The sequence below is a fragment of the Schistocerca gregaria genome, chromosome 5 (genome assembly GCF_023897955.1).
Source record: "Schistocerca gregaria isolate iqSchGreg1 chromosome 5, iqSchGreg1.2, whole genome shotgun sequence".
NCBI lineage: Eukaryota > Metazoa > Arthropoda > Insecta > Orthoptera > Acrididae > Schistocerca > Schistocerca gregaria.
In genome coordinates this window covers 61392433-61678753 of record NC_064924.1, presented here as the reverse complement: position 1 = coordinate 61678753, position 286321 = coordinate 61392433, and the positions used below count along the sequence as shown (strand labels likewise).

The 286321-nt window shown below is 39.7% G+C and overlaps 1 protein-coding gene across 1 annotated transcript; it reads right to left on the bottom strand.

Annotated features, from left to right (window-relative positions):
* Positions 1-74314: 74314 nt before the first annotated feature.
* LOC126272662 (CCR4-NOT transcription complex subunit 10-B) lies at positions 74315-218358 on the bottom strand. The gene is made up of 13 exons (XM_049975675.1): positions 217617-218358; positions 214469-214619; positions 167773-167951; positions 166622-166756; positions 165809-165915; positions 165354-165505; positions 157466-157668; positions 145095-145484; positions 135096-135223; positions 118669-118847; positions 98466-98575; positions 98311-98389; positions 74315-76076 (listed from the first exon to the last, which is right to left on the bottom strand). The coding sequence occupies exons 1-13, from the start codon at positions 217887-217889 to the stop codon at positions 76021-76023; spliced, it is 2142 nt and encodes a 713-aa protein (XP_049831632.1). The 5' UTR covers positions 217890-218358; the 3' UTR covers positions 74315-76020.
* Positions 218359-286321: the final 67963 nt, after the last annotated feature.

Here is a 286321-nt window from a genome sequence, read left to right as displayed (position 1 = left end):
GTCGAAAAAGTGTTGGTTTGAGATGAGCTATGTTGATCCTGTGCTGAAATTAGGTTGGTGAACAACAATGGATGCAAAGGTTAGGTAGTTGTGTTGTCTCCAAAACACGTTAAAGGGTGGGGAAATTCAGGAAAATTTCGAATAAACTGCATGTAAATGTATTCAAAGGACTGATTATGTACTGGCAGATTATGAAAATGAGGCTAACAATTGAGGCTAACCAGTCCTTTGAATACACTTACATGCAGTTTATTCGAACTTTTCCTGAATTTCCACACCCTTTAACGTGTTTTGGAGACAACACAACTACCTAACCATTGCACCCATTGTTGTTCACCAACCTTTTTTTTTCACTTTAACCTCATGTTACCCTTTCCACCTTCTAATACCATGTCAACCTCACAACATCCCTACAATGACCCCATTAAATTTTATTTACATTCCCTCCGCAAACATGCCTTCACCCTCACCAGATTACGCTCCCATATTTTATTTACTCAGGCTTCTCTGACATTTGGCATTACCCCCAAAGGCCTCACACTTAAAGTTCCCATCTCTGGCTGCAATCCTTCTTTCCATCAGTCCTTATACCAGTTCCAAACTGCACAATCCATAGCCCTCACCCACCTAATCCTTCACCTATACGTCGACTCGGCCAATGAACACACCTGTCAATTCCTATCCCAAATCAAAGTCCTCAATCTTTCCTCTCCCACATCCACACCGGCTGTTCATAGCATTCTCCTACAGGCCAACCGCAAATTAGAACAGCATGCCACCGTCCACCTGAAAAAACTATCCAATCTCCTGGTTTCCCACCTCCAGAAAGGCAACTCACTCACCCTCCACAACCTTTCCAACAAACCTCAACCTCCTCTCATTGCACACAGACCCAGTCTCTCCCATCTACTCAATCTCCCCCTTCCAGCTCCACTCCCACCAACACATCAAAATTCTAGTCAACACAATCTGGAACCACAACACCCCAATTCAGTAGTTAAACTTTCCTCCAAACCTCTCTCGCAATCCGAAACCTCTGCCCTATCCAAAGGCCTCACCTTCAGCCCCACTCCCAGATTCAACCAAACTGCCCTTGTCAAAGATTTACTGTCCAACACTCGTAGTCTCTGCTGGAAATATCACTTTGGCACGAAGAAAAATAATCCTGATCCCTCCCAATGATCCAACTCCCCAAGACACTATCCAAACTGAACCATGCCTGGAACACTTCCGTCCTCCATCACAGGGGGACCCACCTCCTCTTCCTCAAAATCACCCTCTCCAAACCTTCCAGGAATTTCTCACTTCCAGCCTTGCCTCTCAATCTTTCTTAAAAAACCTTAATCCTACTCCCAACATCACCACAGCCGAAGCCCAGGCTATCCGTGATCTGAAAGCTGACCGGTCCATCATCATTCTTCCAGCAGACAAGGGTTCCACGACCGTGGTACTTGATCGTCGGGAGTATGTGGCTGAGGGACTGCGTCAGCTTTCAGACAACTCTACATACAAAGTTTGCCAAGGTAATCCCATTCCTGATGTCGAGGCGGAGTTTCAAGGAATCCTCAGAACCTTAGGCCCCTACAAAACCTTTCACCTGACTCCATCAAACTCCTGACCCCACCGACACCTCGCAATCCTACCTTCTACCTACTTCCTAAAATTCACAAACCCAAACATTCCGGCTGCCCCATTGTAGCTGGTTACCAAGCCCCCACAGAACGTATCTCTGCCTATGTAGATCAACACCTTCAACCCATTACATGCAGTCTCCCATCCTTCATCAAAGACACCAACCACTTTCTCGAATGCCTGGAATCCTTACCCAGTCTGTTACCCCCGCAAACCATCCTTGTAACCATTGATGTCACTTCCCTATACACAAATAGCCCACACATCCAGGGCCTCGCTGCAATGGAGCACTTCCTTTCACGCCGATCACGTGCCACCCTACCTAAAACCTCTTTCCTCATCACCTTAGCCACCTTCATCCTGACCCACAACTTCTTCACTTTTGAAGGCCAGACATACCAACAATTAAAGGGAACAGTCATGGGTACCAGGATGGCCCCCTCGTATGCCAACCTATTTATGGGTAGCTTAGAGGAAGCCTTCTTGGTTACCCAAGCCTGCCAACCCAAAGTTTGGTACAGATTTATTGATGACATCTTCATGATCTGGACTCACAGTGAAGAACAACTCCAGAATCTCCTTTCCAACCTCAACTCCTTTGGTTCCATCAGATTCACCTGGTCTTACGCCAAATCCCATGCCACTTTCCTTGACGTTGACCTCCATCTGTCCAATGGCCAGCTTCACACATCCGTCCACATCAAACCCACCAACAAGCAACAGTACCTCCATTATGACAGCTGCCACCCATTCCATATCAAACGGTCCCTTCCCTACAGCCTAGGCCTTCGTGGCAAACAAATCTGCTCCAGTCCTGAATCCCTGAACCATTACACCAACAACCTGAAAACAGCTTTCGCATCCCGCAACTACCCTCCCAACCTGGTACAGAAGCAGATAACCAGAGCCACTTCCTCATCCCCTCAAACCCAGAACCTCTCACAGAAGAACCCCAAAAGTGCCCCACTTGTGACAGAATACTTCCCGGGACTGGATCAGACCTTGAATGTGGCTCTCCAGCAGGGATACGACTTCCTAAAATCCTGCCCCGAAATGAGATCCATCCTTCATGAAATCCTCCCCACTCCACCAAGAGTGTCTTTCCGCCGTCCACCTAACCTTCGTAACCTCTTGGTTCATCCCTATGAAGTCCCCAAACCACCTTCCCTACCCTCTGGCTCCTACCCTTGCAACCGCCCCCGGTGTAAAACCTGTCCTATGCACCCTCCCACCACCACCTACTCCAGTCCTGTAACCCGGAAGGTGTACACGATCAAAGGGAGAGCCACGTGTGAAAGCACCTACGTGATTTACCAACTGACCTGCCTGCACTGTGACGCTTTCTATGTGGGAATGACCAGCAACAAACTGTCCATTCGCATGAATGGACACAGGCAGACAGTGTTTGTTGGTAATGAGGATCACCCTGTGGCTAAACATGCCTTGATGCACGGCCAGCACATCTTGGCACAGTGTTACACCGTCCGAGTTATCTGGATACTTCCCACCAACACCAACCTATCCGAACTCCGGAGATGGGAACTCGCCCTTCAGTATATCCTCTCTTCTCGATATCCGCCAGGCCTCAACCTCCGCTAATTTCAAGTTGCCGCCGCTCATACCTCACCTGTCTTTCAACAACTTCTTTGCCTCTGTACTTCCGCCTCGACTGACATCTCTGCCCTTACTCTTTGCCTTTAAATATGTCTGCTTGTGTCTGTGTATGTGAGGATGGATGTGTGTGTGTGTGTGTGTGTGTGTGTGTGTGTGTGTGTGTGTGTGTGTGTGTGTGTGTGTGTGTGTGTGTGTTTGTGCGTGTGTGCGCGAGTGTACACCTGTCTTTTTTTCCCCTAAGGGAAGTCTTTCCGCTCCCGGGATTGGAATGACTCCTTACCCTCTCCCTTAAAACCCACATCCTTTCGTCTTTCCCTCTCCTTCCTGAAGAAGCAACCATCAGTTCCGAAAGCTAGTAATTCTGTGTGTGCGTTTGTGTGTTTTGTTCATTGTGCCTGTCTGCCGGCGCTTTCCCGCTTGGTAAATATATATATATATATTGTGTCTCATTTCCTAATCTAATTCCCTCAGCATCACCCAACTTAATTTGACTACATTCCATTATCCTCATTTTGCTTTTGTTGATGTTCATCTTAATCCCTCCTTTCAAGACACTGTCCATTCCATTCAACTGCTCTTCCAAGTCCTTTGCTGTCTCTGACAGAATTACAATGTCATCGGCGAACCTCAACGTTTTTATTTCTTCTCCATGGATTTTAATACCTACTCTGAATTTTGGTTTGTTTCCTTCACTGCTTGCTCAGTATACAGACTGAACAACATCAGAGATAGGCTACAACCCTGTCTCACTCCCTTCCCAACCACTGCTTCCCTTTCATACCCCTCGACTTGTATGACTGCCATCTGCTTTCTGTACAAATTGTAAATAGCCTTTCGCTCTCTGTATTTTACTCTTGCCACCTTCAAAATTTGAAAGAGAGTATTCCAATCAACATTGTCAAAAGCTTTCTCTAAGTCTACAAATGCTAGAAACAAAGGTTTGCCTTTCCTTAATCTTTCTTCTAAGATACGTCGTAGGGTCAGTATTGCCTCACGTGTTCCAGTATTTCTCTGGAATCCAAACTGATCTTCCCTGAGGTCAGCTTCTACCAGTTTTTCCATTCGTCTGTAAAGAATTTGCGTTAGTATTTTGCAGCTGTGACTTATTAAACTGATAGTTCAGTAATTTTCACATCTGTCAACACCTGCTTTCTTTGGGATTGGGATTATTATGTTCTTCTTGAAGTCTGAGGGTATTTCCCTGTCTCATACATCTTGCTCACCAGATGGTAGAATTTTGCCAGGACTGGCTGTCCCAAGGTTGTCAGTAGTTCTAACGGAATGTTGTCTACTCCGTGGGCCTTGTTTCAACTCAGGTCTTTCAGTGCTCTGTCAAACTCTTCACGCAATATCATATCTCCCATTTCATCTTCATCTACATCCTCTTCCATTTCCATAATATTGTGCTCAAGTACATCACCCTTGTATAAGCCCTCTATAAACTCCTTCCACCTTTCTGCTTTCCCTTCTTTGCTTAGAACTGGGTTTCCATCAAAGCTTTTAATATTCATGCAAATGGTTCTCCTTTCTCCAAAGGTCTCTTTAATTTTCCTGTACGCAGTATCTATCTTACTCCTAGTGAGATAAGCCTCTACATCGTTATATTTGTCCTCTAGCCATTCCTGCTCAGCCATTTTGCACTCCCTGTCGATCTCATTTTTGAGACGTTTGTATTCCTTTTTGCCTGCTTCATTTACTGCATCTTTATATTTTCTCCTTCCATCAATTAAATTCAATATTTCTTCTGTTATCCAAGGGTTTCTACTAGCCCTCGTATTTTCCTATTTGATCCTTTGCTGCCTTCACTATCTCATCCCTCAAAGCTACCCATTCTTCTTGTACTATATTTCTTTCGCCCATTCCCGTCAATTGTTCCCTTATGCTCTCCCTGAAACTCTGTACAATCTCTGGTTCTTTCAATTTATCCAGGTCCCATCTCCTTAAATTCCCACCTTTTTGCAGTTTCTTAAGTTTTAATCTACAGTTCATAACCAATAGATTGTGGTCAGAGTACAATCTGACCCTGGAAATGTCTTACAATGTAAAACCTGGTTCCTAAATGTCTGCCTTACATTATATAATCTATCTGATACCTTCTAGTATCTCCAGGATTCCTCCGTGTAAACAACCTTTTTTCGTGATTCTAGAAACCAAGCGTTAGCTATGATTAAGTTATGCTCTGCGCAAAATTGTACCAGGTGGCTTCCTCTTTCATTTCTTAGCCCCAATCCATATTCACCTGCTATGTTTTCTTCTCTCCCTTTTCCTACTGACGAATTCCAGTCACCCATGACTATTAAATTTTTGTCTCCCTTCACTACCTGTATAATTTCTTTTATTTCATCATACATTTCATCAATTTCTTCTTCATGTGCAGAGCTAGTTGGCATATAAACTTGTACTACTGTAGTAGGCGTGGGCTTCGTGTCTATCTTGGCCACAATAATGCGTTCACTATGCTGTTTGTAGTAGCGTACCCATACACCTATTTTTTATTTATTATTAAACCTACTCCTGCATTATCCCTATTTGATTTTGTACTTATAACCCTGTATTCACCTGACCCTAAGTCTTGTTCCCCCTGCCACCGAACTTCACTAATTCCCACTATATCTAACTTTAACCTGTCCATTTCCCTTTTTAAATTTTCTAACCTACCTGCCCGATTAAGGCATTCCACGCTCCGGTCTGTAGAACGCCAGTTTTCTTTCTCCTGATAACAACGTCCTCTGAAGTAGTCCCCACCCGGAGATCCGAATGGGGGACTATTTTACCTCCGGAATATTTTACCCAAGAGGACGCCATCATCATTTAACCATACAGTAAAGATGCATGCTCTTGGGAAAAATTACGACTGTAGTTTCCCCTTGCTTTCAGCCATTCGCAGTACCAGAACAGCAAGGCCATTTTGGTTAGTGTTACAAGGCCAGATCAGTCAATCATCCAGACTGTTTCCCCTGCAACGAGTGAAACGGCTGCTGCCGCTCTTCAGGAACCACACGTTCGTCTGGCCTCTGAACAGATACCCCTCCATTGTGGTTGCAGCTACGGTACGGCTATCTGTATCATTGAGGCACGTAAGCCTTTTCACCAACGGCAAGGTCCATGGTTCATGGGGGGGGGGGGGGGGGCCTAGACTAGGTTTCATTATACATTCACAAACCAAGAGATATCTAGACTAGGTATCATTATACATTCACGTTCATAGGTCTTGTCCTCTATACTAAACATTGACAGTATTTGTTATTTTACCAATTTGCTTTGCTTACCTGCAGCTCCTCTTATCTTTACACCTACAACTGGTATTTCCACAAAATTATTACTACACTTAACTTCATCTCTAAATTGTTCGGATATGCCACAGATTGGGCTACCTGCATCAATCAAACTAATCAATCTTAATGTTAACGTATGGACACCCTGTGGTGTCACTGCCAGACACCACGCTTGCTAGGTGGTAGCCTTTAAATTGGCCGCAGCCCGTTAGTATATGTTGGACTCGCGTAGTGCCACTATCAGCAATTGCAGACCGAGTGTCGCCACACGGCAGGTCTAGAGAGATTCCCAAGCACTCGCCCCAGTTGTACAGCTAACTTTGCTAGCGATGGTTCACTGTCTACATACGCTCTCATTTGCAGAGATGACAGTTTAGCACAGCCTTCAGCTACGTCATTTGTTACGACCTTGCGAGGCACCATATTCAGTTACTATTCTGAACAGATAATATTGTGAATCATGTACTGGCAAGAGCGACGTTTGTCATTTATGGATTAAAATTAAGTATCAAACTAATTACATCTGCTTTCTGAATTCTAATTCCTTGTCATGTTCCAGACCTCGTGACAGTAGAGTCCTTCCCTCCTCACGGCAGCCCGCGTGAGCTAAAACGCGTGCATTTCAGCCCCCGCTAGTAACACTGTGTTGGCTCTTCTTCCAACACAACACACCCGAAATCTGATTTATCATCTACAGTGCTTTTTTTCTAAAAGAAGTTTGAGAGTACTCCGACATTGGATAATGCAGTGAAAATTACTTATAACTGAAGCATAGGATACCACCCATCTGCTTTTAGCCATAATGTCTTCAACATGTCAAACTACAAAATAATGGTAATGGGCTCTTCAGTTGAAATGCTGCTCAAATGAAGCAGGCAATACTGAGAAACACCCAAATACACAAGAGAATGTGGTATCGAACACTTCAGTTTACATCAGCTCAAATGAAGCAGGTGACTCCCATCAACCCCTAGTTGTCTGCTCATCTATCACCTTCAACTTAACTTACAAATTGCAACCAAAGACAGGACACACTGCAAAACTTCACACAACTGACAAGAACAGAACAGCAAAAGCAAACAAATAAATAATAACAAAACAAAGATGGCAATGAATCGCGAAAGATGGTAGCGGGACTGTAGAGACATGTATTGGTAGCTCGGCGCTTGAGCGTATGCATATCCATTTAGTACTACCATCGCCCACTATTAGCGGGCGAGGGCACTACATGTTTGTCTAACTGGCTACCAGTGACTCAGTTGTCGAGAATGGTTGCCACAGCTTCAAAATGCATGAAATAGTCAATGGCATCACTTTTCCCACCAGAAACTGCACTGGTACCGTTCGTATTGCAATTACCAGCATGAAAAAAGGAAATAAAAAATTTACATCCATGAAATAAATCTTTGGCTCTCTTCCAAATTCTCAACATCATAAAAAATTACTTTGTCGACGAAAAAATTTAGGGGTATGCATCCCCCAAAAAAACAGCACTGATCATCTCTCTTATTCGACACTTCATGTAAAAGATCACTTTCAATTTCATCAGATGCTACATACACACTGTTTTTGCAGGGTTTTATCAACTTTACTTCTATCACAGCATTACTTTGGTTACTTGTGTTGTCAGGTAAAGATTGAACACTGAATGGGTTCCATAGCACAAATAACATCACTTATTACAGAGGGAACACAAAATGTATTACTGTCAAAATTACATTTCCTACTTAGATCTTCTTTCACTTCATTCCAACGATTTGGATAGAAATTTTGACTAACCACAGCTAACATATCCCAGAATGCACATTTATCTATGGCATCATCAATCTGGTCCCAAATAAATTTCAAATAGTTTTCATCTTTATTCTATAGGCTTATAGATAACTCACCTTTACTGTTTGGATCATTACTCTGCATGACATTAATGAAACACTGCTTTACTGGACTGGTCTCCCATGACTCTCACATTATCACATAAATCACTTGCCTTATTTGTATTTGCAAATAACTCTAAAACTTCATTATTCTTAAAGTCAACAAATACCTGATACTCATCACCACCATCTTTCATCATCATTATCATACTCTTCCAGAATTACTTCATCAACAACATCATTAACAACACAAGTCTCATCACCATCAAAGTCACACACCTCACTTAAATTGATTTGCAATAAGCTATCAGTCTCAGACTTACCAGCTCTCATTCGCATCTACATCAAAAGTGCCATCTAATTCAGATCCAATACACTCATCACCAATTTTACATACATCAATAGCACTGTTTTCTGACCAAGAGATGACATCATTAGCATACACTACATCAAAATTCTCATTCTTCTCACCAACTGGATTGTGATTGGTACCTACATCACTATAATTAAACATAGTATGCCAAAACCTTTAGTCAAAACATAAGTGAGAAATCTGATTTTCCTTCTGTTCAGCGTCAGATACCTGTGCCACATTATTAACATTTTTGTTACTGTCTAATTGCAAGTGTAAATTGGGGGTCCTGTACTTGTGTTTTCTCACCCTGAAAATGTAGATCTTCATTGAGGCAAACTGCCATTTCCTGAATAGTTACCTCTATGAGTGTTTTTTCATTAAATTGCCCATAGTTATCCTCATTATTCCTATTCTGCTGATGTTCAAAATTTCTGTCTCTATTAAATTTTTGACCATGATACAAGTAACCATTTGTTGTGAATTGACGATCTTTCAAAGTGCCGCCGCACAGTTACGCGCATCCTCTACATGCAGCGCTGTCTGCCAGCCATCCAGCAGCCGCACCACCTAAGCGGCCAGCTATCACTAGACTTGGACTCAGTGCCGATTTGACTGTTACAGTGTACACATGTCTTACTTTGTTTACTTGATCTGTGACTTACATGTATTGTGTTATCCTTGAAATATATTTGTTCAACTTGATGTTATAACAATTGGCGACGAGGTAGTGAATTTTTCTTTTTCATTGTTGACCCACAGGTTTCCATGGCTACTTTAGAGCAACTATTGCAGGGTCTCATTGAACAGCAAACGCTTCTCACATCTGCGATTTGTGATTTCATCGCAGCATCCAATGCGGGGTGTCTCTCATCATTGTCCCTACCTCCTTTTCCTCCTTACGACGAGACGGTGGAAGACTGGTCTGATCATGAAAAACGTCTTCGACAGCACTTCTTGGCATTTCATGTCGTGGATGACCAAACATGTAAGTCTCTGTTCCTTTCATGAATTTCACCTCAAATGTGTTGGTTGTTGCGCATTTAGCTCCTTTGAAAGATCCTGAGTCTTTGTCCTTTGCTGAAATGTGCTTATTTCTGTCCATATATTTTCAAAAGCATACGCATATGGTAGCCTCTCGTGTTGCTTTTTATCGTTGTCAAAAACACCCAGATCAATCCTATTGTGCTTGGGCTGCTGAACTTTATGGACTCAGTCAAAAGTGTCAATTTGCTATTGATGTTCACAAAGAACCCTACACCAATTCCATGGTACGGTGCCCGACAAAGAAGTTAGGCAACGTGACCTTCAGTTGGCAAATCTAACTCTAGATGAAGTCCTATCCATCGCTCAGTCTTTTGAAATTTCTTGTGCCACTGGAGCGCAATTAGAGGCATGGGGTGACATCAGGGAAGTACAACCTCTGTGCGCTGTTGACGAAGTGTGCGGCGTGTCCACGCCGGCCAATGTGGCCGCAGTATGCTCCCAAGCACAGCCTCAGCCTAACCGTAAACAAACCTCTAAGAAACTGCAGCAAAACCCCCGGCAACTTCCTTCAAGTCGGCGGTGTTTTACAAAACATTCACGGGAGGATTGTCCCCAACGTTGGGCCGTGTGTTACAAATGCAAAAAGAAGGGTCATGTGTCATCCATTTGCAAATCCGACTGCATACCTGACGTTCATGAATGTGACGCTGCTTCTGCTTCTGTGTTGTCTGTCAATGGTACTTCTTCCCTTTCAGGGAAGTTATTCCTCACTGTCCAAATCCTTGGTTGGGACGTTTGCATGCAGGTGGATACTGGTTCTGCTGCCACTATCATTAATCCTCAGATGTATCTTCGGTTGGGTTCTCCAATCCTATCACCTGTCACTAGGCAATTATGGATGTACAATAAACAGAAGATTTCTCTCTTGGGACAATTTAATGATGAGGTATCTTACAAATCTGTCGTTCGCACTGTTCCCATATTTGTGGTTGACTACAGTAAAGCGGAGAATCTTTTTGGTTTCGATGCCTTTCGCGTTTTTGGGTTCTCCATGGATGACTGTCAATATCGTCTCTGATGCTATTCCTTATGCTCAATTGGATTCCTTGTCGATGACATTTTCGTCCCTTTTTTCTCCTGGGTTAGGCCGTGCAAACGACTTTGAAGCTCATATCACACTCAAACCTATTGCTCGGCCTAAGTTTTTTTGGGCTCGGCCCATTCCTGTAGCTCTTCATGATCGGGTCAAATGGGAGCTGGATCATCTCACTGCTTCAGTGGTCTTGCTTCCTGTCACTTTCAGTGAGTGGTCCTCTCCTGTTGTTGTCGTTGCTAAGCCCAATGGTGATATTCGTCTCTGTGGCGATTTCAAAGCCACTGTAAATGCTCAGTGCCTCATCGGTACTTACCCTATGACCCAACCTGAAGAATTGTTCACTAAACTTGCTGGAGGCCAGTATTTTTCTAAATTTGACCTGTCAGAAGCTCATCGCCAACTTCCTCTCGACGCTGCTTCCCGGCAGTTCCTGGTCCTTAACACACCTTTCGCCCTCTATCAATATCAACATTTGCCATTCGGAGTTGCCAGCACCCCTGCTCTCTTTCAGCGATTCTTGGAACAATTATTGCTCCCTGTCCCTGGGTGTATAAATTACATGGACGACATTGTTGTCACTGGCTCCACCACTGAAGAACATCTTCAGAATCTCCACACACTTTTTCATGTCTTACAGACTGCCGGTCACAAGTGTAATCTTCAGAAATCAAAATTTTTTCAGGCGTCTATCATGTACTTGGGGTTTTAACTCTGGTATTCGTCCGCTTCAGCAAACTGTCACTGCGATCGATGCCCTTCCTCACCTTACATCTGTTAAGGAACTGCAGACCTTCTTGGGGAAAATAGCATACTATCGCAAGTTTTCACCGTCTGCGGCTTCGGTGGCTCAGCCGTTGCATCGCCTGTTGCATAAAAACGTGCCTTTTCACTGGTCCGCGTCATGCGATGTGGCTTTCCAGAAATTGAAGACAGGCCCCATGCCTGGCTACTTATCACCCTGGCAAATATCTTGTTCTTGCCACGGACGCCTCTCAATACGGTGTTGGTGCAGTCCTTGCACACCGTTTTTCTGACGGTTCTGAACAACCCATTGCTTATGCCTTCAAAACGCTCATGGATGCCCAACGAAAATATTCTCAAATTGAAAAAGAAGCTTTGGCTATTATTTACACTCTTCATAAGTTTGGTTTTTTTCTCTATGGATCCAAATTTCATCTTGTTGCGGACCACAAACCACTTGTTTCCTTGTTTCATCCAACAACGTCACTTCCCAACAAGGCTGCACACCACCTCCAGTGTTGGGCTCTTGACTTGTCTCATTTCAATTATGAGATTCATTTCCGCCTGATGGCTCAGCATGCAAATGCTGATGCACTGTCTCGCCTTCCCATGGGTCCTGATCTGGCATTCGATAGGGACAAACTTCTGTGTTTCCACCTGGATGTTGCCGAGAAGCAGGTTGTGAACGGGTTCCCCATCAGCGGGGACCAGCTGGCGGCTGCTACTGGTTCTGATCCTACCCTCTTCCAGGTTTTACGCTGTATTCAGAAGGGTTGGCCAGATCATCGGTCCGCTAAGACTTCTGATCCATTGCGGAACTAGTACGCTTTGCGTTACCGCCTCACAGCTAGGGATGGTGTTATCCTCCTTTCCATCGACAATGCTTCGCCGCGAGTTGTAGTACCTGCGTCTTTGTGTGCTTCAGTCTTGTGCCTCCTTCACCAAGGGCACTGGGGTGTCTCTTGCACAAAATCTCTGGTGGGCTGTCATGTGTACTGGCCCGGCATTGACTCTGAAATTGCACACATGGTCGCTGCCTGCGGCCCTTGTGCATCACAGGCCGCCACCCCAAAGTCATTTTTGTCACCGTGGCCTTCGCCTGTGAAGCCCTGGGAGTGTATTCATGCTGACTTCGTGGGACCTTTTTTGGTACTTATTGGCTTCTCGTTATTGACGCCTACTCTAACTTTCCTTTTACTGTCCGTTGCATGTCGCCTATCACCGCGACAACCACCAATGATCAAGCTCGCATTTTCTCTTTAGAAGGCCTTCCCTTTACTCTTTTTACTGATAATGGTCCACAATTTGCCTCTTCTGATTTTGCGGATTTTGGTGCCCGTCACGGCGTCATGCATGTCAGGCCCCTCCGTTCCATCCACAATCAAACAGTGAGGCTGAACGACTGGTCCGCACATTTAAGGCTCAGATGAGGAAACTCCTGACTTCTTCTGCTGCTGCTGATGCGCTTCTCCAATTTCTGACTCCTTACTGTTTCACCCCCATGGGCGACCACATCCCGGCTGAGCTCTTACATGGCCAACAGCCCCGCACGCTACTTCATCTTCTCCAGCCTTCCACCTCATGGCCATGGGTGCCTTTGCTTGGCCGGTTCACCGCCGGCGACCTTGTATGGGTACGGGGATATGGCAGGCCTCCAAAATGGAGTCCTGGCCTCATCTTACGACACCGTGGCCAACACCTGTATGAAATCCAGATGGACACGGGTGTTGCAGTGCATTATTCGGACCAGCTTCGGCCTTGTGTGCTGGCAACGCCTGTTCCGAATGCCGCTACACCACCTTTGGCTACACCTGATGCTCAGGATCTTGGAATCTCTCATTACTCACAACACAGTCCTCTTACCGTCATCTCCATGCCAGCACAAGAACTGACGCCACCAGGAGTCGTGCTTATGCAGGAACAAGATGACCATCATCTGTCGAAGCAACTCTACTCGCCTCCTTCTCCTACGGACGCCAACACGTCACCCATGTCTCCAGTTATAATAACCGGACTTGCCGCAACAGGCAGATTGGGGCACGGGGCCCCAGCAGATTGGACCCCCACGTCTCCTGTCATCTCGACTTGTTATCGTCAGGGACACTTCCGTCCGTACAGGAAGCCTCCTCCTTGAGACTTTATGGCCAGTCAAACAACACCTATGGGTATGAGGTACTTGCAGAAGTAAAGCTGTGAGGACGGGGCATGAGTCATGCTTGGGTGGCTCAGTCAGTAGAGCACTTGCCCGCGAAAGGCAAAGGTCCCAATTTCGGATTTAATAATGAATGGTCTCGATCCAGCACACAGTTTTAATCTGCCAGGAAGTTTCAACACCTATGGATGTTAGCAATCTACAGGCCACTTCCATCAAGACCAGTGCAAAAAATTCAAAGGGGGGAAAAGTCTGCCAGCCATGCAGCATACACACCACCTAAGCAGCCAGCCAGCCAGCAGCCGCTAGGCTTGGACTCAGTGCTGATTTGACTGTTACAGTGTACACATGTCTTACTTTGTTTACTTGATCTGTGACTTACATCTATTGTGTTGTCCTAGAAATATATTTGTTCAATTTGATGTTATAACACCATTATGTCTGTTTGTTGTAGTTATTACATTAATTACATTAATAATACCATTGTGGTTCCTAAATCTCTGTCTTACATTATATAATCTATCTGATACCTTCTAGTATCTCCAGGATTATTCCATGTAAACATCCTTTTTTCATGATTCTTGAACAAAGTGTTAGCTATGATTAAGTTATGCTCTGCGCAAAATTCTACCAGATGGCTTCCTCTTTCATTTCTTACCCCCAATCCATATTCACCTGCTATGTCTCCTTCTTTCCCTTTTCCTACTGACAAATTCCAGTCACCCACGACTATTAAATTTTCGTCACCCTTCACTATCTGAATAATTTCTTTTATCTCATCATACATTTCATCAATTTCTTCATCATCTGCAGAGCTAGTTGGCATATAAACTTGTACTACTGTAGTAGGCGTGGGCTTCGTGTCTATCTTGGCCACAATAATGCATTCACTATGCTGTTTGTAGTAGCTTACCCACACTCCTATTTTTTTATTAAACCTACTCCTGCATTACCCCTATTTGATTCTGTATTTATAAACCTGTCATAGAAACAGAAATTACTTCATCTGTTATCATGTACTGGAACCCACCAAGTTAAAACATTTCAGTCTGACGAATCTACCCCTAGACACGATGAACTACAGCCAACAATGAGAAAATGAAGATAAGTAACAAAATTATTTGTACATCTTATTCCTCTGAAAGCATTTGAAACAAAGAAATTAATCTTTTTGAAGAGACTAAAAAACTACTGGTGATGTTTGGGAGGGTAAGATTACAATCATGGTCATCTACATCTACATGACTACTCTGCAATTCACATTTAAGTGCTTGGCAGAGGGTTCATCGAACCACAATCATACCATCTCTCTACTATTCCACTCCCGAACAGCGAGCGGGAAAAACGAACACCTAAACCTTTCTGTTCGAGCTCTGATTTCTCTTATTTTATTTTGATGATCATTCCTACCTATGTAGGTTGGGCTCAACAAAATATTTTCGCATTCGGAAGAGAAAGTTGGTGACTGAAATTTCGTAAAAAGGTCTCGCCGCGACGAAAAACGTCTATGCTGTAATGACTTCCATCCCAACTCGTGTATCATATCTGCCACACTCTCTCCCCTATAACGCGATAATACAAAACGAGCTGCCCTTCTTTGCACCCTCTCGATGTCCTCCGTCAATCCCACCTGGTAAGGATCCCACACCGCGCAGCAATATTCTAACAGAGGACGAACGAGTGTAGTGTAAGCTTCTTTAGTGGACTTGTTGCATCTTCTAAGTGTCCTGCCAATGAAACGCAACCTTTGGCTCGCCTTCCCGACAATATTATCTATGTGGTCCTTCCAACTGAAGTTGTTTGTAATTTTAACACCCAGGTACTTAGTTGAATTGACAGCCTTGAGAATTGTACTATTTATCGAGTAATCGAATTCCAACGGATTTCTTTTGGAACTCATGTGGATCATCTCACACTTTTCGTTATTTAGCGTCAACTGCCACCTGACACACCATACAGCAATCTTTTCTAAATCGCTTTGCAGCTGATACTGGTCTTCGGATGACCTTACTAGACGGTAAATTACAGCATCATCTGCGAACAACCTAAGAGAACTGCTCAGATTGTCACCCAGGTCATTTATATAGATCAGGAACAGTAGAGGTCCCAGGACGCTTCCCTGGGGAACACCTGATATCACTTCAGTTTTACTCGATGATTTGCCGTCTATTACTACGAACTGCGACCTTCCTGACAGGAAATCACGAATCCAGTCGCACAACTGAGACGATACCCCATAGCTCCGCAGCTTGATTAGAAGTCGCTTGTGAGGAACGGTGTCAAAAGCTTTCCGGAAATCTAGAAATACGGAATCAACTTGAGATCCCCTGTCGATAGCGGCCATTACTTCGTGCGAATAAAGAGCTAGCTGCGTTGCACAAGAGCGATGTTTTCTGAAGCCATGCTGATTACGTGTCAATAGATCGTTCCCTTCGAGGTGATTCATAATGTTTGAATACAGTATATGCTCCAAAACCCTACTGCAAACCGACGTCAATGATATAGGTCTGTAGTTAAATGGATTACTCCTACTACCCTTCTTGAACACTGGTGCGACCTGCGCAATTTTCCAATCTGTAGGTACAGATCTATCGGTGAGCGAGCGGTTGTATATGAGTGCTAAGTAGGGAGCTATAGTATCAGCGTAATCTGAAAGGAACCTAATCGGTATACAATCTGGACCTGAAGACTTGCCCGTATCAAGCGATTTGAGTTGCTTCGCAACCCCTAAGGTATCTACTTCTAAGAAACTCATGCTAGCAGATGTTCGTGTTTCAAACTCTGGAATATTCCATTCGTCTTCCCTGGTGAAGGAATTTCGGAAAACTGCGTTCAATAACTCCGCTTTAGCGGCACAGTCGTCGATAACAGTACCATCGGCACTGCGCAGCGAAGGTATTGACTGCGTCTTGCCGCTTGTGTACTGTACATACGACCAGAATTTCTTTGGATTTTCTACCAAATTTCGAGACAATGTTTCGTTGTGGAACCTATTAAAGGCATCTCGCATCGAAGTACGTGCCAAATTTCGCGCGTCTGTTAATTTTAGCCCATCTTCAGGATTTCGCGTTCTTCTGAACTTCGCATGCTTTTTCCGTTGCCTCTGCAACAGCGTTTGGACCTTTTTTGTGTACCACGGGGGATCCGTTCCATCTCTTACCAATTTATGAGGTACGAATATCTCAATTGCTGTTGCTACTATATCTTTGAATTTGAGCCACATCTCGTCTACATTCGCATAGTCAGTTCGGAAGGAATGGAAATTGTCATTTAGGAAGGCTTCTAGTGGTACTTTATCCGCTTTTTTAAATAAAATTATTTTGCGTTTGTTTCTGATGGATTTGGAAGAAATGGTATTGAGCCTAGCTACAATGACCTTGTGATCACTAATCCCTGTATCAGTCATGATGCTCTCTATCAGCTCTGGATTGTTTGTGGCCAAGAGGTCAAGTGTGTTTTCGCAACCATTTACAATTCGCGTGGGTTCGTGGACTAACTGTTCTAAATAATTTTCGGAGAATGCATTTAGGACAATCTCGGAAGACGTTTTGTGCCTACCACCGGTTTTGAACAAGTATTTTTGCCAACATACCGAGGGTAGGTTGAAGTCCCCACCAACTATAACCGTATGAGTGGGGTATTTATTTGTTACGAGACTCAAACTTTCTCTGAACTGTTCCGCAACTGTATAATCGGAGTCTGGGGGTCGGTAGAAGGAGCCAATTATTAACTTAATTCGGCTGTTAAGTATAACCTCCACCCACACCAATTCGCACAGAGTATCTACTTCGACTTCACTACAAGATAAACCACTACTGACAGACACCAACACTCCACCACCAATTCTGCCTAATCTATCTTTCCTGAACACCGTCTGAGACTTCGTAAAAATTTCTGCAGAACTTATTTCAGGCTTTAGCCAGCTTTCTGTACCTATAACGATATCAGCTTCTGTGCTTTCTATTAGCGCTTGAAGCTCAGGGACTTTTCCAGCGCAACTACAACAGTTTACAACTATAATTCCGACTGTTCCTTGATCCAAGCACGTCCTGTAATTGCCAAGCACCCTTTGACATTGCAGCCCATCCCGCACTTTCCCGAGGCCTTCTAACCTAAAAAACCGCCCAGTCCACGCCACACAGCCTCCGCTACCCGTGTAGCCGCCAGCTGAGTGTAGTGAACTCCTGACCTATTCAGCGGAACCCGAAACCCCACCACCCTATGGCGCAAGTCAAGGAATCTGCAGCCAATACGGTCGCAAAACCGTCTGAGCCTCTGATTCAGACCCTCCACCCGGCTCTGCACCAAAGGTCCGCAGTCGGTTCTGTCAACGATGCTGCAGATGGTGAGCTCTGCCTTCATCTCGTAAGCAAGACCGGCAGCCTTCACCAAATCAGATAGCCGCTGGAATCCAGAGAGAATTTCCTCAGATCCAAAGCGACACACGTCATTAGTGCCGACATGTGCCACCACCTGCAGCTGGCTGCACCCTGTGCTCTTCATGGCATCCGGAAGGACCCTTTCCACATCAGGAATGACTCCTCCCGGAATGCACACGGAGTGCACACTGGATTTCTTCCCCTCCTTAGCCGCCATATCCCTAAGGGGCCCCATTACGCGCCTAACATTGGAGCTCCCAACTACCAGTAAGCCCAACCTCTGCGATTGCCCGGACCTTGAAGGCTGAGAATGGTCCTCTGAAACAGGGCAGGCAGCTGCATCTGGCTCAGCCAGAGACAGTGCCTGAAACCGGTTTGTCAGACGCACCGGGGAGGCTTTCTGGTCAGCTTCCGGGGACGCCTTTCGCTGCCTGCCACGCCTTGTCATCATCCAGGATCAGTTGTCTGATAATGAAGTCTTGTCTGTTGCAGAAGAAGAAAGGACAGTGATTTGTGTCATTTGATGTTTATATATACATGAAGTCCTGATCGCAAGAAGAAAGAAAACTGAGAGCTGCCCAACAACGCAGTATCAATAGTGACAAGATACTATCTACAATGATGGACCAAAATAATTGAAAGATTACAACTGTGATGAGGGACATCAAAAACAAAAGATAAGTACAAACTATTAGTGAAATTGTTTTTGGTGTACTCATGTGATTGCTAGGAAAATGAATAGAGACAACGTAGTAGTGATGTGGAAGTGAAAGCTGTAGGACCGAGCCAGGACATGTTTGAACCAACTGAAAGAGTAGCCAACAAAGAATCAGTGAAAACCAATATTTTGCAGTTAATTTTCGCAAAACCAGAGGAAATGAAGACAGATAATAATAGCAAATTTAGTGCAGTTAATGGTCAGTTAACTGAAATAAGGACAGACAATGATACCAAAATTTAATTCACTACAAGGACAATTAAATGACCTAAAAACTGAAAACAATAGTTAAAAACAAAGATTCCAAGACTTACCAAGCGGGAAAGCGCTGGCAGACAGGCACAATGAACAAAACACACAAACACACACACAGAATTACTAGCTTTCATCACGTCTAGGGGTAGATTCGTCAGACTGAAATGTTTTAACTTGGTGGGTTCCAGTACATGATAACAGATGAAGTAATTTCTGTTCCTATGACAGGTTTATAAATACAGAATCAAATAGGGGTAATGCAGGAGTAGGTTTAATAATGAATAAAAAAATAGGAGTGTGGGTAAGCTACTACAAACAGCATAGTGAACGCATTATTGTGGCCAAGATAGACACGAAGCCCATGCCTACTACAGTAGTACAAGTTTATATGCCAACTAGCTCTGCAGATGATGAAGAAATTGATGAAATGTATGATGAGATAAAAGAAATTATTCAGATAGTGAAGGGTGACGAAAATTTAATAGTCATGGGTGACTGGAATTTGTCAGTAGGAAAAGGGAAAGAAGGAGACATAGCAGGTGAATATGGATTGGGGGTAAGGAAAAAAGAGAAAGCCACCTGGTAGAATTTTTCACAGAGCATAACTTAATCATAGCTAACACTTTGTTCAAGAATCATGAAAAAAGGATGTTTACATGGAAGAATCCTGGAGATACTAGAAGGTATCAGATAGATTATATAATGGTAAGACAGAGATTTAGGAACCAGGTTTTAAATTGTAAGACATTTCCAGGGGCAGATGTGGACTCTGACCACAATCTATTGGTTATGAACTGTAGATTAAAACTGAAGAAACTGCAAAAAGGTGGGAATTTAAGGAGATGGGACCTGGATAAACTGACTAAACTAGAGGTTTTACAGAGTTTCAGGGAGAGCATAAGGGAACAATTGACAGGAATGGGAGAAAGAAATTCAGTAGAAGAAGACTGGGTAGCTCTGAGGGATGAAGTAGTGAGGGCAGCAGAGGATCAAGTAGGCTAGTAGAAATCCTTGGGTAACAGAAGAAATATTGAATTTAATTTATAAAAGGAGAAAATATAAAAATGCAGTAAATGAAGCAGGCGAGAAGGAATACAAACGTCTCAAAAATGATATTGACAGGAAGTGCAAAATGGCTGAGCAGGGATGGCTAGAGGACAAATGTAAGGATGTAGAGCAGGGGTCTTCAAACTACGGCCCACGGGCCAAATCCGGCCTGCAAGGGTTGGCAAACCGACCCGCATCAGCTGGCCGGACATCCTCGGTATCCGGCCCGCCAAATATTTGAGGTGGTACGTATATACTGCCAACAATTGAGTTTCCAGGCCTATCGCGACCAATACACCGCGGCATTGTCAGAGCTCTATCTTTACAAAGCGGAAGGTCATGGTTAAACTCATGGCTATCCACAATAAACAGACAGACCATTCTCCATGCGGGGAAAAAAAAAAAAAAAAAAAAAAAAAAAAAAAAAAAAAAAAAAAAAGTATGGTTGACAGACTAGTTTGGCGAAAACATTTTAAGTAAAAAAATTCTTTGCATTTTATTATACTCATGAGTCTGATGCAAGTCTTTCAAATGGATGCCACTTCGGCGTTAGTAATCAATCATTATGGAAGATGCTTCTTAAGCGAGGTTTCACTTTCTTTTGATTAAGTTGTAAAACACACATAGCAAGTAAACCGTATAAAATATTTTTATTTAAAGGCAATTTAAAGAAAATACAATACCTGGTGTACATAATGATATTGGATATTTTAGTTGTAACTGATGTATAAAAATAACTGCAATTAATTTATATCTTGAAAACTCACAGTGTTAGAGTATTCATGTAAAGAATTTAACATCTTAGTGATAATTAGTGACTTTTATGTAGCTGTAACTTTCCTTTCATAATTACCTCCAGTTCGGATCAAGTTCATTGGTAGAGATAATCATCAACGACTTCCAATGCTCATCACTTAATTTTGATCTGTAAATACTTTTTGCATGTTTCTTTTTGGAAAAAGTTTTTCGCACAAATAAGTAGTGCCAAAAGCAGAAAAAAAGCCACAGGCAAATTTATGTGTGGATGGAAGACACTTATAAAATTCCGGTAATGTTGACTTTGAATGTTTTTCTTTAAAAAAGTCGCTACATTGCAAATGAATAATTTCAAACTGAAGTTCTGCAGGTAACACTTCTATATCGACGTCAAAGGGATTTTGAAATATCTTGATATCGTTTGAATTTGCATCAATACCTGAAAAACGTGATTCCTAATTAAGTTTTTAAGCGCCCAAAGCTTCAACTGCGAAAGTTACAGGAAATGAAATCTCAGCTTGCTGATTGAATGTTTGGCATGTATGAAAATGCGTGAAGCATACTTTGTTCAACTGAGACCGAAACAGAGCAATCTTTTGTTAAAAGGACTTAACATGCATGTATAAATCAGGCAGAAGGTGGTTTTCATCTTGCAATTTTAAATTAAGGTCATTCATATGTTTAGCTAAGTATGTATAAAATGCTAGCTTCCCACTTACCATTCCATAACTCAGCCAGAGAGAGATTCCTTTCATTCAAAAAAATTTCAATTACTGTTCAGAGGTAAAAAAAAAACGGGTCAGAACTTTCCCGCAGCTAAGCCAGCACACTGCAGTATAATATGGCAAGTCGCTTTCCTCGATATCTTCAAGAAACTAATGGAACTGGCGATGATTGAGTGCATGGGATCTGATATAATTAACAACTGGAATAACTGTCTTTAAAACTTCTGACATATATAAATGTTTTCCACACAAAGACTGTTGGTGAATAATACAATGTATTACTAATGGTTTTAAATGAGAATTACTTCTGCAGCTGCACATAGACGCTTTCCACTGAAATGTCAACAACCTCGCAATGTTAAAAAAGCTGTTCATGTACTTCTTTCAATGCCACAAAGGATTGCTCAAAATTCGCATTTTCTTTAATGCTAGTGACTCTCGAGAAATGAAGATTGTTCCTTACCAGAAGTTGTCCCTTTTACAATGTGATTTATTTTTAAATGCATCCACTTTTGCCATGATATTAGAAATAAGTTGTTTCTCACCTTTCAATGACTGTAGCCAACTTTCTTTAAAATGCAATGTCTGCAATCCTTTTCTTTTTCCTTCAGAAATTCAGCAACAGCAGGTCTTAAATTGAAAATTAATTCCAGGCATGTCCTTTGACTTAATCTACATACTTTACAGTAGTATATAATGCCTCCATATGCTTCGCCCAGTTTCATCAAAAGCTTTGGAACTGACAATTTAATAATGCATGTGACTTCAGAAAATATATTGTTGCACCACCAGTTCCATCACATTTTCCAATCTTGCATATTTAACACAAAGTACTTTTGACATACTGAACAACAATTACCCTACAAATCATCTGTCAGTAGTTATAATTTCTAGCTCTTTCATCATCAACCAAATCTTGAAATTATTTCTTCATGATGCTGTAATTCTATTTCATATCAAATTTGTGATAACTGTCCATTATGTGACTACATAGTAGACATTGAGAGTCCTCATCCTTCACTTCTGTCATTCCCATTCATTTTTAAAGGATTGCAATGACGTATTGCTACATAATCTCCTTTTTGACATTTTTACATTATATTACATATTTACATTATATCATGAACAAATATCAAAGGATGAACAGTGCTTACACCATGATTCTGCTGAACTGAAGAAAGTCATGCCAACCAAAACAAGGTCCACCAAAAGCTGGAAAAAGTGCCTTATTGCATTGCTAAATAAAATTATGTACAAAACTAAGGATTGAGCAAATCCAAGACATGCTGAGTAGTGTTGAGACAGATTGAGCCTTGGTACACACATGAGCAACACATTGTGCATGCTTGAAGTTTTGCATGCTGTGGCCAACACTGGTTTAAACTGATGCATAAAAAGGTCTATCCAAGTGAATTACTTTTCTAAAGTACTTCTTGAAAAATTCTTTCATGCCACCATTTTCCCCTCTGTAATTTGGCACACTCAATAATTCACTTTTAATTTCTGCTTGTTCTGACATGACAGCACTGAACAAGCATTTATATTTTCCCATGATAATGATTCCGCATCCAAAATATTTTTCACTGATTTCAGTGACAAAGATACCACGACAGTGTTGTATGAACACACATAAAAGTTCTACACATCTGTTTGAAGAAAAGAAAAAAATACTTACCATCAGGCAGCAAACAATCAAAACCGCTGCAATATGTCCACAGATTTTGAGATCGAAAATTTTAACTTAAGTCGCAAAATTTCAGGAGTATTGGTAGGCTCCAAACACCAGTTGTAATATATCCGTGCTAATAAGTTGGATAAAATTTGTGCATTTACATTGCATGTGGCACAAAATAATTACAAAGCATGACACAATTACAGTAACTGTGGCAGGAGAATTAGAAGTTGTTATTGAATTACTTATCTCATATGTCCAGTTGTTGGGATAATAGCCTATTGAATACGCTCACTGCAATAAAGTAGTCCCAAGTTGCATAATATGGCATGGCTTGTTTTCTGAGTAAAAACATGCACTCATTAAATATGTTCACAAACTCCATTTAATAACTTTTACATTCTGGTCTGAATTTTTACAAAAAAGAGGAAACTTTGACACAATCAACTCTGACACCATACATGTATACTGATTAACTGTTGACTGGTTTGACATGAACTAGTTATGAGCTCATGAAGTGGAATGCTGGTTGCAGCCACTGATATAAAGTCCTAACAATTAGACCCAGTTCACTTATTTTTGACAGTACAGTTCTAACTCAGTGATAACACAAATTGATTAGAGTTATTGAAATATACCATGGTATTTGTAATAAAATGTAAACTAACAATTTCTACTCAGAATTATGAAACTTCTTTCAAATTTAAATTTACATCATATTTGTTTTTTAACAATAAGGAATGATCAAATTTTGATCCAACATGCAACTGCTTATTTAATTATGTTACTAACATTTGTGTCTGAATTTTATATTTTAAGGAATCAGCTTATGTTTTTACTTACATTAAGAATTATGAAAATACTGGAAGTATGACAGTGTTTATGTACCAGACATATCTTTTACATAATTAAGTAATAATGATATCACTTATGATTTCAATTACCGAATTTACTCGTATCTAAGTCGCACTTTTTTCCGGTTTTTGTAATCCAAAAAACCACCTGCGACTTAGAATCGAGTGTAAAGCAAGTGGAAGTTCTGAAAAATGTTGGTAGGTGCCGCCACAACTAACTTGTGCCGTCGAATATACGTAGCGCTATACATGCATGCTTTGTAGGCACAAAGATAAATACTGGCGCCAAAACGTCTGTGTCAGTGAATAATTTTTTTTTTAAAAAAAAGGTGGAAGACGAGTTTTTTTCTCCGCCCCGAGTTTCGACCACTGCTTTGTCATACATTATCCAACGAAGTAAATACAAATTCTGTGTTGTTCATCTTCGAATGTAGCAGAATTTCAATGTACTACGAAAATCCGACTGGCAAGACTGGGATGTTTGTCAATATGGCTAACTCTACGTTCTGAATTTTTTCCTACCTGTGAGAAGAGATGGTTGCTAATAGGAACCTGATGAAATGTGAATCACATACAGTATTCTCTTCACCTTAAGAATAATACGAATATAAAATTTTTGCCATGTATTCTTTCGTGTTTGCTGCTATCTCATTTAAATCCTGTCCGCCTAATAAACTACGAAAGTAGAGTGAGACAACGGCAAACACTGAAGAATCTACGAATCGTGTCATGTTTATATTCGTATTAATCTTATGCCTAATAGTGAGACAGTCAGAAATGAAGCATGACAACTGACTAGATTTTTAAATCTAATATGACTCAAATTTCTGTGCAGAATTTGGTGTACTAAAGAAGCGGCCGCAAAGATTTTCAAACAGAGAAAAAATCTCGCCTAACACTCTTTCAGAACATGTTCTATCATACGCAGACTATTATTTGGTTCTTGCTGATCATTATCAAAGAAAGCAGCAGTGTAAGTAACAACAAATAGCAGTCTCTCGCCATTGTTTCGCTAATGAGACGATTACTCTTTTTTTTTTTTTTTTTAATTGTAAGCGGCGGTAGCACACACAAAAGCAAGCCATGCCGCGAGCGGCGACAAGCCGTAAACACGCACTATCAGAATGAGACAAACAATGCATGACACAGTACAGTAATGCACATTCAGCTTAGAGTGACGTAAACACCTATAACAAAGAAAACGGCACTTATCAGATTTAAGTAAAATCAGCAATCGATTCAAACCAGACGAAGCACGTGAAAAAGGAAGGGGACCCATATAAATACGGACGGAGCGCCTGACGCATAGCAATGACTACCTGGTAAAGCTTAACTGCTATGCTTACAGCTAGAAACAAACTATTGTAGCTGTATCGTCATTCATTCGACCTAAATTGTGTCTCATATTACAATGGACCAACTTTGTTTCGATTTGGAGGTGCTGCCTAAAACTCTTCTCTCTCCTTGAATTTCGAGTCTCAAATCTCAGGTGCGGCGTAGATTCGGGATATTTTTTTTCCTTTATTTCGAGCCTCATTTTTTAGGTGCGGCTTAGATTCGAGTAAATACTGTAATATAATAAATGGTAATTAACATAAGTTAAAAATAAAAGCTGTAATATTATACAGTGTGAACATTAATAAAAGTGACAAACTGTAGGGACAGATTCCTGACTGAAAGTGAAGGAAAAAAGGTCCTACAAACATGTGACTGGAAAAGCAATGTTGCGACAGTAGATGCAGCTGATGAATGAAAGTTTCTCTGAACATGTGCCATGTCTTCCTTGCATGCTGCAGGTTGTGTGATTGATGTAGTGTACCGTAAGCAGCAGAATCGTCCAGTATCCATGTCAGGAACAAGTTGAAATGGTAGTTGTCTGTGGCCATACAAATGGAAATGTTAGAGAGGCACCACAGTTATACCAAAACAAATACCCTCACAGACACCAACCACATCACACTACATTCATCTACTTGAAAGGAGCCATGATCACACAAACACTCAAAAAGGGTTGTAATGTTGTCATATGGTTGGTGTCAGTGACAGTACTTGTTTTGGTATAGCTGTGCTGCCTTTCAACTATTTCCATCTGCTTGGTAGTACACAAACACTATCTCAGCTTGTTCCTGACATCAATTCCAGATCATTTTGCTGTTTACAGTATGCTGCATCAATCACACAGCCTGCAACACATAAGGAACACATGACATTTGGTCATAGGAACTTCCATTCATCAGACACATGTTCATAGGACATTTTTCCTACATTTCCAGTCAATATCAAGATCGTATACTTGAATTGACACTGGCTTACAAAGGATAGTATGAAAATCTTACATAACCTCAATCATTTTTATGTTGCCACCAGGTTCTGTAGGAGTAATTTAACATGGGGGGATTATGCATACTTGTGGGAAGATCAATGGAATCTAGAACAAGATTCACTTAATGAAAAATGTGTATTTGAAAGATGTTGTGTAGAGTTAGTGCAAAATATTGTAATTTTATCTGTGTATAGAATTACAGGAGCAGAAATAACAAAACATTTTTTTTATTGAAATTCCAGTCCCTATTGCAAAAACTTCAAAAAGATACCAAGAAAAGAGTAGTAATTACTGCTGATTTCAACACAGATTTAGCCAGTGAAGCCAATAACTCAACAAAACTGATTCATATGATTCAAATATTGGGTTTCAGTGCTAATTTCACTGATTTTACTCAAGTAAACAAAGTTTCAGCAAAATGTAGATAATATTTTAACCAATTATGCTTGTAATGATGCAAATGAGTTTTGTTTAAGTTAAGGACTTTCTGATCATTGTGCTCTAGTTATGGAGCTACCAAAAATGATAGAATCCTGTTAAAAGAGGATACTTACACCAAACGCCAGTTCAGAAAAGAAAATACAAACTTATTTCATCATAGATTAAGTAAGGTTTAGTGGCCTATAGATCACAGTATTTCACGTTCTGAAAATTTCGCTACTATCTTTGAAAACTTCCTACACGTGCTAACTGTATATAATAAAAAAAGTAGGAAATAAAGTAAAATTTATTATTGAAGGAATAAAAATCTTTAGTGCAAGAAAAAGACAGCTACACAGTGAACTAAAACATAACAAAAGTCTTGATTTTGTTATCACTGTCAAAAATTCCAAAAATATTTTTAAAAGTTGTGAAGACAGCAAAATAACTGACAAATAATAGATTTATTTTGGATAGTATAATGATACAGCCTTCCCCAAAACTCTAATGAAATGGCTGATACCACCTTTTTTTTAAATATGCATCCGGATAATTATTGGACAATTTAGTGCTTCCTATGGCCTTGTATGTGTGTCTTGATATATACCATTCTGTCCAGTTAGCTAAAACACTTGATATTCACTGTGAAAGCAAATAGAAGGTCCTGGAAAAATGTATATTATCATTATTGTCAAGGGATTGTTGTCATTAACAAAATTATGTACAGGTTCCAAATCAAAAACCTAGTTGAGAAGTTGAAGTAACTGATATTTAGTAATAAATGTAAAAAGACTGTGGAAATGTTGGCATAAGTGGCTGACACTGCTGATTACCATAATTAGAATTGAATAACCAGTAAACACAGAAAACATCTTTATCTAAACAGCTTAAAAGTTATTACCAAGTGATTTATTTTCATTTGTTTTCTATTTTATGTCCCCCTCTGTAATTAATGTCCTTTGTAATTACATTTCTAATTAACACTTCAATTGTTTACATCACACAATTTTCTGATTTTCAGAATTTGAGGCCTTATTTGTAACTTTCTAATATGCAGTTGGATAAAGCAAAAGATTTGTGATGTCATTGAATGTTAGTAACCAAATACAAACTGTAATTAATGGAGTATTTGTAATTTATTGTTAAAATTCTATATAAAGCAAAGCAGGGATGCTGCCAGTCAGTCAGTTTTGAACTTAGTTTTGGAAGTCAAAGAGATCAGGGAAGTATGTCACTCAGTATTTAGTTAATGTGACGAATATGCACCTCAGTTGTCAATAAATTTTGTGAAGTTGGAAACCGTTATTTTCATTCATCAAATAAACTCCAGGCCCAATTAAGTTAATTTAAGGACTGTTCAAGAATATAGTATTGTTACAATGGCCCAGATCGTGAAAGAGCTTCCTGCGAACATCCGAGAAGCTCATCATTTCACCAGAGAAGGCAAGATTGGAGTTATGGAAGAAGTCGACGCCTCACCTGCAGTTGCCAGAAGCTGAAGAACTGCCACCTGGACACAACGAGAGCTGGCTGGTGTGGAAATCTTTAAACAGATTGCGATCAGGAGCTGGATGATCCAGAGACAACCTGAAGAGATGGGGCTTCATAACAGAAGATACGTCCTGCGATTGTGGACAAGAACAAACCACATGCTCCAGTGCCTTTTGTGCCCTACATCCTGCATGAAGATTGATCTCCTGCAAGCGACTCTAAGTGCCTTGGAGGTTGCAAAGTACTGGGCATTCCAAGACTTACCAAGCGGGAAAGCGCTGGTAGACAGGCACAATAAAATAACACACAAACACACACACAAAATTTCGAGCTTTCACAACCGGCGGTTGCTTCGTCAGGAAAGAGGGAAGGAAAAGGACAGATGAAAGGATATGGGTTTTAAGGGAGAGGGTAAGGAGTCATTCCAGTCCCAGGAGCGGAAAGACTTACCTTAGGGGGAAAAAAACGATAGGTATATACTCGCGCGACACACACACACACACACACACACACACACACACACACACACACACACACACACAGACACAAGCAGACATATGTCTCTATCAATGTACCAACACTTTCGTTTTACAAATGTCTGCTTGTGTCTGTGTATGTGCGGATGGATATGTGTGTGTGTGCGAGTGTACACCTGTCCTGTTTTCCCCCTAAGGTAAGTCTTTCGGCTCCCGGGATTGGAATGACTCCTTACCCTCTCCCTTAAAACCCACATCCTTTCGTCTTTCCCTCTCCTTCCCTCTTTCCTGAAGAAGCAACCGTCAGTTGCGAAAGCTAGAAATTTTGTGTGTGTGTTTGTGTGTTTTATTTATTGTGGCTGTCTACCGGCGCTTTCCCACTTGGTAAGTCTCGGAATCTTTGTTTTTAATATATTTTTCCCATGTGGAAGTTTCTTTCTAAAGATGATGTGACTTACCAAACAGAAGCCCTGACAGGTTGGTAGACACACAAACAAACACAAACATACACACAAAATTCAAGCTTTCGCAACCAACAGTTGCTTCTTCAGGAAAGAGGGAAGGAGAGGGAAAGACGAAAGGATGTGGATTTGAAGGGAGAGGGTAAGGAGTCATTCCAATCCCGGGAGCAGAAAGACTTACCTTAAGGGGAAGAAAGGACAGGTATACACTCGCACACACACACATATCCATCCGCACATACACAGACACAAGCAGACATTTGTAAAACGAAAGTGTTGGTACATTGATAGAGACAATAACAAACACAATGACACACACATATTTCAATCTTTCGCAACCCACGGTTGCTTCATCAGGAAAGAGGGAAGGAAGGGAAAGATGAAAGGATGTGGGTTTTAAGGTAGAAGGTAAGGAGTCATTCCAATCCCGGGAGCGGAAAGACTTACCTTGGGGGGAATGGTAAGTCTTTCTGCTCCTAGGATTGGAATGACTCCTTACCCTCTCCCTTAAAACCCACATCCTTTCATCTTTCCCTCTTTCCTGATGAAGCAACCGCTGGTTGCGAAAGCTTGAATTTTGTATGTGTGTTTGTGTTTGTATCAACATGCCAACACTTTCGTTTGGTAAGTCACATCATCTTTGTTTTTATATATATATATATATATATATATATATATATATATATATATATATATATACAGGGTGAGTCATCTAACATTACCACTGGATATATTTCGTAAACCACATCAAATACTGATGAATCGATTCCACAGACCGAACATGAGGAGAGGGGCTAGTGTAATTTTTTAATACAAACCATAAAAAAATGCATGGAAGTATGCTTTTTAACAATAACCTACGTTGTTTTTTTTTTAAAATGGAACCCCGTTAGTTTTGTTAGCACATCTGAACATATAAACAAATACGTAATCAGTGCCGTTTGTTGCATTGTAAAATGTTAATTACATCCGGAGATATTGTAATCTAAAGTTGACGCTTGAGTACCACTCCTCCGCTGTTTGATCGTGTGTATCGGAGAGCACCAAATTACTTAGGGATCTTTCACTGATGCACATGTACATTACCATGAGGGATGAGGTACACATATACATGTGGTTTCCGTTTTCAATTAGAAGTGGAAGAGAGTGTGTCCCGACATGTCAAGCCAATAAATGTTCAATGTGGTGGCCATCATTTGCTGCACACAATTGCAGTCTCTGGTGTAATGAAAGTCGTACACACCGCAGTACATCTGGTGTAATGTCGCCGCAGGCTGCCACAATACGTTGTTTCATATCCTCTGGTGTTGTAGGCACATCGCGGTACACATTCTCCTTTAACGTACCCCACAGAAATAAGTCCAGAGGTGTAAGATCAGGAGAATGGGCTGGCCAATTTATGCGTCCTCAACGTCCTATGAAATGCCCGTCGAACATCCTGTCAAGGGTTAGCCCAGTGTTAATTGCGGAATGTGCAGGTGCACCATCATGCTGGTACCACATACGTCGATGCGTTTCCAGTGGCTTGTAATGAGGTTCACTCATGTTTTCACTATGTTAACTCACTCTTTGTTGTGCCTTTTCAACTAAATTTCTGGAAACTATTTCCTGATTACAATTGTAATCAACAGTATGTTGTTCAGGTCAATTAAAACATGTAATCAGAGGTTCTCCTACAAAAGGTTTGCCTATTAGTTCTAAAGGTGTTAATACAGTTGATAAATGTGGTAGTCCATTTAAAATAAGCTCAAATTCTTTAATTTTAGTCGCCCGTAAAGTATGCTTTTCATGGCAGTAGCTGCGACATAATTTCCCAATTTCTTTCGTAACTCTTTCAGACAGGTTCGAGGACGGGTTATAGTTGGATATTAATATTAGACGACTATCTTCCCAAGCTAGAAAATCTTTAAATTCATTGCTGACAAATTGTGGTCCATTATCTGTCAGAAATCGTTGTGGTTTTCCTACCTCCAGGAAGTAGCAGAGGAGTGGAAACAGTAGACGCAAAAATTGAAATCCAAATACACTTTAAAAAAATCTTTATTGGTTTAATATCTTATGGTAACCATGTATACTGTGCTTAAGTATGTTCAAAGTGGTACAATAATATTTTAATGTATTGTCTTTCCTTTTAAAAGAATTAATCATGAAATTATCTCACTGTACCCAGAAATTTTTAATGGTGAGTGCAATGAGACAGAGCCTCAAATTCTAATGAACATCATAAGAAGCAAAGTTGATCTCAAATGAGACAGCAGATTGTTGTCTTCTTGTCTTGCTAGTGTTGTAGTAGGGTTATGCAATAACATTTTTATGCATTTTGTGCCAATGAACGAAATATCTGGAACTACAGCCATCACAAATTAGTTCTCTAGTTTCAAACTTTTCCTAAGAAGTGTAACTTCACATTTGGATGACTCTCCTACAGTTGAAAGCATTTTCCTACGTAATTTCTTTTTTGCCTCAAACTCTACTAAAACAAAGTCACCCACTTTGGGTGAGTGATGTATGTTTTCAAAGTTAACCATATCTGGTTCTGGAATCAGTTGTGTCTGATCAAAGGTCTCATCATCTGAAGGATCTTGCCAAATTAATTAACTTCCATCAGCACCAGTTTCATCAACTAGGAATAAAGCTCGCTTTACTTTAGGTCTCTTAATGTCTTTTCATTTCCTTTTAATTTGTAGTCCATTCCTTTCTGGTTTGTCGGTTGCAATCATTGTTCTTCCTTTAGGCCGTTGGTGACCGCAACTTTTTCTTGGTTTTGCCTTTGGGAAACCTCATATGTCTTCTGGAGGGAGATAAGACATTGGTGCAGATTTTCCATGTGATTGTGAAGAACTGGATGCTATACACTCTGCTTCACTTTCATCATATGATGGGTGTCCCACATCAGTTTCAGGTTTAAGATCTTTTTCGGGTGATATGTGTGTTTCCAGACTTTCGTTTAGAGGTTTGTAAGTAAAAGAGGATGGAAGAAAATCATCCTCATTGAACACATGGCAATCTAAAGGAAATATTCCTGTCTTCTTAAATCCGGCAATGATATTGACAGGAGTCATTCCTCGGGGATATGTTATTTCCTCACAGTGAGCAACATTGTAAATTGAAGATGTTTCACCTGGATGAGACATCATACATGTATCTACAGTAGCATCATAAAATGTATGGAAAGGTTTCATGACACTGACATCAAGAGGCTGCAGTTTATTGGTGCAATGAGGTGGAATTGTCAGAATCGTTATCCCACTCTCTTTGCACAGACCTATTGCCTCTATTGAGAGGTAGCTCTCATGATTATTCATCAGTAACAAAGATGGATTTGCTTTTGAGCTGGCAGAGAACTTGATGAAGTTTTGAATGACCTTCACAAAACATTCTGAGTTCATCCATCCCCATTTAACAGCAAGACCTAATGTGCCACCAGGTGCTCCTAATATCATATGATCTTTTAAAATTCACATGTGGAAATATCATGACAGGGGATAGGCTGTTACTGAGAGCATTTATAATACAAGTGATAACCAGTGTTCCACATTCAGCACTGGTTACCTTGTTAACTTGTTTCATACCCCCTACGGCCAAAATCTTCTGTGACTTCTGCACCGTTGTTGTTCCAGTTTCATCAGGATTGAAAGTACGTGATCCATCAGCAAAATTTGGATGACGTTTGATTACATCTTCCAGTTTATCAAAGAAATTTGACTCATTAAATTTATTAAAACCTGTAGCTCTAGATAGGTTGCATCCTTCTGGGGTGTGAAGAGACAGTTGAGGGAATCTCTGTTGGAAACCTTTCATCCTGTTGATAGATGCTTTCTCACTTTCAGTCCAGGTTTTGGGTTAAAAAGTTATTTTTAATACCTAATTCATAAGCTAAGATATGGCAGTCATTCATAGTAAGTCCATAAAACATTTTAGAACACACAATTAGATATTCACACAATCTAAGCTCAAATTCTGGTGGAAAAATGCGGTTCACTGAATAGTTGGGACACATGTTTGAAGTGTTATCCTCACAATATTTCTTAACATCTCAACTAACTGTTTGAAAGGATAAGCCTTTCACCTTAGATGGAATCCTGATGCTTACTTTATTTTTGATCACCAGCATGACAGCTTTTGTCATTGAAGATTCTGAAAACCTTTCTATTTCCTTATCAATCTTCTTTCTCATGGGCATTTTATAACCTAAAAGAAAAGTTTACACACTAAAATCTACAGAAATCACTGTTTAATACAGCAAGCACACATTGTGAGACACTATGAACAAGTACTGGGAACAGTGAGACATGTCTCACTGTACCCTCATTATTCGTGTCTCACTGTTCCCAGTTGCAAACTTTTTTCAAACTGGCTCCAAACACATTCAGCTTAAAGCAAAATTTCAATGAAGGGAATTTATGTCTTGGAAAAACCATAGTTTTGAGTCACTAATAAAATGATTTGAAAATACCAATGGTCTACTCAGAAACCAGCTATTTAATTTTGTAAAAAGTTACTTTTCTTACCTCTGAGCACAAATATACCAACAATGAAATCATAACAAGAATGTCAAATACGAAACATGGAAATCCACAGTCTAAATAAGAATGGTTACCACATTCACAGTATGTACCAACAACTGAAACCAAAATTCCAGAGATAAAACTAATGGCTCACTGTCCCCACTGTCTCAATGTTCCCAATCTTCCGCTAATGTTGCCAACAGTGTATAACCATTTGTGTATTTGCTCTTCTGATAGGATATAACGTAACATACTTTGACAGCACTCTATGATGACCAAAATGTATGTCACTCCTCCCTTTCCTCTAGGAATCGGTTCAAAAAAATCTACTGCTGTAAGATCATGTAAAGAATTAGGAATAATTGGATACATTTTGTACTTAACCTGAGTCTTACTCTCTTTCACCTTCTGACATATTTCACATGTCCTAATTAAAGATGCTACTTTATGTCCTAGCTCCTTAAAATAATATAACTTATTCATTTAAGCTATACACTTTTTTATCCTGGAGTGTCCATATCCTGTATGAACATACCATACAATTTTGTGTTCCATTAACTTTGGAATGCATATGTGACACCATTGCAATGTTATACTGTCTATCCAAAAAAAATTATGCCCTAAAATTTTCCCCTTTTCCATTTTCCTGCTGTATTGGGAGGTAAGGAATTCCTGATACACATAGCAAACATTTATGTAAAATAGGGGTCATGATGGATGTTTTCTGTTATTCTTCGAGCCATTTCTTGTACCCTGGAGTGCGGATATTCTACTCTCATGAGGTTAATTGCAAAAATTATGCCAGGTTCTTCTGTACGTTTAAACTCTTCCATGCCCATAGGTAGCCTAGACAAAGCATCTGGTACTATATTCTCAGAAACTTTTACATACTGTATCCTAATGTCATATTCTTGCAGGAACAAAATCCATTGCATTAATCTACTATGTAACAATCAGCTACTCATTAGAAAAGATATAGCTTGATTATCTGTGTAGATAGGGCTTTCTGACCCCCATACTAGTGTTTGAAATTTCTGGATACTCCGTACAATTGCTAACAGTTCCTTTTCAGTAGCCTTGTAGTTTAATTCATGTTTATTCCGACTACAGCTAGCAAAGGCTGTTGTTTGATGTTCTCCATGATCTATATTCCACTCTCCTTGGAAGAGTTCTGCAGCGATACCATAATCAGATGCATCGGTTGAAATTTTAAATGGCTTGCCCATAATTGAATGATGTAGTATGGGTGATTCTACTAGCTCTCTCTTGATGTTTTCAAATGCATCAGTTGCCTCTTGATCCCAAACTCATGGTATTTCTTTTCTTAACAAATGTAAAATTCTTGGGTCATTCAGTTCTTGACTTCATATATATCATCTATAGTATCTGGCCATTCCTATAAATCCATTCAATTGTCTTATGTTGCTAGGGGATGGACATTCTTTAATAGCTTTTAGGCATTCAGGATCCAATCTAATCCCCTGCACTCCTACAATATGCCCCAAAAACTTAAGCTCTTGCCACGCAAAGTCCAATTTAGACAATTTCACTGTAATACCTATTTCTTTAAATTTTTTCAGGGTCTTACTCAAGGTTAGACAATGTTCTTCCCAGGTAACTGAGATTATGAGGAAATCATCTACACATATCATTAAAACCTTTAACAAATCTCTCCCTAATGCCTTGTCTGGTGCATGTATAAATACTGATACTGAGATATTAAGTCCAAACAGTAACACATTGAAATGATACAATTTACCATCAAACAAAAATGTGGTATACTTCTTTGATTCAGGATGTAGCCTAATTTGCCAATATCCCACATTCAGGTCCATCATGCTAAAAACTTTGTTTTCTCAAATCTGGATAACAATTCATCAATGTTAATGGGTCTGTCTCATTCTGTCTCTATATGCTTATTCAATGTATGCACATCTAGCACTAATTGCACACCTCCTGTAACCTTTTTTACCACTACTAAAGGGCTATTCATGGTGCTAGAACTACATTCTATTATACTGTTGTCAATCATTTTGTCAGTTTCCTCCTTAACTGCTTCTTTCAAACTTACCAGTATTGGATATGGCTTACAGAAAAATGGAGTGCCATATTTGATTTTAAACTTACATATGTGCTGTTATTACTGTGGACAGGAACAGAATGGGGCCTAAGACAGAACCTTCGGATACTCTTTGTGAAATGGCTTTCTGTTTTGAAGTATAAGTTCCTCTCTCTGATGATATAACCACACTTTGTCTTCAGTTGGTTAGGTAGGACTTAAACCATTCTAACACACTGCCCCTAATTCCATACTTTTTCAGTTTACAGAGTAGCAAGGACTGGTTCACACTATCAAAAGCCCCTGAAAGGTCACAAAAAATTCCTGTGGCATGAAGTGAGTTGTCTGATGAGGAGGTAATTTTACCTACAAAATGGTTTATAGCAGATACTGTGGTTTTGCCTTTTTGATACCCATACTGATTTTTTGAGATTATTTTAAATTTTATATGAAATTTTTGATTTTGCATGGTGACTATTTTTTCAAATACTTTTGATAGTGGTGGAAGAAGAAAGTTTGGAAAACAGTTTCCCATACCTTCTGTTGTGCCTTTTTTGAATAGTAGATTAACTACTGCATTCTTAAGTGTGTGTGAAAAATAACCTTCTTGAAAGAACTGGTTAATGATTGTAAATAGTGCTTATGCAATTATTTTAGAGACTGTTTTCAACACTTTTGTTAGTATCCCCTCCCATCCTGCTGATGTTTAAGTGTTTAGTGATAGTATCACATTTCCTATAGCTTTTTCAGTAGTTTTGGTGAATGGACTGACAAGTTCACCTTCAAATTACTCACTATTGAAGAAATTTACCTTATCTGGGTAATTTTCTACATTGATGTTTGATTTGTTTATGTCTGCAAAGAATTTACTCAATAACTCAGAAATTTGAGCAGGATTTACAATAGTATTGTCCTCCATCTTGGTTTCAGAAATATCATGGCCTTTAGCTGTGGCATCTGTTTCTGCTTTGATCACTGATCATTTGCAGTGATTAATGAATTTCCGCGTAAATTCTAGAACCACTCGTCCTTCTACCGCCTACAATATTTTAAATATAAGTGGGAGAGTGGAAATGTACCTACTGTGCCACCTGCTTCTGTGTGCAGGTTGGAAGTTTGTTATGAAAAGACTGTAGGCATGGTGGTCGAACGACGCTGACAAGTGTTTGCCGCTAGTGCCACAGAAACTGTGATGAAAGAACAAGGAGTAATTATGTAGTATTCTTTGCTGTTTTAATGACTGTGTACTTCATGTATTGGACTCACTAGAGGCAAGACAGGTTCATAAATGATGTGGTTGTTAAACCAATTTTATCGCACCAAATCGGTTGACTTGTAAACATTCAAACATTAATGTGAGAAATGGTGAATATGTTATTGGTGGAAGTTGAAATATACTAAGACTGAACTAAAAGTATTCTTCAAGTACTAAATTATTTCAAAAGTAGAGAGAGTGTCTTATAAATTCCTGTAACCAGCATTATCCTTCGGAGAAGAAGGTGTTGGAGATCAATGGAGCCGGAAATACAGAGAAGAAGATTGGCTGTGCAGATCAAGTGAGAGAGGTGTGAATTTTGCAGTCCAACTTCACATTGGTTTGGTTCGTCTAAAGTGTTAGAATGTGGTGACCAGTGAAAAGAGCATGAAAAAACAGGAATTTTGAGAGGAAATCAAAGCAGAAGGTATGATGTGTTGCCATAGCAACCAGGTATAACAAGACAAGATGACTGTTTTGCGTAATTGGGTTATGTCCAAAAATCAAATGAAAAAATTTGTGAATGCAACAAAGTGAAAGACGTACAAAAGTAATAATGTTAAAAGAATGGAAAGAAGACCTTGACGTATTAGACTAAGAAGAGATACAATGAGAATAATTCAGCTAAGATGATCTGGTGTGGGAAGTGTACAGCTCTCACATTCATCTCGGGGACACAGACATGGAGACAACATACGACACCACCAGCACCAGTTGCTGCTAATCAGTCCTGATTCTCCATCAGCTCGCCGATGCCAATGCATAAACCAGCAACCAATGCCACCAGCACCAGTTACTGTTCACTAGTGCTGATTCCACTCGTGCTCACTGATGCAGCGTAAAACTCTGCACCAGGTGAGAAAAAAGAATAATTGTTCGAGTATAAACTTGAAGAAACCATTCACTAGCCTGTATTAGTGTAGTTATTATGCTCAGTTTGTTTTTAATGATTACTACATCTATAGTTAGTAAAACCATGGAAAAAATTCAGCCAGCTGAAGAGACTTCTGAACCAGCAGTGGCTATGAGAATTAGTAGAGAGGGACCTGAATGGTCTGAGTTAGAGAATCTCATCAAAGCTCAGAGTTTGCAATTAAATTCTAGATTAGATGCACAAAGTAAAGAATTAGGCTTAAGGAATGGCCAAAATGCTTCTTTAAAAAAGGAACTAAGTGAAAAATTAGGCTTAATGAATGCCCAAAATGTTCTTTAAGAAAACAACTAAGTCTTAAATTAGACTCAGTAAATACTCAATTAAATGATAATATAGATGACCAGGGTGCTTCTTTGAGAAATGAAATAAGTGCAACTTTAAAGACTTTAGTAATTTATGTGAAGGTATGGGAAATTTGAAGACTGAATTTGACTTTTTAACTACTAAAGTAGAAAATCTTAAAATAGTTTTGAAAGGTGAATTAACTAGTTCTTTAAGCAGTCACATAAATCAATTGTTCACTGATTTTAATCAGAGACAGAATGATCAGCTCCAGAATTTGAAAAAAAGTTAATATTTGATACTGAAGATAAATGTAATAGTGTAGAGACTGAACTGAGAGAAACATTAGGATCATTTCAAAACATATGTAACATTACATTTGATGCTGTAAAGCAGAGGTTGCATACCTAAAAATAAAATGTTTGAAAGCAGAATAAGTTAATACCAATAGTCCAATCACAAATTGCAGGCATTAACGCTCGAGTAGATAATGTGGAAAGAAACTTTAAAGAGAAACTAGCAACCTCAGACATAATAAATATAAGCAGTCTGGAGGAACAGGTAGAAGAGGTGATAGACCGAAAAGTTGCCGCAAGAGTAATCTCTGAGAATGTATCTCCTGTTTTATCTTCTAAGCTTAGTAATACCAAGAGAGGTATAGATGAACTATGGAAAGAATTCAAACTTATTCAGGACAAAATAGATAATAGGGTGACTTCTCCTAATGTGGTATTGACTAGTGGGGTAATGACAGATTTACAATGGGGAGCCAATTCTGGATTACCCATGCAATTCCCTAAGTTTAAGACAGACAGGGAAGTACATTCTACCCATTTTTTTTTTTTTAAGTTTCAACTAAGCCTTGCCCAAGAACTGGGAGGATTTGAAAAAGATTGAGGTCGCGGGGGGCATCTATTAGCGGAAGCTTCAAAGTGGGGTACAGTAAACATTGAGAACTTTTCCTCTTGGGGAGATTTTCAAAAGAAGTTTAAAGAGAAGTATTGGTTAGCAAGTGCCCAGGAAAAATTAATATCGGACTTGTGGGATCCGAAGTATTACAGTAATACGTGGGGTACAATGAGAGAGTATTTCAACTGGCATTTAACATGGGCGAAGTACTTAGATAAGCCAATGGAGTAAGAGGGGTTAGTTCAAATTTTAATAAGATGATTACCCATTTATGCAAGGAAAGATATACTGAGTACTATGGTTGAGTACTACCAAGTAATCAAGGGGTCAAAACTGAACTACGGCAAGTGTCGACTACCCATGAAAGCACCAAACACCTAAATTACATTAAAATTTTTATGCACATTTGTTACTTATATAAACATTGCTTTACACTCACTATACATAAAATACACTATGTGATCAAAAGTATCCAGACACCTCAACAACATACGTTTTTCATATTAGGTGCATTGTGCTGCCACCTACTACCAGGTACTCCACATCAGCAACCTCTGTAATCATTAGATCTTGTAAGAGAGCAGAATGTGGCACTCTGCAGAACTCATGGACTTCGAACATAGGCAGGCGCTTGGGTGTCACTTGTGTCATACATCTGTAAATGAGATTTCCATGCTCCCAAACATCTCTCGATCCACAGTTTCTGACGTGATAGTGAAGTGGAAACAGGAAGGGACATATAAAGCATAAAAGCGTACAGGCCGACCTCATCTGTTGACTGACAGAGACCGCCGACAGTTGAAGAGGATCGTAATGTGTAATAGGCAGACATCTATCCTGACCATCACTCAGGAATTCCGAACTGCATCAGGATTTACTGCAAGTACTATCACAGTTAGGTGGGAGGTGAAAAAACTTGGATTTGATGGTAGAGCAGCTTCTCATTAGCTACATATCATGCCGGTAAGTGCCAAACGTCACATCACATGGTAAAAGGAGTATAAACATTGGACAACTGAACAGTGGGAAAACATTGAGTGGAGTGATGAATCATGGTACACAATGTGGTGATCCAACGGCAGGGTGTGAGTATGCCTGGTGAACATCATCTGCCAGTGTGTGTAGTGCCAACAGTAAAATTCTGAGGCAGTGGTGTTATGGTGTGATCGTGTTTTTCAAGGAGGGGCCATGCATCCCTTGTTGTTTTAGTAGTAGTAGTAGTAGTAGTTTTATTCATCCGTAGATCTCTTTTTACAAGGATATAGGACATGTCAAAGTATTTACAAGCTTAGATCAATTTACAATAAGCTAATTCGTATACACATATATTTACAGACTTCTAGTTAGAGACAATCATTAGATTTTACTCCTGGTATACAATAATTTATTTACAAATAACTCATTAAATAATGTAATGCCACACTATTCACTCATATTTCACTATCAGTCACTGCACACACTATACACACATTGTTTCATAGCACTTCACTCACTACATACACACACACACACACACACACACACACACACACACACACACACACACACACACAGGTGATCCTTGGGCCATTTTCTGTACTGCAAGTTCCCATTTGCTATCCTGAAAAACTGAGTCAGCATCCCTTCATAATGAGTGAGATGTTGAGCTCAGAAAGAGGAAGAGGTGTTAGTATTGTGCTATGCATAGCTTGAGGGGAGAGTGTCTCTAGAAAGGAAAAAAGAAGAAAAATAATAAAGTGAAGGTGTTATGTGGAATATTGGATGTTTTATAATCATCATTATTATTATTATTTGTTTATATAACATTTTTTTTATCAAACCCCTATTCTGCTTTATCTAAGTAATCCTTCAATGTATAAAATGTATTGCATAACAGGTACTTTTTAGCTGCCTTCTTAAATAAGTGTATTTTTGAAATTTCTTTAATCTCTTTTGGTAATTTATTGTACAGTTTTATTCCTTGGTAGAAAATGCTGTTTTGATTTTTATGTTTATTTTTTCTTGGTAAATGTAAGTTGAGTCTATCTCTTGTTGCATGGTCATGGACAGAGCTGTTTGTGCAGTAATTGCCAATGTTAGTTTTGATGTGTACAACTGACTGGTAAATGTGTTCACATGGAGCAGTTAAAATTCCCAGTGTTTTGAACAGATCTTTACAATGAGCTCGACTACTATTTCTGGTTATTATTCTTATGGCTCTTTTCTGGAGTGTGAAAATTGTGTTCATATTTTGTGGATTTGTTCCCCAAAAAAGAATGCCATAGCTAAGAATTGAGTGTACATATGAATAATATGTAACTAAAAGACACTGCATGTTACACACAGATGATAGAATTCTAAGGGCATAACATGCTGATGACATTCTGTTTGCAAGTACCTTTGTGTGTTCGCACCACTTCAGCTGAGAGTCAATATTCATTCCTAGAAATTTTGCATTTGTTACACAGCACATGCTTACATTGATGTTTTAAGCACTTTCTTGCTTCCCATTGGTGAAGAGCAATTCAGGAATGGTGATTGCATCTTTCAACATGATCAAGCACCTGATCATAATACACAGCCTTTGGTGGAGTGGTTACACAACAACATCACTGTAATGGACTGGCCTGCATAGAGTCCTGATCTGAATTCTACAGAACACCTTTGGGGTGTTTTGGAATGCCGACTTTGTGCTAGTCCTCATTGACCGACATCGATACCTCTCCTCAGTGCAGCTCTCGATGAATAATGGGCTGCCATTCAACAAGAAACCTTCCAGCACCTGATTGAACATATGCCTGTGAGAGTGGAAGCTGTCATTAAGGCTACGGGTGGGCCAACACCATATTAAATTCCAGCAATACCGATGGAGGGTGCCATAAACTTGTAAGTCATTTTCAGCAAGGTGTCTGGTTACTTTTGATCACATAGTGTATTGTATTGATGACACAACTCTGTTAACCTTAGCACATGAAATGGTCATCCTTTATACAATGAACATAACAAGTAAAAATTCAGATGTACTTTAAAACACTGAATAAGTATTTGATATGATTGGTATCATCAGATTTGAGTTGTGCTTAAAAACAACAAACTATTTTGTTCTTGGTATCACAGTTAAGTCTGTTAATGAGACATACTGAGCACATAAATGCCTTTCCATGGAATTTCCCCAATCCTGTAGTGTGTAGATCCTTCCTGGAGAATTCTAGATAGGCAAGGCCATGCATACTTATAAAACTGGCAGGTAGCATCTATTGCAGTGACTATTGTTTACTTCTTTGATTATTTTTGAATTGATGAATATGGTCCAACAATAAGTCACTGTAAATTGAAATGAAATGTATGTCAATATGTGCCATAAATGAAAACAGAATCTATTATTACATGAATGTTATAAGAAGTACGTATAACCAAATGAGAGTAAAATGTGTACTCATATAATTGGAATCGAATAATGTAACAAAAATGAAATCTGACAAAATGTACTAAAACCAAATGACAAGTAATGACCCTATATATAAAAAGGGTAGAGAATATGTTACAGACTATAATGCATATGAGCAATAATAATGGCATGTCAGCAAAAGAATAAGATAAGTGTATTTTGTAATTGTATTTGTATTTTGTTATGTCATGTGTACAGTATGTGGAACGGACACTACAGAAACTTTATGTAATGCTCAAAAACAAAGTGCAAAAACATATTAAACCTGGTTGTAAAGTACAATTAGTATTAGGCTGTAATATAACAAAGTATTCAGTCTCCTCTATGTGCAAATGAAGAGCACTGAACTGAACTTCACTGTAGATCACTGCTCGTTGGAAGTTCTTCATTGCAGAAACCTGAAATGTGGCTCATACTACACCTCTTATGACCATCATATATTGTGTAATTGGTTGTTTTGAATAGAATAGTTTAACTCAGCAAAATTCCAACTGTTCATACTTAAAACATTTCTTGTCTTAAATCTCATATTGCAATTTTAACTTGTTCTTTGATAATATATCACTAAAATCATACTAGTACAAAAATTTTCAAGTGCTATGGTACTATTCTCTGTAGTTGAAATTGAAATTTCCATATAGTACTGAATAACTAAATATATTATTATCATATAGTACAATTAAATTCTTGGAGTATAGTTCCTCAATAGTTAGCATAATTCACCCCACATGCATAGAATGGAATGTCTGACCAGTGTCCAATCTTTCCATTTTTCATTTGTCAAGACACTTCCGATACTTCATTTCTGTCTTTACAAAACATATAATGATTATTTTTTATGAATATTTACGCAATTTCAATCATTGCCTCCTCCTTCGTAGTATGAGTTAACATAAAGTGGTATCATACCCCACAACAGCTGTAAGTGAGCCATTCCTCACGATAATTAACAAACATTAGTAAGTGAGCCATTCCTCATGATAATTAAAAAAAACATTATGCATGGTAATACTGAGTATAGTAAGATGAGTCATTCCTCATGATAATATATTAGCAGAGCATATTTGTATATAAGTAAGTGTTCACAACTTCTAGTGCTGGTACATAGCAAAGTAAATACATAAGTAAATGTTTACCATTTGGGTTACAACATACAACAAAATCAGACATAAGTAAATAATATAGTATAACAGAGCATAGTTACATCTAATAATGCAGAAATGCTAGCTTGTTTCCCAGATCCTCCTATAAAATAGGTTTTAGTCGCTTAATAAAGCTGACACAGTAAATTAGAAGGGAGACATATGCATGTGGACAGAGGGAAGGATAGCTTGGTATTCTAATGAGAAGTAAGAAGTGAAATAGAAGATTTGGAGTGTTGGAATTGAAGAAGAAAAGATGACAGACACCCCACCCATGATCCCCACTTTTCCAGTACTTCACTGTGGTGCCGGAGGGAGAAGAGTGTTCAGCATTCCCTCTAGAACGGACTTGTCACAGCTTCACCTTCCCAGTCCCCAAAAATTAACCCCAACGCTCCCTACTGACTGATCAACGAAGGATGAACAATTAGCATTCTGCAGGACAGAGTAAATGACATATATAATGCTGTATTGGTTAACCCAAGTAACATATGCTAGATTCTACCAGCTGATTTACAATCAAACCCTCTAGTATCTGGGCTTGATCAAACATAATCAATTACATAAACATGAGATTCTGAAAACTATGATATAACTAAGTCATAAACATGAAAATACTAAAGTGAGGTACAGAATTACTGTGTTCCTCTGATATCTGTTGCAGCTCAAACATAAATTATTACATAAACGTGAAAATATGGAAATAAGGTAGCCAAATGCATCGAATTACGGCATATCTCATATCAAAAAAATAAACAAAGTCAACTTCCCCATAGGGCAGATCATCCAAGTGTTACAATGTTCACATTATGTGAAGTACTTTCTTATGCATCAATATATTTGCTAAACACCACAGAGTCAAGTCTAATAATGACAAAAGAAATTTTTGTTACACTTTCAAAATTAAGCAGGAGGCAGGTCTGAGATATAAAATTCAAGTTACTGGAATCTCAGCCAAGTGATATATACGGTTCCTTTCCAAATGACAAGGCATATATAAGTCTTACATTAAGTTCAAAAACATATTTCATGTGTTAATAATGTTACAAAATTTTATATAAAGCCACTGATATGGAGACCAGTTGTTACTGCTTCAAAGATTTCACAAAGGATCACGCCCCTGAACATGAGCTTCACGAATTTGTGCAGTTAAAGCCACTGTAAGTGCATGACCTGAACACTCTGGCCTTGTACCAGACGCATGAACATGAACTGTGACAATAATGGACATTGGGCTGCACACGTGTACTTCGAAAGCTAAACACTGTGCAGATGCTGACTGACAATAACAGGACTATGCAGTTACAGCATGCAGTTTTTTAGGAGGTGTGCTGTGTGTGTGTGTGTGTGTGTGTGTGTGTGTGTGTGTGTGTGTGTGTGTTTGTTTTTTTGTTTGTTTTTAAAGAAACTGACATGCCCATATAAATTGATAACCTTTCAGGATAACTGTAATGGGGGTAAAAAAAAGAATTTGCCCATACTGATTAGGATTATCAAAACTCAAAAAAGGACATAAGCTCAGCCACTGTGCACCCCCATATGATGTCAGTGCACAGTGGGGGCCAATTGTATTGAATCATATTATTTTTGTTTCTTTTCTTATATATAAGCTATACATAAACTGAATGAGCTATAAAGCAAAGACACCAACAAAATTAAATTAACAAGTTGTTTTGGCAAGGATAATGTTCTGATACATTGTTAAATATTTGTATGAGACAAAGTAACAAATACATTCTTCAATTTATTAATTCATGTATCTTTTGTTTTGGGATGTGATAGCATATGGACCTAAGCTTGAATCCATCATCCCAGCATTGAAAAAATGTGTATTTAATCATTCATTAAAAGTATTATAAAAAGTTATTGTAAAAGGAATATTTATTCACACAGTTATAAGTTTCACTCCTATCTTTTCATCATTTCACTTGCTGCCAAGATCCTGCATCAAGAGGTTTGGCTCAGACGAGAATAATTAACGCCGTATGTGGAGGAGCAATCCTGCATCGACATTGTCACACTCAAGACTAAACATAATGGAATTAATGTGAAGGTAATGACTCAGACTTGATAGGCACCTATTGAACTTGGTTTACTCATACTAAAAATATTGTGCTTTGTGTGTTTAAGAACTTATAGACAGATCAGCAGTTTTAATGGTTGCAGTGTATTTGATACCACACACTACTGGAAGCAGCAGTACATAATGCAAATTATGTTTATTGACCTTGAATATAATGATATTCAAAGTCTGTTGATTTTGGCATCAGTTAAAGTTCACACAAGATTGTGCACCAATTCATAAATTACCTTCAAAATTTGCTCGACTATTCTTTCCAAACAATTTTCCCAATTATTCAAGCAATTATTAATCCATTTCCACATTGACTATTCAGCAGTCACCAAATGCTCCAGCTCCCTGTCAATGCTGGGCCAGTACTGCAAGACAAGTCTTCAGTACAAGAAACACCTCCGTGACCCTTATGCAACAACTGTGAGACCTCCCATCACAAACTCCTGGAAATGACCACCGTGGGAGCTGTGTCATTCATGGAGAGGAGGAGGATCCTGCCTAAGGCCAAGAGATGATGCAACAAGATAAAATAGTTATGAAGCATATCGGAAGTGTTGCCAAGGCAACCTAACCTGCTGGATGAGATGGATGACCTGCTTGAGGTGGGGTCAGACACTGTGGCCCTGGCGGTCCGAGTATTAGTGATCGGAAAGCCATCAACTATGGGGTGGGGGGGGGGGGGGTGACACATGAGCTCCTCTCCATCAAACTTGGAGCCCAGACTGATGGGCAGTCTGGATAAAGCATCAACATTGGCATGGCAACTAGTGGGGTGAAAATGGATGTCATAGTGGTATTTGGAGAGGAACAATGCCCATGCTGTGGACTGCCTTATCAGGAACTTGGGCAGACACAAGGAATAACAAAACTAATGGCTTGTGATCTGTAGTGAGTTGGAGTTTGGTTCCATACATGAATTTGTGAAATTTGGTGACATTGTACACAATGGTCAGAGCTTCCTTTTCGTCCTTCGAGTAAAGACCTGTGCTGGACTGTGAGTTTTGGATGTGAATACCAGTGGCTGCTCTGAGCCATCTGCATTCCAATGTGCGAGGATGGTCCCATGCCATTCTGTGAGGTGTCCATAGCCAAAAGTAGTTGTTTGTTAGGATCAAAAGTAACTAGACATTGTACTGACCTGAGGTATTCCTTCAGTGTGGAAAAGGTCTGGTTGCATGCCAGAGACCATACAAAGAAAGTATCTTTGTAGAGAGGAAGGTACAGAGTGCACACAATGGTGGTTGCCTCAGGAATGAACTGGAAATAACAGGCAATTTTACACAAGAAAGCCTGCAGTTCAGAAAGTGACATGGTATGTAGCAGATCCGTAATGGCCTTGATGTGACTTACCAGGGGTTGAAACCCTGCTGTGGTATGATGTGAGCCACATATGCAAGAGAGGGTTGGAAAAATTTAGACTTCTGTATGCTGCAAAGCAGACTCATGGCTTGAAGTTTTTCAAAAAGGACCCAGAGATTGTGCAGTTGGTTGCTTGTAGTACACCCGGTAGCAACAATGTCATCCAGGTAGCTGAAACATTACGAAATAGTGGACATGATCTGTTCAAGATAGTGTTGAAAACTTATGGGGGCACTTGCCACATCAAACATTAATCATAGCTAAGATATATTAAAAACCATGATATGCTTCGACTCCTCATGCAAGGCTACCTGGTGATATGCTTCAGAAAGATCAAGTTTGGAGATGAATTGAGCCCCACTAAGTGTGTGAACAGCCCTTCCAGCTGCACCAACGAGTGTGTGTCTACTGTGGATGGTGAATTAATGGTGATCTTAAAATCACCACAAAATTGCAGTTTACTAGAGGGTTTCATCATGACAGCAAGGGGGGATGGTCCATTCACTAGAGGAAATGAGAGCCAGAACACTGAGAGATGCAAGGTGAGCCAGTCCAACTCCACTTTGATATGGGAGTGGAGGGCTATTGGAACCTGCTATGCATGAAAATATCCAGGACAAGCCAACTGCTTCAACGTTATGTGGGCTTTAAAGTCTGTGGCACACCATAAGCCTTCTGCAAAAATATCTTGAAATTTGGATCATAAAGATTCCAATGATTGATAGGGGATGTTGACAGATACAAACTGTATGGAGACCATGACTGAAAAGTCAAAGGCCTGAAAGGTATCAAACCCAAAATAGTTTGCTCAAATGTCATCATGAACAACAATAGAGGTAACAGGCAGAGTACTGATCTGTAGGTAACATCAGATGTGAACTGACCAAGCAGGGATCTACTGTTTACCATATCGCCATAGGCACCTGTTTACTAGTGACAGCAGAGGTGAGCCAAAGTCTGAATATGTTTGTGCATTAAGCAGGAAAACTGCCATTCTGGCGTCCACCTGCAGGCACAGCTGTCACGAGAAAACCAAAACTTTGATAAAAATCTTGTTGGATACCTGACTGGGAACAAGTCCTGACAATGGCACTTCCTGGATATCCATATCCATGCCAATCTGATACTGCCTTTGGTTGACAGACTACCACAAAGTGACCTTTTTCTGACATTTTCAGTCGATGGTTCAATGCTGGGGACACGATTTATCATGTTGGGAGTAACAATATGCACGTAACAGCGGCAGGGAATGGTGGCTTGAGTGCTGTTTACATGCTGCACAGAAGCCACCAGACTGGCTACCTTGCACCACTGCTATACCACCCTCCCTGGATGCAGTGGACACAGCAGGGGCACCCTGCACCACTGTGATTTCACTCCATGCTTCTAGCTGCCTGCCCAGTGGCATGTGAGACCTCGTATGTCTGGGCAGTGGACAATACCCTGTCAAGGGAAGGGTTTTCTAATTGGAGGGCCCACTGACAGACTTCAGTATCTGGAGCAGAGTGGATTATAACATCACGAACCATGTTGACCGCATATAACTCCTTTGACTTGTATGTGACAAAATAGCACTTACAAGTAAGGCCACGGACAGTTTTGGCCCAGGTGTGATAAGACTGGTGGAGCTATTTCTTGTATTGATAAAACTTAACCCTAGTGGCCACAGTATGCATTCAGCAGCAATAATAGGACAACAATGAGCAAAAATCGACAAAAGGCAACAAAGAAGGTTCCTGTAATGGGCCCAACTGCCCCAACACCTGAGAGAAATTCATGACAAAAAAAATGCAAGGCATATCTCTTTTTATGTATTTATCTCTTGTTCCAGAGATCTATGTTGTGACACTATCACAGGATATGGAACATATCAATTTTACAAGCTTTTGGCCAGAATTTATGGTAATACATAAAACAAAACAAAAACAGTTAACAGTAACTTAGGTCCCACTACAAGAAATACATTTTAGAGATAGAACAGTAAACAGTAACTTAGGTCCCACTACAAAAAAATACATGTTAGAGATAGATAAAGATTACAAAATAATAAGTGTTACAGAGAAATAAATATTGCAAAATATATGTTTACAATAAAAATCTTACAGTCACTGAAATGGACTCCTTTCTGCACCATACTTAGATTTGGCTGTTCATAGTGGATATCATGTTTCCTTCTAGTATCGTGACTGTGATATGCACTATTCAGTTTAAAGATGGATTTTTCTTTCCTTATGAAGCACATCAATGAGAATGTATATTGCGCAGTGGATGTAAGTATTTAAAGTTTCTTAAAAAGATTCCTGCATGTGGCTCTAGGATGGACTCCACACATGATCACTATGGCTCTTTTTTTGTACACACAGTACTTTTTTTAGCTGATTTTTAGCTGATTTCCCCAAAATATAATTCCAAATGTCATAATTGCATGAAAGTAACCATAATACACTGACTTCATGGTTTCCATATTTCTATAAGAACAAACAGTGCGCAATGCGTATGTTGCTGAACTTAGTCTTTTGCATAGATCTAAAATGTGGTTTGATCAATTCAGTTTGCTATCAATATGCAAGCCTAGGTATCTTGAGGAATCTGCTCTGGTTGTTGTCTGATCACCTATCTTTACTACTATTTCCTCATCTTTGGATGTTTTGTGGAACTGAATGTAGTTTATTTTACAGTAATTTAAAATAAGACCATTAATGTTGGACCAGTTCACCATTTCATTTAAAACCTTATTTTCTGTTATCTCAAGTTTATCTACTGAATTATCAATAAGTAGTGTAGTGTCATCCGCAAAAGTGGTGAATCTACAATATTCCGCAGAGAGAGGGAGATCATTTATAAATATAATAAAAAGTTGGGGGCCCAGAACTGAGCCCTGTGGCACTCCACATGTGATGGTACCAAATTCTGAAGATCCTGGGACACTATCTACTACAACTTTCTGTTTCCTGTTTGACAGATATGACTCAAGCCATTTCCGTGTTGCACCACTTATACCAAGATGTGCAGCTTTTTGTAAAAGAATTTGGTGATTTACACAGTCAAATGCTTTTGTTAGGTCACAAAATATGCCAATCACTTTCAGTTTTTTATTGACAGATTCCAAGAGTTTGCCAGTAAATGCAAATATTGCATCTTCTGTTGACAAACCTTTGTGAAATCCAAACTGACTTTTGCTAAAGCTATTGTGTTCACTGAGATGCTTAACTATCCTGGCATGCATTAGTTTCTCTAAAACCTTTGAAAAGGTTGTCAGTAGTGATATTGGCCTATAGTTAGCAGTATCCATCTTATCCCCCTTCTTATACAGTGGTTTTACAACTGCATACGTAAGCCTCTCAGGAACTATTCCTTGCTTAGGTGACACATCAAAAATGTGGCAAAAGACTTTTCTTACATGGCTGGAGCAGTATTTTAATAATTTGTTAGAAATGTTGTCAATTCCAGCAGAGTTTTTACTTTCCATCATACAGACACATGGAAATGTTGCCACAGGTGGTGTTCATATGCATCCCAATCTGCTGTTGCCATGTCAGATGGCAGGAATGGAGGGGGAAACATAGCTGGAGACAAAAGTGGAGAGAGCAACATAGACCCAGCCTGTTGCATGACTGTAAGCAGCTCTGCCTGCTGTGGCACCAATGTTTGAAGCAGGGTTTCCATGTCACACAAGAAAAATTCATAACCCAATGGAAAAAGCAACTGCACAATGAAAGATGTGAAAAATGATCCATCTTGTCGCCAGTGTGGTCTAACCACAAGAACACACAGATAATAATGATCACAGTGCTTTATTACTTCAAGAATAATAGAACTAAAAAAAAGAATGTTTAAAGGAAAATCTGAAACACTATCTACTCAGCAGTAGTGGCTTAACACTCACTATTATCAGAATAAAGAATTAAAGATCATGAGTACAGCAGTGTGGTGTACAGTGTCATGTGACTTTAGCATTACATGGAGTATATTACTAAAATGATCAACTTATGACCAGATACAAATCGTTACATAATAAAATTAATGTTAGATATAGCTAAAAAAATTATTTGTGATGGATGAAGATCTTAATGTCAAAAGTTATCCTCATATTAAAAATAAATAAAATAAGTCTGATCTCTTTAAGTTGTGATGACTTGCCAATTTTGGAAGAACAATTTCCTTTGTTTGATTTGTTTTTGTAATTTATTATCATTCTTTCTTTTCATTCATTTTCCATTCTATAGATTATTTTAGTACTTCTCCTCATAATAATTGTTCTCCATAACATGTACTGAACATAAAACAGACAATGTGAGATATGTAAGAGTACAGTCACAATTTCATCATTGTAATTCCTCCTTTTATTGAGTGAGTGATAAAATGCTATTTGTTTCATGTGGTTAGCAAGAAGAGGTAGCGGAACTATCTAAGTGATGGTAGCAGTGGTAAAATCTGCACAATCAATGATTGTTGGTCTGTTACTAACCAAGTGATGTAGGACCATGAAAGAAATATAAGCATTTCAATGCTAGTATTTGAAATTCTTAGCAATGCTTCGTTTCAAATGGGCCATACTTCATGAAATGAATTTTGAATACATGCAGGTTCATTTATTGATCATGCAATATGCATTTAAGGTTGCAGCAGTGGTAGCTGATCAATAACATCACTGTATTAATAACACCCAACTTCATTATGCACTCACCATTATAAGGTTGTAAAAACATTTAAAACAATATTAGGACAGGAAATATTATAAGTTTTAAACATAAGTAATACAACTTTGAATTTTATGAAATTAATTTAAATAACATCACCTTCTGCTTTCTATGGGGATAGAAAAAGACACCAAGAAGTAAGTGAGTGAAACAAGATGAACTCAGGTAGATCTGTTAATTGGTTTCAAACAAAAACATAATGAAAATATGACAAAGAGATTATAATTTCTACATCATCTCAGACCTTAAGAGACTCTGGATCTTTTTCATAATGTTCTATTACATTATGATAGTCACAGCACCATAACAAACAATCTGATAGCACTGTTAACACAATTTCATTAACTGTTTATGTATATTGAGAACATGCACAGTCCTATAAGGCTTCTTTGGGGTACACCTGATAGTACTTTCATTTCTCATTTCTGTTGAATGTATAAAATCCAGGATAATATACTGGTTTCTATTAGTAAAAACTTGTTACATCAGTCACATAACTCTATACAATCATACACTGATTATGAATTGGCATTGTAGTAATGTCAAATGCCTTCCTGAAATCAAGAAAAATTAATCTACCTATTGACCTGCACATGTACAGGTATCGTGTATCAAAAAACTGAACTGTATTTCACACAAGTGGTTTTTCCTGAACCTACACTGACTTTTTGAAAAAAATTTATTTTTGTCAATAAATGTCGCAATATTCAAGCTCACAATAAATTCTCAGAAGCTGCAATAGAAAAACTTTTTTTCTATATCTCTGATTTGAATGTTCATACTGCAAACAAATGTTGTTTTTGTTGTGTTCTGAAGTACGAAGACATTTTTAAATGCAAACTACAACATTTTGGCTTTGTCTCCATGTCTTCAGTTCAACATCAAATTGATATGCAAGGAATGGAATGGAAGATTTGAACTCATTCACTGACTTTACATCTGAACTGTTGGGATTTCCTGACAGATCTTTTGCACAGATCCAACTACAGAAACTGGTTGCCTGCTTGAGTTACCCACTCACAGATTTATAACAGCACAAAAATCAGCTGCCCCTTAGAATTCTAAAGCCACGCAATTGCATAATGTAGCAGCACTGTAGGGCGTGGAAGTGTTTGGGGGAAGTGTTGTCTTCCATTCAAGCTGTTACTGTGCTTTATCTGTTTATGATCTATTGATGAACACTGTGAAATCTAGATACAATGTCATGAGTTTGAGTCTTTTTTTTTTTTTTTTTTTTTTTTTTTTTTTTTTTTTTTACTGCATTTTGGCTGTCTACTAAAGGTAGTAGCCTGATGGAACATCAAAGATAATTTGCTTCTCTTTCTGACCCAACAGTAATAGCAAAACTTTCCATTAAAGATCTCATAGCTGTGTGAAGATATGAACATTTTATGCTTGAGAGTTTCCTCCATCAACAACCAGCCGCTTACCACTGGCTCATAACTGCTTGATGCCAATAACTGTCAATTAGGTGAAGACGATACAGTGCACCTTGCACATGTTTCTGCACTTGCACTACTTCTCACTATAGTTTGATTTTCCATGCAAAATAACTTTGGTAAAATGAGTGAACTCCATGCAGTTACACAACATGTGTAGCTGCTGTAAGTGTATTTATCAATATTTGTTTTTCTAATTTGAAGTTCTCGTATTTTTCTTGCAGTTACAGATTGGATTGTTGTTGTTGTTGTGGTCTTCAATCCAGAGACTGGTTTTATGCAGCTCTCCACGCTACTCTGTCCTGTGCAAGCTTCTTCATCTCCCAGTACCTGCTGCAACATACATCCTTCTGAATCTGCGTAGTGTATTCATCTCTCGATCACCCGCTACGATTTTTACCCTCCACGCTGCCCTGCAATACTAAATTTGTGATCCCTTGATGCCTCAAAACATGTCCTACCAACTGATCCCTTCTTCTAGTCACGTTGTGCCACAAACTTCTCTTCTCCCCAATCCTATTCAATACCTCCTCATTAGTTATGTGATCTATCCATCTTATCTTCAGCATTTTTCTGTAGCACCACATTTCGAAAGCTTCTATTCTCTTCTTGTCCAAACTAGTTATCGTCCATGTTTCACTTCCATACATGGCTACACTCCATACAAATACTTTCAGAAACGACTTCCTGATACATAAATCTATACTCGATATTAAAAAATTTCTCTTCTTCAGAAACGCTTTCCTTGCCATTGCCAGTCTACATTTTATATCCTCTCTACTTCCACCATCATCAGTTATTTTACTTCCTAAATAGCAATACTCCTTTACTACTTTAAGTGTCCCATTTCCTAATCTAATTCCCTCAGCATCACCCGATTTAATTTGACTACATTCCTTTATCCTTGTTTTGCTTTTGTTTATGTTCATCTTATATCCTACTTTCAAGACACTGTCCATTCCGTTCAACTGCTCTTCCAGATCCTTTGCCGTCTCTGACAGAATTACAATGTCATCGGCGAACCTCAAAGTTTTTACTTGTTCTCCATGAATTTTAATACCTACTCTGAATTTTTCTTTTGTTTCCTTTACTGCTTGCTCAATATACAGATTGAATAACATCGGGGAGAGGCTACAACCCTGTCTCACTCCTTTCCCAAACGCTGCTTCCCTTTCATGCCCCTCGACTTTTATAACTGCCATCTGGTTTCTGTACAAATTGTAAATAGCCTTTCGCTCCCTGTATTTTACCCCTGCCACCTTCAGAATTTGAAAGAGAGTATTCCAGTAAACATTGTCAAAAGCTTTCTCCAAGTCTACAAATGCTAGAAACGTAGGTTTGCCTTTTCTTAATCTTTCATCTAAGATAAGTCATAAGGTCAGTATTGCCTCACGTATTCCAACATTTCTACGGAATCCAAACTGATCTTCCCCGAGGTCTGTATCTACCAGTTTTTCCATTCATCTGTAAAGAATTCGCATTAGTATTTTGCAGCTGTGACTTATTAAACTGATAGTTCGGTAATTTTCACATCTGTCAGCACCTGCTTTCTTTGGGATTGGAATTATTATATTCTTCTTGAAGTCTGAGGGTATTTCACCTGTCTCATACATCTTGCTCACCAGCTGGTAGAGTTTTGTCATGACTGGCTCTCCCAAGGCCGTCAGTAGTTCTAATGGAATGTTGTCTACTCCCGGCGCCTTGTTTTGACTCAGGTCTTTCAGTGCTCTGTCAAACTCTTCACGCAGTATCTTATTTCCCATTTCGTCTTCATCTACATCCTCTTCCCTTTCCATAATATTGTCCTCAAGTACATTGCCCTTGTATAAAACCTCTATATACTCCTTCCACCTTTCTGCTTTCCCTTCTTTGCTTAGAACTGGGTTGCCATCTGAGCTCTTGATATTCATACAAGTGGTTCTCTTCTCTTCAAGGGTCTCTTTAATTTTCCTGTAGGCAGTACCTATTTTACCCCTAGTGAGATAAGCTTCTACATCCTTACAGATTGGATTATGCATACTTAAATCTCATGAACACTGTTAAAGCATTACAAAATAAGAACCACATGTGTAAAAGGTCTAACATTTGTGACATATTGTTTACTTTGGGTTTCACAGAGGGGTGAAGGCAATGGAAGCAGCTTGAAACATTTGTGTCATGTATTAGATGAGTGCTATTGGAAAAATCGCATCAGAAAAGGATTTTCTTGTTTCAAGGAAGATTGGTCCAGCATTAAAGATTTTCCACATTCAGTAAATCTCGATAATTGACATATGTGATGAACTGTGACCATTTAAACTTCATTTGACCTTTGCATTCAATATGCAAGGTTTAGAAGTCAAGTGTACAAGTACTTGATGTACTAATTCAGAGTGACAAAAATCAATGGAGTGCTCATTGAGCATTCCTATCCAATATTGTTGCTTGTGATGAGTTGTGATGCCTTTACTTCTTAGGAAGAAATTAATGGCGGAGCCTTAATGAAAGACATCTCGAACAATGGGCAGTGTGAACAGATAGTATTTTGCACCTGGTAGCACTATGAACTCCCCAGAGGTGTGAGGGGAGTGTCCACCACAGCTGGCATTTCTTGCCAACAATTGAGACACCATTTGATCACTATATATATATATATATATATATATATATATATATATATATATATATATATATATATATATATATATATATATATATATATATATATATAAAATAGAAAGAAACTTCCACATGGGAAAAATATATTAAAAACAAAGATTCCAAGACTTACCAAGCGGGAAAGCGCCGGCAGACAGGCACATGAACAAAACACACAAACACACACACAGAATTACGAGCTTTCGCAACTGGCAGTTGCTTCGTCAGGAAAGAGGGAAGGAGAGGGAAATATGAAAGGATGTGGGTTTTAAGGGAGAGGGTAAGGAGTCATTCCAATCCCGGGAGCGGAAAGACTTCCCTTAGGGGAAAAAAAGGACAGGTGTACACTCGCACACACACACATATCCATCCGCACATACACAGACACAAGCAGACATATTTAAAGGTCTTTAAATATGTCTGCTTGTGTCTGTGTATGTGCGGATGGATATATTTAAAGGCCTTTAAATATGTCTGCTTGTGTCTGTGTATGTGCGGATGGATATGTGTGTGTGTGCGAGTGTACACCTGTCCTTTTTTTCCCCTAAGGGAAGTCTTTCCGCTCCCGGGATTGGAATGACTCCTTACCCTCTCCCTTAAAACCCACATCCTTTCATTTTTCCCTCTCCTTCCCTCTTTCCTGACGAAGCAACTGCCAGTTGTGAAAGCTCGTAATTCTGTGTGTGTGTTTGTGTGTTTTGTTCATGTGCCTGTCTGCCGGCGCTTTCCCGCTTGGTAAGTCTTGGAATCTTTGTTTTTAATATATTTTTCCCATGTGGAAGTTTCTTTCTATTTTATATATATATATATAAAGGTAGAGAATATATTGTTGGTGATAAATGTCTCACTTACGTTTACTGTAGCAATCTATGAACCAATGAAAAAATGCTATTAAAATGTGCACTGGACTAATACAAATGAATTACAATTTACCACAATATGACAAAAGTAATTTTAATAAAACATGAAGTATCTGTAACACAAGAGTGTCTGCATTGGCACAAATTAGTAAGATTTACACACTTTGGACTTTGAAACAGTTTGTGTCTGCATGCTACTTGTATCTCTACTACTACCACTGCTACTACAACTAGTACTACTCTAGTAGTCAGTGCAACAATTTCATACATAAAATTGTTTTGTCACAAAAATCAAAAATTATTTCAGAATAAAGGAAAAAGGACACTCTCAATCACATAGAAATGTAAGTTTTTAACTCTTGCTCTATGGGGAACTGGAAGCAGCAATAAGGCACATCATGAAGTTTTCTTATTCCTTTTATGATTTGGCTGCCTGTAGCTCTGTCACAGAATAAGATATGAACTCTAGCACCACTACTATTTTGTGGCATCACTGAGTAAATGTCACTGCCGCAGCTAATCCAAGAGGCCACAGGAGCAGGTCATATCAGAACCAGTCAGACACAGTTACAATGGCTACCTGCTGATGTGGCAAGTACTGGTTCCAAGATGTCAAGCTAATTGCTACATGCTGCAACTGAGCAGAGGCACCAGGCACAAAACAGCACTAAAGCAGCAGAAAGTCAGAGACACTGAGTACTGGTATCCTATTTGGTTTTTTGTGGCTTACATAACAGAAATCAATGCTGTAGCAAAACAAGGATAGGCCGAATTCATAAAAATACTCATCATTTTTAGTCAAAGGCACCTCAGTCTGTCAGCCACCAGCCCTGAGGCGGGAGCTGTGTCAGTGTATGAGTCTACATGGAGCAACGAGTCACCACTCGGGACTTTGCAACTGCTAGCCAGAGCCCTGCTATGGACACTCCCACTGGTAAGTTACCTGGGGCCTACTTCAGCTGCTATCAGCCTCCTGCCCTGGGCCATGCAGCCAATTGGCTGCTATTGCCTGTGCACACAAACTCCTTGTTGGCTGCCTCTGCTCATGTGAGTGGACACTGATGCTGTTGTAAGCTGTCTTGTCTATGCTGGGACCACAGCGTGATTCGGTGTACCTCAACACACCTTGTCCAGTGCAAGTGTGGAGCCTTTAGTCTGCAGTGTGGGTTAGCTGCTTGCTGCCAAGTGCTCCAATAAACATCCTTGCCATTGCTGTTGGCATCATAACTCTGCCAATTGTGCAATGCTGCTAACAGTCGCACCTCTTTACAAGCTGCCTACAACTTACATCCTGGACACATTGATTTCTCCTAGCATCAGCACAACTGATGTAGTTTATTAATCAATAAATGAATTTACTAACACTGATGTTTTCATGTTGATGCATCAGACCACTATCAAGCATCCAAGCACCACTCCACTACCATCCTACAAGGGTGATGTACTGCTAGCTTTCCTACACAAACAACTCAATCCCACTATCAACTCTAGTGACCATCCACTCCCAACCACTACAAGTGGCGAGAGAAGTGGGTGTTGTGGAATCAACCACCACCAATACAGATATATGCAGCTCAATTCAAGGTCACTTCTCCAGCTGAAGTTAAAGCCATCAAAAATTGCAGTGAGGTTAATGGATTAATTGTTTTCTTCTCTTAGACCATGTGCAAGGGAGATGCATATGAAACATAACTGTCACAGGAACTTGAAGGTGGAGTTTGTGAAACCAAATGAACTGGCTGACTTGTTGCAATTCCAAGGAACTGCTAGAGAACAGTATTTGCAGCTAGTGAGGTGTATGCAGTGCAGCATGTTAGTCCACAGTACACAATGTGCCCATGTGCCGTATGAGTCCCAGGTAAGTGTGGCACATGCTGTTGCTATGGTCATTTTACTGAGCAAAATATGGAGCAAAGTCACTCATAATTATGCATAGAGTTCAGAAGAACTATATCAGTTGCCTATATTGTTGTTGTTATCTATGTCAGTTGTATTATTTTAGTTGTGTCATGTTATTGTGCTTTACTGTTATTATGCATGATTTGATAGACAGGGGTTCCACAGTGTCAGAGTCTGAGATATAGAGTGTTTATGAATGGGAGGCATTTAAAACCTTGGTAAACCAAGTAACACAGATAGCTCAGAAATTTCTAGGCAGTTAACTGCTATGAGAGAAGATAGGGCCTCATCTATTTTGACCACTTCTTCATTAAGTTCAACTGCCACTTGCTTGGTGACCCTCTTTTTGTGTAAGCCAATGGAGGATGTGCTGTCAACAATAGAAGACTTAGAGTCAGCTGTAATATTGCTGTTCTGGATGGACAAGCAGTTACTTCAAATGAGTAAGTTGTGCTTGACAGGGGAAGCAAAAGCATTTGTTAGGTATCATGAAGAGCTGATAAGCACACTTACATTTGAGCAGCTAAGGGAAGATCTCTTGCAGCTCTATAAGAAACAGAATAGCACAAGGTTCTTTAGGGAGGAACTGAGTGAGGTTTCACAGAGGCAGAATAAGATAGTGGAAAGTTTAGTTGATAGAATGAGGAAAATTAATGCAAATACATATGAGCTAATGGAGAATCATGAATAAAACAAAATTATTTTCCAAGAAGTGGAGCATAGAGCATCTTACTCCTTCCTGAGTGGAATGTCATTCGATATGTCAACGTGGCTGTGAGCAGGAAACCCAAAAGATTTGTCTGCTGCCATTATGATATGAATGTAGCTCAAGGAGACAGATATTGCAACAAGAGTGCAAGATAAAAGAATTATTTTCTATATACATGTAAAAAGTTATAGATATGGACTTCCAGGATATATACAGAGGCTGTATTGCCAGTCGCAACATGGGAAGTGTGGCCTGGTTGGGCACCAACAACAGAATTGTAGAAACAGAAGGCACAATGAGCAGGGGCAGATTCATCAACCTATAACCTTCTCTTTTCCCTCCGAAATTTGTACCAGAACAGCACCAATCCTATACCCACTGGCATATGTGTGCAGTTCTGTAGGTGCTCTATCATCATATGACATTGCCATAGTGTACAAAAGTGGAAGAAAACACCACGATGCTGACTGTCTCTCAAGAAACCCTGTGCAAGACCACCAAGACTTTGATGTAGATAGTGACTATCTCGCTGCACTCCAGGATCTCCTTTACAAGACAACCAAGACTTTGATGTAGATAGTGACTGTCCCGCTGCATTCCAGGATCACCTTTGCTGAGTAGAAGATGGACACCAAGATACCTCAAATTATGATTGCCTTAAATCAGTCACAGGATGTGAAAAGACAATTTAAGGTAGTTAATGGATTACTTTGCAAGAAAAACTGATCCATTTGGAAAGAGGTGGCTACCAGTGATTCCTAAACACATACAATTAAATGTCCTACAGAAATTCCATGACACACCTGAGGCTGGACATTTAGGATTTATAAGACACATTCTGGCCAGGTTTATTTAGGAGTGTCTGTCACTATGTGTTGCACTCTCGACAGTGCCAGAGGAGAAAGGCAGTTCCTCAGAAACCACCTGGCTGACTCATACCAAATCCACCAAGCGAAATGTCTTTCAAGCATGTTGGGATTGACCTCCTCGGATGATTTCCAAAGTCTACTAGTGGCAATAGATGGATTATTGTTTGCACTGATTATCTAACACGCTATGCCATTGCAAATGCCGTGAAAACAGCCAAAGCATTTGAGGTAGCCAAATTCATTGCGGAAGACATTGTATTAAAACACAATGCCCCAAAGTCGTTAATTACGGATTGAGGGAAAGTTTTCAATCAAATATTGTGACAGAGATAAACCATCAGTGCATCATTACTCATCACATGATGACTGCGTCCTACCTGCAAACTATTGGGCTTACTGAACGCCATGATAAGACCTTGGTCGACATGCTATCAATTTTTGTCAGTGTTCAGCAGAGCAACTGGAATGAGGTGTTACCTTTCGTGAGGTTTGTGTTCAACACCGCCAAACAAGACACCACAGGATTTATGCCATTTTTCCTGGTGCATGGGCGTGAGGCGACTACGACGATGGACACTGTGTATCCATTACATCCTGATGACGTGAACAGTGACTACATTGGCCAGGTGTTAACCAGAGCTGAGGAAGCTCGGCAGTTAGCTCAACTGCGCACACTTCAGGCTCAAGAAAATGATTGCCGAAGGTATGATGTGAACCACCGCCCTGTTGTCTACCAGCCTGGTGACCACGTCTGGATCTTGACACCTGTTTGGAAGGTTGGTCTCTCTGAAAAGCTCCTCAGGCACTACCTTGGACTTTATAAGGTTATAAGACAGTTCTCTGGTGTTACTTATGAAGCTGAAGATTTCGACCCCGACACAAGACAACAAAAGATCAGAGATATGTTTCACATCCTTCGAATGAAGCCCTATAAGGATCCTGCAACCCAGGATAAAATCAAAGCTCCAGCAACAGGTAACAAGAGGAAAGGTGACAAAGAGCGTAGCAGCAAAGGAAGCTCTTAGAAGACCACCGCCAGGGTGAACATCAGTCATCAGGAGTTGGAGTATGCAGGACCGATAACTTGTTCCCGGACTAGGAGGACATAACACCAAGACGCTGTTCTCTTAAGCAGGGAACAATGTCGCAGAAAAAGCTGAGTAGCACAGTCACCATGGTGTAGTGGTTATGATACTAGACTGCTGCATGGAGGGTCATGAGTTCAAAACTCACCTGAACTGTACAATTTTAATTTCTACATGTGGTTCAATTGCATTCTAGCAGTATCCACAAATGTCAAGAATCATTGTACTATATATATATATATGTGTTCTGGCCAGAGGCAGTTCACTCCGCAAATGCTGAATAAACCTTCGTTAAGTGTAATTAGATGAATAACGAACACTAACTTCACATAAGTTTTCTGATTAGTCATCAGGCTACAACTGATCTTCAGTGAAATTTGAGGGAACATAGTTTCACCTAGGGAAAACAGTTGCCAGTGATAAACATCCACAAGGGTTGTGCATCATGAAGTACATTCCAAATGAGCTGCAAGTGAAATCACTAAGACTCAATCCACATAATGATGTGCCGCAAGGCACTGGGAAATTGCTGTCAGCGACTGTGAAAATGGAATTACCTTTTAACAAGTTGTAGCAGAAGATATATTAGAGAAAAATGATGTGTTGGGTCCATCGCATTGTTTTGTGTGTAGGAGTGTTGTATGCATATAGGAAGCAGACAGTGAGAGAGTGGTAGTGTAACTAATTTTGGTGCCAATGAAGTGAGTTTGGCCCAATGAAGTGAGTTTGGCCAAACGATTAAGCTGGCAGTGCAGCTGCATTACAAGTGAAAGAAGAGGATTTGGAGGATACAGAGAGGATAGCTATGGAGAAAATATTTGTCAGAACACAGCACAGGTGTCTTGTAGCAGTAGTATGCCTGACAAACTGACAACCCTGCAGATGAGGCATTGCATACATGCATACCTCCAATGCATTGCCTCCCAGGACTTCAGCTGCTATTGAGTGTCATATTACAAACAGTAGATGGTGGAGGAAGTGCAACCACAGGTCTTCCTCACTGCGGATTTACTTCCCTCCACCAAACCACATACACAGAAATAGATCCAGAAGTATACCTTCGCACACTGGCTATTTACAGCGGTGCAGCTTCACTCATTGGCAGTTCTCCAATGATGCTCTGGAGCAACTTATGTTCTGGCTAATATTAGCCTTTCAATTAGAGCCTGGTTGGAGCCCCCACTGCAGTATTCAGGCCTTTCCTAGATTGCCTCTGAGAAGTATCTTTGGCCAGTTGCTGCTGAGTACACTCTCCTTCCTACCAGTGGAAAACTTCATTGGATTAGTCTTTACATACCTTCATCTGTATTAAATTTGTTGTTTTCCACGTGAATGCCTGTTAGAAGTCTGTGGGAGTATGGTATTAAGTTTTTTAGAAGGTTTTTTTGTTTAGCTGATATTCTGTTGTGTTATAATAATGCTCTCTCTTGTTGATTTGGAACTTCTTGTTTTTCAATCATGAAATGAGATACTTAAGTACGATTCTGACTGGGGATAAAGCACCAGGTTGCCAAAAACTGCAAAGGATGGCCAGTCAATTACAACTGATTAAGAAGAGAAATGTCATTTCAGCTCCAAGGAGGCAAAGAAAATTACTTTATGATGGAGAAAGAGATGTTAGGTTTCACATATGGTGTTACTTACTTCTGTGGGTACAGATCATGAATGTCAAGTAATTGAGCCTTTCTTTTCCCAGGTTGCGACAACACCAAAGAAGGCTGTGAGAAGGATCATAGTCATGGCAGTACTGCATCTCTTTGGAACGGAAGAAGTAAGGGCATTGCAGAATGATCAGTTGGAGGGTAGGATGTCGTTCCCTAAGCATGAGGGAAGCTACTTAAGATCGTATTTGGGAACGTGGATGCCGACAGTATCTCAGATCTAAATAATACTCTTGGGTGAATGAAAGAAGTAGTGGCCAGTAACATAGCTGTAGTACAGTGGCATACTACACAAATAGTAAACCTGGAACAGGGCATGTTGAATAACAAGTGCACACTTTGCAGGAGACAATACATCTTGCGGTGTATGGGCAGGTAAGCCCTATGCTACTGCATTGGGAGCAATTTCTGCTGGGCTTGTGAAAGGTGTGGAAAGAACTACCACTGGGATTAAGACTTGTTACCACATCCAATGGGCAAATTCTGTTGCTATATTACCACCCCATGACAGTAGGAATAAGTAGTGACTGAGTGTGAGTCTATGCATGAGGTCATGCTAAAGAATTATTCCTCTTAAAGCTTTTTGAACAAAATGAACATTATTAAAATTTACATCTTTATTCTTTGTGTCAACCTATTTGAAGCTCTCTGCTGCTAGAGAGCTCCAAATCATAGCACATAACACAGTGCTATGTAACATAACTATGTCAGCATGCGAGAAACAGCATGCTGTAATGAAGTTTTGAATTCAAAGAGTTCACCCACATCTGGAGCACCCCCTCCTTTAGCATGACAATGCCAAAACACACATAAAAGCTATGACATCTGCAACAGTCTGAGGGCTTGAGGTCACTGTCATCAATCAGCCTCTGTGCAGTCCCAACTTAGCCAATTTTCATCTCTTTCCAGTATTTAAAGAACACCTGCAAGGTGTCAGCATGTCAAGCACTTTAATGTGACAGTGTCAACAAACTGGTCTCTTGTTGGGAAAAATGTGTTCATCACAAGGGGTACTATGTTGAAAAATAAACAAATAGACAGGGACAGTAAATATGTAGAATGTTAACAGCATTTATTTCATTTTAAAATATTTAAGAGCTTTTGCATTAAAAATTTGGAAGCATTACTTTTCAGCGTGCCCTCTTACTAGTTAAATTCCTGTTGGCAAGTGGCCAACTTGGAACAAATGTTACACCATCAACCCGTATCGAGCAAGATGCAAAGCCCTGGGGAAGTATGTGCAGATGAGATCAAGGGAGGTGGTGATAATTTCGCGGATGGGGGAAGATATGTGTTAATGTCAGCAGATGAACTCCATTGCTGTCAAAGAGAATGGATCACAATATTCGAAACTTAAGTAACCCAGAGCAACACAGATGTATGAGAGATTCAATTATTTTTACAGAAGGCAGGGGTAAAGGTGTCCCCACAGGACATCCTGAAGCCACAGCCCTATATTCAAAAGTGCACTGTGTGTATGACTCCAAGGTCAGTATTGTAAACTATTATGAACAAGAGAGGCCAAGGAACATGGTATGGTTAGAGCTACATACTAATGGAATGTTGATTAACATGGAGTTGCCTTGTCCACACTGTGACAACAGCATAATTCGGCACATCTCAGGATGGCTCGTCCGGTGCATCTGGGCAACCTTGAGTTTTCAGTGTGGGGAAACTACTAGCCACTTACTCCTGTGATCAGCTTACTTGTGGGATCACTACCATCACCATTTTACTGGCCGTGTGATGTGCTTTTGGTTGCACTTCTTCATGGACCACCTGCAACTTACATTGTGAGGATGATGACCTCTTCAAGCATCATCAAAGTTGCTGTAGTTATTGAGCAATAAATGAATGTACTAACATTCATGTTTTCATATTTACACACTGGATGACTACCAGGCATCCACACACTGCTCCATAGCTATCCCACCCTGCCTAGTGTACTACCAGCTTCTTGACACTAACAACTCAGTTCCACAACCCACCGTAGTGACTATCTGGTCCTGCCCATTACAGAACTGACGGTCAGAGAGGCTTTCACTTTATAGCGTGACTCCGTTAGATCAGAGCTACCGAAAAGCTGCACCATTCATATCCCCTTATTACCCCAGGACTGATTAGGACAGCTCATTTGCAATGTAAGAGACAAGATTAGTTGTAATTTCCACATGGGAAAACCTTTTTGGACTCAAAACCATAAGTGGATAACCTGTTGACACACTCAGATTATTCACTGGAAATGACAAGAAAATATCAGGTGAATTTGGCAGGACAATTCTGTGTCACCCAGGAACTGATCATACAGTTGCAAACATATTCTGCACTGTTGCCAAGTTTCAGTTATACAACCAGCAGGAGAAAATGTTTCCAAGCTGAGGTGTTCCTGGAACAAGCTCTTAGAAGTGAGCACAGCTTGCATCTCAACAATGTGGCCACGAAAGGATGGGATACCAAAAGTATATGCCAAGGGGTTTGGTTTCCTTTTCTGTAATTATGTTTAGGGACTAGAGTATAGTTACTAAAAATATTCAGATGCACTGGCTGCGAAACAATCATAAATCAATAACTGTCACAATTATTTTTGTTTTTCTGTCTGAAGCACATTGAGAATTGGAAAGATAATTCACCAGATACAATTCACGTTTTTGGAGCACTTCCAGTGGTTGTAAATAAACATTATGAGCAGGAATGCCTCTTTTGACCACTGTGGATATAGAATATGCTTTTCTCAAGAACACTGTCATTAACATTGCCCCAAAACAAAGGAACACAAATTAAAAAGCAACACAGTGTTGACTACAAAATGTGAATATCCGAAGGCAGTCTTTGTAAGCTATGAATAACATAAAGTTCCTGATCAAGGATGTCTACTGTGACAAGGAACCATATGCAATGACTGTAACAGCTGGCTCAAAAGCTGTGAAGCAACTGAAGCCAAAAATGTGTGCGGTGTAAGTTTGATTCAGCTTCTGCTAACATGAAAGGCAAAGTAGTTGTCATCAGAATGTGGAACAAGGAACACAACAGGCTGACAATAATGTCTAGAATAAGTCATCCTTAGGCAAAACTGCCGCTCAGTCTATAAATACTGCAAACATGACTATATAGTATCATATACTTGTAATGATTACAATATAATTGCTGCTGACGCTTTGTCAATAAAAGTGAAAAATGCATAAGTCAAAGAGCTTTTCAACTTGCAGTATGCTGAAGACAGAGAACCTGAAATAACTATACGTTTACCAATCTGAGTACGATGGTGATTTTCTATGCAGTCCCTAACTGTCAGTGTAGAGTGTTATTTTTTATTTTAATTTTAATTCTTGTTGATTTCATACAATTGATGCCTCTAAGCAATCATAGTATTCATATAAGAGTTATCAACATGTAATGCGATGATACAGATGGACAGATTGTCTAGAATTTGCAGACTCCATCCATGAAATGCTCATTCATGATGCCAAACCACCACCACTTTATTTTAACAGTGTCTATTGATTTCGAATGCCGCACTATGGTTAAATGGACACAGTTCATCACATATTTCAATATCAAGACTTCCTGAATGTGGAAAACAATCAATGCTAGAACAATCTTCCTTGAAACAAGAAAATTCTTTTATGACATGATCTGCCCAATAGCACAAATGTTTCAAGCTGCTTTCACCCCTCTATTAAACCCAAAGTGAGCAGTATGTCACAGATTTTAGAACTTTTCCACTTCTGACCCTATTTAATAATGCTTAAACAACATTCATAAGATTCCAGTATGCAAAATCCAATTCATAATTGCAAGACAAATACTAGAACTTCAGATAGAAAATGACAATTTATAGCTACACTAATAGTAGCTACACATTTTATGTAACTGCATTGTGGCCAGTGGCAGGCAGTCTATTGCTGGTGGCTACTGTAGGGCAAAGAAACTATTGAACATAAACTGTTCTGATCTTGATACAGCTACAAGCTCATCCATGGAAAATTCTGCAGTTGCTGATAGCTTATAAAGTGAAGCAAATTATCTTTGACATTGTATCAGATTGCTACCTTTAGCAGGCAGACAGCTGAAATGTAGGCTTGAACTCAAGACTTTGCATCTAGACTGTGCAACATTTACCACTAGACCAGAGGCAGACACAGCACTGTAATAGTTCGAGCAGAGAACAAGAATTCCTCCAGACACTTTTGCATCCTCCAGCTTCACCAGTTTGTGCAGATGGCTGGACTTAGAATTGTGAGTGGTGACCAATTTTTGTGCTGTCAAGTGTATGCAACTAAACTACAGAGAATTGGTACAACAGCAAAATATAACCAGGCTTCCTGCATGGGTTGTTGGGTTTTACACATTATTTACAATTCCTGATGTGTACCGCCACTGCAGTATGTTGCAAATGCAGAGAAATTATGTTCATGTGAGTGCTCCTGTTATACTGTGCACAGCAAACCAAAAGAAATCAAACTGACCATGTTTGTGTTAAAAGTGCATGACTGCTGTTATCATTTGCCTTTAACTAATCACCTGTACAACAACTTCCCAGTGATTATAACAACTATTAATGGCTGGACTGTACCTTAATAAAATCTTCTCAGGCTACCAGCCATGTCAGGTGGTTAAAATCCTACAAGCTTTAGACTGAGCTTTCCTCGGCCACTGTCAAGTGGTAAATGACTCTGTGTCACCGAGGCATCAATGTTATATTGTCACACTGCTGGCTGTAATGTCACTGGTGCTCTCCTCCTCACCAAATATGGTAATGTTTTCATACTGCGTATGTTACGTACGCCTGCTTCAAACTCGGCTGGTTGCAGACTGTGTTGAGCTGCAGACTGCTGTCCTCATTGATGGTGTTTTATTTCTATAGTTTCTTTTATAACACTATCCCAAAATCTCTTGGTCCTCATAATGATGTAATAGAATTCAGTTTTAATTTTTTGAAGAGTGTTCTTGCAACAGCTGATTTTTCATAATAGCGTAGATGTAAACACCACTTGTATTCTGACCAGCATTGCTGAATAGTGCGTACTGTTTGGCCGACGTAGTAGGAGTCACATTGACATGGTTCCTTCTACATTCCAGGCATTCTAAGTCCTAGATAATTCTTCAGAGATCTCATGAGCTATTGTATTCTTTTTGCTGGGGGCCTGAACGCTGATGAAATGCTAATCTTTCCCCACACTGTGCCATAAAAAGGCGAAAAAGCAAGTTTCTTGAGAACACGTACAGTGAAACACAGTGAAATTGGTGCATCTAATTCATACCATCAATGGTAACCAAATTCATCATCGACTCAATACTAAAAATATACTGAATATTCAGAAACGGCATAGATCTGTTAGCAAGGTGCTGGTGGGGGCTATGTAATTCGTAAAAGAATTTCATAGAGTGCAATTGGATTTAGTGGCATTACCTACTAGTATTCTATGCCAGCAATAGATGTTTGGGGGAAGCCCCACTGTTAGTGCTCTAAAGGAGCAACTGCCCTATCAATGTCACTCTTTGGTGAGTACAGAAAAAGGAAGAACAGGCTCTACATAGTTCAAATGATAGGATCAAGCCAAAACCTGAAATACATTAGCAACAATACTGTAAAATAATCCAATAATTTACCACAAAAGAGAAATCTGAACTAGGCATGAAAAACAACACGATTTAAAAACAACAGCAAATGTGCGACAGAGGACTGACTTTGTGACAAGATTGCCAACGAAGGATTTGATGTTGGCTGCATCAGGTTCACAGATGAAGCACATCTGAATGGAATCCTGAGTAAACAAAACTGGAGATTTTGGGGTTCTGGAAATCTCTATTGGTGAGGAGTAATGTCACTGCATTCTCCCTGTTTGGGCTGCAGTATACAGCAGAGGCATTATTGAAATTTTTTCATGTAAACAATTTGTCACCACACAGCTAGAGTTGGAGTATTAACCAGACCCTGAGTGGTTCATGCAAGATGCGGCCAGACTACATCACACTGAACATGTGCGTCACTTTTCTGATGAATACTTAGTGTATAGAGTCATTGCGGTGTATTATTATAAATTTACTGGTGCAAGGATGGATTGGCCTCCATATTCACCCAATCTGACTCTTTGTGACTACTTTTTGTGTGGCACATTGAAAGACACTGTCTACCAGAACCATCTCACCACACCAAACGAACTTAAATCAGTGATCTGTGTAGCATCAGAATCCTTTTTCGTTGAGACACTACAGGATGTGATGGCGATTTTAATTTTTCGTTTGTCCCATCTCCTACTATGCCCTCTGAATCTGTATGATCTCGACAGCAAACAACACCATATTTTAGCAGCATTTCAAACTATTTTGAAACTTCTGCACAAAATTCTTACAGTTTTCACCATACGCATACCTTTTGTTGCACTCATCTATTGATCTTAGTTTTTGAGATATTTAATTTTGAAATCAGGGACTCCTTCATTGGACACCTTGTACTGACAATAAAAATCTTTAAAATAGAAAACAATACTTTCGGCTTTTGCGTCTATACTTTCCTTCTTTAAGGATGATAAGGGACTGGGTGGGGAAGGATGAAAAGAGAGCCTGATGGCTTTGGATTTTGAATATAAATGTGTAGGCTCTGTTTCAGTGTTTTCTGCATGCTTAAACGCTTCAAACCAGTGTCTGCTCTTTGGGCGGACTTCTTTAGATTTTGCTGAGTAGTTCCAAATACTATGGCAATGTTTGCAGAAGTAACTGCAGTTTGCCTGGGACCAACATTCCCCACCAGATTGTCAGCTGTGCTGCCTCAGTGTTGGAATTTGACAAAGAGCTTGTGAATGGTTTTCATACCTGGTCCTTTTGGAACATTAATTTGTGTTTGAAGACTGTGTGTTGTTGCCATAGGACTGTATTCTATCCTGTGGTATTCCAGCACAAGAAAAACATATTGTTCAATGGAATACACAATTTCAACCTCTTCCTTTGGTAGGCTAACCATTTCACATTTCAACGGTGGAACTGCTCACTCTGAGCTGCAGCGCACTATTTATAGGCATGACATATTGAGATAACACTACCATCTCTTAACAGGTTTTTGAACCATTTCAAAACTTCAGTATGAAGTTCTTACAGCTTTCACAATAAACATTCCACTTGTTGCACTCATTTATCAATCTTACTTTTTGAGGTATTTAATTTTGAAAACAGGGATTCCTTCACTAGACACCCAATAGAAGGATTAAACTTACTCGAAATAATCACCTGTCTTTCTGACTCTTTGTATTTTCAGTACTATTAAGCAGTATGACAAATAAAATTCCCTGGTGGAATACAGAAAATCACTAATCATTGAGAGAAAGACCTGATCAGCCAGCAGAGCCATCAACAAGGTATCAAACATAAGAGCACATGTGGTGGTGGTGTTTAGTGTTTAACGTCCTGTCGACAACGAGGTCATTAGAGACGGAGTGAAAGCTCGGGTTAGGGAAGGATTGGGAAGGAAAGCGGCCATGCCCTTTCAAAGGAACCATCCCGGCATTTGCCTGAAACGATTTAGGGAAATCACGGAAAACCTAAATCAGGATGGCTGGAGACGGGATTGAACCGTCGTCCTTCCAAGTGCGAGTCCAGTGTGCTAACCACTGCGCCACCTCGCTCGGTATAACACAAACTATGTTCTTTTGGTGCCAACCGATTTGTTAAAAAGCGTATTAAAAAGACTCATGTTTTTTTTTTAGTTGTTCTGAAAATTTCCATAAAGAATGATAAATCATTTTATTCAACAATGACCTCAGAGCTTTCACCAAGCAGAGATATAATCTCATTACCTAGAAGGGCTGTATGTTGGAAAACCAAAAAGAACTAGTCATGCTCCAATCTCCCTTCACTCTCCAAGGTCATTTTTACACTCTTCTTCTTTCAGTCTGGATTTGAGCTGAGGACTTCATCAGGAATGGATGAGTGCTAATTTTATGGGACACCATGATTATTACTAAGAGTGCTTTTGAAATAAAGAGACTTCTGCTCGACAGAAAATCTACAACATGTTTTGGTGGCGAAAATGCAGAGGATCTGGAATTATTCAACCTTACACTTTCCCAAATTTTCTCGTTTAAGTATGCATCTGTCACTCCTTGCAGCTTAAGAAAGGTCATTTTCAGTAAAGAATGTCCTAGCAGACAAAGGCCTAAGCCTAAATGGGGAGAATTTGGATTATTATTTATTTATCATACGGCTTTTAATACTGGGAGTCTCTGAAGAGATGCTCAGCTTGCTTTCAATGCAGCTCTTTTCTTAAAGGAAAAGAATTGTATCTTTAGAATTGGAATCTTTCAGGAAAGAAAGGTATTCAGAAGGAACTGATTGTGGCTTACAGTAAGGGACTAACCCCAGCATTTGCCTAAATTGAAAATGAGAAACCACAGAAAACCACTTTCAAGGTGTGGTGTGCGTACTGTAAGACCTTCGGTACACACACCATCAGAATATTTGACTTGTCGCTCTAACGAAGTAGGTGAGTGTCAGCAATATGTCTCATGGTCTTATCGTGGCATGTTTATCTCCTGCCATTAGGTCAGACGATAGAAATGCCACTTGCACGCTTACAGTAGCAGATTGACAGTGACCAACTTTAAACAGAACTTGATTAATTTTCACACACATTTATTAAAATAACAAAAAACATAGATATTACGTAACTTGATTCTGGATGCTGTTTACAATTGACAATTTGAAGTTCCTTTGGTTTTGGTACGTTAATCTTATTCTCACATATCTCTGATACTTGACAAAGTGTTTATACATCTCTCTTCATGGCTATGTACAGGAATACGATAATCTTGTTAGGCACAGACTGAAACTTGACTATAGACTAATGCAGACTGACTAATCGGAGGGTTGTACACTCGTCATAATACCTTGCGCGTTCATGTATCAATGCGCGAGTGTGATCCTCGAGGAGAAGAGGTTCTACATTAGCAGCAATCTCATTGGCTGCGTTACATATTAATACGATAGGTGGAAGCAGAATTTGGTCCATCTTTATGGCAGTGCCATCTTGTAGCGCGGAGACGGACGAGCGCTGTGCCTTTGCTGTTGAGCTTAGCAGGGCGCACTCTAGTGGGGAAAGTTGTGTACGCGCTGACTATGCGGAACTATGTACACAACACAAGGTTTTCATGGATTCAAACAAGCTTGCCTCCCAAATCCAGGGGCTGCTAGCTTAGCAGCTCAACATGCAGAGTTACGCCAAGTCAGTGGGGAATTTTGAAAAACTGGTTGTTGTACACTGTTTCAAAATAAAATAAAATTCATCATAACAAAAGATTGAACTCTGAAGTTACATGTTGTTCCTTTAATTGTGCATGGAGTTTGTGGCTTCAGTTGTTACAGTATTACAAGAGCGTAAATAGATTAAGGGGAGGGTGGGATGCATGGCACAGCTGACTCTGATAAATTTAAGCAGCTTACTGAAAAAATCTGTTAGAAATGAAACAACTTCAGAATCAGCTGTCATCACTCACCCCTTCTACTCTCTACTAACTCCTCCCAATCATTTTGTATTGGAATAGGTTTTCATAATTGAGTACCACTCAGATGACCAGACTGGGCAATATTTTCCATTTGGGCTACTGATGATAGAATACTGAGTCAACTTTTTTTAAAGAAATGCAACTCCATTTGGGTGATATTTTTATTGATCACTGTTGTTTTGGGTGACACAGACAAATCCAAGTGTATTAATATGTACTGACTTTGATTTAATGTTATTTTTAATGATATTCACTGCTGCACTGCCTTGTAAAATACTGAAATATTGCACACCCAAAGTTCTACAGCCTCTAAATGATTACTCCAGTGCTCTCATTAAACTGCTGTAGGTAATTGGGATATTATAGTACTGTGTACATATTTTTAACTGAGCATAATGTTAACGGAAAAATCAAAATCAGTTTTCCTCCTCTTTCTTGTTGCAAACTTATCTATAATTAGGAACTATAACAACACGCAAACAACACAAAAACAATTAAAGGTAGTGTTGTATGTGAGTCGACAGCCACTATGTTCCAAGGTGCCAGATGTTACATCCTCTTGCTAATGATATATGGGTGGAAGGTGGCCAAAGGGGTCTGTTGCAATAGGGATGTGGACAGGAAAGCAAAAGATTAGTTGACACAAATGCACTCTAAATAAATATATTTTACTCAGCATGTGCATGAAGAAATGCTACACTGTTGACGACTTGTGGCAACTGTGGCCAGCTATAAGCAGAGGCCTGACATAGGCATGTGTCTATGTACACTGAATGTTTGCCTGTACAGCTATCAACAATTCAGTGTAAGGTATCTAGAAGTAATCTTGAATTTAGAAGACTGGTGCCCAGTTGCCTGCAGCTTATAACATCACCATGGTGGCCTTCATTCGCCAAGATGTTCAAAGTGCCGCTCGCAGTGTCTGTAGCAATCTTCGAGGTGCTGCATCCGGCAATATCAATAGGCTATGATACTACAGGTATCACTTACACTAAATTCAAATGAAAGTAGCAACTGAACTGATTAACAAAAACTGAGCTCAAGCAATGCCAACAATTGGTCTTGGCTAAAATAGAGATAGGTAATAGCTGATAGTACTATGGATGTACAGATAGTTTGAATCTAGCGTTGGCCTTGCTGACTATTGATAGTGTGTACCTCTTTTCCTGTCATATGACTGACAATCAAAACATCTTTCAATTTCACTATTTGGCAACTGTGCTGTGTGTAATTGGGGGGGGGGGGTCTGGACCCCTGGTCATCCCCCCAACCTTCGGCTACGTCCTTGTACCTGTAACCCACCCAACGAGCGGTCCACAATCTTGAAGCTGACAACAAACCAGTAGCTGGTGGGTAGCATTACTGGTGGCATCATTCTTTAATATGAGATTCACAATATAGTGTTTTGTAGATGCCACGACTTGAAAATTTAATTCTTTGTGATCCCATGCTGTTTGTTACCTGATGTCCAAGGGTTTTATGTGTGTTCTTAATTAATCATTACAGGTACTGGTTAGTCCTTGGACTTTTTCTTCTGATACTTGACACAATTTTTGGTTCTGATCATGCTTCACATATGTTAAAAATGCCAAGCTGCAAAGTTACTGGAATTCCATATTAAACTTTAGGTCTTCTTATACCTGATGACCAAGAAATTTTGCAGGCTGGAGGAAGGTAAGGGAATAAGCAATGCAGTTTTAAATTGAAACAAATTTTCGATTTGAGTACTGCTTTATTCTTTTGTCAGAAGTTCATATTCAGTTAAATTTTGGCCACGAATGTTTTGAAATCAGTTGAAATTTCTTACCATTTAACAGATTTAAACCTTGCTAATATTGTGACACAACTAAATCATAGTAGTGAATGACCAGTGCAATGTAAATAGCTGTATGAGCAAAGACAATCTCTCACTCGCAACAAAGTCAAAGAAGTTGTACACTGCGGTTCAACTTTTATTTCCGTTTAGACATGTTGCACAAAACATAGGCTGTTATATATTCACCTGAAGTGGCAGTCCAACATTTTTCTTACAGCTTCAGATTACTGCACTGGTAATAAATATATGTACAAACAGGAAACTATTCTTATAGTATTAACATTCTGTTCCTTTATATATGTAGATATAGTTTTACACATACCTTTGGTACTTTTGTCATACAAAAAGAGACAGTTACCAGAAGAGACATCAATACTTTCAGAGATAACAATGAAAATAGTAATAATAATAATAATAATAAGGTAAAAAAAACAGTTTTACTGGACACATTTTAACAAATAATGAATGAATACTTTTGTCCGTTTTTAGTAACAACGCTTTTACTTCCTCCATAAAATTTTAACATTGTCAACAAATAAATCTGTTTAAAAAGTTCATGTACTGTTAAAGAAATCTTTCTCCTATATATCTCTACACACTGTATGAAATTAATTACAAGAAACATGACAAAAAATTTTCAATTTCATTAGTCAACATTTTTGCCAATTAACAATGTTTCTAATGATTTTTTGATCTTATTTGTTCTTCATATACCATATGTAAGCTTATCCTTAATGACAATCTCCATATAACACCTTTGTACTGTTAAAATGAAAGTATACAGGCACTGCTAGAAATACTGCTGAAATATTTGTGGACCTAGAAACAACATTTCCAGCACTCAAATATTTCATGTTAGACACTAAAATCAATCTTTCTGGCATACAAAAATGTTAAAAAGAAATGTGATATTTTTACAAAAAAACACATATGCCACAGCACTATTTTGTGGATTTTTATACGAAACATTGGTATTCACTGTATGGAAGACGATAGGTCTACTTCAAACAGCATGCACGTCTTTTGAGTACTAGGAAGACAAATAAAGACTATCCTGAGCCATGAACATTAGGAAATCACTTACGAAGCCAGTTATCACAATCAATGCTCCAACCTCTCTCTCTCTCTCTCTCTCTCTCTCTCTCTCTCTCTCTCTCTCTCTCTCTCTCTCTGTGTGTGTGTGTGTGTGTGTGTGTGTGTGTGTGTGAGAGAGAGAGAGAGAGAGAGAGAGAGAGAGCACCCACACACACGTGCACATATATATGTGTATGTACACATACATACACACACAAAGAAAAGATTCTGTGGGTTGGTAGGAGGAAGCAGAAAATAGTGACTTACTGAATATAAGTACAGAAACATTTTTACATTCCATTTCATCACTTGTTCTATATCACTGTAAACAAGCATTTTTGTATAAAATTGCAACAGAAGTGTAACTTTCTTCATATCAATATTACTTACTTTACACAGCTTAAGTGGCATTCATGTGAATAACTATCACAGCAAGTACACTTCTTTTTAACATGAGTACGATTATGAGGAAAAAGTTGGACTGGACCATGCATTGTCCACAAGAACAGCAGTTACCCTGTACTGCGCTCATCTATATTGTGGTGAATGTTGTTTCAGGATAGACCTTGCAACATCAGCATGACCTGAAATCACAAACATGCTGGTGAAAAAGATCGAAGGTAAGGTAATCTCTTTACAGTGCGAATAACAGTTGAAAATATATTCCACTTGAAATATGAGGGCAAACTGATAATTGTAGCTTAATCTAATTTACATAAGAAATAGCACAAAATTTTATTGCAACAGTTTGCTTACTGTCTGCTTCTTACTTCTACATGGCAGTGATAACTTTGAGCTCTGACAAGTGCTGCCACAGTTAACTCATTGTTGCAGCATTCAACAATAGCATTTTACCCTGTTAAATGCACTTGATATTTAAACAACTTCTTTTCAGTTCTTTTTAAATTGTTTCATTTCTTTCCACTCTTTCCATATATCTGCATCTCATTCTGTGTTTCTTTAATCTATTCCAACCTCTACCTCTACAGTCTTTTACATTTACTTTACTCATATGTACCCAGCCTCATTACTTGCCAGCCCTTTAAATTGGGTGTGGCATACATTATTTGCCTTCAATTTATCAACACACTCTGTAGTATACCTGAACACACACATTTGTTTTCTCCTACACCAATCCCAAAGCCACAACAATATGAATGTGGCACCACTGCGAAACAATTGACTTTGGTTGATTGCTCTAAGCTAAGGAATAACACAGTATGTTCATTTGTAATAAACTTTTATTTTGTCATATTCCAGAAAGTATTAAACACTTCTTCGCATTTGCTTGAGTTGATAATCCTCAAAATGCAAAACAAACTTGGCAGTTTTCGTGGTTTAGTGGCAGGTACTCTTGTGTGTTTTGATATAGTGGTAGTGGTAGTAGAGGTAGCACAACTAACATTAAGGAATCTTGAACTGAAATGATTCCAGTGTAGGAGGAGATGATTTTAATTGTTAACTTGTTTTGTTGTTAAAAACCATTTGTTCTCTTGTCCTTTAATATTTTACATTCCACTCTGAAGTACAGTGCAGAAAACATCAAACTTATGTGAAATAGAAGGATCTTCAATTTAAAACTCTTTGTAATAATAATTTGTACTCTAAATCTAGAAGCAAAATACCTGTAAAAATTAAAAATAGCCAACAACATAAAAATAGCAGACAAATTATCTTCCAATTTTATGTGCATTACCCTTTTTTGTTTCCTCTCATAAATTTAATTCTTAACACATTTAATTGCACAGATATTTGACAAGCATTTGTACTGGTGCAGGCACCACTCAAAGACTTGGTCAGTAACTATTGTGAAATTCACCTGAAATGATTTAGGATGAGGGACTACAAATAACAGGACTATTAGCTCTCTGACCTAGACAATATGAATATGCTAAAATTCAGTTACTAGAAGTTAATGGCAGCCTGTTCTCTCTCTCTCTCTCTCTCTCTCTCTCTCTCTCTCTCTCTCTCTCTCTCTCTCACACACACACACACACACACACACACACACACACACACGAAATACACTTGCAAGAGCAATCTCAGTGGGGTTGTCAAATACGACTCAATCATCCACACTGCATTGATATATATTTCTTGAAAACATTTTTTCCTATAATACAATGAAAAATGTGGAAGTATATTGATGATTTTTAGTATAATTGTGCTTAATCTCTATATAACATCAGTAAGTTGCAAATACTTATGTCACCTTCCAGTCCACACAAAAACTGAAACACTATATGCCAATACACTTCTCATATTAAATATTCTGAGCCTGCACAATTCCAGAGATTAGGCAGAAGAAGACACATGCAAATTGTGTGTTTACCCAAAACTGCATGACAGTATTTTCATTTTGACTTCACACTGCACAGATCAATTTCCGTAACCACCCCTGATGCATTTGTAAGAAGTGTATTCCTGACTATGATATCGCTTGGAACTGAATAGTGTCCTGGTTAAGAGATGAAATTACAAGTTCAACCCTAATGTTTTGTCAGCCTGGAATTTCATCCCCACATCAGATTTTTTGACACATCTCGAAACATAGTATTAGTGGCAAATGTAACAATTTTTTTATCTCACAAGTTTATCTTATTAGTAGGTCTACAACTTTGCTCTTGCCATTCCTTCTAAAAGTTCAAGGCTTTATTGTGCTAAACATACAAAGATATTAAAATTCAAAGTATTGGCCATTGCTGGCTACTTCTTTCTCCCATTCATTCAGGCCACATATGAATACAGCAGCATAAGAACTGGGTGTCTTTTGAGAAGCTCTATGAATTGATACAATATTGCACTTGTTCACTGGTCAGCCATGCCATGTGTCACTGATTGAAAAAGGTGGTAGTCAGAGAGGGCATGTCTGGAGAATATGGAAGGTGAGGTTGGAATTCCCATTTCAATGTTTCCAAGTATGTTTTGACAGGTTTTGCAACATGAGGTCAAGTACTGTCATGTTGCAAAATCACCTCTTCCAGTCTGTCACTGTAGTAAGACCATTTGTCTTTCAGTGCCCAGCTCAAACACATCAATCACTTTCAATAACAATCTCCTGTGATTGTTTCAGTTGGTTTCAGTGCTTCAAAAACATTTTTTCTTGTGCCATCAAGTAGTCTTTGACATCAAAGTCACCAGTTTTGAAGTGTTGAGCACATTCTCCACACTTTCTGTCACTAACAGGTTTCTCAACACAGGTCTTCCTCACAATTTTATGAGGCTCAGCCACAGATATCTTCATATTCAAGCAGAAATTAAAACTTCCTACAGATGATGAGAGGAATTAGCCACTTTTCAGCTCACCAGATTAAAAGATAATCAGCACACTTCATATAAAGTTACTTTTTCAGTGCCTGTAATATATCACACCAGCTAAAATACAGCCCTACTGTGAATGCTGTTGTCAAACACAGAAAGAGTTGGTTGACATTCGTAAGCAGCTGGGAATCGCCCTGACTATGGTCAAACAATTGGCAGCTGCTGCAAGTCATTGTGTTGGAAGAGCTAGGTGTCCTGAACAGGGTGGACAGAGAATAGGGAGGACTCAGGGTGTTGTAATGTTCCCCCTAACCAAGTCTGAGGTGCTGTCTTTCACTGAAATTGAGCCAGTGGGACTCACTTCAGGTGTTTTGGGGAAACCTGCCTTGTCTGGTATCAAGAGGAGGCAAACATGAAAGGGTAGGGGTCTAATGGTTGTCAGCAGTTCAAATGTACAGCACATGATGGTACACCTTAGGGATATGACAACAAGGGACAGGAAAAGATATCAGGTGCACTCAAGTGTGTATGCCCGGAAGGCTACTCGAGCAGCCACTGCGGGAACAGGGTGCAACCACTTGCACATTATGGAGCACATTGGAACAAATAATGCCCATCATCTGGGCTCCTGCTTCATATTTGGGACATTCTAGTGACTGGCAGAGAAGGTGGAGAAGAACAGCCTTGTGCATGGAGTTTCACAGAAGCTCTAACTTTCATTACTGTCCCCAGAACTGCTTGTGGCTCCCTGGTTCTGAGCTGAGTGGGAGGACTGAACCAGAGACTCTGAGGGTTCTGTGCCAAGCTAGGCTGTGACTTCCTGGGCTTGTGCCATAGGGTTGAGAACTGTAGGTTCCCCCTAAATGGGTCAGGCTGCTACTCAGATACCTGACTGTGTGTGGGGTGCACACAAGGGCTTTTTAGATTAAGTGACTCTACATCCACTCCAGATAACAACAGCTGTAGGAGACGCAGAAATATCAGTATAAGATTGAAAGAAATGCCTCTCATAGGTGAGATTATTAAAAGCCTAATGGTTCACTGCGAAAGCATTCACAAAAAATGCTGGAGTTTGAAGTACTCTTGAAAAGCTGTGAAGCAAACATAATACTACATACAAAAAGCTGGTTGAAATCTAAAATTGAAATCAAGAGCCTCAAATCCACCAAAACAGAAACTGAAGCTGCATGTGAGATGTTTTGGGCAAGACTCACTATCAAGGTTGGGCATGAAATGATGGCTGGATCCTTTCATCATCCACCATACTCATCACCTGCTGTTCCGAAGACTTTAGAGAAAACCTTGCCACTTGTAAGTAAATTCCCAACTACACTACAGTGGAGCCTCACTTAACAAGCACCTCCCATAATGCGAAAATTGCATGAGAAAAACAAATTTGAAAAAATTTTTTTTTTTTTAATTTATGACTCACCTATGAGCAATGTTTCACATAATGAGTGACGATGATTTAGTATGATGTCACCAGCAATTTGCATGTGATGGGGGAAACATTCAACAATATGAAAACCTTTCATTGTCAGCAGCAGCATATGAACAATGTCTTTACTACATACTGCAGTTTGTGTTTAGTGCTCTTTCTGCAGCCATCTTAGTGCATCTATATTTGTTTGTATTTAAAATTTAATAACCTTTGCAGAAATGTCCCTGAAGACAATGCTGCAAAAAGACAACCACAAATAAAAGAAAATGACCTTACAAATGAATGTAAAGATCATTGAAAAATTCAAATGTGGTATGATTGTTGCATTATCCTCAACTATTTGCATTATCCTCAAGAATAAGGACAAAATTAGTGAGATAGATGCTTCAAATGGAGTGATGAGTACTTAAACAATGGTTTTGTATTATGGACAGCATCGAAAAGTTGCTCCTTATGTAGATAAATGGAAAGCAATTGCAAAGGGACACTGTTAATGAGAACATCATGTGTGAGAAAGCGAGAGTGATTTTCACTGACCATGTTAAGAAGACACCAGGATCATCAGCGGCCAAAGAAGTATTTAAGGAAAGCCATAGGTGGTTTGAGAAGCTTAAGAGAAGAACTGGCATCCACAGCATTGTGAGGAATGGTGAAGAAGCCAGCTCTGACACAAAGGCAGCAGAGAACTTCATGAGAAACTTCAAGATGCTCATAGATTATGAGGGGTACCTGCCATAACAGGTTTTTAATTGTGACAAGATAGAATGCATTGCCTAGTCACAAGCCAATGAAAGACCATCTCACACCGCTATTCTGTGCCAATGCAAGCGGCAATTTGAAAATGAAACTGCTGCTTGTTTATCATTCAGAAATTCCAAAAGCCTTCAAGAAGTGTAAAGTTCTGAAAAGCAGGTTAAATGTGATGTGGAGGACTAACAACAAGGCTTGGGTTACACGTGATCTTTTTTGTGATTGGGTCAATGAAGTGTTTGGTCCTTCAGTGAAAAAATATTTGCTTGAGATGAATCTGCCACTCCATGTCTTGCTTGTTATGGACAATGCACCTGCCCATTCTCCAGGCCTACAAGACCACCTTCTTGGCGAATTTCAATTCATCAAGATCCAATTTCTGCCTCCCAACACCACTCCATTACTCCAGCCTATGGACCAGGAGATTATTTCTCAGTTTAAGAAGCTCTATACTCCAGCACTCTTCAAGCATTGCTTTGAGTTAATTGAAGCTACCAATGTCACGCAGAGAGTTTTGGAAATATCACGTCCACATCACTGAATGCATCAAGATGATTCAAAAAGCATGAGAAGGGGTTACCAAGAGAACTCTCACTTCTGCTTGGAAGCAGCTTTGGCCGGAGTGTGTTGCCAAATGTGACTCTGAGGCATTTGAGTCAGCACCTATACAGCCTACAGTCAATGAGATTGTGTCTTTGGCCAAGAGCATGTGATTAGAAGTGGATGACAATGATATCGATGAGCTTGTGGAAGATCATAGCCAAGAAATGACCACCAAAGAGCTTAAGGACTTGCAGTGTGTTTCACAGCAGGAAGTTGTTGAGGGGAGTTCTTCAGAAGGGGAGGAGGATTTGGTAACAGCAAAGCAGCAATCTTCTGGCACAATAAGAGAAATGCTGAAAGCATGGGAATCGGTTGCATCGTACATTGAAAATCATCACCCCCAATAAAGCAGTGGCAACGCGTGCCATGAATTTATTTGACAATAATGCTGTGTCGCATTTTCACCAACTGTTGAAGCATTGGCATAAACAAATGACTACATATAGTTTCCAAGTAAAAAAAAAGTTAAGTAATGTGAATAATAAAGTACCATGTTATTGTATTTTACATTAATTTATATGGAATAAATTATTTTGCTTAATGATTGTTTTGCACTATGAGTAAGATTCTGGAATGAATTATGCTCACTATGTGAGGTTCCACTCTATAATCACCGATAGGGGCTTTAATCATCTAACAATCAATTGGGAGGATTATAGTTTTCTTAGTGGTGCATGCGATAGGATATCCTGTGAAACATTACTGACTGCTGTTTCTGTAAACTATCTGTAATACAGTGTTAAGAATTCCCATAATGAAGGAAATATACTGGTCCTAATAGCAGCAAACAGACCTGACCTCTTTGAGGATTTCCACATCAAAACTAATTGTGGCAACAATGATTACCAAAGTACAAATGACAATCAAAACAAGCAGTAAACTGGATAAAAATTCAATAGTGTCCTATATCAATTAGGAAGTTGAAACTTTCACAACAAGGCAGGAGCTGTAAAAGAGTTACGGCTCAAGCTTAAAGGAACAATTCACCATGCAATTAATAGATACGTACCCAACAGAACAGTTCATAATGGATGGGCACCCCTCATGGTACACGGTCACTGTAATAGAGACTTCTGAAGAAACAGAGATTACTGCATAATAGGTGTAAAACAAAGTGTAGGACTATAGATAGAGAGATGCTCAATGAAACATATTTATCTGTCAACAGAGCACTACAATGACTACTGTAGCAGAATATTGTCAAATGATCTTTCACAAAACCCATAGAAATTCTGGGTGTATTTAAAGGCTGAAGTTAGTGCATGACACAGGAACTGAAATTGAGGGTAGCAAAGCAAAAACTGAAATGTTTAACTCTATTTTCAAATGTTCCTTTAAAAATGGAAAACCTAGGAGAACTATCCCAGTTTAATTCACGTACCACTGAAAAAGTGACTGAAATAAGTTTTAGTGTCAGTGGTATAGAGAAACAACTGAAACTGTTAAAATCAAACAAAACTCTAGGGCCCGATGAAATCTGTATCAGAATTTACATGGAATTTGTGATTGAGTTAGCCCTCTTGAAACTGTAATCTGTCATAGATCCCTCAAACAGAAAAATGTGCACAATAGTTGGAATACAGCACAGGTCACACCCATTTACAAGAAGGATAATAGAAGTTATCCACAAAACCACCATCCAATACCCTTGACATTGATTTGTTGTAGAATCTTAGAACATATTCTGAGCTCAAACGTAAAGAGCTTATCTTGAACAGAACGACCTCCTCCACGCAACCAGAAAGGGGGAAGTGTGTTGGTGCCCTTGTCATTCATGTTGTATATTAATGATCTTACAGAAAATTTTAATAGTAACTTCAGAATTTTTGCAGATGATGTGGTTATCTGTAATGAAGCAGTGTCTGAAAGACACTCCATAAATAGTCCATCAGATCTTGATAAGACTTCAAAGGGGTGTAAAGATTGGCAATTTGCTTTACATGTTCAAAAATATAAAGCTGTGCACTTCACAAAACAAAACAAAAACATAGTATCTTATGATTAAAATATTGATGAGCCACTGTTTGAATTGACCAACTCATATTAATCCTGGATGTAGCATTTTCTAGGGATGTAAAAAGGAACGATCACATAGGTTCACTCATGAGTAAAGTGGATGGTAGACTAGAATACTGGGAAAGTGCAGTTAGTCTACAAAGGAGATTCAAGTATTAGAGATCCATACCAAATGGGACTAAGAGTGGAGATTGAATGTATAAAGGGAAGGGCAGCATGAATTTTCATAGGTTTGTTTGAACCATGAGGGAGTGTCAGAGAGATGTTGAAAGAACTGAAGTGACAGGCTCTTGAAGATAGACATAAACTATACTGATAAAGTCTACAACCAAAGTTTCAGGAACCTTCTTTAAATGTCGACTCTAGGAATATACTACAACCCCCAAAATATCATTCACATAAGGGTCATGAGGAGAAGATCAGAATAATCACAGCACACAGAGGCATTAAAACAATTATTCTTCACGCACTCTGTACATGAATGGGACAGGAAGAAACCGTAATAACTGGTACCCTCTGCCAGGCACTTCATGGTGGTTTGCGGAGTATAGATGTACATGTAGATGTAGGTTGATACATTCAATCAAGAATAATTTAATCATGCAATCACAAACTGACTAATATTTTGATGACACTATATTTACAAACGTCTAGGCTTATTATATAACATTTACAATATACCACCTGCCTTACCACTACCCACTACTGCCACGTGTTGCAAAACAATGGAAGCAAAGCTGCATATCTAATAACTGTGATAAATATACATTGCCTGAAAAAAAGTGAAGCTTCCAGAAGCAGAGGAGGAAATGAAATGAAACTTCATGGGTTGAGAGTGTGTGATGTTATTTCAGTGATCACAAAATCAAGTAAAATTTACAAAGAACTTGGCAGTATGAGCCCACTTATCAGCATGATTCTGGTCTTCTCTGGCCTAAATGCATGCAGTGCTTGGGTTTGTAATGGTGTCACAAATCTGTTGTATCCACTCCTGAGGCAAGGTGGCCCACAAGTGTTGCAATTCGTCCTCGATATCCCGGATATTGAAACTGGGATAGAACTGACATCTGAGCTGGTACCACATGTTCTATACAGGACAGATCTGGGAATCAATTGTGTTGAAAGCTGGCACCACAAAACAGTTGCCTGAGAGGTAACATATAGGGACACGGGATGTCCACAATGTGCCGTGTGACATGAGAGCTTCCTCAATCACCACCAGCTGCGATATGAAGCCATACCTGATGGTTGCCCGCACCATGATACAAGAAGTAATACTTCTGCACCTCTTCAAAACATTTGAAAATGGGACTTTCCCCTAAGCTGCTGCCATACATGAAATGATAGCCATCCAGGTCAGTGCAGAACGATGAGTCACTGCTGTACAGAATGTGATGCCATTAACCACCAATCCCCACAGCCCCATTTCAGATGCAGCCATTTGGGCTGTGGTGTTAATGGCAGCTTACCCACAGGACCGTAATTCCCTAGTCAGGTAATGGAGCAAGATCACACAGTATGTTGTAGGGGGTCCTTTACTTGTTCTCTGATGGCAGATGCATATGTAAAGTGGTTACTATGTGATTGGTGTGTAAAATGGTGATCATATGCTGTCAACTAGCAATATGGTGATCAGATGTGGTCGGCCAGAACCTGACCAATGAGTATGGCTACCCTCAGTCCAAAATTATGCCACTGTCAAATCCAAATGTCCCACAAATCTGGATATGTGTGATTCAATCAGCCAGGCAAATGGAGACCAACAATGAGGCCTCTTTCAAACTCTATCAGTTGCTGATGATACCATTTCACATGAGTATGCGGCATCTCCATGTCCTTCAAAGTGATCGCTCAACATATGACACTGTGCATACATCAATACCCTACCAGGCCTGGTAAAAATCAGTAAACATGAACAACAATAACACATTCTAGTGACTGTTCTACATGTCACAGATAACTGAAACTCTAATCATGTACATATCCATCAAAGATGTAGACATGTACGAGGTGTGAATGGAAAGTTTTAAGAATGGGCTTGTAATTATACTATGGTAGTACTTACATGCCACTGTGATGCATCTCCTTCAAAATAGTCCCCTTCTGACTGAACCCACTGACTGTAACGGTGTTTCCACTTTTGGAAACATCCCGGAAATTTTATTCCTGAAGTGTGTAAAGGACGCTCTCTGTATTTGCTGGATGTCTTCAATCAAGTAAAATCGCTTCCCTTTCAGTGAAAATTTCAGTTTAGGAAACAGGTAGAAGTTCGCAGGGGCCAAATCAGGAGAATATGGCAGTTGTAGAAACCAGGAATTTTGAATTTGGTCAAAAATTCAATGATGGAGAAGGCACGGTGATCCAGAGCATTGTCATGGTGTATCACACAACCCCTGTCTTTCCACAATGCAGGCCTTTTCGTCCGCACCTTTTTGTGCAAACTCTCAAGGACACATTCAAAGTATTCCTGGTTAATTGTCTGTCCTCCAGGGGTAAATTCATGATGCACAATACCGAGAGAAATGAAAAATATCACCAACACAGTCTTCACCTTCGACCAACTTTGCTGTGCTTTTTCAGTCTTGGTGAACTTGAAGCCTTCCACTGCGAAGACTACACTTTGTTTTCAGGATCATATCCATATACCCATGAATTGTCACCTGTAATTACCCTATTTAACAAATCTGGGTTATTTTTAGTATGATTAATCAGTTCTTGGCTCATTTCAAGTAGGTATTGTCTCTAGTCACTTGACACCAGTCTTGGAATGAATTATGCAGACACTCAATGCATGTTCAGATCTTTGGTTAAAATTGACTGGACGGTATAGAAACTTAAATTAAGTTCATCAGCAATCTCCCTAATTGTAACTCTACAATCAGAGTCCACTAAGTCATGAACTTTCTCAACATTTTCATTTGTTTTGGAGGTGGAAGGACGGCAGGACCGCGGTTCATCTTCAAATGATTCGGGGCTTTTCTTAAATTGAAGGTGGTTCAAAGACTGTATGTACTCACAAAACACTATATGAAGTGCATATTTCAGCACAGATGTACTCCATAAAAGTTATGGTACAGAAACTGGATATTTTTGTGACACACATGGAGGACACTTGTGCAATTCTTTAGAGGAACTGGAAATTTTTATCAGAAGAAAGCATAGTCTGGACTTGGTATTAAATGAGCAAGTTGAGATCCACAACTTCTTCAAAATATCCTGAAAATGATTAATGTGACATGGTTTGTTTGCACTTAATAGACCTCACTTTCACTGAAATGTCACAGTTAAGAAAAGTTACATAAAATAGCACTTCATCCACCCCCAGTAGCTGAGTGCTCAGCATGCCAGAATGTCAATCCTAAAGGCTTGTGTTCAGTTCCCGGCTGGGTCAGAGATTTTCTCCGCTCAGGGACTGGGTGTTGTGTTGTCCTAATCATCAACCCTTATCCCCATCAATGTGCAAGTTGCTGAAGTGGTGTCAAATCGAAAGACTTGCACCTGGCAAATGGTCTACCCGACGGGAAGCCCTAATCACATGACATTATATATAAAAAAACAGAGTTGATGTGACTTACCAAACAAAAGTGCTGCCAGGTTGATAGATACACAAACACAAACATACACACAAAATTCAAGCTTTTGCAACCAACGGTTGCTTCTTCAGGAAAGAGGGAAGGAGAGGGAAAGATGAAAGGATGTGGGTTTTAAGGGAGAGGGTAAGGAGTCATTCCAATCCCGGGAGCGGAAAGACTTACCTTAGGGGAAAAAAAGGACAGGTATACAATCGAGCGCGCGCGCGCGCGCGCACACACACACACACACACACACACACACACACACACACACACACACACACACACACATCCATCCGCACATACACAGACACAAGCAGACATTTTTCAATGTCAATCACACAGTATCCAGATCTGTGGGGCATTTGGATTTGACAGTGGCATGATTTTGGACTGAGTGGGAACATGAGGGTAGCCATACTCATTGGTCAGGTTCTGGCCGACCACATCTGATCACCATATTGCTAGTTGACAGCATATGATCACCATTTTATGCACCAAGCACATAGCAACCGCTTCACATCTGCACCTGCCATCAGAGAACAAGTAAAGGACTCCCAACAACATACTGTGTGACCTTGCTCCATTGCCTGACTAGGGAATTACGGTCCTGTGGGTAAGCTGCCATTAACACCACAGCTCAAATTGCTGCATTTTAAATCGGTCTGTGACTGAGAAGCATGGATTCGTGATTAATGGCATCACATTTTTTGTCAGGGCAGGCTCTCCCAAGGCTATCAGTAGTTCTAATGGAATGTTGTCTACTCCCGGGGCCTTGTTTCGACTCAGGTCTTTCAGTGCTCTGTCAAACTCTTCATGCAGTATCATGTCTCCTATTTCATCTTCTTCTACCTTCTATTCCATTTCCATAATATTGTCCTCAAAAACATCGTCCTTGTATAGACCCTCTATACACTCCTTCCACCTTTCTGCTTTCCCTTCTTTGCTTAGAACTGGGGTTCCATCTGAGCTCTTGATATTCATGCAAGTGATTATTTTTTCTCCAAAAGTCTCTTTAATTTTCCTGTAGGCAGTATCTATCTTACCCCTAGTGATACATGCTTCTATATCCTTACATTTGTCCTCTAGCCAACCCTGCTTAGCCACTTTGCACTTTCTGTCGATCTCATTTTTGAGACGTTTGTATTCTTTTTTGCCTGGTTCATTCACTGCATTTTTATATTTTCTCCTTTCATCAATTAAATTCAATATCTCTTCTGTTACCCAAGTATTTCTATTAGTCCTTGTCTTTTTACCTACTTGATCCTCTGCTGCTTTCACTATTTCATCTCTCAAAGCTACCCATGCTTCTTCTACTGTATTTCTTTCCCCCATTCTTGTCAATCGTTCCCCAATGCTCTCCCTGAAACTCTACAACCTCTGGTTCTTTCAATTTATCCAGGTCCCATCTCCTTAAATTCCCACCTTTTTGCAGTTTCTTCAGTTTTATGTTTATAAGTATAAAGTTGATTAAGGTGAGCAGGAAGACATCACAAGTCTGGAATAAGGTGGCTGAGGTAATATCCAGCAACAGACAGGCCATTTGACCACATGCAGACTATTTACAGCAATACACCACCACTCTCATGTCAGCCCACTCTGCCAGCCTAGTTGAAAAGCCATTTCCCAGGCCATTACCTCCAATCCTGGTACTGCACATCTCTATAATAATAATAATAATAATAATAAAACCACTTAGATGTACACCTCTAGTAACTCAGTACTGTCCTTGTCTTGAGTGTATTACTCAGCTATTTCAACAAGGCTATGACTTCCTAAAATTAGGCCCATTCTGTTGGACATTCGGACATTTTGCCCACCACACCTAAATAATTTTTCATCACCCCCCCCCCCCCCCCCCCCCAATTCTCTGCAATATCCAAGCCAGACCCTAGGCTCCTTTTGCCCTCCCCAACAGCTCCAGTCCCTGTGACCGTCACTACTGTAAGACTTGTTTGATGCACCATTCTGCCATCATCTACACCAACCCTGTAACTGGCAAAGCACATACTATCAAAGAGATGGCCACCTATGAAATGACACACATTGTGAACCAATTGTTATGTAAACACTGTTCGGCTTTCTATATTGGTATGACTACCATCAACTTATTGAACGTCTCATTTAGGATGAATGGGCAAATACTCGCAACACACAATGTCTGTTATGCACCAAGCTTTACAACATGATAGTTGCAACCTTGATGCCATTAAAACATGTTTTAGCTCTCGCCAACTGCTTGGCCTAATTTATGTTAATTTCTATGGTCTCAGCATTTCTCTTCAGTATCTATTCCAATTCTTTATGCCCCTTTCATCTTTCTATGCCTTTTATTTTCTGACCTGTTTCTTTCACCACCCTCCCCCTCCCCGCCCCCCCCCCCCCCCAACCTGTCTGCCATTATAATGCACTTACCTTTTCTGGTGTAACATTGGATTTTTTGAAATACCACGGTCCACTTTTATCATTTTAGGTCAATGAAAGATGTTCATGAGAACTGAAAAAGAACTTTAGGCAATTGTTACATGTAGAATGTCCCATTGTGGGTGCATTTGTTTTATGTATGAGCAGATGAAGCATACATCACATCAGCTTTGGACATTGGCAAGGTGCGATGGTGAATAAACCTCTCCAACTGTTGTGGTGGAGCACTTGTTCTTTGGGAATTGTGGCTTGGCGGTGCCTTGGAGGTCAAGGAGCAGAGGGGCACATGCAGGAATGTAAAAGAACAAAAAACAGGTGAGGAGCTGTTATAAGAACTGTTATTGATTTGACTGCTAATGTCACAAATGTTTATGTTATTTAGTCAATTCAACAGACTGGAGCTCTCTTCCAGCATCTGTACATTGCAACGAGGTGAAGAAGCCCAACAGTGTGGATCCAAGGCACTGCATAGCAGAACCAGGAAAGCAATTAACTTGAAGAATGATGACCAGAAAATATTTATGAATTAAAGTTGACATACGACTACAAGGATGACAAATCATATATGGAGTGTAATCACAGTCCAAAAACCTGCCAAGTAACACTTCATTTTAGCTCCCTATTGGAGGATGTGAATTAGTGATTTAAAAAGGACAGCATTTGTGGTTTTTCCAACAATTCTGAAGAAAATAATAAAAGAAGATAGATGTTGCCCAGCGCAACCCATGTCAATAACTGAGAAGGTATACGCAGGTACATGCAGTAGTGTTGTCTGAATTGATTTGATTAATCAAGAAGAAATGAGATTATTTTTTGATAAAACTGAAGAAATATTCAATGTGTAACAATTATTCAGAAAGAGATTTAAGCATTGAAGGCAGTGTGTTTGAAGGACATTTGACAATTATGGGAGGTACTAAAATATACATTGATTTTAAACTTGATTGTAGTAAACATATGAATATGGATGCATGTATGAAAGGAATGTTAAATTATGAATCCATGTTATGTAAGTTAGGTTGTCATCTTTTACTGTGTGTTGAAACAGCAGATACAATTTATGTCTTTACTTCCATCTGATGGATTAATCAGTACATGTATTATTAGCAAATACCATGCACAATAAGGATGATATTTGCTAATAATATGTGTACTGATTAATCCATCAGGCGGAAGAAAAACATAATTTTGTATCTGTTCTCTCATCGTGGAAGAAGGTTGTAGTAATTAATATAGAGGACATCATTGATCATTAGTGATGCGATGTATCTCACATGATTTGGCACAAGTCAATGTGAATTTTATATATTTACTAAGAGTGTACAATTATTTTTAGTTGTGTATGTCTCTTTAGTACCTTACTGGTTAATTTTACTACTTACCTGAGGGTCTACAGCTTTGTTACTTATTTGTTTAATGACTGGTTCAATCTTAAGGAGGGTTTTTTAAACTAAGTGATGAATAAAGTAAGCAGTGCTTTCCGTTTTTAAAAGCCAACTGTTAGATTAAGCAAATTAAAGACAATTTCTGGAGCTGTGAGCATAATGCATGAGCACTGTGTAATCTTTAGAGTGTATTGATTACAATGTAATATCACAATTTAAATTAGGAAACAAGCATATTTTTCAATTCTATAGGGATTCTTCAAGGCACTGGGCATACTTCACCCAAGAACAGTATACTCAGTAGATCTGAACACTGGTCAAGAGAAGGGGTTACACAACATTAATATGTTAAATAAATTTAAGCCCTCACGAGAATCTGCCACCTTTGCAGATTAGGTGGACTGATGACTACCTAGTTCAGAATTAGCTGCTTCAAAATTCATATTTCATTGTCCCTGGAGCAGTTTCTTCTACTCTTACTATCTTGTGACCTTTAAATTGAATACAGGGTGAGCACAAAGTCTTGCCCTGATTATAAAAATTTATAACATAATAACCGTTTGACATAATAAGTTACATTTGATGCCATTATATAGATAACGTTACTAGTTTTTTTGAAAGACCACCCACGTTAGCAAATCTCAATCTGTGCTCCCTTGGTAGGTCAGAGAATGTCGAGGTGGTATTCCAGTTCCTGCCAGGTGTTTTGTAACATGTGTTCTGTCACAGTACCCCCAGCAGCTTGCATCCTAGCCTTCAGTTCATTGACGTCAGTAACTGGTGTGATGAAGACGCTGTGCTTGATATAGCCCCAGAAAAAAGCCCTGGGCTTTGATAGTGCATGATTTCCTGGGTCAAACATTTCCGGATTGGTGGATTGGAAGGAATAGTCCAAACACACAGGCCACCCCGCTCTCCAGGCATTTCTGAGGCTATATTAAGGACAGAGTCTTTGTCACACCAGTTGCTAATGTCGACAAACTAAAGACTACGATACAAGCTGCTGTGGGTACTGTGACAGAATACATGTTACGAAACAGCTAGCTTGAACTGGAATACCGCCTCAACATTCTCTGAGTTACCAAGGGAGCACACGTTGAAGTTTACTAACATAAATGGTCTCGAAAAAAAGAAAAAAAACTAGTAACACTAACCTGTGTAATGGCATCAAATGTAAATTATTGTGTCAAATGGTTATGCTGTAATAAATTGTTATAATCAGGGCAAGACTTTGTGTTCCCCCTGTATATTTTCCACTATAATACCATACATTTAGTCCAAGAATGACATAGAAATGATCACTGTCCTATTACAAAGAGACACACAATAGTACCCTCATAGATATAATAAATGTATATGATAATATAAAAAACATAGTTGTGATATATGACAATGCAGAATTGACATATAGGTGCCACATAATCTATAAGAGGGTAAGTAGAATTTCTTTTTTCCTATACTATGACGTATTATGGCTGGGTTTGTATGACTTTTGCATGGGAGATTACATACCACAGGCCAGTAGCAGCTTGTGTAGGTAGTGACAATAAACTGACTTGCTTATAATGATGACTGTTCCATGAGTAATGGATGTGTTGTTACTCCATACTATCATGATTACAATAGGGGTATTTTAGAATCAGTTTTTGGGTCCTGTATGGGCAAAGCTGAGACAAGTCAGTTCTGTAGGATATGCCAACCACATTTCATCCTCCAGCATCTCAGTGAAAAAGCCACTAGGAAGAGATCTTGGGGTGAGAGTTGCTATGGGATTTTGTCTACTACACATACACATACGTTTATACTCTGCAAATTACTGTGAAGTGCATTACAAAGGGTGCATCCCATTCTGTTATTTGGGTTTCTGCCAGATCCACTCACATACTGAGTGTGGGAAGAATTATTGTTTGAATACCTTTTGAGTGTGCTTCAATTGATCAAATCTTCTCCTCTTGCTTCCTATGTGAACAATAAGGATGAGGTTGTAGTGTATCCCTACAGTTGTCATTTAAAGCACATCTTGAAATTTTGTTAGTAGATGTTCTTGAGATAGTTTATGTCTGTCTTCAAGAATCTGCCAGTTCAGTTTCTTCAGCACTCTCAGACAGGTCAAACGTACCTGAGGCCATTCATGCTGTACTTCTCTGTACACATTCAATATCATCTGTTAGTAGTATTTGGTATGGGTCCCACACACTTGAGCAGCATTCTTGAATGGGTCGTACGAGTGATTTGTAAGCAATCTTCTCTGCAGACCAATTGCACTTCTCCAGTATTCTACCAATAAAGTGAAGTCTATCACCTGCTGTACCCACAACTGAAACTATGCAATCATTCCATTTGCATCCCTACAAAGTGTTACACACAGATATTTATATGAGTTGGCCTATTCCAACTGTGACACAATGATATTACAGTCATAGGATACTATATTTATATTTTTTCATTTTGTGAAGTGCATAATTTCACATTTCTGAGTATTTAAAGCAAGATGTCAATTTTTGCACCACCTTGAAATCTGATGAAGACTACTTTCGGACAGTAATTCATTACAGATAACTGCATCATCTGCAAAAACCCACAGGTCACACTTAATAATGTCCACAAAGTCATTAATATACAACACGAACAGCAAGGGTCCCAACACACTTTCCTGAGGCACATCCTAAGTTACTTCTACATCTGACAATGACTCTCCATCCAAAATAACATGCTGTGTTGGTCTACTCAGGCACAAATTTCACTTGATACCCTATATGATTGAACTTTCGATAATAAGTACTGATGTGACTCTGAATCAAATGCTTTTTGGAAATTAACGAATAATGTATCTATCTACTGCCATGATCCAAATCTTTCAGTATGTCATTTGAGAAAAGTGCGAGTTGGGTATTGCATGATCAAAATTTTGGTTACCCATGCTGGTTGGTATAGAGCAGGCCATTCTGTTCAAGACATCACTGAAATCCTTCTTTTCTATAGGCAACATTGTGGTAATTACAACTTACTAATGTAGGATAGCACAGTGCATTAACACATATGCGATGACAAAACGCACATACATCATAAAAACAGGGGAAAGCACAGGAATGGAAACCATTCCCTAAGTGAAGGTTGGTGTGATAGACTAAAATATGAACAAAAGTAAAGTAGCAGTCCAGAGAGAAATCTGTCTGAAAGCCATATATCAACATGTAATAATATCTGGAGGAAGGACACTAATGAACTGGCTAACAGATGAGGAGCAGAATTAATATAGGAGACTCAATTTATGTGTGAAGAGAAAGGGCTAGTATATAAATGATTTGAATAAATGCAATAAAAAGGCTATAGTTATTAATAGAAATTGATAAAATATTAAGTAGAGGTGTCTTATCACATAATCACCGATGAGAAGAGTAAATATAGTGCAAGAACAAACTTCGAGTTATTCTGAACACAATTTGAGAGGCTACCCTTTAATATATAGCAAGTACTTGCCTGAAAGGACGAAAAAGTAAGCTTGATACATTGGGTCCCAGATAGTCACATAAAATGTTTAGTGGAAGGTGGAGAACACATGCAGAAGTGGTAATGATGAAGTAGGAAGAATAACATGTAAGAATGACTATTATTAGGTGATGTATTATGGGAAAGTTATGGTTTTGGAAGAAGTGCAGGTAAAAAGACTGCAGAAAAAGCAGTCAGGAAACACGTTTGGAATAAGTGGTCAGAGTCAATATGCTACAGAGAAACTTCATCATTGAAATGAGTGGAAGAAGAAGAAGAAGAAAAGGGGTGGGTGGGACCATGGAAGGAATGATCAAAATCTTGGTTAAGTGAATCCACAGAAGGAATGACCTGAACTGTAAGATGAATCTGGAGGAGGGTAAAGGAAAGGCAGACCCATGGAAGAGATGACCTACATCAATGTCAGGTGCATCCATACAAGGAATGACCTTTACTCTTTCTTTTATGTAGAAGCATGAGGAGTGGGACACTCACATCGAAGAGATAGAAAGGTTTTTACACAGTATCTGCCCATAGGATAAGGTGTAAGAACAGATATTACAGGGATAGGAAGCAGTGTAGTAACAGTCACTTTGTCAATGTGTTCTACAAAACAGTGAAATTGAAACAGACATACCTGGTCACTGATGATTCTTTATATTCATATTTTCACACATGCTGACTTATCACAAATCTGAGTTTTGAAATTATATAAAGGGTTGTTGTTTGAAAAGTCAGCATGTAATTCCTTATAATAAACATGAAATTATACTTATGATTAATTATGTAAAATCATAAAAAGGACCGTTACATATGGTCTTTGTACATCCATAATTGAAATGGAGGACAGTGGGGAGTCAGCTGGTATAAATTTATATTAAAAATGAAGAAATTCCTCCAGCTGTATTTAAGGTGTAAATTTTATTTTGGCATCTAGTTTCAATGTTGTAACAACATCATCTTCAGGCCCATACACTTGTTGACGTCAACTGCGTGCGGCTGGTACTAGAAGTCAGTGGTGAGATATGGAAGTGCTCTGTGTGGAAGGGGGTTAGTAACTCAACTAACCACCTACCACACAGAGCACGTCCATATCTCATCACTGACTTCTAGTATCAGCCGCACGCAGTTGATGTCAACAAGTATATAGGCCTGAAGAAGATGATGTTACAATGTTGAAACTAGTTGCCAAAATAAAATCGACACCTTAAATACAGCTGGAGGAATTTCTTCATTTTTAATATAAATTTACATGTGAGTACATATGATATAGTCTGGATAAGCAATCCCCATTATTTGTCATATTCTTTTTTACAAAAAGTGAAACAATGTACATGGAAAATATCATGCAATGAGAGTAACAAATGGCAAACAAAAAAATCTTATATTCTGGATGAAGTGTGCTGCTTATTGCTCAAACCTTTGTCTAAGCAATTTGAATTAGCTGATGGAGATTGATTCTGAAATAATAAAAATTGTATTTTGTCTTAAGGGACTTTAAGTGCTGAAAATAATATGGACAATTGAATAAGAGAGAAACCTAGTCATTTAAAGACTAAGTTTTTATTAATGTTTTGTTATTATGCAATTAGCTGAGTTATATGACCTCTTTCGTATAAGTGGCGGTACCAGTAGTGTAACATGGGATTCTTTGGAATAACGTGTTCCACTTTTATCCTCTTAGACTCATGAAAGATGTTCATAAGAACTGAAAATTTGATTTAGGTAGTTCTTAAGTGTACAACAGCCCCTTGTGCATGCTCTTGTTTTATGTACATGCAGTCCTGTCAGCTCTGGACATCAGCAAGGCATGACAGGAAATAAACCTATCCACCTGCTTTGGCAGAGCACTTATTCTTTGTGCATTACGACTTGGTGCTGTCTAGGAGGCCAAGGAGCTAAGGGGTACGCACAAGAATGTAAAGGAAGAAGAAACAACTGAAGAATCATCATAAGAACCGTCACTGATTTGACTGGAAATGTCAAAGAAATACACTTATATATTGAAATCTGCCATGAGCTATGAAGTAAGATAAATCTGTTCATACATTACTGCAGCTGAAGCTGTACAAGAAAACATCACACATAAAATACAGAAGAGTTGATACAAAACTGTTTACATCATTTAGTAGTATGGACAGATTAGAACTCTCTTCCAGCACCCACACATTACAGAAAGGTGAAAAAGACCAATGGCATGGCTCTATGGAGCTGCATAGCAGGCTCATAAAAGTAATTAACTTTGACAACAGTGACCAGAAATCATTTAAAAAGTAAAATTGATGTACACACATCAGAGTGATAAACTGTAGATGGAATGTAACCATAATCCAAAAACCAACCAATTAACACTTCACTTTTCATTGACTCTTGCATGATGTTATTTTCAAAAATCTCCATCTTGCTTATTACCTTATTTTCAACCTTTAAGCTCTCAAGCTATCGAAGCAGGCAGCAACAATCAGTATTTCCTTCTCATACCATCTGGAAAGTCATCCCTGGCCCAGGATCCAGGCAGGCTTTCCAAAACCCTTCCCATTTCCTAAAACTCAGTAATCTTTTTCTTTCATCCCTATTCCTTCACTTTACATCCACTGACTTGGGAATTTCCATGTCCTTTACATGTATTTAGTCCTGTCACTGCTCAGCGAGCAGATTTTTTTATCTATGCAAAATTTAGATATTTGTGTTCCGCAATAGCAAAGGGAAACCTTATTGATACAGTGCTCCCACGCTCAGGTTAATGAGTCACAGTGTTGCTGTTTCTATTACTGAAACTGCAAATTTCCTCAGTCATCTCCTTGCTGCAATACTCCATGAAATCACAAAATTATTGTGTTCTTTGGTCCTAATCTTTGCCTCCACCCTCTCCTCTGCTACTCTCACCACTCAACTAAATTTCCTCTTTTATTTTAGATTATGACTTATTTTTGCTATTTTTCCTATCTTATTTTCGATTATTGTACATTATTCTGGGCAGGACATATTTTATCTCACTGTACATTTTTTGTATTTTTGTTTAGAAGCAGAGAGGATGGCTGGGCAGTTCTTACCATCAAGAGGCAAAATTTCAGTACTGTAGAGAAATACATTTAAAACTGTGTGTGTGTGTGTGTGTGTGTGTGTGTGTGTGTGGGCGCGCGCGCGGAATGTCACTTCTTGAAAGTCAGCACAGGCCAGCCACTATGTCTCTTCCTGACTTTACAATTTTTGCAAATGAATTTTCCTTTTTATATACTATGTCTTTTTATTATGATTGACTTTCTCCCTTCAAGGTCTTCATTGACGTCTAGAATTTAGAATACTGTATATTAATTTAACTTATCTTTCTCCTTAGGTTCTTCAAAAGGAAACCCATGGTTTCAAAAATTATTTTTCTCTGAGACTTTCAAAATACCTACCCATTTTATTTCATTTTTGTAAGTAAATCGTTTTTCACTATTTCATTTTTATTTCTCTAAGTATCTGAACTTTATATAGGTATTTTTTAAAACAATGATCACTGTCTCTTCTGCGAAATTCTCCCTCACCTCTCTGTGTTATGACTTCTCCAACTGCCCTTTCTTTAGCACTAAAACATTACAAGTGCAAATATTGTCTATAATTTATTTTCTTGTTTTCTTTCAACCAAAAATTCTTGTGTAATCTATGAAATGTGGCCTGCCATTCCTTGTTGTTTCTTTATTATTTCCACATACATTCTACATCTTTCCCTTCACGTGCTTTTTTTCTAAAGAGTAAGGAAAGTTTACTAATGGAAACTTTCTGACTACTTTGAACTGGCAACTGCAGTACTGATGTTTACAATGTTTCTGATAACTTTAATGTAATTTGGGATACATGTTTAGCTTTTTAAACCTTTTGAAAACTCACTTACCTAATTGCAATTCTATGTAGAGTGCAAGCATTATAGCATGTATAGGAACATCACAGGATGGGCTCTTTGACATCCAGACCTAGAAAGATATTCATAATAACTGGAAAGTTATGTAATGCAAAGTAATTTGAAACTGTTCACTTATACAAATGTACCTGTTTTAGTGTTTCACCAGCTTTGTCCAGTTCTCCACGAATCGCAAAAGCAACTGCTAAATTATACTGTAGCACCACCCTAGCTGTTGGGACTGATGTTGGAAACCATTCTGCAAATAAACATTATGACTACACTATATGAAAAATTAAGAACACAAAGATCATCAGGTGATTATAGTTAAAATGCAATACACAACAGGATTCACACAAATAAAATCCAAGTAGAAGTAGAGAGAGAGAGGGGGGGGGAGGGAGAGGGGGGGGGGAATGGGCAACATCATTACCAATGTCAACATCACTCACACACATTGAACTATTCTCGGGTATTAAACTGGATGGCAGTCCTGATGACTTATGGCTTGGTGCTTTCTTTATAACCCCTCCCACTTTCTGTCGGTCACATGTCACTGGCAAGGTGGTGGGGGCATAATGAATATCCTGTGCTAAACCAACAAGCAAAGAACCTCAAACAACCATAAACAGTAGTGCAGAGAAAACAGCAGATTATCTCTTCCTGTAAAGTGACTCAATTTTGAACTGATGCTTATGACAGCACCAATGGCAGATTTTATCAGCGAGGCGAAATGGGTTGCTTTCACTCCTTCATGGGAGCAGTGGAAAAAATATGGTGTGAATCAGACCGTTCACTGGGCTGCTCCACTGAAGCCAAATATCTCCAAGGAGGAGAGGAAAGCATTTAAATGGCTCTGAGAAGATCCAGAGACAGTTATCCTTCTGGCACCGACAGTGGTGGCCGAGTGGTTCTAGGCGCTTCAGTCTGGAACCGCGTGACCGCTATGGTCGCACGTTTGAGTCCTGCCTCGGGCATGGATGTGTATGATGTTGTTAGGGTTAGTTAGGTTTAAGTAGTTCCAAGTTCTAGGGGACTGATGACCTCAGCTGTTAAGTCCCACAGTGCTCAGAGCCATTTGAGCCATTTTTTATCCTTCCAGCAGACAAAGAAAATTCGAGTCCTTTTATTGCAAGGGTGGGTAACCGGCAGCCCATGGGCCATATCTGGTTATTTGATTGGTTTCAGTCTAGCACGTGTAAGAAATTCATGTGATAGCAAGTGTAGGACTTTCGTTGCACTCCACCCAGTATGCATTTTTGGGTATTTCATTTCAGCCAATGCTCAGTACACCTCAGGTTTGTAACTCATGATGCAGACCACTGGGAGTTTGCATTTCTCCCTTCAACTCCTATACAATACAGTTGATGTATGATAAGTTCAACCAATTTCAAGTTTTAAACATTTTAAAATGAATAAAGAAAGGATGGCTTAATGTATTGACTGTTAGAGGACCAGCACATGTCTATGTGATGAGTTATCAAAAGTATATTTGGACAAATATTTACTTGTACATGGTAACGGCTCAAGATGGTAAAAAATGTTATTGTATTCCACATCCATCATTTTAACTTAGCCACAGGTAGTGGCATGAGCTGTTACATAAACTACTCCACAGTACTTGGCTACAACACTTTTACACTGAGCTAGGGACACCACCATATTGCTGAGTGAGAGACGCCAACTTTCTGCCACAAACCCACCAATGGGAGGACTGGGTAGCTTCATGTGAAGAGGGTCAATGAAGTAGCTCTGCATGTGTCCGCCAGTCCTTTCTATTGAGGTCAAAATGCTCTTTCTGTACCATGTGCGGTTCACTCCATAGCCATAGCCAGTTTTCATCAACCAGGGTGTATATGCAGATAAGGAAAAAAATCCCGGATTTTTTCCAGATTTCCTGGTTAAAAAAACACTTTTTTCCACATGAAAAGAAACTTCATCCGAAGTGAAAAATACACTTTTTCCAAGATAAGTGACAGTATACTTTCCCTTGGAGCTGTAAAAATACCAATCCTTTGATTTTATACACCAGCGTGGAACTTCAGAGAACGAAAAAACTCGGCAAAAAAGGCTTTGGATAGATCTGTGATGTGAAGCAACATTTATGCCGCATATTTTTATATTATGATACACTGAATATTTTTGTATTTTTATTATGAAACTATACATTCCAAACAGCACATTAGTTTCTGAAGCATTGAAACCAAGATTGAAATGAGCCTTTGTAAGCCCATCATAGTTCATGTCAAGTGATCTCACCAGCCAATGACAGCAGATATTCAGAGCACAGGACACGTGACGTAGCCAGCAAATAGCAACATCATTGTTAAGTTGTGTGGACACACATATAGGAAAAGTTAATGGTTTAAATTAATGTACATAGTGGAGCAACAAGAAAAGTTTAATTTTCACATATAATACTGGTCTTTTTTTACATGTGTTACACTTTAAATGTGTTACACTTTAAATGTGCCAGTAAAACCTTAAATAATGACATTAATGTCTGGTCTTCTGGGCTCGAAATTCTTCTAAGTGGCTAATCCTCAATGTGTTAAGTTTTAAATGAGAGACAAATGTTCTCCGATTTAAGAAATTCACTACACATTTGCACACGTAACATAATTCATCTCATGTAACAGGAAATTAAGTTTGAAACTACAGCTTTTCAAAGCACCATTCGCAATATTTTCATGTGACCTGTTAAAAATAGCTTTGTTTCAGCAGTTGCTGGAGAGCATCAGAAAACAGGCGTTACTGGGGGTGGGCAGCTACGATGAAGTAAGAAGCCCATATGTTTGTACATGAACAGTATCAGAAGATCTTACGTGACGTCATAAAAGAAATAAGATATTCCAAGAGCATCAGAATTTTGCAAACCATACTAAAATGCATAATTCGGCTAAAAAGGCACATTCATATGTTCCAGATTCACAATGAAGTAGGCTCCAACCTGATATTAAGGATTTCAGTGCAGTTTTCAGGACGCAAATTTTCTTGTAGTAATAGTACTATATTGCCTCATGTTTGGTTCTTAATTATGACACAATGCCATATGCGCCAAAAGATGAAAATATGCACTTGAAATTTAGCGAACAGTTGAAACTAGCCAACAGTGTGGAATGAAATGTTTTTAATAAATTGTCTTCCTCTAAGTAAAATATCAATAAAAGCCACATTTATTTAGCAAACCGACAAAAATACCTCAATTGTTCTGCAAAGGCGACTGACTGCCAATGTGGAAATACAATGAAATCAGAAAACTGCAACTAATAACATATGTAATTATGTGAATTTAGTTTAATTCACTTGACAGCTCTCAACAACAGAAATCCATATTGTTTCAATTGATGTGAGAAGGATGAGAAGGAAAGGAGGAAACAGCAAGATTACTAAATGTAAACACAGCTTATGTGGAGTCTACCCCCTCCCCGCCTCTCCCCACAACAATCCAGACTGCTAAATGCATCTGCAAATCTGGCAGCTTGGGCACACCAGAAAATTTTTTCCAGGTAGCATCTGGCTGCTTGTTGCTACTGCTGATACAGCCAACAACCAGACTTCAAGTAGCCGGAACTGGGAGAAGGTACTGCCCATACGCAACTCAACTGTGCACGTGAGCCCGTGGGCAATTGCTCAAACAAACGTAATGTTAACAGTTGTGATGTCACACTCATTGGCAGCTGTTTATTGTTATGAAGTATTCCATAGTCTTCATCCTAAAACCTTTGCCACATTTTACTGCTTATCAATTATTACCATTTAAAACCACAAAAATTTAAATGAAGACTAAAACAATGAAAAATTCCCAGAATTCTAAAAAATTCCCAGGTTTTTCCCTGTTTTCTCCTGGATGAAAATGTTCCCGGGTTTTTCCCAGTTGTCCGGGAGTGTGATGAACACTGTATCCCTTGGTGGTAGTTCATGGAAATAAAGTCCATTCCCTCCATGAACCCTGGCATTTCTCATTTTACTTGTAGGAAAAACACTCTGGATGCCCACCTGATACCATCCTTACACATATAAACTGGTATCCGAGAATGGGATCTTTCTCACCGTTTGATCTGAATTGATATTTTCTTGCCAATCCTATGTTCTGGCAAGCACAGCAAAGCCTAGCGGTTTGCTGCCGTGGGCCCTCTATCATTCGCACCTTTTGCGGCAGACGCATATTATACGGCCACGCGCTGCTACATTGCGTCCCACACCAGGGCGACCCACAGGCAGCAGGCAGTACAAGAGTCGCAGTGGGCAGCGCTGCATCGTGCACCACCACTGTGTGCTGTGATAGATCAGCTGCCTCTCTTACCACAGCACCCAATGCTGCCCCTTTCTCTGCCTCCATCTTCACGCCCCCCCCGCCCCCACCCCCCACGATGCAGACGTCGCCACCGCCTTTGTGCATCAATCACCTCCGTGCGATGTAAGTGTCACTACAATGCATTCCGCTAGTTAACAGCTCCCTCGAACTTCTACTGTGGGATCTTTCCGTCGCCTAGAACACAGCAAGACCTTTTCTTTTGTTTACATCTGTTCAGTCTCAGTCCCAGTTTTGTAAATGTGCCCAATTTACGTCCTCGTCAACCGGCAGAGAAGACAGAATCGGCTCACGATGTTGCAACTGCATCCCCAAATAAGCCTGTTTGTATTACTTTACTGCAACAGCAGATAAGCACCCTGTCACTTGAAAATGTAGAGCTACAGGAACGGCTTAAAGTGATAACTTGGGAATGTGAACTCAGGAATGTGAAACCGGAGCTGCCAAAAATGCGGCAACTGTGAGCAATTTGAGAGCCCCTAAAGCTGAAACAGAAACATTAGTACCAGATATAGCCAGTACACATCCAGTTGTAATTTTTGTACCTTCTTTGCTGGAAAGCCAGGCGAAAATGTAACAACATATTTGCAAAACGTCAGGGACACGGGGTGTACATGCGCATGGCCAGACCAATTTTTGTTAAATGTCACCAAGCTGCAGCTGTTGGGCAATGTACGAACTTATGTTGAATCAGTAGACATGTTGCAGGAAGCACTCACTTTTGAATTCTTGGCAAAGGGCTTAGCAGAGCACTTCTACAACAAGTGTGGGGTTAGCTATTACTGTGATCAGTTGTCCACACTTACACAGAAAAGCGGGAAGGACTTTGAAGCATTTGCGGACAGAATTAGGGCAGTATCTTGATGCACATACACCCTCGGAAGGGATAATACATGTAATGAAGTGTTAATTGAAGAAGCTGAAGTGAGAGCAATTGATGTACTCATACACAGAATCAATCTACATATAGGGAGCGAGGTGAAGGTAGCCTCCCCCACCTCCTTGCATGAAGCAGTCAGACTTGCTCTATTATGCAAGGAAGTGGGAGTGCGCAAGTGAAGAATGACATGTGATTATTAATGACATGAACTGCCAGGGATGTGGAATGCCCAACCGCACACCCAATTGCTGCTGGGTTTTCTGTTGTAAGAAATGCCATACTGTCGGACATGGACAGGATCATTGTCTGCAAAGTAAGTGGCCAAGTTCCTCCAAGAGGAAAGTGCCGGCAGGGAAAAAAAAGTATCAATCAATAAAACAAGGCTACCTCTCCATGGAGAAATAAGCATGAGACAGATTCTGCCATCCACTCTCAACCTCAATGAAATATATGAACTCTATAAAAAGGGTAGAGCACATTCAGGTGGCAAATTTAGTTATAGAAGAGAAACTCAAGGTGAAGACTGTAAAAATTCTTGTGGGTACTACAGCTCAAATTAGTGTCCTTTTTGTTTCTAATAGTCACGAGTGAGCTAAAACCGTCATTCTACAATTTAAGTGGACTTGGAGACGAGATGATCAATCCTCCAGGCATTTGTACAACAGACCTGCACACTGAGTGGAAAAAGTATGTCTTTGATATGGAAGCTGTGAAGAAAAGCGGACGGGATTTTGATATCATCCTGGGGAACGATTTCCTAACGTGCTATCAGGCTGTGATAGTAGCACACTGTTCGGTTTAGTGATACACATCATTGTCTGGACAGTGAGCGTGCATCTCATTCACAAGGAACCTGTGAAGGGAGGCCTACCTCACAAGCTCCAACTTAACCACATAAATTGGCATGAAAACTATCACACCTATAACAATTAGCAGTGAAACGGGAGAAGTTCTCTGGATTGAAGTCAAAGATCGCGTACCACCAAGATCAGACTTTTCTGGTTGACCCATTCATGCAGAACGACTTCCTCAACGAACTGCAAATTCAAGTTAAGAGAGGTCTAAGTAGACCTGAAGTAAAAGGGAACAGGTTTCAAATACGTGTGTGTGTTGATAGTTTTAGTCAATGAGATATAGAAATCCCATGTGGCACAATACTAACCAGTGGAGAAGAAGTTATGGAAACAGAAGTTTCAAAGAACCAGATACAGTGTCATGAGAAAAGATGTAAGCAGTTCCTGTGAGGAAGGTTTGCGCACTAGCATCTTCGATAAGAAATTATCTGAAAGAGAAGTTGGAACATTTTTCTGAATTAGAGCAAAATCTTTTGTATCCGGTTTTAGAGGAATATGTGTGGTTATTCGACTGACCTCATACAGCACAAAACTCCCATGGGAGACACTAGACCAATAGCACACAAGCTGTATCATTTACCCTGTCAAATAAACTCTCTTGTTGAGGATACAATTCAACAGCAATTGGTTGTAGGGAGAATTCAACCCTCTGCAAGTTAAACTAAGTACAATCTTAGACTGTTCAGAGCTCACCTGAAACCATCCTGCACAATCTATGATATCAATCATAGCATGCAAGCTAATGCTAATAGACTTCCGCAGATAAAGGAATATATTTCTAGTTTCTCACGCAAGCTGACTCTGTTGTGTGACTGACGAAGCAGAACCATTATGGATGTAATTTTATGTAAACATAAGTCTACCAGCCCCCATTAGAAATTTCAGTTAACACTTTCTGGCAGATTTGGCCATCCTATCTGTCACTGTAGCAGGAGTAATGAATGGAAATCCATATTTTAGCAAGGGCCCACTATGATATGCATTTTCATGGAACTCCTCGCTACATGAAACAGAGAGACAATGCAATGTGCCAGTATACTGAAATACTGCCCGAGTAAATGTATCCCTAATAGAGATTTCAAACTAAGCAGAAATTGCACATTAAGATACAAATATCACAAAGTTCTACTCAGGACATATATAAGTAATATCAATTATTGATTGTGGTGTTCAGTAACACTGCACGCAAATGAGGGCGAGAACTGCCATTTATTTTGTGTCTGAGAGCCTAGTATGAGGAGTAAGTGACTATGCATAACCAGCTTATCAATCTGCATTATTTCCAGCCATATCCTTATTTCACAAAACATAATTGAAAAATTAGATGCTTTGCATATGAAACGATAATAAAACTATTGAGCATTATAATTTGTATAACTGTGTACTCGAGTTTTATGCAAATTTGTTAAAACAACTTTATGGGAAAGTAATCTTTAGATGACAGGAGTAACAATAAACTATTTGATATGAAAATGTTTGATACCTGGTTTCTTCAAATGCCAATTAAGCCTCTTACAAGCTCATTCTACATTCGAATATATCAATTATTGTTAGTTTATACCCTGTTTATTGTCAGTCACTTGAGCCTCCACTGATGCGATTTCTGCCTCCGAGTTGGGTGGGGTTTGGGTTGATTTGGTGGAGGAGACCAAACAGCGAGGTCATCGGTCTCATCGGATTATGGACGGCAGTTGGCCGTGCCCTTTCAAAGGAACCATCCCAGCATTTGCCTGAAGCCATTTAGGGAAATCATGGAAAACCTAAATCAGGATGGCCGGACGTGGGATTGAACCGTTGTTCTCCTGAATGTGAGTCCAGTGTGCTAAGCATTGTGCCATCTCGCTTGGTCTGCTGGCGAGTCTTGCAGTCACTGGTACTCGACATTCTCTCATTGGGCTGGCCAGCCCTCTAACCATTTTGACTTCGGGTCTGTATTATGACACCCAGGCGACTATGAACTTCGGTTCAACTGCACCCTAGCTGGTCACCACCACTGTGCCCACCACCGCCTTGTCTCTATGCATGCGGTCAACTACTGGCTGCTGCACCAACTCTGACAGCTTCACACAGTGTGTAGACAAAGACATTAACAGAGACTTCCACTTATGAATGACTCAAGTGGCGCCAATGGATAATGATATTCTAAAGTAAAAAAAAGAACTTTGTATCCCCTGCCCATACTGCATATTTCATAATCAATTTTTTAAAATGAGAAATCAACTCTCCAGTAGATTTAAGACCAACTTTTTAAATAAAAAACCACTAAATGTCCTTTGCCTTCCATGTACATCAAAAGAAAAACTTTTTGTGTTTTGAATTGGTCTTTAAGAGTAGTTATAGTCAACCATTGTAATAATCACAGACCCATAAACGGCTTTCATGGGAAGGGGAAGGAAATGTAAATGGTAGTGGCTAAAAATAGTAAAAAAAAAAATATTGTATTCCACTTATATCATTTTAACTTAGCCTCAGGCAGTGGCGTGAGCAGTTACGTAAACTACTACGCAGTACTTGTGGCTGGCTATTATGCCACCACAGTATAGCTGAGTGAGAGACACCGACTTTCTGCCACAAACCCACCAATGGGAGGAGTGGGTGCCATCACGTGAGGTACACAAGAGCGTCAGTGAGGTAACGGCCACAACAGCAAGTTGCTTTCTTCTCTTCCAGCTTTCTTACCCTCTAGACATGTCCACCAGCCCTTCCTACTGAGGGCAAAATGCTTTTTCTGTGCCATGTGCAGTTCACTCCACAGCTGTAGCTGATTTTCATGAATACTGAAGCCCTTAGTGGTAGTTCTTGGAAATAAAACCTGTTTTTCCCTGAATCCTGGCATTTCTTATTTTAAGTGCAGAAAAAACAATCTGGATGCCCACTTGCTACCATCCTGACATGTACAATACTTACTAACATTGTTTGTGAATATTAACACACTAAATTTCAAACACTCGAATGATCAGCCTGTGGCCAAAAATCGCTTACTCCTAATTACTTGTCGACTTGGACTGCTCATCCCACTACCATATTTTGTTTTTCTGTTCTTTCATGTGTTGATGTTAGTAAATAATTGCTGTCCATTGTGTATGTAATAGACTGAAACTGTTGAAACTGAAGGTATTTACAATAAATTAGCTGCAACCTGTTGTTTTATAGCCATGTTTTTTCCATGTTACCATTTGAAGATGCCTCAATCCCATCTTCAGACGTTTACATTCATTTACGTGCCATGAGCATTGTTCTTTTGTATTGTATGTTAACCGGGGACCTAGAAACGATGGAGAGGCTCCGTCCCCACCACAGGTGCAGTGGTCCACAACCCCACGATGACTACTGCAGTCAACATCACCCCTCCGCCGCCCCACACCGAACCCAGGGTTACTGTGCGGTTCGGCCCCCAGTGGACCCTCCAGGGAATGTCTCACACCAGACAAGTCCTATGTTTGTGTGGTAGAGTAATGGTGATGTACGCGTATGTGGAGAACTTGTTTGCGCAGCAATCGCCGATATAGTGTAGCTGAGGCAGAATAAGGGAAACCAGCCCGCATTCGCTGAGGCAGATGGAAAACCGCCTAAAAACCATCCACAGACTGACTGGTTCACCAGACCTCAATACAAATCCGCCAGGCAGGATACATGACGGAATAGTCGCTCCTACCCACCCAGAAAGCCGTGCGTAAGACCGCAAGGCCAACCGGGCGAGCATTGTTCCTTTACTAACAAAATTACAGAATTCTGTAAAAATGGAAATGATCGTATGGCATAGTTGGCTGGGAGTCCCCATTCGGGGGAGGGGGAGTTCGGCTGTCATATTCTGCAATGAGACTTTTTAAGAAGGCTATTATAAAATGTTGACATAAAGGAACAATGTTCGAAGCATAAATGTAAATCTCTGAGGATGGGGTGAACATAAAATGAACGCATGTTCGAGGCATAATTTGTTGACGTGGCATGTTAATATTGGTATATTACCCCATAAACATGAATGTCACAGACACAATAGTTTATTACACAGACTTTATGTGCTACAAATGCTGCTGTTGCGTCATGTGACGAGGCGGTCCATGAGTGTAAGGAGGTATATGAATCAGGCCCATAGGTCACCAATAGTTGCCCATGCCTGTTCAAGTGCTCCAAATGTATGAGGAGAAATGCACAACCTACTAGAGGATAACACCTACTGGAGAATAGAAGATGATCCAATAAACTGAGTGAAGAAGAAGGGTATTGAAGATCTCCAGACCACTTTCTAAGATAATACAGTGAAAAGACGTCATTCATGAGCAGCTGTCATCTTACAGACTTCATGGAATAACTGAAGCCCATAAAGAAGGTATACCATTCCATCCTGTTGTACGCAACATTGACAATAGAGTTTCTAACTAGGCCAAGAAGACATTGCATTGAGCTTCAATGTGATTTCATTCTTCATGAAGGTAACTCAAAAAGAGACCCCCTTAAACTTCATAGGAGAGATGTTTGGAATGTCGCTACTGAAGCTCTTTCAATTCCTGCTCATGTCGACCTACACCCTGTTTCACGGAAATTACTATGAACAAACCAATGAAGTGGTGGTGAAGTCCCCGATAACACCAGTGGTGGCCAGTGTGTTTATGGAGGCATTTAAAGAAGAAGTTTGCAAGCCCTTCATTTCTTCTGATACGTATGTGATAAATATCATCTACAAACATTTATCAACATCTGAAGTCACTGTACCAAACCATCAAATCCATAATAGATATAGAAGAAAATAACCAACTTCCATTTCTGGATATGCTCATTAAGTGAATGCTGGACGGTACATTAGAACATAATGTTTACGGTACACTAAAGTGTATAGATTTATACTTGCATGCCTTTAACTGTCATGCCTTCTCATAATGAGAAGACCTACTACAGACACTAGTACACAGAACTCACTAAATCTCTGACCGTGACAGTTTAGCAGCAGAGCTGCTGCACCTACAGACCATTTTCCATAACAACAGGTACAGCAAGTATCAGATTCAGCGTGCCACAAGGCCAAAGAAACCAAGTCTGTAGTTTGCATTTGAGCCATTTGTTAGGATCAGATCAACAAAAATTGAACAAACACTCCAGAAATATAATGTAGTGTGCATACTTTGCCACTGCTCATGAGGAAAACCTTGTTTGGGTCAGTTACGGATGACCTAGGACTCCAAAGATAAGGAGCCTAGTGCACCTCATGCCAGCAAGAGAAAATGTACATATGTCAGAGCATCCAGACGATACAAGAACTACATGTGGAACCTAATTATCATAGGGATAAAGAACAACCTATGACATTAGCTGCTGCAGAAAATTGCAATTCTAAAGACATATCACGAATTATAACAGCACAAAGTTGTCACAACAGTCTGGCACATTCTGAGATTGCATCTTAAATAATCTGAAGAGATATGAATGTATGCAGAACTTATGTAAAAAAAAAAACCCTAAGTAAGACTTTTGACCCATGCTTGAGCATGCTCAGAGAACACTGTCCCTGGATCACAGGGTCCCGGGTTCGATTCCAGGCCGGGTTGGAGATTTTTCTCTGCCGGGGCTGAGTATTTGTGTTGTCCTCCTCCTCCTCACCACCACCACCACCACCACCACCACCACCACCACCACCACTTGTGACAGTGACTAGATTGGGTCGTGAAAAAAAAATGGACTGTGTAAAAATTGTTACTTTGCACGGGCACTGATGACTGCACAGTTGAGCACCCCATAAACTAATTATCATCATCATCATCATCATCATGCTCAAAGCACAATGGTAATCCCTTGGAAGATCTGCTCACGTCACGGCACTTTAAGAGATGAGACCAGACTAGGTAGACATACACCATCTACAACAGCAGCATTGTGAGCTTGGAGCTGGTGGCACAGGAACTGAGAAGTACAGTTCGTATCTCAACCATGCACTGTCAGCACCACCTTACTAGTGAAGCCATGCTCAGACATCATCAGTACATGACTGACAGCAGAGGGCGGGGATATAAAGACAGCACCCAGTGCCACCCAGCCAGTTATCAGGACAACCTGAAGTAATATGCGAACAACAGTTTAGGTATACGTTCCTGTGTAGCAGTACCTACAATGAGATTGTGCCACTGTCAATGTAACTTGTGCAAAAACAGTATGTTATTTCTCCATCTTACCCTCTTTGGTAGTTTTGACCAAAACTATCTGAAATCTAGAACAACATGGGTTTGCAGAACAGAGACAATTGTTTAAGTAAAATCAGAGAGAATTAATGACTGGAAGAAGTATTAGATCTAATATCAGTACAGTGAAAGACTGGTGACTGTGTAAATAGACAGTTAAACAGTAGATAGGTAAATAAATATGAACCATTAAACAAACCATTGCTGATGAAATTTGTGTGAATTCCGTATAAGACATGGATCTGCATTCAAAATCATCTATGTGACCAAATGTGTAGCAGAGCAGAATGACTTTAACAATAATTAAGACAACACGTTTCAATAAGTCCCTCTGTGAAGAAGAAGAAGAAGAAGAAGAAGAAGAAGAAGAAGAAGAAACAATAAAATCCCACGTATTTAATGCCTTACCTTCAAATATTAGAGAATTACTGATGACATAAAATATTGTAAAGATCACTGCAAATAAAATTTATAGCTGGGTAATGGATTGGGGTATGAACCAGTTTCCTTTCCTTTCACAGGCAGGCCTCCAACTAACTGGGCCACAATGCACATCACATGATCTGACTCATAGTTCCAGTTTGCTAATGGTTTTTATTTTCTGAAATACAAAGTGGTTTTCTTACATACCTAACTTGACTAGCACTTCTGAAAGAAAGGAGATGTTTTGTGACATATTCTGTAACATAATTATAAGGGAACTGCCTGTAAAGGCATGAATGGTCTGACTACCAATCTCACATGCAGTTTATTCTGTCTGGAAGTTGCACAGAATGAACACTTCACTGCAAAATGAGAGTTATCTGCATAAAACCCAAAGCATTCTCAATTATATACAGGGTGTCTCCCCCATGAGTCATCAGCCTCATTTTTTCTCATGTTTCAGCAGATATTTGCAATTTGGTTTTTGCATTGTGTAACTGGAGTCAGCCCAAACAAATAGTGCTTATCACATCTTTTATCCAATTCCCTGTGTCAACAAAAAGCATGGTTTGTTCTTTGTTTCAAACAAAATGATTATAAAGTAGAATTTTATGTGCTCATTTGATACAGTGGTACCAAATTCGTCTAGTGCAGTATTTATTTTATCAATGTGTGTTAACAGGGACAGCAAAACTCATGAGAATAACCATTACTCCAGAAGCAACATCACTGTTCTGGTCCATGCTGACTTCTATCATCAAGCACACAGCGTTACTCAGTCGCTACTGCATTGCTGTTTATTCTCATGTTTTACTGTCCCTGGTAATACATAGTGATAGAAAAAATATTGCACTATACAAATCTGGGACCACTCTATCGAATGAACAAGTAAAATTCTGCTTTAAATATAATTTTGTTTGTAATGGGAAACAAATGGATGCTTTGTGATGACTGTGGGCATTGCATGAAAGACATGATGAGCACTGTTTGTTTGAGATGACTCCAGCTAAATGACACCAAAATGAAGTTGCAAATATCTGCTGAAACACCAAAGAAAATGAGCCCGATGACTTGGAGAGATATCCTGCATATTCTTCCAGAAATACTAGTAGTGAAAAGTATGTGAGAAAGCTTCAGGTGTTCAGAAAATTCAGAAAGCGATTGACAGGAGGGATGGGAAATGTCCTTGTAACATGTCCCTCAATCCTGTAATCATTCAGGCATCAATGTATGTAAGTATTTCAATTCCTACCACACAACCAAATTTCACATATCATGAACTCAACCCTTCTCTCTCCAGTCTCCTTCTGCCTCTGTTCTATATCCCACTCCCAATCTCCTTCTCCACATCATTATGTGGTGTGGGAAGCTGCTCCTGCCTGTGGCCAGAACGAGCCAATGGTGCCACATTCCTATACCATGGACTTGCTGTTTCTGCTTCCCAGCTGACAGGCTCACTTTACACATCCCTCCCATTCCCCACCTCTATCTCCCCTCACCACTCCACCCGACACAACCTCTCACCCTTGTTGAGCTGCACTGATGGTACAATGGAGTCAAACAGTGCAGGTGAGAGTGTACTCTACAGCTCTGAAGATTAATTTGTCCAAAGTCTAGCAAAATTCTCAGTCTTCTTTTTTATATGCCTATTGACTCAATGTCTCAAATATTTGGAGGACTTTCCATCACATTATGGATAGCAGCAAGAGTAAATGATTAATGGCATGCTCCTGAATGTTCTGACAAGTTGTTGTTTTATGTGCAATATTTAGACATTTCATGATTATATTTGGGGTAGTGCTCAGTGACTGCTGATTTGCTTGGTTATTACAATAAATCAGCTATTACCGAGTGCTGCCTCAAATATAATCATGACATGAAATAAATGAGATCAGTACCATGGTGACAAATTTTAGGGACAGCATAATTATATGGTCTATCAAAATAAAGCTGTCAGAAAACCTAACAAAAAGGGATGGAGTGGGGATCCAGCACTCAATTTATTAAGATCTTGCCAGCCATCACATCTGGAATATGCTGAGAGAATTTCTGTTTCAGGGAATAACAGAATGGGGTATCGGGGAAAAAAAAAAAGTGTATAGTGAGCATTGGGACCAGACTATAAACAGTGGCACAAGACCAACAATAGTTCACACTCCGGTTGTAAAGGAGATAATATAAAAATGCAGTAAATGAAGCAGGCAAAAAGGAAAAAGGAATACAAACGTCTGAAAAATGAGATTGACAGCAAGTGCAAAATGGCTGAGCAGGGATGGCTAGAGGACAAATGTAAGGATGTAGAGGCTTATCTAACTAGGGGTAAGATAGATACTGCTTACAGGAAAATTAAAGAGACCTTTGGAGATAAGAGAACAACTTGCATGAACATCAAGAGCTCAGATGGAAACACAGTTCTAAGCAAAGAAGGGAAAGCAGAAAGGTGGAAGGAGTATATAGAGGGTCTATACAAGGGTGATGTACTTGAGGACAATATTATAGTAATGGAAGAGAAAGTAGATGAAGATGAAATAGGAGATATGATACTGTGTGAAGAGTTTGACAGAGCACTGAAAGATCTGAGTCGAAACAAGGCCACCGGAGTAGACAACATTCCATTGGTACTACTGACGGCTTTGGAAGAGCCAGTCCTGACAAAACTCTACTATTTGGTGTGCAAGATGTATGAAACAGGCGAAATACCCTCAGACTTCAAGAAGAATATAATAATTCCAATCCCAAAGAAAGCAGGTGTTGACAGATCTGAAAATTACCGAACTATCAGTTTAATAAGTCACAGTTGCAAAATACTAACACAAATTCTTTACAGACAAATGGAAAAACTAGTAGAAGCCGACCTTGGGGAAGATCAGTTTGGATTCCGTAAAAATGTTGGAACATGTGAGGCAATACTGACCCTACGACTTACCTTAGAAGCTGGGTTAAGAAAGGGCAAACCTACGTTTCTAGCATTTGTAGATTTAGAGAAAGCTTTTGACAATGTTGACTGGAATACTCTCTTTAAATTCTGAAGGTGGCAAGGGTAAAATACAGGGAGCGAAGGGCTATTTACAATTTGTACAGAAACCAGATGGCAGTTGTAAGAGTTGAGGGGCATGAAAGGGAAGCAGTGGTTGGGAAGGGAATGAGACAGGGTTGTAGTCTCTCCTCGATGTTATTCGACCTGCATATTGAGCAAGCAGTGAAGGAAACAAAAGAAAAATTCAGAGGGGGTATTAAAATCCATGGAGAAGAAATAAAAACTTTGAGGTTCACCAATGACATTGTAATTCTGTCAGAGACAGCAAAGGACTTCGAAGAGCAGTTGAACGGAATGTATAGTGTCTTGAAAAAAGGATATAAGATGAACATCAACAAAACCAAAACAAGGGTAACGGAATGTAGTTGAATTAAGTCGAGTGATGCTGAGGGAATTAGATTAGGAAATGAGACACTTAAAGTAGTGAAGGAGTTTTGCTGTTTGGGGAGCAAAATAACTAATGATGGTTGAAGTAGAGAGGATATAAAATGTGGACTGGCAATGGCAAGGAGAGTGTTTCTGAAGAAGAGAAATTTGTTAACATTGAGTATAGGTTTAAGTGTAAGGAAGTCGTTTCTGAAAGTATTTGTGTGGAGTGTAGCCATGTATGGAAGTGAAACATGGACGATAAATAGTTTGGACAAGAAGAGAATAGAAGCTTTCGAAATGTGGTGCTACATAGGAATGCTGAAGATTAGATGGGTAGATCACATAACTAATGAGGAGGTGTTGAATCGGATTGGGGGGAAGAGGAGTTTGTGGCACAACTTGACTAGAAGAAGGGATTGGTTGGTAGGACATGTTCTGAGGCATCAAGGGGTTACCAATTTAGTATTGGAAGGCAGCGTGGAGGGTAAAAATCGTAGAGGGAGACTAAGAGAAGAATACATTACGCAGATTCAGAAGGATGTAGGTTGCAGCAGGCACTGGGAGATGAAGCAGCTTGCACAGGATAGAGTAGCATGGAGAGCTGCATCAAACCAGTCTCAGGACTGAAGACCACAACTGGTTGTAATACAGCCACCAAATACAAATAACAGTAAAACTTGCTTGATAGGTTCCCGGGAATTACGCCGGATAATATTGTAGAAACCACACTATATTTCAGTGAGACAACTGCCCGCCATCTTCAGGTGCTACTGTCACGTTGCTGAGAAGCTCGTCAATTTATATGCTGGTTTTCTAGAACAGTGCAGGAGCCAGCGGGGCATAATGTCATTGAAGACCAATCGTAGACAGCATCGAATACCAGAGCCCTCTGCTCAAGAAACGGGTCACAGTCTCCGGAAGCGTGCCGTGGCGCTGCAAAATGCGGCCGGGAGCGACGGACCCCGTTCACGCGCGAGCTGTAGGCGTGCGATTAAGCATGTGCGCTAAGGCTTCCCATCTGCACTGACTCGGTGCGGTTGCTAATCTGTGGCTGACGATTCCTTAGTCCGCCAAGGCTGGCTCCCAGGCTTTGCTCAGGTGAAACCCCATGTCTCTGTTTATTAGGTCACTGCTTATACGTATTTTGACCGCCTCTTTGATGATAGAGTCCCGGTATGTGGAAGCATGCGAGAGGATCTTGGTTTCTTCATAATTCATCCCGTGTCCCGTATCAAGGCAGTGTTCAGCAACCGCAGATTTCTCTGGCTGACCCAACTTTGTGTGATGTTTATGTTCGTCGCATATGTCTTTGACCGTACGACACGTCTGGCCAATATAAGACTTCTCACATTGGTACGGGATTTTATATATTCCTGGTCCCCTCAGGCCGAGGTTGTCTTTAACAGAGCCCAGCATTGATTGAACTCGTGCTGGAAGCCGGAAAACACATTTAATCCAGTATTTCTTGAAAATTCTGCCCATCTTAAAAGACACATCACCGACATATGGTAGAAAAACCAACCTCGTGGTGTTCTCTGCTTCTTCAGGCTGTTCTTGAGGTTTGGAGCGCGCTGGTCGAAATGCATTCCAGATCTGCTTCTCGGAGTACCCGTTCTGGGCAAACACAGACTGGAGATGGCTAAGCTCTGCCGATAAGCTGTCCTGATCCGAGATGGCTCTAGCCCTATGCCCTAGCATTCGTAATACACCACTGCGCTGTGAGGGATGAAGACAGCTCGTAGCTTGTAAATACAAGTCTGTGTGCATAGGCTTCTGGGACACACTGTGACCCAAGGAGACGTCTCCTTTTCTACGAACCAAAACATCCAGAAATGGGAGCTCACCATCTTTTTCTACGTCCATGGTGAAACAGATGCTTGGATGGAGTGAGTTCAGAAGTTCCAGGAAAGAAGGAAGCGTTCCTGTCCCATGCGGCCATACCATTAATGTATCATCAACATATCTCCAAGTGGTCGTGCGGTAGCGTTCTCACTTCCCATGCCCTGGTTCCCGGGTTCGATTCCCGATGGGGTCAGGGATTTTCTCTGCCTCATGATGACTGGGTGTTGTGTGATGTCCTTAGGTTAGTTAGGTTTAAGTAGTTTTAAGTTCTAGGGGACTGATGACCATAGATGTTAAGTCCCATAGTGCTCAGAGCAATTTTTTTTTTTTTAACCACATATCTCCAAAAACATTTGGGTTTCAAAACCGCCATCTGAAGTGCTTTATCCTCGAAATCCTCCATAAAAAGATTTGCTACTATGGGAGACAGAGGGCTACCCATAGCAACACCATCAGTCTGCTCCAAATGCTGGTCGTTAAATAAAAAGTAAGTCGAGGTAAGCACGTGTTTGAAAAGGTGTAAGACGTCCTCTTCCAGCTTAGCTCTTATGAGTTGTAATGAGTCCATCAGAGGCACCCGTGTGAACAAAGAAACCACATCAAAACTCACTAGTAAGTCAGTAGATTTTCAAGATGCAGGTTCTTCAGTCGCCGTATAAAATCTGAGTTTCGAATATGGTGTTCACATTTCCCCACCATGGGTCTTAGAAGAGAAGCCAGATGTTTAGCTAGGTGGTATGTTGGGGCACCTATATTACTGACGATAGGGCAAAGCTGGATATTCTCCTTATGTATCTTTGGCAGGCCATAAAGTCGTGGCGGAACTGGTGCTCGTTCTCTTAAACACTTCTTCAGATGGTCAGGAAGGTGGCTGGATTTGAGGAGAGCGGATGTCTTCCATTGTAAGGCATCCGTCGGATCTTTCTGGAGACAACAATACCTGTAGTAGGTCCATCATCTTACCAAAATAAGATGTAGCAGGCAGAAGAACAGTGGCGTTACCCTTGTCAGCTGGTAAAATCACTATATCATTGTCTTTTTTTTTTTTTTTATAGAACGGAGTGCTCTTCTTTCTTCAATGGTGACGTTCTGCTTGGGTGCAGGCATCCTGGTTATTGATCTGCAAGCCTCTCATCTTATTTCTTCAGCAGCATCATTCGGAAGTCTTAAAACACCTTGTTCAGTGGTACTGATGAACTCGCTGTTGGGTAAGGTCTTGGGAGTAGGCGCAAAATTAAGTCCCTTTTCTAACACTGACATTGCAGCGTCACTCAGTGGTTTATCTGTGAGATTAAACACAGTCTGTCTGCTAAATTTCTCTTCTTGCAATGAGGGGACTGATGGCCATAGCTGTTAAGTTCCATAGCGCTCATAGCCATCTTCTTGAAATGACCAGTGTGTAAGGCGTTGGAACTTAGAAGTTTGACGCACCGTGATTTGCTGCCGCACCCAGTCCGAAAGCGCCCAAGTAGAACTGCCCACCTACTCACAGGAATCCGCTGACAGACACAACGAGATCTTCAAATGAAGTGAGAGCAGGCTTCTGGAGACTTGGTCTAATACTCGTCTAGTATAACGGATTCTTTCTCTCACCAGTGATCTGCTTGCTCGTTGTTCAATTCTCCTGGCCGCTGCAGAGTCCACATAATGGATAAACTTAGCGAAAATTGGTGTAGTTTGATGGTCCCGACATCTCAGCAAGAACACGAGAGAGCACAACAGTCTCTCCCTTTTGTTGTGGAGTATATCAGACTCACGAACTGTGTTGAACATCTCCTCCCCGTAGGGGTGTGCTTCTCAGCGACGCGACAGTAGCACCTAAAGATAGCAGGCAGTTGTCTTGCTGAAGTATTGTGTGGTTTCTACAATATTATCTGGCGTAATTCCCGGGAACCTATCAAACAGATGCATTTGAAGAAGATGGACAGGTCGGTCGTCATAATATTGTGCATAAAATGGAAAAAAACAACTCTGCAGAACACCTGGAAGTCCACCATTAATCAACTGGTTCAAGAAAATGGTGTAGATCCCAATTGAATATGATAATGATAATCTCAGTTGATGAAGAATGATCAATATGGAATTCCAACAACACAAATTTTTGGACTGACAGTTCTGTTGGAAACAGATTGAGAATTTTGGAAAAGAACTTGCAACGTGAAAAGTACATGCCCACTCTCCCAGCAAAAGTAAATATTAACACAAAAAATATCTCTACAAAAAAGAAACAAGTGTACTCTATCTGCATATTATTGTCTCTACAGCAAGAAAATCAAGAAGATTAGATTTAGTCATATGCAAAATGCTGACATATTTTACTAAATACAGCATAAAGTTGCATGAATGTCCCACAGTCCAGAGTCATGTTTCATTAACATGTACTGAAGTACCCCAGTAAAAAGCTGCGTTACTTTTCTTAGGTTATTTATATGGAAGTTTACTGCTGTAACATTCCAACTTACGTTTTAATGGTTTTGACTGGTCAGTCATTACATCATATTTATCCTTTTCACCTTCCTTTTCTACAGCTGGTGAAATGAGGGACAAATCCTTCACACAGTCTGGCTGCAGATGTTCAACAGCTTCAGAAATCTTGTCGAGAAGTATAAGAGCTTCTGCACAGTAAAGATGCCCCAACAATCTGAAAAGAAAGTAGCTAGGTATAATACACTATAACAATTTGTATTGATTAATATAATAATACTGTTTATCTGCTATGGTTATCTGGACACAAATAACTTATCTTATTATGCACGTCATTCCACTCTCACTGCTTGTACATAAATGTACAAAATCTCTGAAGAAAGTTACAAAAATTGCATTCACATGATAATGGTAAATTTGTATACTACTGTTTAATTAAAATTATGCATTATTGCAATATCTATCTGTAGATTCTCTTACTTCAGGCATTAAATATCTTCAGGACAATGAAGTGATTAGAACTGTTTACAATGGAAACATTGTCCAAGTAATACACAGAAGTAAAGGTGGGCTCTTCACTGGGTATGCCCAGCCATAAAATGGAATCATGTAGCATAGATCTGTCAGTGCTGAACACACATTCACTGTGGCAATAACTTTGCAGCTGAACTGTAGCTTAGAGGTGCTGTTTGGTCATTACAAGTGGGTGATGCAGATATAATAATTGCATGGCACTTAATGCACCAGAGAAGAGAAATATGCCGGCTGCTGGTGGCCGAGCGGTTCTAGGCGCTACAGTCGAATCCTGCCTCGGGCATGGATGTGTGTGATGTCCTTACGTTAGTTAGGTTTAAGTAGTTCCAAGTTCTAGGGGACTGATGACCTCAGTAGTTGAGTAAAATAGTGCTCAGAGCCATTTGAACCATTTTGAAGAGAAATATGAATAATTTCTAGGAAGAAATTGTTAGGCCCACAGCACCTCTAGAAAGGAAAGATTAAGCCAGTAACCTCTGAATGAACAATCACTCATATTTGCAGACAGAGAGCAATGGGACCCACAATGAAATATCACAGATTAATTTGTACCATTGTCAGATTAGAAAAGTAAAGTGTTAACACATAAGAAAAGAGTTATACTATTGTCAACTCAAAATATATTATTTGGGCCTGAGATCAAGTGGATGGAAGGAAATAAAGAAAAGTTGCAGGAAGGTAGGAAATTAAGGACATGAGAACTGAAAAAGCTGAAAGAAAGAGAGGCTGAGTGTGTTGAAGGGTCATCAGGCAACTATTGACTGAAACAGGGGAAGGAAATACTACAGAAGATGAATGGGGAGATTTGAGGGATGGTAAACCAGAGGTAGCAGATACTCAAATAGATTAAAAACAACTATCACAGGAAATCCTTGGGAAATACACAAGATACTGAAATTAATTGACAAAAGGAGAAAGTATTAAATGAATCAAATGAAGCAGGCAAAAGGGAATACACATGTCTCTAGATGAAATTGGCAGGAAGTGCACCAGGACAAAGCAAGGAATGGATAGAGCAGAACTGGAAAACTGTCGAAGCATGCCTGACTATGGGAAATATGGATACTGCCTATGGGAAAAGAGATGAAACAGTAGGAATATCCAGGGAAAGAACATAAGCCTGAAAGATGGAAAGAATATAAGGAAAGGCTACATAAGAGAAATAAACTTGTAGATACCATTACAGAAAGGGGAGAGGAAGTAAATGAAGATGGGATGAGAGATATGGAAGAATTTGACACATCACTGAAAGATCAAAGTTGAACAAGGTCCTGGAGTAGACAGTACTACCTCAGAGGTACAGAAATCCTTGGGAAGCCAGCCACAATAAAATTACACCATCTTGTATGCAATATATGTAAGGCAGAAGCAGTATTCTCAGAATTCAAGAAGGATGTAACTAATTCATTTCAAAAGAAGATAGGTGCAGACAGGTATGAATAGCAATCAACCATCATTTTAATAAAATGGTTGCAAAATAATGATAACTATTTATAGACAAATGGAAGGACTAGCAGATGCCAACTTTGAGGATAATCAGTTTGTATTATAGAGATATGTAGGAACACATGGACAATATTGACACTACAATTATCCCAAAAGAAAGGTTGAAGAAAGGCAAACGTACATTTATTGCATTTGTAGATTTAGTGAAAGTTTTTGACAATGTTGACTGGAATACTGGAATACTCTCTTTGAGATTCTGCTGGGATAAAATACAGGGAATGAGACATTATCCATAACTTGTAGAGAAACGAAACAGCAGTTGCAAGAGTCAAAGGATATGAAAAGGAGGCAGTATTTGAGGATGGAGTGAGCCTGTTCAAGATGCTTTCCAATCTGTACATTGAGCACCATGTGAAGAAAACTAAGAAGAAATTTGGAAAGGGAATTTAACTGGTATTGTAATCATGTCACAGACTGCAAATGACTTGGGCTTGAACAGAATGGATAGTGTATTGAAAGGAGGTTATAAGATAAATACAGCAAAGGAAAGTTCTGGTGGAGTGTAAATAACTTAAAAGTAAAACAGCTCACTGAACAGTAGAGGCACTGACAACTCCAGGACTGCCAGGCTAGTATCCTTTAGTACAGTATTTACAAAAATCATCAAGAAAGTAATGTACTTAAGAGTGGTTAGCCATCTCAACAGTAATGGGATACTTAGTAAATCACAGTTCAGATTTCAAAAATGCTGTTCCCCTGAGACAGCAATATACAATTTCACTGTCCACATAATAGAGTCTTTAAATAGCAAAATGTCACCAACAGGAACTTTCTGTGACTTATCCAGAGCATTTGATTGTGTGAACCATGTCATTATGTTACAGAAATTACAATTCTATGGTATAAATGGAACAGCATATGAGTGGTTTAAGTTGTAACTACAGAACAGGAAGCAAGAAGTTTCTTTGTATGCTTTAAGTGATTTAAGGAAGTTTGCCACTTCATCTAACTGGGGTGAAATTACGTTAAGTGTTCCACAGGGTTCAATCATGGGTCCTCTTCCGTTCTTGATATATATGTGAATGACCTATCTTCTTATCTGAAACAAGATGATAAACTGACACTGTTTGCAGATGATCCAAGCATAATTACTAATCCAGTCAAAGAATCTCCACTAGAAAATGATACAAATAACGTCTTTGGAAAAGTTATTAATTGGCTATCTAAGACTGGGATTGCTCTGAACTTTGAAAAAAACACATGTACTAATTTTCTCCTGCAGGGAGTACAGTTCCTTCAATAAATATAACACATCAATAGAAGTCAGTAGCCAGGGTAGAGCATACTAAGTTTTTGGGTGTACATATACACGACTATCTCAATTGGAAAATTCACATTTTGAATCTCCTAATGTGACTAGGTTCAGCATCTTTTGTAATCAGAATAATTGCCAATTTTGAAGATATAGAAATTAGTAATCTAACATACTTTGCATTCTTTCACATCCTGATTTCATATGGAATAATACTTTGGGGTAACTCAACACTTAAGATAAAAGCATTCACTGCTCAAAAGAAAGTGATTAGAATAATGTGAGGGGCTCATAGTCGCACATCTTGTAAGCACCTGTTTAAAAAGTTAGGAATTCTTACAGCAGCCTCACAGTATATTTACTCAGTAATGAAATTTGTTCTCAACAAGGTGGACCAGTTTGAAAACAACAGTGACATTAATGATTATAATACCAGAAGAAAGAAAGACTTACACTACCCTCTACTTAACCTATCTTTGTCACAGAAAGGGGTAAAATATGCTGCTGTAAAGCTTTTTGATTCATTACTAGATGAAATAAAATGTCTGACAGACAGCAGTAATAGTTTCAAAAATAAATTGAAATCATATGTTTTTGATAACTCCTTCTACACTATAGATGAATTCTTGAATAGGAATAAAAAAATCTATATGTATAATATATACATTTTGTGCCATTTACAGGAATGGAGTAGGTAATAAAAATTTAAGCTTTAAAATAATAATAAGGCCCTTGATTCATGTGTGCATTTCTTATGCACTTGAAACATTCCGATTCATAATGGTTACCACTAGATTAATCAATAGAATACATACTAACTAATTAACTAAATGTCAAGTGTGTTTGCGTGTGTGTGTGTGTGTGTGTGTGTGTGTGTGTGTGTGTGTGTGTCCCCTCTAGCTAACAAACTTTCAGTCTCGTTTACGCATTTATGTGCCTGTCGACAATTCCATGCCTCTACTGTTTGATGAGTTGTTACCTTCACTCCTAAACTATATGCATGGTTGTAAGATAAATATCAACATGAGTAAAACGATGGAAATGGAATGTAGCTGAATTACGTTGGGTGAGTCTGAGGATTTATGTTAGCAAAAGTGACACTAAATGCAGAAGCTGAGTTTTGTAATTTGGGCATGATAATAACTGAAGATGACCAAAGTAGAGAGGATATAAAATGCAGACTGGCAACAACAAGAAAAGTATGTCTGGGAAAGAGAAATTTACTAACAAGATGTTAGGAAGTCTTTTCTATTTGTATTAGTCTGGAGCATAGCCTCATACAGATGTGAAACTTGGATGTTAAACAGTTCATATACAAACAGAACAACTCAGAGGCTTCATTTGCCATGATTCAGATTAGCTGGCTGTTTCTCAAGGAGTTCCTTGTGGGGTGGGGGAGTGGCCATGTACGTAAGACACAGTATTCCTTTTGAATCCACAGACGTATCACGGCACTGCACTGAACAGATATTTGAATGTTGTGTAGGGGCAGTTGACTCTAATGAAACTAAACTTCTAACTGTTGTTATTTATATGTTCCCTAACTCTGACTTCAGAGCATTTCTGCTCAAGCTAGAGACGGTTCTTGGTTCACTATAAAGGAAGTACCAGAAATTAGATATATGTGCTGACTTCAATATTAATTTTGTAAATGATTGTGCAAGAAAAAGGATGTTGGTAAATCTCCTAAACTCATATGATCTGATGCAGATTGTGCTTTTTCCAGCTATGGTGCAGGAGAACAGTAGCACAGCCATAGACAATATTTTTATTCATTCTTCATTACTAGATGGGCATTCTGTTAGTAAAAGGGTAAATGACCTTTTAGACCATGATGCACAAACTTTAACACTAAAAGGGTTTTGCATGCAAAAATATGTCACATATAATTACAAGTTATGTAGGAAAGCTAATCCAACTGCAATAGAGAGTTTTTTAAACCTCAATAAGGAACAAGAGTAGCAAGATGTCTATGTGCCGATAACATAGATGACAAATATAATGCTTTCCTTCATACATTTCTCACGCTCTTAGAGAGTTGCTTTCCATTAGAATGTTCTAAACAGGACACTAGAAGTAAAAGGCAGCCTGGGTGGCTGACTAGTGGGATAAGGATATCATGTAGAACAAAGTGGGAACTATATCAAAACATTAGAAGTAGTCACAATCAGGCTACAGTAGTCCATCACAAAAAGTATTGTAAGGTGCTTAAAAATGTTATTAGGAAGGCAAAGAGTATGTGGTATGCAAACAAAATAGCTAATACACAAGATAAAATTACAACCATATGGTCAGATGTGAAGGAGGTGTCTGGTTAGCACCACAAGTTCGACAGTATAAAGTCACTTCATAGTAAAAATATTTCTATTACTGATAACTCAGATATATGTACCGTATTTAACAATCATTTTCTGAGCATTGCTGGTCAGTTAAATAAAAACTTAGTTTCTACAGGGAATCATATAACTCTCTTGGAAAATGCCTTTTTGAGACTGATGTCTGAAATACTCCTCTGTGTTCCTGACAAGGGGAAGATTGCGTCAATAATTAAATCACTGAAGATGAAGGACTCTCAGAAGGACTATAGCAGGATATTTTAGTACTCTGCTGCATGTGTTAGCCCTGTACTTCACCATATTTGTAATTTTTCCTTTAAGAATGGTCAGTTTCCTGAATGATTAAAGTACTCAGTAGTAAAGCCACTTTAAAAAAACAAGAAAGGGATAATGTAGACAATTTTAGACTTACTTCTATCCATCAGTGTTTGCTAAAGTTACTGAAAATGCTGTGTATGTAAGGATAATTGATAATTTCATATCACATAATTTGCTATCAAATGTACAGTTCGGCTTTAGAAGTCATATGACAACTGAAAACGCTATATTCTCTTTTCTCTGTGGGGTACTGGATGGATTAAACAAAAGGTTTAGAATTTTTTGCTTTAACTAAGGCATTTGGCAGTGTTGATCACAAAATATTGCTCCAGAAGTTGGACCATTATGGAATACGGGGAGTAACTCACAATTGGTTCACTTCTTACTTTAACAACAGACAGCAAAAGGTCATTATTCAGGGTGTTGAGAATGGATGTGATGTTGGGCCTGAGTGGAGTAAGTCAAATGGGGCGGAGGGGGGGGGGGGGGGGCAGGAATCAGTCTTGAGGCCACTCTTGTTCCTTATTAATACAAATTATATGCCGTCTAGAATCATGGGTACCTCTGAAATATTTCTGTTCGCTGATGACACTAGCTTGGTAATAAAGGATGTTGTGTGCAAAAAAATGGTTCAAATGGCTCTGAGCACTATGGGACTTAACTTCTGAGGTCATCAGTCCCCTAGAACTTAGAACTACTTAAACCTAACTAACCTAAGGACATCACACACATCCATGCCCGGGGCAGGATTCAAACCTGCGACTGTGGCAGTCGCGCGGTTCCAGACTGTAGCACCTAGAATCACTTGGCCACTCTGGTCAGCTGTTGTGTGCAACATTGGCTCAGTTTCAAATAGTGCAGTTCATGGGCTAAGTTCATGGCTTGTAGGAAATAAACTAACGCTAAATCACAGTAAGAATCAGTTTTTACAGTTTATAACATACAATTCAACAAAACCTGATGTTTTAATTTCACAGACTGGTCAACAAAACCTGATGTTTTAATTTCACAGACTGGGCATATGATTAGTGAAACTGAACAGATCAAATTTCTAGGTGTTCAGGTAGATAGTAAGCTGTCGTGGAAAACCCCCATTCAGGATCTTGTTCAAAGACTTAATGCAGCCACTTTTACTATTCGAACGATATCTGAAGTAAGTGATTGTTTTACATGAAAATTAGTTTACTTTGCTTATTTTCATTCACTTAATGTCACACAGTATTATATTTTGGGGTAGCTGCCACAACTGGCAACTGGGCACACAGTTGAAATGAGCTTGGCTGACATATTTGGATATGTCATTCCATACTGCTTCAACTGTATGCCTTCAAGTTTATATCATCACTTATCAGTCAGGCATACTTAGTATAATACACTACAGATTCAATTGTAGCTTAGAGGATTGCTGACACTGCCACACCATGCTGTCTGCAATGTGATTTGGTAAGCTGCTGATGTGTATTGGTTTCCAAGCAATGATGGCTACACTCTCAGGTTTACTGTGCACAGTATCGTTTAAACAGCAAAGTTGGCAGCCACACGGATCAAAATATTAGTGCTATTGATGAGTGGTTTCCACGGAATTGATGGATAATCAGGGGCTTGTGTTTTTAGCCAATGAACAGATTGAAATAACACTTATAAAATGTATTCTTTGTGCAAACATACAGTTTTTAAATGAAACAATGCCTATTGACATTAACAAACTAAAAGTAGGGCAAATCTGAATGTCAGTGGGGTTTGTTTCAGGATTCTAGTGCAAGTTGTTTATAAGATATCGTATTTTGAAAAATTCCCACACCGACACTTGTAGAATACCAGTGATAGCACACACTAACGAACAACACAAGTGCAACACTAGTTATGTGGATTCTGACCAGTAATGAGACAACTGACCATCACAAGTTGTGATCAAAATGACCACTAACAGTGGAAATACATGCTTCCTGTCTGGTAAGCAACGACTACTGCACACATGCTAGCATTTTAGTGGAGATGTCCAAGCAGGCCACAGTAATATGTTGTTGCATATCATCGGGTGTAGTTAGTATGTCCTTGAAGACAGTGTCTTTCTGCTTTCCCCACAGAAAAAAAGTCTACAGGCATCAAATCCAAGGAACAGGCCAGCAAAAGTACAGGTTTTGTGTGTCCAATCCAATAGTATGGAAAATTTTTGTGAACGATATGTACTGTAGTATTTCAGGCTCTATGGGCTGCACGGCCATCATGTTGGTACCACATGTTCCTCCGAGTCTGTATAGGAACATCTAACATCCATGGAAGATGGTCTGTTAGGAGGCTGCGATACCTGTGCATGTTCAGTGTTCCATATATAAAAAAGGGCCTATGAGCTGATGGTTCACAACCCCACACCACATGTTTAAACTCCATGTCTATCTCGAAATGTCTGCCACTTCAGTTTCTTCAGCATCTCCATGACATTCTTCCATAGTCATAAAAACCTGTGACCATTCGTACTACCCTTCTATAACTACAATTACACACATACTCCATAAGCCACCACACAGTGCGTGGTGGATGGTATCCTGTACCACTACAAGTCATTTTCTTCCCCATCCCAGTTGCTCAGAGAGCGAGAAAAAAAAACTGTCTATATACTTCTGTATGAGCACTGATTTCTTGTATCTTATCTTCATGGTCCTTATGTGACACATACATTGGTGGCAGTGGGACCTTTCTGCAGTCAGCTTCAAATGATGGTTCTCTAAATTTTGTCAATAGCATTTCTTGAAAAGAATGTTGCCTTCATGCTAGGGATTCTCATATGAGTTTGCAAAGCAACTCCATAGCATCTGCATGCTGTTCAAACCTATAGATAAAAAAACTAGTGGCATGCGTCTGAACTGCTTCAATGTTTTCTGTTAATCCAAGCAGTTGTAGTTCACAAACACTTGAGCACTACACTACACTACACTACACTACACTACACTACACTACACTACACTGGTGTCCTATATGTGGTTTCCTTTACAGATGAACCACACTTTCCCAAAGTCCTCCAAATAATCCGAAGTAGACCATTTGCCTTCCCTACCACAATCCTCACATGTTTGTTTCATTTCATACCACTTTGCAACATTATGCCCAGATATTTCAATGACATGACTATGTCAAGCAGCATGCTACTAATGCTGTATCCAGACATTATGGGTTTGTTTCTCCTATTCATCTGCAGTAACTAACATCTTTTTACATTTAGAGCTCACTACCATTCATCACACCAACCAGAAATTTTGTCCATCTAACCCTGTATCATCCACTCTCACTCATTTTTCACACCTTGCCCTACACCACAGAATTATCAGCAAACAACTGCAGATTGCTGCCCAGCCTTCTGCTAGATCATTTATGTATATAGAAAACAATAGTGGTCCTGTCACACTTTCCTGCAGCACTCCTGGCGATACCCTCATCTCTGTCGAACACTCGCCATCCAGGATAATGTAATGGGTTCTATTACTTAAGAAGTCTTCGAGCCCCTCCCATATCTGGGAACATAGCCCATATCCTCATACCTTCGTTAACAGTCTGCAGTGGAGTACCATGTCAAATGCTTTCCAGAAATCTAAGAACAAGGAATCTGGCTCTTGCCCTTCATCCATACTTTGCAGTATATCATCTGAGAAAAGGGCAGAATTTCACACAAGCAGTGCTTTCTAAACCCATGCTGATTCATTGACATTTGTTGACTCTAGAAATTCTAGAATTCTGCAGCAAACTGATGTTAAGGATACTGGTCTGTGATATTGCAGGTCTGTTCTCTTCCCTTCATTGTATACAAGAGTCATTTGTGCTTCTGCCCTGTTGCCTGGAGCTTTGTGCTAAGTGAGAGATTTGCAATAAATAAAAGCAAAGTAGGGGGCGAATGCAATAGAGTACACTTTGTGAAACTGAACTGGGATTCCATTCGGACTTGAAAACTTATTTGTTTTCAACTAGTTTCGTTGATTCTCTATGCCAGGGATGCTTATTACTACGTTATCCTTATGGGACTCTGTGGAATGGTCAAATGATGGTATGTTTGTTGATTCTCCTGCATGAACAATTTCTGAAATATGGAATTTAAAACTTCAGTTTTTGTTTTGCTATCTTCAACTGCCATTCTAGACTGGTCAATAAGTAACTGGATGGAAGCCTTAGACCCACTTAGCAATTTTACATACAGCCACAATTTTCTCATATTCTCAGCCAGATCTTTTGCTAAGGTAAAACAATGGTAGTAGATGTACAGTAAATCTTTCCACAGATGCATGAATCTCTACTAAATCTTTGCCTGTTATCACTTGCACATTCTCTTTTGAACCGAGTATGTAACATCCTTTGCTTTCTCAACATTTTCCGAATATAGTCACACTGAACCATGGTTGGTCTTTTTCATCCTTAATCCACTTATTACCCACATTCATTTCCATGGCACAATTTACAATCTGTTTAAATTTTGCCCACAATTCTTCTATGTCCATCATAGTGGAACTAAATAATTGCAATTCATTGTCCAAGTCAGATACTAACAACTACATATCTGCTCTTTCAAACAGAGCCTTCTAGATTGATTTATTAACGTCTCTGTATACATTCACTATACCTCGTTAGTCCTATCTAGTATGGGTCCCACGTACGATCAACATTCTAGGATGGGTCACATGAGTGTTTTGTAAGCAATATCCTTTCTAGATTGATTGTATTTCCACAGTCTTCTTCATCTTCATGAAATGTTTCTGTTTATGCAGTCACTCACAGAGCCTCTTTCAATCTTCTCTTTTCTTCCACAGCCTATCCTTTAATGTTTCCTCCCACTGCAGTCCTCTTTACATGGTTCTCCATCTCGCTTGTGGTCTTCTTCCAGTTCTGTCCACCTGTGAGCCTTTCTTGGTAGTTTTTCTTGTCCCATTCCCTTAAACTGGCCAAACCAGTTCAGCATATATCTCTCCATTGTTTCTTTTAGGGGATTACTCCGAAGTGGTTTCATTCCTTATCCTGCCCTTCTTGTCTCACACTGGATCCCTTTTATTCTGCTCAGATATTTCTTTGTCCAAGTCCAACAGTCCTTAAGTCAAAACTGGTAGATAATATGACTTGTATCTCATGATTCTTGCTGAGGTAGGTATTTTCCAATCCCTAATTATGTCTGACACACAATAACAAAATTTCAATCAATTTTCTATTCTCTCTGAAATTCCTTCCTTATTGTTTCCTATCTTGGTTAGCTTACTTCCTACTTATTTAATAGCATCTACTTCTCTAATAATTTTTCCATTACTACTTACATCCTCCTTTTTTTTCATTTGCCCTGCTGATTGAAGTACCACACTTATGTTATATGTGCATATGCAATGATTTTCATATTATCTGCTGTTCACCCTTGGTGAACTTTCCTTCTGATGTTGTCCATGATTACATTGAAGAGCACTGGGGAGAGCACACTTCCTTGGTGAATCCCTCTCTCTATTCTAAACCATTCTGAATTTTTCATTTATTATTACAGTATTCAGACATTATACATGTCTCTGATTCCAAATTGCAATCTATCCAGACCTTGACATCTCTCTTCCCTTTTAAAAGTGTAGTAAACCTTTTCGTAACTGTGAAAGCAACTACATTGTCATCCCAAATCCCCATTTTTTCCTACTACCTGTTGAGCTGTAAATATGACACCCATAGCTCATCTTGTAGGTAAAAATCTTTGTTATTATTCTCTTAATTGTGGTTGTATCTTGTTCCCAATTTTCTGTAAAATTATCTTTTCATAAACCTTCATTATATTCCTCTGTAGTTCTCACAGAGTGTCTTCTTACGCTTTCCCTAGTGTCGTACCAATAAACCGAAGTCTCTTGCTTGCTTGACCTACAACTGAGTCTACATTATCATTCCATTTCATATCTCCAAAACTTAATAGATTAAAAATTTGCTTCAGTAGCTAGTAATTTTCTTAATTTATTCTACAACTAGTTTTGAAGCTTAAAGCTTATTTTTCAGGTGCCACCCAATAATTATGAAAACAGAAATGGAAGGCTATTGAGCCAGTCAGTCATTGGTGATCACACCAATATCAAGCAAATGCATGGGAAGATAGGACCAGCAACTACAGTGTCATTTCTATGTCATGCTGCTTAAGCAGGTGCTGTGGTTGCTGGTTCTACACTCCAATGTGTTTGCTTGATATTGGTGTGACCCCCATTGAGTGAATGGCCTAGGCCTAACTGCCACCCATTTGTTGTTGTTGTTGTTGTGGTCTTCAGTCCAGAGACTGGTTTGATGCAGCTATCCATGCTACTCTATCCTGTGCAAGCTTCTTCATCTCCCAGTACCTACTGCAACATACATCCTTCTGAATCTGCTTAGTGTATTCATCTTTTGGTCTCTCTCTATAATTTTTGCCCTCCAATACTAAATGCCTCAGAAAATGTCCTACCAACCAGTCCCTTCTTCTTGTCAAGTTGTGCCACAAACTCCTCTTCTCCCCAATTCTATTTAATACCTCCTCATTAGTTATGTGATCTACCCATCTAATCTTCAGCATTCTTCTGTAGCGCCAGATTTAGAAAGCTCCTATTCTCTTCTTGTCCAAACTATTTATCATCCACGTTTCACTTCCATACACGGCTACACTCTATACAAATACTTACAGAAACGACTTCCTTACACTTAAATCTATACTCGATGTTAACATATTTCTCTTCTTCAGAAACGCTTTCCCTGCCATTGCCAGTCTACATTGTATACCTTTCCTACTTCGATCATCATCAGTTATTTTGCTTTTCAAATAGCAAAACTCATCTACTACTTTAAGTGTCTCATTTCCTAATCTAATTCCCTCAGCATCACCTGACTTAATTCGACTACATTCCATTATCGTTGTTTTGCTTTTGTTGATATTTATCTTACATCCTCCTTTCCAGACACTATCCATTCCGTTCAACTGCTCTTCCAAGCCCCTGCGGTCTCTGACAGAATTAGAATGTCATCGGCGAACCTCAAAGTTTTTATTTCTTCTCCATGGATTGTAATACCTACTCTGAACTATTCTTCTGTTTCCTTTACTGCTTGCTCAATATACAGATTGAATAGCATTGGGGAGGGGCTACAACCCTGTCTCACTCCCTTCCCAACCACTCCTTCCCTTTCATGTCCCTCGACTCTTATAACTGACATCTGGTTTCTGTAGAAATTGTAAATAGCTTTTCGCTCCCTGTTTTTACCCCTGCCACCTTCAGAATTTGAAAGAGAGTATTTCAATCAACATTGTCAAAAGCTTTTTCTACGTTTACAAATGCTAGAAATGTAGGTTTGCCTTTCCTTAATTTATCCTATAAGGTAAGTCGTAGTGTCAGTATTGCCCCACGTGTTCCAATATTTCTACAGAATATAAACTGATATTCCCTGAGGTCGACTTCTACCAGTTTTTCCATTCATCTGTAAAAAATTCGCATTAGTATTTTGCACCGATGGCTTATTAAACTGATAGTTCGGTAATTTTCACATCTGTCAACATCTGCTATCTTTGGGATTGGAATTATTATATTCTTCTTGAAGTCTGAGGGTATTTCGCCTGTCTCATACATCTTGCTCACCAGATGTTAGAGATTTGTCAAGGCTGGCTCTCCCAAGGCTGTGAGTAGTTCTAATGGAATGTTGTCTACTCCCAGGGCCTTGTTTTGATTTAGGTCTTTCAGCACTCTGTCAAACTCTTCACGCTGTATAATATCTCCCATTTCATCTTAATCTACATCCTCTTCCATTTCCATAAAATTATTCTCAAGGACATTGCCCTTGTAGACTCCTTCCACCTTTCTGCTTTCCCTTCTTTGCTTAGAACTGGGTTTCCATCTGAGCTCTTGATATTCATACAGGTGTTTCTACTTTTTCCAAAGATCTCTCTAATTTTCCTGTAGGCAGTATCAATCTTACCCCTAGTGAGATGTGCCTCTATGTCCTTACTTTTGTCCTCTAGCCATCCCTGCATATGTTTTATAATTATTTAGTGGGGCCTGAAGAACAAGGTTTAAGGTTCGAAACTAGTCATGGAATAAATTAAGAAAACTATTAGCAACTGAAACAGATTTTTATTCTATAAATACGTTCCTCTGTTGCAGATATTTACTAGATCAAATATTTTGTACCCACAAGTTGTTATGCCTAGGTATTTGTATGTGTTGACAGACTGCAAACAGGACTTATTGAAATTGAGGCCATAGGTTGTAACTCTTTTCATTTTGTGAAGTGCACTATTTTCTGTTTGCCAATCTTTGCGCAACTTTGAAATCTTACCAAGATCTGGCAGAATATTTCTGTAGCTCCTTTCAGACAGTACTTCACTACAGATAACTGCATCACCTGCAAAAATTCTTAATATTGTCAGCCAGGTTATTTATATACAACACAAACAGCAGGGGTTGCTGGGACACACATGAAGTTACTTCTACATCTGTCAAAAATTCTCCATCCAAAACAACACGCTGTGTTCTCCCTCCCAAGAAATATTTGATATGCCATATGATCATACTCAATAGTAAGTATATAAGTGGAACTGAGTATAATATTTTTCGGAAGTCAACGGCTGTCCAGATATCATGTGAGAAAAGTGCTAGTTGAGTTTCACTTGATCAATGATTTCAGAATCCTTGCTGGTTAGCATGGAGGAGGTCATTCCATTTGAGATAGCTCATTAGTTTGGGCTCGGAATATGTTCCAGGATTCTAGCAGATGGGTGGGACCTGCACTTTATTCGAGCGAATGGGAATGGGTTTTTGTTCAAAGGACCTAATGTGGATCGTGGTTAAAAGAGGTCCTAACTTAGCTGCAAATTCAGTACAGTATCTGAGAGGGAATCCATCAGGTACTGGAGCTTTGTTTGATCTTAAAAACTTCAGTTGTTTCTCAACAACATCGACACAAATATCTATATCCTTCATTTTAGCAGTGTTGTGAAAATTAAATTGGGCAACATTTTTCTTTGTAAAGGAACATTTCGAAACTAAGTACAGCATTTCTGCTTCTGTATCAGTTTCTGTCTAGTCCATGACTGTCTGGACACTAACTTTAGTATCACTAGCAGTTTTTACAAATGACCAGAATTTCTTTTGGTTTTGTAAGATATTTCCAATAACATTCTGCTACTGTAGTCACTGAACACTTCATGCATTGCCCTATTGCCCTCAACTGGAAGAGAAATAGCCAACAGGTACATACAACATGTTGACAGACCATACCTCTAAGATCTCACCTACAATAGTCCTCAGCAGATGTAATACACCAAAATTTTGGTGGAATCTAAAAAATGTAAGCATCAAGGGTAGCAACTCACTGACTATCTGAGGCACTGAGTCACTGATACACACATCAACAATACAGAAAATGCTGAAAGGTGGAGACTTATACTCCTTGTGTGACCTCTAAGAGCAATTATAAAGCGAGGACCAGTATTACATTTTAATGTACCTTCAAAATATGCTTTTGTTATTAATTTCTTAGGACAGATAACAAAACCAAAATTGGAAAATACTGATGTTGAAGTTATAATGCTCTCAAAGGTCACACATCAGCTTCCAATGTTCTGTGTTTCTTGTGTGTACCAATCAATGACTCTGTGAGTATTTGGCAAGGCTTTAATAAATTATTTATAGTTCACAATAAAACAGAAAAGAATATATAACAGGCAATTGGATTGTTGATTTTATTTAGAAAATGTTCTATGAGCTGGAAAATAATTTTGAGTCAACAATACATTCCCTACATTATAGTAAAAGACATTTTTTCTACAGATTTTCTCTAACACTGAACTAGTAACTAAGCTATGGTGGATCCGCAGCAGTGTTTTACACCTTAACACAAAGTTTAAAATTCCCCCATTTTACATACAAAATGGAGCTTTGCTAGAATTATCTTCTACCCTAATGTTCCCACCTCCTCCCCCCTCCTCTTCCACAAAAATAAACTGTTCCAATGACTGCCGGCATTTAGAGAAAGAACAGTAGATCAGTTCTGAGACAGATTTATGATAAAATTGAGCACAAACGTTTGGGAAGAATCATCCTTGTGGAATGATTCAGGGAAATCACAGAAGCCTGAATTATAATGTCCTGATCATGATTTGAATCTGGATTTCTCACTGGCAAGTTCTGTGTTCCAGAATTGCTCCATTTTATCCAGTTTGGTCATAAGTGTAGCTACACAAATATATTTTTTAATGTCACTATACATTACGCACTTGACTTGGAGCCCTAAGACGTCTAGCCAGAAACCAGAATGTGTATCATTTATCATTCTATAAATAGAGCAAGACTGCTATAAAATGAAATGATATGATATGAAATGCAAAATGAAATGCAAACAGTTCAAATCCTACACAATAAATATCATTTATATGACAGTTCTTTAAAAAACAGTCAACAATTTACAATGATTTTAATCAAAGTGTGTGAAATACTTCTCATCAATTCACTGGTAACTTCCTCTGTAAAAATTACATTAAAACAATGTAAATTGTGGTTTCACTTACTGATGTGCTCCTGAGAGACGAGGCTGTTTAAGCAAATTTCTACTATGCTGTAGAGCTGTTATACAATCTCCCAGGCACAAAGACACATATGCAGCTGCTGCTAGTGTAGAACATCGTAATGACGCTACCTGTCACAAAGAAACTGATTAATTATAACAAAATCAAACAAATGAAAAATCCAGGATGGGATAGTGACAATACACGAAAAGGATAGATTGCTACCCACCATATGGAGGAGATATTGACTCATAGACAGGCACAACAAAAAGACTGCTATACATTTGAGCTTTTGGTCAAGAAGGCTTCTTCTGAAGTAGAAAATTCACACACATTCACACAATCATAATACACACGTATGACCACTGTCTCTGGCTGCTGCCACTGGACAGCATACAGGATGGGGCAATGCCACACTGACATCTGGAAGTGTGGGAATTTTTAAATCAAAGGATTACTGAACGATGGATTGGTCACACTGGACTAAATGATTCAGCCTTACATTACTGGCCTCCATGTTTACTGGAGCTGACTGTATGTGATTATAACTTGTGGGGGTTTATAAAAAGACTCTGTTTATGTGCCTCTGTTACCAACAAATGAACTGAGTCATTGCATAACAGCAGCTGACGAAGCTGTAACTCAAGACATGCTCACTGCAGTGGGGGAAAAACATGAATACTGCATTAACATATGCCAAGCATCTCAAGGGGGCATATTGAACACCTATGAAAAGGTATGAAAAAAAACTTTGAGTTTCCCATTCATCAAAAAACAAAATTCATTGTACAAGTTTATTAGTTTCAGAAATATAGACGTGCCAAATTGGATGATTCTTTTTGATACACCCTGTGTATTGCAGAGAGAGTTCCTACCTGTGCAATTCACATAAGCTGATGCTGGTAGGAAGGATTCAGATGGCGCAGGCTGTGAAGCACATTGTGTTGGGCAACATTTCCAGCAACTGGTTTGTCCAGCTGTCTCCTGACCATAGTTTTTTGGAGGCTATCCAAGCAGACAGACAGCTTGTTGGTTTCATGCACAAATAGAAAGCAGCACAGTGGTTGCAGCTTATTTTGTAAGTAACATGACTGCCTTTGACAGGATAGGTGATGGACTAGACTGGAAAAGGTGGTGATGGGAGGATGTATGGGACAGGTCTTCATCTTGTCCTATTGCCGGGATATGAGCCACGAGGCAAGCGGTTGGGAGCAGGTGTGGAGTAGGGGTGGACAAGGAATTACGTAAGTTCAGTGAGAGCCGAATAACACGGGGGAAGGAGTGGGAAGGATAGTATGTATGATCAAGATGCCGCAAGTAGTGAAACAGGTACCAAGGTCACGACTTTCATACTGTAGAGCATGCTCTGCGACAGGGTGGTTGGTGTACACCCTCTGTCTATACCCATTCATCCTAACTGATAACTTGGTGGTTGTCACACCGATGTAAGAGGCTGAACATGCTTACATAACAGTTTGTGTATGGCATGTCATTTCACAGGTGGCTCTCTCTTTGATAGTATTTGTTTTGCTAGCTACAAGACTGGTATAAGTGGTGGTAGGAGAGAGTGCATAACGGCAGGTCTTAAAGTGGGGAAAGTCGCAGAGGTAGGAGCCATAGGGTATGGAGATGGGTGCAGAAGTAGATTTGGATCTCACAGGGATATTGCAGAGGGCAACGATATGCTATTCTAAGTGTGGTGAGAAAGTCTCAGACAGAATGGATCTCATTTCAGGACATGATTTCATGAAGTCATGGCCTTCCTTCTCAAAGTAGTTGATTAAAACATCCAACACCCAGGATAATACTGAGTGACAAGTGGTTTGCTCCAAAATTAATTTTTGGAGGGATCAGTGGTACCACGATTGGATGTGATGCCCCATGAAATCTGCTTTTGAACTAGGCTGATGGAGTAATTACATCCAGTGAAGGCTGAGGTGAGAATGGTGGTCTATTGCTATAAATAGTCTGCATCCGAACAAGTTCGGTTGCATCACATACTAAGGCTGTAGGAGAGGGAATGTTTGGCAGTGAAAGGATGAGAACTGTCAAAATGTATGTGCTGTTGTTTACTGGTAGGTTTAATGTGGACAGAAGTGTGTAACTGGTCTTCCAAGAGGATGAGATCAACATCACGGAAAGTGGTATTGGATTCAGAATAGGACCACGTGAAATTCAATTCGGAGAATGTATTTAGAGATTCCAGCAATTTTAATATGAGTGTTGCCTAGAAAGTAATGCACCACATTTTTTTGTTCAACAATTCTTTATTGAATATAATGAGAATTACACACACGAAAGAACGGTGTTTTATCTATACACCCTATTTTTCTATGTGGTCTCCATCCCATTGTATGGCCTTCCCCCAGCATGAAACAAGCAGTTATATGCCCTGTCAGTACCATTCCTTGTTTTGGTGGTGGATCCAGTGCTTCACTGTGCGAATCACCTCCTCATTGTCCTCAAAATGTCTTCCATGAATGGCATCCTTTAACGGCCCAAACAAGTGGATGTCCGAGGGGGCTAGGTCAGGTGTGTCATGCATGACAGTCGTGGATAGTCTCCCTGATTGCTGCAAATCATGGAGCTCTGCTGAACTGCCTTCTGATGACCTCCCACTCCATGCCCAACAACTAACTGTACTTCTGTCAACAGCAGATGCTTCAGAGACTTTGCACAAGAGCTTGAAAATATTTCCCACATTTTCTTTCTCTGCAGTGAGCAATCCAATGATGGCACGTTGCTTGTAACGTACATCACCTACAGACGACATTTTGAAACTGTCCTGCAGCTACGCTATCTGTGAGAAGTGATGAAAACTTGTCGCCCTCACTCAGAAGACTTCAAAGAATATATACGTAACATTTTGCATCTGTAGCATTGTTACTGGCTGAGAAAAAAAATGTGGTGCACACTTTCTGGGCAATCCTCATAGGTCAGCCTCACCATGAATCCATACGGCAAAGATGTCATCAATGAAACTAAACCACACAAGGTGCTGAAGGCTTACTGATCCCAGGAAAGCACACTTGGAGTGACCCAAGAAAAGGTTTGGTATAGGAAGTATGTCTGTCCTTTGAAAGTAAAGTAGTTGCTGGTAAACGAAGGATGACATAGGTCTAGAATCAGGCGAGGGTTGATTGAGGAAATGTTCAGCTGCAGACATATCATGTACGTGAAGGATGTTGGTTTAGAAGGTGGCATCAATGGTGACAAACAAAGCCTGTAGTGGAAATGGGAGAGGCACAGATTTCAGATGATGTGGGAAATGGTTGGTGTCTGTAATGTAGGACAGAAATCTTTGTATTATAGACTGCAAGTTTTAATTATCTAAGGCAGATACAAGTTTGGCGAGTGTTTTGAAGGCAGGAACTATGGGACACCCAGGGTGATTGGGTTTGTAGATCTTAGGAAAAAGGTAAAAGGTTTGGGGGAATGGCTTGGGTGGGGTAAGAAGTTCTACAGACTGAGGCGTTAGTCCTTGTCAGGGGCTTGAAGTTTTAAGGAGGGCCTGTAGGTCAGCTTGATGGCCGATGCTATAAGCAGAGGTATCAAAGTGGCTGGCATAGATGCTCACTTACATACTCCTGTCAGTTGAGTACCGTTATGGCAGACCCCTTTTATGCTGAAAGGGTAATGATGGCTTTATCGGATCTTAGGAAGCAAAGAGCCTGGAGTTCTGCAGATGACAGGTTAGGGTCATGTTATAGGGGTATGGGGAAGTTTTGTGAAGCATTGCTGAATGTTAGGAATTCTTGGAACACTTGTAAGGATGATTTTGTGGTAGTGGTGATGGATCAAGTTGGGATTGTGGTCTGAACTGTTCAAGGCAGGGTTCAATGTTATGCTCGTTGTTGCCAAAGTTTTGGTATTAGACTGCAAAGTGATACTTCCAGTTGACATTACATGTAAAAGAAAGTTGGTCCTTCAACAAAGCAGCATGATTAAATGCAGGTTTAGGGCTGAAAGTGAGAACCTTAGATAATAAAGATAATTTGGAAGGGGTGAGTCACTTGGATGAGACTAAGAACACTGTTCTGTTGCAACTGGTTCTTATGATCATGAGTTGTTATTCCTCTGGGAGTCAGTGGTGAAGGCTGGGGGATATTAAGATGGTTGGCTGAGTTCACTTTTTAGGAGCAGAGTGGTGGTTGATGTTGTGAGTGTTTTGGCAGCTGGAGAGGTGCAGGAAGGGAAACATCACTCTTCAGGTAGTTTAGGACAATGTGGGACAGCTTTTCAAGGTGAAGTCTGGTCCACTGCAGTTTGAAGTTGGTTTGGCAAATGACACCATCCAAAGAAACATGAGGGGCAGATAACTGCAGGATTCTGTAGAAGGACAGAAGTCTGGTGGAGTGGAAATTAGCAGGTGAGGCATACAGATCACAGTTTAGCTGAGTAAGTGCAAGAGATTGCTGTATTTGAAACAGTAAAAGAGTAACTCCCAGGGACAAGCAGGTTTGAAGAAGCAGAATGGGAAACTTACTTTTGATAGTGCAAAAGTATGTTTCTGAAAGGACCAAATGTTATGTGATGGGATTCGTCATGGCAAGCAAGGAGAGTTTGAAATGTTGGATACAGTGGAAGTGGCAAATGAAGCAGAGGGGTGGAAAAAAAGAGAAAAAGAAAAACAAGCAATGAAAAAGACCAGAAAAATCAGAAGAATTCATACAACAATCCCAAGAACAGACAAGGGTTAACAAGGGGAAATGAGTGAGTGGGAATTTCTCACCAGAAAAGTGAACTATAATACGAAAAACTTATGATTTGGAAAAAATTGCTGTTGGGAAAGTAGTGAAAAAAAAAAAGAAGAAGCTGAGACTGGGAAAGTCATGAACACAGACAAAAATTTAAAAATACGGCCCACAAATGGAGGAAGTCATTGGATAAAATGTAATATACTGTGTTTGGAAAATAATGTAATGCAGGAGACAGTAGTAAAAATTAGTGAGGTTTGGCAAAAAACAAATGCATAAAACATGAAAGAATCACATACAGACAATGTAAGTGTAGGATGGGAAACAAACTTGCTGTCAAATCTGCAACTAAATCAGTGAAAGATAATTGGGAGAAGGCTCTGCAATGTAGTGAACTGTCAACAAAGCATTATATGGAAATTCTTACATAACAATTGTTCCATCTAAGTGCACAGAAATCAGTGCTAGAAAAGATGTAGGGGCAAGATGTTGGTTCACGTTGGTGGCACAGATAAATAACTGGATGAACTAGCACACAAGGTCAAAAGCAGACTACAGTTTGAAAAAGACAGATTATTACAAACACTGATAAGGGACTTACATAAGAAGTACTGATGGCTGCATGCGCGAATACATCGACAAAACTAATCAATTTTTGAAAATATATAATGTAATAGGATGGATAAAAAATCCACTCACCAAGTTGTGGCAGAAGAAACACACACAAAAAGATATTGAAATTTGCAAACTTTCGGAGCTAGTGGCTCCTTCTTCTGGCCAAAGGGTTGAAGGGAAAGGAAGATGGGTGAAGGAAATGACTGGTGAGGTTTAGGACATGGGGAGAGTTTGCAAAAGTTGCTCAGAACCAGTTCAGGTGAGATTTACCAATGGGTTGAGAAGGATAGACTGATTGATGGGGACTGTATCGGACAGAATTTGAAAACCTAAGCCCTTAAAAGGAGGGGGGGGGGGGGGGGCTATGGTAACATACAAGACATAGATTACTGTCAAAACCTCCTGCATGAATTAATAAGAGCGGAAAGCTAAGTGCATTGTACGTGGTAGAATGTGGGAGAACAGCCAGGTCAGAAAATAAAGGATATAGAAAATTAAAAGGGAGTGGAGAAAAGAACAGTTACTGGGAAGAAGAGTTGAAATGGAAGAAATTAATGTAAATTAAGACCAGGTGGGCAGCGAGAACCAAGGACATGTTGTAACACCTCTTCCAAACTGCGAGTTCTGAGAAACTGGTGTCTGGGGTATGAATCCAGATGGCATGCACACTGTAACAGGAATCAAGGTCACAAATGCCATGCTGTAGAGAATGCTCTGCAACAGGATGCTGTGTGTTGCCAGCACACTCTTTGCTTCAGTCATCCAAACTGATAACCTGGTGGTAGTCACAGCAATGTAAGAGGGCGCACAATGTTTACATAACAGCTGTACATGATGTGTCATTCCACAGGTGGCTCTCACTTAGATAGTTCATGTTTTGCCAGTTACAAGACTGGTATATGTGGTGGTAGGAGAGGCAAGTCTTACAGTCGGGACCATCACAGAGGTAGGAGTCATAGGTCAGGGAAATGGGTGTGGCAGTATGAACCTTATCTGACAGTATGAACCTTGTTTCACGTCATGATTTTAGGCAGTCACAGCCTAGTGGGAATAGCTACTTAATACATTTAAGACATGGATAATACTGAGTGATAAGAGGTGAACTTCTAACTTGTTTTTTTAGAGGTATTAGGAGTACAAGGCATATTTCTTCACTGGTTGCTCATTTGGATAGGTCTTTGCAAAAAAGAGAGAGAGAGAGAGAGAGAGAGAGAGAGAGAGAGAGAGAGAGAGAGAGAAGAAAGAAAGAAAGAAAGAAATTACTTACAATTACATCCTCATCAACATATCTCGTGTAAGAAAGAAGCTGTATTTGACCACTAGTCTTGGTGGGCTTGTCGATCAGCAGTGAAAACATGACTGCTTGTTATTTTCTCTTCCAAAATGTCTTTGATGCCACAGTACACACCACTAATTCTGTGACTGATTGTGTCAGCACAGAGAGGAATTTTTACAATTTCAGTAGCAACATCTGAATGAAGAACTGTTTTTACCATTTCTTTAGATGCAAGCATAAGGAATGTTTCAGATATTGTACATGGTTTCTTTTTGATAAAGTTGGCTACCTCACAGCCAGATTTCTATACTTTTTGTGAAACATATGCCATTGCAGTCATAAGCTTCACTCTTTATTTATTTTGTTCCAACAACCAACAAAAATAACTCACATTCTTACTTAACAGAGAGGAATATTTTGTTGACAAATGTCATTTCCATTTACTGGGAACAATGTGTTTTCACCACACACTAGACACACAGGGACTGTGCATGTTTTGTCGCCACATCAAAAGATAAATTATCATCACTATGTTGCCTCTGAACTTCTTGCCTTTCTTTTTTTCGGGCTCCATGGTTTCATTATCTGCACTTTAGTATAGACCACTCTGTACAATGAATTCATCCATATTGGAGAAAAAAAAGAAAAATACTTCAACAACACTGTAATAGACAACACTAGTGTAGCAATCACAATATTCACACTACTGCAGAACACAGCTGTGATAAAACTGAACTGAAATACCCAAACAATAGGAAGTCCAGAAAACAATAATAATAATAATAATAATAATAATAACAACAACAACATTGTTGAATTGAAATACTGTGTTGTTGTCTGGCAGTCTGTGAGTCCTTCGGTGGGGAACAAAAAGAGCAATAAAGTTTAAGTGGCTACAAACTGGAAAAAAATACCAAAACAAGGCAATAAAATTAATAAGGAAGGGACGTTTTTGCTAATCCACAAAATTTCAGGGAATAGTATGTACAGCCAGTCATACACAAAAGATGTGGTGTTACAAAGTACTCTCACAAAACAGCAATATTCAGTAAACAAATTACATTTGGTTTCTATGAAACTATAACATTTAAAAGCATGTATTAATTAATTAAACAATAAACAAGCATTTTCTTACTTAAAATGTTGTTATTGTTGTGGTCTTCAGTCCTGAGACTGGTTTGTTGCAGCTCTCCATGCTACTCTATCCTGTGCAAGCTTCTTCATCTCCCAGTACCTACTGCAACCTACATCCTTCTGAATCTGCTTAGTGTATTCATCTCTTGGTCTCCCTCTACGATTTTTACCCTCCACGCTGCCCTGCAATACTAAATTGGTGAACCCTTGATGCCTCAGAACATGTCCTACCAACCGATCCCTTCTTCTAGTCAAGTTGTGCCATAAACTTCTCTTCTCCCCAATTCTATTCAACACCTCCCCATTAGTTATGTGATCTACCCATCTAATCTTCAGCATTCCTCTGTAGCACCACATTTCGAAAGCTTCTATTCTCTTCTTGTCCAAACTATTTATCATCCATGTTTCACGTCCATACATGGCTACACTCCATACAAATACTTTCAGAAATGGCTTCCTGGCATTTAAATCTATACTCGATGTTAACAACTTTCTCTTGTTCAGAAACGCTTTCTTGCCATTGCCAGTCTACATTTTATATCCTCTCTACTTCGACCATCATCAGTTATTTTACTCCCTAAATAGCAAAACTCCTTTACTACTTTAAGTGTATCATTTCCTAATCTAATTCCCTCAGCGTCACCTGACTTAATTTGACTACATTCCATTATCCTTGTTTTGCTTTGTTTATGTTCATCTTACATCCTCTTTTCAAGACACTATCCATTCCGTTCAACTGCTCTTCCAAGTCCTTTGCGGTCTCGAACAGAATTACAATGTCATCGGCACAAACGCCAAAGTTTTTATTTCTGCTCCATGTATTTTAATACCTACTCAGAATTTTGCTTTTGTTTCCTCCACTGCTTGCTCCATATAGAGATTGAATAACATCGGGGAAAGGCTGCAACCCTGTCTCACTCCCTTCCGAACAACTGCTTCCCTTTCATGTCCCTCGACTTAAATAACTGCCATCTGGTTTCTGTACAAATTGTAAATAGCATTTCGCTCCCTGTATTTTACCCCTGCCACCTTCAGAATTTGAAAGAGAATATTCCAGTCAGCATTGTAAAAGCTTTCTCTAAGTCTACAAATGCTAGGAACATAGGTTTGCATTTCCTTAATCTAGCTTCTAAAATAAGTTGTAGGGTCAGTATTGCCTCACATGTTCCAATATTTCTATGGAATCCAAATGATCTTCCCCGAGGTCGGTTTCTACTAGTTTTTCCATTCGTCTGTAAAAAATTCGTGTTAGTATTTTGCAGCTGTGGCTTATTAAACTGATTGTTCGGTAATTTTCACATCTGTCAACACGTGCTTTCTTTGACATTGGAATTACTATATTCTTCTTGAAGTCTGATGGTATTTTGTCTGTCTCATACGTCTTGCTCAACAGATGCTAGAGTTTTGTCAAGGCTGGCTCTCCCAAGGCTGTCAGTAGTTCTAATGGAATGTTGTCTACTCCCGGGGCCTTGTTTCGACTCAGGTCTTTCAGTGCTCTGTCAAACTCTTCACGCAGTATCGTATCTCCCATTTCGTCTTCATCTACATCCTCTTCTATTTCCATAATATTGTCCTCAAGTACATCGCCCTTGTATAAACCTTCTATATACTCCTTCCACCTTTCTGCTTTCCCTTCTTTGCTTAGAACTGGGTTTCCATCTGAGCTCTTGATATTCATACAGGTGTTTCTCTTTTCTCCAAAGGTCTCTTTAATTTTCCTGTAGGCAGTATCTATCTTACCCCTAGTGAGATAAGCCTCTACATCCTTACATTTGTCCTCTAGCCATCCCTGCTTAGCCACTTAAAATAAAAGGCAATAAATTACATTTAAATTCTTTAAACATAAAAAAATTTACAGTATGTCTAAAATCAAAGTTTCTTAATTGCTTACAATAACACGTAAAAGTTCACCCCATACCCTTCACTTTGTGGGTATCAGGTTATCCTCATACGAGCTTATATGTAATGAGTCAAAATGAGGGAAACCAAAGTACACAACTAGTATATCTAGTTTTATTGCACATGTAACGTATGTCATCATATTTATTTTGAAATCAGAAAACAATATTTGACAATGAAGATGATTAGAAGCATTGTAACTGTTTGCCAAACAACTGGAAAAGTGAGAATGGGTTACCAGGTGAATGAATCTTATTATAGAATCATAATTTGTAATGTAATTATTGCTTCAGCTTACACATTTCAGTTCCTACCTTTAGACTGTGTGCAAACAAAGATTACATATTATCTTTTGAGAATTTATGATGGAAATGAACTTACCTCATGCTGTGCCATTGGGGCTGTAGGTGCAGCATAAACTCCAGCTGGTGTAGGTGGTATGCCATCAAGGCTATTTGCACCTGCACCTACAGAGCAAGTTTCACCTGAAACTGTATTGTCTGTTACTGAGACTGTATCAGTTGTAAGAGGAGGAACGATGCTACTGGCAGCCTCAAGTGCTGGGAGAAGAACTAATGTGTTGCGAAGGCAGAGGGCTGCAAATTCCAGTGTAATTGAAGGAACAGACGCAGACTGATTCTCTTGTTGTGCGTGCTGTTCACTGGCATTGAGCGATGAGGCCAGTACAATTTTCCGATGGCAGCCAGCACCGATAACTTTTTGCACTAGATCCTTCCGTCGCGCGTGGATGTTGAAGTCGTGCTCATTACTCTAAAACAGAAAATAGTTGGAGGTTCTCAAATGCAAGTCATAAGTCACTTGTGTGTGTGGCAAGTTAGGGGCATACAACAATGAGGTTATAAATCCACATAATTAACTGCTACAAACTAATAATTAATGATGGGATTTAAAATGAACTCTTTATGAAATAAGTACAAGAAATACTGTATTAATACTTCCCTCCCTGCTCCTCCCCCATACCAAATACACATGAAAATGCGTGCGCATATGTGGGCCCGTGTGAGTGCGCGCACACACACACACACACACACACACACACACACACACACACACACACACACACACACACATTTTCTAGATTAATGTTCCATACAGAGAGTACTAATAGGTGATTAAGAAATGGATTAGAAATGTGTAGGGTAGACTGGGGTATTTGACAGACTAAAAGGTTTCTTTTGCTATAATTCTCACACCTATTGTAGTTGTTTAAAACTTTTTTTGTGTGATATCCTTACATGGATAATCACTATCTGGATACAAGATGGAATCCAAAATTTTTGGGACTGGTGCTGTCATATGGAAAGTAGGAGTAGTAGATCTTTGCACCGCTAGGTGGCGAGAGCTACATATCTAACGAGTCAGTGTGCGAAATGGCATTCAGCTGGGAGGATGTGTTGCGTGTCCACAGTGATTTCCATAATATTCTGTGTTTGGTGTGTGGCGATTTTACGATGAATCCACGAACAGAATAGCACATGTGTATTAAATTATGTGCGAACCTCAGGAAAAGTGCTACAGAGAGCCTTGCAATGATTCAACAAGTGTTTGGGGGACAGAGCATGAGCTGCACACGTGTTTGAGTGGTATGCTCGGTTCAGGGCCGGCCTTACAGACTTCGAAGATGATGCTCACACTGGAAGGCCCATTAGCCGCACAATGTCAGACACTGTTGCTAAACTTCAACAATTGGTTCGTGCGGATCAACGTCGAACCATTAAAGACCTTGCGGATGAATTGGGTATTGGTTATGGCACATGTCAACGAATGTTGACTGATGAATTGGGCATGCATCGTGTCGCTGCAAAATTTGTGCCAAGGTTCTTGACTGCCGATCAGAAGGCACAGCATGTTGAAGTGTGCATGGACCACACCTGGACCACATCTGATGATCCAAACTTCTTGTCAAGGGTTATCACTCGAGATGAGAGCTGGATCTACAGTTATGACCCAGAGACAAAGCAACAATTGTCCCAGAGACAAAGCGACAGTCGTCCCAGTGGAAGAACCCGGGCTCTCCAAGACCCAAAACAGCGAGACATGTGAAGAGCATGATCATTGTTTTCTTTGATTCAAAGGGAATTGTGCACAAAGAATTCGTCCCACCCAACCAAACAGTGAATTCCGCAGTTTTGCGACGGCTTTGTGAAAACTTGTGGTGACAATGGCCCAAACTTTGGCATCAAGGGAACTGGCTGCTGCATCACGACAATGCACCCTGCCACACGTCCTTATTCACCAGGACCTTTTTGGCAAAAAAACAACGTGGTGGTTGTACCCCCCACCATACTTGGCAGATCTGGCACCTTGTGACTTTGCGCTATTCCCAAAACTGAAACTCAAGTTGAAAGGCCATCGGTTCAACATTCTAGAGATGATTTTAGAAGCATTGTTGGCAGTGATAAACACCCTCAATGAACAGGACATCCAGAAAACGTCTGACCAGCGGAAGAAGCTCTGGGACCAGTGTGTACATACGGATAGGAACTACTTTGAAGGTGATGGTGACTGTTAGTCCAAAGGTAAGGTTTTCAACAGATGGCAGCAGCAGTCCTGAAATATTTGGATAGCACCTTGTATAATTTTACATTACCATATCACATAAGGTACTAAATAAAAAATAATAAGGCATCTGGATATTACCCCACGGAATGGAGTAACTCTGAGACATTCACAGGATAATTTCCAGGTGCAGCTTCCTGGGTTATTTGATGGGCAGTAATGAGTACTAACCAGAGTAATGGCAGGACAAGATTTATATGATCAAAAAAGTACATCTAGTTGTATATATGGCTCTCCCTAGCCACATGTTGCTGTGGACCAGTACAGTTAAATGGAAAAGAAAGAAAAGAGCAAGCTCATGTTTGTAATATGTATAGGACTTGTTTATGTGTCCTAATCTCCTTCTCCACTCTGTGTCTGTCTGCCTCCATCTCCTCTCCCCCCCCCCCCCCCCCCTCTGTCCACGACCTCTTCCCCTCTCACTCCATCCATCTTCTCCTCCTTCCTATCTCCCCTTCCCCCTGCCCCATCCTTCATCCATCCATCTCCTTCTATGTCCATTTCCTCCCATCCCTCTGTCCAATCCCCCCAATCTCTGACCTTGAGACTTGTTTCGGATATTGTAGTAGAATTAGTATAATTCTAATCCTAAGCTGATAGGCCACGAATATAGCTTTCCTGTAATCTGTGAAAACCATCTACAATAATGAAAACAAACGAGCACATTGTTGCATATACAATTTATATTTAAAAATATACATAATGGGGAAGAATACATATGTTAGAAACAATTTATTTAATGGTTTAACTGGTCTGCTATGGTAGTTCAAACTAAATGCAACAAAGAAAACAAAACCACACATTGTTATTTAAAAATTTTATAGTATATGTCTGTTTGAATGTTACACTATCATTTAAAATTTGAAGTAAATCGGTCAAGAGCTTTTCAAGATTTTTCTAATGGCATTTCATTATATTAAAAATATTTATCCTGTATTTGTCCAAATGTTTATCAGAGTAATGTGTGGTAACAAGCAAAAATTTGAAATAAATTGATGTAGTACTTTTTGAGATTTCTGGTAATAATAACACTCTTTACATGTTACATATGTATGTAGATATCACACATATTAAAAATTTATATACCCTGTGCCAGCCGAATGTTTGTAGGATGATTTTGTAAAATTTTAAATAAACTGGTCAAGAACATTTTCAGATTTTTGGTAACAATGTTTCCCATTTATATGTTACATAAACAAAAATCATAGACAAGAATGTGTATTTGCATACAGTGTTTTGTCAAAATTTCACAGCAAATGATGAAGAGCTTCTGGAGATCTAAGATGCTGAACAGATGAACATTTACATTTTTATTTATGTAGATATAAATGTTCAAAAATCTACCTTCGAAAGTTCTTCATTAATTCCTTTGAAACAATGTTGCACTCAAATAAACACATCTTAAATTTCAGAAAGTTCTTCACAAATTGCTTCAAAATTTGGACACAACATTGCATGCGAATATGAGTGTGATTTATATGCCACTGGAGTATATAAGATTTTTATTTTTTATTTATTATGTATATAATAGAATCTTTTTTATCATGTTGAGCACCAGAGCCGACACTAACAATAATGATTAATAAAAACCACTTCAGCTGTATTATTACACATTTATTGTGTTATTACTGGTTTCATTCATTGAACATCTTCAGGTTTCGAAATGTGCTGAAGTAATGACATAAATGGTATGGTTGTCTGCCTGCCACACATCCCTCATGCAGCTGGCAGAATGTTTCTGATCAGTGGTTGTGAATTTCATCTTTAGCAACCAGATCATTTATGTCATGACTTTACCACAACTCGGCAACCTGAAGATGTTCAATGAACAAAACTCATCATAACACAATAAATATGTAATAATACAGCTGAGTTGTTTTTTATCAATCATTAACAAAAGTACAACAATTAAAATATTCAAGAAAACAATGGCCGTGTTTATTGACCTAACATCAGCATATGATATAGTGTGGTGGAAAGGCATGCTTCTTAAGTTCTTAAGAATAATTCCATGTAAAAGAAATGCACAACTACTCAATAACATGCTGTCCAACAGGCAAGTTCACCTAAAAGGTCAAGTACGCAAGGTACACAATTTAAATGACAGACTACCACAAGGATCAGTATTGGCCCCCCTACTTTTCAATTTATATGTCGCTGACTTGCCAGAAACGAAAGCAAGAACATTTATCTATGCTGATGACATAGCCTTGATGACACAGACTAACGGTTTTACAACTTCAGAAATGACTCTCACTCAGGATCTGCGAATTCTAGATGAATTTTTTAATGGATGGCGACTCCAAGTAAACAGAAATAAAACTGAATCCTCCACCTTCCATCTGAGTAATAGGCATGCTCACTATAAACCGCAAATTTCCTTTAGAAATCAGTTGCTGTTATATAACCCATTCCCAAAATATCTCGGCGTGACCTTGGGTCGTTCACTAACATATAGAAAACACCTAACAGAAACAGCTTTAAAAATGAAAACCAGAAACAATATATTACACAAACTCTCCGGAACAAGCTGGGGAGCTAAGGCATCAGTACTCAAAACAACTGCCCTCTCACTTGTACACTCTGTTGGGGAATATTGCAGCCCCGTATGGCTGAACAGCGCTCATACAGCCATGGTAGACACGCAGCTGAATGTAGCCATGAGAAGCGTATCCAGGACAATAAAATCCACACCAACAGAATGGCTACCTGTTCTGTCTAATATTGCACCACCGAAGTTACGACGTCAAGCAGCGTTGAAAAGGGAATGGGAGAAATGCTCCAAGAATCCCGAATTACCGCTACACCAGGACTGTGATGCCACACAAATGAAACGTCTTAACTCCAGGAAATCCTCCTGGAGACTTGGAAAAGGCTTACTTCTGAAGGATTCCAACCAGAAACAGCATGGCGGGAAGAATGGTTCACAGCCAATCCCGATTCTGCAGGTCTCATTGCTGATTCTACACGAGTCCCTCCTGGATTCCACTTACCTAGGAGGTCGTGGACCACCCTAAATCGCATACGCGCCAAGCACAGAAGATGCAAGGACTAGAAGCATAAGTGGGGAATCGCTGAAAGTGCCAAGTGTGACTGCGGACACCAATGACAAACAATACACCACATAGTTACAGAGTACCCCCTACGAAAATATGCTGGAACTCTGACCAGCATACATGAGGTCTCTGAGGAAGCAATCTCCTGGCTGGATACTTTAGATATTAACCTATAGTTTTTATTACAACTTGAAGCTCTGTTGGTCCATATTACTGTTTATAAAAACCACATGTTCTCTTTTACATGTAACTCGTCCTAGTGTTTTTATCCATATGTATATTTTTGTTTTATCGATCTAATCTAAGATTTTTATTACTGTAAATGAATGTAATCTATTTTATTTGTCATATATGCATATTGTGTTACCAGTAACATCATTGCTGTTCAATTCAAGTAGTGTATCCTTGATGCCAAATGAAATAATAATAATAATAATAATACAGCTGAGTTACTTTTTATCAATATATTCAATTTTTGACAACATAACATAATTGGACAAATCAAAAATCTACTCTCTAAGCTGCTGCAGAACATGCACATAAAACAAGGTTATATCTATGCAAGCTTTTGGAGCCAGTGGCTCCTTCTTCCAGCAAAAGGGTTGAGAGGAAGGAAGAGGGATGAATGAAAAGAACTGCAGAGGTTTAGGGAAAGTCACCCAGCACCGCAGGTCAGGGAGACTTACCAGAAGAGATGAGAAGGAAAGTCTTTCCTTTTCATCCTGTCTGGTAAGTCTACCCTGAGCTGCTGTTCTGTGCAACTTTTCTGAAATCCATCCCCTTTTCCTAAACCACTCCTGTCCTTTTTCCTGCTCCAAAAGCTTGTGTAGATGTAATCTTTTTTATGTGCATGTTCTCTTGTAGCTTGGTGAGTAGATTTTTTATGTATATAATTACATTACATTAACAAAAGTATGTAATATGTGTGTGTGTGTATATATTTACAGTGTGGTCTACTTGTGTCTGTGTATGTGTGGATGGATATGTGTGTGTGTCCTTTTTTCCCCCCTAAGGTAAGTCTTTCTGCTCCCGGGATTTGAATGACTCCTTACCCTCTCCCTTAAAACCCACATCCTTTCATCTTTCCCTCTCCTTCCCTCTTTCCTGAAGAAGCAACTGTCGGTTGCGAAAGCTAGATATTTTGTGTGATTATTTGTGTGTTTTATTTATTGTGCCTGTCTACCGGCGCTTTCCCGCTTGGTAAGTCTTGGAATCTTTGTTTTTAATATATATTTAGAGTATATGCCATATGGAGCTCCAGCAGGTATACAAAATCACGTGCATGTTTGAATGTAATGTGTCACAATTTCAAAGCGATTGGTGAAGAACTTTCAGAGATTTTTGATTTTGTATAAATGAACGTTTACATTTTTATTTATGTTGATTATGAAAGAATGAGGGTCAAAAGATACAAACCTTCCAAACAGAAATGGTATTTCAGAGACATGGTTTAATGTTTCTAAACTTTAGGGGGGTCTTTGTAATACTTTTTGGCATTACTGTAGGTTTGTTTCAACCCGACAAAGGCTTTAACATGAAAGGGTCAACACACTGTCTTGAATGCCCTGAAAAGCACAAAGGATTTTGCAACAACTGCTACTTGTTTTTTCAGTGGGCACCAATATCAATCTCCTAAACGCTTCAAAAGCCCTGATTCAACTTTCACCATATCTTTCTTTTGTTTTCGATAGACCTAGGCAGAAACTGGCATCATAAGGATTGTAAATACATTTCGGATTATCTTTTACACCAAATAGCTCCATTTTGTCTTTCAATAAATCATGGAAGCTGTAAATTATGAATCGATTATTTACAACATCTCTCCTAGTTTGCTGTAATTGCTCTGGCTTCCTCAGTGTCAAATCACTGTGTTTCTTAAAATTTTGGAACCAGTCTTCCTTTTGTTACTAGTAAAAGGAGAATGAATATTGTGTGCAGTCACATACATTTTAGTGTCTTTCACGTCTTGAGTTGTTAGTTCAAATGCCATTATGGCCATATATTTCAGTGAGTTCGATAGTTCCACTACTTCATCTTCGGGAATAACTGATTTCATTCCCACTGTGTTTTGAGGACCACCCATGGTAACCTGTCTAAAAATGGTCCAAAAGCATAAGAACGCTGAACAGTTTTTTTCAAAATTTCTTTCTCTGCCATACAAATGTCTAGAAATTTTATTCCTTGCTTGAACAGTGTTGTTGTTGTTGTTGTTGTTGTTGTTGTTGTTGTGGTCTTCAGTCCTGAGACTGGTTTGATGCAGCTCTCCATGCTACCCTATCCTGTGCAAGCTTCTTCATCTCCCAGTGCTTACTGCTACCCACATCCTTCTGAATCTGCTTAGTGTATTCATCTCTTGGTTTCCCTCTACAATTTTTACCCTCCACACTGCCCTCCAATGCTAAATTTGTGATCCCTTGATGCCTCAGAACATGTCCTACTAACCGGTCCCTTCTTTTTGTCAAGTTGTGCCACAAACTTCTCTTCTCCCCAATCCTATTCAATACTTCATCATTAGTTATGTGATCTACCTATCTAATCTTCAGCATTCCTCTGTCGCACCACATTTCGAAAGCTTCTATTCTCTTCTTGTCCAAACTATTTATTGTCCATGTTTCACATCCATACATAGCTACACTCCATACAAATACTTTCAGAAAAAAAATTTCTCTTCTTCAGAAATGCTTTCCTTGCCATTGCCAGTCTACATTTTATATCTTCTCTACTTCACCATCATCAGTTATTTTGCTCCCCAAATAGCAAAACTCCTTTACTACTTTAAGTGTCTCATTTCCTAATCTAATTCCCTCAGCATCACCCTACTTGATTCGACTACATTCCATTATCCTCGTTTTCTTTTGTTGATTTTCATCTTATATCCTCTTTTCAAGACTCTGTCCATTCCGTTCAACTGCTCTTCCAAGTCCTTTGCTGTCTCTGATAGAATTACAATGTCATTGGCGAACCTCAAAGTTTTTATTTCTTCTCCATGGATTTTAATACCTACTCTGAATTTGTTCTTTTGTTTCCTTTACTGCTTGCTCAATATACACATTGAAAAACAACGCGGATAGGCTACAACCCTGTCTCACTCCCTTCCCAACCACTGCTTCCCTTTCATGCCCCTTGACTCTTATAACTGCCATCTGGTTTCTGTACAAATTGAACAGTGATAAATCTGCAAAAAAATTAGCTACTGACGGCTGCAATTGAAAATTAAATTAGAAGTTGATAAAGCATTAAGTGTAACACTATTTTTTGCCTTGTTTTCTACACCAATGCATCTGTGAACACAATATGGAAATAATTTGATTCAAAATACACGTAACTGCTCAAGACCAATGGTTCCAACAGACAACAAGTTATTTGGCAAAACATTAGATTCCTATGAGGCTGTTTGTTATTTACCCAAACTTACTTGTCTGAAAATTACCTCAGGATAACTTATATGGTGTTAATCATGCAAAGAGCTCAGTGACATTCATAAATGTGGCTAGAAACATAACTAAGGTGACTGCCCATGAAAAACACAAAACTCTAGTTCAAGTCCTTGTCTGTCATATATTTTCAATTCTCATGTCATTCATTTCACTGCAGAGTGAGCGTTTGAGAGTAATTTTCACTTATTTCATTACTTTGAATCATCAATGATTTCACCTCCATTGACTCAGTCAATGCCATTACAATTTTGCCCAGTGCAGGGTGTATACATGGACAAGAGAAAAATATTCCCGGATTTTCTGATTTAGAATACACTTTTTCTCGGGTGAAAATACACTTTTTCCTGGGTCAAATACAACATACCCTGCCGAAAGCTCATTTTCTTTCTTTGTGAAATGACAATATACTCTTCCTCGGAGCAATAAGATGTATCAATCACTCAAATGGTGAAGGTTTTATATATTAGCATACAACTTCTCGACACTGAAACAAAACCCAGCAAAAAACCACATGTTTTGAAATGATCTTTGATGTGCGGCAACTTTTACAATACATATTTTTGTATTATGCAAGTATAAACATGAATTCTACCAAATACAGCATGGTAGTTTCTGAATCACTGAAATCGAGACTGCAACACACGACACCTGATGTGGTCAGCCAATAACAACATCACTGTTAAGTAGTGGAAACACACAAATAGGAAATGTTAATGTTTAAATTAATATACATACAGTATAGCTACAAGAAAAGCTAAGCTGCCACACGTAATATTGGTCGTCAAAAAATTTTTGTAATTTTTTCTGAGGCAGGATCCTAAGCATACAGCTTCAATTGCAGCAGCTGACTATTTACGATAAGCACAATTATGTATTTCACTACTGTGCAACCAACATTTCATGGGTTACCTGGCTGAATGGGAACTCTGACTTTTCCATATAAAAGCCAATTATGTATGAAACTGCTGAAGAACTCACTTCATTTTGTTTTATTTTTGCCATCATTACTGCATAATTTGAAATCTATGAAAGAACTAACATAAATACGAAAAACTAATCCCGAACCTAGTCTTTTTTTAGTATGCGTTACACTTCAAGCTAAATCAAACACCAGTAAAATTTTAAATAATGACATAAATGGCTGGTCTTCTGGGCAAATTTTTTTCGAAGTGGCTGGTTCTCAAAGCATTAAGTTTTGAATGAGAGTCTAACACTCCTTGATTCAAGAAATTCATCACACATCCTCATATGTAACATTCATCTAGTATATAAGGAAATTTACTTAGAAAACAATGCTAAGCAAAAACAATCATTCACAATATTTTCCAGTGACCTGTTAGAAATGTAAACAGTTGTGACATCTGGCTCATTGAAAGTAGTTTGTTGTTATGAAGTATTACACAATATTCATCCTAAAGTCTTTGACACATTTTGCTGTCGGCAGACGCTTGTACATGCACTGTATTTTGTTGTTGTATATGGCACATTTATTTGCAACTTAAGTTTTATTTTGGTGTTATTCTCTTGTTTATGTTTTACTGCTGCAGTAGTATAGTGGAGTAGCAGGCTTAAGTTAAATTCTTTGTTTGTGTATCAATTCAAAATTTAACTGAAAATTAAAACAATGAAAAATTCCCAGAATTCGGAGAAATTTACAGATTTTTCAGAGAATTCTTTTGGTTGAAAAAATTCCTGAGTTTTTCCCAGATTCCTCGGTTGTCCTGCAGTGTATACACCCTGAATAGGAAAATATCAGTACATCTAGATGACGATAGGATCAGATGAGAACAGGCTCACATGAAGGCAGTCACAGGCAAGAATAGGCCCATACCTGGCAAAGGTAGGCCTAAACAATAATAGCACCAGCTCAGACCACAGAAGGCCTAGGTCAGATGAGGATGAGCCTGGACTAGGATGGTCTCAGAACAGATTATGACTGACAGTGTAGTGATCTGTGATTCTGAAGGTGCCAACAGATTATGACATGTGAATCTTCATCTTCTCAAGCCTTTTTACTAGATCCACACAATTGTGGGAATTCAGCTATAACCAAACTTTGTTTGCTGCTACAATTTTTGTTGTTAACCATTAAGCCACCTTCAGAGTGAGTTGGAAAGACTGATGGTAGAGCCCTCCCATCTGCCTTATATACTGATATATAAAATGGACGAGAATGCTTTAGCTTTGCTGTCTGTCTTTCACACTTGCTCCACAAATGACTGAGTCGTTTACAGCCGAAACATTAGTAGGTGACAAATGTTGGCTATGACTGAATTCCTGAAATTTTACAGATCAGATTAGGAAAATTCACTAAACTTGTTGTCTGAATAATTTTCTGTTGACAATATTAGAAAAAGGATAGGTTTCTAGTCACTGTAAAGATGTCCCAAAGAGTTACAGACAGGCATTATGAAAATACTGTTACACATTGTAGGTTTTGGCCAAAGCCTTCTTGAGCAATGAAAAAACACACAAACTGACACAAGCAAGCGACCTCATGTACACATGACCACTACCACTGGCAGCTCTCTGGTTGAGTTGAAGCATTCTTGAGCTATCTGTCTAGAAGCTACATCTTCCAGATCTAGATGTCTACTATTTTTTTCACATCACTGAAATGCTTAGCATACTAACACATGGTCTCCAACCATGAAACCTGTCGTGATAAAATAGGCTGAAGAGGTAATGCTAACATTTGGAGCCAGTTCTCTGCAAATTTAAACTCTAGCATGTGCTTTAATGAAAATTTTATTGACATTGGAAACAAGACAGTCAACTTCCAGACATTGTGATCTCACCATTTCTGTTATGTGGTGTAGCTTAGGGGCTAAATATGTCAAATGTACTATAGTTGGAGTCACGAATGATGGCGGTTGAGTTTAGCCTTGTTCTGCACAGCTATGTCATGGATTCTCTGATAGCCAACGAGCATGCAGTAGTGTTCTGAGCACTCTGCTCTGAATTCCATAGGTAATGCGAGTTTTAAACATGATTGTAGGGAGTTGTATAGTGAATTTCATTTGTTGCAAGCTGTCATCACTGATGGTGGTGGTAAGTGATAAATTCTGCATAAGCAAGCGAGAGACATAATTTTTAACATCAATCAAACACTTGCACTAATTTACCTCATGGTAATTAGCTTCTCACCAAGAGAAGTATCAGGTCAAAAATTAGTGTCCTCCTTTGTCAGAGTAGCTGATACTAGTTGCTCCTAAAAGTTGAAACTGTCTGGACTCATTCTGTAGAATTTGTGGAAATTGTGACCATGTTGGGAAAGCTAATGACAAACTGCAACTGAACTACGTTTGATGTTTATAGCATTGTATGCATGCATTTGGTACTTCCTTTTCTTCTTCAGTTTTTGAGCATTAAATAATGAGAAGCCACAATAATGTCCCCTTCGGAATACCCCATGCATGCAACTGAAACCTAAATGCAATTCATGCTGTCTTATTGCTAGTTGAATGGCAAGTCGCACACATATTGTATCACATCGCACAGTGTATCATTCCAGTGGGAACATGAGTGTCATGCAACATTTATTGCAACATGTCATATTGTATATAGTATCATCTCAGTGTGAACCACACACAAGTGTGTTTATATGTAATCAGCTTCTCATACTGAAACTCTAACATGTTTGTATGTGAAAAGATTTGTGATATAAAAAAAAACTCACAGATTTATGTGCCATAATACAGCACTCAGCAAGACGCAACCATAGCCTTGGGTTCATATGATACACTTGGACTGCATCAATGAGGCAATCAAATGCCTGAACAGCTTTTCCTGCATGCAGAAGACAAATGCCCAGATTGTACTTCAGTTCATAGAAACGAGATGAGCCCAGTGTAAACAGAGGCCTGCCAGAATATGGTTCCACTGCAAAAAGAGACAGGTATGAACTATGACAATATTAAACCATCAACACTCTAATTCAAAATGAACACTGAGGAGGAATTTTACAGCTTCAAAACAAAGAAAATATTCTGATTCAGTTTCTAGCTTTTTTTTCTTGGATACAATAGTATTAAGAGGGATTTATATACGGTCAAGTGCCAATGCAAACTCTCTAAGACTACTTACCTCATTAAAATAGTATATTTTGTGCACGAGTAACAGAAATCCATACATGATGGATATATCTCCACACCTACTGCTTTCAAAATTTAAACCTAAAGATATAAAAAATAAAAAGGAACTATTTCTTTCATTCAAGCTACCTGAAAGGTACCTTGGAATAAGTAGCCTCCATTAAATTTTCATAGATCCCTGTTGTTCATTATTTTGAGTACAACTCTACAATAATGACACAACTAAATATTTTATTGTGGCTTCTGAAATTTTCCCGGCGTATTTCTTCTTCCAGCAATTTTTGGGTCTGCAGCGTGATCTCAGCAACATTCTGCCACGATATTTCAGCCCAGAGATGTCCAGCCATCCTCAGGTGAGTAGACGAAAAGCTGAAGAGACCTGATGCAGTCATGGTATTTATAGTGAATTCCGCGCATCCAGATCATACTGGCTATTTACAGCACATGCGTTAGGAGGTGACATGCCCAAGGCAGCCAAGTTGTGTGTGCTTCCCTCAGTGGTGAAGTAAGAGCATGTCAATTACATTGTGACCACATCTTTTTAACAATAGGATTCCAATTTTTATTCAGTTGGAAGCCGTTGTCACGATTCATTAAATTACCAGTAAGATGTATTTCCACGGATTCTTTAGTTACAGTGTCCCAGAAGCTGGAAATTGGTGCTAAAAATTTGGTGTTTTTGTATTCCATTGAATGTCCAATGGAAATGCAACGTTCTGCCACTGCTGATTTTAAAGGTTGCCGCAAAGGGGTGTGTTGGGTCGGGTTGGGTTGTTTGGGTAAGGAGACCAGACAGCGAGGTCACCGCTCTCATTGGATTAGGGAAGGACGGGGAAGGAAGTTGGCCGTGCCCTTTCAAAGGAACCATCCCGGCATTTGCCTGGAGCGATTTAGGGAAATCACGGAAAACCTAAATCAGGATGGCCGGATGCTTGATTGAACCGTCCTCCTCCCGAATGCGAGTCCAGTGCAGACGGGTGTGTTGGGTGTGTGTTTCATGTTCTACAAAGCGTTCTTAGACTGTTTGTATCGTTTGACCTATATATGCAGAGCCACACTCACAGGGAATTTTATAAACACCCGCCTTCCGCAATTGTAAATTGTCTTTAACAGATCCAACTAAGGTCCTGCTCTTTGTTGGTGGATGGAAGATGACATTAATATTATTCTTCCCAAGCGATCTGCCTCCTATTTTAGAAGACATGTTCCTGGAATATGGAAGGAATGCGGTTGATTTATAATCATCATCAGTCTCCTCAGAGCGTTGCTTCTTGTTCTTATAATTGTGCATGGTCTTCCGTATTTGACGCGAAATATAGCCATTCTATTTAAAAACCTCCTCCAGACACATTAACTCTTCATGAAGGCTATCAACATCCAAAATTACATGCACCCTATCAATTAAGGTACTGAGAACACTGGCGGTTTGTGTGGGATGATGGTCCTGTGAGTGTGGCTCTGCATATATAGGTCAGATGACACAAACAGTCCATGAACACTGTAGAACACAAAAGACACATGCGTCTGCGATAACCTTTAAAATCAGCAGTGCCAGAACATTGCATTTCCATGGGACATTCATTCAATGGAATACACCAACATCAAAATTTTAGCACCGGTTTCCAGCTTCTGGGACTCTGTAACTAAAGAATCCGTGGAAATACGTCTTGCTGATAATTTAATTAATCGTGACAATGGCATCTAAATTGATAAAAATTGGAATCCTATTGTTAAAATGATGCAGTCATAACATAATTGACATGCTTTGTCGATACTTACAAGGGAGTCTCCCCATCACAACCCCCCTCAGATTTAGTTATAAGTTGGCACAGTGGATAGGCCTTGAAAAACTGAACACAGATCAATCGAGCAAACAGGAAGAAGTTGTGTGGAACTATGGAAAAATAAGCAAAATATACAAACTGAGTAGTCCATATGCAAGATAGGCAACATCAAGGTGAGTCTGAGCCCACGAGCGTGGTTAGCATGAGCAGCTGCAGAACGAGAGGTCCTTGGTTCAAATCTTCCCTCCAGTGAAAAGTTTACTTTCTTTATTTTCACAATGTTATGATCTGTCCGTTCGTTCATTGACGTCTCTGTTCACTGTAATAAGTTTAGCGTCTATGTTTTGCGACAGCACTGCAAACGCATGCGATTGCTCCACAGGAAAACACGTCTGATATTTTCTATACGACACTGGTGACGGCATGTGCGTCACAAGACAGGAATATGTTGTCGAACCATGAAGCTTATACACTTGGCGAATGGGTAAAAGGATTCTTCTACCTTGCCCGATTTAGGTTTTCTTGTGGATGTGATAATCACTCCCAAAAAAGTTATGAAAACATAAGAGTTTGTCACATAAACTGAAAATAAAAAATTAAACTTTTCAGTCGAGGGAAGACTTGAACCAAGGACCTCTCGTTGCGCAGCTGCTCACGCTAACCATGGGACCATGGCGCCCGTGAGCTCACATTCTCCTTGATGTTGTCTATGTTGCTCATGAACTACTCTGTTTGTATATTTTGTTTATTTTTTCATAGTTCCACACAACTTCTTCCTGTTTTCTCGATTGATCTGTGTTCAGTTTTTCAAAGCCTATCCACTGTGCCAACTTATAACTAAATCCGAAGGGTGTGTGATGGGGAGGTTCCCTTGTTAGTGATTAGTTTGTTCTTACTTCACCACTGAGGGCAGCACACACAACTTGGCTGCCTTGGGCATGTCACCTCCTAACGCATGCGCTGTACGATCTGGATGCGCTGAATTCACTATAAATACCATGACTGCATCAGGTCTCTTCAGTACTTCGTCTACTCACCTGAGGATGGCCGGACGTCTCTGGGCCGAAATATTGTTGCAGAATGTTGATGGGATCCAACTTCAGACCCGAAAAATACTGGAAGAGAAAAAAAATATTATTTGAAAACATTAGACAGAGGCTGAGTAAATATCCAATTGCTGAATCTCTTCAGAGAAGCTCACCTGGTTGTCAAACTTTTAACTTTGTGAAAACTTTGCTAGCCTGTGGAAAAATCCTTTGATGAGCTAAAATGTGCGCACTCATGTACACGCACACATACACACACACCACCACCACCACCACCACCACCACCAACAGCAGCAGCAGCAGGTGTGTAGGCTGGGAATCAGGAATGCAGGAGGGAGAGGCAAGTGTACAGTCTAGGAGTGCAACTCGCCATCCCAATATTTGCCTGAGTAACATTTATGGGGAACATCATCTGTTGCTTGATATAAGCCCACAGGAACATATTTCATTTGGTCAAGTGACAGACAGTTCATCATGATTCTAACACAGGTCAGTCACGTTTTTGTCCATTGCTCCATATTACACAGGACTTTCCCCATCTCTTTTTTTATTTTAGTTACCACTTCTCTGTTTTTAGTAAAGGATTAGTTCCTGAAACTTAAACTTCATTCCTTCACTTTTACAGCCTGAACATTCATCATTGATGATTGTTTTACGCATTGAAAAGGCTGAGAACATTGGCTAGCCCTGCAATCTGTTAGTCTGTGGCATTTTGTAATAGCTCTTCATACCACATGACATAGCATTGTAAGTAAATCATCTTTTAGTATGAAACTGCAATTCTTATTCATTATAATGAATGGACCCATTCATTGTGGGGCATATGAGATCCACGCCTAATTTATTAACATGCATAATATTTTCCCCCTTATTTCGGTCTATTCACTCAGTACTTTGAAAATATCTCAGATAACTTAATTTCCCCATTGTCAGAGTATTAATTTATAAAAATTTCTGTACAGATACACACCAGAAGATGCAACTTACTAGTTGCGAAACCATTAGAGTCTCTAATCAACTACAATAAAAAATCTACTGCGGACTATTGGACTTTTCATTCAGTTTTCTAATGCAGCACCTATATGTAAACACCTATGTTACATTATATGAATGGTCAATCAGTTAGGTACAATTACCTAACCTGTGGTTACCATCATTTTAAAATTATCAGAGAAATGTGTTCATTGCCAGCTTCACTATGCTCATAAATAAAAATGCAGACATTAAGAATAAAGATGTAGAATGTTAATAAAATTTGTTTTGTTTAAAGAGCTCACACATAAAAAATTCAGTGTGATTACTTTTCAGCACACCATCATGCATGCTAATGTGAGATGCAGAATTTATGACTACCGGTACATCACATAACGAGTATTGAGCATAAAAAACATCAAGCCATGCAGTAGGCTGGAGGCACCACAAAAGTGCTAATGTGAACAAAGAGGAATTAAAAATATGTCATACAGTGAGATCAAATATTTCCTAAAATCATCATAATGCCACATCTTTTCTCACAGAGAGTAAGAGTGCAGTTTTTTGATTAGATATGGAAGCATTATAATCAATTTAGAAGGACAATTGCCATTAATTTCATCCTCCTTATAACTACAGGGAAAGGGAATCATATGACTGTCTATTGAAATAAAAATTAAGATACACAATAATAGCATGTGAAGCTAAAATATTAAAAAAAATCAGTATAAAGATACTGTATTTAACATAAATGTGTAATATCTAGCATAGTAGTGGATGGGAGCCATGGTATACATGCTAGCGTGAGATGACAAAACTGGCGAATAAGCCATACTACTAGCACGAAGCACGGCAAAAATCAAGCCTTGTAGTAGGTTGGAAGCAATAAAGCAGGTACCAATATGAACAAACACCCAGAATACCCAAAAATAAGTGTCCAAAAAAATATAAGACTAACATTTCACACAGTAGTGGGCTGGAACCAACGTGCATATCCTGTCAGAAAAATCTAATACGAATTACGCACAACAATTACCAATGTAAAATGTTGGATACATAAGGCAAGGGTCACATCTCAATGAGGAACTTGAAACTTTCAGCACAGGACAGGAGCACATAGAGGAACTATTGCTCAAGTTTAAGAGAATAGTTGACCATACACTGGATAGATATGTACAGAGTAGAACAGTTTCTAATGGCAGGGATTCTCCATCGTATACAGCCACTGTAAAAAAACTTCAAAGAAACAGAGACTACTGCATAATAGGTGTAAAACAAATCAGAAGGCTACAGCTAGTGGGATGCAGAATGACATGCGTTTAGTTGTCAAGAGAGCATGACTAAAGCCTTCAATAATTACGCTATCAAAATATTGTCAAATGAGCTTCCAAAAAAAACAAAAGAAATTCTTGTTGTGTGTAAAGGCTGTTAGTGGCACCAAAGTTAGTGTCCAGTCACTTGTGAATGGGACATGAACTGAAATTGAGGGTAGAAAGCAAAAGCTGAAATGTTAATCCTGTTTTCAAATGTTCCTTTACAAAGAATAAACCCAGGAGAACTGACCCAATTTAACCCTCACACCACCGAAAAGATGAGTGAAATAGCGTTAGTGTCAGGGGTGTTGACAAACTGCTGGAATCATTAAAATTAAATAAAGTTCCAGAGTCTGATGGATTCCTTATCAGATGCTATACTGAATTTGCATCTGAGTTAGCCCCTCTTCTAACTATACTCTGTCACAGATTCCCCAAACCAAAAACTGTGCCCATTAGTTGGAAGAAGAGTCAGGTCACACCCATTTACAGGAAGAGTAGTAGACATGATCCATAAAATCGACTATCCAGTATTCTTGGCATTGATTTGTTGTTGAATCTTGGAACATATTCTGAGCTCAAACATAATGAAATACCTCAAACAGAATAACCTCTTACATCCCAATCAGCACAGATTCTGAAAACATCGATCATGCAAAACCCAACTCACACTATTCTCATAGGACATATTAAAAGCTCTGGACAATGCAGTCAGGTAGATGCAGCATTTCTTGATTTTCGAAAAGCATTTGGCCGAGTATCACATCCACTTATTGTCAAAAGTATAATCATATGGTGTATAAAGAGAAATTTGTGACTGGAATGAGGACTTTTTGGCAGGGAAGACACAGCACATTATCTTGGACAGAGTGTCATCATCAGGTGCAGAAGTAACTTCGAGTGTGTTCCCAGAGAAGTATGTTGGGACCCTTGCTGTTCATGTTGTATATTAATGACCTTGTGGACAATATTAATAGTAACTTTGGATACCTTCAGACTTTTTGCAGATCATACAGTTCTCTATAACAAACTATAGTTTGAAAGAAGCTGCATATATATTCATTGAGATCTTGATCAGATCTCAGGGTGGCACTAAGAAATGTAAAACTGTGCACTCCACAAAATGGAAAAAAAAAGTATCCTATGACTATAACATCAATGAGTCACAGCTCTCATACAAATACCTGGGTGTAACACTTTGTAGGGATACAAATTGGAATGATCACATACACTCAGTCGAGGGAAAAGCAGGTGGCAGACTCCATTTACTTGTTGGATACTGGGGAAATGCAGTCATTCTACAAAGGAGATTTCCTTTCAAATCACTTGTGTGACCCACTCTATAATATTGTTCAAGTGTGTGGGACCCATACCAAATAGGACTAATGGGGGATACTGAATATATACAGAGAAGGGCAACATGAATGGTCACAGGTTTGTTTGATTTGTGGGGAAGTATCACAGAGATGCTGAAGAAGCTGAACTGGCAGACTCTTGAATATAGACAGAAACTATCCCAAGAAAGCCTAGTTATAACCTACTTATAAAGTTCATACATTTAGACAATATTGTCTATGGAGTGTAGCAATATGGTGCAAAATTTAGGTTAAAGTCAATGGTTAAGAGTGCAATAATATTTGTTTATTTACCAGCTTCAGCTTATGTTAAAGAATTTTTGGCCCCCTGTGGGTGGTGCTGGTGGCCCCTCAGTTTTCTCCTGATACCACGATCGTACACTGTGTACAACCATGGTATCACGAGAAAACTGAGGAGCTGCCAGCTCCAGCCATAGGTTGCCAAAAATTCTGAAGATGGCTTCAACATGACCTGAAAGTTTTGCGATCTCAACTGTTGATTTTTAACCTAATTATGAAGTTTTAAGGACCAGCTTTAAATGATGATTTTAGGAATATGCTACACCACCAACATAAATCACTCACATACGGATTGTGAGGATAAGGTTACGACTAATTACAGCATGCAAAGAGGCATTTAAGCAATCATTCTTCCCACACTCCATACACGAATGGAATGGGAAGAAATCCTAGTAACTGGCATAACGAGAGTACCTTCAGCCATGCACTTATCTTGGTTTGCAGAGTATAGAGTATTGATGTAGATGTAAAAGTGAAAAATATGAACAAATGGTAATTATCACCATGTCATATAACAAGTATTATACATTCACCAATCACGAGTATGAGTAACACACACATCTTTCTTCATAAAAAGAAGAGCACAATATTCACAGGAATTAACTTAGTTTTGTTACTGTTAGTAATACTCAGTAATCAGAACAACGAATAAGGATATAACAAAGATCTAATTTAAATTGAAAATACAGAATGCAGTACAAACCAGGTTCTGGTTTTGACAGGCTATTCAAGGCATTTTCATTTTCCTGGAAAGCTTTCTGCATGTAAAAGCAGGCAAGATTTGGTTTGCCCATATAATGATGAATGCATCCATTGTTGTTATAAAACAACACTGAAGTAGATTCACCACAATCCCTGCAACAAAAATTTTATTTTGTGAAGCTCATTAATTGAAGTATACTCAAACAGTAATTTCAGGCAAAACAAGTTGTCCATACAACTATTTGATAGGATTTATACCACAACTCCTGAATTAACAGGTGCTTCTTGCAGAGTAACAGTAAGCTCGAGAAAAACTGTCAAGTAGTAAACAACTGTTGAGGTAGATATTCTATTTCACTACACTATACCTACCAGCTACATGCAAATAAGACTGATATTTAGTACTCTAAACTCTAAGGTAACAGTTTATATTCACTAAAAGAGTAACACACTTACTTAAATGCTAGTGTGTTCTGTGGGACAGAGCTTAAGGCTTTTATAGCTTTTCTGTAATTTCCTCTCAGATATTCCAGATTCCCTTTCAGAAAAGCAGTTGCCATTGTCTGAAAAGTGCAAAAAAAAAAAAGTATTACAAAACTTTATCTAAACTACATTAAACTTTATCACCCTTACAAGAATTATTCAGAATTCTACTTTGTTTTATTCTAGAGGCTTTTTAAATTCTTTTCTTGTGGTCTGAAAATTACATAAGCAAAAAAAGAAGATTAGAACCAAATTTTCTATGGTTGATGCTGATTTTAGAAATTGAAAGCAAGCTCTTTTTGCACAAAGTTGTGCTATGAAATAAGCTGTAGTCTTTTCAAAGGAACTGTAATAGCATTGACCACAGGACATTTAGGTTAAGCATGGAAAAGTTAGATCTGAATGGCCGATCTGAGAGTTGAGCACAGCTCCATCCACGTTACAATGTTTATTTCCTTCTTCTAGGCTATCTCTAGTAGACTCTCACTGAACCACTTATTTCATCTGGAGCACATTTCAATTTATTTTTTCCACCCTGTTTTGTTTCCTAAAACTAAAATTAGTATGTCTTATTACACAATACGTTAAGTAACTCCATGCATCAGGAGTATATCCATTAAAATTTTGTTCTGGGATTTTCTTAAAAGTCAGAAATGGTTACAGATCTAAAGATTAATTGAACACATTCACGGCCAATTACATTAAGAAGACTAGTGTTAATGTAATTTTGACGACTACACAAAAATATGTAGCAGTCTACAATATAAATATTTTCATGATGCTCACCCTTCCTCCAGATGTAACTAAGTTCTTAATTTCCCTTTTGCATGCTTTCAATGTGTGAGTGAGAAGGAAACAACGAGCTCTGTATTGTAATAATTTCAAATGGAATGCATCTGTAGCTGCATCAACTGAAACAGTCTGTAAAGTGTAGAATTTTATTATAAGTTATCTAATTATGTAACATTTCAGTAAGATCAAATGTTTATGTTAATAACACTTGAGTCTTTATAGAAAAGAGCAAAAGAGGAGATATATTTCATAGTCAACTTACAAATCTGGCTGACAAGTTTTGTTCATATTATTAAAAAGGACATGCAATAAACTATGTTTAGAAAGCAACTAGAGCAGTATTAGAAAAAGAAGTGAAGCATTTACTTAACAACAATGAAAACTGGAGAGGTGGCAGAGACATAATGCAAAGAATAGCATTTCTCTGTTTTCAGTGTTTTTAACAGTCAAATATTTTTTTTAACCCTTTGCCAAAAGAATAGAGAATTTGAAGCCTACAGATCACATGAGCAGTCTGACAAGCCAGTCACTTCTGAATTAGATATACTTTTCTAATGGTGGAGATACAGTTCATCATGCAGGGTACCTGTAAGCTTTTTAAAATGGGACCATCCAAATTGTTATGTGATAAACACTCATGATCAAGCATCTCACACTGCCTCATAATAGAGAAAATAACATTGCCATGAGAGGAGATATGTAAGAAATAATAGGCTTAACATTATGTGAACAACAACGTCATTACAGATAAAGCAAAAGCTCAGACTGGCGAAAGACATCACCTGTCCTCTTTAGAGTAAGCATCCCAGCATTTGCCTTAAATAATTTAGGGAAAGTATGAAAAAACTAAATGTTGAACTATTGTCCTCTCAAATTCCACTCCATTTGGTACATAGTGAATGGTAGAAGAGTAATCTGGAGGCGCGGGAATGATTTTTGGATGTGAAGCTTTCATCCAAACAAAGGAACTATTTAAAAGTAATAAAAGCTAGCAAATGAACTAAATTTTTCAATTTGCAAATCTGTCCACCCTCCTCCAGTTGTTCCTAATTTAATGGCTCATAAGAAATTATTAATGTTCAGTTATGAGTTCCATTTCATACAATAAAACTCAGAACTTTTTTTTTACTTTACTTAAGACAAACCTTTTTTTCTTTGTGTTCCTTTTCTAAAGGTTTAATCTCCTTTTCAGAAGATATTACAGTGTCTGTTGAAACAAACTGGTTTTCAATGTATGCAATCAGGGTTAAAGCTTTCTCTGGCTGATATGTGCATAAGTGCAGCTCAACAACAAGAAGACACACACGATGGGCAAGACTTTCTTCTGAAAATGGTACAAAAATACAACATTGCTACAGTGAACAACATATTTTTATTCCATTATAACTAATAAATTACCTCAATAAAACATTTTAGTATGAGTAAATAACATAACAGCACAAAAAAGGTTTATCCTCATTCAGCATCATGAACAAATATATACTCACAGGAAACACCAAATAACACAAAAAATACCACTGAAATAATAGAACTATCACATGTAGCACTACCTGAATCGAAGCAGGGTCTTACAGCATGTTAACCACTGTCTTTCAGGAGGAATAATTCATGGACTTACCTGAAATTATTAAAAGAAACCATGGAAATCAGGGAGCTTACATTAGGATAGGAATTCTGGTGCTCTCAAATGCAAGTCCATTATCCTAAGTAGCCTCCATCTACAGCTGCTAATGTAAACAGGATTCTATTTGCATTTCTTGAATATGATCTATGAATACTTCTTTCCCCCCTCCCCACCCACAACCCCAAAAGAATTGTATACAACCCTTTGTCTCAGCCAATTCAAACATGACCCAAACAGCCAAAGAACATAATTTAAACGGCTTGCCATGCCATTTCCACCTGGCGCCTCAGTTGGACCAGCGTTCGTGCTGGACGTGCAGACCGTGTGAGACGACGCTTCATCCAGTCCCAAACATGCTCAATGGGGGACAGATCCGGAGATCTTGCTGGCCAGGGTAGTTGACTTACACCTTCTAGAGCACGTTGGGTGGCACGGGATACATGCGGACATGCATTGTCCTGTTGAAACAGCAAGTTCCCTTGCCAGTCTAGGAATGGTAGAACGATGGGTTCGATGACGGTTTGGATGTACCGTGCACTATTCAGTGTCCCCTCGACGATCACCAGAGGTGTACGGCCAGTGTAGGAGATCGCTCCCCACACCATGATGCCGGGTGTTGGCCCTGTGTGCCTCGGTCATATGCAGTCCTGATTGTGGAGCTCACCTGCACGGCGCCAAACACGCATACGACCATCATTGGCACCAAGGCAGAAGCGACTCTCATCGCTGAAGACGACACGTCTCCATTCGTCCCTCCATTCATGCCTGTCGCGACACCACTGGAGGCGGGCTGCACAATGTTGGGGCGTGAGCGGAAGACGGCCTAATGGTGTGCGGGACCATAGCCCAGCTTCATGGAGACGGTTGCGAATGGTCCTCGCCGATACCCCAGGAGCAACAGTGTCCCTAATTTGCTGGGAAGTGGCGGTGCGGTCCCCTACGGCACTGCGTAGGATCCTACGGTCTTGGCGTGCATCCGTGCATCGCTGCGGTCCGGTCCCAGGTCGACGGGCACGTGCACCTTCCGCCGACCACTGGCGACAACATCGATGTACTGTGGAGACCTCACGACCCACGTGTTGAGCAATTCGGCGGTACGTCCACCCGGCCTCCCGCATGCTCACTATACGCCCTCGCTCAAAGTCCGTCAATTGCACATACGGTTCACGTCCACGCTGTCGAGGCATGCTACCAGTGTTAAAGACTGCGATGGAGCTCCGTATGCCACAGCAAACTGGCTGACACTGACGGCGGCAGTGCACAAATGCTGCACAGCTAGCGCCATTCAACAGCCAACACCGCGGTTCCTGGTGTGTCCGCTGTGCCGTGCTTGTGATCATTGCTTGTACAGCCCTCTCGCAGTGTCCGGAGCAAGTATGGTGGGTCTGACACACCGGTGTCAATGTGTTCTTTTTTCCATTTCCAGGAGTGTATTTTCCAAAGTAAGAGCAATATCGTTTATGTGTGTGCGTGTGCGTGTGCGTGTGTGTGTGTGTGTGTGTGTGTGTGTGTGTGTGTGTGTGTGTTTTTGTGAGGCTGTAACTGTGGACTTTATCACATGCAGTTTGTTGTGTGTCACTGCCAGCTACTCGTCTTCTCATCAATGCACGACTCTGGGACGGTACACTGAACAAACTGAGGGTTGCAACATGACTCCCTGGCTACTACATCACCAGTTCATTCCCATTAATACCCGTATGCCCTAGCACCCAGCAGAAAGACACCTTGTTCCATAGCCTTTGCAAGAGGAGAAGGACATCCTGGATATCCTGGACTACTACTTCTCCTTTGTATAAGCGTTGTAGAAACCGAGGAGAACTCAGGGAGTTTGAACAAAGAAGGAATTTAGCGGGTGCAGCAAATCATATCTGCTTCAGCGCCCTAAGTATCTTGCATAATTTGACACGAAACACAGTGGACTCTGTAGGTAACTGACCCTTGAGGACACAATCACGGAAAACAACACAACAACCAATGGAGACACCTGTTCAGACCCATCCATGCATACAGCTACATAATTGTGGAGCTAAATTAAAATGTTGGAAAAATCATAAGAAGGACTACAACTTCTCCTATACTGCACTAAATCTAAAATTACTCTGGGCCTATGCAGTAACCTGGGTGGCAGATGGTTACAACCCTGGATATAGGCCTGTACTTGACCACACCAATGGATTCAAACTTGTGCTTCACATGGTTTCCGAAGATCCTCACTGCTCATCAACTACTGGAAAAAAGGTGTTCCATAACAGGTTGAGCAACAGTATGGTACAGAAGTGAAATTGAAGTCGCAAGGCTCTTAAGTGCTTGATGCACCATGATGAACTGTCACTGGATGATAAGTGGCCATTCTCCAGGTTTAGCACAGATACTTGGTACAAGACTGGTCATATAAGCACCTAAAGCTGGCCTGTTCCTCTCATGGCAGATAGCATCAATTATCTTCAGTAAGGTGTTACTCATCTATGCATTGTGGGTCAACAGTCTAGCAGTTATGTCATAAAAGTGCTATAAAACTGGAGCAGACACAACCTGTTTGCTTCCCAAGACATGTAGCTAAGGCACTTTAAGATATTCAGTGCCTTCTGGGCCCTTGCTTCAGATTTTTTAGGTGCGGTAGCCACAACAGTTCGGAAAAAAAAAAAAAAAAAAATGAGGCTCCAAAAACCTCAGACAGCTTTTACAAGGTAGAATTGTGTCCTTCATGTGCAATCAGATACAAGAATAACAGTTAAAATGAATGCACACACACACACACACACACACACACACACACACACACACACACACACACACACACACACACACAACATCAACAAAAGCAAAACAAGGATAATGGAATGTAGTTGAATTAAGTTTGGTGATGCTGAGGGACTTAGATTGGGAAAGGAGACGCTTAAAGTAGCAGATGAGTTTTGATATTTGGGGAGAAAAGTAACTGATGATGGTAAAAGTAGGGGGGATATAAAATGTAGACTGGCAATGGCAAGAAAAGTGTTTCTGAAGAAGAGAAATTTGTTAACATTGAGTATAGATTTAAGTGTAAGGAAGTCATTTCTGAAAGTATTTGTATGGAGTGTAGCCATGCATAGAAGTGAAACATGGATGATAAATAGTTTGGACAAGAAGAGAATAGAAGCTTTCATAATGTGGTGCTACAGAAGAATGCTGAAGATTATATGGGTAGATCACATAACTAATGAGGATATATTGAATAGAACTGGGGAGAAGAGGAGTTTGTGGCACAACTTGACTAGAAGAAGGGATCACTTGGTAAGACATATTCTGAGGCATCAAGGGATCACCAATTTAGTATTGGAGGGCAGCGTGGAGGGTAAAAATCGTAGAGGGAGACCAAGGGATAAATACACTAAGCAGAGTCAGAACTATGTAGGTTGCAGTAGGTACTGAGAGATGAAGAAGCTTGCACAGAATAGAGTAGCATGGAGAGCTGCATCAAACTAGTCTCTGGACTGAAGACCAAAACAACAGCACATAACCTAATCAGTATCCAAAAAAAGCTCTTATATAAGAACAAGTGAATGAAGATGAGGAGACTGCCACAGAAGCCCTATTGGTGGAGCTGCCCTAGAATCCTGTGTCTCCAATTAGTGTTGCACACTTTACTGAGGTCATAGAATACACCTATAAGATGGTGTTCATGTAGGAAAACTTGCTGGATAGCCATCTCTAGCACAGCCATGCTGTTGACAGTGGATCAACATCTTCTGAATCCACACTCTGAGTGGTCTTACAGCTTATTAAGTTGACATTTCGGTAACTAGTGAGAACCACTCAGTCCTTTCTGAGCCTGAGGAGAGGTATCCCTCCATGAGTTTGGAAATTGGCCTATCTGCCATATTGAATTAAAACACTGTGAGAGGACTTCCTTGGACGCCATATTCAAGTTGCACAGAGTGCTGTAGTGGATTTGGTCATGACTGGGTACAGCATCAAGAGCCTCAGAGAGTGCTGAATCAAGCCTGCACATGAAGAATGTGCAGTTTCGGTAGGTGTAGGACTGCAAAGGGTTGCACATGAAAACTAACTTGCCTCCCTCCATGATGGCATAATAACAACACAACACTGGATCTTGGCTAATAGTGGCAGTAGTGATCACAAAATTACCTATACAATGTTTCCAGATGTTGTGTGGAAAGACCCATGTTTCAGGACCTCTGCTACAGTTTCATTTACTAGAAATCCTCCTGATGGCTTCACATACTTTTGTACAACAAGTGGAGCAGTTTAGAGAGTCCAGGAGTGATCGCCGTGACCTTTTCTTGCTGTCCTCGATTGCGCCTCGAGCCTTGACTCTCGCAAATAGGAAAGCTGCAGGGTTTTCTGCTGTTTGCCATCACAGAGCTGCATGCCTGACCCAGATTGCTGAGTGGCACTCTTTGCTTCCTGATATGGCCTGACGGCTTTGGGACACATCAATCAGCAGGAACGTGGATGACTTGTGATGTGGTCCACCCTCTCCTAGACACTGCCTTGGTGTTGAAAAACAACCAACTAGTTGAACACCATCCTGTTATCTTTGCCCATTATCCATCCATCTCAGGTGTGTCCTTCCTTTCTGGGAGCACTCCATTTGGTAGGTAAATCCTGAGTGGGAAGTGGTCACTGGAACAAAAGTCATTAGTAACTTCTGACTGAACTGAATCTGTGAGGGCCACAGAGCAGAAAGAAGAGGTCGATGACTGAGGATTACACAGTAGCAGCACTGAAACATGTAAGGTTACCTGTGTTTAGGATGCACAGCTCCCAAGACATCACGAGGCTCTCTAGGATTCAATCCTTGGGTCAATTAAAGTGGGAGCCCCATAATACAGTATGGGCATTGAAATCTCCCAGTAGAAGAAATGGGTGGGGAAGTTGTTCTGTAAGATCTCTGTGAGTCTCTGAATCTATAACTTGTTGCAGTGGTAAATGCAAAGTACATGGTAACCTGTCAATCCGCATGAACTTTAGAAGTAACTGCTTGCAGGTTAGTAACTAGGGAATAAGGAGAGGAGTGGTGTCTGTTATGGACAAACAAAGTGACCCTCCATTGGCTCTTACCCCAGTCAGGTCATTCTAGCAATACAGCAGTGGTTACCAACCTCGGGTAATTGCCCCCTGAGGGATAAAATGCAATTTTCTGAGGGGTAAAACCAATAGGGTTGAATTGTGTTTCGGTCATGACACTATGTTAATTTTAAAATCAATATTATCACTATTTCATTAGACTGTAATACTGATTACATAAGATGCCAATAATTGCATTTTTTTCAAATACTGGCATTAATGTGTTACACACTGTGGTATGTTTTACAGTTTGTGAAACGAAAGTGTGAGTAACATCTTCCACACACAGCCTACCCACTACATACATACATTGTGCCTCGCATCTACGTCAGCAAAATTGAAATTTATAGGTCACATATGCTTAGATATCTAATGAAAATACCTTATCCGAGTTGTACGTAGTTTCCACAGTAGACCATAAAATGCTTCTTTATTTCCTTCACAAAAATAAACAAACCAACAGACAACACAACACAACAGTAACTATGTAATGGCTAGTGTGATGTTACAGGACCTGTATTATTAATAATAATAATAATAATAATAATAGTGGGAGTGGTGAGGCACAAAGTGTGACAGCTCGATATCTTCCAATTCCTGCCAGTTCGGAAGTAAGGAGTCCAGCAATCAAGTGATGTACAAATACCAGACCTAAGTATAGCACACAAATTTTACTTTGGTTGATTTTAAATAAGAGTGCAGAAAGTGGGTCAAACAAGTATCGCTATGAAGAGAAGTGGTGCAGAGGAAGCATGTTTTCTAACAAGTGTCAATCCTCAATGTGGATAGTTAGCTTTCTTTTCTAAGACGAAGTTACAGGTAACACTCGTGATGCACTGAAAACTGGTTCGACATTCTTTAAAAAAAAGTTCTTAGAAATAAACAGCAACAATTGTCTCAATTGTCTCACTGAATTATACTTGGTTTAATAAAGCACCTATAAAAACGAAATATAATTTGTTTTCTGCCATTTTAAACATGAAAGTGTTCAGAGAAAATTCTTTTTCATTCTAAAGCAATGTTGATAGTGGGGGAGAGGGGGTGGGGTTACTTGCTAATACCAGGTTGCATTCAGGGATAATGATCTCAGAAAGGCTGGGAAACACTGCAATAGAAGATATAGCCACGGAGCACAGGGGCATCAGTAGGTAGCCTCAAAATGTGTTTCTTGTAAATGTGACCACATGGGTTGTTCCTGTGTTAGGAGTTTCAGTTCCTCCAAATGTATTGTGAACTCACTGGTATTCTACTGTAATACGGGAGCCATTTACTGTAAGGGAGAGGGTGGGGAGAGGATTTGCACTATGACACTGTCCCTCTGTTGAGGTGGGGAGCCCGCAACAGATTGAGCTTCAGTCATGCAGGGAGATGGTTGCCCTGGCAGACTTCATATTCTATTCACTCTGAAAACAAATCATGTGAAGTGTCAGACAGAATGATGTCTACATGGTCTAACAGTTTAGAACCTGTCTTCTTTTGTGTTTGATGCTTCCCATTTGCTTTCTTCACCAAAGAAGGTATAGCAGGAATGTCTGCAGCAGTGGGGTGTCAGTGCTGATCTATTTACTGGTGCCTCCCATTTAAGGTGCCGGAGGCTCCCAGATGTCAGCAACTGTGGCCTTTTCTGATGTTATGGGTGGACCTATGAGCTCTGGAAGAACAGCACCTTTAGGAGAGCACTGGCACATGCAAATAATACCACCAACACTGGCAACCTCCATTTTCATAGTAGAATTGACTTTTGTAACAGTCTTTTTAAGACCTGTAGTGAAAGAAATGGATAAGGGAAGCTGCATGGTTCTATAGATTTTCCTTTTTTTGTCTCACCATATGGGATAAGTTTTGTTGCTTTCAGCTCCTATATCACCTTTTCTTCAAGAATGACACTGCAGTCTGTACTCCAGATAGTGTGTTTCCTAGAGCAATTTACACACTTCAGAGGAGATGAATAACCAACTCATTCAGGAGCAGCCGTATCACATTTGTCACAAGTGACTTCTCCCTTATATCCAAATATGTTGTTCCCAATGCGTTTAAAAGATCTCATTGGGTTCAGGACATAATGCCTCACATATGAAAAAAGGGAACCTGCTTTGACATGCTCTGGAAGTATCATGCTATTGAAAATAAGGATAAAGGAGTCTGTTTTAACCAGCTCGCCATTCCCCCCCATTTCATTATATTTTGCACATCAATGATACCTTCCTGGGCCAATCAACTTTCAGTTTGTCTTTGAGAATATTTATCAGATCCCTACATAACGCAACACCTTTGCTGTAGTTCAAGAAGTTGTGTAGCTCAGTTTTGAGTGTATTTTCCCTGAGGCAGGTAGCTTCCTGGAGGTCCATTACTAATTGGAAACTAGAAGTTCCAAACAACAGTGTCCCATCGTACAAATGGTTGACATATATTAAAGTGTCAGCAGTGCCCTCTAAACCCTTTAGAATGTAGAAAGATGGGACTTTCTTAAAGTTGCCATCTTTCCCTTCAAGCAGCATGCATTTTGTAACTATAAACTGAAGTACTCTGAATAATCCCAGGGTCAGGAGCATTGGCTACACAAGCCATCCTCTTAGATTTTGTGTTGATACCCACCAAAGGTACACCCATTCTGCTGGGAGTTGAAAAAGTAGAGTTTGAGGGTTTCTTCTCAGTCCCACAAACAGCTAGGAAAATAAGGGTCCAACTAGACAGAGCCCCATGTGCCTAGTAAGATTTATACAACTGAGTTGCGCCAGTTTCCTCAGAGGATGCCTACTAACAACTGTTTCACGTCAACAGCCAAAAGGCTCTTTGATGCACAGCACATATTAAGACTGAGGGTTTTGTTTGTGGAGGTGTTGACCATCCTTGTGATCTGTGTAGCTAAGTCAAAATCTCCAGTCCTCGTGAGAGACAATGTTCCACCGCTGCACATAGTGGTCACTGGAGCGTGTCCAGAGATTACACTTACAGAGGACTACTGGCACTTACCAGCCTCCAGCTCAGAAAACCTAGGTTCGCTGAGCCCATATCCAGAAAATAAATGCTGAGCTCCCTGAGATGCTTGCAATTTAGCACGACCGTGGGAGGCGCATGTGGCTTACTGAATGCCACAGATGTGGTGAGCAGAACTTCCCCAATGCAGTATCGTTGTTTTAACAACTACTGGCCAAATCTTATGCTATGGGGTACCCTCACACCTGCCACCTGATGATACAGCTTCTGGAAGTCAAAAACTTCTCTGCATGGTTATAGCTTTACACATGTCAAAAGTTTATGAAAGCAATTAAGTTGTACATTCCACTGAAACAAAATGTTTCAGAAACAACTCAAACTTTTTATAGAGTTTATGGTTTGCCTACATTGTCTCAATTTACATGTTTCTGCTAGCATTAAGTCTAAAGATAGAAAAGAGAACCGTAACGTATTAAGATCATCCTTAATAAGATCATCATCAATCCTGCATATGCAACTGTGCATGAGGACTCCGATGTGACTATTAGTGAAATTGAAAATAAATCAATGTGGAAAGTTTATGTAATTTTAAGGTAGTGAACATGTTACAAGTGTCAGCTCCTTGTATACTCAGATGCTGACTCCTACTCAGAAAGAGAGCTCGTGTGATTCCAGATTGAATATTTCTTTTTGCAGCAGCCTGGCCCTGGTTTGGAACTTCCTTGTAGACTAAAACTGTGTTGAACCAAGACTCAGACCTATAACCTCAGTTAATTTAGTTAGTAAGAGTATTCTCTGTGAAACACAAGGATATTGAGTCAAGTTATGGTCCAGCACAACATTTTAATTTACCCAGATCTTTCAAAACAGTACACACTCAACTGCAGAACGAAAGATTCATTCCGGAAACAGGCCATAGGCTGTAACTAAGGCATTCACAGGGTGTCCAGCAAAGGAATCCCTGCTTTCAAAATCAAGGTGTCCAGCAAAGGAATCCCTGTCTTCAAAATTAAATATCTTGAAAACTAAGATCGACAGATAAGTGCAACAAATGGTATGTTGGTTGTGAAAGCTTTAAGAATTTTATGCAGAAGTTTTGGAATATCTCATAAAGCTGCCAACAGATGGTGCTGTAATTACAATATGTAGTACCTATAAATAGTGCACTGCAGCTCAGAGTGATCAGTTGCACCATTGAAATGTAAAAGGAGGTTCGTGGACTGGAGGAAGAGGTTGAAATCACATATTCCATTGAACAATGTGTTTTTATGGCACAGGAAAACCAGAGGTTAGAACACAACCCTATGGCAACAAGGCACAGTTTTCAAACACAATTTAATGTTCCAAAAGAGTCCACTGCAAAAGGCATTTGTAATCTCTTCGCCAAATTCCAATAGACATGCAGCATGGCTGATTATATAACAGGCAATATTGGCCCCAGTCAAACTTTAGTTACTCCTGAAAGTATCGCAACAGTTTTTGGATTTGTTCAACAAAATCCAAGGAAACTGGTCTGATGAGTTACAGCAGAGACTGAAGCATTCCAGAATGCAGAAAATACTGAGACACATCCTACATATGTTTCCATTCAAAATCCAAAGTCAGCAGGCCATAACCATAAACCTGTGTGACAGAGGGCTAACTTTGTGAAGCAGATTATCACAATGATTGATAATGAAGGATTTGATGCTGGCTTCATCTGGGTGTTTGAAGCACACTTCCACCCAAATGGAGACATGATTAAACAAAACTGGTGATTTCAGAGTTCCAAAAAATCCCCATTTGTGCGAAGCAAAACCACTGTAGTCTCCCAAAGTTACCATTTAGGATGTGATATGCATCAGATGCATTATTGGCCCTTTCTTCATGTGATTAATGATGCAAGAATATTATGTTCCAATTTTGGAACAATTCGTTGCCAGACAGACAGTGATGGAGGAGTGACCAGGCACTGAGTAGTTCATCCAAGACAGAGCCAATTAAAATATCATCAAACAGATGTTTCACTTTCTTGGTGAATACTTTGGGAACAGAGTCACTGCACTGGAGTATTGCAAATCCACAAGGGCACTGATGGAGTGGCTTCCATATTTTCCTGATCTGACTCACTGTTACTACTTTCTGTGAGGCACATGGAAAGACGCTGTCTACCGGAACCATCCCACTACACTGGACTAGCTTACATCAACAATTTGTGTGGCATTTGAATCCTTTTCCATTGAGTCACTGCAGCATGTGGCAGCAAATTTCATTGTTACTTGCACCACCTTTCTACTACAAATGGTGGACATTTCAGAATGACTGATATGAGTCCAAAGGCTGCTCACAAATGACAAGTTTAATTAGGCATGCTGATACTGCACAAGCTACACAGCATACAGCACCTTTTTTAGCAGCATTTCAAATTATTTCAGACCTCTGTATAACTTCTGTACAAAATTCTTAGAGCTTTCGCAATAAACATACATTTTGCTGTATTCCTCCATGATCTCAGTTTCAGAGTATTTAATTTTGAAATCTTTGAAATCAGAGACTCCTTCACTTGACACCCTGTAGCTGTGCTCTTCCTTCCTCCAAGAGTGCTGGTCCAGTAAGGTACAGAGAACAGCTTCTGTGAAGTTTGGAAATAGGACAGGGGCTCTGGCAGAACTTAAGCTACATAGGTGAGTTATGAATTGTGGGTGGATAACTCAGTTGGTAAGAGCATTGTCCATGAAAGGCAAAATGGCATTGGTTTCTAATTGTAGTGACACTGGCGCAAGTCATGTTCAATATTCTCTTCACTGTTTTCTGCCAGAAGCTGAAATCAAGAAACAACATTTTCCACAACAGATTGGAGTGTCTCTGGGACTACGTTAAAAATATGTTGGACAATGCATGCCTTCAGTCCAGCTATGTTTGTAATGAGAGTGCAGAACACAATATCTTTCAGATAACCCCACAGATTTTGATCAGGCAATCTGGATGGCCAGGCAGCAGGGAAATGATGGTTGATAATTCTAGCATTCCTGAAATGTTTCTGCAGCAGCTGTGCAATGTGTGGAGGACCGCCATCTTGAACAAAAGTGATCCAGTTCCCACAGATCCATGTTGTTGAAGGTTTGGAATGATGACCCGCATAAGACTTTCATAGCACTTACCTGTGGCAGTACAGATAACAGTACCTGGAGGACTCATGTCCTCAAAAAAATATGGCCCTACCATAAATAATGCTGTCAATCTGCACCACAAAGTCACCTTTGCAGAATGAAGTGGTCGCAGTTAATGTGCATGCGAGTTTTCTGTTGCCCATATCCTGCAATTCTGTGTATTGACAAATCCTTGGAGATGGATGGACTTCGTCTGTCCACAGAATGTTCTATGGCCATTCACTGTCCACTTCCACACAAGTAAGTAATTGCAGAGCAAACGATTGTCTTGCTGGTAGGTCAGCAGGAACCAACTACTGAACATGGATGATTTTGTATGGATAGCAATGCAAGATGTTTCGTAGGATTTTAGGCACTGTGCTCACACGGATGTCCAGTGTTCAGGCAATTACCTGCGTGCTGCATATTCGCCCACCACTGCTTGACCCCTCCTGCAACGCTGTGGCCACATCTTTGAGAGACATCAAATGAACCACTTTCCTCCTTCCACTTCAAAAGAATCTATATTTTTGAATTGTTTAATTGTTTTTTCCAGACTATTAAGCACACCCAAGACCAACACCTTTTTTCATACTTTTGAGTGTCTAGAACATATGCATGGCTACTGACACACAGTCACAGATCTTGTAAAAGAGCTTTATCAGTAGCACACGATCCTTCATGGAGACAGTCATGTCAGATGTCTCAGATGCAAACTGAGGAACATCCACGTGTCATGTGTCTGTTAGTGTGCATATAATGACATCTATAGTGTCATCTATTGGAGGTATTATTTTTTAATGACATTTCCCCATGCATCAATATTATGCCGTTCAAATTTGATGTCATTCTGAGCCATGGTTCTCTTTCTAAAATGTTTGGAACCTGGAACTTTAATTATGGACAATCTGCATTATGATGCATCGTTTAACAAACTGGTTTTCATACGAAGTGTTTCCATGTGCAGACAAATGTTGCATCTGCTTATTATAGTGAAAGTTTATATGTTGCAAGTGAGATAAAAACAGCATAGTTTGTAATCTTATCCTTCTCACAAGGGTACAAAGCTAGAAACATTTATGAAAATTACAAATTTTTGTACTTTTATACTTCACTTGTACAGACAGAGGGGGGGGGGGGGAGGGGGGGGAGATACCAATGGGGACAGAGAGAGAGAGAGAGAGAGAGAGAGAGAGAGAGAGAGAGAGAGAGAGAGAGAGAGAGAGTTGAATGGAGGGCACGCACTTTAGAAATGCTTGTAGCTGCAAAAGAGGAGCTGAATCACAGGAAGTCTATATGACAAGTTGTGAGGGAGCATAAAATAAGTGGAGCTGAGAACATACACTGTTTTAAAAAGGTATGCAGAAATTTCAAGTATAGTTTTATTAATATTACTTTTCAATTGAGGAGACTGTTGCCTATGTAAAAACAAGCAAAAATTAACCCATTAGCTGCCATGGTCGTCACCTAGTGGTAACATATAAGGGGCATTCAAAAAGAAACGAGCTGGAGGCATAATTACAGAAACCAGCATCTGTATGTTAGAAGTACTGACCCTGGCTGTTGAGACACTTGTCCCACTGTGACACAAGGCGGTGAATGGCTGTCTCATGAAATTCCCGGGGTGGTGATCTGATCGTTTGGTGAAGGGTAGTCAAGGTTTGCAAGTAATGCCGGGCGTTCACTATTGTCCCGTGTTGCAGAAATTCCTTGAGGATGGGTCAATGCAGTTTCTGACAATGAAGATATTATCAATGATGATCAACCAGCAGATGTTCCTGGATGTATTAAAATTCATTGTGTGACAGTAACGGATGAGTCCCCTCTGGTGGACATGGCTGAACCACTGACAAGTACAAGTAGAAAGGATGGGTTGATGATTGGTGGCTAGCTCTAAATGTAGAAAAAAAATGCAAGATTATGCAAATGAGTAGGAAAAATAATCCCATAATATTTTAATACAGCATTAGTTGTGTGCTGTTTGACACAGTCACACTGTTAAATATTCAGGTGTAACATTGCGAAGAGACATGAAATGGAACAAGCTTGTAAGGACTGCAGTAGGAGAAGTGAATGGTAGACTTCAATTTATTCGGAGAATTTTTGAAAAGTGTGGTTCATTTGTAAAGGAGACCCCAGACAGGACACTATTGCGACCCAGTCCGAAGTGCTGCTCCTGTGTTTGGGATCCCCACTAGGTTGGATTAAAGCAAGACATCGAAGTAATGCAGAGACGGGCAACTAGATTTGTTACCTGTCAATTCGGTCAACATCCGAGTATTATGGTGATGTTTTGGGAACTCAAATGGGAATGCTAGGAGGGAAGGCAGTGTTCTTTTCAAGGAACAATATTGAGAAAATGTACAGAACTGGCATCTGAAACTAACTGCAGAAAAATTCTAGCTACTGCCAACATACATTTCATGTAAGGACCACGAACAGAGGTTTGAATGGAGGCACATAGAAAATCATTTTCCCCTCACTCTATTTGGAGGTGGAACAGGAAAGGAAATAAATAGTAGTGGTACAAGACATCCTACGTCACGCACTATGTGGTGGCTTCCTGAGTTTGGACGTAGATGTAGATGCAGCCCCACAGGCTGCTAAAAAGAGAAAATTTTCTTTGAATTTAATGTGTAAGCGAAAACAACCCAATTACTTGACAGTGTATATAAATTTTGAAGCTGCAGAGTCAAGGAGAAACGATCTCATTAGCGAAATCCACGGTAAATGCCTGGTAGACTGTTTTGAGAAGCTGTTCAATGACACAATTGTCTCACATATTGTCTGTCAGGCGGCAACATCTGCATTTACATCTATATTCTGCAAACCAAAGTCCTTAGCAGAGGGTACATCCCATTGCACCAATTTAGGGTTTTCTCTGTTCCATTCCCATATGGATCACGTGAGAAACAATTGCTTAAAAGCTACTGTGGAAGCTGTAATTACTCTGATCTTGTCATTGCAATCCCTATGGAAGTGATACAATATGTATTTTAACATATTCCTAGATTCATCAGTTAAAGTTGGTTTTAAGAAACTTTGGTTTCTGAGTGTCTGTCAATTCAGTTCTTTCAGCATGTTCATGACACCCTCCCATGGATCACACAAACCTGTATCCATTGGTCCCCAAGTCTTCTTTGTATCCCTTCAATATAACCTGTTACTCTTTTTTTTATTGGTCCCACGCACTTGAGCAATAATCTTTTGAGCTTTTAGCAGATTATGCTGTAGTACACAGAGAAGTTGCACCATTAGAAAATTGTAGCGAAATGCAGGAAGATCTGCAGCGGATAGGCACTTGGTGCAGGGAGTGGCAACTGACCCTTAACACAGACAAATGTAATGTATTGCGAATACATAGAAATTATGATCCTTTATTGTATGATTATATGATAGTGGAACAAACATTGGTAGCAGTTACTTCTGTAAAATATCTGGGAGTATGCGTGCGGAACGATTTGAAGTGGAATGATCATATACAATTAACTGTTGGTATGGCGGGTGCCAGGTTGAGAATCATTGGAGGAGTCCTTAGAAAATGTAGTCCATCAACAAAGGAGGTGGCTTGAAGAAGATTCAAAGAAGAGCAGCGTGTTTCATCAGAGTGTTATTTGGTAACCGTGATAGCGTTACGGAAATGTTTAGCAAACTCAAGTGGCAGACTCTGCAAGAGAGGCGCTCGGCATCGCGGTGTAGCTTGCTCGCCTGGTTTCGGGAGGGAGCGTTTCTGGATGAGGTATCGAATATATTGCTTCCCCCTACTTATACCTCCCGAGGAGACCACGAATGTAAAATTAGAGAGATTCGAGCGTGCACGGAGGCTTTCAGACAGTTGTTTTTCCCGCGAACCATACGCGACTGGAACAGAAAAGGGAGGTAATGACGATGGCACGTAAAGTGCCCTCCGCCACACACCGTTGGGTGGTTTGCGGAGTATAAATGTAGATGTAGATGAATGTTTTATATGTCATCTCCTTTGTAGACTGATTGGATTTCCATAGTATTCTACAAATGAATCAAAGTCTGCCATCTGCTTTACCAACAACTGAGACTGTGTGAAAAATTTCATTTCATACCCCTACAAAATGTTATACCTCGATATTTGTAGGAGTTGGTAGATTCAAGCTGTGACTCACTGATATTATAGACAAAGGATAATACATCTTTTGGTTCCATGAACTGCACTATTTTATGTTCCGAAGATTTAAAGCACGCTCCAAATCTTTGCACAACTTTGAAATCTCATTATACATACATGAAACGTATTCAAAGTTGCGCATATGGACAATGATCAGCTATATAATGGAATGATGACAATGAAAATGTATACTGGACTCGAACCCAGATTTTCTGATTATCGCGAGTGGTCGCCTTACCGTTAGGTTATCTTACCATGACTCACCCAAACTTCCACATGTTGTCAACCATGTGTCATTCCATTATACAGCTGACTGTTGTCCATATTCGCGACTGTGAATACACTTCATGTATTTCATAATGGCTCCAGTCGCAGCAGTGCCTGCTCTTTCCTCCACGCAGGCATGTCTGAAGGAATATGACACTTGTTAGGGACAACGCAGTCACTTGCAATATCTTATTCATTATACATAACTGCATTATCTGCAAAAAATCTGAGATTATGATTAACACTGTGCACAATGTCTAATACACAACATGAACAGCAAGTGTCCCAACACAGTTCCCTGATGCACACAGGAAGTTACCTCTACATCCATCAATGACTCTCCATCCAAGATAAGTTGCCGCATCCAGCCCACCAAAAGAATCCTCAATCCAGTCACAAACTCGCTCGTCACCCAACACAATAGTACTTTTAATACTAAGCACTGATATGGCACTGAGTCAAATGTTTTTTGGAAATCTGCCGACTGCCTTCATACATAACTAACTCAGCTGCAAATATTTCAGTGTTTAATCAGACAGGAATTCCATTCAGCACTGGATTTTGACTCAGTTTTAAACATTTCACTTGTTTCTCAATGCCACTGACACTAACATCTATTTTACTCTCCTTTTTAGTAGTATGGGAATTAAATTCGGGCAACAGCCCTGGGGTTTCCTTTGTAAATGATCATTTGAAAATGGAGTTAAGCATTTCAGGTTTCGCTTCACTATCCTCAGTTTCAGCATCTGTATCACTCACAAGTGACTGGACAGTAACTCTGGTGCCACTATCAACCTTTACATACGACTACAACAGCTTTCGGTTTTGTGAAAGATTATTACACAAAATTCTGCTATGTTAGTCACTGAAAGATTGACACATTATTCTCTTGACAACCATACATGTTTCGTTCCACATCTATAGCCTTCTGCTTACAGCTGATGGCCAATTATTCTTTTACACTTGAGTCATAGTAGTCATAGTTGCAGGGGCAACAGTCTGGACAATTGACTGATCTGGCCTTGTAACACTAACCAAAACGGCTTCGCTGTGCTGGTACTGCAAACGGCTGAAAGCAAGGGGAAACTACAACCGTAATTTTTCCTGAGGTCATGCAGCTTTACTGTATGGTTAAATGATGATGGCGTCCTCTTGGGTAAAATATTCCGGAGGTAAAGTAGTCCCCCATTCGGATCTCTGGGGGGAGGACTACTCAAGAGGACGTTGTTATCAGGAGAAAGAAAACTGGCATTCTATGGATCGGAGCAGGCAATGTCAGATCCCTTAATCGGACAGGTAGGTTAGAAAATTTAAAAAGGGAAATGGATAGATTGAAGTTAGATATAGTGGGAATTAGTGAAGTTCGGTGTCAGGAAGAAGAAGAATTTTTGTCAGGTGAATACAGAGTTATAAATACAAAATCAAATAAGGGTAATGCAGGAGTAGGTTAAATAATGAATAAAAAAATAGGAGTGTGGGTAAGCTACTACAAACAGCATCGTGAACGTATTATTGTGGCCAAGATAGACACGAAGACCACACCTACTACAGTAGTACAAGTTTATACGCTGACTAGCTCTGCAAATGACAAGAAATTGATGAAATGTATGATGAGACACAAGGAATTATTCAGATAGTGAAGGGAGACAAAAATTTAATAGTCATGGGTGAATGGAATTCAATAGTAGGAAAAGGAAGAGAAGGAAACGTAGTAAGTGAATATGGAATAGGATTAAGGAATGAAAGAGGAAGCCGCCTGGTAGAATTTTGCACAGAGCATAAGTTAATCACAGCTAACACCAGGTTCAAGAATCATGAAAGAAGATTGTATACATGGAAGAAGCCTGGAGATACTGGTAGGTTTCAGACAGATGATATAATGGTACGACAGAGATTTAGGAACCAGGTTTTAAATTGTAAGACATTTCCAGGGGGCAGATGTGGACTCTGACCACAATCTGTTGGTTATGACCTGTAGATTAAAACTGAAGAAACTGCAAAAACGTGGAAATTTAAGGAGATGGGACCTGGATAAACTGAAAGAACCAGAGGTTGTACAGAGTTTCAGGGAGAGCATAAGGGAGCAATTGATAGGAATGGGGGAAAGAAATACAGTAGAAGAAGAATGGCTAGCTTTGAGAGATGAAATAGTGAAGTCAACAGAGGATCAAGTAGGTAAAAAGACAAGGACTAATAGAAATACTTGGGTAACACAAGAGATATTGAATTTAATTGATGAAAGGAGAAAATACAAAAATGCAGTGAATGAAACAGGCAAATAGGAATACAAAAGTCTCAAAAATGATATTGACAGGAAGTGCAAAATGTCTAAACAGGGATGGCTAGAGGACAAATGTAAGGACGTAAACGTGTGTATCACTAGGAGTATGATAGATACTGCCTACAAGAAAATTAAAGAGACCTTTGAAGAAAATATAACCACTTTTATGAATATCAAGAGCTCAGCTGGAAACCCAGTTCTAATCAAAGAAGGGAAAGCAGAAAGTTGGAAGGAGTATACAGAGTGTCTATACAAGGGAGATGTACTTGAGGACAATATTATGGAAATGGAACGGGATGTAGATGAAGATTAAATGGGACATATGATACCGCGTGAAGAGTTTGACAGACCACTGAAAGACGAGAGTCGAAACAAGGCCCCGGGAGTAGACAACATTGGGTTGTAGCCCATCCCCAATGTTATTCAATCTCTATATTGAGCAAGCAGTACAGTAAACAAAAGATAAATTTGGAGTAGGTATTAAAATCCACGGAGAAGAAATAAAAACTTTGAGGTTGACCTATGACATTGTAATTCTGTCAGAGACAGCAAAGGACTTGGAAGAGCAGTTGAACGGAATGGACGGTGTCTTGAAAGGAGGATATAAGATGAACATCAACAAAAGCAAAACAAGGATAATGGAATGTAGTTGAACTAAGTAGGGTGATGCTGACGGAATTAGATTAGAAAATGAGACACTTAAAGTAATAAAGGAGTTTTGCTACTTGGGGAACAAAATAACTGATGATGGTCGAAGTAGAGAGGATATAAAATGTAGACTGGCAATGGCAAGGAAAGTATTTCTGAAGAAGAGAAATTTGTTAACATTGAGTATACATTTAAGTGTCAGGAAGTCGTTTCTGAAAGTATTTGTATGGAGTGTAGCCACATATGGAAGTGAAACGTGGACGATAAACAGTTTAGACAAGAAGAGAATAGAAGCTTTCGAAATGTGGTGCTACAGAAGAATGCTGAAAATTAAATGGGTAGATCACATAACAAATGAGGAGGTATTGAGTAGAATTGGGAAGAAGAGGAGTTTGTGGCACAACTTGACTAAAAGAAGGGATCGGTTGGTAGGACATGTCCTGAAGCATCAAGGGATCACCAATTTAGTATTGGAGGGCAGCGTGGAGGGTAAAAATCGTAGCGGGTGATCGAGAGATGAATACACTACGCAGATTCAGAAGGATGTATGTTGCAGCAGGTACTGGGAAATGAAGAAGCTTGCACAGGATAGAGTAGCACGTAGAGTTGCATCAAACCAGTCTCAGGACAGACGACCACAACAACAACAACAACAACAACAACAACAACAACAGTTCCTCTACATACTGCTGTCCTGAGCTAAAAGTGTCCCACTAACGTATGGCACTACTTTATCTAATTCACTGAACCTTCTATTTGTTTTAGTTGCCCTTTATACTTTGGTAATAAGTGCTACTACAATTGCCTCATTGTCACTGATACCAGCTTCAATGCAGACAACCTCAAAGATGTCAAGTCTATTTGTTGCCGTTGGATCAAATATAATTCCACCATGTGTGGGGTTACGAACCATCTGTTCCAGGCAGTTTTCAGAGAAAGCATTTAGCAATGTCTCATAGGATGTTTTGTTACACCCACTAACTAAACTCTAGTTGTCCCATTTGATTTTTCGATGATTAAAGTCTCCTCTGATGATTACAGCATGATTGGGGAACTTATGTACTACTGAATGGAGTTTTCTCTAAAGTTGTTCATTACATCAGGTGAGTCTTGTGGTTGATAGTAGGATCCAATTATAATTGTATGCCCATCCCTGGTCTTGAATCTTGCCCCAACAATCTAGCCAGTAGCTTCACTTTCTTTCTTAGTAGATATGGATTTCTCGTCTACTGTGACCAATACCGCATTTCCATTTTCTATTAGCTTATCCTTTCGAAACATGCTTTCATTTTTCCCAACAATTTCACTGTTATGAACTTTGGATTTTGACCATCTTTCTGTACCTAGTATTATGTGAGTCTCATTGCTTTTTAGAAGCACTTCAAACTTTAGCATTTTGTTGCAAATGCTTTGGCAGTCAACCACTTGGATTTTAATACTCTCATCTTTGGGGGAGGGTTCCCTCGATCTTACACTTATACTTCCATGTCTCCTACAGCTACCATTATCTGGAATGGACGTAGAAATGCCTAAAAAATAAAAATAAATAAAACCTTCACTGAAGCTCCATGAGCATGGCCAGTATTGTCAATGTTCTCTGCCAGCACCTGGAATGACTCAAGTATGACGAAGTCCAGATGACAGGCATCATTTGTCTCATATGATGCACAGATTCTCTTCACTGGCTATCATTCTCTTTCTCAAGAAGATTTCTTTTGGCATGAATGCTATTACTTGGACATCTAATGCATGTTGAAATGCACAGGTTGAAATAGGTAATACGAAATCAAATGGTTTCTCTATCTCAATGACAACTCGAAGTTCTAAGGGTTCTAAGGTATTACAGCAGAAGAACAGGATAAGCTTTCCATGATTTGCCCATAGATTCACAAACCAAACTGAAATTTTCTTAAATTTAGCATGTTCTCTGAAAATTTTTAGCACTGATATTATCGGCATTACTGTTGTTACCCAATGCAGGTCCATGAATGCAAGTCAAAGACACCTGGAATTTATTACACAAACCTGTCCAGGCTCAGAGACGAAAAAGACTCACAAACTTTGACAAATTCTCATGGGATTTTCTCTGATTAAACATTTGCAAGATATTGAGACCAGAGCAACAGAAACATTTCAGTTCAATGGAATGAATAAATGCTCCATTTCAACAGACAAGCGGATGAAGAAAGAACGTGGAACATATGACTACAGATTTGATTCGCAAAATGGACTTTTGGCTATCACTACAAATAACAACAGCTGTTTCAATCTATTATCCAACCATGGAAGCACTGAGTCTCTATTACAAGTAAATTGATGGCACAGATCTGCAAAGATTGAGTTTTACATCCCCTACCTAAACTTGTCACAGAATATAAAAAACAAAAGGGATGACTGACAAAATGGAATGGAACATTTGAAAATACAGAATCAAAACAAGGGACAAAACTAGGACTTCCCTTTGCTCACCAGCACCACTGATGTAGTCCTGATAAGCTGCTATACACTGTGTTGTACTGCGTTCCTGATGGGGTTACAGAAGCGTGGTTGTCAGGACAAATCTTGTGCTGTCTTCACCAATATCTGATCAAAAAATGGATGGTCGAAAATCTTTCACTAAATTCTTAAACAATTGTGTTCCTCCTGACATTAAAACACCCATAAAACACAACCTTGAATATACAGAAATGGGGAAACAGAGGAAATGTATTTAAGAAAACAATTTGATGTGGGACTACACACAGAGTGCTTTGAACAGTGGCATCAAAAATAGATGTTGTCTCTCATGAACCTCTTTTAGGGATGGAGCCACAATTTGAAATTTCTCAAAAAATGTTCCTGCACTACTTGAAATTAGGTGTGTTTCTTACAACGTGGATGTAAATGAATAGCAATAAGGGAAATTAAAAACATCTGGTAGTTAATGGGTTAATAATCTGAACCTTTTTTTAAAGATTTTTAGAATAAGCAAACTTGGAAGATTTGGGAGCACTTTAACTGATGAGCAGGATTTGGAACTTATGGAACAATACAGGTTTTGTAGAGATATAATGGTGCGGCACCCCAAGATGTCACAATATTAGCTTATAATATTTCTAAGAATAACAACATAAAAAATAAATTTCACAGCATCTAAGATAGCTGGAAAAGGACTAGGCTTATGATTTCATACTGAGACTAAACATTAACCATAACATTCAACAGAAAAATAACCTCAGACATGTGATGGGGTTCAACAGGCAGCAAATGAGCATCTTCTTCGATAATCTTTCGAGCCTAATGAACGCTCATCTCGTTTTTAATAGGACAAACGAGGGATTACAACTGTTCCTAACAAACCTCAGGAAATGATTGCAACATAATCACAAGAAGTACATAAGCAAAATTGGATCCAGAAAAGGAGCTTATCTGACAGCCATTGTATGTGTTACAGGAGCTAGGAGCAATTATACACTTCCAGGCAGAATATTTGCCGTAAAAGATGAAAAAGTGTCGGAAGAAGGGTGTCCTTCCTGGGTAACTGATGATCTATTCAAAGATTGGATACATTAACTCAGATTTGTAGCTGACATGGTTAAAACAGTTTGATAAAAGTACAGCCAACTGAAGAGAATCAAGTTTGGTTAGTTTTGGACAATTATTCATCACATTTGAGTCTGGATGGCATCCTTCATTGGACACCACAGCATTTGTGTGTGTACCAGTATTCCACACAGCAGTGGTAAAATATAGCCATTGGATCATTTCTTTCTCACACCATTAAAAAATAAAGGCACATGCCATGAATGGCTGGGAGACTCCAAAGGCAGGTACGCCTGCCTAAATGGGATAGCTTTCCCTATCCTTCGCACCCACAGGCATCTTTCCTTTGCCACATATGAGATGATGATGATGATTGGTTTGTGGGACACTCAACTGTGCGGTCATCAGCTGTGCAGAGAGGTTTGAATTTTAATCCAGGACACTGGTACAAAGATTGTTGATCAGGGAATTTATGCCACCACCCCTCCATCCCCTCTGCCATAAAGGCAAAGGGAAAACTATCGACAGCATGTGTTGTATCCGGACGGTCCATCATTCAAGTACTGACCATGCATGGTGGTGCTCAACTTCTGTGATCTGTGATCAGATGGTAGCTAGTGTATCCACCATTGCATGACCATCGACTGGCTTTTTTTCACAAGAATGCAACCTGTGGCTTATTAACCACAGTCAATATATACACTCCTGGAAATGGAAAAAAGAACACATTGACACCGGTGTGTCAGACCCACCATACTTGCTCCGGACACTGCGAGAGGGCTGTACAAGCAATGATCACACGCACGGCACAGCGGATACACCAGGAACCGCGGTGTTAGCCGTCGAATGGCGCTAGCTGCGCAGCATTTGTGCACCGCCGCCGTCAGTGTCAGCCAGTTTGCCGTGGCATACGGAGCTCCATCGCAGTCTTTAACACTGGTAGCATGCCGCGACAGCGTGGACGTGAACCGTATGTGCAGTTGACGGACTTGGAGCGAGGGCGTATAGTGGGCATGTGGGAGGCCGGGTGGACGTACTGCCGAATTGCTCAACACGTGGGGCGTGAGGTCTCCACAGTACATCGATGTTGTCGCCAGTGGTCGGCGGAAGGTGCACGTGCCCGTCGACTTGGGACCGGACCACAGCGACGCACGGATGCACGCCAAGACCGTAGGATCCTACGCAGTGCCGTAGGGGACCGCACCGCCACTTCCCAGCAAATTAGGGACACTGTTGCTCCTGGGGTATCGGCGAGAACCATTCTCAACCGTCTCCATGAAGCTGGGCTACGGTCCCGCACACCGTTAGGCCGTCTTCCGCTCACGCCCCAACATCCTGCAGCCCGCCTCCAGTGGTGTCGCGACAGGCGTGAATGGAGGGACGAATGGAGACATGTCGTCTTCAGCGATTAGAGTCGCTTCTGCCTTGGTGCCAATGATGGTCGTATGCGTGTTTGGCGCCGTGCAGGTGAGCGCCACAATCAGGACTGCATACGACCGAGGCACACAGGGCCAACACCCGGCATCATGGTGTGGGGAGCGATCTCCTACACTGGCCGTACACCTCTGGTGATCGTCGAGGGGACACTGAATAGTGTACGGTACATCCAAACCGTCATCGAACCCATCGTTCTACCATTCCTAGACCGGCAAAGGAACTTGTTGTTCCAACAGGACAATGCACGTCCGCATGTATCCCGTGCCTCCCAACGTGCTCTAGAAGGTGTAAGTCAACTACCCTGGCCAGCAAGATCTCCGGATCTGTCCCCCATTGAGCATGTTTGGGACTGGATGAAGCGTCGTCTCACGCGGTCTGCACCCCCAGCACGAACGCTGGTCCAACTGAGGCGCCAGGTGGAAATGGCATGGAAAGCCGTTCCACAGGACTACATCCAGCATCTCTACGATCGTCTCCATGGGAGAATAGCAGCCTGCATTGCTGCGAAAGGTGTATATACACTGTACTAGTGTCGACATTGTGCATGCTCTGATGCCTGTGTCTATGTGCCTGTGGTTCTGTCAGTGTGATCATGTGATGTATCTGACCCCAGGAATGTGTCAATAAAGTTTCCCCTTCCTGGGACAATGAATTCACGGTGTTCTTATTTCAATTTCCATGAGTGTAGTTAAGTAGAAAGTTATTGCTGGATGATTTACAACCGCTTACCGATGGAAGGACCCAATGACAAAGGCAACAAAGGCAATCAAACTACATGGCATTTATCCGCCATATTGATACACATTCTCTGATGAACATATCTGCCTTTGACTGTCACATACCAGAGCAGTAGTTTTAATAAAGCATCTCAAGTGAAGCAAAGGGGTTATGGGACTGCACTGTACTACGTAAAATTCTCCAATGTTTTCGCCATCATTGTAAATGACTTTCAACATCATGAGGAAGGTCATTTGCAACAGTGGCTGAAACATTGGAGAACTCACACTATGGAAGAAATTTGACATCCACAAACTTTTTACTGCTGCAGAAACTCTGCAAAGCACTCACTTTTGAACCTTTAGTACAATAATCCATCACCAGATGATTGGATTCAATGTTTTAATTGCAAGAATTGGTAACATGAATCCTGCTCATTATGAATCTTCTAGAAACTTTGTTTGCAGTTTCTTGCAAGTAGCATACCTTCTGACTGGGATGTGTTAAATACTTTCTGTATGTTTTTTCTCTGTCTTTCTTCACAAGCCTAGGGCTTGTTCATTAAATCATATTTTGTAATAGCAGTAATTATTATGTGCCGAGAAACAAGGTGCATTATGGTTTAAATAAAGAAGAAATTAACATTACATATGTTTATCTCATTTTAATATGAAGCACAAATTTTCTCCACTACAAACCCATTCTTCCACAACAGTCGGGTAAGACTGTGCACTTGTATCATCTTTTTTGCTCAGAAGAGGATCTTACAGAATGGCTCTCTTTAATTTTTTCACACTTATAGGATTTGTAGGTCAGTGACCTGGTATCAATTTTTAAATGCAGTACAATGCAGTTTTCAAAAAACAGTCTTTAAAAGTCAGAAAATGTCTGACCACTGCTGATTACAAAACAATTCAACCTTACTAACAAAGCTGCCAGTAACTGAATGAGCAGTGTAGAAATCTGGTGATCATGAAGTCATGAGTCAGATCTTGTTGGAATCAACTTTATTTTACTTTTATTTACACAACATGTTTATTAACATGTGTAAATGTTACTTAACAAACACTGAGTCACAATTTGATAACATCTTTTACTTTTCATTAATAATCACATGAAAATAAATTAAAATTAGATAAATGTGCAAAATGCACACCTTAAAGTGAAATGAAAACATTATAAACGTCAATAGTGCTCAATCTCTAGAAATAAGAAACTATTTTATTTTGTAATGGTGTTTCACATTTTTTTAGTAACCTTTAATTTATTGTGAATACTCGCAGCATTTTCACTTATGGTGTCGGCAGCCTGAATGGTTGTGAGACAATCTTCAATTGCAATATATCGTTGTCACTGGTGCCTATTACACGCAGTGCCACAAGCACGGTGTTGGGTGAAGCGTGCATCGCATATGGTGTGGGGGTCATATATACATCAATACACCACTTAAGGAATGATGTGAAAATTATCAGCTGTCCCGATAGAAGAGAGGAGATACAATACAGTTCAAGTTACAAGAACAAGTAAAATAAGGGAAAATGAGCAGAAAGGTGAAACAGACATACAATGTAAAATAGGGAGGGTGGGTGTAAAATTAAATTCTACAAGAGGGCACAACATCAAAAGAAAATTAAATAAGAACAGAGACAGAGGAGAACAATATAGAAGATTAAGGACAGTGGTGAAAAACAGCAAAAAGAAAGTAGTGGACACAATCTTATTTTCTTCTCTATTTATATACATTGGAGTTCCCTGATCACTTCTGTCTGTATAATTGTTCACAAGTACACTTTCTGTAAATAGTTTTTAAATATTGCATGGAAATTTGCTAAACTATGATTATTTAAAAGTGCGCTGTGGTGTGAAAAGAATAGCATTGCCATCTAGCAGTATAGCCGTTGCAACTCCAAACAGAAGCAGAGCTTGAACAGGATATGCGTCAAGTCTGGTGGTCTAGTGTGTGCCTCAAAACTGAAAGGTCGGAGGGTTGAATCACAGACACAACACAGATTTTTCAGTACTGTCTTTTAACCTAGTATTCACCTCTCAATGATGTACAAATTTATCAGAACTGACATGTGGTTAAAACTCCATATTAAACTGTAGGTCTCATTTTCCCAGAGTTGACTGAAAGTTGGTTTTGTTGGTCTAGCAGTGAAATGCAGACTCAGTAACCGAAAGGTTGCAGAATTGAATCTTGGTCAGACCAAGGATTTGTATCTCCCTTTTCTTAACCTACCAGGAGATTCGCCAGAAATGAAACCTTTTAGATCCTATATTAAATGGTACGTCGCCTTTTCTAGTCACATAATTAGCTAGGGAGACACAGATTGCTGAAGTGACAACAAATTGAAAGATTTACACCAGGACAATAAGCCACAGGAAGTTATTATCACCGGAATCTATACATAAATACAAAGAGTTTCCTTTTATATATGTTACAAATTAAAGTCCCCCACAGCCTTTTTCTGCCTATATATGGCTAACCTCAGGAACTACTACAGGGACTTTCCACTAATACATACATACATTTGGTTGTGCACATAATGTATAAATATTTGGGGCAAAATGTCTGACCTATAATGAATTACAGTCCCCCCCCGCCATGTTTTTTTTTTTTCTGTTTGTATGAGAAAGCTATTCTCAGGAGCTATAGCACCATTTGGGTGCTGCAGGATGCCAGAAAGTGGGTTGTGCTGCTTAAATTATTTAATTTATATGGAAGTGATGATATTCAGTTACCTAATGTTGTCCACTGATCTTTCAATTATAACTCTGGCCCATAAACAAAATTACCACTACACCAGACAAGTCTTTCAGTCATAAATACTTAGTCTTGCCCTTGCAAAGCCAGCACTGGGTGCTAGCAGTTAATAACACGCACTTAAAGAATACTGAAGGAAATAATCCTTCCACGTAGTTCAACAGTCACTCAACAGGATAATCCCAATGGTATGAGAGGTGGAATAGCTAATAGTGATTGTAGTATATTGATAATAAAGAAAGAAATTACTTTTTGTGCTGTTTAGACTTTTACCTCCTGCTACCAACACGTTCTTCCTGAAACAAATATGTTGGCATGGCCATTATCTGCTGGAAGTATATAAACATCCATTTCATAAATTTAAATGCCTTTTTCTTGCTGCACTTTCCTGTATGCACAAAATTAACCCCCAAATATCTCTTGACTTTCTCTCCACAGTCTGTTAACTTTCTTATTCTTGCTTCTCAAACTGGGACCAATTTCTGCTTCTCTTGTCATCCCCATCAGTGAGTCACATTCATCTGAAAATACCGTCGCCAGCAGCCACAGAGATCGTTGTCAACCAGGGACTACACTGTATCAGTCTAGTATTGGCAAAGGTGGAAATCCTTCCACTGACCAGCAGAACAGGTAACAGGCCTCAGACACTGATAGCTCTGACGCTGCACTGAGACAGGCCTACAACCAGCACAGTATTCTTTATGCAATTACACTATGGAGCACAGTTTGAAAAATTCTGTTGAGAAGACAACAGTTCTGACTTAGCGGTCCCTATTTATGGAGAAGAAGAAAGTTAAATGAGTGTCTGCAGAATTACTTTAAGTCATATTGACAATATCATAGACTGCCAAGAGACAGCCAAGGTATTTAGAATTTACTGTCTTAGGCATCAGACATGAAGTACCATGCATCAAACTGATTTGATTCATTATAAATGGTTCTGAAAGCCTGAAACTGTGAAAACAATAGGTTTGTTTATAAATAACTCATCTGTTACCAGTTATGATTTTCTTTATTTTATTTTTTGCACGGCGCATTTCGGGAAGTGATTCCCATTTTGAAGAGGGGGGGTAGAGAGGGGGGGTAGAGAGGGGGGGTAGAGAGGGGGGGTAGAGAGGGGGGGTAGAGAGGGGGGTAGAGAGGGGGGGTAGAGAGGGGGGGTAGAGAGGGGGGGTAGAGAGGGGGGGTAGAGAGGGGGGGTAGAGAGGGGGGGTAGAGAGGGGGGGTAGAGAGGGGGGGTAGAGAGGGGGGGTAGAGAGGGGGGGTAGAGAGGGGGGGTAGAGAGGGGGTGTAGAGAGGGGGGGGTAGAGGGGGGTAGGGGGGTAGAGAGGGGGTAGAGAGGGGGTAGAGAGGGGGTAGAGTAAGGGAGGGGGAGGGAGGGATGGGAACGAGAGGGAAGGAGGGGGAAGGAGGGAGGGAGGAGGGAGAGGGAAACTCTTCTGCACAGATCCACATTTATTTGGGCACTACTTCAGTAGCAAGAAAAAAAATTTTTGAAAAAGAGAAAATTGTTACCACTGAATATAAATATAAGTATATATAAATAATGGCTGTTAGTGGGCACTGAAATAAATCAACGGCGAAAGTTGAAAATTTGTGCCGGACCAGAACTTTTTTTTTACTGCTTCTCATGAGCAGTTGCCTTAACTGCTTCAGCCACCTGGATGTGGCCCTTGAATGATGCAAATTTTCAACTTATCCTCACTTTACTGATGTAGTGTTCATGTATGTACGCATCTCCACAGAAGGGATTACTGGGCTGTGAGTATGTCACACACACACACACACACACACACACACACACACACACACACACTTGCTAAGAGCATGACGATAAGTTGGAAATTTGTGTCGGTCAGGGCTGTGTCTGGATGGCTGAAGCAACTGTTCATGAGAAGCAGTAAATCTGCTTTCGAGTCCACGTTCAGCCCAAATTTTCAACTTTCCCCACTGATTTATCTTCTCCGCCATCTAGGAGCCATTGCCTGTCCTACCTTCAGTCCATAAATTTAAGTGTTAGATAGCCTTTTCTGATGCTATCTGTCTGGAGTGAGACGTTGTTCAGAAGCAAAATGTGGACAATAAGTATGTCAGACAAGAAGAGAATAGCTTTTGAAATGTCGCATTACAGAAGAATGCTGAAGATTATATGGATAGAACTGGCAACTAATTAGAAAGTATTGAGTCTAATTGGGGAAAAAAGAAATTTATGGTGCAAATTGTGTAAAAGAAGAGATTGATTGACAGAAGACTTCCTGAGACATCAAGAAATTGTGTCTGTGGTAGTGGAAGGAAGTGTGGGGATATAAACTGTAAAAGGAGACCAAGACTTTATTATAATAAATGGGTAAAATGAATGTAGTTTCAGTAGTTAAGCAAAGATGAAGAGGCTTCCACATGTTAGACGAGCATGGAGAGCTACATCAAAGCAGTCTTCGAAATGAAGACCACAACAACAACACTCATGTCAGAAGCAGGGACACAATACACACATCTATTCTTAATAATGCAATGTCATTTCAGGCAACGTAGAGTAATGATCAATAGCCTTGTAACATGTGATGAAAATATGTTAGCAATGGCATTTCAAACATTAAATATATGATCACTTTTACGAAGGAAATCGAAGATGTTAAAACTAATATAGGTACACTACATGATCAAAAGTACCCAGAAACACCCAAAGATATAAGTTTTTCATATTAGGTGCATTGTGCTGCAGCCTACTGCCATATAGCCCATATCAGTGTCCTCAGTAGTCATGAGATCTCATGAGAAAGAAGAATAGGACGCTCCGTGGAACTCATGGACATTGAACATGGTCAGGCAATTGGGTGTCACTCGTGTTCTACATCTGTACGTGAGATTTCCACACTCCTAAATGTCCCTAGGTCCACTGTTTCCAATATGATAATGAAGTGGAAATGTGAAGGAACACATACAGCACAAAAGCGTACAGGCTGACCTCGTCTGTTGACTGACAGAGACCGCCGACAGTTGAATGTAATGTGTAATAGGCAGACATCTATCCAGATTATCACACAGGAAATCCAAACTGCATTAGGATTCACTGCAAGTATTATGACAGCTAAGTGCGAGTTGAGAAAAAAAGCCACACATCACATTATTAAATGCAAAATGACGCCTAACTTGGTGTAAGGAGCATAAATATTGGAGGAATGAATAGTGGAAAAACGTTGTGTGGAGTGACAAATCACGGTACACAACGTGGCGATCCGATGGCAGGGTGTGGGTATGGCGAATGCCCGGTGAGTGTCATCTGCCAGTGTGTGTGGTGCCAACAGTAAAATTTGGAGGTGGTGGTGTTATGGTATGGTCATGTTTTTCATGGAGGGGGCTTCCACCCATTGTTGTTTTGCATGGCACAGGCCGACACTGATGTTTTAAGCATCTTCTTGCTTCCCACTATTGAAGAGCAATTCGGGGATGGTGACTGCATCTTTCAACATGATCCAGTACCTGTTCATTATGCACGGCCTGTGGTGGAGTGGTTAGACGACAATTACATCCCTGTAATGGAGTGGCCTGCACAGAGTCGTGACCCGAATTCTATAGAACACCTTTGGGATGTTTTGGAACGCCGAGTTTGTTCCACGCCTCACCGAGCGACATCGATACCTCTCTCCAGTCCAACACTCTGTAAAGAATGGGCTGCCATTCTGCAAGAAACCTTCCAGCAGCTGATTGAACATATGCCTGTGAGAGTGGAAGCTGTCATCAAGGCTAAGGGTGAGACAACACCACATTGAATTCCAGCATTACCAATGTAGAGTGCCATGAACTTTTAAGTCATTTTCAGGCTGGTGTCCAGATACTTTTGATCACATAGTATATACAAGGTGACAAACTGAACACAGAATTGTTAGGCACTCCCAAATAGTGAGAGGCAAACAGACGGAAAGAAGGAAAATAAGAGTTTACCATCTCACCAATAGTAAGGTCATGAGATACAAAGTATAAACTCTGAAAATAAAACAATGGGGCTGAAAACCAGCCATGATCTTTTCAAGGAAACCATACTGACACTATCTGTGAGTGACTGAAGGAAATAACATAAAACCTAAAACATTGTTGTGGAATGGGCGACTAAACATTGAGCAGGAGTCCTGTGCCTTAACCACAGTGCCACTCACTCAGTAGACAAATATATGTGATATTAACAAGTATAAAAGCAGATATCAGAAGCATAAACTGCATGCTCTTGAGAGAAACTACAATTTTAGGTAGAGTATAAACCAATAACCCCACCTCCAACTCTATAAAGAATCAAACTCATATGTACAAAACAGCTTCAAACATCTGATTGTGCACGAGTTGATGTGTTAAATATTTTACATTAAGCATGTAGAACCTTTATGGTTGTTGTTGTTGTGGTCTTCAGTCCTGAGACTGGTTTGATTCAGCTCTCCATGCTACTCTATCCTGTGCAAGCCTCTTATCTCCCAGTACCCACTGCAACCTACATCCTTCTGAATCTGTGTAGTGTAGTCATCTCTTGGTCTCCCTCTACGATTTTTACCCTCCACGCTGCCCTCAAATGCTAAATTTGTGATCCCTTGATCACAGAACATGTCCTAACAACCGGTCCCTTCTTCTTGTTAAGTTGTGCCACAAACTCCTCTTCTCCCCAATTCTATTCAATACCTCCTCATTAGTTATGTGATCTACCCATCTAATCTTCAGCATTCTTCTGTAGCACCACATTTCGAAAGCTTCCATTCTCTTCTTGTCCAAACTGTTTATCATCCATGTTTCACTTCCATACATGGCTACACTCCATACAAATACTTTCAGAAATGTCTTCCTGACACTTAAATCTATACTCGATGTTAACAAATATCTCTTCTTCAGAAACGCTTTCCTTGCCATAGCCAGTCTACATTTTATATCCCCTCTACTTTGACCATCATCAGTTATTTTGCTCCCCAAACAGCAAAACTCCTTCACTACTTTAAGTGTCTCATTTCCTAATCTAATACCCTCAACATCACCCGACTTAATTCGACTACATTCCATTATCCTCGTTTTGCTTTTGTTGATTTTCATCTTATATCCTTCTTTTAAGACACTATCCATTCCGTTCAACTGCTCTTCCAAGTCCTTCGCTGTCTCTGACAGAATTACATTGTCATCGGCGAACCTCAAAGTTTTTAATTCTTCTCCATGAATCTTAATACCTACTCCAAATTTTTCTTTTGTTTCCTTTACTGCTTGCTCAATATACAGATTGAATAACATTGCTGATAGGCTACAACCCTATCTCACTGCCTTGCCAACCACTGCTTCCCTTTCATGTCCCTCGACTGTTATAACTGCAATCTGGTTTCTGTACAAATTGTAAATAGCCTTTCGCTCCCTGTATTTTACGCCTGCCACCTTCAGAATTTGAAAGAGAGTATTCCAGTCAACATTGTTGAAAGCTTTCTCTAAGTCTAAAATGCTAGAAACGTAGGTTTGCCCTTCCTTAATTTAGCTTCTAAGATAAGTCGTAGGGTCAGTATTGCCTCACGTGTTCCAACATTTCTACGGGATCCAAACTGATCTTCCCCGAGGTCGGATTCTACTAGTTTTTCCATTCATCTGTAAAGAATTCCCTGCTTAGCCATTTTGCACTTCCTGTCACTCTCATTTTTGAGACGTCTGTATTCCTTTTTGCCTGCTTCATTTACTGCATTTTTATATTTTCTCCTTTCATCAATTAAATTCAATATTTCTTCTGTTGCCCAAGGATTTCTACTAGCCCTTGTCTTTTTACCTACTTGATCCTCTGCTGCCTTCACTACTTCATCCCTCAAAGCTACCCATTCTTCTTCTACTGTATTTCTTTCCCCCATTCCTGTCAATTGCTCCCTTATGCTCTCCCTGAAACTCTGTACAACCTCTGGTTTTTTCAGTTTATCCAGGTCCCATCTCCTTAAATTTCCACCTTTTTGCAGTTTCTTCAGTTTTAATCTACAGATCATAACCAATAGATTGTGGTCAGAGTCCACATCTGCCCCTGGAAATGTCTTACAATTTAAAACCTGGTTCCTAAATCTCTGTCTTACCATTATATAATCTATCTGAAACCTGTCAGTATCTCCAGGCTTCTTCCATGTATACAGCCTTCTTTTATGATTCTTGAACCAAGTGTTACCTATGATTAAGTTGTGCTCTGTGCAAAATTCTACCAGGCGGCTTCCTCTTTCATTTCTTTGCCCCAGTCCATATTCACCTACTATGTTTCCTTCTCTCCCTTTTCCTACTACCGAATTCCAGTCACCCATTACTATTAAATTTTCGTCTCCCTTCAATACCTGAATAATTTCTTTGATTTGATCATACATTTCATCAATTTCTTCGTCATCTGCAGAGCTAGTTGGCATATAAACTTGTACTACTGTACTTCGTATCTATCTTGGCCACAATAATGCGTTCACTATGCTGTTTGTAGTAGCTTACCTTACCCACATTCCTATTTTCCTATTCATTATTAAAGCTACTCCTGCATTACCCCTATTTGATTTTGTGTTTATAACCCTGTAGTCACCTGACCAGAAGTCTTGTTCTTCCTGCCACCGAACTTCACTAATTTCCACTATATCTAACTTTAACCTATCCATTTCCCTTTTTAAATTTTCTAACCTACCTGCCCGATTACGAGATCTGACATTCCACGCTCCGATCCGTAGACTGCCAGTTTTCTTTCTCCTGATAACGACATCCTCTTGAGTAGTCCCCGCCCGGAGATCCGAATGGGGGACTATTTTACCTCCAGAATATTTTACCCAAGAGGACACCATCATCATTTAATCATACAGTAAAGCTGCATGCCCTCGGGAAAAATTACAGCCGTCGTTTCCCCTTGCTTTCAGCCGTTCGCAGTACCTGCACAGCAAGGCCGTTTTGGTTATTGTTACAAGGCCAGATCATACAATCATCCAGACTGTGTTGCCCCTGCAACTACTGAAAAGGCTGCTGCCCCTCTTCAGGAACCACATGTTTGTCTGGCCTCTCAACAGATACCCCTCCGTTGTGGTTGAACCTACGGTACGGCTAACTGTATCGCTGAGGCACGCAAGCCTCCCCCCAATGGCAAGTTCCATGGTTCATGGGGGGAGGCCTTTATGGTTGGAGATTCATAACTCTAACTATGTGTCTTCCAGGCTAATGATAAAGTGCAAAGAGGCTTGACATTATGTTTATAGGTTCTTGGAAGTTTGTAAGTGCTCTCTGTTATGGCGTAAAGTCAAGCATCAGCACACCAGTCAGGAATGATAGAGAAGAGATGGCTGTGAGAATTTGTCAGCCAATCGCACACTGACCGACTCCTCTCTAGACCAACACCGTAACAGCAGTGGCCCCTATGTCAAGAGGACATAAGTGCCGTGACCGACTGGTGATGCCCCAGTTTAATAGCAGCTTCAAGATTATGCACTTGTACAGCAGCGTCAACTCTAGTTACTTTGCTTGTATACTATAAGTACCACAGACTAGGAACTATTTATACTGAAGAAGATTGTTTATTTTGTATGTTGCCCTTTGCTTGTGACACATCTGTGTAACTGCAAAAGTTAAGTATTTTAATTTTCTTTGCACTTTCAGCGTTTATACTTTGTATCTCATGACCTTATTATTGGTGAGATGGTAAGCTCTTATTTTCCTTCCTTCCGTCTGTTTGCCTCTCATTATTTGGGAGTGCCGAACAATGCCTGTCACAGGCTTTTCTCACCCCATTAAAGGCTGAGTCACCTGTGAAAGCAGCCACATTGTGTACCAGCTCTGCTGCAAACATTGCACAGCTTTTCATATTGGTGTAACTAACAACAAGCTGTCCACCAGGATTAACAGTCACTGCCAAGCTGTGGCCAAGAGCAAAGCAGTCCGCCCTTTGGCACAACATGCGGCTGAACATAAAATGCTTGATTCCAATGGCTGTTTCACAACCTCAGCCATCTGGATCTTACCCTGCATCTACAGCTTCTCTGAACTGCACAGATGGGAGTTATCCTCACAACACAATCTCTGCTCCTGAAACTATTTCGGCCTCAGCCTACAGGAACCCACACGACACACCCTACACTTTCTGTCCCCTCAGTCCTTTCACCTCCTCCCTTTTCATGTCCCCTCACCCTCACTGTGTGCTGTCCCCTGCCCATGCACTCATCCATCCTTCCTCCTTCCCTGCTCTTCCCCTTCTCCACTCCTTCCCGCCACCCCAACCTCCCAATGCTGCGCATGGCAGCCTCACCAGGCAGTCACCCATCCATACTCTGCTATCGCTTCCCCTTCCCTGCCCCAATCCAGATTGCTATTTACATGACAGTCACATTCCGGTCACAGCTGTCGGTTTTACTGGTCATGTGCGGATGAGGTATGCTGCTTGTGTGTGTGTGTGTGTGTGTGTGTGTGTGTGTGTGTGTGTGTGTGTGTGTGTTTTCTTTTCAGAAGACGGCTTTGGCTGAGAACTATAATGTGTAACAGTTTCTCAATGTACCTGTGTGCAACTCAATGAGTCATCTTTACACTGAACAGCAATCTATCATTTTCCTAATATTGTTAATACTTCAAACTGGGGTTTCCATTGTTTCATTTCAAGAAAAGCTAATTTTTCATGGATCTCTGTTTTTGACATCATACCTCCTAAAACATGTCATACTATGAGACAATTTTGCTCATACATTCAGTGGTGTATGTGGTTACTGTCTGAAAAATGTGTTCTGAAGAGTAAGTAGCATAGAAATAATAAACTAAAAACATGATGTGTGCTAAAATGTAGTAAGTGAAAAAACTTTTTTCCTTTCATTTTGTGTGTGTATGTGTGTGTGTGGGGGGGGGGGGGGGGGGGGGGGTTCAGTGAGAAAAAGTTTTGAAAGTTTAGTCACTAAGTTTTCTTTCTAAAATACTGGATGCGTACAGTCTGGGTAATTTGCACACCATGACTTATGCTGCCTTAACTTTCTGACTTTAATAATTGCCTTATTATGTTAAATCTTTAATGCAAGATTTATTTCTGAATAGATCATGACAGCATTGGTCAATAATTATATGTAACCTGCAACCAGGACCTCCGCCACCATTTTAGATATTTAGTTATATACCATTTTAGCCATTTATAGATCCTTCCCATGAACCATGGACCTTGTCATTTGTGGGGAGCCCTGCGTGCCTCAGCGATACAGATAGCCTTGCCGTAGGTGCAAACACAACGAAGGGGTATCTACTGAGAGGCCAGACACACGTGTGGTTCCTGAAGAAGGGCAGCAGCCTTTCAGTAGTGGCAGGGGCAATAGTCTGGATGACTGACTGATCTGCCCTTGTAACACTAACCGAAATGGCTTTGCTGTGCTGGTACTGCGAACAGCTGAAAACAAGGGGAAACTACAGCCATAATTTTTCTCAAGAGCATGCAGCTTTATTGTATGGCTAAATGATGATGGCGTCCTCCTGGGTAAAATACTTCGGAGGTAAAATATTCCCCCATTCGAATCTCCGGGCCGGGACTACTAAGAGGTTAGAAAATTTAAAAAGGGAAATGGATAGGTTGAAGTTAGATATAGTGGGAATAAGTAAAGTTCGTTGGCAGGAGGAACAAAACTTCTGGTCATGTGAATACAGGGTTATAAACACAAAATCAAATAGGGGTAATGCAGAAGTAGGTTTAATAATGAATAAAAAATAAATAAAAGTAAATGAGAATGCGGGTAACCTACTACAAACGGCATAGTGAAGGCATTATTTGGCCAAGATAGACACGTAGCCCACACCTACCACAGTAGCACAAGTTTATAGCTCCACAGATGACGAAGAGATTGATGAAATGTATGATGAGATAAAAGAAATTATTCAGATAGTGAAGGGAGACAAAAATTTAATAGTCAGGGGTGAATGGAATTCAATAGTAGGAAAAGGAAGAGGAGGAAACGTAGTAAGTAAATATGGAATAGGGTTAAGGAATGAAAGAGGAAGCCGCCTGGTAGAATTTTGCACAGAGCATAACTTAATCACAGCTAACACTTGGTTCAAGAATCATGAAAGAAGGTTGTATACATAGAAGAAGCATGGAGATACTGGTACGACAGAGATTTAGCAACCAGGTTTTAAATAGTAAGACATTTCCAGGGGCAGATGTGAACTCTGACAACAATCTATTGGTTATGAATGGTAGATTAAAACTGAAGAAACTGCAAAAAGGTAGGAATTTAAAGAGATGGGACCTGGATAAACCGACTACACCAGAGGCTGTAGAGAGTTTCAGTGAGAGCGTTAGGGAACGAATGACAAGAATGGGGGAAAGAAATACGGTAGAAGAAGAATGGCTAGCTTTGAGAGATGAAATAGTGAAGGCAATAGAGGATCAAGTAGGTAAAAAGATGAGGACTAACAGAAATCCTTGGGTAACAGAAGAGATGTTGAATTTAACTGATGAAAGGAGAAAATACAAAAATGCACTAAATGAATCAGGCAAAAAGGAATACAAACGTCTCAAAAATGAGATTGACAGGAAGTGCAAAATGGCTAAGCAGGGATGGCTAGAGGACAAATGTAAGAAAGTTAGGGTGTATATCACTAGGAGTAAGATAGATACTGCCTACAAGAAAATTAAAGAGACCTTTGGAGAAAAGAGAACCACTTGTATGAATATCAAGAGCTCAGCTGGAAACCCAGTTCTAAGCAAAGAAGGGAAAGCGGAAAGGTGGAAGGAGTATATGGAGGGTCTATACAAAAGCGATGTACATGAGGACAATATTATGGAAATGGAAGAGTATGTAGATGAAGATGAAATGGGAGATACGATACTGCGTGAAGAGTTTGACAGAGCACTGAAAGACCTGAGTCGAAACAAGGCCCCAGGAGGAGACAACAGTCCATTAGAACTACTGATAGCCTTGGGAGAGCCAGCCCTGACAAAACTCTACCATCTGGTGAACAAGATGTATGAGACAGGCCAAATACCCTCAGACTTCAAGAAGAATATAATAATTCCAATCCCAAAGAAAGCAGGTGTTGACAGATGTGAAAATTACCGAACTGTCAGTTTAATAAGCCACGGCTGCAAAATACTAACATGAATTCATTACAGACAAATGGAAAAACTGGTAAAAGCCAACAATGGGGAAGATCAGTTTGGATTCCGTAGAAGTGTTGGAACACGTGAGGCAATACTGGACCTTAAGACTAATCTTAGAAAATAGATTAAGGAAAGGCAAACCTACATTTCTAACATTTGTAGATTTGGAGAAAGCTTTTGACAATGTTGACTGGAATACTCTCTTTCAAATTGTGAAGGTGGCAGGGGTAAAATACAGGGTACGAAAGGCTATTTACAATTTGTACAGAAACCAGATGGCAGTTATAAAAATTGAGGGGCATGAAAGGGAAGCAGTGGTTGAGAAGGGAGTGAGACAGGGTTGTAGCCTATCCCCAATGTTATTCGATCTCTATATTGAGCAAGCAGTAAAGGAAACAAAAGAAAAATTTGGAGTAGGTATTAAAATCAATGGAGAAGAAATAAAAGCTTTGAGATTCACCGATGAGGTATTTCTGTCAGAGACAGCAAAGGACTTGAAACAGTAGTTGAACAGAATGGACAGTGTCTTGAAAGGAGGATATAACATGAACATCAACAAAAGCAAAACAAGGATAATGGAATGTAGTGGAATTAAGTCAGATGATGATGAGGGAATTAGATTAGGAAATGAGACGCTTATAGTAGTAAAGGAGTATTGGCAATGGCAAGGAAAGCATTTCTGAAGAAGAGAAATTTGTTAACATTGAGCATACATTTAAGTGTCAGGAAGTCATTTCTGAAAGTATTTGTATGGAGTGTAGCCATGTATGGAAGTGAAACGTGGTCGATAAACAGTTTAGACAAGAAGAGAATAGAAGCTTTTGAAATGTGGTGTTACAGAAGAATGCTGAAGATTATATGGGTATATCACATAACTAATGAGGATATATTGAATAGAACTGGGGAGAAGAGGAGTTTGTGGCACAACTTGACTAGAAGAAGGGATCGGTTGGTAGGACATATTCTGAGGCATCAAGGGATCACCAATTTAGTATTGGAGGGCAGCGTGGAGGTTAAAAATCGTAGAGGGAGACCAAGAGATGAATACACTAAACAGATTCAGAAGGATGTAGGTTGCAGTAGGTACTGGGAGATGAAGAAGCTTGCACAGGATAGAGTAGCACGTAGAGTTGCATCAAACCAGTCTGTGGACTGAAGCCCACAACAACAATAGTGATATAGATGTTCATCTGAAAAAAATTGACCAAGACTGGATGGATGACCAATAGTAATTCTGAATTCATCTTGCACTGTACTAAGCAGCAGTTCTTGGTATTTCTTTTCATGCAAAATCATTGGAAATTTCCTAGCTTGAATATATATATATATATATATATATATATATATATATATATATATATATATATATATATATATTAAAAATAAAGATTCCAAGACTTACCAAGCGGGAAAGCGCCGGCAGACAGGCACATGAACAAAACACACAAACACACACACAGAATTACAAGCTTTCGCAACTGGCAGTTGCTTCGTCAGGAAGGAAGGAAGGAGAGGGAAAAATGAAAGGGTGTGGGTTTTAAGGGAGAGGGTAAGGAGTCATTCCAATCCCGGGAGCGGAAAGACTTCCCTTAGGGGAAAAAAAGGACAGGTGTACACTCGCACACACACACACACACACACACATATCCATCCGCACATACACAGACACAAGCAGACTTATTTAATGGCAAAGAGTTAAGGGGCTCTGCCCTTAACTCTTTGCCATTAAATAAGTCTGCTTGTGTCTGTGTATGTGCGGATGGATATGTGTGTGTGTGTGTGTGCGAGTGTACACCTGTCCTTTTTTTCCCCTAAGGGAAGTCTTTCCGCTCCCGGGATTGGAATGACTCCTTACCCTCTCCCTTAAAACCCACACCCTTTCATTTTTCCCTCTCCTTCCTTCCTTCCTGACGAAGCAACTGCCAGTTGCGAAAGCTTGTAATTCTGTGTGTGTGTTTGTGTGTTTTGTTCATGTGCCTGTCTGCCGGCGCTTTCCCGCTTGGTAAGTCTTGGAATCTTTATTTTTAATATATTTTTCCCATGTGGAAGTTTCTTTCTGTTTTATTTACATCGTTATATATATATATATATATATATATATATATATATATATATATATATATATATATATATATTGAAAATTTAATTTAAAGTGTTCAAATGCTGTAAGTACCCACAGAGAAAATATAAACTTGCAAATCAATAAAGAAACATCTCGGAATACATATAGGGAAGTACAGTAACATTGTCATTTCCTGAATTCACTCCCTTATCATTTGCATCTTCATGTACGATACACATCAGACTACAATTCTCAGTTCTAATAGATTTACATTTAATCAGAAAATTGCATTTCAGTAAAATAATAATGAAAATTTATCTATGCTTTGTAGGAGAATCTAAATGAGACACTGCACAAATGAAATACAATATTTTCACCTTGGCTACACTCGGATATACATGGCATATTGATCTGTAACTCCACAACTGCTTTTGACTATCAGGTCATTTTCAGGTTGTTCATTACGAGTTGCTATCTAAGTATTTTAGTTAAATTCCCCATGTCATATTCACATGTTATGAAAGCACATTTGCGACTCAGGTGTTATGAAAATCACATATAGTGAAACCTCTTGATAAGACCCACCCCTTTAAGCTGACCCCCTCTCTAAACAACCATACTTTTAAAGAGGGGACATAAACTTCCTTAGGACCAAAGCATCTAACCCCTTTAAGAGCCAGCCCTGACAAAACTCTTTTTCCTTTTTCCTGATCAACGAATACTCTTTAGCTAGCGATGTCCTCCCTTTACGACAACTGCAAACAATCGTAGAAGAGGGAATTACAATATTACTGTAAGATTTCTTGACTTGAAAATCTCTAAAATTTCATTGTCATTTGTACTTCTGATAGCAAACAGTTCTGATTTTTCCTCTGTATTGAACAGTCATGGCTGCTTCAGATAAAAGTGAACTTGTTGTTCTTTCACAAGAACAGTAAATCCCTCTTAGTAGAGACAGTGAAAAAGGAAAATCGCAGTGCCAATTAGAGAAGGGGCTTCACTGTGAAAAAGTCAAATGCAAAATACTATTACAAATCACAGCAGGTACATTAAGGAATGGGAAGAAAATGTCAACAAATATTCAAAGAAAAGCTGGTGGCTACCATTTAAAGATGTTAATAATGCTGCTTTAGAATGATTTAATACAGTATGCGCCAAAGGATTTCCTGTAAGTGGACTGATGCTACAAGAAAAAGATCTTAAATCTGCTTCTAATTTTGGAATTCCTAATTTCAATGCAAATAATGGCTGGTTGGGCCAATTTCGTGTCCAACATGATATTGTTTTCCCAGCAATCTGAGAAGGAAGTGTAGAAGTTAATTGAGATATTGTATCTGACTAGAAGTTGAGATTTAGTGTAATTACATGTGGCTGTTGTTATAGTGACATTTACAGCGTGGATGAAACTTGTTTATTTTTAAAACTATTCCAGACAAAACATTAACTTTGAAGTGATAGTGAATATGATGCAATTCCTGTAAAGGCGACCCCATTTGGCGATGCCTTACACAGTATCGCTAGACGTAAGTCCCTTGCTTCTGAGCTTTCCAACTGGAAACTGATGTACTTACTATCTGAGGTGGAAAAGGAATATGAGAATGTGATTATAAACTGATGTATGAAAAGGTGTGTGCAGATGCCAATTTTTGCATGTTTTTCTACATAAATGATTAGGTATGTACTGTATTATTACTATTGTTATTGTTGTTGTTAACATATTGCAAGAGCTTGTTTTTCATTGTAGCAGTTGTCTTAATTGTGTTTAAATCATTATGTTCAGCACCACATTTTACCTTGATCACTCTGTAAGGAGACCATCTCTCCAGGCGACCAATTTCCCACAAAAATTCAAGTGGTTGACTTAAAGAGGTTTCACTGTAATGACTGCGGGGTTCAAAAAGTCAACCAGGGAGATATCACACAACAAGATGTGGTTGGTACTTTGTATTTATCAGTGGGTTATAAATACTTTCTGTTTTGTTGACTTACAGGCAGACACGACAGCTCACCTCAGTTCAGACTGTAACTCCATGGATTTATATTGTAATGTAATTCAAGGTAGAAATGAAACAGCTGTTAGTAGCACCTATGCACATGCACATAATGAACAAAACAGAACTAAACTGACTAAAAAATGTATGTAAAGTAAAATACTGAATTAAAATGGAATGTGTTAAAACAGATAGTACAGTGTAAAATTATAAAGATACAATAAGAAGATAAATCTGCCATCAATGTGAAGATTGTCTTTAAGACTACAGTGCTTTACAGACATGATCCTGTTATGGGGCTGTACTGTGGCATTTACTCACAGCATAACATGTGCAATGTCTAACACATGTCTGCATACTAGCAGCAAAATGAGAAAATAAATATATAAATAAAAACAACTACGGTAAATAAAATCTTTATTCTCTGATAGAGAGCAATTAGTACATTGTATAAGCAGGTAATTTTCAAAAGATTTGTAATTGTGGAGCTCAATTCTTACTATAAGTACTACTTAATGTTATTTGTGGTGAAAGTTAAAAATCTGTTCCAACAGTATTGTGGTTCACACAACGATAATGCAAAACACACAAATAATTCTGTGATGATACTGCCTCTTTGGTCTAGAGTTCAGAGTGGGATTTTGAATTATGGCAGTAACATCTTTCACAATTTGCTTGCAGATGATGTTCTTGCAGCCTTCAATCCACAGACTAGTTTGCTGCAGTTCTTCACGCTAGCATATCCTGCACAGGCCTATTAGTCTCAGCTTAACTACTGCAACCTACATTCATTTGAACTCAATTACCGAGTCAAGTCTTCATCTCCATGTACAATTCCCCCCCCCCCCCCCCACTTTTTTCCATTACCAAATCAACTATTTATTGTTGCCTCAAAATGTGTCATATTAACCAATCCCTTCTTTTAGTCAAGTTATGCCATAAATTTCAATTTTATCCACTTTGATTCAGCACCTCATCATTAGATATCCAATCTACCTATCCAGTCTTCAATACTGTCTGGTAGCAACACATTTCAGAACTTTCTATTCTGTTCTTGCAGATGTAATGTAATAAATTGGAATGTCTGTAAATTCAAAAGAAAATGAGAAACATTTTATTAACCATTATTTGTACCATTACATGTTACAAATTAAAGCCCTCTTCAGAGTTTTTCTGTGTGTATGTGAAGGCTAATCTTAGGAATTACTGTAGCGGCTATGTTATCGTTTACATTAGTAAACAGACTGATTCACAAGGAAAACTTGTGTGTATAATTTAATGCCATTAGGCCAGACAAGTTGTCTGGCCATAGATACTTAGTACTACCTCTGTGAAGGCAGGACATATTGCTGGTGTACTATAATCGAACAAATGTATACAATCAGAACCGAGCTGTTATTCAATTTTATCTAATATTGTTGAATGACCATGGACCACAACAGCAGTTGCTGATATCAACTGCACAAGAAATAAAAAAAAGGTTTTTGTATTCATGTATCACATAAAATGCATGGGAAAGAATAAGGTAAGCCACTGAAACTTTTATCCATGTCAGATAACCAGTATACTATTCAGTAGATGAAATAAACACAATCAAAACTATTGGGCAACAATGGTACTGAAGATATGAATATTCAGACTTCATAGACATAGAATTCCACACCTACTTATCATACACAAATGTCCTGCAGTATCTAACTTCTCATATTAAATAATAGAAAATCCAGGATGGAATAATGATGACATTATGAAAAGGATAGATTGCTACCCACTATACAGCTATGAGTAGCAATCTATCCTTTTCAAAACAGTATCATTATTCTATTCTGGCAATCTACCATTTTCATAATAATATCACTTTTCCTATTAGTTATATCTCCAAAAGTCTTTCTTTTTCGTCAGTAATGGTCATTTTTTTTTTTTTAATTTTACTTATCCATTTATAGACAATAAATGCTACATGAATTTTGTTAAATACACATGTAAATTTTATGCTAGATCATTATAAGGAAATATATGCATAAAATAATACAAAGTCTGCCCCCTCCCCTCTCCAAAATCTTGGTTGTGGCAACAGACTGATCTGTAGTGTAGCCAGAGTCTATGTTAGGCTGAAAGCTCATAATTTGGTTGTGAGCTGGCGACGCCAACAAATGAGAAAACCAAATAAAGACTTTGCTAAAAGACTGACCTTTTGCATAGCCCAAGATTTACATTGGTGCAATATTTAAACATCCTTAATGCATTTTTCATCATAAGAACTAAAACTACAGTGTAAATCCAGGAAACATATTACACAATGGGCAAGCCTTGGATAAATATTTTGATGCTCATCCACTATGAAAAATGCAAGGTGGGGTACATTGTGAAACTTTTACCATACCATATACAGTAATAAGGTCATTCGAGGTATCCATTTCCACCCATCGGCTTTGAGCCATGATGGAATGGTGTTGTGACGTATAATGCCACTGTAGTGTGGTATTTTTGAGTTGGTTCATGTCTGTAGATATCGGAGGCTTTTGTTGGTAAGCAATCTTTATTTTGGTTTTATTCTATAGTAATTTTAATGTTTTGTCTGTTTTATATTTATAATATTGCAGTTGAGTTTTAATTGAGCTAGTGCATATAAAGGTTTTTGAATATTTGGAATTCTGGTTTAAGTGGGGTTTTGTGAGTTAAGTAGGTGTGTGAAGTTTTTGATTGTGGTTTGCCAGTAGGTATTCAGAGCTGCATTTCAGCTATACACATCACAAAAATGTCCAATTCCATTTTTTGGGGTTATAGGTGTTGGTATTTTGGTATCAAGGACTTCTTTTGAGCTATATAGGTCAAGGGAAAGGTCTGCTTCTGCTTTTCAAAACTGAAGATGTTGGCTTTTTGGTATTGTGGGCTCTGTTTGGGCTGTATAGGTCGAGTGAAGTGTACGACTCCTGCTGATTTTGTGGCTATAGCATTACGTCTTAAGCTGAAATTTGTTTTTTAATAATACTTGTTTTGGAATGATGAAGTGTTCCATATGGTTGTATGTTTAGCTGGTCCCCACCCACCGTTTGTTGTTGTTGTCTTCAGTCCTGAGACTGGTTTGATGCAGCTCTCCATGCTACTCTATCCTGTGCAAGCTGCTTCATCTCCCAGTACCTACTGCAACCTACATCCTTCTGAATCTGCTTACTGTACTCATCTCTCGGTCTCCCTCTACGATTTTTACCCTCCACGCTGCCCTCCAATGCTAAATTTGTGATCCCTTGATGCCTCAAAACATGTCCTACCAACCGATCCCTTCTTCTAGTCAAGTTGTGCCACAAACTTCTCTTCTCCCCAATCCTATTCAATACCTCCTCATTAGTTACGTGATCTATCCACCTTATCTTCAGTATTCTTCTTTAGCACCACATTTCGAAAGCTTCTATTCTCTTCTTGTCCAAACTAGTTATCGTCCATGTTTCACTTCCATACATGGCTACACTCCAAACAAATACTTTCAGAAATGACTTCCTGATACATAAATCTATATTCGATGTTAACAAATTTCTCTTCTTCAGAAACGCTTTCCTTGCCATTGCCAGTGTACATTTTATATCCTCTCTACTTCGACCATCATCAGTTATTTTACTTCCTAAATAGCAAAACTCCTTTACTACTTTAAGTGTCTCATTTCCTAATCTAATTCCCTCAGCATCACCCGATTTAATTTGACTACATTCCATTATCCTCGTTTTGCTTTTGTTAATGTTCATCTTATATCCTCCTTTCAAGACACTGTCCATTCCGTTCAACTGCTCTTCCAAGTCCTTTGCCGTCTCTGACAGAATTACAATGTCATCGGCGAACCTCAAAGTTTTTACTTCGTCTCCATGAATTTTAATACCTACTCCAAATTTTTCTTTTGTTTCCTTTACTGCTTGCTCAATATACAGATTGAATAACATCGGGGAGAGATAACCCCCTATTTCCCGCATTTGTTCAGTTAGTTTAATTTCCTTGTTGGAGTGATATGTTCTTGTGTCATCTTTATTTTTGTTTGCATTTGTGTATGTAGTGACGACTTTGTATACATTAGAAGTAGGCGTTTCCATCATATTGATGATGTCATGGGTCAAAACAGACAGCAGGAATCAAACACTTTCCTAAAGCCCATTAATATAGTAAATATAATAAGGCAATTGATAAATACATACCCATTGGTTCAATAAAGCTGAAAATTTTGTTCATGATTTTGAGTGCTGCATGATACTGCTTCAGGTGGTATAAGAGAACAGCTTGGTTATAATATATAACACAATGTTCTACATCTTCTAATGAATCCAGGTCTTCAATGTTGATATGAGCCTGAAATTGACAAGTGATGTTTATATATTTGTGAGAATTGGATGAAAGTTATAAATATTTTATTTTGTGAGCACTAAAACAAAAGTCAAGCACACATCAGATAATTTAGAGCAGAACACGAGGAGCAATTTTTTAAAAAACTCACTGCAATGCCCCTCTCCCTCCCGAAATAATATTTTACTAGGGTGACTATATATAAGCGTTCCCATTTTTTCATGTGTGAATTTCCAAATTTGAGAATAGAGCAGCATGAAAACTAAAGGACTTGAAAATAGTTCTCAAGTGATGTACACTTCTGCACTGTAATTTTTCGGAAGTTATTCTAGAACAAAGTAATAATCACTGATGTAAACAACTCACTATACAATAACGTGCTAAAAACTACTTCCTCCAAATTTTTATTCTGTCCTCAAGATCAGGTGTGGTCTAACATGTTATGCATGCTTCTTAGTCGACTTTCCTACTTCATTGATGCAAGTGGCAACCCTGTGTCGCTAGAGGACTCGGGACTGTAGTGTGTAAAATAATTATGTTGGCATACTGTAAACTCAGAAAACTAAAAGCACGAATTTGAAGAGTTCATCCACACATGGAGCACCCTCTCCTTCAGCATATCCCAACTTGGCCTCATCTGACTTCTATCTGTTTCCAAAACTTAAAAAACACATTCAAGGACTTCACTTTGAAGTCGTACAAGTATAGGTGAGGCTGTGATTCCGTCAACAAAGTAAAACATTCTACAGTGGCAGTATCAACAAACTGAAATTTTGTTGAGAGAAATGTGTTCATGCCCAGGGTAACTGTGTTGAGAAATAAATATGTAGACAATAAGAATAAAGATGTAGAATAAAAAGCTATAAGAGATTTCACATAAAAAGTTTGGATGCATTATTTTTTCAGCACACCCTCATAGTATTGTGATATTTTGTACATTTTATTGCTATTATTATTAAAATCCTAGGTGCCTGAGGCAGGTTAAAATGGGGACAACAGCAAAGGCTATCAGTGGCATCAATGTTGTGTACAGACAGTCATGAATGTCTCACAAATCAAAATTGAGGGTTGCAAAGCAAAGAGGATATGCTCACTATGTGGTATTGAAAAACAGCTGCAATTACTAATTTTAAAAAAGGCTTCATACTATGATGGAATCCCTGTCAGATTATAAACCAAAACTGCACTGAGTCAGGTCTCATTTTAACCATAATTCATACAAAAAAAAAAAAAAAAAAAAAAAAAAAAAAAAAAAAAAAAAAAAAAAAAAAAAAAAGAAACTGCGCGTAGTGGTTGGAAGAAATTACAGTGCAACGGTGCCTTGAAGAAGGGTAGCAGAAGTTTCTACAAAACTGGCATACAATCTCAATTACATTCGCCTGCTGTCGAGTTATGGAACATTGCTTAAAAATAATAAGTTACCTCACACAGAATGACTTCCTCCATGCCAACAAGTATGGATTCCAAAAACACTGCCCGCGCGAACGTAACTCATGCTTTTCTCATTTGACAGTGACAAAGCCTTAGATCAAAGAAATCAAGTGTATGCAATACTTCTTGACTTCGGAAATGCATATGGCTCAGTAGTACATTTATGCATATTAACAGAAGAATGGTCATACAGGTCTCACACTAAATTTGTGACTGGACTGGTGATTTTTTGGTTCAGAGAATGCAACATGTTATCTTGGATGAATGGTCATCAACAGCAGCTGAAGTAACTACAGGTATGTCTTGGCCTAGTGTGTTGTGGCCATTGCTGTCCACAACAGAAAATATTAATAGTAATTTCAGAATTTTTGTATATGATAACAGTTATCCATAGTGTATCAATTTCTTAACAAAATAAATAAATAAATGCTGCACAAATATCTAGTCAGATGTTGACATGATTCCAAATTAGAGCAAGGATTGCAGCTTGCTCTAAATGTAAAGTTTGTAGGATACTTTGAAAATATAATCAGTTAACGCCAAGAGGCATCTAACTAGCCTATCTAATGTGAATCATAATACTATTCCTACACAACTGTAGGTTTATAAATTAAAGAATACACAGAATGGGTTGTAATTTCTTATACTATACCAAGTACAGTGTGAATCAGAACTTCACTGACAAGCTTTCTGAGGTTGTTCAGAGGTATCTTCTGAGTATTTTAGTACAAGGGACTCTCAGTCTCCAGTGGCCTGTTACAGAGTTATTGCATTTTGTTTGGTTTTTTGACCAATTAGTTATGTATCTGCACTGCACTGAAAATAGTGCGCAACACTGCAAATGTCGATAGTAAATGCTGTGTCTTGTTTCCAGTCTCTCAGGATCCTTGCTGTTGACAACAGTAATACGTTCCGTACCACACTGCCTTCAAATCTGCATTCAGCACTGGTCCGTTATGTCTAGGGTTTTGTTGCCTGGAGATGTCAATCATGCGTTAATAGTGATATGAGGCAGTACTAGGGAGAGATTTATAGGTGAAGAGTTGACTGATATTCACACAATGGAAAAGCAACACAAGGACACCACACTGAGCTGCTGCTGCACTGACAGTACCTGCATCACAGTAGGGTCTGAGTGTTCTTGCGTTACTCTGTTTTATGGGTTGTACATTTTGTTATTACATATTAAGATACACGCTTCTTCACACTTGTGAAGGTACTTTCACAGAAACAAGGATCACTGCACTAACAAACCGAGTAAATCATAATTACATTGTTACTCTGAAATGAGCTACAGAGACTATCCGTCTTTCCAACTAAAATACTAAGAAGGTAATCCTGAACAACCTCTGAAAGATTGTCTGTGAAGTTCTAGTTCAACCTGTAGATTCATGTTAGAGTATCCCTAAAATACTGACAAGAAGTTATCAAAGTCAGACGTTGAACACTGATCATCAGGCAAATAATCCAACAATTTCGAACAAACGATAAAAAATTCAGCAAAGGAAATATGGAAATCTTGGCAGTACAGGCACTCATTCAATATATGAAAAAGATGGAAAAATTACAAACCTGAGAGCAAACTAAATTCATATTTTTGCGGAATAGATCCGTTTTCTTTAGTTCACTTTTGTAATACTCTGCCACTGCTTTGTTATGCAACACTTTAATATCCTGTGGTCGAGCCGCTTCTAATTTTGCTAGGTACTGAATGCATGACGAAAAATTTCCTTTATTAAAGTCTGCTAATGCTGCCTGTGCCCATTCCCTTTCCTGCTCCGAAATCACAGGAGTAGAAGCTGCCTCCGTCTTCGATTTTTCACTTTCTGCTTCTCTCTCTGCCATGATAGATGCTTACTCAGAATATACGCTGCCTATGCGCTACAAGGAAACCAGCTCATATTTAATTAATAAATGCAGCAACAGGCAGTAGTATTAGAGACTACTACCCTTCTTTGTAATTTTAATTTTGAATCAGGTGCCGAACCATTGTTGATTTCACAAGGCAAAACGGTTTAAAAGAGCCCTTGATTTTCGGCTACCAGTTTAGCAACAGTAAAACAATTTGAAAGGTAATATGAGGTTGAAAAAAACTAGAGCTGAAACTTGAAACGTTATAGAACCAGTCACGATAATCATACAAGTACTTTCTTAATTAAATACACATAGCACACACTGTCCCAGGAAACAAGCGCCGACTGTAGCGTTTATATCCATAGTAACATACAAACGCTAAAAACCAGCTAAGCTGTAAACTGTAATCACTGACACACTCGCGTGTATACTGTATATAAACAACTGCAGCAATATCTTTGACCGTTGAGCGTAGTCACAGATGTGTGGCGAGAAAGTTAAGTGCCAGCGATTATAAAATTTCTCTACTGGGTGCGCTTCTCCATTGCATGAATATTTAATCAACTCTTCGTCTTTAAACCTTTTCCTAGTAATGCTGCATATCACTGCTAACGCATGATTCACATCGCCCGGCAACAAAACCCTAGACATAACTGAGAAGTGCTGAATGGAGATTTAAAGGCAGTGTGATAGGGAACGTTTTACTGTTGTCGACAGTAAGATCCTGAGTAAATGGAAACAAGACACACGGCGTGTACTGTCGACATTTGCAGTGTTGTGTACTATTTTCCGTGCAGTGCAGATACAGAACTAATTGGGCAAAAACCAAATGAAATGAATTACTTTGTAACAAGCCACTGGAGACTGAGAGTCCCTTATACCAAAATACTCCGAAGATACCTTCGAACAAGTTCTGATTCACACTGTACTTGGTATAGTATAAGAAATTCTTTTCATAGTATTACAACCCATTCTGTGTGTTCTTTAATTTATAAACCTTCAGTTGTGTGGGAACAAAGGACAGTAATATGTTTCAAATTAGATAGTTACATGCTTCTTGGCATTGTTAACTGACTACATTTTCCCAGTATCCTGCTACCTTTACATTTAAAGTAAACTGCAATCCTTGCACTAATTTGGAATCGTGTCAACATCTGACTAGATATTTGTGCAGCATTTTTCTTTTTTTCTTTCAGAAAGTGCGCCCAGAGTTTTTCACCTTGAAATCTATTCTTGTTAACATTTCATCCAAATAAATCTATACTGTAGATGCTGACAACATATATCTGCAAAACTGACAGGGCTAATATTGATGAAGAAAAAGTTCAGAGAGCAGTAAAAGAAGTTTTCTTTAAAAAGGGAGTATTTGAAAAACTGTGGATAAAATTGGGTTAAAGAAATATATGCTGCAGGAACACATCACCACAAATAAGAAATATTCAGACGAGTACACAAACAACGAGATTAACATATTATAATTCTACTGCTTCTGTTAACCAGTTGTCTTATACATATAACAGTTCTAATTGTGTATTATCAAAAATACTTTTCTCTTCTGTATATTGGGGCCGACTACATTATATACTTTTTTGAGATCCATGTGATGGAAGCAGTTCTGGAAATTCAGACAAAGAAAAAAATCCAGACACTGAATACAACAGAATCCAAATACAAACTTCGCAAGGTTTTTATAGATCCCGAGAAGATTTACTAGCTCAGTACTTAATGAAGGCCATGAATTTACATTATGGACTCACATACAACCAAACACGTGAACTGGCGTACATGAACGCTGGAAAACTACAAGAAAGAAAGGAAAAAGAAGAACTGCCCCAGGAGCACATAGCACTCGAGTATGGATTTTTATGGAGACAACTGAAGCTCTCTCTTCATAGAACTGAAAATACAAGTTTCGCAAGAGGTGTGGCATTTGACAAAATAAATATTAACCTTTTCTTTGACAACCTTTTGAGTGAGACAGAATAATGAACTTGGATGAATGTGTTATTTCTACAGTAATGCAGCCTCCTAAAGTTAATCCAGGACATGGCAGGAGCAGGTGGGAATGGAGGCCTCACAAGACAGGGGAAAATGTCAGCATGCTTGTTTTCTGTTAGGACTCAGGGATGGCAATGCAGCCAGAGCTCATTTTTCCATGAGTTGATATGTAGGACAAATTTCTGGATGGTGCACCAAATGGAGATTTGACAACCAAATTGGTCCTTGAAGCTCTATAGCATATAGCTAAGTGGATGAGTTGTTCTGTACATAATGGCCTACTAACACTTCTGGACAACCATGCAAGTCACATCAGCACTGATGTTATCAATATGACCAGGGATATTGGAATCACTCTTCTGACATTCCCACCACATTGTTCTCACAGTGTTTGGGCTGTCTGCGGGGTACCTAAGAACAGCAATGGCTGAGTGGATGAGGATGTATCCTGGGTACCCAGTCACTATTTCGGAGATCTGCATGTTTTTTCGATAGCATTTTCATTTTCCTTTACTCAAAAAATATTGCACCTGGCTTCAAGGTAGCCATTTAATAGGATGCCATTCACTGAAGAACATTGCAAGCTATTTTAAGAAACTGAGCAGTCAGCAGCCTGTACATCAGATTGTCATACATCTTCTCCTGTGGAATCTGCAACTTCATATGATGCTTCACCTTCCCCTTCAGGTGCGGACCTAACGAAATTCCAGTTCCTGAAGATGGTAGGCGTTTCTCAGTAGCTCTGAGGAGAGAAGGAAAATCAAAGCAAAATAAATCTGCAGTTTACACTAGTACTGCAGTCAAAGATGAACTGGAAGCAGTAGTGGTGGGTAAGATAAGAAGAGCTCCAAGGAAGACATTGTTCCAGAACAATAAGAAATAGAACATCTTCTCAAAAATAAAATCAGTGATGATACAGACAATGAATCAGAAACGCTTCCTGAGAAAGGGTTACGCAGTGAAAGAGAAGATGATCAAACCTAAACCTTAAAAAGCTGACAGATGATGACGAAGTGAGGTCTGGTGATTTCGTTTTGGTTTGTTTCACCACCACACTGGATTTGTGTTCCCAATTGTCCAAGATGAGTCAGTAGTAGATATGCATGGTATTATTTGTGTCCTGCCTTCTGCAGGAACAACTAGGCCACAAAAGCATGGGAGATGCTGTGGTTTAATGTTTATTTTGAAATGTGCAGTATTTGCCAAAAAACGAAAACAAATTTTCTTTAGGTTGATTTTGATATGTATGACATGATTAACAAATACATCACACTTTTCTGAAAAATTTGACTTTCTTTATACCAGTAACATACTGTTCACTTTAACCTCATGCAATTTCAGGCAATGTCTACACTTATCCCACCATGGTGTAAATGTGGACAGATTGCAGGTATCTTGTTTTTTTCTTAGTTGGTTATCATAATGTTGAGGATGTGGAGAATTGGTTTAATATTTATGATAGCGTGGAAATTGGTTACTCCAAAGATACTAAATTTAAAAAATCTGCCTCAAGTGTTTTTAAGATAAAACACAAAATATAAAAAATGTCCACACTAGCCCCACCCTCCCCTGATAGTTGTATAAACTGTCTAGAACAGCAAAACTTAAATAAAAATATATATCTTAAGGTTTATGGCAGCTGCTACACTTTGATTCTATTATGATGTACAAGAAAGAATAGATTTTATTTGATCCTCATCAATTATAAATAGTGTATAACTTCCTTGTTAGAAATAAAGTTGCTATAATGAAGATTTGAGAAAATATTCCTTTGTAGAAATGATGTTTTTATTATAATTTTATTTTGCTTCATCTTGTTTTGAGCGAAAAAACTCATTGATTAAGTCACTGAAGCCAACTTCAGTAGGTGTGTCATCGACAAATCAGCTATGATTGGCACTCTACTTATTTGATGTTATGAATATTTTTGTCATCTTCAGCTAGCTGAAATTTTTTAATTGAAGGTCGTTGAAATGTTGTGATATATGTGAGATCTATTTTTCGTCCAGTTGATACTTTCTCAAATATTTTAGAACACTCTAGTTCAAACAGTCTCCCTCCAATCAAAAATCGGAAGCCTTTGATTAAATAAAATATTTGCTTTAGTGCCCATCGCTGACCTTTGAAATCCTACAGTACTGTACCAAAATAGCGGCAATTACTCCATTACTGAACTCAGTTGTACAGTGGCAGTTACATGAACTAAATGCAGAGTTGTCACATAAAGTGTGTTAGTGATAGATAATCAATTGGTAGTACTTGTTTCTTTATGATGTTACTTGGACAAAATCACTCCAAGACAGTAGCACGCTTTTACAGTTGTAGCCAGGGAAAAGTCTTCTTCTTGTAGGCAGAAGACAGGAACACAAGGGCTGGAGAGCTCATGTACGTCCTGTGTTTGATTCTTAAACCATATTTTTTTACTTGTTTTGCTGTTTTTTTTTGTCATCTGATCCGTTCTTGCACTCTCACTATGCTTGTACTGTTGGTGAGGGATGATCTTCACACTATCTTGATAGGACCGTGGCTAATAGTAAAACTACCAATGGCCTCATTGTGACATATCACTGTCACAATCAAGTTATAGACACTTTGTTGCTTCTACCTTATTCCTTGTATGTAAATATTTCAAATCCATAGGTGCAAATGAAGTTGGTCTGGATATTCTGGGTTGATGACAAAAATTATTTAACTGAATGTCAGTTTCAGTTAGATACAACTTAGTATGTTAATGCTAGAGTACTTACATTTTGTGCTAATCCTCCAGACTTAAAATGTGTTTGTTGATGTACTTCTGTAGAATTTTCTGTTTGTTAAGTCACTCATTCAGCTTCATTAATTACATTTATAGGCCTTGATATACAAAAGATTTGAGCGGATATTAGTATTGGAAGCAAATGATAAGGGTTTCCAGTTCATAGTTACAACCTAATAAATTGCACTGTGCAATGATATTTGGTAAGGGCACACATTCTCTTCCACTTAATGCTAATCCTACTTTAGCTGGGTTTACACACAATACAATACTAAATAATGGACCAGGTTACTGACACAGTCAGTAGGATACTTTCATGTTTATGCAGAAATGAATACAAAAATAAATGCTCATATGCACTTGTCTTTATCCAAGGATACCAGAAGACTCCCATCATCTCATGATGTCATTGTAAAGCTCGTGGATACTACAATACATGGTAGATATAATGTGCCAAGTAAACTGTGAACTGTGACATCACTGTGAAGCCTCTCACCACACTGCACTGTATTGAGGTTTATAGACACATGGCACATAGTTGTTGGACTCATTTGCAGGTATGAATGTAATCAAGATTTTCCATGTTTTAGTGCATTATGATTATTTTTATTGAAACCTTCCCGTCTAATATTGGATGAACGTTTGCTTGCTGACTGAACGCTGCGTCTCTTAAAATCTTTTAACTGCTGCTCTGTCAAGACTACCTGCTGATTATTACAACGAAACATAAAATGTGTTGTCGCCGTGGCCCTCAGTCGTTACCTGAAATTATTAAGACTGATTCTTACCTTTAATTATTTATACTGGATCGCCATCTGACTGCTACAGCAAACTGTGGAATGAATATACTTACTTCTCTTTAACATAATTATAAGCTGCTGGTGGAGTTTCATAATACTTTGTGACTGGAATTCTTTAAGTTGAAGTTAATTTAGATTTGATAAAAGCTGAAGCTCAGTTTAGACTTTTCTTTTAAGATAACAATAAATTCCGTAAAGCATTTACGTGAATGATTTTGGGATAGAAAATTCTTAATGCATTTAATCTGGTAGAAGTTAACTATATTCTGAGAACGATCTTGACAAACAATTACAAGGGGTATAGTTCTTTACAAAAATTCTTAAAAAGTAGCGTTGCGCTACATACCTAATTTTCCATCAAAATTACATAACTATATTCTAAGAACGATCTTGACAAACAATTACAAGGGGCATAGTTCTTTACAAAAATTCTTAAAAACTAGCATTGCGCTACATGTAGCGAGTGGCTGGCGAGCACACTGCTTCTTTCAAAGTGTTAATTCATACCTCGCTTACAGCGACCTCCTCTCATGTCTCGCTAGCTACGACTGCCTCGTCTCACATCTTACTCGCAACTGTTCGCTTCCAACGCTCAATGCTACAAAAGTGCGGTCTCGCCGCCAACAATGGTTTTTGGTGCAGACAATCCCTGCTACCATTACAGATGTATTACTGCGCTGTTTCCCGCTCTTTCTCAAAATGTATCTATGCGCGGTTTCCCGCTCTTTCTCAATAATACACAATGCAATTTAATTAACAAAACAATTTAAATAAGAAACAGTTCAGATAATTACATGCTAAAACAGTTTAAATACGCCTATTACATAATTACATATGCCGCTACTCGGCTTTCTTAAAATTTTACTACGTTGTTGAGTCATATGGACTCAACATAAGTATAAAATTTGATTATAGAAAATAGTTTGAACAAAGTGTATACACAAATGCTGTCATACGAAATGATTTGTCTATCTCTAATAAAGAGAATATGTAAATAGAAAGGGTTTTAGTAGGAATTGTACATCAAGTAAAATTTGGTTCCCTTAAATTTAACAACAAGAATAAGAGTAAATGTGAAAATCAATATACAGATCATATGAAGCAATTGAAAGTTTACATTATGAAACATTTAATTCAAATTGGCATCTCTTAGTACCACAAGCACTGGCAACTGTCTGTGAATGCACTCAAAAGTCTGTTCCTTTCCCTCACATAGCACAACACCAGGTTTCGCCATGTGGTTCCATCATCGCCTTGCTCCATAGTTTTAGTGTACCCAAACACTAAGTACGTCGTCGAATAGCCTGAGTTGCCGCAGCCACATCAGGATTAAGTTCCATCTCCAATGGTCCATTAAGGTTGGTGGTGTGCATCTTGGTATGCAAACACCTATTGTCATACATCATACTGTGGTGTGTATCTAGGTATGCAGGCACCAATTGACATACATCGGGCTGTGGTGTGCATCTAGGTATGCAAACACCTCGTCGAGAACATCATTGGTTGAAGTCACGTGTTTCACAATTCACTGATTCTGTGCTCAATAACCATGGGGATGCACAGGAATTAAGGTACGGGTAAAATTGTTTTGGCAATGGGTTCACGGACATTGTTGGTACCATAATTTGACTACCAAATAATTTTCCCTATGACAAAATATGTTGTGTCGTAATTTGTAACAATATGTAGTTTTACTTTAAGAATTCTTCCAGAAAATTATTCCCATATATAAAAGACATAAAAGTTCCTACTTATTCAGTATGTGATAGTATACAGATTTGTTATAGACAAGTACATTATTACTTATTCTGTATTTACATATCTTAGTTTCTTTCATCATTAATTATAAATTTTGTTGACAATGCATTTCTTGACTTACTGTCCTAAAATTTTATCTTCCATTCAGGGGTGTAGTCGTCAGTTATGAGTCGTCAAATGTCAGGTCATAATATACAATAAAATTACTGTCATAAAATTATTTAAAGTATTCTTTTGCAGCTGAAAATTAAGGTAAACATTACTCTGGTTAGACATTGTAATGTGTGGTCCCCATCCATAGTGTTGCAATGTGTCACATGCTAGCAAAATTATTTCTTAACATTATACATTTCTTATATACTAACATAACATACACATTCTTCTTCTGCATCTGTGTCAACTCTCTGCATAACCTGTTATAAACATTCAGCATTAATTAACGTCAGCGCACGGCATGACTTATTATAAAACATTCAGTATTAATTATCGTCAGTGCATGGCATGACTTCAATAAACATCTTCTGGTACTTCTCGTCCGCTCCTGGCATGACCTATAAAACACTTTATCATAATATTAACTGCTGCAAAATCACGTCAGCTCCCGGCATGACCTATAAAATTTCTGTAATGACAATTAGCGTCAGCTATCTGCGTGACCTAAAGATTCACATCCTTATTCTAACTAAAACTACGTTTCATTTTGATGACGTGTGACAACAATGCTGCATTCTGGAATAAAGAGTACATGTTAATGTTACCACTAAAATAATTGATTAATGAACGATCTATATTATCAGTTTAGCTATTGCAAAAATCGACATTTTCTTAAGTAATTATGTCACGTTATAAAAAAAATTTCTTTCATTTATGAGCTCTCAGTGCACAAATTCATACGTCGTGTCGTTGTCTGCGTGTTCTCTTTAAGTTAGGAAATGTTTCTCGTGTTTTTATTTGTCTTGGCTGGCGTAGCATCATTAAGTACTGCTGTGTTCTTTAAGGTACGGTGAAATATTAGCGGCCCGCTGCGTGTCGCGGCTTTGTTTGTTACTGAAGCGCGCTGAAACTACCATTGTTGCATACTTACGTGTCACGCCGTCCTTTCGTCAGCTGAAATGCAAAAATTTAAGTCAAGAAATGTTTCACGTTGGATACATGATGATTCCCTAATGATTTCTTCTTACGTAGCGTTTCCACATGCACTACATTAGCGTGTGGAATATTACGAACTCTGTAAGGGCCTGCATACAGAAGTTCGAATTTACGGCATCTGTGCTTACCTTTGTTGGAAAGAAAATGAGTGCGAATCAGTACTTTGTCGCCAATCTCGTACTTCTGTAGTCGACTTACCTGCTTCTGTTGTTTCTTCCGCCGATCTGCAGCTCTTTTAGTGTTTGCTAATGCTGTGTCTATTATTTCACAATGTTGAAGCCTACGCGTCTTAGGAAAAGTAATTAGTTCGGTAATTTTGTTCGGTGGGTCTTTATTTGTCAGTATTACGGTTGGTGATAGCATCGTAGATTCATTGGGTATTGCATTTATCACTTCTTGAAACTGTAAAATATATTTATCCCATGTTGTATGTCTTTTATGACAATAAATTCTGCATAACTTCCCGATCTCTTTCATTATTCTTTCTGATGGGTTGGAAGAACTGTGATATCTTGATATGTAAATAGGTGTTATGTTCTTACTTTCTAACATTTTCTTCCATACGTCTGACCTAAACTGCGGACCGTTATCCGAAATAACCTTCTGTACACGTCCTACTACTGATAGAAAATCTCTTACAAACGCTCTTGATACTGTTCTTGCTGTTGCTTTCCTTAGTGGAGAAAATGTTACAAATTTGGATGTTAGTTCTACAGCTACAAAAATATAACTATAACCATTATTTGTTCTGGGGATTGGACCGAAAAGATCCACTGCTGCCATGTGTCTTAACTTAACCGGTATGATGGGATACAATGGTGGAATGTGTGACACTGTTGATGATTTAGCTTTTTGACATATCTTGCATGATGCTATTACTTTTCTTATGTGTTTTTCCATGTTATTAAAGTGGCAATTTTGTCGCAGAATCAGAAAGCATTTCCTCGCTCCGTAGTGTCCATAACTTAGATGTGTATACCATATCAGTTTATTTACGATCCCTTCCGGAATGCATAAAAGCCAATTATTACCGTCTCGGTATGATCGAATAAAGAGTATATTTTGATGTACAGTGTAATGAAGTCTGACTTTAGCGTTACTTCTGTCTTTCCAAAGCGTTACAATCTCTTTCAGTGTTTCATCTTTCTGCTGTTCTCTCTCTATATCCTGTAATGCTGCTGATATAAAGTTTTCGAAAGCTACTTGTTTAATATACATAATACTATGGTTGTTGTAGCAAAAGGTATTTTCTTTCTCCATGCGTTTATTGTGAATGGACCTCGACAATGCGTCGGCAACAGTATTCTGCGTGCCTGGAATGTGTATAATGGTAAAATCAAACTCTTGTAAGTATAATTTCCAGCGGCTTAATCTATCGTGCGTAAGTTTTGCTGACAATAAAAACTGGATTGCTCGGTGATCGGTATATATTGTTGTATGTCGGCCATATAGAAAATGACGGAATCGCTTAAAAGCGTAAATTACACATAGTGTCTCTAATTCTGTTACAGAATAATTGCGCTCTGCTGGAGAAAGTATCCTGCTTGCAAAAGCAATGTGTTTCACGACTGTCTTATCTTCTTCCTTTATTTCTTGGAAAATATGTACTCCTAGTGCTGTGGTTGAACTATCTGTTGCAACGGAAAAGTTTTGTGTTGGGTCAGGGTGTGATAACAAAGGTGCTTTTAATAATGCTTCTTTCAAGTTCTCGAATTCAGCTTCAACGTCTTCATTCCATGACCAAAGTGTGTTTTTACTTGTAAGCTGGTATAGCAAGGGCGTGTCTAATGCTTTGTAGTGGATAAATTTTCTAAAATAATTGATAAGACCTAAAAAGCTCCGAAGTTCCTTTTTGTTTGTTGGCACGTCGATGTCTTTCAGTGCTTGCAATTTGTCAGGGTCTGGTGCGATACCTGTTTGTGAGATAATGTGCCCTAGAAATTTTATTGACGCTTTACCAAATTCAGATTTACGCAAGTTTATAGTTATACCATTCTGCTCGAATGTATTCAGTAATTGTTGAAGAGTATGATTGTGTTGTTCCCAGTTTTCTGCTGCAATTAAAATGTCATCGACATATGTAGTAATTTTGTTTTTCAGATCTTGTGGTAGAATAGTATTCATGCCTCGTATAAAGGCGGCAGACGAAATCGTTAGTCCAAACGGAAGTTTACAAAATTGATAGCATTCCCCAAAGCAAAGGAATGCCGTATATTTTCGGCAATTTGGGTGTAGTTGGATTTGCCAAGACCCTGATTTGAGGTCGAGTGTAGTATAAATGGAGGTGCCATGAAATTTTTGCAGTAACTCTTCTAACGTCTGTGGTCGGTCGGTTTCTGTAATGATTATTTTATTAACTTGACGTGAATCTAAAACTAAACGTAGTGATCCATCCTTCTTTTCAACAATGTGTAGTGGATTTATATATTGGCTGGCTGCTGGTTCTATTATTCCTTGATCGATCATTGCTCGTAATTCTTTCTTAACTGCTTCTGTGTGTATGTGTGGGATTGGATAATGCTTTGCTTTGAAAGTCTCGTGTGGTTTCACCTGAAATTCGTACATAAATCCTGTCATTGTTCCTGGAACATTGGCAAAAACTGCTTTGTGTTGTACCAGAATATTTTCAAGTTCTGTGCGTTCTGCGTCGCATTTTGCTACACTATTGTCTACCTTGCGTGTAATTGTCTCGAACATATTGTACTCCTGTTCCTCTACCAAGTCATTATTAAGTGTGTTCGTGTATAGTGCGATATAACAATCGTTATCTTGAGAATCAGTAATAATCTCGATCCTGTGCATATTTTGTTCTTCGGAGGATACTGTGTTTTGAAATCTTACGATCACTTCCCTGTTTTCCTTTTGTAGTGTGAGGTATGACGATTTGAAGTCAATCTTCGCATCGTACTGAACAAGAAAATTTATTCCTAATATCATGTCTGTTGTTAAATTCGGAACTATCCAACAATCACTGTGGAACGTTTCCCCTGCAAAAACAAATGTTAATTGTGTCTGTCTTTTAACTTCAATGCCTTTTCCTGCAAAAGCTCCCTTGACCTTCGTTCTGTTTAAAGGAAATACTGGGTAATCATTATTGCTATTGCATCTGTTAAATGTGTCTTCGTTCATTACGCACATAGGTGAACCTGAATCAATTATCGCTAAAATATTGTGCGACTGTAAATTTATCTCTATTATTGGGTGATATATTGTTTTCTGTAGGATTGGTTTTTCCTGTAACAATGTGTCTCTCACCTCGTCAAATGTAATGGCATTTTCGGTCGTTATGTTTTCTCTGTGTGATTTCATAGTATCGACATTAAGAGATTCATTGCAGGTTTTCTCTAGTCATAATTCTTCCGATATGTGATTTTCAGCTTGGAAGTTTGGTATGTGTTCTATCAACTGTACAGTTCTGCCGTTTTGATTATTAGCAGTGTCTGGTGGATGAAATCTGGTGTCTGGTACATTCATACGGTAACGCAGCTGTTGGGCCCTGTTGTAGTTTCCGTTAAAATTGTCATTGTGGAACGTCCTCGGCGGTCTGTGTTCGTTTTCTTTTCTCCTGTCGTTATAACTGTGACTGTACGGCAGCCCACCTGCACCCCGTAGAAACGTTTGTTTTTGTTCATTTTGCGGTCGACCCGCGTAATGGCCTTCCCCGGTCGCATTATCTGAGCGATGATTCATATGGAAATTTGACCTATTCGGTTGCGTGTTAAGTCTCGGATTCTGTTGCTGTCCTGAATATAAATTTACCGTGTCAGTATAATGTTTTTCATTACTCCTGTTTTCGTTGTCATTTTCGCTGCGAAAGCGTTTACTCGGATTGTTATTACCAAATCGTGTTTGTTCAAAAGTAGCTGAGTTTGTTAGTTTTCCGTTCTGTCGTGAAAAATTTTTGTTAACAAATGCGTAGTCTGCCTGGTGTGCTTCTAATAGTTGTAAGATGTCTCTAAAAGCGGATACATTGTCCTTTTGTTGCCCTGTCAGTAATGACACTTTCAAAGCTCTGGGCAGTTTTGAAATGCAAAGCTGTATTAATGCCGATTGACTGTATGGCTCGTTGAGGTACTGGTTCTGTTCCACCACGTACTCGAAAAATTGTGTGATTGTTGGAAAGGTAGAATTTTCAAAGTTTGGCAAACTAAGTAGCCGATCTTTGATGCTGTTTTGTGTAGTGTCAGACCAATATGCTGATAAAAATGCTTCCTCAAATGCTTCTACGGAAAAACATTGTCTAGCAATTGGTCGCATTCGTCGTGCTGGTTCTCCTTCAAGAAAACTGACAATAAATTCTAACTTATGTTGTACTGGCCATGATGGTGGAAGTGCTCCCCTGAACTGTTGGATGAAATCCAACGGATGTATTTGCGCCCTGTCGTTTTTAAATGTTTTAAACTTTCTAACTGAAAGAAAATGTTTGTGATCAAAACTGTCATGTCTGTGTGTGTAAGTGTTGTCGTATTGTCTTGAATATGGATTCGGGTGTCTTTCTTCCTGGGTAAAATCTCTTACTCTCTGAAGTCTACCAACATTATATGTATTATGGATCTGAGGCATTTCGTAACGGTGTGTGTTCTGTTGAAAATGATTATGTGCGGCGGTTTCTTGTGCGTCCGCTATCTCTTGCTGTAGAGAATTTATTTGCTGATGCAATGAATCATTACGCGATTTTAGATCTGTGATAGTTTGTTGTATATTTGTCAATGGCGTGTTATTACTATTAGAGTTCTGTTGCACTGGGACTGGTGCAGTGTCGTCTGATCTCTCGTCATTGTTAGTATCTAAAAGATCTATTCTTGTAGTGAGTTCATTGATCTTTTCTGTCAGTTCGTTTCGTAATTTACGGTTGCTTTTGGTGACTTTCTTAAAATCTGCCTTTAAATTTTCTGTGTCATGGTTAATTTCTATGTGTTCTATTTTGTCAGTTAGTGTCTGAACGTCCTCTGTTAATTTATCTTTAACATTCTGGATTTCAGTGTCTGTAGAAGTTTTCACATCGATTGTCTGTGTTTGGATTTCTGTAAGCCTGTCTTGTATTTGATTATTTGTTTCTTTGACCGTTTCGATTTCTTCCGAGATCGACTGTATGTGATTGTCTACATATGTTTTGCCCTGGGCAAACACTTTCTTTTTGTCGTCCTGACGCTGTTTAGTGATTGTTTGTAGTAATTCTTTTCGTTCTTTATCCTGCGATCGCACCAGTTTACGGTGACGTATCAAACAGTTTTCTGTGTGATTGTTAAAACGTTCATCAATCTGAGCGTTTTGTTTAGCAAAGTTTTCTGTCATTGTTTCCCGTATACTAACTGCAAATGTTGCTTGGTTATCGGATATTTCTTGAATTTTGTCGCGTAATTCTTGTGTTGATTGTGAACATTTTTCAGCGACTGTTTGAATTTCTACTTTGATTTCGTGTTTTAGATTTTGGTACATGTTGTCTAATTTCTGATCTGTGTGTGCGTGTTCTGCCTTAATTTCGTTTTTTAGATCTTGTGACCTTTTTTCTAATTCTTGTGACCCTCTGTTAAAGTTTTGATTCATGTCTTGTCTCATTTGTAGCAAAAATGCCATTATTGGATCCGTTTCGGATTGACTTCTGTGTGTATTTGTATTCGTTGTTAAAGGCTGTAGATCTGTGTTCATTTGGACATCCTCAGATGATTGTGACTGCGTCACGTTTTCCGTAATTTCGGAATTTTGGTCATGAGAACTGTTGGATCTGCTACGCAGGTTGTGTAGCTGTGTACCGTTTGAATCTAAATCAGTGCTTAATGGAGTCTCTCTGTCTGACTGCATTGTAGTGGTTTCGTTACTGAAACTGTTATGTCTACTATGCGGAATTTGTGACTGTGTACCGTCTGTTGCATTTAATGCCAAATTATTTTGCACTACCGTTTCATTGTCTGTGGGCATTTCTGAAGTTACTTGTTCGTTAAACGCTTCCATATTGTTACAGTTATTAAATGTCTGTTCACCTAACGTTTCAGAATCAGGGTTTTCACACGTATTATTACTGCCTATTCCAGAAAAGAATCTCTCGTCAGTATTTTGTACAGTTTTATCAGTTTGAGAACGAGTAATTATTCTGCGGGACATTGTCTATAATCATCACACGCAACAAAATATATCACTGTTCAAAGCGGATTCAACACTGAACAAACACTTTTCAACGCCGAATCAATAAAGCAAACAGAATTGCCGATGACCTGTGAATAAAAGTTATACACTTTAGTATATGCGTTGCGCCACTTAACAGTAACTTATTCACACTATTATCAAAGTCAGTATATTCATATCCACAGTAGATTCACTAAAATGTCGTACTGAATGGATATCGCCAAGTGAAACCTTCCCGTCTAATATTGGATGAACGTTTGCTTGCTGACTGAACGCTGCGTCTCTTAAAATCTTTTAACTGCTGCTCTGTCAAGACTACCTGCTGATTATTACGACGAAACATAAAATGTGTTGTCGCCGTGGCCCTCAGTCGTTACCTGAAATTATTAAGACTGATTCTTACCTTTAATTATTTATACTGGATCGCCATCTGACTGCTACAGCAAACTGTGGAATGAATATACTTACTTCTCTTTAACATAATTATAAGCTGCTGGTGGAGTTTCATAATACTTTGTGACTGGAATTCTTTAAGTTGAAGTTAATTTAGATTTGATAAAAGCTGAAGCTCAGTTTAGACTTTTCTTTTAAGATAACAATAAATTCCGTAAAGCATTTACGTGAATGATTTTGGGATAGAAAATTCTTAATGCATTTAATCTGGTAGAAGTTAACTATATTCTGAGAACGATCTTGACAAACAATTACAAGGGGTATAGTTCTTTACAAAAATTCTTAAAAAGTAGCGTTGCGCTACATACCTAATTTTCCATCAAAATTACATAACTATATTCTGAGAACGATCTTGACAAACAATTACAAGGGGCATAGTTCTTTACAAAAATTCTTAAAAACTAGCATTGCGCTACATATAGCGAGTGGCTGGCGAGCACACCGCTTCTTTCAAAGTGTTAATTCATACCTCGCTTACAGCGACCTCCTCTCATGTCTCGCTAGCTACGACTGCCTCGTCTCACATCTTACTCGCAACTGCTCGCTTCCAACGCTCAATGCTACAAAAGTGCGGTCTCGCCGCCAACAATGGTTTTTGGTGCAGACAATCCCTGCTACCATTACAGATGTATTACTGCGCTGTTTCCCGCTCTTTCTCAAAATGTATCTATGCGCGGTTTCCCGCTCTTTCTCAATAATACACAATGCAATTTAATTAACAAAACAATTTAAATAAAAAACAGTTCAGATAATTACATGCTAAAACAGTTTAAATACGCCTATTACATAATTACATTATTATCAAGAAACTTTATATTTGTTAGACTATTTTCTTCGGTGGTCGGTGAAATGCTAATGTAAGGCCTCTGGAGAATGTCAAGCTCTTTCTACATGTTGGAGGGCACTGCTTTTTTCTGGAGCAAAAATCTCACACAGGCTTAGACCACATGGATCTGTAGTATAGAGGAACACCTACAATGTCATTCAATGTAATTTTAAACTCTTTTACTGTATTACAAGATTTTCTTTTTCTATTTTAGAAAGTCATTTGTTTTTTTTTCTTCAGTTTTTGTCTTCGTTTGCTCTCAGTTCACTTACTGCCCGGTAATCTCCTCTGCCTAGTCAAAATATAAATCACTGTTTACTTTTATTTCATCAAAGTTAAGAATTATATCTTTTTTAAATTTTCTAATAACTTCGTGTGAGTGTCCAAAACACTAAGGCTTAAATCAATAAAGCCTTTTGGGACACTTCATTGCCTGGGGTTTCTTTTAGTTGTAAGTTCGCCAGGAAGAGGATATTTTAATAAGTACCTGACAAAAGATATCGCTTTATAAGATTGGCAACAAAGTCGCAGCCTTTGCAGTATCTCCAGATGACCAGTGGGTACATGATTTCATAACGACTTACAATCGACAGCAAGAAAAAGGGACCTCAGTCATGTTTTGAACATATTTTCATTCCAGTAACTCAGCCCAAAGTTAAGAGAGACAATAGTGTAAATCTGTATTTTCTGCCTAAGGTCTTTTATTTCTATTTGCATAATTTATAATTATTGGCATAAGTGTGCATTCTCATATTCTCAGCTGTGTTTGTAAAATATCTTCTGCGTTTTTACAGTATTTTGGTTTTTGTGCCTGAACATTTCTCTCTTTATTAGGGTTGTTATGACACGCTAAATCAGCGCCAGAGAACGGTAAATTTAGAGCTGGAATAGCATCAGCATTTCGAAGGAACAATCAGCAGCTCACTTTTCAAATCACTTTCTTAATCCAAAATGTATTGAGCAGCAAAACATTTTTGACCGAAAATAAATCTGCATGTTCACAAGAATTTATCTGTTTTTGTATTGTCTCAGAGTTTTTAGAAAATATATGGAACTTGATTTCCTAACTAGCTTCCTTATCCGCTTTAATTAGTACAACTGCTGATCTTGGGCAAATCACTATTTTTCACGTAAAAGCTCCCTCAATACAATGATAATTACTTTGCACTCAGTCTCTAGCCACTAACAAAAATTCTGTCTGCCATAAACAGCCTCGTTTTCTCTCACAAACGCAATTACAACACAACACATATGGCAATTATGGGCTATTGAAAATGCTGTGTGTTCTAGCATTTATGGTACAACTGAACTGGTAGGCCCAAACCACTGCTGCTGTAAAAAAAACATTTTGCTAAAGGTATCATTTGTATAAAGCACAAAACTCTATATCATTATAACTGTGTAAAATGCCAATCTCAACCTAAAACGTCTAGTTTTGCTGGAAAGGCTGTGACAAATAAAAATGTGGTTTTGTAGGAAATAATGTGACAAAGATTGAGGCCAAAAACTAAACAATGCAGAATGCAAAACTGGTCTCTTCATCTACTTATTACTAAACACCCAACCCAGTTGCAGTTTTCCTATCAGGCAGCTTTCAGGGCAAACAAAAATTTAAATTTCAGTGTTTCATTTAATTACTGACCACAGCAAAGTTAGTTGTTTTTGCTGATGATACAAGTATAGTAATAGCATCCAAAAATCAAGAACTAGTGATGTAATTCTAAATGATGTTTTTCACAAAATTATGAAGTGGTTCTCAGCAAACGGACTCTCTTTAAATTTTGATAAAACACAGTATATACAGTTCCATACAGTAAATGGCACAACACCAGTAATAAATATGGACTTTGAACAGAAGTCTGTAGCTAAGGTAGAATATTAAAAATTTTTAGGTGTGTCCACTGATGAGAGGTTAAACTGGAAGCAACACTGATGAGAGGTTAAACTGGAAGCAACACATTGATGGTGTGCTGAAACGTCTGAGTTCAGCTATGTATGCTATTAAGGTTATTGCAAATTTTGGTGACAAGAATCTCAGTAAATTAGCTTACTATGCCTACTTTCATTCTCTGCTTTCGTATGGCATCATATTCTGGGGTAATTTATCGTTGAGTAGAAAAGTGTTCATTGCTCAAAAACGTGTAATCAGAATAATTGCTGGAGCCCTCCCACAGTCATCCTGCAGACATCTATTTAAGGATCTAGGGATCCTCACAGTAACCTTACAGTATATATATTCACTTATGAAATTTGTTGTTAATAATCCTAACCAGTTCAAAAGTAATAGCAGTGTGCATAGCTATAACACCAGGAGAAAGGATGATCTTCACTATGCAGGGTTAAATCTGACTATGGCACAGAAAGGGGTAAATTATGCTGCCACAAAAGTCTTTGGTCACCTACCAAACAGCATCAAAAGCCTGACAGATAGTCAACCAACATTTAAAAATAAATTAAAAGAATTTCTAGATGACAACTCCTTCTACTCACTGGCTGAATTTTTAAATATAAAAAAGGGAGGGAAAAAACTAGCTTAAACATAAGTGTCATGCAATATTTTGTGTAATGCAGTATCTTGTATGGACATCTTTTATTAACCTGACATGTTCCACATCATTACGAAGTGTTGTATTCATGATCTATGGAACAAATATTAATCTAATCTAATCTTCAAAAAGTTTAAAATGCTGTCTAATCATATATATATATATATATATATATATATATATATATATATATATATATATATATATATATATATATATTGCGCTAAAGATTTAACACAGTAGGACAATTATTCCAGGTAGCAACTGAGTAATCTCTTGAGGCGGCATAGCTCAAAATGTGCAAATCACCCAGACTAAACTCTTCAGTATTAAGGAATAGGAGCACTTAACGACTTCCAACAAACTATATACATAATTTCAAACCCGTACAAAAATGTTTGTTAACACCCTAGAAAAAATAATGAAAGGACAACGTTTATCGCTTATTACATTGTAACTGATCATTCAGTAAGACTTCAACATCGGGCATGACGTTTAATTTATTATGTCTTTTTCACTAACCCTGTCTGCAACATGCTTTTCAGACAGTATCCACATACACATACGCCACTGAATGAACTTGCAAAATCATAGAATTGCACAAAACATATTTCAGGAGATATGATGTCATAAACAATAAGGTGCTTGAAAAACTAGCTATTACTTAAGACTGAGGGCAAATTACCCAGACTATATTGATCCAATCCTTGATAATAAGAGCACTTAGTAACTTCCAGCGAAGTTTAAACACAATTTCAAAACTTTTCTTAACTTTTATTAGTTTATATACTCTAGTACAACATGAAACTCAGTGGTCACAAAAAGGGATAAAATACTGGTTCTTCACATCCCCTTAAACACACACGCTAGAGTACAAGCAGGGCTGGGTCCCTGCGTCCTCGACAACTACTGTTCCTGGCACGACGTCTGTGCATCACGGGATGGCGCTCCCTACTACTGCAGGCGTTCCTCTTTCGGAGACAGAATCCCGCCTGTACATCCCGTTTTTCGATTCGGTGCTGATAGTAAACATTGTGTTTATAGGCTCAACGATGTTAGACACGACCAGAAACTGTTACCACAGTCCACAGGCAGTGCATTAAGCAACAATGGCGGCACTGCCATCAGGGACTATCTCGCGTCCGCTGGTCGTGTGATTATCAAGAGCCCACGGACATCCGTCCGCCGTGATATACTTCAACTGTGGCGCCATCTAGAGCAGTCATTTGCAGTCAGGGCTCCACCCCAGATCATTCGCGCCGACCACCTATTACATCCCATCCCTAGGAGCTTCAGTCAACTCTCTACCTCCCTGTCTAGCGCCGCTACGTCACGACATCGTCACGATCACTGCTGCAACGTAGTTGTGCATCAAGCTCTACCACCATGAAGTCACGACGGGCAGGTGTCACGCCACGTGTTACAACAAACTCTAGACTCCGCCACACTTGTGTTGGATCGAAGACGATCATTTCTCTGTGTGTGGTGGTCTTCAGTCCTGAGACTGGTTTGATGCAGCTCTCCATGCTACTCTATCCTGTGCAAACTTCTTCATCTCCCAGTACCTACTGCAACCTACATCCTTCTGAATCTGTTAGTGTATTCATCTCTTGGTCTCCCTCTACGATTTTTACCCTCCACGCTGCCCTCCAGTACCAAATTGGTGATCCCTTGATGCCTCAGAACGTGTCCTACCAACCAATCCCTTCTTCTAGTCAACTTCTGCCACCAACTCCTCTTCTCCCCAATTCTATTCAATATATCCTCATTAGTTATGTGATATACCCATATAATCTTCAGCATTCTTCTGTAGCACCACATTTCAAAAGCTTCCATTCTCTTCTTGTCTAAACTCTTTATCGTCCATGTTTCACTTCCATACTTGGCTACACTCCATACAAATACTTTCAGAAATGACTTCCTGACACTTAAATTTATGCTCGATGTTAACAAATTTCTCTTCTTCAGAAATGCTTTCCTTGCCATTGCCAGTCTACATATTATATCCTCTCTACTTCGACCATCATCAGTTATTTTGCTCCCCAAACAGGAAAACTCTTTTACTACTTTAAGTGTCTCGTTTCCTAATCTTATTCCCTCAGCATCACCCAACTTAATTCGACTACATTCCATTATCCTCGTTATGCTTTTGTTGATGTTCATCTTATATCCCCCTTTCAAGACACTGTCCATTGCATTCAACTGCTCTTCCAAGTCCTTTGCTGTCTCTGACAGAATTACAATGTCATCGGCGAACCTCAAAGTTTTTATTTCTTCTCCCTGGATTTTAATACCTACTCTGAATTTTTCTTTTGTTTCCTTTACTGCTTGCTCAATATACAGATTGAATAACATCGGGGAGAGGCTACAACCTGGTCTTACTCCCTTCCCAACCACTGCTTCCCTTTCATGTCCCTCGACTTTAATAACTGCCATCTGGTTTCTGTACAAATTGTAAATAGCCTTTCGTACCCTGTATTTTACCCCTGTCACCTTTAGAATTCGAAAGAGAGTATTCCAGTCAACACTTTCAAAAGCTTTCTCTAAGTCTAAAATTGCTAGAAACTTAGGTTTGCCTTTCCTTAATCTTTCTTCTAAGATAAGTCGTAAGGTCAGTATTCCCTCACGTGTTCCAGTATTTCTACGGAATGCAAACTGATCTTCCCCGAGGTCGGTTTCTACTAGTTTTTCCATTCATCTGTAAAGAATTAGTGTTAGAATTTTGCAGCTGTGGCTTATTAAACTGATTGTTCGGTAATTTTTACATCTGTCAACACCTGCTTTCTTTGGGATTGGAAATATTATATTCTTCTTGAAGTCTGAGGGTATTTCGCCCATTTCATACATCTTGCTCACCAGATGGTAGAGTTTTGTCAGGACTGGCTCTCCCAAGGCCGGCAGTAGTTCCAATGGAAAGTTGTCTACTCCGGGGGCCTTGTTTCGACTCAGGTCCTTCAATGCTCTGTCAAACTCTTCACGCAGTATTGCATCTCCCATTTCATCCTCATCTACATCCTCTTCCAATTCCATAATATTGTCCTCATGTACATCGCCCTTGTATAGACCCTCTATATACTCTTTCCACCTTTCTACTTTCCGTTTTTTGCTTAGAACTGGGTTTCCATTTGAGCTCTTTATGTTCATACAAGTGGTTCTCTTATCTCCAAAGATCTCTTTAATTTTCTTGTAGGCAGTATCTAACTTACACCTAGTGAGATAAGCCTCTACATCCTTACATTTGTCCTCTAGCCATCCCTGCTTAGCCATTTTGCACTTCCTGTCGATCTCATTTTTGAGACGTTTGTATTCCTTTTTGTCTGCTTCGTTTACTGCATTCTTATATTTTCTCCTTTCATCAATCAAATTCAATATTTCTTCTGTTACCCAAGGATTTCTACTAGCCCTCTTCTTTTAACCTACTTGATCCTCTGCTGCCTTCACTACTTCATCCCTCAAAGCTACCCATTCTTCTTCTACTGTATTTCTTTGCCCCATTCCCGTCAATTGTTCCCTTATGCTCTCCGTGAAACTCTGTACAACCTCTGGTTCAGTTTATCCAGGTCCCATCTCCTCAAATTCCCACCTTTTTGTAGTTTCTTCAGTTTTAATCTACAGGTCATAACCAATAGATTGTGGTCAGAGTCGACATCTGCCCCTGGAAATGTCTTACAAAAAACCTGGTTCCTAAATCTCTGTCTTACCGTTATATAATCTGTCTGATACCTTTTGGTATCTCCAGGGTTCTTCCATGTATACATCCTTCTTTCATGGTTCTTAAACCAAGTGTTAGCTATGATTAAGTTGTGCTTTGCGCAAAATTCTACCAGAAGGCTTCCTCTTTCATTTCTTAGCCCCAATCCATAGTCACCTACTACGTTTCCTTCTCTCCCTTTCCCTACACTCGAATTCCAGTCACCCATGACTATTAAATTTTCGTCTTCCTTCACTATCTGCATAATTTCTTTTATTTCATCATACATTTCTTCAATTTCTTCGTCATAACTATTATATTTTGCGGAACTTTTCTTTTGTGAGGCTGAAATAAATCAACATTGTCAGTGATGATGAGGATTATTGGTTTCTTTCTAATTTTATCCATATTTCGCAGCTCCAAACGTAACTGTATTCAATACACTGGAGGTACGAATTAACAAACGCCTTCAGTCGCAACTTAATGTGTTTTATTAACTACACGATGCAATCCGGATGTGTAATTTGTCTTAATACTTGCTTTAGTTCTTCTCTTGAATGAGGTGAAATGAATATTCCATATAATCCAAGAAAGGCGTTTTTAACATTGTAGGACCACCAAAGATTATTTTTTCCATCATTTTCGTTCATGTCATTTCATTCAAGAGGCACATTTGCACACACATATTTGTAAACATTTCACAGATCTTTTGTGAGCTGTTTACAGACATGTGTCAGCAAATGTGTCTCTTGAATGAAGTGACATGTACGAAAATGATGGAAACAACAAAGTTTGGTAGTCCTACAATGTTAAAAACGCCTTTCTTGGATTATATGGAATATTCATTTCACTTCATTGAAGATAAGAACTAAAGTATGTACTAAGACAAATTACACCTGCTGAGGGACCCACAGGGTCCGAAATGCATCGTGTAGTTAATAAAAGACATTAAGTTGTGACTGAAAGTGTTTGTTAATTCACACCTCCAGTGTATTGAATACAGTTACGTTTGATGCTGCGATATATGGATGAAATTAAAAAGAAACCAATAATCCTCATCATCACTGACTACGTTGATTTATTTCAGCCTCACAAATGAAAAGTTCCGCAAAATATAATAGTTACGGAAATGATCGTCCTTGATCCAACACGAGTGTGGCGGATTCTAGAGTCTGTTGTGATATACGTGGCGTGACACTAGCCCGCCGTGACGTCGTGATGGTAGAGCTTGCTGCACAACTACATTGCAGCACTGGTAGTGACGATGACATGATATAGCGGCGATAGACAGCGTGGTGGAGAGTTGGCTGGAGTTCCTAGAGATGGGATGCAATAGGTGTTTTTTTCGGCGCAAATGGCCTGGGGTGGAGCCCTGACTGCAAATGACTGCTCTAGATGGCGCCACAGTTGAAGTATATCACGGCGGATGGATGTCCGTGGGCTCTTGATAATCATACGACCCAAAGACGCAAGATAGTCCCTGATGGCAGCTCAGTAATTGTTGCTTAATGCACTGCCTGTTGACTGTGGTAGCAGTCCTTGGTCGTGCCTAAGAGCGTTTAGCCTACAAACAGAATGTTTACTATCAACACTCAATAGAAAAGCGGGATGTACAGGCGTGATTCTGTCTCCAAAAGAGGAACGCCTGCAGGAGTAAGGAGCAGCAACCCGCGGTGCGCAGACGTCGTGACAGGAACAGGAGTTGCCGAAAACGCAGGGGCCCCACTCTGCTTGTACTACAACGTGTGTGTTTAAGGGGACATGTAAAACTAGTACTTTATCCCTTTTTGTGGCCACTGAGTTTTTATGTGGTACTAGAGCATATTTTTAATACATGTTCATCTGCTAGTACATGACTTACATTGAACTTACTGCCTCTCACGCTTAGCTTTCCCTTGCAATCACTGCTCAGAATAGTGCCCAGAGTCAACGAGTTCCTAAAAGTTATCTTACAGAATTCAGAAAGGAACAATTTGCTCCGTTATGTACCATAACGCATAAAAGAATCAATTGAAGTTAAAGCATTTTCCGTTGCACGCCTTGAATCCTAAATGATTAATTTGTCAGAGCCTAGCAAGTAATTTTACCATGGCTTTGCGTGGCATTTTACACATAGTGAAAGATAATAAAACAAAAGGAGATGAGTAAACTTCTCCCCGTCTGTCGAAAGATTCAGGGGTGAAACAGGCGATGTTATATGGTGAAAGAGGTAATTTAATGAATAACTACAAGAGGAGAACGAGGAGAACACTGAAACATTGATACTGTTTAGTATCAAGAACACACACACGTACTGACAAGTACTGAACTTTGCACAAATCGACTCAGACAGGTGAACCTGGAGTTCAGTTACTATTCCAGAAGCTAAGGATGGAAAATAAAGAGTTCTTGTCCCACTAGAATGTTCATTGAAGATGGGCTGGTGTGCACTCACCAGAAGCAGACGACACAGTGCGAAGTACACAAGTCCGCAGCTCGTGGTCGTGCGGTAGCGTTCTCGCTTCCCGCTCCCGGGTTTCCGGGTTCGATTCCCGGCGGGGTCAGGGATTTTCTCTGCCTCGTGATGACTGGGTGTTGTGTGATGTCCTTAGGTTAGTTAGGTTTAAGTAGTTCTAGGGGACTGATGACCATACCTGTTAAATCCCATAGTGCTGAGAGCCATTTTTGAAGTACACAAGCAAACGGCAGTCTTCTCGGTAGTCGAGCTGACTTGGAACTGTCCTCTCCGCTGTGGAGCCGGCGCATATCACTTCTCTGGCGGCTCCACCGCTGCGATTTCTTGGTGCGGCAATCGCTGGTCTATACACCGTCTCTGGAATCGGTTTTCGACCTATCGATGCCAGTGATGCTACCTCATGATGCGTGGCGTTCTTACGACACCAAGGGATAAGGAAACAATAGATTTAAATTCGCACTTTACCGACTCCATATCAAATTATAATCACTAAAATAAAGGTAGAGACCTTTTCTGACACGCCTGATAACTCATTAAAGACATAAAACGAATGAGTAAAGAAACCCATAGAATTTTACTTCACCATCCTTAGAGAACTATACGAAAAACCAATCATAAGAATTAACACATGCAAGTGACAAAAGGAATTAAAGTGAAACTCATTACCATCAAAAGGAAACAGGTACATGGCTTGAAGATAAAATTCAAAGCAAGATCCATAGAGGAAACCGAGACAGCGTCCATATATCACGTCATAAACATTAAACCAACCACAGACGCACAGAAGATGAAAATATACACACTCACCAAAATGAGAAGGTGAATGAAACACAACGGCATTACCAGAAAATCTACTCCATGAGTCCCATGGATGATGAGTTGATAGCTGAATCACATAACTGAAAACGACAATTAGAGACTTTGTAGCTGACTTCAGTGTTGGTGAAGTATTTGAATTAATTGTGAAACGATTGGCTAACAAAGTTCCAGGACCCGACGGAATTTCCAAAGGTTTTATCACAAATTCTGGGACCCCATTAAGGCTACTTTTACTGAAATTTTAAGTGAGATTATTAGAGGCGGGATTGTACCTAAGGATTGTACCAAAGAAGAGCGGTTTGAAACTCGAAAACCTACAGACTATTCACTGCTTAATTTTGACTGCAAAACAGTGGCCAGATTTATTAACGGCGGGATGACCCCGTTACTTAAAGAAGGAGTCAAAACACATCAGGTTTGTATTACCAGAAATACTATTATGTCAACTGTTTCTGAAAGTAGAGACATCATTTCAAGAAAATGAGCCCTTGTAAGAGTTCCATGATTAAAGAATTTGTTTCTAGCGCACATGAGCTGATGTAATTTCGATGGATTGCTCACGTGCTGACTGCGATATGTAAGCTGTAAGAGAATCTGAGACCAAAGCCAAACGTTATCCCATTCCATATATTCACAGAGAACAAGTTAAGAAAGAATTCCAAGCTATGCTTGACCAAGATATTATTGAACCAGCAGTTGGTCCGTACATAAACCCGCCCCATATTGTTAAGAAAAAGGATGGATCACTTCGACTTGTACTTGATTCGCGTCATGTCAACGACATTATTATTAATGAAACAGGTCGCCAACAGACACTAGAAGAACTTCTACAGAAATTTCATGGTACTGCTGTTTATTCCACATTAGATTTGAGATCGGGATTTTGGCAAATTCAGCTCCATCCGAACTGCAGAAAGTACACAACATTTCTCTGTTTTGGTGACTGTTATCAATTTTGCAAATTACAACTCGCAGTTCATCTTAATAAATCGCACTTTGGCAGAACTTCCATCAAATTTCTTGGACATGTAATTTCAGCAGAAGGCATTGCGCCTGACCCGGAAAAACTTCAAGCTTTACCGAACATTACTGTTCCAACGACAAAGAAACAATTACGCAGCTTTCTGGGTTTAATTAACTTTTTCCTTAAATTTATTCATTACTCTGCTTTAGACACCGCTAGATTATGCCAACTGGCAGGTAAAAATACTATTTGGTCCTGGGATAGCCAAGCACAGTCTGAATTTGTCAATCTGAAACAAGCTTTGTTGAATGCATCACATTTATCACACCCAGATCCTACCAGAAATTTTTCCACTGCCACCGACAGTTCTAACACTGCTTTAGGCGTACACATTTTTCAGGAAACTGAAGAAAATGGCACTACAGTAATTAAAAACATCGCCTTTACAAGTCGCATTCCGTCACCTGCTGAACGCAATTATTCTGTCACAGAACTTGAAACATTATGTGTTGTATGGGCATTTACGAGATTTAGGCATTTTCTTTGTGGAAGACATACTACCGTTTACACAGACCACAGAGCTATCCAGCTTTTACTTTCCGCTAAATTTACACATGACAGATTAAGCAGATGGAAACTTTATTTACAGGAATTTAATTATACAATTGTTCACATTCCCGGTACACAAAATATTGTAGCAGACGCACTATCCTATTCTCTCTGCAACAATCAGCAAGACATAGCAACCAACTTCTGCCAAGCAAGTTCTAGCGTCATGTATATTCAACATGTCGCATTTGAAAATTTGATTTCATCATCATTACGAGACATAGCACAAGAGCAGAGTAAAGACAACGTATGGAAAGAAATTAAACACCTTTGGCAAGATAAGAATAACGTTACCATTAGAAAGCATTACACGGTACGCAATAACATTCTGTTCCGCCGCTCTCACCCTGACGGCAACAACTAGTTATTATGCATTCCTGACGAACTTGTTAACAAATTAATTTGGTATACTCATTTGAGTTCTGCACATTATGGAGCCAGAAAATGTTTTCTTATACTGAGACAGAACTGTTATTTTGCCAACATGGAGAAACGTATTCGACGAGTTTTAGCGTCATGTAAAATCTGCCAGAAAGCTAAATCAGACACGACTTCACATATTCCTCTGTTACATCCCATTGTACCTGTTAAATTGAGACACATGGCCGCTGTGGACATTTTTGGACCGATTCCCAGAACTAATAGAGGTTTTTGCTACATCTTTGTCATTGTTGAACTCACTTCGAAATTTGTTACCTTCACTCCGTTGCGCAAAGCTACTGCTAAATCTATTTCGAATGCATTTGTGAAACATATTTTATTTCATGTAGGGCATGTATTGAAAGTAATTTCCGACAATGGACCACTATTTCGATCTGCGATATGGACACGTATGTTACGAGCTAGAAACATTTCTCAGATCTATATATCCAAGTATCACGCTTCTTCGAACCCTTGTGAATCACTGATGAAAGAAATTGGTAAACTGTGTAGAATGTACTGCCATAAAAGACATATTGATTGGGATACACACATACTCTCATTCCAGGATGTAATTATTTCCATACCAAATGAATCTACTATGCTATCTCCGACTGTTATATTGAAAAATGTTGAACCACCTAACAAAATTAAAGAATTAGTATCCTTCCCTACATCTCGTCGACTACGCCACCATGAAATAATTGAGATTGCGCTCAACAACATCAAACGTGCCGCAGAGCGCCGGAGAAGACAGCAAAAACTGGTTTTTACACGCTGTGACTTTCATATTGGACAGAAGATATTAGTACGCACACACTATTTATCCAACAGAGGGAAGAGTAGATGCAGTAAATTTGAACTTCTATACGCAGGTCCATACAGAATTCGCAGCATTCCTCATCCCAATGTATTACACGTCGAAACCTTGAGAACCAGAAAAAGCAAAGGCAATCACCATGTCTCCAATATTAAACCCTTTACTGGATGAACATACTTTATGATTTATCACACTGTAATGCCATTTCCAGATATTTATATGACCACTTACTGATGATGATAATATTTTTTCTTGGCAAGTGCCTGGCAAGGTAAGGTTTGCAGGTCGCTTTTGTTGTCGTGACACATCAGACCGTGCGCATTTTCGATTTTTTGTGTATGTATGATTGTTTTCCTATTGAAAGTAGAATTTTTGTCTGTATGCAGTATGAAATGTTTAAGATGTAACAAAAACCAATTGACATTGACATTTTGCATTATGATATCTCAACATCTTGACTATTCTACATTTTTTGCTACTACATTATGATACTGTGTGTATATTTTATGCACTTAAAAACTCTCTATGTTTTTGACCTAATATGTTTTCTGTCATGCTATGCTGTATGCTTAATTATATCACTAGAAACAAGTTTTCATTTAATGAGTATGTGATTAAATGCAAGATATTAATCCTTATTCATCATTTTTCAGAAAGCAATACCGTGTAAAAGAAATGAATTAAACAACCACAGTGGTTTACTATGAAATGGAAATTTTACCATCAGACTGAAGGAAAGAAAATGCAATATCTTGTCATGAAGAGTAAATGGAACAGAATTAACAAGCATTAACCAGAATATACTGTACACATCGTATGATAGCAGTCTTGACTAATTATTTTTCTTTGAGAATACAAGGCGATTGATGCAGACTGTCAGACAGAACTACAGATGTTAATTTTAGTGATGAAATATGCTAGAAGTAAGAAACTCTATAGTATGAATAGCTGTATGAAGTAAATGGTAATATTAATATGAATAATGAAGTGTCTATTTTTTGCAGATGATAATAAATGATGAAGAATAGTTATATGAAAAATATGGTAGTATGAATAATGAACTTTTTCTTTGCAGATGATGATAATATTTACTGTTAGTTAAGAAATGTTATGTAGTTATTTAAGTATTTGTTGCAGTTCCTTTTGACAGTATGTCTTATGTCGCATAGTATAATGATTGAATGTTTTGGGAAAGACAGCTAGAGTACATACATCATAAGTACACGTTTAATTACCTCTTCATTTGGAGTTTACTACTTTTCAGCGTAATACACATTTTTTCTTTCAGGTCAATAATCCATTTTGTATATTTTCCAGGAGAGGCTTTTCATGATATCAATACGCTATGAGCACTTAGTTATGAAACCTATTCTAATACTTGCATTTTTTTTACCTATTTGTGTGGATCATTCATGAATGTGATCACATATACTCTACTTGTTTCACAACCTTGCTACAGCTTACTCATGACGAAAGACGTTATTAATCCTTATTTCCAGCAACAAGTCTAAAGCAAATATATTCATGACCCAGCAATTAATTATTGATCCCAGCACAATGCATTGCTAGCAAAAAAGAAATTGTTATGAGTCCCAACTATTACCAGTATACAACTAAATAATGCTACCAGTTTATGATATACTTTTAGTCCTAAAGATAATGCAAATTTTCTGTGTATTGATTCCATTATGTCTATGTATTATTGGACTACCGACCTCGAGGAATACACTCCTGGAAATGGAAAAAAGAACACATTGACACCGGTGTGTCAGACCCACCATACTTGCTCCGGACACTGCGAGAGGGCTGTGCAAGCAATGATCACACGCACGGCACAGCGGACACACCAGGAACCGCGGTGTTGGCCGTCGAATGGCGCCAGCTACGCAGCATTTGTGCACCGCCGCCGTCAGTGTCAGCCAGTTTACCGTGGCATACGGAGCTCCATCGCAATCTTTAACACTGGTAGCATGCCGCGACAGCGTGGACGTGAACCGTATGTGCAGTTGACGGACTTGGAGCGAGGGCGTATAGTGGGCATGCGGGAGGCCGGGTGGACGTACCGCCGAATTGCTCAACATGTGGGGCATGAGGTCTCCACAGTACATCGATGTTGTCGCCAGTGGTCGGCGGAAGGTGCACGTGCCCGTCGACCTGGGACCGGACCGCAGCGACGCACGGATGCACGCCAAGACCGTAGGATCCTACGCAGTGCCGTAGGGGACCGCACCGCCACTTCCCAGCAAATTAGGGACACTGTTGCTCCTGGGGTATCGGCGGGGACCATTCGCAACCGTCTCCATGAAGCTGGGCTACGGTCCCGCACACCGTTAGGCCGTCTTCCGCTCACGCCCCAACATCGTGCAGCCCGCCTCCAGTGGTGTCGCGACAGGCGTGAATGGAGGGACGAATGGAGACGTGTCGTCTTCAGCGATGAGAGTCGCTTCTGCCTTGGTGCCAATGATGATCGTATGCGTGTTTGGCGCCATGCAGGTGAGCGCCACAATCAGGACTGCATACGACCGAGCCACACAGGGCCAACACCCGGCATCATGGTGTGGGAGCGATCTCCTACACTGGCCGTACACCTCTGGTGATCGTCGAGGGGACACTGAATAGTGCACGGTACATCCAAACCGTCATCGAACCCATCGTTCTACCATTCCTAGACCGGCAAGGGAACTTGCCGTTCCAACAGGACAATGCACGTCCGCATGTATCCCGTGCCACCCAACGTGCTCTAGAAGGTGTAAGTCAACTACCCTGGCCATCAAGATCTCCAGATCTGTCCCCCATTGAGCATGTTTGGGACTGGATGAAGAATCGTCTCACGCGGTCTGCACGTCCAGCACGAACGCTGGTCCAACTGAGGCGCCAGGTGGAAATGGCATGGCAAGCCGTTCCACAGGACTACATCCAGCATCTCTACGATCGTCTCCATGGGAGAATAGCAGCCTGCATTGCTGCGAAAGGTGGATATACACTGTACTAGTGCCGACATTGTGCATGCTCTGTTGCCTGTGTCTATGTGCCTGTGGTTCTGTCAGTGTGATCATGTGATGTATCTGACCCCAGGAGTGTATCAATAAAGTTTCCCCTTCCTAAGACAATGAATTCAGGGTGTTATTTCAATTTCCAGGAGTGTAGTTCCAATGTCTTACATTTTAAATATGTCTTATGTCACTTACATGATATCGTATATAAACACCAGTAACTTGATGCTACACTCAATAACTCCTGTTTTAAATGATGACTAGTGAATAACACTGAATAATGTTTTGTAACACTATATGAATACTTTGTAACTAGCCAATGAATGTCAATAATTACTGTCATGAATTGTCTTATGAATGTCACTGATTACTGTAATATGATGACTTATGCATAAATGCTATGCCATTAATTAAGTCTTGCTTTGAATGACGACTTCTGAATAATGCAGAAAAATGCTTTGTAACTGGCCAATGAGTGCCAATAATTATGGTATTGAGATGACTTATGAATAATGTTCTATATTACTCCATACATACTACTTAAATGCTGCGTAAATAGCCAATGAATGCCAATAATTATTCAGATCGGTTGATGCACTAGTGTAATTCTGTGATGGCTAGCATAAGACTTGATGTGTCCTTCACCTTCTGACCTAATTACCAGCAATTACTGCAATGTCCGTTTGTCCTGTCCATCCTCATGATCATGGAGCACTGTATCGGTTTTTGCACTAATTCTACGTTGCTATAAGAGTATGGATTCTACAAGAATATGGTGTTGACATATCAAGCTGTCCACTACCTTGAACGATGGAGATGTTATTATGGTCCTACCTAATGTACTACCAAAATGATAACACTGAATATTAATACAACATTTCAGTGTCTTGGCTACAATGATAAATACTTCAGGAAAGAGAACTTCAGATTGTCTCACTTGGTGTTGTGCTTCTGTAGAAAGATATGGACTTTCAGTGCAGCTATGTGCAACCTACTGTGCTACAACCATGATGCAATTCTTCCCATTCCTTTCCTAGTTCCTGTAAAATGGTAAAGACTTATACAGTGCATTTAAATTCTTGTAAAATGATAAAGACATATACAGTGCGTGTGCATTTCATTTCATTTGTTAATAAGATCAGTTGTCCTAAATATGCTAAAGACTTATACAGTGCGTGTGCACTTCATTTCATTTATTAATATGATCAGTTGTCCTAAATATACTAAAGATTTTTACAGTGCGTGTGCACTTTATTTAATTTCTTAATGTTTTCAGTTCATGTAAAAAAAATGCTAAAGACTTATACAGTGTGTGTGCACTTTATGTCATTTGTTAATATATTTTGTACTCCTTGTATATATACTTTGTCATTTCTGAATATGTTTTGTACTCAGCGCATATGCACTCTATTTAATTTCTTAATATGTTTTGCACTTATCAATGATGTATATACTCTGTGACTGTAGACAAAGTAACTAAATAGATTATAGAAAAATTTGTTGCTCATGGCAAGTCCAATTGACTCACCATCGCTGCCAAATTTTTGCCCCCCAGTGGAGGGTTATGTAAGAGGTCCATGATTAAAGAATTTGTTGCTAGCGCACTCAAGCTGATGTAATTTCGATGGATTGCTCACGTGCTGCCTGCGATATGTAAGCTGTAAGAGAATCTGAGACCAAAGAGCAGTGTTGACTGCAGTAGGAACTGTGTGGCAGTAGCAGTAAGTAGTTGCTAGCAGTCTGGTGTATCGTGTTGGCTGGGCCAGTCGTGTGCACTGATGGCAGAGCCTGAGCGTTGTAGGATTAGGTAAAAGCAACCTCGCGCATATGTAGTATTGTTATATCAAGTCCCATGTAAATGTTTAAAAAAAATCGCTTAGTAAGAATCTTTCTCATAAAAAGTAACTTTTGACAATCATTCATTTCAATTTAAAGAATTTACTAATTTCTCTGATCCCTGGTCATCCCGATTATTGAAAAGAAAAATCAGTTCTTTCCTTTTATATAAGACAAATCTATCAGACAGCATTGTACTTAGCTGTGCCAGAGAAATTTCTTATAGGAGCAGATATATACGCGTTATTCGACGACCTAATTAAGGTAAGATTTTTCAATTTATTCAGAATGATGTATCAGGGCCATGACGCAGCACTGCTGACGTCCAAAATTTATCTGGTTAAATTGACAGTCAATTATTGAAAGGTTATAAGTGAGTCGCAATTTTATTGAGAGATTAGTCACATTGTATTATTGGTAGGTTACGGAATTTATCTGTCGAAGGTTATGCTGAATGCTATAAATAATTATATTTCTTACTGTTGGGAGGTTACGGAAAATATTTTGTGGGGAGGTTACACCCTTTTTTCATCGATTTCCATAAAGCATTTGACCATGTCAGCCGTCAATACATACTGAGGATAACGCAGAAAGTTCTTATGGAAGAGAGTGTGATAAAAGGCATTCGGAACATGATCACTGGCATATCCGATAGGGTAAAAGTTAATGGACATTTAAGGAACTCTTTTTACATTCAGCAAGATGTACCACAGGTGATCCATTCTCTACGCTTCTTTTTGCTTTGTTTCTGGCGCCTTTGTTGCGACCTTTTAATGAAACATGCCTAGGTATTTCTATGTCTGATCAAACGCTAGTTGTAACATCGCAGTCCTAGAAATAAGTGAGGGCGAGAATAGTGTACATAAAACGAGACTTTGGCAAGTGTAGAATCGTGTCAGGGGCACAACTCAGTAACTGAAAATGTAAAATCCTAAACATCTGGGGATTCTAAACCTAAATATACCATCGGCTGGAGGTTACAAAACCTTAGGAGGCAACTTAGACATATTCCCCCTAAACATGACAGCCAAAAATTGGAGGTATGTAACAAGCCAAGTGTAAGGGGCAACTGTGGAAAACAAACGGCGCACTGTGGACGTATGTGAAGAGAATTTGAATAATAAACTCCAAGTGAAATAAAATTACACAGAATTATTACCAGAAATGAGCTACAAATTAAATAAATTTTGAGGTAGCTGCTACTGGAAACTAAAACCAATTTCCATTTTCAAGACAAGTAAAATTACTAAGACGCTAAAGTAACACATGGACCATGAATAAATTTTGAGGTAGCTGCTACTGGAAACTAAAACCAATTTCCATTTTCAAGACAAGTAAAATTACTAAGACGATAAAGTAACACATGGACCATAAATAAATTTTGAGGTAGCTGCTACTGGAAACTAAAACCAATTTCCATTTTCAAGACAAGTAAAATTACAAAGACGCTAAAGTAACACATGGACCACGGTAAAAGAATTTCTTCTGTTTCAGGGTAGTGTACGACTGTCGACGTATGGCTTAATTGTCCTCAAGTAACACAGTTTAAAAAATGTTGTGGTAGTCTTCAGTCCGAAGACTGATTTGATGCAGCTCTCCATGCTACTCTATCGTGAGCAAGTCTCTTTATTTCCGAATAACTACTGTAACTTATATCTTTCTGAATCTGTTTACTGAATTCATCTGTTGATCTCTCTCTACGATTTTTACCTCCCACACTACTCTGATACTAAATTGGTGATCTCCTGATGTCTCAGAATATATCCTATCGACTGATTCCTTTTTCTAACCAGGTTGTGCCACAAATTTCTTTTCTCTTTAATTCTGTTCAGTACCTCCTCATTAGTTACATGATCTTCCATCTAAAATTTAGCATCCTTCTGAAGCACCACATTTCAAAAGCTTCTATTCTCTTCTTGTCTTAACTGTTTATCGTCCATATTTCACTTCCATATATGGTTAGATCCCATACAAATACTTTCAGGAAAGATGTTGATAAATTTCTGTTCTTCTGAAACTGTTTCCTTGCTATTGGCAGTCTACATTTTACATCCTCTCTACTTATCGTTTCCTAATTGCCTGATTTAATGTGACTACATTCCATTACCACTGTGTTGCTTTTGTTTCTGTTCATCTTATATTATCGTTTCAAGACATTTTCCAGTCCGTTCAACTGTTCTTTTAAGTCCTTCGCTTCCTCCTACAGATTACAATATCATCAAAAAACCTCAAAGTTTTTGTTTTTCTCCCTGAACTTTAATTCCTGCTCCATATTTTTCTTCGGTTTCCTTTACAGCTTATGTACACTGAATAACATCAGATTCAGGCAACAATTCTCTCTCACTCTCTTCTCAATCACTGCTTTCCTTTCGTGGCCCCTGGCCCCCCCTCCGTCCCCCCGACTCTTATAATTGCCGTGTGGTTATTGCACAAGTTATAAGTAGTCTTTTGCTCCCTATATTTTACTACTGTTACCTTCAGTAAAGAGGATATTCCAGTCAGCATTGTCAAAAGCTTTCTCTAAGTCTACAAATGTTATAAATTTAGGTTTGCTTGTCCTTAACCTATCTTCTAAGTCAAGTCGTAGGATCAGTATTGTCTCATGTGTTCCTATATTTTTTCGGAATACAGACTGGTCTTCCCCAAGGTCGGCTCCTACCATTTTTAAATTAATCCATAAAGAATTCGTGCCAGTATTTTGCAACTATGACTTATTAAACTGAAAGTTCAGTAATATTCATATCTGTCAGCACCTGCTCTGGAATTACATTCTTCTTGAAATCCTGGGGGTATTTCGCCTGTTTCATACATCTTGCACTACACATGGAAGAGTTTTGTCATTGCTGTCTCTCCCAGTGCTGTCAATAGTTCTGACGGAATGTCGTCTACTCACAGAGCCTTGTTTCATGGAATTTTATTCACTATAAAATTGTGTACCCAAAGAATTAACTATAAATTCCAAATGGCTTAAATATATTAGGCAGCATTTAAATGTACAGAACATGTATTATTTAAAATGCTACTATGTCTTTCAAGATTACCGTTGTTCCTGCATGTCTTTGTTACATGTGGACAATTGAAGTGACTAAATTTGACTCTGTCTCGAATCTATTGCCTCATTCTGGTGAATTAAGCTTGCGTTGATACTGATACTCTCGCTACGCTCCTCGATTCAATGCTTGGCAAATATTAATTAAAAGGACAGCTCATATTGTATAATTGGTTGTTACATTTAATAATGATTCAATGGATCTATCTCACAAGGGACAAAGTAAAGGGGGGGAGGGAGAGAATACCAGCAATCTACGAATCCAACTGACTCAGAGCATCTGCACCACTTAGACACGATCCGCTCCCACGTGAGATCTTTACTTTCATTAATTTCTCATCTCACAACACTATCTCATGAGAGTTCACTTCAAGATTACATTTATTGGATATGAGACAGGGTGAAAGTACTGTTCTATATGCATGAATATCAAGAGCTCAGGTGTAAACCCAGTTCTAAGCAAAGAAGGGAAAGCAGAAAGGTGGAAGGTGTATATAGAGGATATATACAAGGGCGATGTACTTGAGGACATTATTATGGAAATGGAAGAGGATGTAGATGAAGATGAAATGGGAGATATGATACTGTGTGAAGAGTTTGACAGAGCACTGAAAGACCTAAGCCGAAACAAAGCCCCGGGTGCAGACAACATTCCATTAGAACTACTGACGACCTTGGGAGAGCCAGTCCTGACAAAACTTTACCATCTGGTGAGCAAGATGTATGAACAGGCGAAATACCCTCAGACTTCAAGAAAAATATAACAATTCCAGTCCCAAAGAAATCTGGTGTTGACAGATGTGAAAATTACCAAACTATCAATTTAATAAGTCACAGCTGCAAAATACTAACATGAATTCTTTACAGACGAATGGAAAAACTGGTAGAAGACGACCTCGGGATAGATCAGTTTGGATTCCGTAAAAATGTTGGAACACGTGAGGCAATACTGACCTTACGACTTATCTTAGAAGAAAGATTAAGGAAAGGCAAACCTGCGTTTCTAGCATTTGTAGATTTAGAGAAAGCTTTTGACAATGTTGACTGGAATACTGTCTTTCAAACTCGGAAGGTGGCAGGGCTAAAATACAGGGAGCGAAAGGCTATTTACAATTTGTACATAAACCAGATGGCAGTTATAGGAGTCAAGGGGCATGAAAGGGAAGCAGTGGTTGGGAAGGGAGTGAGACAGGGTTGTAGCCTCTCCCCGATGTTATTCAATCTGTATATTGAGCAAGCAGTAAAAGAAACAAAAGAAAAATTCAGAGTAGGTATTAAAATCCATGGAGTCAGCAAAGGACTTGGAAGAGCAGTTGAACCGAATGGATAGTGTCTTGAAAGGAGGATATAAGATGAATGTCAACAAAAGCAAAACGAGAATAATGGAATGTAGTCGAATTAAGTCGGGAGATGCTGAGGGAATTAGACTAGGAAATGAGACACTTAAAGTACTTATTTGGGGAGCAAAATAACTGATGTGGTCGAAGTAGGGAGGATATAAAATATAGACTGGCAATGGCAAGGAAAACGTTTCTGAAGAAGATACATTTGTTAACATCGAGTATAGATTTAAGTGTCAGGAAGTCGTTTGTATGGAGTGTAGCCATGTATGGAAGTGAAACATGGATGATAAATAGTTTGGACAAGAAGAGAATAGAAGCTTTCGAAATGTTGTGCTACAGAAGAATGCTGAAGATTGGATGGATAGATCACATAAGTAATGAGGTGGTATTGAATAGAATTGGGGAGGAGTTTGTGGCACAACTTGACAAGAAGAAGGGACCGGCTGGTAGGACATGTTCTGAGGCATCAAGGGATCACCAATTTAGCATTGGAGGGCAGCGTGGAGGGTAAAAATCGTAGAGGAAGACCAAGAGATGAATAACCAACCGCAATATTTCATTAACATCTTGTCATTGCAAATAAATTTACTTACTATCTTTGATCTTTCTTGGATAATATCAAACCTTCACACGAAACACGTGCAATCCCAACTCTGTATTTCCACAAGAACGACCGTTAGCTCGTCGATTGTGCAGCCAAGTCCGCGTATGATCTTGGTTATCAATGGCTCCAAATTACTCACCATGTGCGATCGTTCTTGGATTTAATATTATAATTTCACAAGTATAACCTAAATGAATCGAACTTAAGTTGCCGGTGGCCGTTTCTCCAAACGTTGCTGCATGCAGGGCAGCGTAGTGCAAAGATAAACACAGGAAAAATAAATCAACTAACTTCACAGGAAAAATTCGTTAATTATTTCACACTATTCGCAAACCCAATTCGTAAACTGAAAGTACAATAAGGAAATGATTACTCTGTGACATGGTTACGACTAAATGGCTGACGGTTGCACAAAGGGAGAAGCCAATGCTGCCAGTAAAAATTTTACAAATTTTGGAATTTAATAAAATGAAATAATTAAACGCACTCTAACTAAGAAATCAAGAGAAAAATTATTGTGGATGATGAAGGCACCACAGGATTAATACCTTAAAACTGGATTGCAAATCTCTTCCTTCTCACGTTAGAATCGTGAATTCTAACTGTTGAATATACTCGGAAAGCAATAAATAAAGGTGGACGTAACTTATTCTGGAAAAGACAGGATCAGTGACATAATCCATGATACACTTCATCCTTTTGTTAAATTAGCAAAGTGCTTGCCGGAGACCACCATAGATGCAGTCCATAGTCGCAGCCATCCAGAACCCGTGTGACGAAGAATGGTCGAGGACCCTTAACGGTCACTCTGCTCACCCCTGAAGGGGAAGGAAGGACTGTACCAACGTCACTATACTTTATCACTACTGACGCATCTTTGCCAGTCTACCTAAGAGAGTTAGGTTGGCAACAAACAAAACGAACGATGCATCTTTGCATTACAACTGTCATAATCACAGAATCACACCAAAAACAAAGATTCATTCTGACATTTAAGAGCAACATAACGTGAATGGGAACAGAATAAGCACTAATATATAATCAAATGAACACAGTTGTGTTCATCTCTTCACCAGAAGTTCTCGATATCTGAAAAAAAAAAACAGTTACAGAGACAAATCTGTCATTACTAATAAAGGAATTTTGGACACCTTGCGCTAATGTAATGGGACGGAACAAGAGTTCCGTCTCAGTCTAACAACAACGAAAATTGTAGATAATGGCGAAAACTGCAAATGGCGATCTCATGTGCGCATTGCTTCGTGTGACTCTAAAATCAGTCGCTAGACTGAAGTACCGACCAAAAACATCGTGCGTTCCTCTTAGGTCCATTATCCTCTGGGGACAACGCTCTCCCCTAATCTTCTCTCCCATAAATATTATCGCCTGCTCTGTCACTATTCCTCAGCATGACTATGAGCAGCCAACGGTGATTGTGCTAAGGACCCTGAACAGGAGTGGCAGGGCTCGAGAACAACTTAGGAAACCATTCTCATCCACTTTACCAGCCAGTTCAAGGCACTGTCTCCCACTGAACTAGGGCTTCACCATCTTTGAGCCTCAGTTATTTCACAAGCAGTGAATATAATCCCCCGACTTTGTCCTTTCTTTTCAGCCAGGATCGAACTCAACAACGTCTGGCTTTTTGTTTTCATCGTCGTTCTGCCCTAATCCGAAGATTTACTGTGACTACCGGGGAAATAGCTCCAAAAACAAGTGGATCCTCCATGTGCAAAATGCCGTATAAATACATATACCAGTGTAAGCAAGTGTCGTAATATAAAACTAACTGTTGAGTCTGTAATTCAGAACATTAGTAACCTACATAAGAGAATAGCAGTTACTTAATAAATAATGATAAGCATTTTCTTATGAAATAGGAACCTGGAGTCACATAAATAATTCGAATGGATGATGTTCCAATATGTCACACAGTCCCCCTTGCGTTTCTCGCGGTAGAAGAACGTCTTTACAAGAAATCAGACAGTTCTGTTTGCGTTTCGCGCGTTGTCATTGTCTATTGCGCATGCGCGCCAGTTATCTCCCACGTGGGTAGTGTAATAGGTCTACATGTACCAGCCTGTAGTTACAAATATGCACGCTTGGGGCGCTGGTGCATAGGTCTACAGTTCAGACGCATCGTGTTATATGGGCTTTATGTTTGTCCAAACATTATCTCGATCGGTGGCCTGTTGCTTTTATTGAATATTTTTGGTTTTTCTTTGTCTTTCCTTTCACGCTCAGAATCTCATGTTGTCAGGTAGTTAGCCGACTAGAATCTATGTAACTGGTCTGGAGGTAGAATTTTCTTCTATGTTTTAACCTGTAGTTAATTTTACTTACACCGATTGGGGAATGAATACTTGCTAGGAGAACGGTTTGGAAAAGCTTCTACATCTACATCTATATGAATACCCCGCAAATCCCACTTAAGTGCCTGACCATCTTCACAATAATTCTCTGCTAGTCCAATATTGAACAGCGCACAGAAAAAACGAACAGCTATATCTTTCTCTGCGAGTTCTGATACCCCTTATTTTATTACGATGATGTAGGTTGGCGTCAACAAAATATTTTCGCTCTCGGAGAAGACAGTTGTAGATTAGCTTAAGTATAGATAAAGTAGCATACAAATAGAAATAGCTGTAGTAAACTAACCTTAGGTAACTTAGTAATCAAAGAAACATGTAGCATAAAATAGTAGTAAAACTCAGAAATGCCCATAGTGGAACAATAGTAGAAGTATTAACACACCTGCAGTAAATAGCAACCTAAGCTGCAGTAATTTTAATGCAAATGTAAATTTAGGACCCACTAATGCAGTTAGGTAGTGGGTTAAACATGTAACATTGTAGTTTTCTGAACAAAGAATTAAAAAAAGCTAATAACTACAGTCAATATATGGAAAGACAAGGATTCAGCCCCCATATTATCTATCCCCTGTCAAATTATAATAACTAAAATAAAAGTAGATACATATTTTAACATATTTAATAACTCAAGGAGGACATAAAACCGACGAAGTAAAGAAAAGCATGGAATTTTACTTCACCATCCTTAGAGAACTGTACGAAATACCCAAACTTACAAACGAGCACATGCAGATATAAGGAGCATTAAAACGGCACTTAATACATCTATATCTACATGACTACTCCGTACTTCAGACTTAACTGCCTGGCAGAAGGTTCCTCGAACCATCTTCCGACTGTTTCTCTACCGACCGACTCTCGTAAATGAGCCTGGGAAGAAATGAACACGAGCTCTGATTTCCCTTATTTTTATTATGATGATCACTTCTCCCTACGTCGGCTAGCGACAGTCAAATTCAGAGGAGAAAGTTTGTCTCTGAAATATCGGGAAAAGACCTCGCGCAGCGAAAATGCCTTTGTTTTAATCATTGCCATCCCTATTCACTTAGTATGTCCGCGACACTCTCTCCCCTACTGATAATCCAAACCGAGCTGCCCTTCTTTGAACTTTTTTAATGTCCTCCGTCAATTCTATTCGGTAAGGATCCCACACAGTACAGCAGTATTCTAGCAGAGGACGAACAAGCGAGGTGTAGGCAGTCTCTTTAGTAGAACTGTTGCATCTTCTAACTGCTGCTTGGTACTCATGTGGGTCACCCCATAATTTTCATTATTTAGCGTCAATTGCCGCTTTTCGCACCATACATATAAATCGTCTAAATAACCTTTCAATTGGTTTTGATGTTCTGATGACGTTACTATAAGGTAATAGGCAGGATCTGTGAACAATCTGAGACGGCAGCTCTTATTGTCTCCTAAATTCTTTATGTAGATTGAGAACAGCAGAGCGCCTTAACAGTTCCTAGGGGAACTCCAAATATGACTTCTACTTTCCTTGATGACTTTACGTCAATTACTACGAACTTGTTGCGCAGTTCTTAAACTAGATGTTCTGCTGATATTGAAACAACTTGGTCCTGTATCTAGGAAACCCAAGGGCCGATTCATAAATCTGTGTGTAATTAAGTTATTAAATAAAAATTTCCATAGTAAGGTTTTCGAATTGTTAGATATTCATCCCACGATTGTGGTCAATGGATTTGTAATTTTGCTTCCTGTATGAACGCATGACTGGAAATATCGTTAACTGAATACTTAACTTCTCTTTCCTTATAGGGACTCGGCAACGGACACTGAGGTCTCCGAAAAGGTGGGTGATAAATCTTGAGAAAGTCTCAGGTTTACGAAAGTACTTCCAGACTTACATTCTCAAAATTTATTTCCCAGGTTCAGACCCTACGTTTGATATTAGCTGAGATCTTCTAACGAGAAATTTCGTTTCTTTCTCAAGTGAAAGCCTGTGCTTGATATGAGAAGGGGGCGAGGAATGCTCTCTTTATCTGTGTCAGGCTGCTCTTCACATACACCTCGCTTCACCTATCATGTGTTATTTAGTTTCCGACGTATCAGAAATCCTTCACTTCGTCTGATAAGTGGTCCCCAACTTTTGATGCTAAGTTTGTCTCATTTCTTTTGCTGCTTATTGCTTTCAGGTTTCTTTGGTTTACTACGAGAGCCACTCAGTAAATAATGGCTCACAATTTTTGTCTCAGAACGTAGTATTTGTTATTAAGAGTTAAAACTTCGTGACGGTGTCATTCAGTATTTCTTTTACGAGTACTATTTGCGTACGTTGCCTCCATCAAATTCTATGACCTTACGCCAGTGTTGAGTAAGAGCGTGTATTTGATGATTATAAAAACTATTGTTCTATTGGTCGTAGCCATGTTTTCACAGCACGAATTATGCTCTTATCACCTTCAAAGTGTGTCCCATGTAGAGAGTCCTTAAGAGGACCAAGTAAAGAAACCCCAATTGCGCTACATAGTCTGTGATACGACGTCCCGAACGTGGCCGGTCATTCAACCCAATTTCTGCATTTCCTGACGCTTTAGCTCTCTTTATCCATCACCCAACAGTACTCCTATCAAATTCGTCATTACCATACACTGCACACAAAAGTTCACGAATTTTCATCATGGTTTTTTTTCTTTCCTTTTTTTTTCACCGAGAATTTAGTTACAGCACTCTGCTGCTAATGAGTGTCTTCCATGGACACCATTTTGCTGGTTCACTATGGCTCTACTTTCAGCCTCATTTATTCGAAAGTTCACCACACGTGCAGACAAACATCAAATTTGAAGTACCAAAAAAGACGTTTTCCTATATTTATCAATGGCTATAAAAGCTATTGGCTATTTGTTGAAAGACACTTGTATATACATAGAAAGTCAGGAGGAAAGGTACAAGTTTCGTGTGGTGATAGTATTAGTTATTCTGAACAGAAAAGTCATATGAACATATGTATTGTTGACAAACTACCTATTGGCTTCTGTCACGTGTTCTTCAACCTACGTTCGTCTGATGATTTTATTGACGCTTCGCCAACACGAGTGACTGGCATTGTCAAAGATTCACCCTCCATTGCCCCACCAGCTTTGACAATGCCAGCCACTCGTGCTGGCGAAGCGTCAGTAAAATCATCAGACGAACGTCGGCTGAAGAACCCGAGACAGAAGCCAATAGGCAGTTTGTCAACATATGGCCACGAAAGCCTTAACAATTTTGTATATGTCTTGTTCTTACTGTCTTCGAGAAAACTAATGAAAACAAAGGGAAACAGGACAAATACAGTTGGTAATAAATGAAACATCGTGATCTAGTGTTTTGTTTAATTATGTACTTTTACACACAAAATATGTTGAGAAAGTCCACCGCAAAATGCAATGCATTTTGCAGCTCTTATAGACAGCTGCTGTGGTGGTGATATGAGCTCATTCGTACGCTCCTTTACTTGAGCACACACATGTAAAATATGACCGAGATGTTTCTCCTTTGTGTACACTCTGTGTTTGTAGAGGCTGCTCTAAAGTCAACCTCACAAACAGTAATTTAATAGAGTACAGTCGGTTGACCTCGGTAGCCAAGAAGTGTCTCCACGGCGACCGATCCAACGCCCAGGGTACGTTTCTATGGCGTATTGTGTCACTGGAGCATTAAAATGGTCAGTAAGGACAACACTACGCTGCCTAATATCGCTTTGGTTGTATTTTGCGGTGCCCCGTTGTATCTTCTCTAAAACTTAGAGCCGCGCTCCTTGGACTATCAATGTGAACTTACTTGAATGCCGGATACACGCTCAACTTCCCCGCAGCTCCGGCGTCTTCTCCTTGCATCAAACTCTTCTCTGAAGATTGTATATATTGATGAAGGTGAAAATTCATCTACTATCCCAAAATCCTAATATCTTGTCCAAATAAAGACTCTCTCAAAATTCAGTTGCTGTTAACATATTCTATATTCAAAATTCAATACACCATTTCGCTGCAACATTAAACAGTAAGCCCACACTTTCTTAGGGCATTCGCATACGACTGAATTCAACCAAATAAAATAACATTTTTTTCTCAACGATACAATACTAATATACATGTCCGTTTGCTCGAGACCAAGTCACTATTAATAATAATCATTTTTTTCTTCCGTTGTCTCTCCACAACACACAACATTCAGCAATGTTTTCGCGCATTAAATCCGTCCACGGAATTCTGCGCCGGAAGTATTACTTTTCTCTTTGCTGCAACCGAGCACGTCACTTGTTGGCCCGGTTTTGCTCTTCTTTCTCGGTTAACCTGCACAAATAACGTTCTGCGGCAGTGTGTATCTGTTTATGCTACAACCCACTACAAAATAACGTGGTTTCGAAGCGACTGGAACACAAGTGGCTCCAGACTTTCGTAAAATTCAGGGGCCCGCGTCTCGTGGTCGTGCGGTAGCGTTCTCGCTTTCCGCGCCCGGGTTCCCGGGTTCGATTCCCGGCGGGGTCAGGGATTTTCTCTGCCTCGTGATGGCTGGGTGTTGTGTGTTGTCCTTAGGTTAGTTAGGTTTAAGTAGTTCTAAGTTCTAGGGGACTGATGACCATAGATGTCAAGTCCCATAGTGCTCAGAGCCATTTGAACCAAAATTCTGGGGGCACTAAAAAAAAAAAAAAAAAAAAAAAAAAAAGTTTCAAATGGCTCTGAGCACTATGGGACTTAACATCTGAGGTCATCAGTCCCCTAGACTTAGAACTACTTAAACCTAACTAAGCTAAGGACATCACACACATCCATGCCCGAGGCAGGATTCGAACCTGCGACCGCAGCAGTCGCGGGCTTCCGGACTGAAGCGCCTAGAACCGCACGGCCACCGCGGCCGGCTAGGGCACTGCAATTCGCCTGTGAGTGCTGGCGAAGGATATGCGATTGACCCCCATGATTTTCAGACATTTGTAGTCCGATACGGTTAAGAATAAGAAATATGTTCATTTGAAGTTTTTTGTTCAGAGTTGTCAAAGCCATCACCCCTCAAAGCATGTACCTTTCCTGCTGACTCACCTAGTAAACTTTATTATGTTGTATTTCGCCCCTCTTTCTGCCTTGTAGGGAGTAGTAGGACTCTTGAAACAGGCCTAAAGCATATTCCTTGAGTAGCTGCTGTTCACGTGTTACGTTGTGGTCATCAGTACTTAGACAGAGTATTTCGCCCGTCTCGTACATGTTGCACACCAGGTGGAATAGCTGTGCTGTTATGCTGTGACAGGCCCTCAAACTATAAAGCTCTTTTACTCCACGGTCGCGTGAGACAGAGCATTTTCGTCATTTCACACTCGAAGACAAAAAAGCGAGGCACTAACAAGGAATTATCCGAATGGGGCGGAAATCGGAAAGCCAGTAACCGTTGACTCACCTCTGGCACCTATGCAAGCAGTTGTTCGACTTGGCACTAATTGATAGAGTTGGTGGATGTCCTTCTGAGGCATAGGGTGCCAAATTCTGTCCAGCTGGCGCGTTAGATATTCAAAATCCCGAGCTGGTTGGAGGACCCTGCCAGTAATGATCCAAACGTCTTCAACAGGGGAGAAATCCGCCGATCTTTCTGGCCAAGGTAGGCTTCGGCAAGCACCAAGTCAAGCCGTATGTGGGTGGACGTTATCTTGCTGAAATATGGGCCCAGAATGGCTTGCCATGCAAGGTAGCAAAACGTGACGTAGAATACTGTCGACGTACCACTGTATTGCGAGGGTGCGTGGATGATATGATAACAAAAGGGATCCTGCTACGAAATGAACTGGTACCCCAGACAATCGCCCGTCCGGTTGGCCGTGCGGTCTAAAACACGGCTTTCCGGGCGGGAAGGAGCGCCGGTTCCCGGCACGAATCCGCCCGGCGGATTTGTGTCGAGGTCCGGTGAGCTGGCCAGTCTGTGGATGGTTTTTAGGCGGTTTTCCATCTGCCTCGGCGAATGCGGGCTGGTTCCCCTTATTCCGCCTCAGCTGCACTATGTCGGCGATTGCTGCGCGTATAAGTTCTCCACGTACGCCACCATTACTCTACTACGCAAACATAGGGATTACACTCGCCTGGTGTGAGACGTTCCCTGGGGGGTCCACCGGGGGCCGAACCGCACAATACCCTGGGTTCGGAGGGGTGAAGTGGACTGCGGTAGTCGTCGTGGGGTTGTGGACCACTACGGCTGCGGCGGGGACGGAGGCTCTCCGTCGTTTCTAGGTCCCCGGCTTACATAACATAACACAACATAACCCCAGACAATCACTCCTGGATGTTAGGTCGTATGGCAGTCGTAGGTTGGTATTCCACTGCTGCCGGGGCCGTCTCCAAAAACGTCTTTGCTGGCTATTGGGGCTCAGTTCGAAGCGGGACTCATCTCTGAAGACAATACTACTCCAGTTAGCGAGATTTCAGGCTGAAGACGTGTCTGAAGACAGCGATTGGATACCAAACTGACTGTCACCGGCTATACTGCCCACTATCCTTCAAGAGGACACCCAACTTCAATCAGTGCCAAGCTGAATACTTGCTTACATAAGTGCCAGAGGTGTACCAACGCGTTATTGGCTTATGCAGTTTGTGAAGCTCTTTCTCTTGAATAAATCATCTAGTTTTTCTGAAACTGTAATCATTCGTTCTCCTGTACATGTGCGTTAGATCTACCGATGTCCGTCTCATTAGGATAATTCCGTCGTGAGGCGTCTTTTTTCAGTCTTAGTATGTATTTAGTAAGTGCACATTGCTGTTAAAATGTGATATATCCCTTTTGTGTAAGTGCCGAAAGTGAGACCAAATGCCACTTCAAATATTACTGTAATACGTTAATTATACAATACTATATCGCCAATTCAACTAAAGAGAGCTTTCTAACCCCACTTTACTCTACTGTCAGGTTCGCCGGCCGATGTGGCCCAGCGGCTCTAGGCGCTACAGTCTGGCGACCGCTACGGTCGCAGGTTCGAATCCTGCCTCGGGCATGGATGTGTGTGATATCCTTAGGTTAGATAGGTTTAAGTGGTTCTAAGTTCTAGGGGACTGATGACATCAGATGTTAAGTCCCATAGTGCTCAGAGCCATTTTGTCAGGTTCTTTTACATTGTTGTCATCTTGCATTTATACGCACATAAAGAGAGCTGCCAATCATTACACGAAGTGTAACGAATGACTGCACTGTGAGTAAGTTTAATCACTTTCGCCACACAAGATTTTTGAGCGCAAGATCCACACTCCTGTGGCCAGAAATGGGAACTAGCCAGCCGTTCGCAGTAGGTAGCTACGCACATATTTCCAGTCGCACTGTAAAACATTTGTCGCGGCTGTCGTAAGTAAGAAGAAAAAGTAATTCTTATTATCCTGCATGTCGAGACCGAAAGAAAATGAATCTCTAATGCTTAAATGTGAAATAGTGGTTTTTGTACCACTTCGTTTAACGTTACCCAGAGTCCGCCACGAGGAGGTGAACTATCTCACACCCGAAAGTATATACAAGTTTAAATTTTTTCTGTTTTTTAACATATTAACACATTCACTTGTCATAGTAGCCTGCTACGTATACCCATATTTAAAATTGGCAATATTTTTCATTGTAGTTTGTAGCTCCATGTTTTGTGTTACAGGAAACTGCTCTAATTCCATATATTGTGTTCTTGTAATTTTTTATGGTTTTAAACTTCTTCACTTGCTGCATTATGAATTTTAGAGCCAGACAGGACCTCTCCTTTTTCTTGTTTTTCGAGGAATTGATTAAAATTATGGTTTAGAGTTGAAATTGGTCCAGTAATTCAAGAAATCTTTCGCTAGCGTTAATTGTTCTCTATTACAATTACGTCTTGCCCACATGGGTGGAGGAAAGAATGCGTTTATGCGTTTTCGTCTACATAAGTATCCACTAACAGTCTCGGAACGATTGTGGTTTTTTCGGACACAGGGTTCGCTGACATTAACTGCTCAACAAAACAGTCACCAGCCTTATCAGCATCCAGCACTGACAAACCAATTATATGTCAGAAACTTCCCGATTTCGTTTCTGGAATAATAATCATGGTCATGTCTCAATGTTTGTTTCTTTCACCACCATCTCTGTGTGAGTTTAAATTTGTATCCTTAGATTTTAACATCAGTCCATACTCCACTTCCAGCTTCAGAGTCTGGAAACATTGTTGAGGAAGACAATTTCGGATCTAGATTACCAGATTTATCAACTACTGTCGAAAAATCATGCTGATGAGATGTTTTCTTATGGTTCAACAAAGAAAATAGCAATTGGAATGTAGTGTCCATTAACAAGCCCATGGATACTAAATAGCTGACAAAAAACTTTGTGCAATTCTTGAAAGTTTCATCAACATGTATTTTGTCATACTAAGTATCTTGGGGTTCTCGGCTTCGCTGAATATTACGTTTTTGTCAGCATAATTGTGTAACAACAAATCTACCCCATCAGTAGTTTTCACGCGTAATGTTTTCAGAATAACATAAACGTCCTAAATACTAGTAAATGCAGAAGATTTTTCCGCCCAGCATTGTAAATGTATTTATGTGAACTTGAAAGCATAAATCCAATGATTTGTATTTTGTATTATATAAGCTATTTAAAATGTGTGATCCAATTACTTTTCATGGCCAGAGAAGACAGACTTAGTGTATATCAGTGACTGCGATGAAAATGAACAAAATGCTATCTCCGTTTTTTTTTAAGTCATTCATGACACCTCTCTCTCCTGCCTTGAGCACTGCCTACGTAAGCATTCGTAATTTTCGTTAATAGTAAGTATGTTAACACGAAACTGTGTAAGTGTGTTTATTTCAAAGAATAATAATCACCAGTTTCACAGCCGACGGACTAGATGTCGAGTTTTTGTAAGTGCTTGTAGCGCTTTCACCTTGCCGAAGAACAATTAGCAACCATTTTTAAATCTCACGCAAATCGCTGCTTACGCTAGCAAACTTTTTGAGAGGCTGCACTTACCCGTTTTCTACGAATTCTGATGTCTCAGTGCGATTAAATTGATGTGTCTGTAATAATTATTATTCAAGCGGTCACGAATTAGAAATTGCGAGCCTGTTATTCCCGGAGAGGACAATGATTCTACGTTTTTCAATCTCAGAATCACAGTAATCAACAATATCTGTTCTTTTGCCCATATAATTCTTCCTCTCAGTCCGAAAGTTACCGGTATAAACTATCGATATCTCTGATGGGTATTTTTTTCCATGGGTTCTCTTATCTGTTGATTATGTATGTTTTGATGGTCTCTCATATATACACTCCTGGAAATGGAAAAAATAAACACATTGACACCGGTGTGTCAGACCCACCATACTTGCTCCGGACACTGCGAGAGGGCTGTACAAGCAATGATTACACGCACAGCACAGCGGACACACCAGGAACCGCGGTGTTGGCCGTCGAATGGCGCTAGCTACGCAGCATTTGTGCACCGCCGCCGTCAGTGTCAGCCAGTTTCCCGTAGCATACGGAGCTCCATCGCAGTCTTTAACACTGGTAGCATGCCGCGACAGCGTGGACGTGAACCGTATGTGCAGTTGACGGACTTTGAGCGAGGGCGTATAGTGGGCATGCGGGAGGCCGGGTGGACGTATCGCCGAATTGCTCAACATGTGGGGCATGAGGTCTCCACAGTACATCGAGGTTGTCGCCAGTGGACGGCGGAAGGTGCACGTGCCCGTCGACCTGGGACCGGACCGCAGCGACGCACGGATGCACGCCAAGACCGTAGGATCCTACGCAGTGCCGTAGGGGACCGCACCGCCACTTCCCAGCAAATTAGGGACACTGTTGCTCCTGGGGTATCGGCGAGGACCATTCGCAACCGTCTCCACGAACCTGGGCTACGGTCCCGCACACCGTTAGGCCGTCTTCCGCTCACGCCCCAACATCGTGCAGCCCGCCTCCAGTGGTGTCGCGACAGGCGTGAATGGAGGGACGAATGGAGACGTGTCGTCATCAGCGATGAGAGTCGCTTCTGCCTAGGTGTATGCGTGTTTGGCGCCGTGCAGGTGAGCGCCACAATCAGGACTGCATACGACCGAGGCACACAGGGCCAACACCCGGCATCATGGTGTGGGGAGCGATCTCCTACACTGGCCGTACACCTCTGGTGATCGTCGAGGGGACACTGAATAGTGCACGGTACATCCAAACCATCATCGAACCCATCGTTCTACCATTCCTAGCCCGGCAAGGGAACTTGCTGTTCCAACAGGACAATGCACGTCCGCATGTATCCCGTGCCACCCAACGTGCTCTAGAAGGTGTAAGTCAACTACCCTGGCCATCAAGATCTCCGGATCTGTCCCCCATCGAGCATGTATGGGACTGGATGAAGCGTCGTCTCACGCGGTCTGCACCCCCAGCACGAACGCTGGTCCAACTGTGGCGCCAGGTGGAAATGGCATGGCAAGCTGTTCCACAGGACTACATCCAGCATCTCTACGATCGTCTCCATGGGAGAATAGCAGCCTACATTACTGCGAAAGGTGGATATACACTGTACTAGTGCCGACATTGTGCGTGCTCTGTTGCCTGTGTCTATGTGCCTGTGGTTCTGTCAGTGTGATCATGTGATGTATCTGACCCCAAGAATGTGTCAATAAAGTTTCCCCTTCCTGGGACAATGAATTCACGGTGTTCTTATTTCAATTTCCAGGAGTGTATCTTCTGCAGCTTTCCTCTTCACGTCACAAACTATTTTCTGCTTCTGAATTTTGTCACCAGCTATTTCTTCGTGGTAGTGATCGTTTTGACTCTCGCGTGCATCTGTCTCTTCAACATTTTCATTCCCATTCTACTCACTGTAACTGCAATCGCACTGAAGGCCATTGAATCGTCAATTTACTTTCAAAACCGTTTCTTAAGAATTTACTTTATTTACTAGCGATTCATCAAGAACATTACCACATTTAATCACACTATGTGAGCGTGGAAGTAGTTGCCAATGGTAACTGAACAAACAGATTAAAAAAGAATTTTTTTTCAATAAATAGAAATTTTATTCCTAAAAGCCTTTTTTTAAAAAAAAACAGATTTAAAATTATAATCAGAAAGCATCCTGTAAATACCAAGTTAAAATTTATTCAGAGGCAGAAATAACAATTATATATATATATATAAAATTGTTATTTTATATATATATATATATATATATATATATATATATATATATATATATATATATATATATAATGAGGTTTCGGGCTGAGAACCTTGCCGCTCCCTTTAAACGCGGCTGTAGTCACGATCGCTCACAACAATCTCTGAAAGACTCCACTGGTGCAAATCTGCAACACACTAGATTACTTCAAACTAAAAAATTTAACAACTCACACAAACACATAAACTATGCACCCAGTAAGAGGGATGGAAATGACACAAAAGTCTCACATTAAAATTATTTGCCACCGAAAGTAACTTGTTTTTAAAAATAACTGTTACGTTGGAAGGGTGGCAACTTCATATACTAAAATTGCCATTTAAATAAACTCCATGAAATGCAGTTTTACATAAAATGTACCAACATGCTCTACATTACACATATACTACCTCGCAAGATGACACGCAAGATAAAAAGCATATTTCAGGAATTCGGGCTTTACACCTTAAGCAATAACTTCGTTAACACCGAAAGCGACAAACATGACAGAGGCAGCTATTAACGTATGGCAGATTGGCAGGGGGATTACTGAACAACCCTAACCGCAGATTGCTCTAACCCGACCCAACTCCACAAGGGAAAACGGACCACTCAATTCATAAATAACCACCTTCCCGCGGGTGGGCAAACGGAGAAGAATGGTGGTACGACCCCAAGACAAAGCGGCAGGTGACCTCACCAAGAAAACAAGTAGAATTTAACAAGTAAACTGCGATTTCTGGAGAAGACCTGGCGCAGCTCCCCCAACGCTCCCCCGAACCGTCCGCTGCCAGCCGCTTCTTCGGACGCGGGAAGGCGAGACGATCTCCCGTCTCACAGCGTCGCAGCTCGCACCGGCCAGACCGATGTCGTGGGTTGACTCCTGTTGTGTCGACCGCGAAGTCGCTACCCCTCGCTATACGGCGCGGCCCACTGGACTCACGTGGGGACCTCACATGCGCCGACACTCAAGGCGGACCAGTCATCTCGTCTCTCAGTGTGCGACCGACCAACCGACCGATGACCGATCCAACCTCCAATAACAGTTGCTCAAGCAACTCGAGCAGACTGGCGGCCTAACGCCAGACTCAGATGTAGGAACACAGCCCCGACCGGGCGACCACTCGCTAGGTTCTCTTACTGGCAGAGTGGAAAGACTCTCATTTTGCCGGCCTTAAAGGTTGATCCGAACGACAGACATACTTGTACTCCGAACGACAGACAGACACTAACTGCCTAACAAATGCGAACGAGAGACAGGCCAACAACTGGTGACGTGAGATTGACCCAGCCTCTGTCGGACGACCTACTGCCGAGCTCATAGCGCCCCTTAAATGCTCGTGTACAGGCAAGCTTTCCCCTTTCCCACCAGAAGGAGACGCCAAAGTTGCGATTGCCACAGCGGCGCCACCGCCAGAAACGGAGGGCGACTGCTTCACAGAACGCGCTGCGGCGCGCTCTTCAAAACAGCAATTTTTCAAGGCTCAGAGATGTTCACTGTGAAATGATCTGGTATAGACCAAAACAAGAGACCCAAACTACAATTCTGAGGATGGTGGGGGGTGTTCTGGGCGGCTGCCAGCTGGCAATTAGATCTGTTGGGCAGGCACGGATTCTGCTACCTGCTAAGCCTAGCTGGTTACAGATGGCGTGGGTCCTGTGTCAACTTTTTTTTCTTTTAGTTTTTATAGAGGGTGAGTCAAAAACGACTTTACAACTTCGGAATGATACAGACATTTGTTGAGATAACTTACAGAATCGGCAGTTGTCATTTTGTAGAAAATAAGCTCAAGTTTCACATAGAAGTGTCAGGTGTCATTTTGGTTCGATGCGACTACCATTTGTGATGGGGGAAACAACCCACCAGTAATCTATCTCTTCCCACACTCGTTGCAGCAGATCGGGCGTAACTCGCTAACGGCAGCTTATATTCGATTGTTAAGGTCGCTGAGCCGTGGTAAAATTTGCTGTTTTGAAGAGCGCGCCGCAGCGCGTGGTGCGAAGCAGTCGCTCTCCGTTTCTGGCGGTGGCGCCGCTGTGGCAGTCGCAGCTTCGGTGTCTCCCTCTGGTGGGAAAGGGGAAAGGTAGCCTGTTCACGTGCATTGAAAGGTCGCTATGAGCTCGCTAGGCAAGGAGTCTGGTCAGTTCGTCAGCCGGATCAGTGTGGGGCAGTCAGTGTCTGTCCGTCGTCCGGAGTGCTAGTATGTGTTAGGCCGCCAGTCTGTTCAGGCAGTGGTCACTAGCAGTTGGATCGATTGGTTGGTCGGTAGCGCACTGAGACACAAGATGACTTGTCCGTCTTGAGCGTCGGCGCATGTGAGGTCCTTACGTGAGTCCACTGGGCCGCGCCGTATAGCGAGGGGTAGTGGCTTCGCGGCCGACACGACAACAACAGGAGCCAACCCACGACATCAGTCTGGCCGGTCCGAACTGCGACGCCGTGATATGGGAGATCGTCGCGCCTTCCTGAGTCCGTTGAAGCGGCTGGCAACGGACGGTTCGCCAGACATCGCAGTTGTTTTTAGAAGTTAAGTGATCCGTGATACGTTCTTTTATTTACTTGTTAAATTCTACTTGTTTTCTTGGCCAGTCTCTCGTCCCCAGCTTGCTCGTCTGTCTCCCGTCCGCATTTATTAGGCAGTTAATGTCTGTCTGTCTGTCGGTCTGTCGTACGTTAATAGCTGCCTCTGTCATGGTTGTCGGATTCGGTGTTGAAGAATTTATTGCTTAAGGTGTAAAGGCCGAATTCCTGAAATATGTTTTTATGTTGCCTATCATCTTGAGAGGCGGAATATGTGTAATGTAGAGCATGTTTGTACATTTTATGTAAGACTGCATTTCATGGGTTTTTATGTAAATGGTCATCTTAGTATAAAAGTTGCCACCATTTCACCGTAAGAGTTTTCTTTTAAAAACAAGTTGCACTTTTGGTGGCAAGTAATTGTTTTTAATGTGTTTTGTACCATTTCGATCCCTCCTACGGGGTGCATAGTTTATGTGTTTGTGTGAGTGGTTAAAATTTTTAGTTTAAAGTAATCTGGTGTGCTGCAGATTTGCACCAGTGCACTCTTTCAGAGGTTGTTGTGAGCGGTCGTGACTACGGCCATGATAAAAAGGGAGCGGCAGGGTTCTCAACCCGAAAGCTCATACTGTCAAAAAGAAATTGTTATTTCTGCCTCTCAATAAATTATAACTTAATATTTAGAGCGTGCATTCTGATTAAAAGATTATAATTTTTAAATCTGTTTTTTTAAAGAAAGGGTTTTTAGGAATAAAACTTTCTTTTGTTGAAATTTAATTTTTTTTCATCAGTTACCCACTGGCAACTACTTCAACGCTCCCATAGTGTGATTAAATGTCTTAATGTTCTTGATGAATCGTTAGTACATAAAGTAAATTCTTCAGAAAAGGTTTTGAAAGTAAATTCTCGGTTCAGTCGGCTAAATTGTTTCGTAGGAAAGGCACATACGCACTGTCTTTAATGAAACTCCAGACAAAGAAATACAGTGGTCTTTCAAGGCCAACCCACCGAAATAGGAAGCGATCATCGAGGATACCTCGAATTTCGCGAGGAAATGAGATGGTGCGCTGTCTTCCTGGTAGTAAACCATCCCATCTCGATCTTCATCGATCTGTGGAGTTAAAAGGTTTCAAGCATATTCAGATACACAATATCAGTGCCTGTGTTTGCCATGAAGAAGAAAGGGACGTACACTTTCAATTTGCTACGGGTACAAACCACATTAACTTTGGGGTTTTCAAGAGCGTTCCAGGGTTGTATGTGGATGTTCGCTGCCCCATATTCTGCAGCTGTGGATGTTCTTATATGAAATGTTGACTCATCACTGAAGATTATTGTTATCAGGAATATCTCGTCGTCCCCTATCCGATGCAAAATTTCTGCACAGAATTTCCCGCGAGCAACCTTATCTGCATCGCCAATGTGCCGTGCCACTGTGAATCTGTATGATTTCAAGCGTAAATGTCTAGGCAATACTCGCCAAACAGTGTTTCGTGGAATGCCAGTCTTGTGAGACCCACATCATCTTGATTTTCGTAGAATGCGGGCAAAGTTCTCCCTAACCTGCTCGACATTATGAACACGGGATATATCATGTCGCAGTGAACAACACGTCTCTATTGAGTTGTTGTGCTGAGAGTAAATTGTAGGCCTGCTTGGAGGTGCTTTTAATCGGAGCGAAATTTACCCAAAAAAATGGCTCTGAGCACTATGGGACTTAACATCTATGGTTATCAATCCCCTAGAACTACCTAACTAACCTAAGAACATCACACAACACCCAGTCATCACGAGGCAGAGAAAATCCCTGACCCCGCCGGGAATCGAATGAGGGAACCCGGGCGTGGGAATCGAGAACGCTACCGAGCGACCACGAGCTGCGGACTCGAAATTTACCCCGAATAGTTGTTGCAGAGTACGTTTCACGAAACCGAAACACACAGCGTGCACGCTTCGCATCAGTGGAAGTAGCCACTTTATACCCGGGCCGGTGAAACATATCATTTGACAGCTCGCGTGTGGTTGGCTACACTGCGATTGCGAGGTTGCAATAGCTGCCACCGCACACGCCAACTCCGAAGTACGTTTTCCAAATGTGAGCTACAATCAACGTTTATACGTAAGTGCAACAAAGTACGTTTCTCTAACAATGGAGAGAACGACGACGGAGAGTAAGCGTTTGATAGTATATTAAACCAGGAAATAACAACACCTGAAGTTAATGACAATATCTATGAAAAGTCGTCCAAATTGTTACAGTAATATCTACATGTAAAACGTCGTATAATAATGCAATTCTAAGCATACCAAATAACACGATATCCACACTCATAGAAAGAAATAAAGCAAAACACATACATTGCCTACCCGATTGCAGAGAGAAAAAGGATTAATTCTGTATACATTTACGCTCACCAATTTACGATGTCAATGGCGCAGTTCCATCCAGTTCTCCTTCACTGTCATCGGAATCGGCGCCAAAACCATTGTCTTAGTCATCATCATCATCATCATCAACAACATCATTAAGAGAAATCATTAACTGTTCGTTTTCATTTATATTGACATCTATAGTCTGTGCTTCTCTTATCAGTTTAGCAACATGGTCTGCTTTTTTCCTCCGTGAGGTAGCGTCTACCGTAGCAAGACCTTCACGTAGCAGGCTTTCCACTTCTGCTGTTATAGTAAAAGTCTTGTTATTACTTCTAATGTACGACTTGACTTCACTCCAAAACCAATTCAATTGGATTAAAATGACAGTGATAAGGCGGTAGTCTAATTACCAAGTGACCCTGTTCACTTGCAATTTCATCTACAACGTATTAAGGCGTCACAAGCTTATTTTGTTTCTCGATCGAGTATAACAGCAGTATTGTCATGCTCATGTCCGCAGCAATGTCTACGCCTGCAGCCATTGCACCAAAGTTTCTTTACGGTCACTAGTGGTGGGAGCTTTATCTAAAATCACGGAATGGTACGGTGCATTGTCCATCACAAAACTGTCGGAACACTAAACTGGAGCAAAAAATTTTTAAACCACTGTAGAAACTGTGGGTGGTCCATATGCTCATGATAGGCACCGTTTTTTTTTCGATCGAAAAACTAGAAGTCCTTCAGGCACAAAGCCGTTTGAAGATGACTTAGTGTATGTCCCTTCTTACAGTTTTGTTTAAGAAAATAGTACGAGTTGCAACGACATGAGCTTTTTATAGTAACAGTTTTCGTCCATCCAACTTTTTAAAACGGAAGCCCATACCTTTTAATATCATCTTAAGTGAGCCGGCCGTTGTTGCCGTGCGGTTCTAGGCGCTTCAGTCTGGAACCGCGTGATCGCTACGGTCGCAGGTTCGAATCCTGCCTCGGGCATGGATGTGTGTGATGTCCTTAGGTTAGTTATGTTTAAGTAGTTCTAAGTTCTAGGGGACTGATGACCTCAGATGTGAAGTCCCATAATGCTCAGAGCCATCATCTTCAGTGACGTTTTCCCTCCTGAGAAAAGATCACTTTATTTTAAGGAAATTAGCAACTTCGCTATTGTGGGGGTATTCTTTCCTTTTATAGATCCGTATATGTGCCGACGAATTGCATCGGATTGGAAAGAATCAATATCTGTAATAGGACGAGGCTGCATCTTTTTCTTGCCCTGTTTCTTCCACAGGGGCTTTCTTCCACACTGTTTATTTCACTCTCTTGTAAATCTTGAAGTAGCACCCCTTACCTTATAAATGTTCTTTCACTGAGTCCTAGAGTTTTCGAGGTACGCTCTAAAACTTTATCGGCAGGAATCGACGCACGCCCACGAACAGAGACAAATTCTTTTTCTTGCTCGTAAAACTCACGCGTCCTCCGTAGTTATTCCAAAGCCTGACTATTTAATAGCACTCCACGGCGCAACGGATTGTCGCTCCGTGAACGACATGGTTTTGGAGAAATTGTTTAACAAACGAAACTGTAGTCGAGGCGGTAACACAACAGAACAGCAGGAGTTCACGCACTAACAGACAATGTTTACACGGAAACCTGCAACGTGGTAGCGTCGACGCGGGAACCGGCTTCTGTTCGGTGCTGTTGTTGGTTCAGTAGACGCGGCGCCTCACGTTCCTCATTTGTTAGTTAGTTATACTACCAACTCTACGGCGCTTGGGGAGTGACATGTTTCAGCGGCCCGGGTATAAATGTCCACTACGCTGGCGCTCCCCATGATGGAAAGCGTTTCTGATACACTACGTGGATCAGACTTCAGGCTTTCTGCCACAAAATTACGCAATTACCGAGTCTGTAAGTTATCTCAATAAACTTCTGTATCATTCCAAAGTTCTACAGTCATTTTCACTCATCCTGTAGTTTTTTGCCGGTATCTCCTTGAGTCGAGAAAACTTGTGCAGATGCAGATTGATGAGCGACATTTGTCGAGGGTCGGCTGCAGCTGTGCCTTCCTTCTAGGGTGATACGTTATGATCTCGGAGTGCCCCGCGTGTCACGACGTTTCAGCTGAAGAAGCTGCTAGCTCGGGAGAGCTAGCGGGGAACGAAAACCGTCGAGCTGACCGCAGTCCGCGGCGCGCATAACAGATGTGGCCGCGCAACGGTCAAGGGGCTGTCAGCGACACGCCGCCCGTTCGCTGACAAATACGATTATTCAAATATATTTAAATGACGAACATTCTATTCTCCAGATATGCATGCGTGCGCAGGTTTTCTGACGCTCGCGAAATGTATAGTTGGCGGGAAAGAGGAGCGGTCCGGTGATCGCCGAGCGGTGTTGGATCGAGGGGGTGGGATGCGGGGGGGGGGGGGGAGGAAGAGGGGGAGGTAACGATCGACAGAGAGGGAACGGGGGTTGTCTGTGAGATAGAGGTAGTGGTGGGGCGGGAGTACCTCGTAGTCACAGTGGAAATAGGCGCCAGCGTGTGTGTTGGCTAGAAGGGTGGGGGGCGAGGTTTGGAGGGGTGGTCCGAAGGGGGAGGGGTGGAAAGGAGCGGCCGGAGCCTAGATTTGTAGACTAGCGTCCGGTGTCGTCGGACATCTGCGGAGGGCGCCGGACGGGGACAAATATTTTTCATCGCGCGGTCCTCTCGACAGCTTGCCGCTGTAAAATCAATTTGTATAGGACACATAAATTCCGCCAGGGCTGACCACGGGAATAAAAACACATTGCACTGAAGCGCACGCGTGATAAATCTCGTAGCGTGCGCTAAACTTTTTAAATTTTTTTTTAGCTTCATCGCCCCTGTGCTTCCAACTCATTTTTCTCTCTATTTTGTCCTTCCTTTTTTCTAAATAAAAAATCCGCGGAAGCCGCAGTTGCGGTCTGAATAAAGCTGTCAGCCGGCGATACTATTGAGAGGTAAAGGTTTTATTAATAATTTGCAATTGCTCCGCGCGCCTGCCGCCTGTCCGGTACCACCCCCTCCCCCTCTCCCCTCCCCACTCCCGAACTCGGAGAACCGCAAAAATGCAAAATATGAGATTTTCGCGTTTGGACTTTCATTTTTTTTTTCCGCCGCCGCCATCACTGGCACGGGATCGGTTTGAAATGAAAAGCCTTGTTGAGCGGATCTTTGTTCGCGGAAATATTTTTTTGAAGGTACGACACAGCACCACCACCCGCGCGTGTGTTGTGTGTTTTCGTCTGGACGGCTGAGTGCTAAAGTAATGACAAAAGCTGTCGGTGGAAATAAAACAAATGGAGAGGTGGCAGAAGTGGAATGTGCTAGCTTTGCCATCATTAATTTCAAAACACCTCTTCGAGGCGGTGATCGGCCTAGTGCAGGACAACGCACAAGAGCTGTCTGGTCTGCTGAGTTGGCGTTTTTTCGCCTGCATTCCCAAGCAGGCCGTGACAACACAACGGCGCAGTATCTTTCACACCAGCCTGCGCTACCAAATGAGCCACAGTTTTCAATTTTTCATTATTGTTACGCGTCTTTCCTGGCAGCTGGTGCACTGTCGTGTTGCGCCGACAATATAGGCAGCAGCGAACGGAGGAGCCACACATTGTATACATTGTATACTGTAAGATGTTAGTGGGACAGTCGGTGGATTTTATCGTCGCCGTTTTTACAAGAGCCTGAAAAGTACTTTTGCGGTCAGCCAGATGGACAACACACTGAGCATAATTCCCGATCTGTAAGTTCACATTCTTATTGTGCTCACTGAAAGAAAATGTTCCTACTTGCAGTTTACTCCGTGGGATCAGGAGCTATGACTATAACTAAAAGTTTTGAGTTCTAACTGGTTAATATATTCAGTAAAAGTTCACACGCACAAACATAATAATGTTCCTGATAGTAATAATAATAATAATAATAATAATAATGTCGCTATCAGAAACATCACTTTTAGCAATTCAGAGGCGACTTCAAGCGTTAATTTCCAAGTAAAATGGTCTGTCGTCCTGACTTCCAATCATCAAAGTTAATCGTTCGCCACAAAAGTGGAAAAAATCTCGCCACTTACCACGCGGATTTGTCAACATTACGGGCGGCATTCAAACAGTTACTTCCGTGAAATCTAGGCGATCCAGAACGGTGTACCGTCCTCGCTAGTTCACTTCCTACTTTCACCGAAAACGTAATTGGTAGCTGCCTAGCTGTGACGTCATATGGGGCGCAGCGTAGGGAGGAGTTCGACGCGGACAGATTGACTCCTTCGCTGCAGTATTTATATACGGGAACAGCGGACAGCCGAACGAAGCAACTGTTGTCAACAACCTTAGGCACAAGTAGGAGCATCTAAGTGGTCCATTTCTTAGACGCGTATTAATTAATATCTCTGTTGTGTACTAATTTACTATCACCATAATTTTTATATAAATGAAGTTAAGTTCGCTTTAGTTACTGGAAAAGTTCAAGCTCAACTAAGTTAAAACGTTGCCGGCTAGAAGTTTTAGAACGGAACCGACAGTAGAACACGACCTCTGAACTGCATCTTTGAGAGTCCTTGTATTGATTGTTATTTACACTGAGGTCTTGAAACTTGGTACAGATGTATTAATTCCTTAATGTACTCGAGTGCTGTATTTACAGCCTTCTATAGCAATACAAACCACACTTAATCTAATTCGAATAGGTACGTTTGTGTTCCACATTTGGTTTTTAGTAAATAACTTCAAAACTATTAGAGGCAGCTAGATGGATTAACATAGTTATTATTTTTATGTCAAACTGTGGCTACATACGAATTTCTGGATTTATATTTAGCTCATTTAATTTTTCGTGGAAACGCCGATTTTGATCAAAATATTGCACCGATCAAGTTGAGACTCGAATTTTTGATTGTGACACACTTCTGCACAGTCTGAAAAATGTTTGGCTTTCTAGCCAGCTTCTTATTTACCGCCACTTATTTTTTTTTCTTAAACTAATATATTTAGCGAAACCTATTCATTAGACCATTCTGAGACTTCACAATGTCAACATTAATACGAGGGCCCTCCAAATGAAACGCACACTTTTTATGTAAATATACAGTTTTCATTCTGCAAATGTGAAAGTTTTACTGTGTGTAGATACATCCTTCCCGCTTGTTTTCAAACTTTGTTCAACCTGTTCCCGTGAGTGGTGCCGTCACAGCATGTCTTCAAGATGGCTGCTGCACTTGACGTTCGTCAGAAACAATGTGCTGTCATAGAATTCCTGTGCTGTGAAAACGAGACAGTGGGAAACATCCATAAGACGTTGAGAAAAGTGTATGGAGATGCTGCTGTCGATCGGAGAACAGTTAGTCGGTGGGCAAGCAGGTTACGTGATGAAAGCAGGCACGGCAATATTGGGGATTGTCCTCGCAGCGGCAGGCGTCGTAGTGCACACACTCCAGACAATGTGCAGAGGTTAACGAATTGGTGACTGCTGACAGGCGCATCACAGTGAGCTAATAGTCACGCTACGTTGGGATAGGGAGAGGAAGTGTTTGCACAATACTGAAAGTGTTGGCGTTAAGGAAGGTTTGTGCCAGGTGGGTTCCCAGGATGTTGGCACAAAACTCGGATGGACAACACTGAAACACCCGCCTTACAGTCCTGACCTGGCTCCATGGGAAACTGAAAGACTCTCTTCGTGAAACAAGGTTTGAAGATGATGACTCCCTTGTGCACGCTGCCAAACAGTGGCTCCAACAGGTTGGTCGACGATTTTACCGTGCGGGTATACAGGCGCTGGTTCCAAGATGGCCCAAGTCATTTGAGAGGGATGGATATCATGTGGAGAAATGAAAATATTGTTTCTAAATGATGTATCTACACACTGTAAAACTTTCAAACATGTAGAATAAAAGATGGACTAAAAATAGTGTGCATTTCTTTTGGAGTGACCCTCGTATACCGAAATATACACTTACAAAGTTTGGAAAAGCTATTTCAATTTTTAATTTCACTCTTAGATTATGGGGCAATACTTTGTATGCTTCGCAGATGGGCGTTATGATGATGTGGTCCTAGCAGTAGTGAAATGGGTTAAGTCCCGGCACACTCTCTAACTTCTGTATCTCTTGTAATGAAACTGCACTTGTTTCGTTACAAGTCATCAAGATGAGATCCAGTAACGTCTCGTCATGGAGTCATGAGAAATGGACGCGTGAAAATTAAGTTGGGGAGTGTTTAAGCAGTTAAAAAGATATGCATATTACTTGATGTACAAGGTAATTCGAAAGTAACTCGCCCTTCGTCTCGCACCGCGCCACCGCAATGTCCTGCCTTGCATCATCGCCGTGTGCTGCCTCGGCCACCTCTGACAGATAGCTGCGCCGAGAGTTCACAAGTGGCGGTTTTGCGTATCATCAACATGGACAAATGCAATGAATATGGATGATATGATACTCTATGGTATTCTGCGGTTTGAATTCACTCTGATATTTAGCAGTTGCATTGATTTTATTTTGTAAATGACACTGACAGTAGCCACTCCCCGATGCTATTCAATCTGTATATTGAGCAAGCAGTGAAGGAAACAAAAGCAAAATTCGGAGTAGGCGTTAAAATCCACGGAGAAGAAATAAAAACTTTGAGGTTCGCCGATGACATCGTAATTCTGTCAGAGACAGCAAAGGACTTGGAAGAGCAGTTGAACGGAATGGATAGTGTATTGAACGGAGGATATAAGGTGAACATCAACAAAAGCAAAACGAGGATAATGAAATGTAGTCGAATTACGTCAGGTGATGCTGAGGGAATTAGATTAGGAAATGAGACACTTAAAGTAGTAAAGGAGTTTTGCTATTTGGGGAGCAAAATAACTGATGATGGTCGAAGTAGAGAGGATATAAAACGTAGACTGGCAATGGCAAGGAAAGCGTTTCTGAAGAAGAGAAATTTGTTAACATCGAGTATAGATTTAAGTGTCAGGAAGTCGTTTCTGAAAGTATTTGTATGGAGTGTAGCTATGTATGGAAGTGAAACATGGGCGATAAATAGTTTAGACAAGAAGAGAATAGAAGCTTTCGAAATGTGGTGCTACAGAAAAACGATGAAGATTAGATGGGTAGATCGCATATCTAATGAGGAGGTATTGAATAGAATTGGGGAGGAATTTGTGGCACAACTTCACTATAAGAAGGGATCGGTTGGTAGGACATGTTCTGAGGCATCAAGGGATCACCGGTTTAGTAGTGGAGGACAGCGTGGACGGTAACAATCGTAGAGGGAGACGAAGAGATGAGTACACTAAGCAGATTCAGAAGGATGTGGGCTGCTGTAGGTACTGGGAGATGAAGAAGCTTGCACAGGATAGTGTAGCATGGAGAGCTCCATCAAACCAGTCTCAGGACTGAAGAGCACAACAACAACAATATTATACGCATGTATAATGCAATATTCATACTACAACTTCTCTCGGATAATTATTTTGTTCAAATTGCACGAGAATTCCACCTGACGTAGTGTAATAATGTTGACTGTAAGTTGTGTTCGTATCACTAAAATTACAAATCGTACATCAAAGCTTTTATAATTTTTGTCTTCGATGGATTTAATCATTCTTAGGAAATTGATCATGAAAAGGAACCACAGAATACCACCCGCACACAACACTGACGTATGCAACCAGAAATATTTTTGTCCGTGATTCGTGCGTAGTTAAATTTTGGCGTCATACATCAGCAATGAAATCTTGTTCAACAATAAATACCATCAGCACTGTTCTTAGAAGATGCAGTCTGATTTGATTAATTTTTTTTATATAAATAGAGTTCCGTACCACCGGTGCTCATTTATTTCTTACACATCGGAATATTGTTTGCAGTTTCAAGTAATTTAAATTTGCCGCTGAGATAAAAGTTATGATGAGATAGAGGATTTCCTTATTAATTTAGATTTTCCTTTGCTCAATAAATAATTAATCATTTAAATTGATGCCACCAAAAAAAATTATTAATACTGTTTTGCAAATTAGTTTAACACAAACCCTTGATATCTCGACCAGAACTACAAACGAAGTTGCTATAGAATCGCAACTAACAATGGGTGTGCTTCTATCAGCTATGACAAAACAATTAATACAAAATTATAATTGAAAGATGAAGTGATTTTTCAATAATTAATCATAAATAGTTTTAACGCATTTGGCTCTATTTCTTTTTTACCAGCAAATGAATATAAAAGCACAATGATTTTACGTTAAATGTTTTTTCATTCAACCCTAGCTCTCAGGGAAAGTAAAAATTGTAGTGTAGTCTGTTTATCTTTCATTAAGATGATTTAAATGTCAGTACTACGCAGTTTAGCAACAGGATCGGAACTGAAACTTTTTAATGGCTGGTTGCATGTCGCCTTTCATCTTCCAAAATGTTAAAAATGCTCCATGCCCCAGTGGTAGGCTCCTCCCACTAAAAACTATCGTAGGGGCTCTCTTGGCTTCTCATGTACGCAGTCACTTCCTTTTGAGACGTGCTCCTTGTTCCGCTGAGGAAAACCTCTGAAAATGTCCAGCGCAGCTCTCAGCGAAACGTTAGGAACGGGAAAGTTTTATGATTCACGACCGTACAACGTGGAAGAGTCACCAGCAGTTAAGACATCCGGACGTGAAAGTCTTCATTATATGTTTTGTAAGTTGTCTCTCTTCGAAAGATCCAATTATCTTCAAATTTAATGTATTGTAGTGTTACCAGAAAAATGGAGGGGGAAGTTACAGCACCTGTCGCTGGCTGGTATTTTACAAATTTTAGCTTCTAGGATGAAGTCTTTCTGGACATAAACAAAAGAAAAATGTCTTATCCAAACCAGTTGCTCTACTTTTAATATGAATTACGATACGCTTCCAGTGCTTAAACTGTTGGATGTTACAAGTCGTTTAGTTCACCGATAACCACTATATAAAATTAAAGTGTTTGTGAGGGAAGTTGATGATACCCACCGCAATTCAAATGTTTCAAATGGCTCTGAGCACTATGGGACTTAACATCTGAGGTCATCAGTCCCCTATAACTTAGAACTACTGAAACCTAACTAACCTAAGGACATCAGACACATCCATGCTCGCGGCAGGATTCGAACCTGCGATCGTAGCAATCGCACGGTTCCGGATTGAAGTGCCTAGAACCGCTCGGCCACCGCGGTCGGCCCGATACAAAAGAGTTACATGTTTGCACCTGTTAGTGACCTTCAAAATAGTCACCAGCGTTGTGTAGAACCCGTTGCGGGCGATGTGGAAGGCGTAGTATACCGTTAGCAGGGCCTGCTCTGTTGATGGTGCGAATGGAGCGGTCTACTGCCTGTCGAATCTCTGGAACAGTTCTGAAGCGAATGCCCCGAAGTGATTCCTTCATCTTCCGAATCAAATCGAAGTCACAAGGACTTAAGTCCGGGGAGTATGGTGGATGGTACAGTACTTCTAGTCCCATTGTCCGAACAGAGCAGCCACAGCTTGCGCTGTATGCGACCGCGCATTGTCGTGCAAAATGATGGGTCGGTTGCGCAGAAAGTGTCGCTGCTTCTTCTGCAAAGCTGGTCGCAGGTGATGGTCCAAAAGTGAACAGTAATACTGTGTTGACACTTCCTGGCAGATTAAAACTGTGTGCCGGGCCGAGACTCGAACTCGGGACATTTGCCTTTCGCGGGCAAGTGTTCTACCAACTGAGATACCCAAGCACGACTCACGCTACGTCCTCAGAACTTTACTTCTGCCAGTACATCGTCTCCTACCTTCCAAACTTTACAGAAGCTCTTCTGCGAAACTTGCAGAACCAGAACTGAAAGAAAGGATATTGCGGAGATATGGCTTAGCCACAACCTGGGGGATGTTTCCAGAATAAGAGTTTCATTCTTCAGCGGTCCTGAGTTCGAGTCTCGGCCCGGTGCACAGTTTTAATCTGCCAGGAAGTGTCATATCAGCGCACACTCCGCTGCAGAGTGAGAATCTCATTCTGGAGTAATACTGTGCTTTGACGGTCTGCCGCGGAGGAACGTAATGTGTTAGGATAAAACCATCACAGTCGTGTACGAGAATCACCACAACTTTAGACCTTTCCATTCGCACCATCAACAGGCTCTGCTAACGTTATACTACGCCTTTCATATCGCTGGCAGATGGTTCTGCACAACGCTGGTGACTACTTTGAAGGACAGTAACAGTTGCAAACATGTAACTCTTTTGTATCGGTTTTGAATAAATAGTAGCCACTATTTAAGTTCCAACCCTCGTATTTACAGTGCTCTGCTCGTCTTGTCCAAGTCACTGCAGCTTACTTGGGCCAAGCGGTTGGACAGTGCTGCCCAGGTTAAAGGCGCCGGTAAAGCTGTTACCCCGGACTATCGCTGAGTTGATGTGCGCGTAACGCACAGCATGAAACATATCGTAGCTTTGTACTTGACTGTATTGAAGACAGTTTGGATTCCGCTCCACGTGAAACTCAACCCAATGATATTACAGCAAACGCGGAAGAATACATGCTGCAATGCTCATATCAAGTTTATTCTCATGACTGGAGCAGTACAGCTGTTGTGTTTGTGGAGATATGAGTGTTTGACCTGGTCACTATCACATCGCGGTCGTTACCAGGACATGTTCTTTCTCGTTCGCGTCAATACATTTTTCCACGGTTAACTCGTGGGATTGTTCCGTAATGTTCTCCAGCTTTTACGAACATCCTCGAATGTAAATGAATATTGTGGAAAGTTTTAGAATCTTCTCTAAAGTTCAAGAATACAACTTCGAAACTGCACATTGATCCCCACTGTGGCAAAATTGTCTTAATTGATGACTTGTGAAATGTAAAGACAGAGCAACAACTAACCAAAAATATATGTACGTTTACAAAGGGAAACTACATAAACAAGGACTGGTTGTGTGAGAGAACAATTTTAGGAACTAAAAACGACGAAGTTCAACAAAATAAATCAGTGAATATAGAATAGGACACTAGGGAAGAAAAATATTTAAAGCCACTGAAGTAATGTCCTGACCAGACAAACATATAAACTTCATAACACAGTTCCTAATTTACTAAATATTAAAAGTATGCCCACGCAAAAACTGTACATAACAACGTCATAGAAGCGGAAGGGTTAACTGGAAAAGATAGGGGCAAGTCACTATGCATAGTACGCATTCTACACATTTCAACTGGATTACCAATCAGTTTTCAAACACTCCAGTGTTCGGTGGGATTAGCTTACTATATATGTGTATATAACGCAATCATCGCCTAGCCCAAACCGCTAAGCATGGAAACAAAATTTAAACAGGCTGTCGAGCTTATACTGAAGGCATCGTTTAAGAAAGGATATTTCGAAATTCCACCCCTAAAGGTGTGAAATAGGGGATGAAAGGTTTTGGAAATATGTCACGATTAACGTAATTTTGAAGCTAGAACTACAAAAAATGGTGTTCGATTTCTGGCTCAAAAATAAAGAAATACTTGTTTCAAACTTTTTGGAAATTTAGCCCATACAGGAGTGAAATTATGAGTGAAACGTTTTCTGAAAAAAAAATCAGTATTAAAGAATTACTAAAGCATTTATAAAAGCTACATCATGAAAATTGGTATCTTACTTCTGAGATACAAATAAAAAATACAAGTTTCAGTGTTTTTGGAAATTCAACAGCCAACGGCGTGAAATGGGATGAAATGTTTTATGAAAATATTTGATTACGAAAGCATTTCTAAAGCTAAATCTACGAAAATTTGAGTTTGGCTTCGCTGTTAGAAACAAAAAATTACATGTTTTGGAAATGCAACGCGTCAGGGGGTGATATAGAGCCTGACTGATTCACAAACTCATCACACCCAGCCAAAACCACCACGGATAAATGCTTGAAATTTGGAGAGGATGTTGTTCTTATACAGCAGGTACCGTTTAGTAAGGAACTGTTTGAAATTCCATCCCTAGGGGAGTTAAATACGAGATAAAAGCTTTTTTTTTAATTTGGCGCTATTAAACAATTTT

Excerpts from the sequence above, each read along its gene's own strand:
- LOC126272662 (XM_049975675.1), bottom strand. The coding sequence starts at position 217,889 with ATGGCAGAGAGAGAAGCAGAAAGTGAAAAATCGAAGACGGAGGCAGCT. Across the intron at positions 167,952-214,468 it reads CAGCTTTATTGAACCAATGG|AAGAAAGTCTTGCCCATCGT; the intron begins GTATGTATTTAT and ends TACCATTTTCAG. Across the intron at positions 166,757-167,772 it reads AGGAACACAAAGAAAAAAAG|ACTGTTTCAGTTGATGCAGC; the intron begins GTTTGTCTTAAG and ends TACACTTTACAG.